Raw genomic sequence first — 288,358 nt, forward strand, 5'->3', positions numbered from 1 at the left:
GTTTATCACTGCGCATGAAGAAATGACCACCTGCAACGTTTGGTTTATGTTTTATAAGCATTTTTAGTTTTATTGCTTAAATCGCATTTTCTCGACGAGCTGAGCACGTTTTCTGGATGGTGGCTCTCCCGTCACTCTGGTTAGCTTGGCATAGTAAAAAGCGCGCTTGGGGGCTTCAGAGTGCCGAGTTTATCACTGCGCATGAAGAAATGACCACCTGCAACGTTTGGTTTATGTTTTATAAGCATTTTTAATTGTATTGCTTAGAGTGCATTTTCTCGACGAGCTGAGCACGTTTTCTCGTAAAAAGCGCTCTTGGGTGCTTCAGAGTGCCGAGTTTATCACTGCGCATGAAGAAATGACCACCTGCAACGTTTGGTTTATGTTTTATAAGCATTTTTAATTTTATTGCTTAAATCGCATTTTCTCGACGAGCTGAGCACGTTTTCTGGATGGTGGCTCTCCCGTCACTCTGGTTAGGTTGGCATAGTAAAAAGGGCTCTTGGGTGCTTCAGACTGCCGGGTTTATCACTGCGCATGAAGAAATTACCACCTGCAACGTTTGGTTTATGTTTTATAAGCATTTTTAGTTTTATTGCTAAAATCGCATTTTCTCGACGAGTTGAGCACGTTTTCTGGATGGTGGCTCTCCCGTCACTCTGGTTAGCTTGGCATAGTAAAAAGCGCTCTTGGGGGCTTCAGAGTGCCGAGTTTATCACTGCGCATGAAGAAATGACCACCTGCAACGTTTGGTTTATGTTTTATAAGCATTTTTAATTGTATTGCTTAGAGCGCATTTTCTCGACGAGCTGAGCACGTTTTCTAGTAAAAAGCGCTCTTGGGTGCTTCAGAGTGCCGAGTTTATCACTGCGCATGAAGAAATGACCACCTGCAACGTTTGGTTTATGTTTTATAAGCATTTTTAATTTTATTGCTTAAATCGCATTTTCTCGACGAGCTGAGCACGTTTTCTGGATGGTGGCTCTCCCGTCACTCTGGTTAGGTTGGCATAGTAAAAAGCGCTCTTGGGTGCTTCAGAGTGCCGAGTTTATCACTGCGCATGAAGAAATGACCACCTGCAACGTTTGGTTTATGTTTTATAAGCATTTTTAGTTTTATTGCTTAAATCGCATTTTCTCGACGAGCTGAGCACGTTTTCTGGATGGTGCCTCTCCCGTCACTCTGGTTAGGTTGGCATAGTAAAAAGGGCTCTTGGGTGCTTCAGAGTGCCGAGTTTATCACTGCGCATGAAGAAATGACCGCCTGCAACGTTTGGTTTATGTTTTATAAGCATTTTTAATTTTATTGCTTAAATCGCATTTTCTCGACGAGCTGAGCACGTTTTCTGGATGGTGCCTCTTCCGTCACTCTGGTTAGGTTGGCATGGAAACCCGGCTCGGTCTCCGTTAGGCAGACTCATGCTTTAAAAAAAGCATTGTTCTGGCAACTCCTACAGCAAACCTAATGCCAAATGTATCGGTTCACCGTTCCTTTGGATGACAACAGGAAGGCCGAGAGGGAAACCCTGATGCCTGGGAAACTCAAGGCTTCCATAAAACTTGCCCAGGCTTCTTGTGCACTGGAGAGGACTCCCCAGCCACAGCAGACACTGTGCAAAGAGCACCTAACCTCCAGACACAAGAAATCTATGGTCTTTCGAGACTGTGATGCCGATGAATGGGATTAATAAAAAGCCTTCCTGCATGCTGCGCAGTAGCTCCCTACTAGCTGTTGCCGCAGTAGTCGCAGTGAATGGTGTGCAAACAGAGTTGATCGTCCTCCTCGTCTTTCTTTATTTTATTCCACTGAGTTTGGTGCGATTGTGTTTCTCACAAGTGCCTGCTGCTGTATGGCTACTCTGCCAACAACTCACCTCCCCACACAACCGCTCTGTCCACACCTCCATCACCGATGTCACCTACTCTCTCTCTTGCAGAGGTCGCGCCCGCACTCCAGATCCGCGAGGAGGAAGTGCGCCAGATGTTCTGGAGACAAAAGATCAGGAAGGCACCGGCCCAGACGGCGTGTCACCTTCCTGCTTGAACGTCTGTGCTGAACAGCTGGCACCCACCTATGCACGGATCTTCAACCGTTCCCTGGAGCTGTGTGAGGTGCCCTCGTGCTTCAAGAGCTCCACCATCGTACCAGTGGCCAAGAAGCCCACCATCACAGGTTTGAATTACTATAGACCTGTCGCTCTGACATCTGTGGTCATGAAATCTTTCAAGAGGTTAGTGTTGAACCACCTGAAGGATGTCACGGTATTGACCCCGTCCAGTTTGCCTACCGGGCAAACAGGTCGGTGGATGACGGGGTCAACATGGGACTGCACTACATCCTGCACCACCTGGACACCCCAGGAACGTATGCCAGGATCCTGTTTGTGGACTTCAGCTCGGCGTTCAACACCATCGCTCCTGACATCCTCCAACAGAAGCTCATCCAGCCTGCCTCCACCTGTCAGTGGATCACCAGCTTCCTGACCAACAGTTGACAGCGTGCGAGGCTGGGGACCATCACATCTGACACCCGGAGCACCAATACTGGCGTCCCTCAGGGGTGCGTCCTCTCCCCACTGCTCTTCTCAAAGTCAAAGTTTGCTTTATTGTCAATTTCTTCACATGTCAAGACATACAAAGAGATTGAAATAACGTTTCCTTCTATCCCACGGCGACAAGACATATTACACATTCAAGTAAACAATACAAAAAGTAAAAATGAGAAGGCACATACAATGAATAAAGAAGAGCAATGAATTAATAAGAGCAAATTGGTGGAAATGGTGCAATTGTGCGTACAGCAGACAGTCAGTATAATAGCGCAAAAGTACTGGAGTATGAAGCTGTTGGTGAGTCTGGTGGTGCGGGAGCGCAGGCTTCTGTACCTCTTCCCAGAGGGCAGTAGATCAAACAAAGTGTGAGGGGGTGACTCCCACCACTCATAATCGTGGTCGCCTTGCGGGTGAGATGGGAGGTGTAAATGTCCTTCAGGGAGGGGAGTGAAGCACCAATAATCCTTCTAGTTGTGTTCACTATGCGCTGCAGAGCCTTCCTGTTGTATTCAGTGCACCTTCCACCCCACACAGCGATGCAGCTGGAGAGGACGCTCTCAATGGTGCCTTGATAGAATGTGGTCATGATGGCTGGTGGAGCACTTGCTCGCCTGAGTTTCCGCAGGAAATACAGGCGGCGCTGAGTTTTCTTCCCCAGTGATGCAGTGTTGGTGGTCCAGGAGAAGTCTTCACTGATGTCAAAGTCAAAGTCTGCTTTATTTTGCACCCCCAGTGCACTTTTTCTCTCTCTACACCAACGATTTCTCCTCAGGTGACTCTCCTGTGAAGCTCCTGAAGTATGCAGACGACAAAACTCTCATCGGACTGATCCAGGACGGTGACGAGACTGCGTACAGACAGGAGGTGGAGCGGCTGGTCCACTGGTGCAGCCAAAACCACCTGGAGCTGAACCCGCTCAAGACTGTGGAGATGACAGTGGACTTCAGGCGAGACCCGTCACCACTTTCACCCCTCACTATCCGCAGTAATACTATTCTCTCCACAGACACCTTCAAGTTCCTGGGAACCACAATCTCTCGGGACATGAAATGGACAGGCCACATAGACTCTGTCCGGAAGAAGGCCCAGCAGAGGCTGTACTTCCTGAGACAGCATAAGAAGTCCAACCTGCTGCTGAAGACCTTCTACACTGCCATCATCCAGTCTGTCCTCTGCACCTACATCACTATCTGGTTTGGATCGGCCTCCAAACAAGACAAGCACAGGCTGCAACGGACAATCAGGACTGCAGAAAAGATAATGGGAATCAACCTCCCATCTATCCAAGACTTGTACCTGTCCAGGACCAGGAAACGTGCAAGTAACATCTCTACAGACCCTTCTCACCCAGGTTGCAGTCTGTTCAAACTACTCCCCTCCGGACGGCGTTATAGAGCTCTGTACCCCAAAACCAGCAGACACAGAGACAGCTTCTTCCCCCAGGCTGTCGCTCTGATGAACTCACACCACTCTTAGAGTCTCAGAGTCATTGCTGTGCAATAACATCCTGCTCTCCACACCTTTTTTGAATTGTCTACACTATTTGTACTATGTGTCCTCTCTGCATCCATTGCAGCCTGGTCATCCTGGAAGAGGGATCCTCCCATCTGTGGTCTCTTCTCAAGGTTTCTCATTTCCCCTAGTTGGAGTTTTGAGTTTTTCCTTTCCCTCCTGGGAGTTTAAGATCAGGGGATGTTTGAGAATATTTGTCATTTCTCACACGTCCTGAGTGTTGTTAGTCACCTAAATGTTAAACAGAGGCTGTGATGTACCGAAGTCAAATTCCTTGTTTGGCACACTCAAACATGGCGAATACATTTTTTTTTATCCTGAATCTTGAAATTTCTCAAAGAGCAAGCTGTTCACAGAGTGCAATGTTAGGGTTTGCAGAATATCTTCATCGTATGATTATGTTGGAATGTAACCTGTAATAATTTACCTAGCTTGTCCTGTCTTACCAAAAGTAGTAGACCAAAGTGCTAAGATCTTTTCACCTGATTGACTAGCTGCAGAGGAAGCAATCAAAGTTGCTTTGTTTCCACAAAGTCGTAAAAGGCCCCCTGCTATGCTTTGATCAGCAGGGGAGCGGCTTCACCCCATCCTGTGTTCCCACACCTCCACTTTCAACCCCACTATGTTTCTTCTCAATAAATATGTACCTGATGAGGCCTGAGTCAGACTTCATTCGACCATCGCTGTAAGCACAGCGACGAGTGAACTCTCCGCCTGCAGGTGTCTGAAACGACTAACTTGTCTCCAGTGTGGCTCTTGCAAAATAAGTTAGAGTGAGCACTACCCTAACATTTTGGTGCCGAAACCCGGGACCCTCATACCCGCCATCTGGCTGACGGAGGACGACGCGCTGTACACCGTCGACGGGCCAGCGTCCATTAGGAGGACCTGGTAAAGAAAGACCTGGGAAGGAAATCCTTCGCTGGGCCAGCGTCTTAGGTCTGCCTTCGTCTGACAGTGGTGGATTGACGGGACCCGGCAGTGCAACGAACCAGGGGACAAGTAAGTTAACGCCCTAAAATTGTGTGATTGTGTTGTTGTGAAAAAAGTGCACAGGGAAAACTTAAAAAATAGGCAAGACAGAAGATATTAAGTCTTGTGGAAGGAGGGGGTGTTGTAGAGTCCCCCTCCGGATGAAGTGGCTCTTCTGGAGCAGTGGTTTTCAAACTGTTTTATATATTTTTGTAAAATCTCACGTACCTCCGTGTACCCTCATTTGACAACCACTGTTCTAAGGGGTACAACTTCGCGTTGGCAGGGCTGGGTAACAGGACTGTTGTCTTAGTTCCCAGGGAAGGAAGGGGTGTTGTAGAGTCCCCTCTCCGGATGAAGCAGCTCTTTTTTTTTTTTTAAAGAAAGAGGACTTCGCGTAGGCAGGGATAAGAAACTTGTGTGGTTGAGTGTGCGACTGGTAGGATAAATTGACTGCAAAGAGAATTTGGTGGAAGGTCAATTTAAACCTGCATTGAGGATCCTCAAAGAAATTAAAAAAAAAATTTAAAAAAAAATTGTATAAACCTAAAATACCAAATTAAGATGGGAAATAAAACCGGTAAATCCCTAGCTCTTGAAGGAGATGAGAAGTACATGGCGTGTAAATTTCTTAATTGTATGCAATACATGCCAAAGTGGAAGAAAAAGTATGGAGTAGAAGGGAAGTTGAAAGTTGAAGTGTGGAAGATGGTGGTTGATGTTTTGGAGGAGAGTGTAGATAGAACGACAAAGGGACTGAAAAAGAAAAGAAAAGAGAGAGAGTTGAATTGTGCTAGAATGTGGTTGAAAGCTTCACAAGAGAAAAGAGAACAAATTCAGGAGACAAAACCTGGAAAGATAAAAAGTGATGAGACCGCCATTCAATTAAGATTTGAAAAAGAATTCTGGGTGCACAGTGGCACCCCATTCGATGATGCGGCTGAGAGTGCTTATCAGCAACGTCTTAAAAACGCGCTCATCACTGTTTCCCCCCCCGACTTCGGCAACTGGGTGAGGAAACATTTGGTGGAAGTAGATATTGCAAGTGTGACAACAACTATGCAATGGGCCAAAAGTTCTGATGTATTTCATCTAGGCGATGATGATGATGTTGACCTAGACGAAGATACAACAGTCTTCTTTCATGGGTCCCAGCAGGCCAGAGGAAGAGGTAGAGGCCAACAAGGTCGCAGGCCGCCATATAATTCAAAACCCCCATCAGATTCTGACAACTGTTGGAACTGTGGGAGACGAGGACACTTGGCAAGAGCGTGTCGTTTTGCAAAACAATACCAATCAAAGGGTGGAGGAAGGGACAAAGGAAGAGCCAAATTTTCAGCATGACAAGCTTCCCCCTCCCCTTTGACCGCTCAAGCTCATACAGAGAAAGAAATAACAGACGTCCATATGAAAGCAAGACATGTCATTGTCAGATTATTAGAACGGTTTTTAGATTGTTAGAGCTCCTGTCCATGCAAGGAGTATGACAATGCTGTTGTATGCCCAATGACAAATGACCAGAGATCAAATTGTGTATGTACACTAAAGTTAAAATTTGCAAATCAAGTGGTAAATGAATGCAACTGGCTTCTAGAAGATAAATAAAACGAATGTGCTGTCCTCGTGTGCGTGGGAGGGACCAGCTCATGATCGACCACAGGAAATGGCCAGCCTGTGACAAATCATTGGTGCTGGGATCTACCTTACGCGCGCGAGAGCTGTGCATGTGTGTTAAAATTATGAAAATTGGCTGAACTTTTAGTGCACAGAAATTTGCTAGACTGTGGTCTATCCCAGTGGTCCCCAACCACCGGGCCGCGGACCGGTACCGGTCCGTGGGTCACTTGGTACCGGGCCGCGGAGCCGCACAGGAAAAAAAAAAAAAAAAAAAAAAAGATTTGGCGAATCTCTCCCAATTACATCTGTCGGTGCATCTGAAAAATAAGGACTCTTGACACAGGGCGCTCGTCTCGGTCACGTGACATGTCACCACAGTCAAGCCCGCGAGGCAAGCAAAAATGAGCAAGAAACAGAGAAGTTTGGAAAGCTTCTTCGGAAAGGGAAAAACGTCCAATAAGGACACTGAAGAAGAAGAGGCTACGACTTCTAAGAAAAGGAAAGCTGCATTTAAAAGAACATTTCTGGAGTCCTACTTAAAATATGGATTTATCGCCACAGGTGACTCTGACGCGCCAAGTGCACTCCGCATATGTGGCGAAAGGCTAGCTAACGAGGCAATGAAGCCTTCAAACCTGCTTCGGCACATGGAGACCAAGCATCCTGCATTTAAAGACAAACCTTAACCACTTCGGGTGTCATTGTCTCCGATTACGCCTCGATGGGAACGGCTCATTTCTGACAAAAGAGCTCGGTGCTCCCACTAATTCAACGTTTTATTTTTATGTGGTTTATATTTGTTTTTATGCCAGTCGTATCATTTTATTTCATCCTATTTATATATATAAATATCTAAATAATAAATATATAAATATATTTATTTATATAAAGGCCGGTCCGCGAAAATATTTCTGACACGTAACCGGTCCGTGGTGCAAAAAAGGTTGGGGACCACTGGTCTATCCAATTTGCACCGCAGAACAGAAACGCTTTTGAAAGATAAAAATGAGAGGAAAAGAGAGAAATCTGTTTGCGAGCAGAAACTGATCCACACTAGTGCATGTTAAGTACGAAACGACAGAACATGCTTTCAGGAATTGGAAGAATCAAAATTGTGAATTTAAGACGTTCACATTTAATAGAAATAATTGACTGGTTGTGTTATAAGATTATACAAACTTCTATATGCGAGCTGATTCTGAGAGATTGGGTTCTTCAAATTTAAAAACAAAGAAAGACTTCTGATTGATTTGCCAGCAGTTTTTTTGTGTGTTGAGTTTTTTTTTTTGGATTGGTGGATTGTTCTATCAGGAACCTTGAGATGAAAACGGTATGTGAATGTTGTGTGGTGAGCTTGGATGAATTGGGACCGATGTGATAGAAAGTCTCCTTCTTGGAGACTGTGTGTGAGATGCAAATGAGCATTGATGACTGATTGCCTGAATGAAGGGAATATACAGGTTGAATGGTTGACGTTGTTGGACACTACTATCGAAAATTAGTAGAGCGACTTTGAAGAAAGAGTGATTTTGAGTACGTTAAATGCTAAGGAAGAAATAAATACATAAAGGAAATAAAAAGGTTGCTTTTGGATTGCTAATTAACTAGGAAAATAAAAAAAATAAAAAAAATAAAAAAACTGGAGAACCAGTAACACATGCAGAAGATGTGTGAACTGGGAAACTTAGAAGCGTTTTGGAAAGAAAGTCAAATTAAATGATGATAGAGTCATATGTGGTAAAGAACACATCCTCCCAAAAAGTTTGTCAAGGGGTGAGACATGGGCGTCGCCATGCCTCAGAAGGAGGGAGAATGTTGTATAGAGAGTGGGAGATAAAAAAATAAAATAAAATAAAATTATATATATATAACACTTTACTACATATAGATTCTCTAATACATATGGCGTTGTACCATTGAGTTAGATTTTTTTTTTCTCAAACTTTTGCTGTAAACAATTGGAAGATGATTGAAAAGTGACTGAAGAAGCCATGAGGAAGTGGTGTAGCTGTTTGGAAGGGCACGCGCTTATGCGTTTCCCTGGCTAATCAACATTATTTAACTGATAAGGGGATGGGCAAAGGAACCATCTGCTACAGGACTTAAGGTCCGTTCCTCCAGTAACCAAGATCAGAGAATCTCCTTTAACACAGGAGGCAATAAATGGGATAGCCTCTGTCATAAATGGTCTTTGGTCAGGAGGAGTCATTCGGAAGTGCTCAAACACTTCTCGCAAACACTCTTATTTGCCCAATTGAGAAGGGCAATAAAATTAACTGGTGAATGATAAAATATATGCAAGAAGCAGACGAAGAACAGTCCCTGGCAGATTACATGATTAGAACGCTCAGACTGACAGAGGTGTCAATGCAAATTTACTGCCGCCTGATCTTTCATCCTCACAGGTCGACAACCCCGTCATACCAGGAGACTGGGTCTACATCAAAGTCATCAAAAGAAAGAGCTGGGCCAGCCCACGGTGGGAGGGACCATTCCAAGTCCTGCTGACTACCCCCACCGCAGTAAAGATAGCTGAACGGCCCAGCTGGATTCACCTCAGCCACTGCAAGTTGCAGAGAGTGCTGGACCCCTAATTCGGAGTGGTGGGGAAGACTAACTTCAAAGGAGTCCTATCGTTTAGGGTGGGACGTCTCAATGTTGGTGAAGAAAACAACGATCCCCACTCCGCTAGGCGAGGGGATGTCCCGGTGTCTCTGCCATCCTAGTAGCAACGGGGCTCCATATGCCAGATGGATCCTCTGCTGCGTTGTGGTTGGAGCGTGCTATGGTCTATGGACTCAACTGAACAGACCAATTGACAATGTTGACCGTGGAAAACGATGGTCACACGATGAGAACTTTGAGGACTGGTCATGGGACCCGAGAAACCCATAAGAAACCAACACGTGGTACCGCTACGTCAAATTCACTGTGAGATCGCACACACAGGAGGGTTGCTATGTGTGTTCCAAACTCCCTCCGTCCTCCACACAAGTTCACTTGGAGGCCAGAGCAATGAATGTCACTGAAGCGAAATGCATGGCATCCATGGGAGGAGTTGGATATCAACACCGTGCTGTCACAGTCAGTGATGCCGACCCATCCCGCCCCGGACTTGCGGAAGGTACCTGTGATCAGCTTTTCTGGACAAATCTCAATGTGACTGTTAAAGGACGAACACTGCCGCAGGTGGCCTTCACAGACCGGCCACCTGGAGTGAACTATACGTGTTACATCCAAGGAAGTGAGACCCACAAATGCAGTGACAGAGACTGCTCTCCAGGAGGGAACTGGATGGGAGCTTTGGACATCGCCACTGAGTGTCAGGATAAGAGAGCCATTTCAGGTGGTGAGGGCTCTCCGACCAACATGGCTGCACCATCAAACGGAACATACTTCATACAGAATGGCTGGTGGCTTTGTGGTCACAAGGTTTATCCGATGCTGCCCGCCAACTGGACAGGAGTGTGTGCACCAGTGTGGGTGACAGACCACACCTACAGGATACAACATCGTCAGCTGACGACAGCACACAACTCTTCTGGACGTCGACGCAGGGCGATTACGACCTTTGACCCCCATGACCCTGTCTGGGGTGCGAATGTTCCGGACGACCATAAAATATGGCCTGTCGGAAACAAAGTTGTTCATGCGCTTTTCCCTTGGATCGGAGTTGGAAAACAATCTCTCTTCATCGAGACACTGAACTATCGTTTTCAATCCATTGTGAACCTCTCACTGCAAGTCGATGATGGACAAAATAGAGAGATCCAGGCTATTAGACTAATGGTCTTGCAAAACAGGATGGTTCTGGACTTATTGACGGCAGCACAAGGTGGTGTGTGCCACATCATTGGGACTTCCTGTTGCACATACATTCCAGGAGATAACGACACGCACATCAAGGAAGCCATGAACTCGCTGAGGAATTTACAGCAGGCCATGTCGGAGGATAACATCCCACATCAATGGGATTTCTTTTCATGGCTATTCTCTGGCGCGTGGTGGCAGTTGCTGTTGAAACTTGTGACTCCTGTGCTTGCTGTGCTGGTATTGTTGTGCTTGTTTACGACCTGTGTTATCCCGGGTTTGAAGTCTGCTGTGACAAGGTTTGTGTCTTCTACCGTGGCACAAGTACATATACAACTTCTTAGAGATGACGGATGTGATGTCTATGATGTGCTGCGAGACGTGGATTGCGTAGATGCTGTTTAGCTCAGCATTCTTTTACAGAAACTTGATGATTTGACCATCGAAAATGCCTTGCAAGTGATGGGTACAATGATGTACCGTTTCTGTGTTTTTCTTTTTCTTTTTTTTATTGATAACATTCTGGTCGCCTAAGGCAGAGGGGCCGTGTAACTCTTTTCCTGCATTTAATCTGACCGCAGGTTTTTCAGTTGCACACAAAATTTGGACTGGAGCATTGAGGGGAATACCTCGTCTTCACTGGAAATTGTTGCTGTCATTGTATTTTCTTTCTTATGTTTGATTGGTCGGGGTTGACATACTCATACGATAAAACAGGGGGGATATGTTAGGGTTTGCAGAATATCTTCATCGTATGATTATGTTGGAATGTAACCTGTAATAATTTACCTAGCTTGTCCTGTCTTACCAAAAGTAGTAGACCAAAGTGCTAAGATCTTTTCACTTGATTGACTAGCTGCAGAGGAAGCAATCAAAGTTGCTTTGTTTCCACAAAGTCGTAAAAGGCCCCCTGCTATGCTTTGATCAGCAGGGGAGCGGCTTCACCCCATCCTGTGTTCCCACACCTCCACTTTCAACCCCACTGTGTTTCTTCTCAATAAATATGTACCTGATGAGGCCTGAGTCAGACTTCATTCGACCATCGCTGTAAGCACAGCGACGAGTGAACTCTCCGCCTGCAGGTGTCTGAAACGACTAACTTGTCTCCAGTGTGGTTCTTGCAAAATAAGTTAGAGTGAGCACTACCCTAACATGCAGTTTCAAAGCACATCCACAAAAAGCCTGTTGGAAGGGGGAAATGTGTCAAGAAACGCTGCACAAAGAAGAGAGATGACCGCACCCTTAACAGCATTGTGAAGAAGAGTCGCTTCCAGAATTTGGGGGAGCTTCAAAGACAGTGGACTGAAGCTGAAGTCCAGGTATCAAAAGCGACTGTTCACAGACATGTCCGGGAAATGGGCTACAACAGCCGTATTCCCATGGTCAAGCCAATTCTGAACTCAAGACAACGGAAGAAGCGTCTGACTTGGGCTTTGGAAAAAAGCACTGGACAGTTGCAGAGAGGTCCAAAGTCCTCTTTTCAGACGAAAGCAAGTTTTGTATTTAATTTGGAAGTCAAGGCGCCAGAGTCTGGAGAAAGGCTAGAGAGGAGCAAAATCCAAGTTGCTTGAAATCCAGTGTGAAGTTCCCACAGTCAGCGATGGTTTGGGGAGCCATGTCAGCTGCTGGTGTAGGTCCACTGTGTTTCATCAAGTCCAGAGTAAATGCAGATTTTAGAGCACTACATGCTTCCATCTGCTGAAGAGCTCTATGGAGATGATGGTTTTCATTTTCCAGCATGATCTGGCACCTGCCCACGGTGCCAAAACCACCAGTAAATGGTGTACTGATCATGGCATTACTGTCCTCGATTGGCCTGCCAATTCTCCTGACCTGAACCCCATAGAGAATTTTTGGGATATTGTGAAGAAGACGCTGAAAGACACCAGACCCAACAATGCAAATGAGCTAAAGGCCGTTATTGAAGCATCCTGGGCATCCATAACACCTCAGGAATGGCACAGGCTGATTGCCCGCATGCCACGCCGCAATGATGCAGTAATCCGTGCAAAAGGATTCCCAACCAAGTACTGAGAGCATTAATGGACATTTTCAAATGTTTGATTTTGTTTTGCTGTTATAAATCTTTTTTTTTACTTGGTCTGAGGAAATATTATATTTTGAGATTGGAGTTTTGAGTTTTCTTAGGCTGTAAGCCATAATCAGCCATATTAAAATAATAAAAGGCTTGCAATGTTTCAGTTGACTTGTAATGAATCCAGAATGTATGACATTTTTGTTTTTTTAATTGCATTACAGAAAATAAAGGACTTTATCACAATATTCTAATTTTCTGAGACAGTCCTGTATAGGTAGGATTTTTGCACACACAAACAGGGGGTGGGAGGAACTGGCAGTTTAGGCCAGTTCAACAGGGGGAGCCATATATTTTTTTATCAGAAGCTCAAGTTTAGTTGAGTGACCTATAAGGTCACTCAAACAGGGGGTTTGTTAGAATAGGCCTCTTTGGTGCATGTGATTAGCTAGTGTCAAGTGACATGGTGGTACAAGATCGTGTAAAATCGGGTATCGAATTTGGCCCAGGCACATTGGCTATCCCAAATCATGTAGTAGTTCCAAAATTTCACCAGGAGATGGTGTTAAAGCTTGACATAGGGGTGACCTGATGGAAACTAACAAATCTAATAAATTAAATTGTTAGCAATTGGGAGGATACGACCTGTTCAAACACATAGCAATGCACAATTTTGGAATATGAGTTTGCTATGCCATAATTTTAAGATGTAACAGCTTGAGCAATATCAATATACGTATATGTTTAAGTTAGAAGAACCCATTATTATGGTTAAGTATGATTATGTGTTAAGATTGATCTTTATTAGACAAGATATATGTTATTAATGTTGCAATGTTTTGTCCAACAGCCTCTTATGAAGAAAAACAAATGGATTTCGTTTTCCCTCGCCCGGACGCGGGTCACCGGGGCCCCCCTCTGGAGCTAGGCCTGGAGGCGAGGCTCGAAGGCGAGCGTCTGGTGGCCGGGCCTTCGCTCATGGGGCCCGGCCGGGCACAACCCGAAAAGGAAACGTGGGTCCCCCTTCCCATGGGCTCACCACCTGTGGGAGGGGCCAAAGGGGTCGGGTGCAGTGTAAGCTGGGCGGCGGCCAAAGGCAGGGACCTTGGCGCTCTGATCCTTCGGCTGCAGAAGCTGGCTCTTGGGACATGGAATGTCACCTCTCTGGCTGGAAAGGAGCCCGAGCTGGTGTGTGAGGCAGAAAAGTTCAGACTAAACATAGTCGGACTTGCCTCCACGCACAGTTTGGGCTCCGGTACAAGCCCTCTCGAGAGGGGCTGGACTCTCTTCCACTGGAGTTGCCCACGGTGAGAGGCGTCGAGCAGGTGTGGGTATACTTACTGCCCCCCGGCTGGGCGCCTGCACATTGGGGTTCACCCCGGTGAACGAGAGGGTAGCCTCCCTCCGCCTTCGGGTGGGGGGACGGGTCCTGACTGTTGTTTGTGTCTATGCACCAAACGGCAGCTCAGAGTACCCACCCTTCTTGGGGTCCTTGGAGGCAGTGCTGGAGAGCGCTCCTTCTGGGGACTCCATCGTTCTACTGGGTGACTTCAATGCTCACGTGGGCAATGACAGTGAGACCTGGAAGGGCGTGATTGGGAGGAACGGCACCCCCGATCTGAACCCGAGCGGTGTTCTATTATTGGACTTCTGTGCTCGAAACGGATTTTCTATAATGAACACCATGTTCAAACATAAGGGTGTCCATGTGTGCACTTGTCACCAGGACACCCTAGGCCGCAGTTCGATGATCGACTTTGTAGTCGTGTCATCGGATTTGCGGCCGCATGTTTTGAACACTCGGGCGAAGAGAGGGGCGGAGCTGTCAACTAATCACCACCTGGTGGTGGGTTGGCTCCGATGGTGGGGGAAGATGCCGGTCCGACCTGGCAGACCCAAACGCTCTGTGAGGGTCTGCTGGGAACGTCTGGCAGATTCCCCTGTCAGGAAGAGTTTCAACTGCCACCTCTAGCAGAGCTTTTCCCACGTCCCGGGGGAGGCGGGGGACATTGAGTCCGAGTGGACCATGTTCCGCGCCTCCATTGTTGAGGGGGCCGACCGGAGCTGTGCCCGTAAGGTCGTTGGTGCCTGTCGTGACGGCAATCCCCGAACCCGCTGGTGGACACCGGCGGTAAGGGATGCCGTCAAGCTGAAGAAGGAGTCCTATCGGGCCGTTTTGGCCTGCGGAACTCCGGAGGCAGCTGACAGGTACCGGATGGCCAAGCGGAACGCGGCTTCGGCGGTAGCTGAGGCAAAAACCCGTGCGTGGGAGGAATTTGGCGAGGCCATGGAGAATGACTTCCGGACGGCTTCGAGGAAATTCTGGTCCACCATCCGGCGTCTCAGGAGGGAGAAGCAGTGCAACTTCAACACGAGATCTGCGACGTGGAAGGCGGAAGTAATCTGGGGAGAGGACGCTGGCGCTGATTGTTCGCCGCTTCTCCTCCAGAATTAGACCAGAATTTGTTTAGTTTTAGTGTTTTTTATTTATTTATTTATTTATTTATTTTTTAGCCATTATTAAAAGTTTAGTTTTTAGCATCTAGTATTAGTGTGCAGGCTGGAGCGGTTGGGCCGCAGTTGCCGGGACCGCATCGGGCCATTCGTTGAGTGGAGATGCCACTATATGTGCCTGACTGAGACCTGGCAACCACCGGATGTCTATCAATCCCTCAATGAAGCCTGTCCCACTGGTTATAAATACATAACTAAACCTCGCACCACTGGCCATGGCAGTGGCCTGGCTGTGCTCCACCGTCTTGATCTAGAGCTGTCCCCCTTCCCTCTACCTGATCACTCCTCATTCGAATCCCTTGCATTCAAATGTAAACCTCCATATCCTATCACAGTTTTACTTATTTACCGCCCTCCTAAACCAAACTCCTCTTTCATTCCAGAACTACACGATCTACTCACTACCCTCTGTACCTCCACTTCCTCTAATCTAACCATCCTAGGTGATGTTAACATCCATGTCGACACCCCCTCCCGCCCCCCTGCCTCTGACCTGTTGCAACTATTGGACTGTTTACACCTCACTCAACATGTAAATGTCCCCACTCATGACAAAGGGCATACACTTGACCTTGTCATCTCCTCATCGACCATAAGCAACCTACAAGTTCACGAGGTCGGTGTGTCTGACCACAAACTTATTCAAATGGAACTGCCTTTCCCACGCCCCCACTCCAAACCCAAGCGGCAAATCTCATTCAGAAATTTCAAAAACATCAACCAAGACACTATAGCACAGGACCTCCAGCTTCTCTCCTCCTCCTCTGCAACCTTTACATCAGTCAGCAAGGCAGTGGACCATTACAATAACTCTTTGGCCAAACTTCTAGGTATCCGCGACCCCCAAAAAACCAAAACAGTCACTTTTTCACGCTCAGCCCCCTGGTACACCAGTGAGCTGCGTCTGATGAAATCAACTGGACGCATCCTGGAGCGTCGTCTCAAAGCCTCAGGACTGACCGTGCACAAACAGGCCTACAAAGAACATCAGAAGGCCTACTCAAAAGCCCTTGGGACTGCACGTGCCCAGTTCTACTCCAATATCATAAACAATACCCCTGGAAATTCAAAGCAGCTCTTTTCAACCATCAACCACTTTCTCAAACCCCAACCCACCACTCCAACAGAATCCTCAGAGGTAGTGTGCAATAACTTTATGTCCTTTTTTACCGCTGAGGTTGACAACATCTGCACCCAGCTCCTCTCCTCTTCTGGCCCCACCACTTCACCTCCTCCCCCCTTCCTTCCACCCGGGACAGTCCAGCCTCTCCGCTGCTTCTCCCCTATCTTGCAGTCGGAGGTAGACATCATCAAAAAGATGAAACCCTCCACGTGTGCCCTGGACCCTTTCCCCACATTAAACAACAAACCTCAGCCATTAGTCCCCTAATAACCAATGTCATCAACCTCTCACTCCAGTCTGGCTCTGTACCCCCTGCATTGAAGATTGCCATCATTACCCCCCTGCTCAAAATACCCTCACTTGACCCGGACAACCTTGCCAACTACAGACCGATATCTAACCTCCCGTTCCTCTCCAAGGTTCTGGAAAAAGTGGTAGCTGCCCAACTTCACACTCATCTCACCCGCAATAACATCGCTGAGAAATTTCAATCCGGTTTTCGCTCTGGCCACAGCACTGAAACAGCACTTGTTAGGGTCACCAACGACCTTCTCATGGCTGCCGATGCAGGGTCCCCGTCACTCCTCATTCTGTTGGATCTGTCCACTGCATTTGACACTGTTCACCACATTATCCTCCTTAACCAACTTCACTCCACTGGATTCTCTGGCACTGCTCTAACCTGGCTTCAGTCCTACCTCTCGAACCGAACCGAGTACGTTTTCCTGGGAGGGAAAAAATCAGACACTCACACTGTCACCTCCAGTGTCCCCCAGGGATCTGTACTCGGTTCTACCCTCTTCACTCTCTACATGCTACCCCTCGGCAATATAATCAGGAAGTTCGGCATCTCATATCATTGTTATGCGGACGACACCCAGCTATACCTCAAACTCGACCCCCCGCCCTCCATAACCCAGCCTCCTCCATCTCCCTCATCCATCCTCTCCCTGTGTCTGGAGGAGATAAAGGCGTGGATCAATCTCAGCTTCCTGCAAGTCAACAGTGACAAAACCCAAGCCATGTTAATTGGCACTCCCCATCAGATCCATACCTGCCCAATAACAAGCATCTCATTCGCCGGTTTCACTATTCCCCTCAGCCACTGTCACTAACCTGGGTGTGAAACTGGACCCTCAACTCAACCTAGAGTCACACATAAAACACATCTGCAAAACCTCCTTCTTCCACCTCAGGAATATTTCCAAACTCCGCCCCACACTTACCCTGACGGATGCTGAGAAACTTGTCCACGCCTTTGTCTCCTCAAGGCCAGACCAGTGTTTCCCAACCACTGTGCCGCGGCACACTGGTGTGCCGTGAGAGATATTCGGCTGTGCCGTGGGAAATTGTCTAATAATAGTTACGGAGCACATTGTAAAAAGGATTGCCAAATCACTGGTCAGTTAGCGCAAGGCCTGGTCATCCACTTACTAATCGCACATGCATGGCTAATCGGAGAATCTTTGAGATTTCATGTTGTGTCGGTCTGGTTGTTCTGCATCGACACATATTTAGTTTGCTGCTGTGTGCCTTTGATAATAGTGACGCTCTGGTGACCGTGGTGTGTTTGCGTACTGATGAAAATCCCAGCATGTAGTTCAACTGGAGAACCTGGATTGTTCATTTTCACCAACATAAAATACTCAGTCAAGTCATGACACCTTGACTGTGATCACCTGCCATGCCAGAACAGCAGTGTCTTTAAACGTGACTTTGTTCTTATCATCGCAATATTTATAGGGCTAGTCTAAAACAGTTAAAGTCAAGTTGATTATTTTGGATTTTAATCACAAGCACTTTCAATAGTTTATTCCTTACACTGTCTAAAACCTTTTTAATAAACTCACTTTTATTAAAAAAATACAATTTAAAAAATCTAGTGTATTTATTTATTTGTATTCAATTATTCCAGTTTCTCTATATATACATACATAGGAATAGGACTTTGTTTATATAGCATGTTCACAACGTCTTTCGTAATATAACACATTTTATTATAGAAGCTGGTGTGACAGATTTTTGTTGGTGGTGTGCCTCGAGATTTTTTTCCAATGAAAAGGTGTGCCGTGGATGAAAAAAGGTTGGGAAACACTGGGCTAGACTATTGTAACGCACTCCTCATCGGGATCCCTAGCAAGAGCCTCCAGAGGCTTCAGTACATCCAAAACAGCGCTGCTAGGATCCTGATGAGGGTGCGGAAAAGTTACCACATCACACCCATCCTCCGTTCTCTGCACTGACTCCCCATCAAATTCCGAATTGATTATAAGATCGCCCTCCTCACTCACCATTGTATCCTCGAACATGCTCCCCCATACCTCAAAGAACTCCTTGCCCCAAAACCTGCCACCCGAAGCCTCCGCTCATCCAATTCACACCTTCTCCACGTTCCGAAAACCAAGCTGCGCACCATGGGCGACCGGGCCTTCTGCCATACAGCCCCTACACCAGGGGTCGGGAACCTTTTTGACTAAGAGAGCCATGAAAGCAAAAAATTTGGAAATTTATTTCAGTCAGAGCCATATAATATATTTTAAAAGTGAATTCAACTAAATGTCAGTATAATAAGCCTCTGAATTTATTATTTTAAATAATGTTGTTATAACACTCACCATTAATGCGACTTCTGGTGCTGCATGGATTTTTTGGAACGTTTTAGCATACTCGCCATCTGTGAATGGGTTTCTGTTCCTCACTATTGCTAAAGAACCAGCAAAGCTAGCCGAATTATAGTCACCTTGCCGGGTCCATACGCAGAGTTGCTGCTGGCTAGCTTGCACCCTGCTCAGAAGCTCTTGGCACGCTTTCTTTCTGCTCTCTCCCGCAGGGTATTTTGATGCAAAGGTAGCGTGGCGCGTGTCGAAGTGCCGCTTTACATTCGACCGTTTCAACGATGTAATTTTGTCATTGCAAATTAGACACACCGCAGAACCCGCTCTCTTCACAAAGGCGAATTCTTCGGTCCATTCGTCCTGAAATGTACGATACTCGTCGTCTTTTTTTCTTTTCGCCATCTTCTTCGTCGAAGGGTTAGCTTTGAGCTAATGACCGAGCAGACGCAGTCTCAGACTGATTCAAAAGGGGGCGTTTACCTGTTTTACCCAGCAACGGCAAACGTAGGCCAGTTACATCCAATTAAAATAATGGACAATTGCTCCTGCAGCCCTGAACAGGACATGCGCAGTGAAAAATCGATGGATGGATTAAAACAAGTGAGAATATTTTGTTTTATCTGCGAGCCATATGCAATCATCAAAAGAGCCACATCTGGCTCGCGAGCCATAGGTTCCCGACCCCTGCCCTACACTGTGGAACTCCCTCCCCGACCACCTAAGAGCACCCCAATCCACTGATTCTTTCAAAACCGGACTTAAAACTCACCTCTTTACCTTAGCATTTCCGTAATTTCTCTCATATACTGGTTGTCGTCCAGTTGTTTTATACTTGTCCTTGTTTTGTTTTCTTGTTTTTGCCATGTAGCACTTTGAGATTCCTCCGAATATAAAGTGCGTTAATTTATTATTATTATTATTATTATTAACACTGTTTACAGTGGGGATGGCGTGCTGCTGACCTCGACTCGAGACGTCGCGAGTCGGTGGGGAGAATACTTCAAAGACCTCCTCAATTCCACCTACACGCCTTCCATTGTGGAAGCAGGGCCTGGGGACTCTGAGGCGGACTCTCCAATCTCTGGTGCCGAAGTTACTGAGGTAGTTAAAAAACTCCTCGGTGGGGCTGTCATGGCTGACACGCCTCTACAACATTGCGTGGACATCGGGGACAGTGCCTCTGGATTGGCAGACTGGGGTGGTGGTTCCCCTCTTTAAGAAATGTGATCCAATTACAGGGGAATCACACTCCTCAGCCTCCCTGGTAAGGTCTATTCAGGGGTGCTGGAGAGGAGGGTCCGTCGGGAGGTCGAACCTCGGATTCAGGAGGAGCGGTGTGGCTTTCGTCCTGGCCGTGGAACAGTGGACCAGCTCTACACCCTCAGCAGGATCCTCAAGGGTGCATGGGAGTTCGCCCAACCAGTTCACATGTGTTTTGTGGACTTGGAGAAGGCGTTCGACCGTGTCCCTCGGGAGGTTCTGTGGAGGGTGCTTTGGGAGTACGGGGTAGCAAGCCAACTGATAAGGGCGGTTCGGTCCCTGTACCACCGATAGAATATAGAATAGAATAGATCTTTATTTGTCATTGTCACACGATGCCAGAGTTGGGTCCGCATTTCCGGCAGTAAGTCGGATTCGTTCCCAGTGAGGGTTGGACTCCGCCAAGGCTGCTCTTTGTCACCGATTCTGTTCATAATTTTTATGGACAGAATTTCTAGGCGCAGCCGAGGCGTTGAGGGGGTCCGGTTTGGGGACCTCAGCATCGCGTCTCTGCTTTTTGCAAACGACGTGGTGCTGTTGGCTTCTTCAGGCCGTGATCTCCAGCTCTCACTGGAGCGGTTCGCAGCCGAGTGTGAAGCGGTCGGGATGAGGGTCAGCACCTCCAAATCCGAGTCCATGGTCCTCGATCGGAAAAGGGTGGAATGCCCTCTCCGGATCGGGGATGAGATCCTGCCCCAAGTGGAGGAGTTCAAGTATCTTGGGGTCTTGTTCACGAGTGAGGGGAGGATGGAGCGCGAGATCGACAGGCGGATCGGTGCAGCGTCGGCAGTAATGCGGACTCCGCCGTGGTAAAGAGAGAGCTGAGCCAAAAGGCAAAACTCTCAATTTACCGGTTGATTTACGCTCCTACCCTCACCTATGGTCATGAGCTATGGGTCGTGACCGAAAGAACGAGATCCCGGATACAAGCGGCCGAAATGAGTTTTCTCCACAGGATGTCCGGGCTCTCCCTTAGAGATAGGGTGAGAACCTCGGTCATCCGGGAGAGACTCGGAGTAGAGTCGCTACTCCTCCACTTTGAGAGGAGCCAGATGAGGTGGCTTGGGCATCTCATCAGGATGTCTCCTGGACGCCTCGTTGGGGAGGTGTTCCGGGCATGTCCCACCGGTAGGAGACCCCGAGGACGACCCAGGACGCGCTGGTAAGACTATGTCTCTCAGCTGGCCTGGGAACGCATCGGGATCCCCCAGGATGAGCTAGATGAAGTGGCTGGGGAGAGGGAAGTCTGGGATTCCCTCCTGAAACTGCTGCCCCCGCGACCCGACCCCGGACAAGCGGAAGAAAATGGATGAATGGATGTTTTGTCCAACCTGTATTTAACATTGGTGTTCCATCCATACCTGAATGTATTAGGTTGAGAGGAGACATCAAGGGCTAATTGTGAAAGAACGAGCAAAACAGGAAACAGCTGCATCCGGTGGCAGACTGCAGTCATGCGCAGTGGTTGCTGCTTTAAGCAAGGTTGCCATGACAACCAGTGGTTTCCGGCTGACCTGGTGCACCTACCTCTGACCTCTGACCTCTCACCTACATATTCTGATGAGGTAATGCCAGAAGCCTATAAATATGTTGTCCTGACACAGAGCGGCGCGCTTCTTCCTAGTCAGGGCGATGGCCGTGATGCTGCCCGGTGTAAAGAACGCCGTTTAGACAAAGATGGATTTTTCATTCTTTTTGAGATTGAACCATAATCTACTAAAATGAATTTCCAGAGTCTTCGAATTGGAATTTGTCAAATTTTAAGCTTCGAATTGGACTTTGTCAAATTTTAAGCTTCGAGGAAGGTAGAGGAGACAGCCGCTTCGGGCAGAAAGGGGAAGACGCCAATTTTACGGCTTTGGCTAAGATCCTCAAGGCTAGACCTTTCCTCTTTTTTAAACAGAATTCGGATTTTGGAACAAAGGAGAGCCGATCACTCGACTTGTTCAACCAAATAGGATTTTAGACCTTTAGTCTCCTCTTTTGTTCTGAGTGGGTAAGTGTTTTTTTTTTCGACTTGTAATTATTTTTCTTGCTTTTTCATTAAATCTCTTCTTAATCCTTAATTCGGTTATCGATTATTTCGTATTAACTATGTTGAGCATGGTTTTATATGCAGCAATTAGAACTTTAAAATTTCTTTATTTCCTTAGCATAGTCATTCTTTAAATCCGTTCAATTATTTTTAAAGTGAAGACAGCTTTAATCGTTAACATCAGGAATTGTCAGATCTGGTTTGAAGTAGTTATCTTGAGCTCAGCTAGGGCGAGTGCGCTCTAGTAAATCAACGAATCCCTGAGGTCTTAACAAATACATCTAAAAATATCCGTAACATAACAAAAGCCTCAAACAACCGGAGGGAGCCATCATTATGGCGCGGTTATTCTGACGACGTGCCTCAAATTTAAGTTACTCAGCACGAGCGTCGTTTGACTTCAAAGGGATTGGCATCATAAAGAGATTACCGTTTTTTTCCATGTATAATGCGCAAAATTTAACTAATTTATTGTCCTAAAGTTAAATTAATTCTAAAAGAATCAATATACCGTTTTTTTCCATGTATAATGCGCCCCCATGTATAATACGCACCCTAAAAATGGCATGTCAATGCTGGAAAAAAGCCTGTACCCATGTATAATACGCACCCAAATTTTGACTTTTTATTTTTTTATTTTATTTTTTAAAGTCCCAATGATCGTCACACACGCATCTGGGTGTGGTGAAATTTGTCCTCTGCATTTGACCCATCCCCGTGTGATTTTGATCCATCCCCTGGGGGAGAGGGGAGCAGTGAGCAGCAGCGCGCCGCGCTCGGGAATCATTTGGTAATCTAACCCCCCAATTCCAACCCTTAATGCTGAGTGCCAAGCAGGGAGGCAATGGGTCCCATTTTTATAGTCTTTGGTATGGTCTTAACTAGGCTGGATGTATTTTTTTTGTTGGCGTTGATTTCTCCGACTGCCCATAAAGGCACCACCGCGATCAGTTAGGTTAAAATGAAAAGAGAGGAAAGTGACGTGCGGACATGTGAAAAAGGCGGCTCTGTATGGGAGAGAAGTTGAAGAGGAATAAAAACACCCTTGGAAACCAAAACTTGCCCCTCGTCGTGACTCGGAGCCGCAACAAATGTTTCGGATTTGTGTAGGGTACATTGTGACAGCAAACGAGCAGGTGATCGAGCAAGCGTCTGATACGAGAGCATTGCGTTCGTATGGAGCGTGTTTGAAGTGAACAGCAGAGACGAAAGGAACAAGGCAAAGTGTTGTGAAATAAAATATTACCTGTAATACGTATTTTGTTATTTGCTGATTGTATGTATTAAACTATCACATTCATTGTCAGTCAAGAAGAGAAGAGGACTATTCGCATCGGATCTATAGTGCGCATGCGCAGTGATACTGCCGCCGTATGACGTCCAGTCCGCGATGGAGATTAAAAAACAAACAATATTTGACAATAACACAGGTTTCTGTTCCTGTCTTTGGTAATGTCCCCCTGTCTTTTTGTTCCACGTCTTTGTCGGTCAGTCCTGTTGTTGGTTTTGTTAGAGAGTTATGTTAGTTTACCAAGTCTGTGTTTTGAGTTCCTCCAATGAACCCTGGTTCAAGCTGCACTTGGTCGCCCGCTTCCTTTCCACACTCCATCCGTGACAAGATTTTCTTCAAAAATTGTTGTACCATGATTTTCTTCAAAAAAAAAGAATACATAAATAAATAAATAAATTTAAAAAAAAGATTTAAAAAAAATTGTTCCCATGTATAATGCGCACCCCGGATTTTAGGACAATAAATTAGTTAAATTTTGCGCATTATACATGGAAAAAACGGTACTCACCTCCCCCCACAACCACTCTGTCCACACCTCCATCACCATTGTCACCTACTCTCCCTCTTGCAGAGGCCGCGCCCGCACTCCATTTCCGCAAGGAGGAAATGCGCCACATGTTCCGGAGACAAAAGATCAGGAAGGCACCGGGCCCAGATGGCGTGTCACCTTCCCGCTTGAAAGTCTGTGCTGAGCAACTGGCACCCACCTTTGCACGGATCTTCAACCGTTCCCTGGAGCTGTGTGAGGTGCCCTCGTGCTTCAAGAGCTCCACCATCGTACCAGTGGCCAAGAAGCCCGCCATCACAGGTTTGAATGACTATAGACCTGTCGCTCTGACATCTGTGGTCATGAAATCTTTCGAGAGGTTAGTGCTGAACCACCTGAAGGATAACACGGGCCCCCTGCTTGACCCCCTCCAGTTTGCCTACCGGGCAAACAGGTCGGTGGATGATGCGGTCAACATGGGACTGCACTACATCCTGCACCACCTGGACACCCCAGGAACGTACGCCAGGATCCTGTTTGTGGACTTCAGCTCGGCGTTCAACACCATCGCTCCTGACATCCTCCAACAGAAGCTCAACCAGCTCGCGGTGCCTGCCTCCACCTGTCAGTGGATCACCAGCTTCCTGACCAACAGGAGACAGCGTGTGAGGCTGGGGAGCATCACATCTGACACCCGGACCACCAATACTGGCGCCCCTGAGGGGTGCGTCCTCTCCCCACTGCTCTTCTCTCTCTATACCAACGATTTCTCCTCAGGTGACTCTCCTGTGAAGCTCCTGAAGTATGCAGACGACACCAGTCTCATCGGACTGATCCAGGACGGTGATGAGACTGCGTACAGACAGGAGGTGGAGCGGCTGGTCCACTGGTGCAGCCAAAACCACCTGGAGTTGAACCCGCTCAAGACTGTGGTGATGACAGTGGACTTCAGGCGAGACCCTTCACCACTTTCACCCCTCACTATCCGCAGTAATACTATTCTATCCACAGACACCTTCAAGTTCCTGGGAACCACAATCTCTCGGGACCTGAAATGGACCGGCCACATAGACTCTGTCCGGAAGAAGGCCCAGCAGAGGATGTACTTCCTGAGACAGCTCAAGAAGTTCAAGACCTTCTACACTGCCATCATCCAGTCTGTCCTTTGCGCCTCCATCACTGTCTGGTTTAGATCGGTCTCCAAACAAGACAAGCACAAACTGCAACGGACAATCAGGACTGCAGAAAAGATAATGGGAATCAACCTCCCATCTATCCAAGACTTGTACCTGTCCAGGACCAGGAAACGTGTAAGTATCTCTACAGACCCTTCTCACCCAGGTTGCAGTCTGTTTGAACTTCTCCCCTCTGGACGGCGTTATAGAGCTCTGTACACCAAAACCAGCAGACACAGAGACAGCTTCTTCCCCCAGGCTGTTGCTCTGATGAACTCACACCACTCTTAGAGTCTCAGAGTCATTGCTGTACAATAACATCCTGCTCTCCACACCTTTTTTGAACTGTCTACACTGTTTGTACTATGTGTCCTCTCTGCATCCATTGCAGCCTGGTCATCCTGGAAGAGGGACCCTCCCATCTGTGGTCTCTTCTCAAGGTTTCTCATTTCCCCTAGCTGGAGTTTTGAGTTTTTCCTTTCCCTCCTGGGAGTTTAAGATCAGGGGATGTTTGAGAATATTTGTCATTTTTCACATGTCCTTAGTGTTGTTCGTCACCTAAATGTTGAACAGAGGCTGTGATGTACCGAAGTCAAATTCCTTGTTTGACACGCTCAAACATGGCGAATAAAAACTCTTGAATCTTGAATATGTATATGTACATATACGTACGTATATATACATACACAAACATATACACTACACAAAATAAGAAACAAGCGAAACTAAATAAACATTTAGCGATGTTTAAGCAAACGAAGAGACACCAGGTAGGAATAACTAAAAGGGAACAGAAGAACTGCGAACAGAAAATAACAAAAACAAAGAAGAATCAGAGTATGAATTGTAGTTTAGGTTGATGTTCTTAGTATGGATCAGCTGAGTGCAGTGGAGTAATTATGGACTGGTAGGAGAGGAGTGAAGAAGGTGGTGTTTCAGGTGCTTTCTAAAAGCAGCCTGTGAAGATATGGATCGGATATGGACCGGTAGCTCATTCCAGAGTGAGGTCCCTCTAAAGTGGATATTGTATTGATGGCGTGATGTTCGACAGAAAGGTGGGTGGAGACTGTCCCTCTGTCTTTTTGGATATGAATGATACAAATGTGAACAAATTATGAAAAGTGAAAAGTGGCTGGAAGATGGCGTTTCCTATTTAGCAGGGGTGTAAATCGCGGGTTTTGTCACGATACGATATCATATCGATACAAAGGACCGCGATACGATTATTGCCGATATCTTAAAGCCTGCTGTGATTCATTCACGATACATCACGATGTAGTGCTCCACGATCGATATTTTTATTTATTTATTTTGTTTAAAATAAAAAATATAGAACAATATCCTGATTTATAACAATTCATACGCAAAATCAACAAGGTACTGCAAACTCTTTATTTAGGAAATTACAAGAGTATTGTAGTATACAATACATACTATATTTTTTCTCATATAAGTAAAGAAAAATGAATATTCTTTCTTTTTTTGTAATACCATTAACTTTAAAGTGCATTACTGAACTATTTATTTACAATAATTGTAATTGTCCGTTGAGCCATCTTTTCTTTGGAATCCAAAGTGCTTCCAAACGAATGACTTGAAGCCCAAAGGGGCGCGAATTTCCTCGTCTTCTTGGACACTAGCCATAGCACCAGCCCAGGAGCCGCGTAGTTGTCGGCTCCCCTTTCACGTGCCTGCTCTGCTCACAACACAGCACGCCGCGTACTGCTCCCGGAAAGAGGAAGCAAGCAACAATGAACTGGATTTCAAAATAAAGTCGTGTCTAATGTCCGAGGTCAAACACGGCGATATAAATCGATGTTTACGTTTAGCATCGATGCCAATAAATCGTAGAGCATTATATCGATTAATCGATGTGTATCGATGAATCGTTACACCCCTACTATTTAGGTATTTATGGATGAGTAGACAGGTTTGATGAATATTTACTTTAGCAATTGACAGTAGTGAGTAATTTCTAAACAGTGGTGCCGATGGTTTATATCTATTTGAAAATGAGCTCATTCTTATGAACTTCTTTTGTATGATGAGTAGTTTGTTGAGGTATGTTGGATATGTGGCTGCCCAGACTATGTTGCAGTAATTGAGAAAAAGAAACAGGAAGCTATAATACACAGTGAGATGAGCAGAAGGGTGGACCAGGGGACAAACTTTTCGTGAAATACCTAGCATTTTCATAAATCTTTTGCAAACCAAATCAATATGTTCAGACCAGTTTAAGGATTCGTCGACTATAACACCTAGTGCTAGTATTTTGTTGGATTTCGTTATTGTTTAAGTAGATTTTGGTCTGTTCTTTGGGGTAAGATTTATTTATATTGCAGAAGATCATGAAGTTAAATTTTTTATATTGAGTGTCAACTTATTTGTTTTGAACCATTTTGTAACAGAGGACAACTCAGCATTGACGCTTGCAATGAGGGAATTAAAATCATCATGGGTGGCAATGAGGTTGGTATTGTCTGCAAATAACAGAGGGAGAAAATTAGAACAACTTCAATCGTTAAAGCAATTTTTTACAACACCTAATACGTATGGCATTCAGAAACTTTGCGTTTTCAGGGGCGATTGTATCTATAAAATGCAAAACTTAGATACCTATGACAGCTTATGGCCATACTACCATGAGAACGCCAGATCTCAGAAGCTAAGCAGGGCCGAGATCTGGTTAGTACTTGGGTGGGAGACCGCCAGGCAATATCAGGTGCTGTAAGCTTTTTTTTTTCTTTTTCTTACCGCTAGAGGGCAGACTATGTACAGTGAAAGTTGTACTATGTTCATTCTGTTTTCACTTGACAATTATTTTACTGGTTCTTTTATCACAAACAAGATATTGAGGTTGCATTACCTGACATGTTTCGGCTTGCACTTCCGCCTTAATCAGAGTGTCACTGGTGTGGTTGTGACGCATCTTTATCAGCTGATGGATGAAAGCGTGGCTCAACTGTCCGATTTGACAGGTGAGTAACGCCCTCTGCTGGCGGTTCACCTCTCCAGAATGCTGCTCCAGGTGGTATAGAACATGTAAGCTCCCTCATCCCTATTGATGGTCCTCGTCCGCACCGAAGAAAACAAACATGGATCAGGGAGGCAATTGAGATCAGCAAGCGGGGCCCGAGGACCATCAAGGCGGAAGTACAAGCCGAAACATGTCAGGTAATGCAACCTAAATATCTTGTTTGCGATAAAAGAACCAGTAAAATAATTGACAAGTGAAAACAAAATGAACAAATTACAACTTTCACTGTACATAGTCTGCCCTCTAGCGGTAAGAAACGTGAAATACATTGAGAAAAAAAGAAAAAAAAAAGCTTACAGCACCTGATATTCCCTGGCGGTCTCCCATCCAAGTACTAACAAGGTCCAAACCTGCTTAGCTTCCAAGGTCAGTCATACTTAGGGTAGTTTGGCCGTAAGCCGTCACAGGCAGTGGTCCCCAACCTTTTTTGCACCACGGACCGGTTACGTGTCAGAAATATTTTCGCGGACCGGCCTTTATATAAATAAATATATTTATATATTTATTATTTAAATATTTATAAATATAAATAGGATGAAATAAAATGATACGACTGGCATAAAAACAAATATAAACCACATAAAAATAAAACGTTGAATTAGTGGGAGCACCGAGCTCTTTTCTCAGAAATGAGCCGTTCCCATCTAGGCGTAATCAGAGACAATGACACCCGAAGTGGTTAAGGTTTGTCTTTAAATGCAGGATGCTTGGTCTCCATGTGCCGAAGCAGGTTTGAAGGCTTCATTGCCTCGTTAGCTAGCCTTTCGCCACATATGCGGAGTGCACTTGGCGCGTCAGAGTCACCTGTGGCGATAAATCCATATTTTAAGTAGGACTCCAGAAATGTTCTTTTAAATGCAGCTTTCCTTTTCTTAGAAGTCGTAGCCTCTTCTTCTTCAGTGTACTCATTGGACGTTTTTCCCTTTCCGAAGAAGCTTTCCAAACTTCTCTGTTTCTTGCTCATTTTTGCTTGCCTCGCAGGCTTGACTGTGGTGACATGTCACGTGACCGAGACGAGCGCCGTGTGTCAAGAGTCCTTATTTTTCAGATGCACCGACAGATGTAATTGGGAGAGATTCGCCAATTTTTTTATATTTTTCAAAATAAATTCTTACTCATTTTTGCTAGCTTTGCGGGCTCGACTGGGGAAACATGTCACGTGACCGGGACGAGCGTCTTAATCTGAATGAATTGATCGTCAATGAGAAAAATTGACCCGGCCCGGTACCAAGTGACCCACGGACCGGTACCAGTCCGCGGCCCGGTGGTTGGGGACCACTGGTCACAGGCATCAAGAGTTTGCATTTTATAGACAAAAGCCCCTGAAAACCCATGCCTAGCAGCAACGGTACTTGATGGCTGTTGTAAAAGTTTCCTTTCACAATTGATATGGAAAAAAAAGGCTTTCAGCACCTGGTATTCCCTAAGCGTCTACCCTCTATGTCACAACCAGGTCCAAAACAGGCTTTCTTCCAAGACTTTCGGTGTTTCATGGAAACATGGTTATCATGAAAAATTATTGACAGCTTTTTGTGTGGTAGCACGAATTTGCCATTGCGACCTGCATTTTGCTGTATCAAAGTAAATGTCATGAAAAGCAGAAAATCACTACGTGGCAGCGCAATGTGTTGTGTTGGGTTATATTACAAATAAAGACTGCTGCTTTGAGTTCACAAGGAGCCAGGCTCTTTATTCACTGTACAGTCTGCCCTCTAGCGGTAAGAAACGTGACCTACATTGCTATGGACGACGCCACACAATTTAGGTTTCAAACTCGAGTTATAGTTTCAATGTCGGAGTTAAAACTAGGGCTGAAGTTTCCGAATGCCACACGTGATCGGTGTTGTAAAAGATTGCTTTAACGATTGAAGTGCAAAATAAATAAATAAATCTTACAGCACCTGGTATTGCCAGGCGGGCTCCCATCCAAGTACTAACTAGGCCCCAACCTGCTTAGCTTCCAAGATCAGACGAGATCAGTCACTCTCAGGGTAGTATGGCCGTAAGCCGTCATAGATGTTAAAGTTTTGCATTTTATAGACACAATCGCCTCTGAAAACGTGCAAAGTTTCCAAATGTCATATGTGATCGGTGTTTTGGTGTTTCATGGAAACATGGCGATCATGAAAAGTTATTGACAGCTTTTTGTGTTTTAGCACGAATTTGTCGTTGCGACCTGCATTTTGCTGTATCAAAGTAAATGTCATGAAAAGCAGGAAAACACTACATGGAAGCGCAATGTCTTGTGTTGGGTTATTTTACAAATAAAGACTGCTGCTTTGAGTTCACAGGGAGCAAGGCTCTTTATTCACTGCACATAGTCTGCCCTCTTATGGTAAAAAACGTGAACTACATTGCAAAAAAAAAAAGAAAGAAACTTACAGCACCTTCATAGGTATAAAAGGTTTGCATTTTATAGACACAATCGTCCCTGAAAATATGCAAAGTTTCCGAATGCCATACGTGATCGGTGTGGTAAAAAATCGCTTTAACGATTGAAGTGCAAAAAAAACAAAACAAAAAAAAACAAAAAAAAAAAGCTTACAGCACCTGGTGGTCTCCCATCCAAGTACTAACCAGGCCCAACCCTGCTTAGCTTCCAAGAATGGACGAGATCGGTTATTCTCAGGGTAGTATGGCTGTAAGCCCCCGGGATCAAAGTATTGCATTTTATAGACACAATAGCCCCTGAAAATGTGCAAAGTTTCCAAATGCAATACGTGATCGGTGTTGTAAAAAATTGCTTTAAATATTTTAGTGCAAAAAAAAAAAAAAAAAAAAAGACCTTACAGGTCACTCAGCTAAACTTGAGCTTTTGATAAAAAAATATGGCTCCCGCTGTCGAACTGGCCTGAACTGCCAGTTCCTCCCACCCCCTGTTTGTGAGTGCAAAAATCCTACTTCTACAGGACTGTCTCAGAAAATTAGAATATTGTGATAAAGTTCTTTATTTTCTGTAATGCAATTAAAAAAACAAAAATGTCATACATTCCTGATTCATTACAAGTCAACTGAAACATTGCAAGCCTTTTATTATTTAAATATTGCTGATTATGGTTTACAGCTTAAGAAAACTCAAAAATCCAATCTTAAAATATAATATTTCCTCAGACCAAGTAAAAAAAAAAGATTTATAACAGCATAACAAAATCAAACATTTGAAAATGTACATTAATGCACTCAGTACTTGGTTGGGAATCCTTTTCCACGGATTACTGCATCATTGCGGCGTGGCATGCAGGCAATCAGCCTGTGGCATTGCTGAGGTGTTATGGATGCCCAGGATGCTTCAATAGCGGCCTTTAGCTCATTTGCATTGTTGGGTCTGGTGTCTTTCAGCTTCTTCTTCACAATACCCCAAAAATTCTCTATGGGGTTCAGGTCAGGAGAATTGACAGGCCAATCGAGGACAGTAATGCCATGATCAGTACACCATTTACTGGTGGTTTTGGCACTGTGGGCAGGTGCCAGATCATGCTGGAAAATGAAAATCATCATCTCTATAGAGCTCTTCAGCAGACGGAAACATGTAGTGCTCTAAAATCTGCATTTACTCTGGACTTGATGAAACACAGTGGACCAACACCAGCAGCTGACATGGCTCCCCAAACCATCACTGACTGTTAGAGTGGTGCTCACTCCAACTTATTTTTGCAAGAACCACACGGGAGACAGTATGCCCTTTGAAACACCTGCAGGTGGAGAGTCATTCGTCGCTGTGCGTACAGCGATGATTGAATGAGGTCTGACTCAGGCCTCTTGCAGGAGCATTCTTATTGAGAGAAACAGGGTGGGGGTGAGAGTGGGCAGGATGGGGTTGAAGCCCCTGGCCTGCTGATCAAAGCATAGCAGGGGGTCTTTTACGATGTTGTGTAAACAAAACAACTTTGATTGCTTCCTCTGCAGCTGGTCAATCAGTTCAAAAGATCTTAGCACTTTGTTCTACTACTTTTGTTAAGACAGGACAAGCTAGGTTATTTATTACAGGTTACATTCCAACATAATCATACGATCAAGATAATCTGTAAACCCTAACATATCCCTCCTGTTTTATCATATGATTATGCCAACCCCGATTAAAAGTTTTAAAGTTTAAAGTCCCAATGATCGTCACACACACACCTGGGTGTGGTGAAATTTGTCCTCTGCATTTAACCCATCCCCGTGTGATTTTAATCGATCCCCTGGGGGAGAGGGGAGCAGTGAGCAGCAGCGGTGCCGCGCTCGGGAATCAGTTGGTGATCTAACCCCCCAATTCCAACCCTTAATGCTGAGTGCCAAGCAGGGAGGCAATGGGTCCCATTTTTTATAGTCTTTGGTATGACCCGGCCGGGGTTTGAACCCACAACCTTCCAGTCTCAGGGCGGACACTCTACCACTAGGCCACTGAGCTGGTCAATCAAACATAAGTAAGAAAATACAATGACAGCAATAATTTCCAGAGAAGATGAGGTTTTTCCCTCAATACTCCAGTCCAAATTTAGTGTGTGAGTGAAACACCTGCGGTAAGATATTATAATGCAGGAAAAGCCTCACACGGTCCCTCTGCCTTAGGCGACCAGAATGCTATCAATAAAAAATAAATAAAAAGAAAAAGAAAAACACAGAAACAGCACATCATTGTATCCATCACTTGCAAGGCATTTTCGATGGTCAAATCATCAAGATTCTGTAAAACATGCTGAGCTAAACAGCATCTACGCAATCCACGTTTCGCAGCACATTATAGTCATCACAACCGTCATGTCTGAGAAGTATATGTACTTGTGCAGCACAACAAGCACAGGAGTCACAATTTTCCTTCCAGCAATGTTCAGTGCAGTGGGGGTAGTCAGCAAGACTTGGAATGGTCCCTCCCACCATGGCTGGCCCAGTTTGTCCTTTTTGACGACCTTTATGTCGTTCGTCTCAGTCTCCTGGCTTGGAGCGGTTGTTGACCTGTGGGGAAGAAAAATCAGGCGGCAGTAAATTTGCATTTGACAGTTTGAGTGCTCTGATCATGCTACCTGCCAAGGAATGTTCTTCGCCTGCTTTTTGCAATTCTTGCAGTCAATTTTATTGCCCTTTTGAACTGGGCAAATAGGAGTGTTTGCGGGAAGAGTTTGAGCACTTCCTAATGATTCCTCCTAACCAAAGACCATTTATGACAGGGGCTATCCAATTTATTACCTCCTGTTTTAAAGGAGATTCTCTGGTCTTGGTCGGATTTGGGCTGGGGGAATGGATGTTAAGTCCTGTAGTAAATGGTTCCTTTGATCAGTCAAACAAATGTTGATTAGCCAGGGAAGCGCATAAGCGCGTGCCCTTCCAAACACATACACCACTTCCTCATAGCTTCTTTAGTCATTTTTCAATCCACTTCCAATTGTTTACAGCAAAAGTTTGAAAAGCTTGAGAAAATTTTAACTTAATGGTATGACGCCAAATGTATTAGAGAATCCATATGTCGTAAAGTGTTGTATTTTTACTATCTTTCACTATCTGTCCTATTCTAAAATTTATATAACTCGACCTCTACTTCTTAAGCCTGACGAGCCAAAATATCAGATCTTGCTCTTGTTTCCTACCGTTTTAGCCTATTTGTTCTATCCAAATCTGTTCAATCTCCGATTATGATACTTTTCTCTGTAGCTCTACGCATTATTCAATTTTTCATTAAATCTCAAACTCAGTGCACAATGAAGCTCCCTTCCACTTTGACCCAAGCTCCACCAAATTTGGTAACGCCACAGCAAGGAATGCGATTTGGTTGTCGGACACTTCATGTCCATGTGTCTTTTGCAGCACCTCACCCTCTCAAGTTGGTGTTCTTTTGTTGTTGCTTCAGAGCCAACCCATCCATCACTCTCGAATGAGTCCATTGTTCAAATGAGTCCATTTTCATCATTGTGAGTTCCTCCGCTTCTCACTGTCTTTTCTCGTCCCCGAGGATGTCGTCTTTCCTCCGTACATGCCCCCTCCAAGCCCAACAACAGTCTTTCCTTGTCCTTGCCAAAGGTCAAAGGTGCCTCAAAGCCAGGCACCGTTTTGTAGTCGTCCACGGCTGCAGGCGGAGTCTCGGGATCGAGTTTCAGGGATCCTGGCACTGAGAGTGACAGACTGGGACATCAAACTTGTAACCAAATGTAGCTGCTGCCATCAATTCGCTAGTAACGTTTGTTTACCAAACTTCAAATTCTCCTAGTAACAGCGATCTCGTTTTTATATTGTGAGTCCTGCAACTCATCCTATTTTCGAGCTACGTTTCGTCTATAGTTCCAATCTAATGGAACAGTACGTTGTCTTCAGTATCATTATTCAAAATTAACTCATCGAGGTCTGCGTTCCACATCTAGCCCAGATCTATGTTGTCTCAAACGTTATTACCTGTGTCATGCCTGCTCAAAAATGTGACTTAGAATATGGTGCTGTGAATTTCCAATCTCCCCGATCAAATTGGATCCCGCTTCTTAGCTCTTCTTTCTCATGCTCCTGTTAGCCTGCAATTGTCCATATCAAAAATGTTGTTTTCTTTTAACTGTCTTTCTTTTGAACCTCTAAATCTCTCGTGTTGCTAACCTATCTACACCAGGAAACCATTTAAAGGGTCTTAAAGAAAGGACCAATAGATTACTCCCAATATCTCCTCATTATTTATGAGTTAGCCCCCCTTTTTTCATTCACTCCCTCTTTCTGAGGCTTGGCAACGCCCATGCCTCACACTTTGACAAACTTTTTGGGAGAACGTGTTCTTTACTACATATGATTCTATCATCATTTAATTTGACTTTCTTTCCAAAACACTTCTCAATTTCCCAATTCACACATCTCCTGCATGTGTTACAGGTTCTCCAGTTTTTTTTCTAGTTAATTATCAATCCAAAAGCAACGTTTTTCTTTTTTTTCTTAGCATTTAACTTACTCAAAATCCCTCTTTCATCAAAGTCGCTCTACTAATTTTCCATAGTAGTCGCTAACCAGGGCTGTGGACTCGGACTCGGACTCGGGGACTCGGACTCGGTCGGGCTCGGTCATTTTTGCCGGACTCGGACTCGGTGCTGATTTTGACCGAGTCCACCGAGTCCGACAATAAAAAAAATACGTTCAATTTTATTTTCATCATGCTGCTGAGAATGCGCGTAGGAATACTGTCCACAGCCCTGCTTACGATCAAGTTTGAAAAAGAACTTGACAGCATTGAGCGCCGCCGGCGTTTGTCGGCCGCCACCTCGCCAACCGGTCAAACGCGCATGCGCGTGAGGGGAAATCCCGCAAAGGAGGAGGGACAAACAGAGCGATTGGTTTTGCTGGCTTTTTAATGAATGGCGACTGTGACTACGGGGGCCCATTAGGTCCAGAAAAGCTGACAAGACGCTTGCCAAAATGGCAAGGAAAAAATGCACAGCTAAACGAATATATGACGATGAACACAGGACGTTTTTAACAGAGTTAAAGTTGTTTTTTGTTGAACGCTATGGCAAGCCATTCTGCCTGATATGTCGGACGTCATTGGCGCATTTAAAAGCTTCAAATGGTCAGCGCCACTTCAGCTCACTTCATGCCAATATCGATAAAGACTTTGCAAAAGGGACTGAATTTCGCAAGCACAAGTTTGGAGACTTTGAAAAGTCAGGCAGAAAAATAGGTACAGTTTTTCAAAAAAATTACGAAGTACTCAGAGACTGTCACACTTGCATTGTTTCACCTGGCTTGGAACATTGCACGGGCTAAAAAGCCATACAATGAAGTGGAGTTCGATAAAATATGCCTCAGTGACGTTATTGAATTTTATTTTCATCATGCTGCTGAGAATGCGCGTAGGAATACTGTCCACAGCCCTGCTTGCTTGTTATGAAGACAAATTTAGTTGTTGCGTGCGCGCCCGCGCCTGCCTGCCTGCGTGCGTGCACGTACAAGACCCACAATGCCCCGCGCGCAGCCAAGATGGAAGAACCCGGAAGTAGCGAGAGAACAATGTTTTGCCTCTAGATTTGGGGGAGAAACGGAGCGTAAGTTACGATCAATGCGGCCACGTTGAGTTGCACTTAGGCTAATGTTTACATTATGTACCAATGTCAAGGACGATTATGTCACCCAGCTTATATCATTGATGTGTTTCGATAATTGTGGGGTCGTCACTAATTATTTGTGTTTAAGTCAAAGTCAAAGTCAGCTTTATTGTCAATCCCTCCATGTGTCAAGACGCACAAAGAAACCGAAATTCCGTTGCCTCTATCCCACGGTGACAAGACACAGTACACGATAGACATACAAGTAGACGACACAAAATAAAAACAAGAAGGCACAAACAATAAATAATAAATAAAAAATAATAAATAAATAATACGAGCGATGAATAAATAATAAACAAATAACCCAATAAATAAGAGGAGCAAAACCGAGCCAGTGTGCATACAGCGGACAGTAAGCATAGCGCAAGGAACAGGACGCTACGCAGAAATGGGGAGCGAGTTCAGGATCCCAACAGCCTGGAGTATGAAGCTGTTGGAGAGTCTGGTGGTGCGGGAGCGCAGGCTCCTGTACCTCCTCCCAGAGGGCAGAAGATCAAACAAAGAGTGAGCGGGGTGACTCACATCACTCACAATCGCGGTCGCCTTGCGGGTGAGATGGGAGGTGTAAATGTCCTTCAAGGAGGGGAGAGAAGCACCAATAGTCTTACCAGCCGTGTTCACTATGCGCTGCAGGGCCTTCAAGTTGTAGTCAGTGCAGCTGCCACCCCAAACAGCAATACAGCTGGAGAGGACGCTCTCAATGGTGCCGCGGTAAAATGTAGTCATGACGGCCGGAGGAGCACACGCTCGCCTGAGTTTCCGCAGGAAGTACAGGCGGCGCTGGGCCTTCTTCGCCAGTGATGCGGTGTTGGTGGACCAGGAGAGATCCTCACTGATGTGCACCCCCAGGAACCTGGCGCTGCTCACTCTCTCCACCACAGCACCGTCGATGGCCAGCGGCAGGTGTTGGGTGTGACCCTTCCGGAAGTCAACAACAACCTCCTTGGTCTTGTCGACGTTCAGCAGGAGGTTGTTGTCCCTGCACCACTTGGTCAGAAGGTCAACCTCCAGCCTGTATTGAGTCTCGTCTCCCTTGGTGATGAGACCCACCAGAGTCGTGTCGTCAGCAAACTTCACTATGCGGTTGTCGCTGTTTTAGATAAATGTCTGAGCTATAATGATTAAAACTTGAAAGTATCTGTTTATTGTATTCGTTTGTATGTTTAATAAAGACAAAGCCATCACACAACTGTTGTAATTATTTCGATTTTGATCTAAATTAGCCTTGAATAAAGACTAAGCAGTCACATGAATTAACAGAAAAAATGGACACTCGGACTCGGACTCGTGGTCAAGAGGCCGGACTCGGACTCGGTGCAAAAATCCGACCGAGTCCACAGCCCTATCGCTAACAACTTCAACCATTCAACCTGTATTTTCCTTTCATTCAGGCAATCAGTCATCAATGCTCATTTGCATCTCACACAGTCTCCAAAAAGGAGTCTTTCTATCACATTGGTCCCAATTCATCCAAGCTCACCACACAACATTCAAATACCATTTTCAACTCAAGGTTCCTGACAGAACAATCCACCAATTCAAAAAAAACTCAACACAAAAAAAACTACTGGCAAATTAATCTGAATTTTTTTCTTTGTTTTTAAATTTAAAGAACTCAATCTGTCAGATTTAGCTCGCATATAGAAGTTTGTATCATCTTATAACACAACCAATCAATTATTCCTATTAAATGTAGCATTGCAATGTCTTAAATTCACAATTTTGCTTCTTCCAATTCCTGAAAGCATGTTCTGTCATTTTCTTTCGAATTTCTCATGAGGGCTTGACACTTAACATGCACTAGTGTGGATCAGTTTCTGCTCGCAAACAGATTTCTCTCTTTTCCTCTCATTTTTATCTTTCAAAATCGTTTCTGTTCTGCGGTGCAAATTGGATAGACCACAGTCCAGCAAATTTCTTTATACTAAAAGTTTAGCCAATTTTCATCATTTTAACACACACACACACATGCACAGCTCTCGCGCGCGAAAGGTAGGTCCCAGCATCAATGATTCGTCACAGGCTGGCCATTTCCTGCAGTCGATCATGAGCTGGTCCCTCCCACAGCACATTCTAATTTTTTATTTACGTATCTTTTAGAAGCAAGTTGTATTTCTTTACCACTTGATTTGCAAATTTTAACTTTAGTGTGCACACAATTTGATCTCTGGTCATTTGTCATTGGGCATACAAACAGCATTGTCATACTTCTTATATGGACAGAAGCTCTAATAATCTAAAAAATGTTCTAATAATCTGACAATGACATGTTCTGCTGTCGAATGGACATCCGTTATTTCTTTCTCTGTCTGAGCTTGAGCGGTCAAAGGGGAGGAAGCTTGTCATGCTGAAAATTTGGCTTTTCCTCTGCCCCTTCCTCCACCCTTTGATTGGTATTGTTTTGCAAAACGACACACTCTTGCAAAGTGTCCTCGTTTCCCACAGTTCCAACAGGTCTCCGAATCTGATGGGGATTTTGAATTATAGGGCGGCCTGCGACCTTGTTGGCCTCTACCTCTTCCTCTGCCCCGCTGGGACCCTTGGAAGAAGACTGTTGTATCTTCATCTAGGTCAGTGGTTCCCAAAGTGGGCGGTACCGCCCCCCTGGGGGCGGTGGAAAGATCTGGGGGGGCGGTGAGGAAGAAAGGGGCGGTAGGGGGGCGGCAGTCGATTTGTACACAACACGCCGCTCTGGCCCAGTCAGATCCGACAGCATAGACTACAAAAGCAAAAGCTCAGGTTTGTAATTTCAAGCTTGTAATGTTCAGAATTTTATCTTATAATAAAAACCGCATTCTGGCGGTCAACATCATCTTGAGTTCAAGTCAACATGAAATTGGGGACTCGCCAGAACGCGCCGTGTTGTGTTGTGTTGAGCTGGTTAGGGCAGTGGTCCCCAACCACCGGGCCGCGGACCGGTACCGGTCCGTGGGTCACTTCTTTCCAAGCAAAGAAACCGACTGAAAATTACTGACCGCGGGGATCTACGACTTCTTCTTAGTGAGTTCCAGCCTGATGTTGAGAAGCTTATGTCCCTGCACCAAGCACATCCATCCCATTAATATTACGTGTGAGACAATGAAGGTTACTGGTGGAATGTTTATTTACGATTCTATGTTGCTGAAACAGTTAAAACTGCTAAAAAATAAATTGGTTTACTAAATACTAAATTGGGTTTTATTTGTGAAATACACATTTGTGTTTAACCTTTCTCTTTTCAAATTGCAGCAAACCAAATATCAAGAAAGAGGTGTTTGTTTCCATATGTGCCTTGGGGGGGGGGGGGGGGGGGTGGGCGCTAGGAATTCACTGGGGAGCCAAAGGGGGCGCCAGCCTGCAAATGTTTGGGAACCACTGATCTAGGTCATCATCATCATCATTGTCTAGATGAAATACATCAGAACTTTTGCGTCTTTTGATCACTTTTTCAGCATGTCTGGCCCATTACATAATTGTTGTCACACTTGCAATATCCACTTCCACCAAATGTTTCCTCACCCAGTTGCCTATTTCAGGGGGGAAACCAGTGAGGAGCGCATTTTTAAGATGTTGCTGATAAGCACTCTCAGCTGCATCATTGAATGGGATGCCACTGTGCACCCAGAATTCGTTTTCAAATCTTAATTGAATCGCGGCCTCATCACTTTTTATCTTTCTATTTTTTGTCTTTTGAATTTGTTCTCTTCTCACTTGTGAAGCTTTCAACCACATTCTAGCACAACTCAATTCTCTCTCTTTTCTTTCCTTTCTCAGTCCCTTTGTCTTCCTAGCCACACTCCTCCAAAACTTCTACCACTATCTTCCACATTTCAACTTTCAACTTCCCTTCTACTCCATACTTTTTCTTCCACTTCGGCATGTATTGCATACAATTAAGAAATCTACTCGCCATGTACTTCTCATCTCCTTCAAGAGCTAGAGATTTACCGTTTTTATTTGCATTTATTTATAATGCAGATTATCCGTGCGTTTTAGTTCCATCAAGAAGTCCATTTCTATCACCATTTAAGCTAATGCTGAAAGTCGAGCCTGCCCTGTCGTGTTTCTGGCATAAATTTTAATTCGCTTTAGGATTCGTGTGTGTAAATGCGTGTTATCTATCTATCGATCGAACGATCTGTCTGTCTGTCTGTCTGTCTCTCGCGCTCTCTTTCTCTTTCGCTCTCTCTCTCTCTCTCTCTCTCTCTCTCTCTCTCTCTCTCTCTCTCTCTCTCTCTCTCTCTCTCTTTCTCTCTCTCTCTCTCTATCTATCTATATATACACAAACCGGATTCGGTTGAAGTTGGGAAATTGTGTAAAATGTAAATAAAAACAAAATACGATTTGAAAATCCCTCTCAACCCATATTCAATAGAATACACTACAAAGACAACCTATTTAATGTTCAAACTGATAAACTGTTTTTTGCCAAATAATAACTAATGTAGAATTTCATGGCTGCAGCAAGTCCAGTAGAAGCGTTTAGTTCATGACATGAGTGTGTAAAGGATATCACCAAATGGGCTCAGGAAAACTTCAGAAAACCACTGTCAGTAAATACAGTTCGTCACTACATCAGTAAGTGCGGGTTAAAACGCTACAATGCAAAGCAAAAGCCGTTAATGAACAACATCCAGAAACGCCGCCGGGTTCTCTGGGCCCGAGCTCATGTAAAATGGACTGATGCACAATGGAAAAGTTTTTTGTGGCCTGATGAGTCCACTTTTCAAATTGTTGGAAACACTGGAGTCATGTCCTCCGGATCAAAGAGGAAGCGGACCATCCGGACTGTTATCAACGCAAAGTTTAAAAGCCAGCATCTGTGATGGTATGGGGGTGCATTAGTTCTCATGGCATGGGTGACTTACATTTCTGTGTAGGCAACATAAATGCTGAAAAGTACATACACATTTTGGAGCAACATATGCTGCCATCCAAGCGACGTCTTTTTCATGGACGCCGCTGCTTATTTCAGCAAGATAATGCCAAGCCACATTCTGCACGTGTAAGAAAAAAATGAAAGAAATGAAACGCATGTTAGGATTGCTAAAACGACTACAGAGGTATTTTAACTTGTCACAAAAGGGAATAAACTTCAATGATGAAATCAAACAGGTCAAAAATGAGCTGAGAAGCTTCGTGGTTATAAAAAGTAAAGGCATAATACAGTGGAGCCTCGGTTTTCGAACACAATCCGTTCCAGAAGGCTGTTAGAGAAGTGAATCGTTCGAATTCCTAAACATATTTTCCCATTACAAATAATGGGGAAAAAAATTATCCGTTCCAAGCCCAAAAAAACCCCGCCTTTTTTAAGCATTTTTTCATTTGCGCGTTTTTGTCCAATCGCGCAACTGCAGTGCACCACCGAACGCGCAACCATAGCGCGTCGCTGACCGCGCAACTGCACCACACAACTGCACCGCTGAAATTTAGAAAATGTTTTTAAAGTCCTGCTGTACTTTCCAAAATTTAAGTGGACATCAGTGCGCAGGGAGCTTAATTTGGTCCGATCGTGCAGCTGCAGCGCACCGCCGAACATGCAACCGTTGCGCGCCGCCGACCGCGCAACTGCACCGCCCTGGTCGCATTATTGTGATGGAGCGGTCGCTAAAATTGAAAAAATATTTTTAAAGTCCTAATGTACTTTCCAAAATTTAAATGGACCTCAGTGCGCAGGGAGCTTAATTTGGTCCGATCGCGCAACCGCAGCACGGGCGCTCAGTGTCGCATTGCTTTAGGAGCGTCTTTGTGTTTTAGGATGGATTTACTGCTCCCACTTGCTTCCTTTTTAGGCATGATTAGAGTTGATGCAATCCTCAGAGTAACGAGAACGTAATAACGAACGGAATCAGTTGGCATGCGGGTCCTCTCGGCTCATCTCGCGAGGTTCGACAACCGAATTTCGTCCGACATCCGAAGCAAAAAAATCTCGAATTTTTTGTTCGAATACCGATTTGTTCAAGAACCGGGACGTTCGGAAACCGAGGCTCCACTGTACTAAGAAGCAGGGAAAGAGAAATAAAAGAAGGAGAAAATGCACCAGGTACTTATTTAAAAAAAAAAATCATGAACAAAGGAGTTGGAATGTCCAAAGTGCAAAAACAGAATGTAAACATCACAGAGCACAGTAGTGAAATAAATGAAACAGTAGAAAACTACTTTCAGAGATTGTATGATAGGGGAGACATACATTGAGACAATGTCAGATGTCAAAAGTCAAAGTCAAAGTCTGCTTTATTGTCAATTTCTTCACATGCCAAGACACACAAAGAAATCGAAATTAGACATAGTACACAATATACATACAAGTAAACAACACAAAAAAATAAAAACAAGAAGGCACAAACAATGAATAAATAAGAGTGATGAATAAATAATAAATAAACAAATAACATAATAAATAAGAGGAGCAAAAATGGAGCAAGTGTGCCTACAGCAGACAGTCAGAATATAGCGCAAAAGTACAGGACGCTACGCAGAAGGGGGGAGAGAGTTCAGGATCCTAACAGCCTGGGGTATGAAGCTGTTGGTGAGTCTGGTGGTGCGGGAGCGCAGGCTCCTGTACCTCTTCCCAGAGGGCAGAAGATCAAACAAAGAGTGAGCGGGGTGACTCACAGAGCTCACAATCGTGGTCGCCTTGCGGGTGAGATGGGAGGTGTAAATGTCCTTCAGGGAGGGGAGTGAAGCACCAATAATCTTACCAGCCGTGTTCACTATGCGCTGCAGGGCCTTCATGTTGTATTCAGTGCAGCTACCACCCCAAACAGCGATAGAACTGGAGAGGACGCTCTCAATGGTGCCACGGTAGAATGTAGGAGCACTTGCTCGCCTGAGTTTCCGCAGGAAGTACAGGCGGCGCTGAGATTTCTTCGCCAGTGATGTGGTGTTGGTGGGCCAGGAGAGATCCTCACTGATGTGCACCCCCAGGAATCTGGTGCTGCTCACTCTCTCCACCACAGCACCGTCGATGGTCAGTGGCAGGTGTTGGGTGTGACTCTTCCGGAAGTCAACAACAATCTCCTTGGTCCTGTTGACGTTCAGCAGGAGGTTGTTGTCCCTGCACCACGTGGCCAGAAGGTCGACCTCCGACCTGTACTGAGTCTCGTCGCCCCCGGTGATGAGACCCATCAGAGTCGTGTCGTCGGCAAATTTCAGCACGCGGTTGCTACCGTAAGTTGCAGTGCAGTCATGCGTAAACGAACAAAACACCGTTCGGGCGGGACAGAGAGAGATCGGTGCGTGTGCACGCGCCGCCATCTTGAATCATTTTATTGGAAAAACAGTTAAAGATAAAGAGCTACTAACAAAATATTTTACCCAAGTGGAGATAAACAAATGTGTAAATCAATTTGAGAAAGCAAAAGCCCCAGGGGAGGATGGAATATGTTTGGAGTTTTACCGAACGTTTTGGGACATTTTACTTACTGTTTTTAATGAAATGGATAAAACAGAGCACCTACCAGACAGCTGGAGAGCAGGGTTTGTGACATTATTGCACAAGAAAGTAGATAAAACGGATCTCAGTAACTGCCGACCTATTACGCCAGGGGTGGCCAACCAGTCAGAGACTAAGAGCCACATTTTTTACTGTGTCATCGCAAAGAGCCACATCATACACATGAGCACACATGAACACCCCCCCACACACACACGCACACAAACACGCACGCGCGCGCGCGCACACGCACACACACCCCTCTGCTCAGCCAAATTTATTGTGTGACATTATTATGTCACGCACCAACATGATAATGACAAATTGACTCCTACAGTACTAAAACCACAGACCAAAGACCACATTTTCAACAATGAACATTGTGTGCATAGTCTCACACAGACAAACTCTCAGTTCAACAGATTCCACAAACAAAAACATAATAAGTTTTTTCACTTACTATGTGTGGCGGGACAGACCATTCGTTTGAGTTCGTCGTTTTCAGGAGACAAGATTTCAATAACGTCACTGAGGCATATTTTAAAAACTGTACCTATTTTTCAAAGTCTCCAAACTTGTGCTTGCAAAATTCAGTCCCTTTTGCAAAGTCCTTATCGATATTGGCATGAAGTGAGCTGAAGTGGCGCTGACCATTTGAAGCTTTTAAATGCGCCAATGACGTCCGACATATCAGGCAGAATGGCTTGCCATAGCGTTCAACAAAAAACAACTTTAACTCTTTTAAAAACGTCCTGTGTTCATCGTCATATATTCGTTTAGCTGTGCATTTTTTCCTTGCCATTTTGGCAAGCGTCTTGTCAGCTTTTCTGGACCTAATGGGCCCCCGTAGTCACAGTCGCCATTCATAAAAAAAGCGGGCAAAACCAATCGCTCTGTTTGTCCCTCCTCCTTTGCGGGATTTCACCTCACGCGCATGCGCGTTTGACCAAAATACCATATTGAACTCAAGCGAAGCAAATACGCACGAAAAATAAACACAAATGTTGATATGAACGTAAAAGAGCCGCATGAAACTAGCCAAAGAGCCGCATGCGGCTCGCAAGCCGCGGGTTGGCCACCGCTGTATTACGCTTTTAAATGTCGATTGCAAACTTTTTAGTAAAATTTTAGCTATGCGCATTGTTGGATTTGGTCCACAATTTGGGAAGGCCGCTGTTAGAGTGGTGCTCACTCTAACTTATTTTTGCAAGAACCACACGGGAGACAGTATGCCCTTTTTAAGCACTTGCAAGTGGAGAGTCATTCGTCGCTGTGCGTACAGCGATGATCGAATGAGGTCTGACTTTGGATTCTTGCAAGAGAGTATTTATTGAGAGAAAGCAGGGTGGGGGTGACATTGGACATGTTTGGTGGTCACCTCAGCAACTGGTTAATCAGTGGGGAGGGTCCCAGCTCATTGTTTTACAAGGTCGTGGAAACAGAAACTAGTGGAGCGTTTTAGATGACTAACTAAGCAAGAATGTTTCCACACCATTTGGAAAGTTTCAACAACTGAATGGTTAAACTTCTCAGAGTCAAGGAAAGGTAAAAGGTTTAAACAAAGTTAATAATTCTAGTCTACATTCCAACATAATCATACGATCAAAATAATCTGTAAACCCTAACAGGCGCTATCCGTGCCTCACGGCAAAAGCCATAGCCAATCACACAATTTACTTACTGCGTGCTCGTTTTATTTCTTCAGTTTTAGGAAAAGGCTAAGCCACCAAAACAAAATTTAGACTTACACATGTTGGTTGAGTTCAATCACAATTCTTGTTAAGAAAGCTCTGTTTTCAGGAAAGTACAATACAGCGCTGGGCCTTTCGTGCAACCATGCTCAAGAGCAGAAAGTCTCCATTCAGAAAAGGCAACGGTCAAGGTTCTTCGGACAGCTTATCAGAATCAGAATCAGAATCAGAATCAGCTTTATTGTCAATTCCTTCATGCTAGGACACACAAAGAAACCGAAATACCGTTCCCCCTATCCCACGGTGACGAGACACAGCACACGATTAACACACAAGTAAAACAACGGGGAGAGAGGTCAGGACCCCAACAGCCCGGAGATCACAAACTTCGCCAGTGGCGAGCAGTGCTGGCATCCCACAACAAAGTCCCGGCACCATTCTTCACGGATGTAGACGCACAGTCCACCTCCACGCGATGTTCCCCCTCGTACAATGGCCCGGTCCGCCCGATAGCGCGCCATCCGCTCCAGACGCACAGCAGCTACGCACTGTCCGGTCCGCAGAACTCAGCAGGCATGTTGATGTCCAGCGATCGAACGTCCGCCAGAAGAATGGAAGGCACGGCCGGGCGAGCTGGGGTGGCCGCCAGCCAGGCCCGGACGCCCAACCGGGGGAAGAATAGCAGGCGAGTCCGGCGACGCTCCAGGACGGCGCAGACCGAGCGCCTTTAATGTCCCCGCTTCAAAGTTCAGATCGCCACAAAACTCGCTTTCGCCGATGTCGAGCAGAACCAGCCCGCCGCACTTGAAGCACAACCCGGTACGACGAGACGAACACACAAAACTGGCGGACAAACCCACATTAAACGACAAAACAAAACACCGTTCGGGACAGAGAGAGGCCGCAGCGTGTGCACGCGCCGCCATCTTACTTTGCAGTTATATTCAGTTGCACATGCCGGTGTGGGCTGAGTTTGATGGGTGATGAGTCTTTGGGGTGGGCCAAGTTCGCAGGAGAGTTTGATTCCATGGGAGTGGGTGCTGGTTCGGTGAGAGCTGGTTCCGTGGGGTTGGGTGCTGATTATGGGCGATTCGATGTGTGTGGGGGCTGTTGTTTTCCTTTTCGTCTTTCGGCCTTGGTGATCATCTTTGGCCGGGTTCTTGGCTGTCTCTCTCTGGCACCTGCTTTTTATCGCTAAGTGACCTTCCTGTAAACATTCTCCTCCCTTCTTGCACATGCACCCACTTCACCCACGGTTGCCCCTTGTCCCTTCATTATCTTTCTAATTTTGTCATTTTGTACGTACTTATGTGAAGTTTTGTTCGTGACATCATCAATTCGTTAATGTTCCCTGACTATGCAAAGTTCTTACTCACCACTTACCATGCATTTGTTTGTTTGTTCTTTTGACACTCCATGTACTTATTTGCATTGTCACATTCTTAGTTTAATTATGCTTCCGACCTTATTTTTCATTATTAGTGAAAACATTTTGGTTTTGTCCAGAACATTCAATAGTAATCCAAGGCTGGCGTCTAGCAATCGGCAAAATACGACGTCACATCAAGCATTAATCAAAACATAAGATATAATCAAGTAAAAAACATTCTTAGACACCTTGGGCCGTGTCCGTGAATTAGAATAATATCAGGCATGCATTAAACAGTTCCTTAAGGGTCGTTATGCTATTCAGGCAATATATCAACAAACATTTGTGATTTCAAAATGCACAAAAATACTTATCAGATCATGAACTTATAAAAACCCATGTCATCACCATATACAAAACTGTCTAGTTATGTCTTCTTTATTGTTTGGTGTGCAGGTATAATTATATGCTTAAAATGTCTTTTATTGATTTAATATGTGAATATATTTGTCTGCTTATGTACTTTATTCAATGAGGTTTGAGCATATCTGTTTTTGTAGCTAGGCAGGACTTTTTGTATTTCAACCCCATTCCTTCAGCATGACAGTGGTTTTACAGGAACTGATTAACCCGGACCAAACCTGTGTCATTGTGGGGAGGAAGATCACAGACAACATCATTCTGACCCGTGACACAATCGATTATACAAGGGACAGAAACATGAAATTAGGTGTAGTTAACTTAGATTTTGAGAAATCCTTTGGCCGCGCGCAATGGCCGATCGGAACGGCCGCGAGCAATGGCCGCGAGCAACGGCCGCTCCAAAGCCGCACACTTCCTCTCGGTTGAAATTGCACAAAGTGCGAAGGCCCATTCATTTACTTTTGGGCTTTGGCCGGAGGGCGACATTCCCACAGCGGCGCTCCAACAGGAGCGCAATGTGTCAGGATCGGAATGGAGCTGGGCGAACAAATGCAGCTTGGACCAGGGTTTATTTAGGGAAAAGGGAATTGGAATGTAGCATGAAGGGAAACAGACAGGACCTGGCAAACTATTAACATGACCGACAGGCATGGCAAACAGAAAACAACCGAGGGAAAAACAGAAAGACAGGACCAACGAGAGACAAGAAATAATCCGACATGGTTGTGACACGCAGACAGGACTTAAATACGCGACAGGTAACGAGAGGCAGGTGAGAATGATCACACTGATCATGGGCACATAGGAGGGGAGGGCCGAGCACACAGGCACACGGACAGAAACTATGACAATATGCACATAACAAATCAACCGCGGACGAAACGTGACAGTACCCCCCCCCCCCCACAAGGGATGGCTCCCGACGTCCCAAAAAACCAGGACGTGGGTGAAGCGCACCAGTCCAAATGACCGCACTGGTCTGTGGCAAAACTCAAACCGGCAGCAGCAAAGTCTTACCCGCGCACAGCGGCAAAGGGGAAACAGAAACACAATCGGCGGCATTCGGAGAGTCCACGCCGCATTCGGCGGCATTCAGGGAGTCCATGCCGCAATCGGCGGTATTCAGGGAGTCCACGCCGCAATCGGCGGCATTCAGGGAGTCCACGCCGCAATCGCCGGCATTCAGGGAGTCAAAACAGCAATCGGCGGGATTCGGGGGAGTCAGGACCGCAATCGGCGGCATTCAGGGGAGTCAAGATCGCAATCGGCGGCATTCAGGGAGTCAGGACCGCAATCGGCGGCATTCAGGGAGTCAAAACCGCAATCGGGGACATTCAGGGAGTCTAAGCCGCAATCGGCGGCAGTCAGGGAGTCTAGACCACAATCGGCGGCATTCGACAGGCGGAGCTGCAATCGGTGGCATCCAGGGAGCCAGCGCAGTGCGCAGTGGCAGGAGCCACCGCGTGCTGCAGCTGTGGGAGCAGGGCCTGGGACGATCGCGGGTCCGGCGCAGCTGGCTCGAAGTCCGGCGACGGCTGCGGGTCTGGCGACAGCCGCGGTGAGGCCCGATGGCGGCCGCGAGTCCGATGGCGCCGGGCGGAACTCCAACGGCGGGTCCGGCGTTGCGGGAGCGAAGTCCGATGGCGGCCGCGGAGCCGATGGCGCCGGGAGGAGCTCTGATGGCGGCTGCAGAGCCGGTGTCGCTGGAGTGAAATCTGACGGCGGCAGCAGAGCCGATCGGGCTGGAACAAGCGCCAGGAGACGGACACGGATCCGGCGTCGCGGCGGGACCTGGTGGAGGAGGTTGGTCCAGGCGCTGGTCGCTGAAGTGGTCGGATTATTCTGTCCGGAATTGATTGGAGCTGGGCGACCAAATGCAGCTTGGACCAGGGTTTATTGAACGAACTCAAAAGACAAACTATAGATGCTCGACTAGGGATGTGAATAACAGAACAGAAAATACTGGTGACTAGAAACAAGGAGACATGAGACGGAAGGGAACAGGTAACAGATATTACGGCAACGAGAGGGGTGTGGTTGGGTTAAGTTGCCGGTCGAGTGTGTTCTGGCACGGCACGTGACACAATGACCGCGCCCAATGGCCGATCGGATCGGCCGCGCGCAACGTCCACGCGCAATTGCCGATCGGAAACGGCAACGCGTAATGGCCGATCGCAACGGCCGCTATGGTTCCCCGGTCGGGCAGAAATGACAAAAACTCAGTCTCGTGCACACTCTGTGCACAGCTCCCCGCTAGCTGCAGCCGCTGAAAACCTCTTCCCTCCTCTTGCAAAATGCACAAAGTCCGACCGATGAAGCCGAAAAAATCAAGCCGAACGCGTGGAGGTGCACTCGGGAGTTGCGTCGTGCTGTGGTTTCCCGGTCGGGCAGAAATGACGAAAATCAGTCTCGTGCACACGGAGTTCCACTGAAATTTTTAAATATCTTCCAAGTGTCTGCGACGGCGCTGTCACAATAATGCGTCTGTCGTAATGCAGTTGCCCGGTTGGACGGAAATGACAAAAAATCAGCCTCTCCAGCCTGAAGATCAACTCAAATTTTGGAATTATTTCTACAAGTGTCTGCAACGGCGCTATGACAATAATGAGGCCAGCTCACTACAGTTCCGTGGTCGGACCGCGTGGTCGGATCGGAACGGCCGTGTGCAACGACCGCGCGCAATGGCCGATTGCAACGGCGGCACGCAATGGCCGATCGGAAGGGCCGCGCACAACAACCGCGCGCAATGGCCGATCGGAACGGCCACGCCCAATGGCAGATCGCAACACTTCCGCACACTTCCTCTCGGTTGAAACTGCAATGGCCGATCGGAATTGCCGCGCGCAACGACCGCGCACAATGTACGATTGGCACGGCCGCGCGCAAGGGCCGATTGCAACGGCCGCGCGCAACGGCCGCTCCAAAGCTGCAAACTTCCTCAATTGCATAAAGTGCGAAGGCCCATTCAATTACTTTTGGGCTTTGGCGGGAGGGCGACATTCCCACAGCGGCGCTCCAACAGCAGTGCAATGACCGCGCGCAATGGCCGATGGGTACGTCCGAGCGCAACGCCCGCGCGCAACGTTCTCTCCAAAGCCGCACACTTCCTCTCGGTTGAAACTGTACAAAGTGCGAAGGCCCATTTATTGATTTTTGGGCGTCGGCCGGAGGGCTGCTGAAAACCTCCCCTTCCCTCCTCTTGCAAAATGCACAAAGTCCGATCGATGAAGCCGAAAAAAGTCAAGTCAACCGCGTGGAGGTGCATTCGGGTTTGTCGCGTCGCGCTGCGGTTCCCTGCTCGGGCAGAAATGACGAAAAATCAGTCTCGTGCACACGGAGTTCCACTCAGATTTTGAAATATTTTCCAAGTGTCTGCGACGGCGCTGTCACAATAATGCATACGGCGCGCTGCGGTTGCGCGGTGGGACGGAAATGACGAAAAATCAGCCTCTCCCGCCTGGAGATCAACTAAAATTTTTGAATTATTTCTACAAGTGTCTGCAACGGCGCTATGACAATAATGAGTCCGGCTCATTACAGTTCGTGGTCGGACCGCGTGTGTGTTGTTTTGTTGCAGTGAATAAAGGTCACTCCGTAACGTTTAAACACTCAACTTTATTACAGCTTCTTAATCGCAACTCCGTAGTTGTACTCTCGCACTCAACTCTCGCTTCCCTGGCGTACTCGTCACGTGACCCGCTTGACCGCTCAATCGCATTTTCAGGCTGCGCTGAGCGCCTGGGACAACTCCGCACAGTGTGCGGATCAGGACCGTGGATAGATCTGCGCTGTATATGGTGCAGCACCATGGACAACTCCACACCGTTGGCGGCTCAATGCCATTGTAGACCTGCGCCGTAGATAGTGTACGTTCGTAGATAGCGCTCACACGCTTTCGGCTATAGAGAAGTGTTCTTGCTATATAGCTACGTGGACAGCGCTCATGACCTTTTCGATTGTTAGGGACTATGTGTCACGCCCGTGCCAGAGCACGCTCGGCCGGCAACTTCCCTCAGCCGCACCTCTTTCGTTACCGTAATGTCAAGATTAAAGATTCAAGAATTTTTATTCGGCATGTTTGAGCGTGCCAAACAAGGAATTTGACTTCGGTACATCACAGCCTCTGTTCAACATTTAGGTGACTAACAACACTTAGGACATGTGCGAAAATTGACAGATATTCTGAAACATCCCCGGATCTTAAACTCCCAGGAGGGCAAGGAAAAACTCAAAACTCCAACTAGTGAAAATGAGAAACCTTGAGAAGAGATCCCAGATGGGAGGATCCCTCTTCTAGGATGACCAGGCTGCAATGGATGCAATGGATGCAGTGGACACATAGTACACATGATACAGACAATTCAAAAAAGGCGTGGAGAGCAGGATGTTATTGCACATCAATGACTCTGATACTCTAAGAGTGGTGTGAGTTCATCATAGCGACAGCCTGGGGGAAAAAGCTGTCTGCTGGTTTTGGCGTACAGAGCTCTATAACGCCGTCCGGAGGAGAGTAGTTCGAACAGACTGCATCCTGGGTGAGAAGGGTCCGTAGAGATGTTACTTGCACGTTTCCTTGTCCTGGACAGGTACAAGTCCTGGACAGATGGGAGGTTGATTCCAATTATCTTTTCTGCAGTCCTGATTGTCCGTTGCAGTCTGTGCTTGTCTTGTTTGGAGGTCGAGCCAAACCAGACAGTGATGGAGGTGCAGAGGATAGACTGGATGATGGCAGTATAGAAGGTCTTCAGTAGCTCCCGCGGCAGGGTGAACTTCTTGAGCTGTCTCAGAAAGTACATTCTCTACTGGGCCTTCTTCCGGACAGAGTCTATGTGGCTGGTCCATGTCTGTCACCTGCTTCCTCTGTTACCTTGTGTATTTAAGCCCTTCCCGTCTGTTTCTCCCTGTCGGTGTCTACTGTTCTGTTTCGTCCCTGTCTGTGCCCAGTGTTCCTGTTCTTGTTGTCTGGTTTTCCCTCGGTCAGTCTGGAGGCTCACGGTCAGAATTTCAGCCTTGTCCAAGTGGACTTTTGTCTGTTTGCTGGCTGTGAGTCTCTCTTTTTCACATGTCCTGAGTGTTGTTAGGCACCTAAATGTTGAACAGAGGGTGTGTTTTACCGAAGTCAAATTCCTTGTTTGGCACGCTCAAACATGGCGAATAAAAAACTCTTGAATCTCTTGAATCTCTTGAATCTCCCGTCTGTGTTGTCGGTTCCACACCTGCCTCCCTTCCAACTCCCTTTCCCTTCAATAAATCCTGGTTCAAGCTGCATTTGGTCGCCCTGGCTCAACTCATTCCGTGACACTATGATAAATTAACATTACAAAATAGCAAACGGTTTGTCAAACCTGCACTTTTTATTAAAGTGCCCGGCTTCCCATTAAAGGGTTCGATAAGCCGGGGTGAAGGGACTCGTCCGTCTCTGACCACCTGAGTTAAATTAATTCTAAAAGAATCAATATAATCTCTTTATGACGCCAATCCCCTCTGAAGTCAAACGACGCTCGTGCTGAGTAACTTAAATTTGAGACACGTCATCAGAATAACCGCGCCATAATGATGGCTCCCTTTGGTTGTTTGATGCTTTTGTTATGTTACGGATATTTTTAGATGTCTTTGTTAAGACTTCAGGGATTCGTTAATTTACTAGAGCGCACTCGCCCTAGCTGAGCTCAAGATAACTACTTCGAACCAGGTCTGACAATTCCTGATGTTAAGGATTAAAGCTGTCTTCACTTTAAAAAGAATTGAACGGATTTAAAGAATGACTATGATAGGGAAATAAAGAAATTTTAAAGTTCTAATTTGCTGCATATAAAACCATGCTCAACATAGGTGATACGAAATAATCGATAACGGAATTAAGGATTAAGAAGAGAATTAATGAATAAGCAAGAAAAATAATTACAAGTCGAAAAAAACAACAACACTCACCCACTCAGAACAAAAGAGGAGGCTAGAGGTCTAAAATCCTATTTGGCTGAACAAGTCGAGTGTTCGGCTCTCCTTTGTTCCAAAATCCGAATTCTGTTTAAAAAAGAGGTAAGGTCTGGCCATGAGGAGCTTAGCCAAAGCCGTAAAATTGGCGTCTTCCCCTTTCTGCCTGAAGCGGCTGTCTCCTCTGCCTTCCTCGAAGCTTAAAATTTGACAAAGTCAAATTCGAAGCTTAAAATTTGACGAAGTCCAATTCGAAGACTCTGGAAATTCATTTTAGTAGATTTTGGTTCAATCTCAAAAAGAATGAAAAATCCATCATCTAAACGGCATTCTTTACAGGACAACATATTTATAGGCTTCTGGCATTACCTCATCGGAATATGTAGGTGAAAGGTCAGAATCCCTGCACCAGGTCAGCCGGAAACCACTGGTTGTCTTGGCAACCTTGCTTAAAGCAGCAACCACTGCGCATGACTGCACTACGCCACCGGATGCAGCTGTTTCTTGTTTTGCTCGTTCTTTCACTATTAGCCCTTGATGTCTCCTCTCAACTTAATACATTCAGCTATGGATGGAACACCAATGTTAAATACAGGTTGGACAAAACATTGCAACATTAATAACATATATCTTGTATAATAAAAATCAATCTTAACACATAATCATACTTAACCATAATAATGGGTTCTTCTAACTTAAACATTTATATTGATATTGCTCAAGCTGTTACATCTTAAAATTATGGCATAGCAAACTCATATTCCAAAATTGTGCGTTGCTACATGTTTGAACAGGTCGTGTCCTCCCAATTGCTAACAATTTAATTTATTAAATCTGTTAGTTTCCATCAGGTCACCGCTATGTCAAGCTTTAACACCATCTCCTGGTGAAATTTTGGAACTACTACATGTTTTAGGATAGCCAATGTGCCTGGGCCAAATTCGATACCCAATTTTACACCATCTTGTACCACCATGCCACTTGACAGGTTATTAACGTATGTTCCTTCCTCCGGCGTTTTGACAGTGACGGACCAGCTAAAACAACACCAAACTCATACCAGTCTACTTCAGCACAGTGCCGGTGTTAGGGTAGTGTTCACTCTAACTTATTTTGCAAGAACCACACTGGAGACAAGTTAGTCGTTTCAAACACCTGCAGGCGGAGAGTTCACTCGTCGCTGTGCTTACAGCGATGGTCGAATGAAGTCTGACTCAGGCCTCATCAGGTACATATTTATTGAGAAGAAACACAGTGGGGTTGAAAGTGGGGGTGTGGGAACACAGGATGGGGTGAAGCCGCTCCCCTGCTGATCAAAGCATAGCAGGGGGCCTTTTACGACTTTGTGGAAACAAAGCAACTTTGATTGCTTCCTCTGCAGCTAGTCAATCAGGTGAAAAGATCTTAGCACTTTGGTCTACTACTTTTGGTAAGACAGGACAAGCTAGGTAAATTATTACAGGTTACATTCCAACATAATCATACGATGAAGATATTCTGCAAACCCTAACATATCCCCCCTGTTTTATCATATGAGTATGTCAAACCCGATCAATCAAACATAAGAAAGAAAATACAATGACAGCAATAATTTCCAGTGAAGACGAGGTATTTCCCTCAATGCTCCAGTCCAAATTTTGTGTGCAACTGAAAAACCTGCGGGCAGATTAAATGCAGGAAAAGAGTTACACGGCCCCTTTGCCTTAGGCGACCAGAATGTTATCAATAAAAAAAGAAAAAGAAAAACACAGAAACAGTACATCATTGTACCCATCACTTGCAAGGCATTTTCGATGGTCAAATCATCAAGTTTCTGTAAAAGAATGCTGAGCTAAACAGCATCTACGCAATCCACGTCTCGCAGCACATCATAGTCATCACATCCGTCATCTCTAAGAAGTTGTATATGCACTTGTGCCACGGTAGAAGACACAAACCTTGTCACAGCAGACTTCAAACACGGGATAACACAGGTCGTAAACAAGCACAACAATACCAGCACAGCAAGCACAGGAGTCACAAGTTTCAACAGTAACTGCCACCACGCGCCAGAGAATAGCCATGAAAAGAAATCCCATTGATGTGGGATGTTATCCTCCGACATGGCCTGCTGTAGATTCCTCAGTGAGTTCATGGCTTCCTTGATGTGCGTGTCGTTATCTCCTGGAATGTATGTGCAACAGGAAGTCCCAATGATGTGGCACACACCACCTTGTGCTGCCGTCAACAAGTCCAGAACCATCCTGTTTTGCAAGACCATTAGTCTAATAGCCTGGATCTCTCTATTTTGTCCATCATCGACTTGCAGTGAGAGGTTCACAAAGGATTGAAAACGATAGTTCAGTGTCTCGATGAAGAGAGATTGTTTTCCAACTCCGATCCAAGGAAAAAGCGCATGAACAACTTTGTTTCCGACAGGCCATATTTTATGGTCGTCCGGAACATTCGCACCCCAGACAGGGTCATGGGGGTCAAAGGTTGTAATCGCCCTGCGGCGACGTCCAGAAGAGTTGTGTGCTGTCGTCAGCTGACGATGTTGTATCCTGTAGGTGTGGTCTGTCACCCACACTGGTGCACACACTCCTGTCCAGTTGGCGGGCAGCATCGGATAAACCTTGTGACCACAAAGCCACCAGCCATTCTGTATGAAGTATGTTCCGTTTGATGGTGCAGCCATGTTGGTCGGAGAGCCCTCACCGCCTGAAATGGCTCTCTTATCTTGACACTCAGTGGCGATGTCCAAAGCTCCCATCCAGTTCCCTCCTGGAGAGCAGTCTCTGTCACTGCATTTGTGGGTCTCACTTCCTTGGATGTAACACGTATAGTTCACTCCAGGTGGCCGGTCTGTGAAGGCCACCTGCGGCAGTGTTCGTCCTTTAACAGTCACATTGAGATTTGTCCAGAAAAGCTGATCACAGGTACCTTCCGCAAGTCCGGGGCGGGACGGGTCGGCATCACTAACTGTGACAGCACGGTGTTGATATCCAACTCCTCCCATGGATGCCATGCATTTCGCTTCAGTGACATTCATTGCTCTGGCCTCCAAGTGAACTTGTGTAGAGGAAGGAGGAAGTTTGGAACACACATAGCAACCCTCCTGTGTGTGTGATCTCACAGTGAATTTGACGTAGCGGTACCAAGTGTTGGTTTCGTATGGGTTTCTGGGGTCCCATGACCAGTCCTCAAAGTTCTCATCGTGTGACCATCGTTTTCCACGGTCAACATTGTCACTTGGTCTGTTCAGTTGAGTCCATAGACCATAGCACGCTCCAGCCACAACGCAGCAGAGGATCCATCTGGCATATGGAGCCCCGTTGCTACTAGGATGGCAGAGACACCGGGACATCCCCTCGCCTAGCGGAGTGGGGATCGTTGTTTTCTTCACCAACATTGAGACGTCCCACCCTAAACGATAGGACTCCTTTGAAGTCAGCCTTCCCCACCACTCCGAATTAGGGGTCCAGCACTCTCTGCAACTTGCAGTGGCTGAGGTGAATCCAGCTGGGCCGTTCAGCGATCTTTACTGCGGTGGGGGTAGTCAGCAGGACTTGGAATGGTCCTCCTTACTGCGGTGGGGGTAGTCAGCAGGACTTGGAATGGTCCCTCCCACCGTGGGCTGCCCAGTTCCTTCTTTTGATGACTTTGATGTAGACCCAGTCTCCTGGTATGATGGGGTTGTCGACCTGTGAGGATGAAAGATCAGGCGGCAGTAAATTTGCATTGACACCTCTGTCAGTCTGAGCGTTCTAATCATGTAATCTGCCAGGGACTGTTCTTCGTCTGCTTCTTGCATATATTGTATCATTCACCAGTTAATTTTATTGCCCTTTTGAATTGGGCAAATAAGAGTGTTTGCGAGAAGTGTTTGAGCACTTCCGAATGACTCCTCCTGACCAAAGACCATTTATGACAGAGGCTATCCCATTTATCGCCTCCTGTGTTAAAGGAGATTCTCTGATCTTGGTTACTGGAGGAAAGGACCTTAAGTCCTGTAGCAGATGGTTCCTTTGCCCATCCCCTTATCAGTTAAATAATGTTGATTAGCCAGGGAAACGCATAAGCGCGTGCCCTTCCAAACAGCTGCACCACTTCCTCATGGCTTCTTCAGTCACTTTTCAATCATCTTCCAATTGTTTACAGCAAAAGTTTGAGAAAAAAATCTAACTCAATGGTACAACGCCATATGTATTAGAGAATCTATATGTAGTAAAGTGTTGTGTATATATATATATATATATATATATATATATATATATTTTTTTTTTTATCTCCCACTCTCTATACAACATTCTCCCTCCTTCTGAAGCTTGGCGACGCCCATGTCTCACACCTTGACAAACTGTCTGGGAGGATGTGTTCTTTACCACATATGACTCTATCATCATTTAATTTGATTTTCCTTCCAAAACGCTTCTCAGTTTCCCAGTTCACACATCTTCTGCATGTGTCACTGGTTCTCCAGTTTTTTTTCCTAGTTAATTAGCAATCCAAAAGCAACCTTTTTATTTCCTTTATGTATTTATTTCTTCCTTAGCATTTAACGTACTCAAAATCACTCTTTCTTCAAAGTCGCTCTACTAATCTTCGATAGTAGTGTCCAACAACGTCAACCATTCAACCTGTATATTCCCTTCATTCAGGCAATCAGTCATCAATGCTCATTTGCATCTCACACACAGTCTCCAAGAAGGAGACTTTCTATCACATCGGTCCCAATTCATCCAAGCTCACCACACAACATTCACATACTGTTTTCATCTCAAGGTTCCTGATAGAACAATCCACCAATCCAAAAAAAAAACTCAACACACAAAAAAAACTGCTGGCAAATCAATCAGAAGTCTTTCTTTGTTTTAAAATTTGAAGAACCCAATCTCTCAGAATCAGCTCGCATATAGAAGTTTGTATAATCTTATAACACAACCAGTCAATTATTTCTATTAAATGTGAACGTCTTAAATTCACAATTTTGATTCTTCCAATTCCTGAAAGCATGTTCTGTCGTTTCTTACTTAACATGCACTACTGTGGATCAGTTTCTGCTCGCAAACAGATTTCTCTCTTTTCCTCTCATTTTTATCTTTCAATAGCGTTTCTGTTCTGCGGTGCAAATCGGATAGACCACAGTCTAGCAAATTTCTGTGCACCAAAAGTTCAGCCAATTTTCATAATTTTATCACACATGCACAGCCCTTGCGCGCGTAAGGTAGATCCCAGCACCAATGATTCGTCACAGGCTGGCCATTTCCTGCGGTCGATCTTGAGCTGGTCCCTCCCACGCACACGAGGACAGCACATTCTAAGTTTTATTTATCTTCTAGAAGCCAGTTGCATTCATTTACCACTCGATTTGCAAATTTTAACTTTAGTGTACATACACAATTTGATCTCTGGTCATTTGTCGTTGGGCATACAACAGCATTGTCATACTCCTTGCATGGACAGGAGCTCTAACAATCTAAAAACGTTCTAATAATCTGACAATGACATGTCTTGCTTTCATATGGACATCTGTTATTTCTTCCTCTGTAGGAGAAAAGAGATCACAGGGGAGGAATCTAGTCATGCTGACAATTTGGCTTTTCCTCTGCCCCTTCCTCCACCCTTTGATAGGTGTCGTTTTGCCTGACGACACTCTCTTGCGAAGTGTCCCCGTCTCCCACAGTTCCAACAGTTGTCAGAATCTGATGGGGGTTTTGAGTTACATTGCGGCCTGCGACCTTGTTGGCCTCTACCTCTTCCTCTGGCCTGCTGGGACCCATGAAAGAAGACTGTTGTATCTTCATCTAGGTCAACATCATCATCATCGCCTAGATGAAATACATCAGAACTTTTGGCCCATTGCATAGTTGTTGTCACACTTGCAATATCTACTTCCACCAAATGTTTCCTCACCCAGTTGCCGAAGTCGGGGGGGGAAACAGTGATGAGCGCGTTTTTAAGACGTTGCTGATAAGCACTCTCAGCCGCATCATCGAATGGGGTGCCACTGTGCACCCAGAATTCTTTTTCAAATCTTAATTGAATGGCGGTCTCGTCACTTTTTATCTTTCCAGGTTTTGTCTCCTGAATTTGTTCTCTTTTCTCTTGTGAAGCTTTCAACCACATTCTAGCACAATTCAACTCTCTCTCTTTTCTTTTCTTTTTCAGTCCCTTTGTCGTTCTGTCTACACTCTCCTCCAAAACATCAACCACCATCTTCCACACTTCAACTTTCAACTTCCCTTCTACTCCATACTTTTTCTTCCACTTTGGCATGTATTGCATACAATTAAGAAATTTACATGCCATGTACTTCTCATCTCCTTCAAGAGCTAGGGATTTACCGGTTTTGTTTCCCATCTTAATTTGGTATTTTAGGTTTATACAATTTTTTATTTTTTATTTTCTTTGAGGATCCTCAATGCAGGTTTAAATTGACCTTCCACCAAATTCTCTTTGCAGTCAATTTATCCTACCAGTCGCACTCTCAACCACACAAACTCCAGCGCTTTGTATTTTTAGGCCTATCCAGGATGGGTGTAAAACCCTCCCAAACAGCTTGGAAGAACGGACAAAAAAAAAGAATCTACGCCCTTCTTCAATTAGGAAAAAGAGACTGTCTTTTCTTAGCCCGTTCCTTCCACTGGGACTAGAATCCCAGCTGTTTCATAGCTTGGAAAAACCAAAGCCGTATCTCATAGCCCGGACAAACCAAAGCCGTATCTCATAGCTAGGACAAACCAAAGCCGTATCTCATAGCTCGGACAAACCAAAGCCGTATCTCATAGCTCGGACAAACCAAAGCCGTATCTCATAGCTCGGGCAAACCAAAGCCGTATCAGCGCTTTTTTCTTTGACTTACTTGTCCCCTGGTTCGTTGCACTGCCGGATCCCGTCAATCCACCTCTGTCAGACGAAGGCAGACCTAAGACGCTGGCCCGGCGAAGAATTTCCTTCCCAGGTCTTTCTTTACCAGGTCCTCCTAATGGACGCTGGCCCGTCGACGGTGTACAGCGCGTCGTCCTCCGTCAGCCAGATGGCGGGTATGAGGGTCCCGGGTTTCGGCACCAAAATGTTAGGGTAGTGTTCACTCTAACTTATTTTGCAAGAACCACACTGGAGACAAGTTAGTCGTTTCAAACACCTGCAGGCGGAGAGTTCACTCGTCGCTGTGCTTACAGCGATGGTCGAATGAAGTCTGACTCAGGCCTCATCAGGTACATATTTATTGAGAAGAAACACAGTGGGGTTGAAAGTGGGAGTGTGGGAACACAGGATGGGGTGAAGCCGCTACCCTGCTGATCAAAGCATAGCAGGGGGCCTTTTACGACTTTGTGGAAACAAAGCAACTTTGATTGCTTCCTCTGCAGCTAGTCAATCAGGTGAAAAGATCTTAGCACTTTGGTCTACTACTTTTGGTAAGACAGGACAAGCTAGGTAAATTATTACAGGTTACATTCCAACATAATCATACGATGAAGATATTCTGCAAACCCTAACAGCCGGGTTAAATCTTTGTCTGTACGTTTTGTCACAACAGCATCACTTTAATGTGTGGTGTATTTGTTTTCGTTTCATTATACAGTTTAACACATTTCTGACTGTACCTGTTTTCACGAGTGAAACCCGCAGTGAATACTGTTCGTGTTGCCGATGCAATATTCAGTTTGCCCACTAAGTGTCAGGCTTGGAGCAGGGAGAGGACTCGAATGCAGAGTTCCAACAAGAGGTGTTTTATTCTCTTAAGCGGAAGACCGCACAAAAACAAAAAGCGCCTCACGATGAGGGACAAAAAGGCAAAAACCAAAACGCCTCAAAACGAGGGAAAAAAGGCTGGGAACAGCAAACAAAAGGCGCCTCAACAATGAGGGAAAACAATGGCAAAAACCTAACTAAACCAAAAAACACCGAGCTCACGCTGGGCAACGGGTGTCTTCTATCTATGACTCTCCGGGGATGACTGTGACAAAAGTGATCGCTAGTGTGCATGACGAGGCAAGACGCACTGGCACAAGACAAGGGGAAGACGCAGGCTATATACACACACAGAAGGAGGAGGACACAGGTGCAGACAATTAGGGTCAACGACACAGGTGCACACAGTTGGGATCAGGGAAGTCAAGTGGCCTGACGCGCAGAGGAAGGACCCACGGACTGAAACGAGAGGAGGGTTACAAAAATAAAACAGGAAGTGACAATACGAAGGACAGGACAAGACAAAAACAACCCACAAAACACGACAGCAGGACACTAAGGGGCTGTAGAGCTATGCTATAGAATTCACGTTGATGCATATTCATGTGTATGACTGTACGTAATACGTATATGTTTTTTTTGTTTTAAAGAAACAACAAAACGTTACATTTTATAATGCTTATTTTTATTTTTGTCATTTCAGTCTTACAGAAGGATTGTAATAGAAGAGTTGACAAATAAAGCTGAGGAAGAACAACAAAAGAAAATCGTAAACAAAACTTCTAGACTTCTTCGCTATTACCTGGCTGTTAGCTATCTGTCCAGCTATTCAGAACATAGCGAGGGCAGAAGAACATATTTTAAGACAATTTAAGAGTATTGCAAAATATCAAACGGCTATATACATATTTTAAGGTAATTTAACCGTATTAAGAAATATCAAACAGCTGCATACATATTTTAAGATGAATTTCTAAACACCGCGAACTTGAACAGCTACACAATAAAATGACTAAACATAAACATGACTACTCAGACTCACTTTCACTCTCTGTTTCAGAGTCAGATGTACACTACCGTTCAAAAGTTTGGGGTCACAAAATTGTTTGGGTGACCCCAAACCTTTGAACGGTAGTGTAAATGTTATTATAATAAAATATTATGAATTAAATATTATAAATTATATCTTATATTTGTATAAGATTATAAAAAATCTCTGAATATAAGTATACATATATATTATAAGATTTTTTACACAGAAGATTATATATATAATCTATAAATAATTATCTAAATAAATATATACACTACCGTTCAAAAGTTTGGGGTCACCCAAACAATTTTGTGACCCCAAACCTTTGAACGGTAGTGTAGATGTGGATGTAGTTGATCCAGAGCCTATCTCTGAGTCAATGTTTTTCTCTCCACCTTGGACTCCTTCCAATTCAAGAGCACTTTCCATTTCGACAACTTGCCTTAAAGTCCAAGTCTGACATCTGGCTCACCCATGTCCTATTCCAGCCTTGATGCATTCAAGGCTGTCGGTAGCGGGCTCCTTCCAGAACGACCACTTGCCTGAAGGGCCAGGTGTGCCATCCGGCTCACCCATGTCGTTTACCTGGATTGCCTGTGCCAATCTCTCTACTTCCATGTCTTCCTCTTCATTCTGGAGCAGAGATACGTTCTCCCGTCCATAGCTTTCTCCTCCTTGTCCCTCTCAGAGGAGGTTTCCTGGCTGTCCTGCTCCATTTGCTCCACTTATGATAATTTTGGAAAGAACAAGATAGGTCGGTTTAGTGTTGACCGAGAAAACAAGAATATGCAATGAAGCTGAAGCATATGCTGAAGCAATCTCAAGTACTTACCTTGTACTCTCACAGGCAGCGTGGTCGAAATTTCTAACGATCGCAGTATGTTTTTTCGGATGCCGTACGCTTGCTCCGCATTTTTTTCTGGGCCGACGATGTAAAACATGTCGGCTGTCGTTCGGTCGTGACACATGCTTTTATTGACGTCCATGTTTTCGTCTTGGCTAAGACTGCAATCAGCCTATAGCAGGGGTGTCCAAACATTTCGCAAAGCGGGCCACATTTGCTTCGATGAAAATGTATAGGGGCCAGACCATTCGCACCGACATTCCTCGAACCATTACCATTGTAAATGAACTTGTAAATATGTAACTACCGTATTCTAATTATCGCCCAGGGCTAGAACAGCGGCTGTTTTGATCGACCTCTAACAGCAGGGTGCGTTAATTGACGCTCCATCGATGCGACACGTTACCGTCGCACATCACATGTTGCGCACGTCATGTTATCGCGATCGTCTTGTTCGAGCGCACGTCCCGATAACGTAATTGTGTGAGGATATTGTAGCGGAGTGACGAGTGTAATTAGTGTGAAGGTGAAACCTTCACACTATTGTTATTCCTGTACTTTATTATTATTATTATACTACATCTTCCGCTCACTTTTTCGCTGATTAACTACTTCCACATACTTCAACCGATTCACTCCATTCCACTTTTCACTTATTCCAAATATTCATGACACCATTGCTTACATTTTTTTTGTTCCACAAATTTTCCGTTTTCACAGAATTCCCAAATTTCCGGCAATTTTTTCCCCATTCATTCTTAATGGCAGATTCAACATTTCACATTTACGTTGTTCCAGATTGAAATTCACATAATTCAACACATTCAAATCACATTGGGGACATTCCCAAACTTGCCAAATTCAAAATTTTCACGTTTCATCTTTTATTTTGAAATTCACACCCAATTCACCAATATTTCCTTTTTCCCTTCTCATTTCTACATTTTTCAACCCATTCAACCCATTCCAACTTTCAACTGTTCATCATTTTTCTACCTATTCCACAACTTCCCAAAAACTTCACATCTTTTATTTTGAAATTCACACCCAATTCCTTTTTCCCTTCTCATTTCTACATTTTTCAACCCATTCAACCCATTCCAACTTTCAACTGTTCATTATCTTTCTACCTATTCCACAACTTACCAAAAACTTCACATCTTTTATTTTGAAATTCACACCCAATTCCTTTTTCCCTTCTCATTTCTACATTTTTCAACCGATTCAACTTGTTTCAACATCATTCTTCTTCACCTTCACACGCAATTTCTTCAGGAATTGCAATTCTAGTTGTATCATAATATAGAGATGAAGAGAACAAAATCCAAGTCGCATCAGCCTTCAAAAGAAAGCAAGCAGGCTGAAGCGCCAGACGATCCGTGTACATCACAACTTCAACAACAAAGCACGGTATTGAAATATCATGCAAATACGTATATAGTTTATGGAGAAAAACTATTTAAAAGGGACATTCGACGTGCTGTCAAATCAGTCATATTTAAACTTGCGCAATGACGTCGGCATGTGGTCGTGGAGGAGTTTTGGGGGGAATTTTTAGCAGCATGGGCGATAATTAGAGGTATCAATGTTTTTTATTTATGTCATCGCTAACACACACTGGGCGATTATTAGAATATGGGCGATAATTAGAATAAATACGGTATATCCTTTGCTGTCTGCAGATAGGTTGATATTGCAAATGAGAATCTGTTGTCAATTGCGCTACCGGAAAAGATTAAAACAATGAATTAAACACAAATTTTATGAAAGTTAAATGAATTTTTTATTAGATGTATTAAATTTGTTTTATTATTGTTATTGTTGTATTAGTAAGAGGGGTGATTATTGGTATTTGTGACTGCAGTAAACAGGCCAGGTTGCATCATGTCAGATTTTTAATCCAAATTAAATCATTCTTCATTTTATTTTTTTTATTTCAACTTCATATGCAACAAATTACATCATAATCACAAAATAATCCATAGTCTTTTTGTTGTTTGCGATCACTGTGAGTGGGCAGCGTAGACGCATAGTAGTGTGTAGAGTTAATACGAAGTAGACAGCTCTCCGCAGTAGTCCGTGTTTTTTTTTTTTTTTTTTTGCCTTTCCCTGTGCAGCGTCACTTGCAGCGTCTCTGATTTTAGCGTCGCCTTAGTCCTTGGTGTGAGGACATTTGAATGAGGAAGTGTCTGTATCACTGATTATCTTGCAAATGGACACTTGTGAGCGCGTGAACTAGGAAGGGACGGAGTAGACGTGCTCGCAACTGTTCATGAGCGTCATGTGGGCGTTTCCATTAGGACGAGTTTCATATAGGACGGGTCAAAGAGAGCTGCGACCAACGTGAGCAATATGGGGCCGAAAAAAAACCTAACCATGTCCACGGAGGAGGTCGAGGACATAAAAAGGTCACTTGACTTCCTTTCGGAAGAAGTTTCTGCTGTAAGGATGCAGCAGAAAAACATCTTGGCACTGGTGGAAGAGGTAAAGACGCTCCGTATGCTCAATGCTGAGAAGGACAAGCGGCTTACCTACCTTGAAAGTCGGGTAGCGGACATCGAGCAATACACAAGAATAAATGACATTGTCATCACGGGAATAGCGATCAAACCTATATCTTATGCAAGGGCAGTGACGGCAAGTAACGATGGATGTGAGCAACATGCAAGCTCAGCCGAGCAACAGGTAGCTGAGTTTCTGCAAACTAAAGGAATAACTATGGACTCCAACCAGGTCGAAGCATGTCATCCACTGCCCAGAAGAAACAGCAACGACAAGCCTGCAGTCATTCTGAAATTTGTCAACAGGAAGCACAAAGTTGCACTTCTAAAACAGGGTAAGTTGCTCAAAGGTACAGACATCTACATAAATGAACATTTGACAAAGACCAATGCGGATATTGCAAAGAAAGCACGTCACTTGAGAAGAATGAAAAAAATAGAGTACATGGACCAGAAATTGCAAGATATACATCAAGCTTAATGGATCACCAGAAGAGGCCAAGATACTGATGGTGAGGAGTATTGAGGAACTAGAAAAGCTCGAATAAGTATCCTCAACTGGAGTGGACTTGGAACTGAATGGAGGTAACAACACAAAACACAAACATAATGTTCAGGGACACTACTCAACCTACATCAAGCAACAATGGACAGGTAACACAGTGGATACAAGAACATGAACAACTCCAACTGACGTTTGATTACAGTGAAAGCAGCACTCTGGACATAGATCAGGACATCGACCCAGACAATAATTTCTTCTCCACCACAAACAACACATGTTATTATTACAGCAATGATCAGTACAATACGGACATCTTAACAAAAGATAAGCTATCTATTATCCATTTCAATAGCCGGAGTCTATATAAAAATTTTAGTAGCATTCGGGATTACTTAAACACATTCAAACAATCATTTAATATAATAACTATTTCTGAGACCTGGATTACGACTGAGAAGGGAATGCACTTTGAGATGGAAGGCTATGAATTCATATGCAACAACAGACAGAGCAAAGTGGGGGGTGGTGTTGCAATCTATGTTGATTTGAATATGAAATTCAAGATTGTAGAGGCTATGACACAGGTGGTGGACAATCTTCTTGAATGTCTCACGATACAGATTTGTGTTGAAAAGAAAAAATACATTATTATAAGTTGTGTCTATAGAGCTCCTGGTTCTAGCATTGATACATTCACAGAATGGATAGAAAGTGTGATTATACAAAAAGGCAATAAAAATATTTTTATTTGCGGGGATTATAACATTGATCTATTAAACCCAAATAAGCAACAAAATATTGATGATTTTTTAAATTTAATGCATAGCCTGAGTCTCTTTCCTACAATCACTAGACCCACGAGAGTAACATCACAGAGTGCTACTCTGATAGATAACATATTCACCAATATAATAGAAAACAGGACAACAAGCGGGTTATTAATTACTGATATTACTGACCACCTTCCAGTGTTTACAGTATATGACAATAATTTCAAATCTGAAATTGGGGTGTATAAACAACAAAGAAGAATTAGGACAGATGAGACAATTGCTACTCTAAAACATGAATTAATGCAACAGAACTGGGATGCAATATATGAAGTAAAAGATGTAAATAATGCATACCATAAATTGATGACTATATTCACTTCATTATATAATAAGCATTGTCCAATCAAGGAATATAATAAAAAAACTAAATATAAGGACAGTCCATGGTTGACGAAAGGCTTAAGAAATGCCTGTAAAAAGAAGAATTTACTCTATAGGAACTTCATAAAACAGAGAACAGAAGGCGCTGAAGATAAATATAAGAGATATAAGAATAAATTAACTAATATTATAAGATTAAGTAAGACAGAATATTATAAGAATAAATTAGAGGATAACAAAAATAATATTAAGGGGATATGGACTCTCCTAAACCACATTATTAGAGAAGGTACCGAACAACATAAATTACCTAAATATTTTGTTATAAATGATACTGAAAATTATAATATGGAAGAAGTGGCAAACAGTTTTAATCAGTTCTTTGTAAATGTTGGGCCTCAAATAGCAAAAAACATACCGATTCCAGCGCCAGATGTAGGCAACAGAGATAAATTAATAGAAAGGAATCCTCACTGAAAATGAAAATGAAATCATTAACATTGTGCAACAATGTAAAAATAAAACATCTACCGACTGCAATGGGATTGATATGATGTTAGTTAAGCAAATCATTGAGGGGATTTCAAAGCCACTTGTGTACATCTGTAACTTGTCATTTTTAACTGGTACATTCCCAAAGAAGATGAAAATTGCTAAGGTCATTCCTCTTTATAAAACTGGGAGCAAACACAACTTTACAAACTACAGACCTATCTCAATATTGCCACAACTCTCAAAAATATTGGAAAAGCTTTTTAACAGTAGAATGGATGGATTTTTGGAAAAACATAAATTATTTGCAGAGAACCAATACGGTTTTAGAGTAAACAGATCAACAGCACAGGCATTAATGGAATCAATCGAGGAAATCACAGATGCAATAGACAACAAACAACATGCAGTAGGAGTTTTCATTGACCTCCAAAAAGCTTTTGACACAATTAATCATAATATACTATTCAATAAATTAGAAAAATATGGGATAAGGGGATTAGTATTAGACTGGATAAAGGATTATCTGCGAGAACGGCAACAGTATGTAAAGTTGGGTAATCACTGTTCTGGATATCTGGAAATAGCTTGTGGTGTTCCACAAGGGTCAGTTTTAGGCCCTAAATTATTTATTTTGTATATAAATGACATGTGCAAAGTCTCTAAAGAACTAAAACTCGTCAACTTTGCAGATGACACAAATATTTTTTGTTCAGGTGATGACATCCAACAAGTGGAATCAATGCTGAATGAGGAAATGAAAAAAATAAAAATGTGGTTCGACTGGAACAAATTATCATTAAATGTAAGTAAGACCAAGTTTATGGTATTTGGCAAAGCGAATATAAAGATACGAATAGAAATAGATGGAAATGAAATTGAAAGGGTGCAGGAAAACAAATTTCTTGGGGTTATAATGGATGACAGGCTTAGTTGGAAGCCACACATCAAAAACATAAAGTCTAAAAAAAAGTCATATACAAAGCAAAAGACTTACTGGATTATCATTCACTTCGTACACTTTATTGTTCTCTAGTCTTGCCCTATTTGCATTACTGTGCTGAGGTTTGGGGGAATACTTATAAAACTTCACTACAGCCACTTATCATTCAGCAGAAAAGAGCAATAAGGACTATTCATAAAGTCAACTACTTGGAACACACAAATCCACTTTTCATACAATCCAAACTATTGAAATTCACTGACATAGTATCTTATCAAACAGCAATCATCATGTATAGGGCAAAAGCAAAACAACTACCAGATAATATCCAAAACTTATTTAGGCATCGGGAGGGAGGTTATAAGTTAAGAGGGAATCACAACTTCAAAATCTTAAACATAAGAACAACCTTAAAAAGTTTCTGTATAACTATAACCGGGGTCAAACTATGGAACAATCTAAGTGAGGAACTCAAGCAAAGTCCAAATATCCACCAGTTTAAAAAAATGTATAAAGATATGTTGTTTAGCGGGTACAAAGGTTAAGAGTGCCAAAGGGCTACACACAAGTAAAAATGAAACAGAACAATAAGTGTGCAAGTTTGTCTACTTGTGTTATATTGTAGAATTACAGTATAGTATGTTGAATCGTTGGTTTAATGGATGAAGTGAGAAAGGGGTAGGAATCTAAAAAGCTATGCTTCCTCCTACTCCTTTTCGAGCATTCTTTATTTTTTTTATTTACTTATGTATTATTATTATTAATTAATTAATTTATTTAATGTATTTACTTCTATTTGTTGGTTTATTTTTTTTGTTTGTTTGTTTTGTATGGACTTATGTGGCACTTTAGAGTGTTATTTGTTTTTGTTTTTTTTGTTTTTCTTTTTTGTTTTGGATGTTCGAAATAAAGATATCAATCAATCAATCAATCAATCAATCAATCAATCAATCAATCAATCAATCAATCATATCTGCGGCTCACTCTGGGACGCGCAGGTCCCCGTGACAGTGCCAGCGGGCCACTTATTGATTTTATGACACAATGCTTCGGGACAGTTTCAATGTAGACGCAGGCCAATTTAGACGCGAGCATTCCGACAACGCGGCCCAGCGAATCAAGTTTTTTTCTCCAGCTGACGGATGGCATCTTGAAACTGACACACTGCCTTTGTCACGGAACAGAGACAGGGCGATCAGATGCAGCACGATCCTTTATTGAAAAGGGGGAAAGGGGAAGTGGAACGCTGGACTTGCGATCTGGCTGGCGTGGCTGAGCAGCAGAGCTCAGCGTATAGTCGTAGTCGGAGGCAGGGAGGTGGTCGAGGCAGGCGGCGATCACGCTTCTGATCAGAAGCGTGGTCAAGGGACGAGCAAGTAGTCAGGGCAGGCGGCGATCATAGCGTGGTCGGTCAGTTTACGGAAGCAGTTGGCAACAGAGATCGTTCAGGGGACAAAAAGCAGTGGTGTCACGGGCAGGGTAAGCAGACGAACTGACCACCACTGGCAGAATACAGAGTTTAAGTAGGGGGACCTAAGGAGCTCTAGCAGGTGCTGGCAATTACTTGATTGGGGCTTAGCTGGAGGTCAGGTGACGCAGGAACGTGACATAACCGCCCCTCAAGGGACGGCTCCCGACGTTCCAAAAACAGAACCCCGAGCCAGAGCAGGAGGACGGGCTGGAGGGGGGGATACCCCAGATGCGCGTTAATAACAGTCCGATAAGTCTGAGTCAGGCGAACATGTAGACCAAGCACCATAATCAGGTGGCACCACCGCCCATTCCTCCTCCTCAGCTGCGGCATCGGGAGATGCCGACCTCGGGGCCGGCACGGGAACCAAATATTTGTCTTCTGGACTACAAAGTCGATCATCGAACTGCGGCCTAGGGTGTCCTGGTGCTAGGTGCACACATGGACACCCTTATGCTTGAACATTGTGTTCATTATGGACAATCCATGTCGAGCACAGAAGTCCAATAATAGAACACCGCTCGGGTTCTGATCTGGGGGAGGGGCGTTCCTCCCAATCACGCCCTTCCAGGTCTCATTGTCATTGCCCAGTCAGGACCCATCGCCCCACCCGAAGGCGGAGGAAGGCTACCCTTTTGTTCACTGGGTTGAACCCCAATGTGCAGGCGCCCAGCCAGGGGGCAATAAATATGCCCACACCTGCTCGACACCTCTCACCGTGGGCAACTCCAGAGTGGAAGAGAGTTCAGCCCCTCTCGAGAGGGCTTGTACCGGAACCCAAACTGTGTGTGGAGGCAAGTCCGACTATGTCTAGTCGTAACTTTTCTGCCTCGCACACCAGCTCGGGCTCCTTTCCAGCCAGAGAGGTGACATTCCATGTCCCAAGAGCCAGCTTCTGTAGCCGGGGATCGGACCGCCAAGGTCCCTGCCTTTGGCCGCCGCCCAGCTTAAATTGCACCCGACCCCTTTGGCCCCTCCCACAAGTGGTGAGCCCATGGGGGGACCCACGTTTTCTTTTTGGGCTGTGCCCGGCCGGGCCCCATGGGCGAATGCCCGGCCACCAGATGCTCGCCTTCGAGCCCCATCTCCAGGCCTTGCTCCAGAGGGGGGCCCCAGTGACCTGTGTCCGGGCAAGGGAAATCTGAGTCCATATATATTTTTCATCATAAGGGGTTTTTTGAGCCGTGCTTTGTCTGGCCCCTCACCTCATGGACGATTCAAATTTTTAAAAAAAAGGTGTTATATAAGGACCAAATAAAACTATCAGGACTTTAAAGGGCAATGACGTCACCTTTCAATCACTTCTAATTAAAATAAATACACAAACCTGACAGCACTAAGCATTAGTGGGACAATCATTTTATCACGATTAATTCAACTTTGTAATGCTGAAACATCATCATTCTGTTAGGTGAGGACACTGACTAACAGCCAGATTGCAGCCTGTAACAGGTAGACAACAGTCTCTCACACAAAACAAGTGTCATGACTTTCAGTTATACAACTTGCTGTATAAAGCATTAATGAACAAATAAATAAAATTGTAAAAAAAAAAAAAAAACGGAACTGTGTGTTAGTTACAGATTAGAGATTATTTCTTTGACTGCCTCTTTGCAGCTACTCTTCTGTTTCTAACAAAGTCTCTTATATTTTGCAGATTTCTTTGTGCCAACACAGGGCCTTCTACCAGCTTGCAGTGACTGCATTCAGTTTTGGTGGCCAGTCTTCCCTTGATTATGTGATCCTTGAAATGCAGCTTCCTCTGCCTTAGACCACGATCTCTTTGGCACACTTCTGGAACCATGTTCTTGACCAGCATTTGTCCCTGGAACATTAATGAACATTATGTCCTTCTCTGGTTTTGTTTTCTATTTCAGGATCCTTTGGGTTTTTTGAGGTCTGGCTCTAAAGTTAAAGTTAAAAGTTAAAGTCCCAATGATCGTCACACACACATCTGGGTGTGGTGAAATTTGTCCTCTGCATTTAACCCATCCCCGTCTAGGCCGCCGCGTGGGTAATGGACTCGAATTGGAGAGTGGTGTAATCTGTTCCATGGAATCCACTGTCAGTTTTTGAACGGGACTGTCCTGGTCCACGTCCGTAGGTGATCCTCGGTCCAGGGAGTTGGTTAAGTCAGTGTTAGAAGACTTGGTAGACGTAACGTCTGCGTCCTGTTTGGGGTTCATGAGCATGAGCGTGTTGATGACATGAGCTGCTGATACAAGAAGCGAGCACATCATTGGAACAGAAATGCATGGTTGGTCATAGACGTTGTCATCGTTTTAGCGATTGATTTGACCCACATGCAGAAAAACCAACTCAGACATCCAGAATGAGTGAGGAGTGTTTATTGGAGGAGCTGCGGTGGAGGTAGAGCGGGATGATCGGAGCCAGGAGCACGGAGCGGGGCAGCAGTGGCGGAGCGTGAGGCCAGAACGGGGTGGATCTTGGCGGTGATCGGTGGAGGTAATCTAAATTCAACGTGGCTGTGGCGGGGATCTTACTGCGAACCAGAGGAGCTGAAGAACTTAGCGTCGAAGAGCAAGGCGAGAACTATGAGCGAGGAGCTAGAGGCACAACCGTGGAGAAGATCACACTGAAGGGACACTCAGGCGACGAGCAGTTGACAGCATGCTCCTTAAGAGCTCTCCTTTAACGAGCCTGATGAGTCGCACCTGGGCCCTCTGCACTCTGCCACTCTGCTCACAGTTGCTCCCTGTGGACAAAAGAAGTATGCCACCCCGGACCCTGACACCACCCCTCCCTCAACGGCCGCCCCCGGGCGGCCCAGAAGAGGAAGATGGGAGTGACGACCAGTAGTCCGAGATGAGGGTAGGGTCGCAGATGTAGGAGCGGGGCACCCACGACCGGTCCGAGGGACCGTAGCCGTCCCAGTCGACGAGGTACGGGCGTCCACGATCCGTCGGACCGGGTCGACCGGGTCGCCATCAAGATCCTGGGCAGGAGGCGCGGGCTCGGCCGGGGGAAGAAGCACACTGGACTCGACCGGCTTAATCTGTGAGACGTGGAAGGTGGGATGGACTCGGAGGCTCGGAGGAAGACGGAGACGGACCGCCGAGGGACCAATAACTGCCAGGATCTCATATGGCCCGATGAAGCGGGGGGCCAGTTTCCGGGACACGGACTTGAGGGGGACATCTCGAGAGGAAAGCCAGACCTTCTGACCTGGGGAATAAAGTGGGGCAGGCGTGCGTTGTCGGTCGGCTTACTTGCGGTTCTGTTCGATGGACCGGTGAATGGCCTTGACGGCGTTAGACCAAACGTTCTTGCAGCGCCGTATATGGTGGCGAACAGACGTGACCGCGATCTTCTTCTCGTCGGCTGGGAACAGCGGCGGTTGGTAACCTAACGAAATCTCGAATGGGGAGAGTCCTGTAGCAGAGGAGACATGAGAATTGTGGGCATACTCTACCCGGGGGAGAAACTTGTTCCACTCGGACGGGTTATCGGAGCAGAGACATCGGAGCGCGGCCTCGACCTCCTGGTTCAAGCGCTCAGTCTGTCCGTTCGTCAGGGGATGGTAGCCCAATGTCAGGGAGACCTTCGCATCGAGGGCTGAACAGAACTGTTTCCACACCTGGGATATGAACTGGGGACCTCGATCGGACAGGATCTCCTGCGGGACACCATGGAGACGGAATACGTGTTTAACGAGAAGCTGAGCTGTCTGGAACGGAGAGGGGGTTTTTCTGAGCGGTACAAGATGACATGACTTGGAGAAACGGTCGACGACGGTGAGGATGGTGGTCATTCCCTGTGAGATGGGCAGGCCTGTCACAAAATCTAATGCATTATGGGACCAGGGGCGGTTGGGTATGGCGAGAGGCTGTAGAAGACCAGCTATGGCAGGACTTGTTGTGAGCACAGATGGGACAGGCGAGAACGTATTCCCAGACGTCCTTGTGGACAGATGGCCACCAGAAGCGTCTGGTGATCAACGCGATGGTGCGGCTGGTCCCGGGATGGGCTGAGAATTTGGCCGAATGAAACCAGTTAATTAGGCGAGGACGGACTGAGGAAGGGACGTAGGTCCTCCCCCGTGGCCCCGTGCCTGGATCGGGTTCCCGTTGCTGAGCCTGAGCAACGAGCCCCTCGATATCCCAGGAGAGGGAGCCTATGGTACAACTGGGGGGAAGGATGGGAGCTGGTAGCAACTGATTCGCCGGTAGCAAATTGGCGGGACAAGGCGTCTGGCTTCGTGTTCTGGGAGCCTGGGCGATAAGAAATGGACAAATTAAAACGAGAGAAAAACAAGGACCAGCGAGACTGTCGAGGATTCAGGCCTTTGGCGGACTGTAGATACGACAGATTCTTGTGGTCGGTCCAGACCAGCACGGGTTGCTCAGTGCCCTACAGCCAGTGACGCCACTCCTCAAGCGCCAACTTAATGGCCAAAAGTTCCCGGTCACCGATATCATAATTCCCCTCTGCGGGTGACAGACGTCGGGAGAAAAAGGTACAGGGGTGAAGCTTCCCATCAGAGTCCGAGCGCTGCGACAAGATCCAGTGTCGGAAGCGTTGACCTCCAGGGTAAATTGTTTGCAGGGATCTGGATGAATCAGGATTGGTGCCTATGAGAACTTCTCCTTTAAAGTGATGAACGCGTCGTTGGCTTCTTGAGTCCAGGTGAATGTTGTCTTGGAAGAGGTCAAGGTTGCTAGGGGAGCGGCTGTCTGACTGTAGTTGCGGACGAATCGGCGGTAAAATTTGGCAAACCCGAGGAAGTGTTTGACTTGGTTGCGGTTCTCAGGAACAGGCCAATCCAGGACGGCCTTGATCTTGTCGGGGTCAGGCCGAACTTGACCTCCCTCGAGAATGAATCCCAAGAATGTGACGGAATGTTTGTGGAACTCGCACTTCTCAGCCTTGACAAATAAGCGATTTTCCAGGAGACGCTGCAGCACCAGGCGGACATGATGGCAATGTTCGGAGAGGTTCCGTGAATAGATGAGGATGTCATCAAGGTAGACAAAGAAGAATATGTTGAGGAAGTCCCGAAGGACATCGTTGACTAAGGCCTGGAAGACTGCGGGTGCGTTGCAAAGTCCAAAAGGCATGACAAGGTACTCGAAGTGGCCTAGCGGGGTCTTGAAATCGGTCTTCCACTCATCTCCCTGGCGGATCCTGACCAGATGATATGCATTACGGAGGTCGAGCTTGGTGAAGATGGTGGACTCCTGGACTGGTTCAAATGCTGATGAGAGGAGGGGAAGAGGATACCTGTTTTTGACGGTGATGAGGTTGAGGCCACGGTAGTCAATGCAAGGGCGGAGAGTCTTATCCTTCTTGCCCACAAAGAAGATACCTGCCCCCAGGGGTGAGGAGGACGGGCGAATGATGCCAGCGGCCAGTGATTCGTTGATGTAAGTCTCCATAGCTTGTCTCTCGGTGCGTGGGATATTGTAGAGTCTACGGACGGTAGCGGAGCTCCGGGAAGAAGCTCTATGGCGCAATCATAGGGGCGATGTGGTGGTAAAGACGAAGCCTTGCTCTTGTTAATAACCTGTCTTAGGTCATGGTATTCACTGGGCACTTGTGAAAGATCGATCGGTCCAGGTTCCTCGGGTGCTACGAGGGGCGGGCGAGATGGCACGGCAGACTGAAGACAAGAGGACAAGCACGACGTGGACCAGGACTCGATATGGCATTCTGACCAGTTGATCTGAGGGTTGTGTCTCTGGAGCCAGGGGAAACCAAGAACAAGGGCTGACTGTCTTGCGGGGAAGACATAAAAGGAAATTATTTCACGATGGTTGCCAGAGATGATTAGCTCCACGGGTTTGGTGCGTTGGGTTATGCTAGAGAACCCTCTCCCATCCAGGGCAGAGACAACGAGAGGCGTAGGGAGAGGCTCCGTCTCGACTTTGGCTCGGGAGACGAATTCCTAGTCGATCAAGTTTCTCTCGCACCCTGAGTCGACCAGCGCGGATAACTTGTAGTGATGGTTGTGCACAGACATCATGGCGGGTAGGGAGAAGCGAGGAGACTTAACACTTGCTTGTCGGCTGGTCCGGCGGTCCTCCCCTCAAGACCGTCGGACCTGCTCTTTTGGCCGAACTGGACAGTAGGCAACGGAATGATCCGGGAAGCCGCAGTACAGACACTGTCGGGACTCGCGGCGCCGCTGCAGCTCCTCCGGGAAGAGTCGGGCCCGGCCAATCTGCATGGCCTCGGGTTCTGGAGAGGACTGGCGATCGCCTGGGCGGACTAGGCCTGGTTAAAAAAAACTGTGATCTCTCCTCCGTCCGCTCCCACCGGGAGCTTTTCCGTCTCTCCCTAATTCGATTGTCCAACCTAATGGCCAGGGAAATCAGGTCGTCCAAAGTCCCTGGTTCTTCCAGGACTGCCAGTTCGTCCTTTAAGGACTCATTTAAGGCTTGAAAAAAAAACGTTTTCAAGGCTACAGGGCCCCACCCGGACGCAGCTGCTAACGTACAAAACTCAATAGAGAAATCTGAAACGGTGCTGTTCCCTTGCCTAAGCCCCCACAACCGGCGAGACACACCAGTCTGATCGGTCTCGGTCGAAAAGGTCTGCTTAAATTCCTTTAAAAACTCATCGTAAGAACAGCCAAAATGCCTGCAGTCAGAAAATCGGGCTTCTGCCCATCTCGGCGCCTTGCCCGTGAGGAGTCCCAAAATAAACGAGATCTTAGCTCCGTCGTGGGAAAAAGACTGGGGAGACCGATTAAAAACTAGCGGAAACCTCCGCATTTACCACCTTCTCCGGAGAACTTCTCGGGATGAGCGGAACAAACCTCGTCAAAGTGCAGACTCGGCGGCGATACTGAGGAGCTCGAGGCGCCAGCTGGCGGCAAGGGGGTTTCTCTGACCTGGGTGTTTTGAAGCAATCTGGTCATTTGTTCCAGCTGATCGTTGGTTCGCTGCTGCTGCTCCAGGAGGGCTTGGGGAGTGGACTCGTGGGATTGGAGTTGGTATTGCTGTTCTGCGAGGGCGCGTCTGAGTGGCTCTGCTGGGTCTGATTGGCCTGAGTGTTCTGTCATCGTTTTAGCGATTGATTTGACGCACATGCAGAAAAACCAACTCAGACGTCCAGAATGAGCGAGGAGTGTTTATTGGAGGAGCTGCGGTGCAGGTAGAGCGGGATGATCGGAGCCAGGAGCACGGAGCGGGGCAGCAGTGGCGGAGCGTGAGGAGTTCAGCCAGAACGGGGTGGATCTTGGCGGTGATTGGTGGAGGTAATCTACAAGCAGGATGCACAAGACTTGGTCAGAGAATTCAACGTGGCTGCGAACCAGAGGATCTGAAGAACTTGGCGTCGAAGAGCAAGGCGAGAACTATGAGCGAGGAGCTAGAGGCACAACCGTGGAGAAGATCACACTCAGGCGATGAGCAGTTGACAGCATGCTCCTTAAGAGCTCTCCTTTAACGAGCCTGATGAGTCGCACCTGGACCCTCCATTTTGACAATGTGAGGACCTCCCCAGTGTTTGTTGTTGTGGCCGAGTGGTTAAGGCGATGGACTTGAAATCCATCGGGGCCTGCCCTTGCAGGTTCGGGTCCTGCCGACAACGATCCAATTTTTTGTTTCGAATCTCATGGTGTAATATGAGATGCTCACCACATGCATTTGGACGGTGTGTATCACAGTGTGTGTTATTGTGGCCAAGTTGAATTAGAATCTTGCTAGATCCTCGCAATATGCATTTTGACAATGTGAGGTCCTCCCCAGTGTGTGTTGTTGTCGCCGAGTGGTTAAGGCGATGGTCTTGAAATCTATTGGGTCCTCCCCTCGCAGGTTCGAGTCCTGCCGACAACGATCCAAAATTTCGAATCCTGCTAACAATGATATAAATTTTGTATTAAAATCTCGTTTTGTTGCTCGATCCATGCCATATACATTTCGACAATGTGAGGACCTTGCCCAAAAGTATTTACTGTGTTATTGTAGCCGAGTGGTTAAAGCAATGGACTAGAAACCCATTGGGGTTCTCCCTTCGCAGGTTCTAAACCTGCCGACAACAAGACAGATTTTGTATTAGAATCTCGTTGCCAGCCTCGCCATATGCATTTTGACAATGTGAGGACCTTGCCCAAAAATGCTTACAAAGTTGTTGTGGCTGAGTGGTTAAGGCGATGGACTAGAAATCCATTGGGATCTCCCTTCGCAGCTTCAAATCCTGCCGACAATTTGTATTTTACACAGCGCCGATAAAAACATACCATTGTTCATCTGATGACAAACATAAATAAGAAATCCTTTACATTCTTTAGCTTCCGACAAACTGCTGCGAGTGTGGAGAGAAATAGAGCAGACTGCCAGCAGCTGTGGTCAGGTACAAAGTGTGTGTGTCGGTGTGTGTGTGTGTGTGTGTGTGCGTGTGCGTGTGTATGTGTGTGTGGGTATGGGTGTGTTCTCCTGGATCGCCACCTTGACGTGGTGGAGAACCTTGTGTGTTCCAATGAACCTGAGAGCAATGCCGTCCGGAGCTGAGGCTCCTGGTAGGGTCACTCATGGCGGTAAGGTCGAGGGGGAGGTACCAGACAAAGCGCGATCCAAAAAGACCTCAACGGCGGATGTGGCGGATGATGACGATGTCACAACGGCACTGAAGGTGGATGAAGGCTGCAACAGAGGATGGCCTCCAGTCGTCGTGGTTCTCCATGCCATTGGAACCAGGCCCCTCTCTGCCAAGGGGCCGTGTGGTGGCTGCAGGCGCATTAGTCTCCCCACGTTAAAAGACATCACGCGCAGGCGTCCTCCCGAAAGGGAACCCATCCTACTTGACATCCCGGATAGAAAAAGTCCTGTGGCGACCAGGAAGTGGTGACGGGAGCAGAACAGTGTAGTCTGGGAGCTCCTAGCCACAACCTGGCACACAGGCGGTGGGTGATAGATTCAGTCGCTAAGCTCTTGGAAAGAGCTTTTCGGCAGCTGCACCCATGACTGAGCAGCCCTGTTTAGGATCCACTCTGCTCACCCCAATAGGGGAGGGGGTTAGAAAAGATAACCTAAAAATAGCCTGCCTCGAAACTCCTGTCTGGACTACCGCATCCAGAGGGATCACCACCACGCGGTCAGAAACATAAATTACGATTCTACTTTGGAACCTGGAATGTGAGGACCCTCATGGACAACAAAGCCAGTGATCGACCTGAAAGGCGAACCGCCATTATCTCAAGAGAGCTAAGGAGGTTCCAGATTGACATCGCAGCGCTCTCCGAAATCCGACTGGCTGATGACGGGCAGCTGAAGGAGGAGAAAAGCGGATACACTTTCTTTTGGAAGGGAAAGCCTGCAAATGAGCCACGTATCCATGGCGTGGGCTTTGCCATAAAGAACAGCCTCATCAACCACATCTATGGACTCCCTGTGGGTATCAATGAACACCTAATGACCATGCGCCTGATGCTTGCAAGCAGTCAAATGGAGACCGTTATGAGTGCATATGCTCCAACGCTTGATGCACAGGATGAAGTAAAGGAGACCTTCTATGCTGACCTTGACGCCATCCTATCCAAAGTCCCCAAGGAGGACAAGATAATCTTACTTGGAGACTTCAATGCCAAAGTGGGACGAAACCATCATCTATGGAGAGGCACGTTGGGAAAGGAAGGGGTTGGAAACATCAACTCAAATGGCACACTACTGCTGACAAAGTGCTCAGAACACAACCTGGTCATCACCAACACACTTTTAAAGTTGTAATTACTGCCTATAAAACCATGCTGAACATAGTTAATACGAAATAATCGATAACGGAATTAAGGATTAAGAAGAGATTTAATGAATAAGCAAGAAAAAGAATTACAAGTCGAAAAAACAAAAATCAAGACTCACCCACTCAGAACAAAAGAGGAGACTAAGGGTCTAAAATCCTATTTGGTTGAACAAGTCGAGTGATCGGCTCTCCTTTGTTCCAAAATCCGAATTCTGTTTAAAAAAGAGGAAAGGTCTGGAGCATAGCCAAAAAAGTAAAATTGGCGTCTTCCCCTTTCTGCCCGGAGCGGCTGTCTCCTCTGCCTTCCTCGAAACTTAAAATTTGACAAAGTCCAATTCAAAGACTCTGGAAATTCATTTGAGTAGATTTTGGTTCAATCTCAAAAAGAATGAAAAATCCATCGGCGTTCTTTTACTCCGGGCAGCGTCACGGCCATCGCCCTGACTAGGAAGAAGCGTGCCTGCTCTGTGTCCGGGCATCATATTTATAGGCTTCTGGCATTACCTCATCGGAATATGTAGGTGAAAGGTCAGAATCCCTGCACCACTGGTTGTCTTGGCAACCTTGCTTCAAGCAGTAACCACTGCGCATGACTGCAGTCAGCCACCGGATGCAGCTGTTTCCTGTTTTGCTCGTTCTTTCACTATTAGCCCTTGATGTCTCCTCTCAACTTAATACATTCAGGTATGGATGGAACACCAATGTTAAATACAGGTTGGACAAAACATTGCAACATTAATAACAAATATCTTGTCTAATAAGGATCAATCTCAACACATAATAGTACTTAACACAATAATGGGTTCCTCCAACTTAAACACATATATTGATATTGCTCAAGCTGTTACATCTTAAAATTATGGCATGGCAAACTCATATTCCAAAATTGTGCGTTGCTACGTGTTTGAACAGGTCGTGTCCTCCCAATTGCTAACAATTTAATTTATTAGATGTGTTAGTTTTCATCAGGTCACCCCTATGTCAAGCTTTAACACCATCTCCTGGTGACATTTTGGAACTACTACATGTTTTGGGATAGCCAATGTGCCTGGGCCAAATTCAATACCTAATTTTACACCATCTTGTACCACCATGCCACTTGACAGCACCAAAGACCGTTGTGACGTGCTTAACACCAGAGCAATGACCAGTGCAGACGATTGTTGGACTGACCACCGCCTCATTCGCTCCATCATGTCTATCCGCTTAATGCAGAAAAGAAGGATGCAGAAAAGACAGAGCCAAAGCATAACATCGAGCGGCTGGGTGATACCACCTACCAACAACAGGTCCAGGTGGCTCTCAGTGCGGACCTGCCCAAGCAGTATCCAAATGATTCTGAAGAGCACTGGGACAGGCTTTCCTCTACCTTCATGGACTCCAGCAAAAGCATCTTTGGTCAGAAAAAGCGGAAACATCAGGGCTGGTATGATGAAAATGACATTGAAATCCAACAGCTCATAGACATCAAGTGGCAAACCTTTATCACCTGGCAAAATAACATCAATTGCAAGGTTAAAAGAGCAGCCCATGCCAAGGCAAAGGCGGCTGTCCAATCAACGGTTAGGAAGCTGAAGAACCTTTGGTGGACGAGGAAGGCTCTGGAGATCCAGCAGCTTGCTGACTCTGGAGACACCAGAGGATTCTTCAAAGCCACAAGAGTGATATCCGGCCCCAGCTACCGTTCCCTAACCCCCCTTCGCTCCAAGGATGGTCTCACGCTGCTGAAAGAAAAGGGAGCAATAACAAACAGGTGGAAAGAGCATTTCGAGGATCATCTGAACAGGGACACCATTCCGGAGATGGAGGCCCTTGAAAAAGTCCCTCAACAGCCCATAATTGAGAAGATGGAAGAACCACCCAGCCCGGAAGAGGTGCAGGATGCAATTAGGAAGATGAAGAACAACAAGGCAGCCGGCCCTGATGGCATCCCAGCAGAAGTCCTGAAGGAAGGCGGACCCGATCTCCTCAGACACATCCATGCCCTGCTTCTCAAAATATGCGAACAAGAGAAAATCCCTGCACACCTTAGGAATGCCCTAGTTGTCCCCATCTTTAAGAAGGGAGACAAGGCAGACTGCGGGAACTACCGCGGCATTTCTCTTCTGTCCACCACAGGCAAAGCCATAGCTCGGGTTTTGGCCGACAGACTCACACCCCTGGCAGAAAACATCCTTCCCGAGTCTCAAAGTGGTTTCCGCCAAAACAGAGGCACCGCAGACATGATTTTCATTGCCCGTCAACTTCAAGAAAAATGCAGGGAACAAAATTTACCACTATACATGGCCTTCATATACCTCACCAAAGCCATCGACTCGGTGAACCGTCAAGCACTCTGGCTGGTTCTGGCAAAGATTGGCTGCCCAGAGAAGTACATCCGGGTACTGAGACTGCTACATGACAATATGTCAGCTACAGTCCTCAGTGGCAGTGGAGATGAAACAGAACCCTTCGGGGTTGACACAGGAGTGAAACAGGGATGTCTTATTGCTCCAACGCTGTTCTCCACCTTCATTACTGCTATCCTCCATCTCACGGGCAAACATCTTCCCCATGGAGTCCAAATTATGTACAGAACTGACAGGCAACTTTTTAACATCAACTAATTCAGGGCCAAAGTTTGAACCACCACCATATCCATCATGGAGCTGCAGTATGCGGATGACAACGCTCTTGTCGCCCTTTCAGAAGTGCACACTGGTTGCCTTCACGAGAGCATACAAACAGCTTGGTCTTGCCATCAACATAAAATAGACCCAAATTCTCTATCAGTCACCACCAAACAGTACTCAAACATCTCCATCGACAACACCAGACTGGAAAATGTGGACCACTTCCCATATCTGGGCAGCCTCCTATCATCAAAAGCCAACATTGATGAAGAGATAGACCACCGCCTCAGCTGTGCCAGTGGGGCTTTCTCAAGGCTAAGGAAGAGAGTCTTTGAGAACCGCGACCTTCTGGCTAGGACCAAAATCCCAGTCTACAAAGCTGTCATGCTGCCCACTCTTCTGTATGGGTCAGAGGCTTGGACCACATACAGCAGGCACTTAAAAGCACTGGAGATATACCATCGGAGATGCCTCCGAAAAATCCTCAGGATCGACGCATTAAGACCAGCGTCCTGAAGGAGGCTGATATTCCCATCATCACCGCCACCATCACTCAATACCAGCTCAGATGGACTGGTCATGTTGTCCGCATGCCTGATCTCCACCTTCCAAAATAAATTCTCTAATCCCAGCTTGTTGAAGGAAAACGTGGCCAAGGAGGCCAGAAGATGAGGTATAAGGACAACATCAAAACAAACATCAAAAGGTTCCACATAGACCTTATAACTTGGGAAGATATGGCAAAAAATAGGTTGGCATGGCGAAACCTTGTCCGTGAGGGTGCTGCACTTTATAACGACGACCTCCACCATACTGCAGAAGACAAGCGCAGACTCACAAAGGAGAGAGCATCCACCAAACAGGCCCAACCCAAACCCACCACCACTACTTTCACCTGCCCACACTGTATAAGAACAATCGGGTCCAGGATCGGCCTCCACGCTCATCTGAAGACCCACAAGGACCAAGACGGAGGGCAGTCATACTCGAGTACGAGTGACCGCCGATGATGATGATGATGATGATGATGATGATGGTGATGATGATGATGGTGTGTGGGTGTGGGTGTAAGTGTGGCTATGTCTATTGGAAGGTTACACAATTCTGTGTGCTGTATTCGTGTTCTGATTGAGCAGTTATGTTTATATAAAATAATGAGAAGATTTGCACACATATGAACATAAAAAAATATGAGTTTGTCTAACTTAACAAAATATGTACACGTTGCTGTTTCACCCACTTCAATAATGAGAGAGAGAGAGAGAGAGAGAGAGAGAGAGAGAGAGAAAGAGAGACAGAGAGACAGAGAGATAGTGTTGTGCGTTGTTTGAGATGTCTGTTGTTGAGCAAGGAAAACAAAGATGTGGAGTAACAGTTGGTTCTTTACATGCGAGACCTTGGGTTGTTTAATGGCGGCCAGTACACGAGGCACGGCAGCAGATGAAACAACAACAACCATTCTCCAGGTTAGAAGGTTTTATACTGTCCGTAAAAGGCGAGAAAGCGTCACCTGACCATGTACATGCTGAACCGTCTCACTTTCCCCACAATGTACACATTTCCCATCAAGATGTTTTCCTATTTTATGCAACCTCTCATTTATACCCAATCCTCAGTCGTGTTATTACTGCCTCCTTCCTCCGGTTCCTCCCGAAACTCCATCTCACCCCCACCTGTTTCTGTATTGTGAACAAATGTCGTCCAGTACCTTGGGCTTCCCAATAGTCTTGCCACCTCTTTAGTACGTGTTTTCTTATAATGGACTTCCCTTCAGCTTTACTTAAGCAGACCCGTCTTCCACCCCTGGCGCTTCCAAGGCTTGTTTGGCTAAGATATCCACCTCCTCATTCCCCTTGATCCCCACATGCGCTGGGACCCACAGTCGTACAACAACTTATGTGCCTCAAAGATAAGTTTTTTTTTCACTCTGTCTCGTGATTTTTCAACATCATCAGTGTAGCTATTGACCATTCTTTGTAGTGATACAAAAAACATAACCAAGAACACGGGTAAAATAATAGTATTTTAATTATTCATATTTTGACATCCGGAGAGTCCAGTTTGGATAGTCAGTGTCATGGTTGATAAATACTCGGCTTTAGACTTTCAACCGTACAACATTTTTTGAGCACTTCTACAAAGAAATGATGGTTGAAAATTTTCAATTATACTGACATCTCTGAACCCAGAGTAAGTTATGGGAAAGATGGGAATTCAGACGCAAATCCCAAGCCCTTAAAAAGAATTTCACAAAGAACGTTAGACTTAATTTTGGTTTACCAGCCATCTTCAGCACCGCTTGTCCCCACCGGGGTCACGGGCGTACTGGAGCCTATCCCAGCAATCATCCGGCAGTTGGCACACAGAGACGAATAACGATCCGCACTCACATCTCCGGGCAATTTGGAGTGCTCAATCAGCCGACCATGCATGTTTTGGGATGTGGGAGGAAACCGGAGTTCCCGGAGGAAACCCACGCAGGCAAATTCCACACAGGGAGGGCTGGAGGTGGAATCAAACCCGCACCCTCCGAACTGTGAGGCGGACGTGCTAACCAGTGCTCCACCGACCTGCCTAATTTTTGTTTTATTATTTGATATCTTTTCTGCTAGCAGGTCAACCAAACTTAGCATTTAGGGCCTTCAAAATGCATAAAACACAAAGTTCACAAGATATCGCGGAACACTGTTGCCCTGACAATGAAGCGTTCTCTAAGAAACCAACACTAATTTGAGGCTATAGACATGCATAAAAACTCATGAAACTTTGTACAAACATCAGGGGGGGATATAATATTAGTGTATGGTGCAACTTTGAAAAAATGGCTTAGTGGCACCCCCTAAAATATTTTAATAAAGCTCTCCTGGTCATATGTTTCACCAAGATCAATGAATATTTGGTGATGTGTGTAACAGCCAACCTACAAATATGTCTTTTGGATCCATTTGGGAAAACTAACAGCAATTTCATAATTTTTATTTTTTCAAATTGGCACAATTCTTGGCCTTTTATTTAGGTAACATTAAGAAACTCCTCCGAGAGGTTTCATCAGTTTGTCTTGAAACTGTGGTTGTTCAATCTTAAAATGGTCATGATTAAAAAAAAAAATCCAAGCAAAGTCTTTAATTTTGTCCAACACTCTAACTACATGCTTTTTGCTTAAATAAAACCGATTTTGATTTTCTTAACATTAATGAAAAAATATGAAACTTGGAAAACATCACACTAGGTAAATTAATCATTATTTTTTTAGTTTATTGCACCTTTTAAAAAAGTTGATTAGTTGCAACCTCTACAAATTTTGAACGGAACAGCCACTGTTGAACGAAGAGCTACCAAAAAAATTGAAGACTACCTGTATGTACCAGCCCAAGACCTACAAAAAGTCTGTGGAGCTCTACTCTAAACTCAACAGGAAGTTGGTCAATCACTTAAATTTTTGTCATGATTTGTCATGGTTTATCAAAGTAATAATGAATCTGATTTACTATTTAATCTACTCTAAACTCAACCGGAATTTGGCCTTTTGAGATTTTGACCCACTTGTGGCCTTTTATTGACGTCATTTATTACCAAAGTAGCTTCCGATTTACTTCAGCCCCCCCCCCCCCAAAAAAAAATCCAATGTGCCAATATTCCATTGTGCCAGAAACCCAATATTGCCAGGACTGCGATAGACCTTCATAGCTTCTCGCAGCTCTAGTTTATATGAATTTTGTCTTGTACTGGACATTTTTAGGCCACAAAACTATTAGAGCTGATTGATGAAATACAAATACAGTATTTGTACTGTATTTGATGGCTTAGCCCACAAAGAAAATGTATTTCAAGTTTATGGACAATCAGCTCTAATGGTCAACGCCCCTTTTGTCTGTTAAATCAAGATTGCAATATATTGTACCTCGCCATATACTATATACCGTATATTCCGGACTATAAGTCGCAGTTTTTTTCATAGTTTGGGTGCGACTTATACTCAAGAGCGACTTATATGTGTAATTCTTAACACATTATTACTTGATCATTAACACATTACTTACTCACTTGTTTTCACTTCACATGTTATTTTCACACTAAACCACATGATGGCGCTCTAGGAATAATTGGAACTGCAACTGAGATGAGTCTGACATCAGCGAATCTACTTCCGGAGTCAGCGGAGTTGTTTATAAGTGACATTATGTTAGTTATTTGAATAACTCTTAATATGTTACATCAGGCACATTCTCAGTTCCTCGTTTATGTGTTTATGTAACGTTAGCATACCATACCGTTCAGCCTGTTGTTGCCTATTCCTGTCTGTTCTTGGTATTGGATTCTGTCAAATATATTTACCCAAAAATTGCGACTTATACTCTGGTGCAACTAATATATTTTTTTCTTCTTTAGTATGCAGTTTATGGCTGGTGTGACTTATCCTCCAAACCGACTTAATAGTCCAGAAAATACAGTACTGTGGCCAATTACTGTGCCACTCTAAAAGCAATGGCATGGTTGTTGTAATGTTTTAACAAGGTAGTAATTGAATTAAATGTTGTTTGCTACAGACGCCCAGGGTGGTGATTTAAATGATTACTCTGACAGGCAACGATATTGGCGTGGATGAAGAGCGAGGAGGGTGAGAGGCAGGAACCATCTTGCTTGAGCAGTCGGATATGGCGATAACCTGTAAAAGTCAAGTATTGCATGTTAGTATACAAGAAGAAACTCATTCTTTCTTTATTTTAAAACTAATGCTACAATGAACCCTTTGCAACGAGCCCCTTAAAACCTCTGCCTGGTATAATTGTGAATCAGCATCCATCCATCCGCGTGTCCCCAAGGGGGTCGCGGACGTGCTGGAGCCTATCCCAGCAGTGATCGGGCAGTTGCCAGCCAATCACAGGCCACACAGAGACACACAATCATTCGCACTCACACCGAGGGACAATTTGGAGTGCTGAATCAGCCTACCAAGCATGTTTTTGGGATGTGGGAGGAAACCGGAGTGCCCGGAGAAAATCCACGTGGGCACGGGGAGAACATGCAAACTCCACAAAGGGAGGTGGAATCAAACCCACACCCTCCTAACTGTGAGGTGGACGTGCTAACCAGTACACCACCGGACCTTCCTCACAAGAGATGATGATATTAAAATTATCTGTTTAGAGAACGCCTTTCTGGTTTGACATTGATGGCTTACTATGTCTCCTACCATTGGCGTTCTGTCTCAAATTTTGTCAGACACGTCCCTTCATGTTTAAAAGAAAATGCAAATTAACTGCTGAATCAGCACCTGAGAGGCTGTTTTAGGCTGTGCTATGTGTTTGTGTCAGATCAATGACATACCTGATCTGCAAGGGATATTTTCTGTCTATGTTGCTGTTGTTCTTGGGTATAAATATCTGGAATGCTAAACACTCCTTTTAGGAAATTACATTACTGCCCATCCTCAGCCCAGATAACGGTTGACCTCACTGAGCAAAGTAACCAAACAAGTCAAGGTCGCTGGAAAGATGAATCTTGCATGATAATACCATGCATACCATGGATACAGGGCTCAGAGCAGTCACACCACTGAAGGCCTGGATTTTGTTCTGTCAGCAAAGTCTTGAATGAGTGCGAAGTCTGGTGTCTTCACAAATATACTTACTTACAATACTCATCAAGAATTTTTCACTGCCCCCTCAATCTAGGCAATCATGATTCAAAACTGCTCTTTCACACATTCCGTACCTGTGCGGAGACTTGTCAACGGCAGGGTGTATTGTCCAAGAAAGTCGTTGCTTGAAGTATAATCATGATCTTCAACCACAAAGCGAACAAGTGCCAGGTCAGGAGCATGGACGGTAAAATTGAAAGTGCAGTCCCACTGTGGGTTAAAACCTGAAACAAAGAAAAAGGAACTAAAGATGAACTAAAATTTACACACATTTACCTTACACGTTTGCTTCTAGTGGGGACTTTGCCAAACACCTGTTAAAAGGCAAACAACTGTTAAAACCCACCCCTCCAAGAGGAGGTTGAGGGCTCCTATCATCTCGTCCATCAGATAATCATAACAAAAAGGTGACAAACAAGCCCCATACACCTGCTTGTTGGCTCTCACCAGGGACAACTCCATCAGAGGTGGATCTTCCGTCCCATGGAAAGAATTGTCCGGCCCTTTTGCAGGGAACGAGGAAGAAAAATGATGGACTGAGGACAGATGGAAGTGGGTTTTTCATCTATCCGTGTAATCGTCCCTCTCCGGGTCAAGTGCCGACTAAACTCTCAGTCTGACGAACGAACCGTTTTAGCAGACTAACATGAAAGTCTCCTAAAGATAGGTGTTTCCATGTCCGTTCACACTCCTTTGTCTCGTGTGTGTAATCCTCCAAAATACGATGCTCAGACCAAATTGAACGTTAAACCAAGACTACACTGCTCTTTAACCTTCGTAAAATGTTTTCCTAACTCTTCTGAAACATTGACTTACATTTGAATGGTATTGTTGTCCTGGCCTGACGCGTCTGTATCGCTTTTACTGGCAAGAAAAAACTTTGTGGAGGGTGGCAGGAACCCTGCCACACAAAAAACTGCAAACGCACTGACATGCTTCACTGATGCAATCGTCTATGTGCAAATGCTGCTGGCATACGCTCCACAACAGAAAGGCTGCAAGATTTTGTAAACATCGTAAAAATATCAATAATAATAATGGGGGATGGCAAATTTAGAAAATGATATTTGAGTCTCTAATACACAGGATTGAAGCAGTTCCTTCATGGCGACCGCTGCTACAAGGCAGCATCCTCAATCGTGCAGAATATGTACTTGTGTCTCTCTCAAGCGATTTAAAGCAACGCAAGGTTGTTGCCGGTCAACTCTACTGTGTCATACTGTCTGTTTGTCACTGTCACTCTCGCTCCCGCATTCCTCTCCCAGAACGCTTCTTCACTTTCAGTCACAAGCTGTCACAATACCCACAACAATGCCAAGTACAGTGGAACCTATATTTGACACGGACTTTGGGGTCCAGAATTTGGAAATTGCGTCAACGCCAAAAGCGCGTTATTAAGAAGGTCTTGTGTAGTGTAATAAAATCAGAATCATGCATCCAAGTGTATCAGGAAATTGCAGTGGGGAAATCCGTTCTAAGCCACACATGTTTGCATTTGGGGAATAACATCATTGTTCTGGGTGAAAATTCATACAATATAATTATTAAAAATACTATATTACTAATCGGGGTAGCAATCACGAAGGGACGTCCGATTCTATTAGCATAAGCAGTCATAAAGATAAAACAGCCCTTACCGATCGCCGTCTCTGTGGTCGCACAATAGCACCATTTTCAAACGCCTTTAAATTAGTAATGGAAATGAAATCACTCACAATACCCACAACACTGCCAAGTGTGCAAAGCTCACAAATATGTTCTCAAGAAGACGGACCAAAAAAGAAAATGGTAAAGGACCAGGGTTAAACTGCTAAACTGCTCTTTATACATATCCATTGGTTTAAAGTTTGTTTAATTATATATATTTTACCATTATTATGCATGTTTTAGTGTACATATACATATACATATACTCTGACAACATTAACAGCTTGCACGTTTTAGAAAGTCAGTATGACAGACGGTGAGCTGCCAATAAAGCATTTTGATTTGCCAAATAAGATGATGAGGTCTGAAAGTATTTTGAACATTTGATAATATTATCACGAAACAGTCTGTTTACAATCAGCATAACTATTTTGGAAATTAAATATAGCCCAAGAATATGTAGGCCACGTAAATTACATGTTTGCAAGAAAATCTGACGAGAAGGGAGAACAACTCCATGGTACCAGCAAAGGTAATCACCTTCATGACTGAGACACCCAAGGATGGGCAGCCCAGACAGAAAGGCCGTCGCCTGAGTAACAGATGCCCATGGATGCTGATGAGACCTCAACCGACATACTTTTAGAGTTGTGACATTGGCAGGCTATTATATGAGTGTGTGGACTGCAGGAGTTGAGCACCGGCTTTTTGACTGCTCATACGCGAGCACAAGCTTCTGTAGGGTAGAAAAAGCGGTCCAGCGCTGTAAACTTTCCTGAACACAGAGAATCAATACAGATCGGCTGAAATACAAACCACCTTGTGTGAGTATGTTTTTCATTGTGTTGGTTGATAGCTTTCTTAATCAGAAGCAAAACGAACACTCATTGAGTAATTTGAGCATAGACAATTGGTATTAGTTTATGCTGCGCTGTGCGACTGGCGCATTCCTCATTGAGGAAATTCAACACTCTTAATAGGCTTTTTATGCTATTCATCTTGCATTTTAGAATATAAATATACAGTATATTGTTGTTGGAATAATTAGATGGTTGGCCTGACCAAGGGCCTCATAATTTACGAGTTGGAGTCCCTTAGTTCAACGAAGCTAGCTCCAAAGAATTCCTTTAACTCCCTTCCTTTCTTATCTCACTAGCTACAAGCAGAGCTCCCTCACACCTAAAAAAGTACTGTTTAGTTCAAAGGAACTTCTTTCTCTTTTAATCAATTCTGTAGCTTTTATCTATGGATTGTTGTTGATCGAGACTGTTTGTCTTTAAGTGTTACAGAAAAGACATATCTGTTGAAGTAGTTGCATATAAGTTATCCCATATTTACTCAATATTAGTATTATGTGAAACTTAATAATAATAATAATAATAATAATAATAATAATAATAATAATACATTTTACTTGTAAAGCGCTTTTCATCAAAGAATCTCAAAGTGCTACAGAAACAAGACTAGAAATAAAAACACAAGAAACCAGAATAAAAGCATAAAAGCACAGAGGCAATAAAAGACACCAATGAGGAGCCGGTGAAAGCCTTTCTAAACAGAAAAGTTTTAAGACCATTTTTAAAAGTGTCCACAGACTGGGGTTGACGTAGGTGCGCAGGGAGAGAGTTTCAGATGTGGGGGGCAGCGGCGCAGAAAGCTCGGTCTCCCATGGTGGGGAGTCGTGTACGGGCCTGATGGAGGAGGTTGGAGCTTTGTGACCGGAGGTTACGGGTGGATGAGTGAGGGGTAAGGAAGTCTTTGAGGTATTGAGGGGTGTTGCTGTAGATGCAGAGGTGGGTAATCAAGGCAATCTTGTAATGAATTCTTGATGTTATGGGAAGCCAGTGTAGGTGCTGAAGAATAGGAGTGATAAGGTCATGTTTGCGGGTTTTCATCAGAGTTCAGGTGGCACAGTTCTGAATGAATTGGAGTTTCTGGAGGTGTTTGTTGAGGATACCAATGAGCAGGCTGTTACAGTAGTTCAGCCTGGAGGACATTAGGGCGTGGGCGAGCTTTTCTGCATCGGAGAAGGTGAGGAAGGGGCGGAGTTTAGAAATGTTTTTGTTGTGGAAAAATCAGGTTTTGTACAGATGTTTGATGTGGTTGGTAAAGGTAAGTTGTGGGATGAACTTCACCCCGAGGTTGGTAACAGAGGTGGGGAGGGGGATATCTTGACCAGAGAAGGAAATGGTGGTTATGGGTGATGACTGGATCTGGTGAGGGGTGCCAATTTGTATGGCTTCGGTTTTGGAACTGTTCAGTTGAAGGAAGTTGTAACTCGTCCACGCCGTAATCTCCTCCAGGCAGTTGGATAGGGCCTGTGTGGGTGATGATGAGGGGACCGGAGTGGAGCGTGGATTGGGGTCAGTCCGGAGGTATAACTGGGTGTCATCGGCATAGCAGTGAAAAGAGATGCCATGTTGGCTGATGACCTGACCCAGGGGGAGCATGTACAGAATAAAAAGGAGGGGTCCTAGGACAGATCCTGAAGGGACACCACACGTGACAGGGGCTGTATTTGACTTGGAGGAGCCCAGGCTGACGTACTCTGTCCTGTCAGCGAGGTATGAGGTGAACCAATCCAGTGTGGAGAGATGGAGACCAATGTTGGTGTGGAGACGGTTAAGGAGGGTATGGTGGTCGACGGTATCAAAGGCTGCTGAAAGATCAAGGAGGATGAGCAGGGAGGGGGATCCAGAATCGGCGGAGATGAGAAAGTCATTGGTTACCCTCAGCAGTGCTGTCTGTGCTATGGGCAGTGCGGAAACCAGACTGGAATGTTTCAAATAGTGAGTGTTGTTGAAGGTGTTCCTGCAGCTGTATGGCAACAGCTTTTTCAAGGACTTTGGACAGGAATGGAAGAAGAGAGATGGGCCGGTAGTTGGAGAGACATTCTGGGTCGAGGCTGGGTTTTTTCAGGAGAGGCTTGATAACGGCGGTTTTGAGTGATGGTGGGACATGGCCTGAGTTTAGTGAGTGGTTTATTATTTGTGTGATAAGAGGGCTTATGACAGACAGGTTAGATGAGAGTTGTAGGAATGGGGTCCAAGGGGGAGGTGGAGGGTTTCATGTTTTTGATGAAACTCTCAACTTTGGACTGAGTGACAGCAGCAAAGGTGCTAAAAGGTGGAGGTTGAGGGCAGGCAGATTGCAGAGATGGTACTGGGGAGCCTGAGAGCTGAGACCAGATGGAAGTGATCTTGTCTTTGAAAAAGACAAGGAACCTGTTGCATTGTTCTACTGTTGATTCTGTATGTATTTGGTGTTTGGGGTTAAGGAGGTGATTTACGGTGGTACAAAGCTGCTTTGAATTTCCAGGACTGTTATTGATAGTAGTAGATGGACCAGGCTTCTTTAAGGGCTGCTGCATAGGCCTTCTGATGTTCCTTGTAGGCCAGATTGTGTACCACCAGGCCAGATGAATTAGCACGCCTTTCGATGGCCCGGCCCGCAGTATTCATCCTGCGCAGTTCATCAGTGAACCAGGGGGCAGTGCGGAAGACAGACACAGTCCTTGTCTTGAGAGGGGCATGTACATCCAGGAGGCAGCGAAGGGAATGATTATAGTGTTCAACCAATTCAGTAGCTGAAGGAAGGTTGCCCGAGGCCAGCATTTGGAGGTCAGAGTGCAAAATGGCAGGGTTAATGTTTTTAAGTTTGCGAAAATGATATGATGGCGCCGCGGATGGCAGCCACGGGGAGTCGCTCTCTGTTTCTTTGTCTTATTTTGTGTGTTTTCTGCGTCCTCTGCTGTCCATCGCGGATCACTTTTACCAGAGAAGCGCTGTTAAACATCGGACAGTCTTCTTCTGGTATTTTCTCTCCTGTTCTCTCTGATTCAGACTGTTTGTCGGAGATTCTAGCCGGAGCGGCGGTGCTATACAAGCTAGAGCGACGGCGGCGCGGAAAACGAGCCGGAGCACTCGTAAGGCTGAGGCAGAGAGGGTTCCGTTCTGCCCTACCGTCAATTCCTCTGGCGAATGTCCGCTCCCTGGCGAACAAGATGGACGAACTGCTGTTCCTCACTTCAAGGAACACGGACTTCAGCAGATCTGCCGCGCTGTGCTTTGTGGAAACGTGGCTCAGCGAATGAACCCCCCACCACGCCGTGGAGCTAGCGGGGTATAGGCTAACTCGTGCAGATCGCAGCGCGGAGCTCTCCGGAAAATCGAAGGGAGGTGGTCTCTGTTTCTACATTAATGAACGTTGGTGTACTGATGTCACGGTGTTGAAAGAGTTTTGCAGCCCTCTCCTAGAAACACTTTTCATAAACTGCCGGCCGTTCTATTCACCACGGGAGTTCTCCTCAATTGTCATGGCGGCTGTTTACATTCCACCACACGCACGTGCGAGTGAAGCCACGCAGATTAAAGATTAAAGATTAAAGTCCCAATGATCGTCACACACACACCTGGGTGTGGTGAAATTTGTCCTCTGCATTTAACCCATCCCCGTGTGATTTTAATCCATCCCCTGGGGGAGAGGGGAGCAGTGAGCAGCAGCGGTGCCGCGCTCGGGAATCAGTTGGTGATCTAACCCCCCAATTCCAACCCTTAATGCTGAGTGCCAAGCAGGGAGGCAATGGGTCCCATTTTTATAGTCTTTGGTATGACCCGGCCGGGGTTTGAACCCACAACCTTCCAGTCTCAGGGCGGACACTCTACCACTAGGCCACTGAGCTGAGATGCTGGCTGACCAGGTAACAGACATGGAGAAACTTCTACCAGATTCACTAATCATTGTTCTGGGTGATCTTAACAGGGCGAACCTCGCACAGGAACTCCCCAGATACAGACAGCACATAACGTGTCCCACCAGAGGGGCACAGACTCTGGACCACTGCTACACCGTGATCAAGGATGCATACCACTCTGCGGCTCGTGCAGCTTTAGGACTCTCGGACCACTGTCTAGTTCATCTGATCCCGGCCTACAGGCAGAAACTAAAAACTTCTAAGCCTGTGGTGAGGACTGTGAGGAAGTGGACAGTGGAGTCAAGGCAGGACCTCCAAGCCTGCTTTGACTGCACCGATTGGGGAGTTTTCGAGGCTGCAACTTCAGACTTGCATGAACTCACTGACACTGTCACATCATACATCAGTTTTTGTGAGGATCTGTGTGTGCAGACTAAGACCTTCTGCACGTACAACAACGACAAACCTTGGTTTACACCGAACCTCAGGAGCCTGCGCAAAGTCAAGGAGGAGGCCTACAGGAGCAGCGACCGCGACCTGTTCAAGCAGACCAGAAACACACTGAACCGAGAGGTCAGGAAAGCCAGGAGGTGTTACGGGGAGAGCCTGGAGAGACACCTCTCTGCCAATCCTGATCCCTCAACAGTGTGGAAAGGTCTGCAGAGCATCACGGGGTACAAGAAACGAACCCCCCGTCCTGTGGAGAGCCCAAGGCTTGCTAACCAGCTAAACAGGTTCTACTGCAGGTTTGATCGGTCCTCCCACACAACGGGACTTCCTGCAGCACAATCTACATACTCACCTCTCCCCACAACTACTCTGTCCACACCTCTATCATCGTTGTCACCCACTCTCTCTCTTGCAGAGGTCGCGCCCGCACTCCAGATCCGCGAGGAGGAAGTGCACCAGATGTTCCGGACACAAAAGACCAGGAAGGCACCGGGCCCAGACGGCGTGTCACCTTCCTGCTTGAAAGTCTGCGCTGAGCAGCTGGCGCCCACCTTTGCACGGATCTTCAACCGTTCTCTGGAGCTGTGTGAGGTGCCCTCGTGCTTCAAGAGCTCCACCATCGTTCCAGTGGCCAAGAAGCCCGCCATCACAGGCTTGAATGACTACAGACCTGTCGCACTGACATCTGTGGTCATGAAATCTTTCGAGAGGTTAGTGCTGAACCACCTGAAGGATGTCACGGGCCCCCTGCTTGACCCCCTCCAGTTTGCCTACCGGGCAAACAGGTCAGTGGATGATGCGGTCAACATGGGACTGCACTACATCCTGCACCACCTGGACACCCCAGGAACGTACGCCAGGATCCTGTTCGTGGACTTCAGCTCGGCGTTCAACACCATTGCTCCTGACATCCTCCAACAGAAGCTCATCCAGCTTGCGGTGCCTGCCTCCACCTGTCAGTGGATCACCAGCTTCCTGACCAACAGGAGACAGCGTGTGAGGCTGGGGGGCATCACATCTGACACCCGGACCACCAATACTGGAGCCCCTCAGGGGTGCGTCCTCTCCCCACTGCTCTTCTCTCTCTACACCAATGATTTCTCCTCAGGTGACTCTCCTGTGAAGCTCCTGAAGTATGCAGACGACACCACTCTCATCGGACTGATCCAGGACGGTGATGAGACTGCGTACAGACAAGAGGTGGAGCGGCTGGTCCACTGGTGCAGCCAAAACCACCTGGAGCTGAACCCGCTCAAGACCGTGGAGATGACAGTGGACTTCAGGTGAGACCCTTCACCACTTTTACCCCTCACTATCCGCAGTAATACTATTCTCTCCACAGACACCTCAAGTTCCTGGGAACCACAATCTCTCGGGACCTGAAATGGACCGGCCACATAGACTCTGTCCGGAAGAAGGCCCAGCAGAGGCTATACTTCCTGAGACAGCTCAAGAAGTTCAACCTGCCGCGAGAGCTTCTGAAGACCTTCTACACTGCCATCATCCAGTCTGTCCTCTGCACCTCCATCACTGTCTGGTTTGGATCAGCCTCCAAACAAGACAAGCACAGACTGCAACGGACAATCAGGACTGCAGAAAAGATCATTGGAATCAACCTCCCATCTATCCAAGACTTGTACCTGTCCAGGACCAGGAAACGTGCAACGAACATCTCTACAGACCCTTCTCACCCAGGTTGCAGTCTGTTTGAACTACTCCCCTCCGGACAGCGTTATAGAGCTCGGTACGCCAAAACCAGCAGACACAGAGACAGCTTCTTCCCCCAGGCTGTTGCTCTGATGAACTCACACCACTCTTAGAGTCTCAGAGTCATTACTGTGCAATAACATCCTGCTCTTCACACCTTTTTTGAATTTGTCTACACTGTTTTTGCCATTTTTCACATGTCTTGAGTGTTGTTAGTCACCTAAATGTTGAACAGAGGTGTGTTTTACCGAAGTCAAATTCCTTGTTTGGCACGCTCAAACATGGCGAATAAAAAACTCTTGAATCTTGAAAATGAATATCGTGTTTAGGCTGGGGTGTGTGGGATGGGCAGGAAATGTCCATGGAAATAACACTGTGGTTGGAGACACCCAGGTCATATACTGCCAGCTTATTGATGGAGGGAGAGTCTGAGATGACCAGGTCTAAAGTGCACCCCCTGGCGTGTGTGGGAGCATCAACATGCTGTGTAAGGTTGAGACAGTCCAACACATGAAGGAAATCAGCTGCCAGGGGGGGAGGATGGATTATCAATATGAATGTTCATATCACCCAGTATTATATTATTGGAAGATAGAGAGCAGAGGGAGGTGAGAAGGTCATGAAACTCAGGGATGAACAATGGGTGTGGTTTGGGCGGCCGGTAAATAAGAACAGCATTGAACTTGGACGGAGGTTTTGATTTGAAGGCCAGATATTCAAGAGGACACTTCAGGTAGAGGCAGAGGAGACAGCTTGAGAGTGTCGCAGTAGATCACTGCCAGGCCACCACCTCGGCCAGTGCATCGAGCTCTCTGCAGGTAACTGTAACCAGGGGGACAGGCTTCATTTAATGATGAAAAAACCTGAGGTTGGTGCCAGGTCTCAGTGAGGCGCATCAGGTCAATATCTTTATCAAGAATGTGATCATAGACCAAGCTTGATTTATTTGACAGGGACTGAGCATTCAAAAGTTCAGTATTAATTTGGAAATGATCAGTAGATCTCTGGATGGGACAGAGCAGGCTGGGATCCACACCTCTCCTCCCTCGACAGACAGTATGGCCAAGTCTCGCGATGTTTCCAGCGCGATTCCTTACCGCGGTGCCGGCGCTTTGATGACGTGTCAGTGATGCGACCGGAAGAGCGGAGGACCAGGCGGGCGAGATGGTGCTGGCGTCGGGAGGCTGGATGTAAACAAGCTTTCTCCGTAATGTTCCAGTTTTAAGCTGCGCCAGGGTAGCAGGCCCGTTTACCGGAGTAATCAGCGGGGCTGGTACCGGAAAGATGGGCTGGATCCAACGGCTGCATACGAACCGGACATGAGGAGAAAATCCGCGGCGCAGCTCAGCCGAGGAGGAGACACTCAGGTGAGCTTTGAGGTGGACAATCACACCGGCACGTCTCCCTCGTCTTGTAGAGCGCTTTCTCTGGGGGAGAGGGCATGACAGCTGGCGTCGGAACGGGTCTTTTGGTCGCGATCCCTCCGGGGAGAGACCGTAGACAGTCGGCGCAGGTGTTCAGAAATGTCCGCCAGCACCGGTGTTTGCTGATTGAAAAATGGGCGATCAGGTAGCAGTGGGGATTCAAACCAAGCCCTAAGGTCGAGGAGGGTTTGGCGATCATATGTCAGCAGAGCAGAAATGTATCGGAAGGCAGAAAGCAGCAGGAGCAGGGAAAACGACTTAACAGCAAAGGAGCGAGGCAGACGGCTTGCCATCGCGGGCGCCATCTTTTGCTTCAGGCTTGTCTCTTAGCAAGAAAGTCTAGTTGCAGTGTTCCACAGCAAAACGGCACTCAACACGCTTCGAGATATCTAATCAAGGACGAGTCAGCCAACTGGCTGCCAACCAGCTGAGGAGCAACAGGACAGACTACACTGCTGGAGTCACGAATCGGCTAAGGCCTCGCACCACATAACATTCGTTAGCTAATCAGCGTTGCTACAGTCACAATTTCCCCTCCCTTTAGTGTAGCAACGCCTTTGTAACCAGGGCAACCTAAAAGATTAAAAAGAGGAGAACGCAAGAGTAAGAACTCAGAATTAGCGGAGACTGTAACTGAGCCTTCCCGTAACTCTCTTCGCGAGTAAAATGAATACTGGTTGTCTTCTCCTCTTTGTTTCAGTGTGTCAATTAATGTCTGATGGTAGACCTGACAATTGTTTTATTCATGGGAAACAATATTAATGATGCAACATAAAAAAGTAGCCTACTAACCATCCTAATTACGTGTGTACTAAAGTCAGTACAATTTGCTAACAGATGCCTACCATATCATTGGACTGGCAAGTATTTGTTGACCCTCTCAATCTCCCAGGTTGCATGTGAGATATGTTTCTCCACACTCAAATTTGCCAAAAACAACTTGCGGAGCACACCTCATCGGGAGCACTTGGAGGCATTCATGCTCATGTCTGCTGAAAAAGTGTGTGGACTGCAGGTCACTTGTTCAGGTTACTTGTTCTAACCACTAGATATCACTGTTGTCATTCAGAGGGTCCAAGGTATACAGACAGTGAGTGACAACATTAAGGCGCGACCAGAGGGGTATTCCAGAAAGCAGGTTCAACATACTCTGAGTCTATCCCTGAACTCTGAGTTGACTTACTCTGAGATGGGAGACTAAGTATTCGGTTCCAAAAAAGCTGATCTGAGTTCAATCAACTCTGATTATGTTCACCTGGAGTTACGTATGTTCACAACTCCTATATAAAGCCATTATCAATTGTCGAGTTACATGGTGGATAGGATGGTAAAAGTGTGAGTGTGTATTGGATTTGGCCCAGACGAATTGGCTAAGATGAAATTCCAAATTTCAAAGTTTGACATGGAAGACCTGAAGAAGGGGGCCTGAGTAAGGGTTACTTGGAAGTTAGTTCTTCAAAATTAACTATTGTTAAATTGGTAAAGGGGAATTTGTTGGTTGAACCAGTAAACGTCCATTCCCGTTCCAAATTTCACCAGAAGATGGTGCCAAAGTCAGATTGACCTAACGTAGTAAATTAATAGTTTAAAAAAAGTCATCGATTAGATGAAGACTTGTTCTGAAGCACAGCAACACACAATTTTGGATTATGTTATATTATTTTGTTTTGCTATAATATACTTTGAAACCGCTTTAATATTTTAATTTCCTAACTAGAGAAGCCCATGCTCATCGTTAGGGATGAGAATGAGACATGTTAATCACAGTTAGCGTAAGCTGCAATATACTTTATTTTATTCTGCTTTGCAATATTGTATAGTTAGTAGCAACTTGAGCAGCATCATAGCACTGATGTTTCATTTACACATGAATGTATTAAGAGTTGAGTAAGGACAAGGGGTTGACAGTGATACTGTGGGCGGAAGACTGCAATCCCACGCTTGAGCTTGACCTAGAGGTCACCACCTTGTCAAAATACGTTTTGAAGATGCTTGACAGGGCTGTGGACTCGGACTCGGGGACTCGGACTCGGTCGGACTCGGTCATTTTTGCCGGACTCGGACTCGGTGCTGATTTTGACAGAGTCCACCGAGTCCGACAATAAAAAAATACGTTCAATTTTATTTTCATCATGCTGCTGAGAATGCGCGTAGGAATACTGTCCACAGCCCTGCTTACGATCAAGTTTGAAAAAGAACTTGACCGCATTGAGCGCCGCCGGCGTTTGTCGGCCGCCACCTCGCCAACCGGTCAAACGCGCATGCGCGTGAGGGGAAATCCCGCAAAGGAGGAGGGACAAACAGAGCGATTGGTTTTGCTGGCTATTTAATGAATGGCGACTGTGACTACGGGGGCCCATTAGGTCCAGAAAAGCTGACAAGACGCTTGCCAAAATGGCAAGGAAAAAATGCACAGCTAAACGAATATATGACGATGAACACAGGACGTTTTTAACAGAGTTAAAGTTGTTTTTTGTTGAACGCTATGGCAAGCCATTCTGCCTGATATGTCGGACGTCATTGGCGCATTTAAAAGCTTCAAATGGTCAGCGCCACTTCAGCTCACTTCATGCCAATATCGAAGACTTTGCAAAAGGGACTGAATTTCGCAAGCACAAGTTTGGAGACTTTGAAAAGTCAGGCAGAAAAATAGGTACAGTTTTTCAAAAGAATTACGAAGCACTCAGAGACTGTCACACTTGCATTGTTTCAACTGGCTTGGAACATTGCACGGGCTAAAAAGCCATACAATGAAGTGGAGTTCGTTAAAATGTGCCTCAGTGACGTTATGGAATTTTATTTTCATCATGCTGCTGAGAATGCGCGTAGGAATACTGTCCACAGCCCTGCTTGCTTGTTATGAAGACAAATTTAGTTGTTGCGTGCGCGCCCGCGTCTGCCTGCCTGCGTGCGTGCACGTACAAGACCCACAATGCCCCGCGTGCAGCCAAGATGGAAGAACCCGGGAGCAGCGAGAGAACAATGCTTTGCCTCTAGATTTGGGGGGGAAACGGAGCGTAAGTTACGATCAATGCGGCCACGTTGAGTTGCACTTAGGCTAATGTTTACATTATGTACCAATGTCAAGGACGATTATGTCACCCAGCTTATATCATTGATGTGTTTCGATAGTTGTGGGGTCGTCACTAATTATTTGTGTTTAGATAAATGTCTGTTAAAAGAGCTATAATGGTGTAATTAATGATCAAAACTTGAAAGTATCTGTTTATTGTATTCGTTTATATGTTTAATAAAGACAAAGCCATCACAAAACTGTTGTAATTATTTAGATTTTGATCTGAATTATCCTTGAATAAAGACTAAGCAGTCACATGAATTAACAGAAAAAAATGGACAGCCGGACTCGGACTCGGACTCGTGGTCAAGAGGGCGGACTCGGACTCGGACTCGGTGCAAAAATCTGACCGAGTCCACAGCCCTGATGCTTGAGGGTTTTAATCTGCTAACTAGTAGAATCCACGATCATAGTTATGATTGTGTTAAGTTGACTATTGTGAAAGTAGGTGTTATTATTGTCACGATGTTTAATCAATATCAAACATGTATGTAATATTGATGTTCCATTTACACATGAATGTATAAATCTGAGCAAAGACAAGGAGGCGGAACGGGTTAATGGTGATACTAAGTGGTGGAAGACTGCGATCCCACACATGAGCGTGACCCGAGGTCACGTTCATCCAGTTGACGCCTAAACAAAATGCTGTTTGACGGAACACAAGTCAGAGAAAAAACATTTGCTAATGTCACGTTGACAAACAGTTGACAAGATTTGGAAGTGGGAAACAGGATGAAGCATCCCTGAGAAAATTGTTACTTCCCTGAGAACATGGTCACCTCATCTGGTTGAATCCGGTTGAGACCGGCCGAGATGCAGGTGCAGTCTATTCTCGAAGCATTTGGGTCATCTGAGGCCAATGTATGATGTCATGGAAAAAAACTGGTACGCGACCAAGCAGGCATAGTACCCACGAACTGAACTGGTATAAAAGGTTCGTTCGGACAAAGGGCGCTCTCTCGCGGGCTTCTGCCCGTGGGTCTAGGACGCCAATTAGAAAAAAATAGTTTTCATCCTTTCTAAGATTAACCCAAGGTCTCGTAGGATGAATTTATACTATCTTCAATTTGGACTTGGTCAAATTTTAAGCTTAAAGACAGGCTGGGAGATGCAGACCTCGGTGCAGGAGAGAGGGGCCATTTTTAGGGCGTCGGCATCTCCCTTCTTTAGGCCGGCCTGTTCTTTTAAACAGAATTCGGATTTTGGAACAAGGAGAACTGATCACTCGACTTTTCCACCAAACAGCATTTTAGACCCCTATCCTCACCCTTTTTTACTATATTTTTGAGTTTTCAATCGAGAGAACTTCGAGACTGCATAATGTTTGCTCTATTGAGAAGGGTGAGTGGAAATTATTGTTAGTTGTTCGAACAATTGAAACTTGTAATTCTTTTTCTTGCTTATTCATTAAATTTCTACTTTATAATCTTTTAATTTCGATTAATGATTATTTTGATCTTTTATGCTTTGAATCTCTTTTGTTTCTCTATCATAGTCATACTTTAAACCAGTGGTTCCCAAACTTTTGCAGGCTGGCGCCCCCTTTGGCTCCCCAGTGAATTCCTAGCGCCCCCCCCCCCCAAGGACCGGCATTTATATAAATAAATAATACATTTATATAAATAAATAAATAATACATTTATAATATCATTACCATTACGTTGAATTAGTGGGAGCACTGAGTTTGTTTCTCAGAAACGAGCCGGTCCCATCTAGACGTAATCGGAGACAATGACACCCGAAGTGATTTAAGGTTTGTCTTTTATTGCAGGATGCTTGGTCTCCATGTGTTGAAGCAGTTTTGAATGCTTCACTGCCTGGTTAGTTAGCCTGTCGCCACATATTAGCTTTGCGGGCTCGACTGGGGAAACATGTCACGTGACCGGGACGAGTGTCTTGACCTGAATTAATTGATCGTCGATAAAAAAAAAATTCTGTGCGGCTTGGCGGCCCGGTACCAAGTGACCCACGGACCGGTACCGGTCCGCGGCCCGGTGGTTGGGGACCACTGCCCTAACCAGTTCAACACAACACAACACGGCGCGTTCTGGCGAGTCCCCAATTTCATGTTGACTTGAACTCAAGATGATGTTGACCGCCAGAATGCGGTTTTTATTATAAGATAAAATTCTGAACATTACAAGCTTGAAATTACAAACCTGAGCTTTTGCTTTTGTAGTCTATGCTGTCGGATCTGACTGGGCCAGAGCAGCGTGTTGTGTACAAATCGACTGCCGCCCCCCTACCGCCCCCCTACCGCCCCTTTCTTCCTCACCGCCCCCCCAGATCTTTCCACCGCCCCCAGGGGGGCGGTACCGCCCACTTTGGGAACCACTGCTTTAAACCGTTCAGTTCTTTTTTAAATGAAGACAGCTTTAATCCTTGACATCAGGGAGTGTCAGAATCTGGTTCGAAACCGTTAACTTGAGCTCAGCTAGTGTGGGTGCACGCTAGTGTAAATAAACGAGTTCCTGCGGTCTTAACAAAGACAGCTAAATCTATTCCGAGCGGTTAACAAAAGCCCCAATCGTTATAGGAAAGAAGAGCCGCTGAAACGGCCGCGATCAATTTGATCCCTGGTCTCGAAAAGGAATTACTCAACACCAGGATCCTGTTGCTTTAAAAGGGACTGGCGTCCGCAAATGACGGAATTAATCAAACAATAGATTAGTTACCTGAACAGCGGTTAGACTCGGAACGAATCTTCTTTCCGTACCGGCTTAATTAAATTCTCGTCTCCCCTACATACTGCGTTACTGCAGAGGGGCTAAAGTACAGAATTTTACCCTTTAAACGGAGAGCCCTTCACTTACATCAGATAAGTGCACGATTGACACAATTGAGCCTTGCTACCATGAGTCACCATGACAACTGAGGAAAAACAGATCACCTTATTTTACTTTATTGGAGGTCCATATGCAGGCCTACGGCGAGTACGAATGTATTTTTTTGCCGCAAATCTAATACGGCTGTAGCAGCTAAGAAGAGAGACGTCATGAGAGGAAATTGCTGCTCAATGCGCAAGTCTGAATGTACTATTTCGTTGATGTAACATCTCACCATGAGATCGTAGCATAGCCTATAAGTAGGAATGAAATCTTATTTTCATTTAGGTGCAATTCAACTGGAGAAAGAAATAACTTGGAAGCAGCTCAAAATGAAACATAAAAGCATTAGTCAAAAAGGTAAGGCATGTTTTGCTAGGCTGTAATTGATTGATTGATTGATTGATTGATTGATTGATTGAATATTTATTGATCCCCAGGGGTGGGGAAATTCAGGCCCCAGCAGTATCCATACCACAAAGAGGGTATACAAAAGACACACAGATGGCATGAGCGCAACTCAATAGGCTCTCATAAGGCTGCCACACAACGGCGCCACAAAGAAAGTCAGAAAGTGCACAAGATAAAAGCCATCAAAGCAAAAACAAAGCTAAAAGATAAAGGAAAAAAAGTAACAGCGGCCAACCAGCACCCCTCAATGCAAGAGAACACCCCAAAACACACAAAATAGCCTCCACGGGGTCCATAGACAGGTGTAAGGGCAGTCCAGTTCAACGGCGCCCAATGGACCGTGGTCGTGAATCGGTGAAAAACATCACAAAGCAGGCAAGCCATTTTGATTTTATTTTATTATTTTAAACGGACTCGTTATTAAACAAGGTCAGTATTAATTTACACTAAATCATAGTTGGTCATACCAAAGACTATAAAAATGGGACCCATTGCCTCCCTGCTTGGCACTCAGCATTAAGGGTTGGAATTGGGGGGTTAGATCACCAAATGATTCCCGAGCGCGGCACCGCTGCTGCTCACTGCATCCCCCAGGGGATGGATCAAAATCACATGGGGATGGGTTAAATGCAGAGGACAAATTTCACCACACCCAGATGTGTGTGTGACGATCATTGGGACTTTAACTTTAACTTTTAAAATATTAATTTTGTGGCCTCTTCAAATAATTTAAACCCCCAAAAAATGTTTTCCAACGTCCTCTCTGTTAATTCTACACTTTGTGGATTAATATTTGACACAAATGCAATTATGTTTTATACCTATTGTCGTCATTCAAAATGTGACACTGTAGCCTACACCACACTAATTTAAAACAAACACTGAGTTCTGCTCAGCCAACAGAAAAAAGGTAATGCTCTGCATCCCCGATATTATAAAGAAAATGCAATTTGCAAAAAAACATCGTGCTATGCATAAAGGTTGCTCTGCTATTAGAGCTCATTCGGGATGTGTGGGAATCGAACTGATGATGCACTTCATAGTTATTGTACCTTGGCAGCCACCGTATTTGTTATCGGGTACTGCGCATGCGCAAACCCGTTGGTTCGAGTATGCTGTGATATCGACCAGTGTTACTGAGAGCTGTACCAGTGAGTTATGAATAAACAGAGTTCAGTTTATAAAGTATTACCCTCCGTCTGGTCATTCAACATGGTGTCAGAAGTAAACGCGGACCCTTTGGGACGTGAAGTTCGCCACGGAGCACACAGCTACACCAAGTAAGAACTGTGGACTGTTGCTAACGTTTTTAACGGCTATTCCAACACGCGCCGTGCAACATGTCGGACGGCTTCCGCAGACCGGACCCTCTCGTCTTTGATGAGGACATTGCAGAGAACTGGCGAGTGTTTGAACAGGAATATGACATTTTCATCGCAACGGCACACTATGACAAGCCGGCCCGCACACGAGCTTACATTCTCCTCAATCTAGCTGGATCGGAGGCTATTGAGAGAGAGATCGTTTGTGTACACACTGGAAGTGAGGGGACCCGACGTTGACGGCGCACCAGGTCCGGTCATCACTCGGGCTGAGTCAAAGGAGGACCCCGAATGTTTAAAGAGGAAATTTCGAGAAATCTGCAGTCCCCAAATAAACATCACAATGGAGAGACAGAAATTCAACACAAGGTCCCAGATCCAAGGTGAGAAAGTTGAATCATGTATCACAGATTTGAGGATTAAAGCAAAGAGCTGCAACTTTGGGACGCTACAAGATCAGCTCATCTGTGACAGACTGGTCTGTGGCATAATTGATGATAACATAAGGAAAATCTTGCTAGGTGACAGTGAGCTAACTCTAGCTAAGGCAGTCTCTTCATGTAAAATATATGAGCAAACTGAGCACCACTCGAGGACATTATCATCGCCACGTACTCCTACTAGTGTTGACAGCCTGCAATACAAATGTGGAAGGAGGCAGAGATTTGAACCGCGGCAGAGGCCACAGACAGAAAAAAATGTACAACCTATTGTCGGCTGTAATAATTGTGGTGGTAGCCATGATGCCAAAAGAGACACTTGCCCAGCCTTTGGTCAACAGTGCCATGCTGGTAAAAAATGGAACTACTTCAGGAAATGCTGCAGATCAGCGCAGAGATACCACAGGACACAGCTTTCCAGGGAATCTGTCCACCAAGTTGGAATGGATCAGGCCACAGGTGATGCTACTGACAATGGAACATTCTGTATTGATGGAATAACACTTGGGGTCGCAGACAAAACAGACTCTAATGTGCTAGACAAAAAATCTGATCAGCACCCTGGGCTCAGTGGTTTTGCAATGTTCACTAGCAGGCCAGCAACATGCCCTACAGTTCCACGTCGTGGAGAGAAATGTCAAGCCACTACTAGGCCTACAGGCAAGCCTGCACTTGAAGCTTGTGACAATGAGCAAATACGTTCACCAACTCAGTGTGGGCACAGATGCCAACTTGCCACTTAAGTTATTCACAGAGTATGCAGATCTGTTCAAGGACGAACTTGGCAAGTTACCAGTGGCATACTCCATGAAACTGGACCCTGTGGTGCACCCTGTTATCCGCCCAGCACACCGCATCCCTGTAGCCATGCAGGACAGAGTAAAGGCAGAACTTGAGAGAATGGTAGGCATGGATGTCATCACTCCCGTATCTGAGCCAACTGAATGGGTGTCATCCATGGTAGCAACGAACAAGAAGCAAACGAAGGATATAAGAATCTGCATTGACCCCAGAGACCTCAACACAGCTTTAAAGCGCCCCCATCATCCGATGCGCACGGTTGAGGAGGTGGCATCACAGATGGCAAATGCAACATTGTTCTCAGTTTTGGACTCGAAAAGCTCTTTCTGGTAGATCTCTTTGGACTTGACTTGACTTGATAACAAATCTTCCCTGTTAACCACATTCAGCACACCCTTTGGGCGCTACAGATTTCTCAGAATGCCGTTTGGAATAAATTCAGCTAGCAAGGTATTCCAGCGCGCAATGGAACAGATTTTTGCTGGGTACCCTTGTGCCATCATCGTAGACGACATCATCGTCGGAGGCAGAGCATGACGCAAACCTAAAGAGGGTGCTTGACCGCGCACGCATGGTTAATCTGAGGCTAAACCCCCTCAAATGCAAGTTCTGTCTGACAGAGGTCAGTTATGTCGGCCATGTTTTCACTAGTGAGGGCCTGAAGGCGGACCCTGACAAGACCGCAGCAATCGCCGAGATGCCTGTTTCTGAAGACGTCACAGCTCTACAGCGATTTCTGGGCATGACTATTTGGGAAAGTTCGTGCCGAATCTGAGTGAGCTGTCTGCCCCTCTAAATCAGCTGACCCGCAAAGACACCGTGTGGTGTTGGCTGAAGCAACACCAGGATGCCTATGACACATTAAAAAAAAAAAAGTCCAGTCCGCCGGTCCTGTCGTACTACGACGTTGGCCTACCAGTCACGCTCACATGTGATGCTTCACAACACGGTCTGGGGGCAGCCCGTCTACAAGGGGCAGACCAATTGCCTATGCGTCACGGACAATGACTCAAACAGAGACACGCTATGCCCAAATTGAGAAAGAACTTCTCGCAGTTGTGTTTGCATGTTCACAATTTAATGATTACATCTACGGAAAGCTGGTCACCATTGAATTGAAACTGACCACCAACCTCTGGTCACAATCCTCAGAAAGCCGATCTATACAGCGCCTGCACGACTCCAATGTATGATGCTGCAGAAGTATAACACTGACCTGGTCTACAAAAAAGGGAAACAGATGTATCTGGCTGATACTCTGTCACGCGCCCCCAGGGCGTCCACACTTCAGCACGTGACCGAGTTAAACGACTTTGAAGTAATGTCAATCAGCAGAGTCTCGTCCAGCCGCCTAGACGAACTAAAGAAACACACAGCAGAAGACGACCTACTACAGACCCTCTCTTATGTTATCAGACATGGATGGCCTGCTAAACAGCACACTGCCCCACTGTCCATCGGTCCATTCTTCCCGTTCAGAGACGAACTTATCATCGAGGAGAGGGTCATCATGAAAGGTCACAAACTTGTCATTCCCCCAGTCACTACAGACAGTGTACACAGACATTTTGCACAGAGAACACCAAGGGGCAGAGTCCACTAAACGCAGAGCCCCAGACCTAGTGTTTTGGCCCAACATGAGCAGAGACATTGACAGAGCAGTACGCTCATGCTCTGTTTGCAACAGCCAGAGGCACCATCAGCAGAAAGAACCACTGCAGCCACATCCAGTTCCTGACATACTATGGTCTACAGTGGCAACCGACATCTTTGAGTGGGATGGCAAGCATCTTCAGGTGCTCGTAGATTCATACTCTGGGAGATCGACCTTCTCAAGGACATCACATCAGCGACAGTCATCACAAAGCTGAAAAGACACTTCTCTGTACATGGCTCCCCCCACCTTCTCATTTCAGACAATGCCAGACAGTATATGAGCCAGAAGTTCAGAGATTTTGCTGCGCAGTGGGACTTCAAACACATAACCAGCAGCCCAGAGTTCCCACAATGCAACGGTTTGGCTGAAAGTGCAGTGCAAAGTGCTAAGCGACTGATGAAAAAGTCAAAGAGGGACAGCACGGATGTGTTCCTCAACCTTTTAAATCTGAGGAATATCCCTCGTGACACACAGCTTGGCTCACCTGCACAGAGACTAATGTCAAGGCAGACCCGCACTACCCTCCCCATCAGCAAACATTTACTGCAGCCAGCCCCTCTCAACACCCAACAAGTCACAGCCCAGCTTCGGAAGAAGAGGCTCGCCCAAAAGCTGAGCTTCGACAAGACCAGCCACCCCTTACGACCACTGCAGGAGGGCGAAGTCGTCAGGATGCAGACCCCCCGGGGGTACGATCACATGGGCACGGTGGGAAAGATCTGTGAAGAGCCACGGTCTTACATCATTCAGTCTGGAGGTAAGGACTACAGGAGAAATCGCAGACACCTGTTGCCTGTTGCCGAGCAACCCCCGGATCAGCCTGGCAATGCCGACTTGCAGCCCTTCAACCCAACTGTCTATGGAGCACCTCCTCTATACGGTGAGGGACGAGGAGACCCTCTGGACATTGAACAACCCCCCCCCCCCCCCCCCCCCCAATTCAGGCACCTGTATCTCCACTGCCAACACAATCTAGTGCGAGTCCTTACACAACACGCTTCGGTCGCACTGTTAGGCCGAACCCTAAATACAAGGACTGAGTGTTGGACGGAAAAAAACCCAAAAAAACAAAGTCAGAGTATTTTGAAAACTGTTGTTATTAGGAAAGGTGTTTTGTTCTTTGAAAAAAAAAAAAAAAAGAAACTTGTCTTATTTTATATATTTGTGCATTTGAGTTATTATTTAAGTTCAGCTGAGTATTGAAGTGTAACTGTTACTGTGAGCTACAGAAGGGGGATGTAGAGCATTCACGTAATGCTCACTTCGTAGTTATTGTACCTTGGCAGCCGCCGTATTTGTTATTGGGTACTGTGCATGCGCAAGCCCGTTAGTTCAAGTATGCTGTGATATCGACCAGTGTTACTGAGCGATGTACTAGTGAGTTATGAATAAACAGAGTTCGGTTTATAAAGTATTACCCTCCGTCTGGTCATTCAACACTGTTCAAAGAAAGCAGTAGCGCTCGAAAACATCTTCTTCTAGAAATGATGAAACATCTAATCTGAGTCGGAAGATTCTCTCGCGACGTAAAGCGTTTTGAATTATTACGGCTTCCATGTTGATTAGATTTTGAATTAACGGCCAATCCATGATTATCTGCTTTCTTTGTGTGGGAGGAGACAGATTGAAACCCTGCATCTCTTATGGTGAACGTGATAGCGAGCAGGTTATGTTCACTGAGTAAGTTACTGCAGTAACTGACCCAGAGTTTAAGTTATCTCTCTTTCTGGAACGGATAACTCAGAGCTTTCCTCATTTCCAGTTACTACTCACATAACCCGCTTTCTGGAATATCCCCCTGGTATCTGTTGTGTTGCTGTCACGTTACTACCATTTGTCTGCTATGTATTAATGGTGTTTCAGTGTACTAGTTTATGGGCTACTTTGAATAAAACCACTACGGCGTTTACAGTTCTGTTCATCTACTGACTGAGCACACGTGTAACAACACTGGCTCTGATTGGCTAACATAACACTGCCTTAGCCAATCATTTATTGACATTAACCCAGAAACTCCTCACTCGCTTCAGGCTAGTCCGCCGGCATGCACCTGAAGGCGCCACTCAATTGTCAAGCCCCTACACGGTGATATGACAACTAATAGACAAACGCTTTGCGGCACAAATTACTTATATTTGGGGGGGTTAGTGTCATAAAAAAATGCCGTGCTACCATCTGCAGCGTTTAGCATAGCTTTTAAACTCATTTTTATGGCTTTAAACATATTAGGCATTATTAGAAAATTGATTCATGCTTACATCAGACCACCTTGATATTTGCCATAGGCTAGTGTATGGTGAGGGATTATGGAGATAAACGTAGTATTTTTACCTTAACTCACACATATTGTTAGCAGGCAGCCACCAGTATAGGCATAGTGATAGTGCGATGGTTTCTTTGTTGAAGCCCCAATCATAAAATTACACATTGCATGTATCAGCTGGATGTTTGTAACAAACCTCTTCCTTTTTGGTCCTTCTCTTGACCTCCTGCTTGGTGGTTCAATCCTCAGCATCCTTCTACCAATATATTCACTATCCCTCCTCTGAACACTTGTCATGGTTTTTGGTGATTGTTTTGACCCACATGCCGAACGAACTCACAATACCGAAGTGATCGTTAAGGGTTCATTAAAAAAGGTGGAGAATGGAACAGTAGAGCTGGGGTCCGAGACAGGAGTGACCGAGCTGGTTCTTCGATGGTGGAGTGAGTGAAGTGCCGCCAGGGAGGAGTGGATTCCATCGGAGATCTGCAAAGGGGGGTCCAGGAGCAGAGAGCCAAGAGTTGTGGCGTAGGCGAACAGGGTAGAAGTCTCACAGTTGTTGACCAACATTGTCAAACACTCAGGCGACGAGTTGCTGGCAGCAAGCTCCTTAAGCAATACCCTTAACGAGCTTGATCAGCAGCACCTGTGGACCCTCAGCCACCCTGCACAGATGCCACCTGTGGACAGAAGAGAAAAACTCCCGGACCCTGATCCCGGCCCCCCTCAACGGCCACCGCCTGGCGGCCCAGAAGAGGTCGACGAGAGCGACAATCAATAATCCGTAACTAATGAAGGGTCGCAGATGTAGGAACAGGGCACCCAAGATCGGTCCTCGGAACCATAACCTTTCCAGTCGACGAGGTACTCCCAACCACGACCCCGCCGACGGGAGTCCACAATCCGTCGGACCGGGTAGACTGGGTGCCCCTCCAAGTCCCAGACTTCGGCTGGAGGGAGGAATGTGCTGGACCAGACAGGCTTTATTTGGGAGACATGGAACGTGGGATGAATCCGGAGACGGACTGCTGAGGGACTGATAATGGACATGATCTTGAACGGGCCAATGAAGCGTGCGGACAGTTTCTTGGACGTGGATTTGAGGGGAATGTCATGGGATGAGGACCAGACCCTTTGACCAGGGGAATACTGAGGAACGGGTGTACGTCTCCGGTCAGAGGTTTTCCGATCCTGTTCCACTGTGCGTTGAAGGGCTCTGATGACGTTCGGCCAGACGTGTTTGCAGCGGCGCATGTAATGGTGGACGGAAGTGACTGAAATCCTCTTTTCGTCAGCAGGGAATAGTGGTGGTTGATAGCCGAGTAACACTTCGAACGGAGGTAGACCTGTGGCAGCGGAGACGTGCGAATTGTAGGCATACTCCACCCATGGCAGAAATTGATTCCAATCGGACGGGTTATTGGAGGTGAGACATCTGAGGGTTGATTCGAGTTCTTGATTCATGAGTTCTGTTTGACCGTTTGACTAAGGATGGTAACCACATGTTAGGGAGACTTAAGCACGAGCAGAAATGTTTCCAGACCTGCGAGATGAATTGAGGTCCACGATCAGAGAGGATCTCTTGAGGGATGCCATGGAGACGGACAACGTGTTTGACCAGGAGTTGAGCGGTCTGGAGAGCAGAGGGGATTTTTCTGAGGGGAACCAGATGACAGGACTTGGAGAAGCGGTCGATGATGGTGACAATAATGGTCATCCCTTGTGACACGGGTAATCCTGTCACAAAATCCAATGCGATATGGGACCAGGGGCATTTGGGTGTGGTGAGGGGTTGTAGAAGTACAGCAGGGGGTCTGTGAGTCGCCTTATTGCGTGCGCAGATGGGACATGCAAGGACATACTCCCTAACGTCCTTTTGGATGGATGGCCACCAGAAGCGTCTGGAGATCAGAGCGATGGTGTGTCAAACATGCACTTTTTATTAAAGTGACCTGCTTCCCATTAAAGGGTTCGATAAGCCGGGGTGAAGGGACTCGTCCGTCTCTGACCACCTGAGTTAAATTAATTCTAAAAGAATCAATATAATCTCTTTATGACGCCAATCCCTCTGAAGTCAAACGACGCTCGTGCTGAGTAATTTAAATTTGAGGCACGTCGTCAGAATAACCGCGCCATAATGATGGCTCCCTTCGGTTGTTTGATGCTTTTGTTATGTTACGGATATTTTTAGATGTCTTTGTTAAGACCTCGGGGATTTGTTGATTTACTAGAGCGCACTCTCCCTAGCTGAGCTCAAGATAACTACTTCGAACCAGATCTGACAATTTCTGATGTTAAGGATTAAAGCTGTCTTCACTTTAAAAAGAATTGAACGGATTTAAAGAATGACTATGATAGGGAAATAAAGAAATTTTAAAGTTCTAATTTCTGCATATAAAACCATGCTCAACGTAGTTAATACGAAATAATCGATAACGGAATTAAGGATTAAGAAGAGATTTAATGAATAAGCAAGAAAAAGAATTACAAGTCGAAAAAACAAAAAAAACAAGACTCACCCACTCAGAACAAAAGAGGAGACTAAAGGTCTAAAATCCTATTTGGTTGAACAAGTCGAGTGATCGGCTCTCCTTTGTTCCAAAATCCGAATTCTGTTAAAAAAAAAAAAAGAGGAAAGGTCTGCCCGTGAGGAGCTTAGCCAAAGAAGTAAAATTGCCGTCTTTCCCTTTCTGCCCGGAGCGGCTGTCTCCTCTGCCTTCCTCGAAGCTTAAAATTTGACAAAGTCCAATTTGAAGCTTAAAATTTGACAAAGTCCAATTCGAAAACTCTGGAAATTAATTTTAGTAGATTTTGGTTCAATCTCAAAAAGAATGAAAAATCCATCTTCGTCTAAACGGCATTGTTTACACCGGGCAGCATCACGGCCATCGCCCTGACTAGGAAGAAGCGCGCCTCTCTGTGTCAGGGCAACATATTTATAGGCTTCTGGCATTACCTCATCGGAATATGTAGGTGAAAGGTCGGAATCCCTGCACCAGGTCATAAGAATATCTCGATGAAAGGTCAGAATCGCAGCACCAGGTCATAGGAATCCACTGGTTGTCTTGGCAACCTTGCTTCAAGCAGTAACCACTGCGCATGACTGCAGTCTGCAAACGGATGCAGCTGTTTCCTGTTTAGCCCTTGATGTCTCCTCTCAACTTAATACATTCAGGTATGGATGGAACACCAATGTTAAATACAGGTTGGACAAAACATTGCAATATTAATAACATATATCTTGTCTAATAAAAATCAATCTTAACACATAATCATACTTAACCATAATAATGGGTTCTTCTAACTTAAACATATACTGTATATTGATATTGCTCAAGGTGTTACATCTTAAAATTATAGCATACCAAACTCATATTCCAAAACTGTGCGTTGCTACGTGTTTGAACAGGTCGTGTCCTCCCAATTGCTAACAATTTAATTTATTAGATTTGTTAGTTTCCATCAGGTCACCCCTATGTCAAGCTTTAACACCATCTCCAGGTGACATTTTGGAACTACATGTTTTGGGATAGCCAATGTGCCTGGGCCAAATTCGATACCTAATTCTACACCATCTTGTACCACCATGCCACTTGACAGGTGCGACTGGTTTCGGGATGGGCTGAAAATATGGCCGAGTGAAACCAGTGAATGAGGCAGGAGCGGACTGAGGAAGGGACGTAGGTTCTGCCATGTAGACCAGTACCAGGATCGGATTCATGAAGCTGAGCCTGTGAGACCAGTTCTTTGATGTCCCAGGAAAGGGAGCTTATGGTGCAACTGGGGGGAAGGATGGGAACTGGTTCCTCTGCAGACTCGTTGGATGAAAACTGTTGGGACAGGGCATCTGGTTTGGTGTTCTTGGAGCCAGGGCGATAGGAGATGGACAAATTGAACCGGGAGAAGAACAAAGACCAGCGAGACTGTCGAGAATTCAGGCGTTTGACAGACTGCAGTGTCAAGTGGCATGGTGGTACAAGATGGTGTAAAATTGGGTATCGAATTTGGCCCAGGCACATTGGCTATCCCAAAACATGTAGTAGTTCCAAAATTTCACCAGGAGATGGTGTTAAAGCTTGACATAGGGGTGACCTGATGGAAACTACCAAATCTAATAAATTAAATTGTTAGCAATTGGGAGGACACGATCTGTTAAAACACGTAGCAACGCAGTCTTGGAATATGAGTTTGCTATGCCATAATTTTAAGATGTAACAGCTTGAGCAATATCAATATAAATGTTAAAGTTAGAAGTTAAAGTTCAAGTTAAAGTCCCAATGATCGTCACACACACACATCTGGGTGTGGTGAAATTCGTCCTCTGCATTTAACCCATCCCCATGTGATTTTGATCCATCCCCTGGGGGAGAGCGGAGCAGTGAGCAGCAGCGGTGCTGCGCTCGGGACTCATTTGGTGATCAAACCCCCCAATTCCAACCCTTAATGCTGAATGCCAGGCAGGGAGGCAATGGGTCCCATTTTTATAGTCTTTGGTATGACCCGGCTGGGGTTTGAACCTTCCAGTCTCAGGGCGGACACTCTACCACTAGGCCACTGAGCTGAACCCATTATTATGGCTAAGTATGATTATGTGTGAAGATTGATCTTTCTTAGACAAGATATGTACGTATATGATTTTAATGTTGCAACGTTTTATCCAACTTGTATTTAACATTGTTGTTCCATCGATACATGAATGTATTAAATTGTGGGGAGACAAAAGAGGTTGTTTGTTACACTATTGTAATCGACCAGATATTCACCTAGATATTTTTATGACCTGGTGCAGGGATTCTGACCTTTCACCTAGATATTCCTATGACCTGGTGCTGGGATTCTGACCTTTCACCAAGATATTTTTATGACCTGGTGCAGGGATTCTGACCTTTCATCTACATATTCCGATGAGGTAATGCCAGAATTCTTTAAATATGATCTCCTGACAGAGCGGCGCGGTTCTTCCTCGTCAGGGTGATGGCCGTGACGCTGCCCGGTGTAAAGAACGCCGTGTAGATGAAGATGGATTTTTCATTATTTTTGAGATTGAACCAAAATCTACTAAAATGAATTTCCAGAGTCTTCGAATTGGACTTTGTCAAATTTTAAGCTTCGAATTTGACTTTGTCAAATTTTAAGCTTTGAGGAAGGCAGAGGAGACAGCGGCTTCGGGCAAAAAGGGGAAGACACCAATGTTACGGCGTTGGCTAAACTCCTCATGGCCAGACCTTTCCTTCTTTTTTAAACAGAATTCGGATTTTGGAACAAAGGAGAGCCGATCACTCGACTTGTTCAACCAAATAGGATTTTAGACCTTTTGTTTCCTCTTTTGTTGTTGTTTTTTTTACTTGTAATTATTTTTCTTGCTTATTCATTAAATTTCTTCTTAATCCTTAATTTGGTTATCGATTATTTCGTATTAACTACGTTGAGCATGGTTTTATATGCAGTAATTAGATCTTTAAAATTGTATTATTTCCCTATCATAGTCATTCTTTAAATCCGTTTTTCTATTCTTTTTAAAGTGAAGACAGCTTTAATCCTTAACATCAGGAATTGTCAGATCTGGTTCGAAGTAGTTATCTTGAGCTCAGCTAGGGTGAGTGCGCTTGCCAAAGACAGATAAATTTATCCGTGCGATAACAAATGCTTCAAATAAAAAATGGGGAAGGAGCTGCTGGTAAAAAGGGCGCGGTCATCTTGATTCCGGTGGTTACCCTGCACCGGTTTCAGAGTGACCTTAAAGGGATTGGCGTCCTAAAAAGAAGAAATTAATTCTGTCCGAATTGATATCTTAGAAGCGGTTAGACTCGGACGAATCTTTCCCCGCCCCGACCTGGAAACTCTCGTCTCCCTATGAGGGCTGCGTTACAGCAGCGGGGTCGAAGGGGAGTTTAACCCTTTAAACGGAGGGTCGGGTCACTTACGGTCGATAAGTGCGGATTTGACAGTAGATATGCCAGGTTCTTGTGGTTGGTCCAGACAAGCACGGGTTCTTCTGTGCCCTCTAGCCAGTGGCGCCACTCCTCGAGTGCCAGCTTAATGGCCAGAAGTTCTCGGTCGCCGACATTGTAGTTCCTTTCTGCGGGTGACAGACGCCGGGAGAAAATGCGCAGGGGTGAAGCTTTCCATCGGAGTCCAAGCGTTGCGATAAGATCGCGCCTACTCCCGTGTTGGATGCGTCAACTTCCAGGGTGAACTGTTTGCAGGGATCCGGATGGATGAGTATTGGTGTCTATGAGAACTTCTCCTTTAAATCTGTGAATGCGGTGTTGGCTTCTTGAGTCCAGGTGAAAGTTGTCTTGGTTGAGGTCAAGGCTGCTATGGGTGCGGCTGTTTGACCTTTTGCGGATGAAACGGCAATAGAAGTTGGCAAACCCGTGAAAGCGTTGGACCTGGTTGCAGGTCTCAGGGACAGGCCAGTCCAGGACCGCTCTGATCTTGTCTGGGTCCGGCCGAACCTATCCACCCTCGAGGATGAATCCCAAAAAGGTGACGGATGGTTTGTGGAACTTGCATTTCTCAGCCTTGATGAACAACCGGTTCTCCAGGAGGCGCTGTAGCACCAGGCGGACATGACGGCAGTGTTTGGAGGGGTTTCGCGAGTAGATGAGGATGTCATCCAGATAGACGAAGATGAATATGTTGAGAAAGTCTCGGAGGACATCGTTGACCAAGGCTTGGAAAACTGTGGGAGCGTTGCAAAGTTCAAAGGGCATGACGAGGTATTCGAAGTGGCCTTGCGGGGTCTTGAAACCGGTCTTTCACTCATCTCCCTGGCGGATCCTGACCAGATGATATGCATTTCGGAGGTCAAGCTTTGTGAAGTGCTGACGAGATGAGAGGAAGGGGGTACTTATTCTTGACGGTGATGAGGTTGAGCCCTCGGTAATCAATACTCCACGGCTTGTCTTTCTGAGCGGGAAATGTTGTAGCGCCTACTGGACGGTAGTGGGGCACTGGGAAGAAGTTCTATGGCACAATCATATGGGCAATGAGGTGGTAAAGACAAGGCCTTGCTCTTGTTGAAGACTTGAAGGTCATGGTATTCTCCCGGAACCTACGAGAGATCGATGGGATCCGTTTCATCAGGTGTCACCGGGGGCGGGTAAGAGGGCACGGTAGACTGAAGACAGGAGGATAGGCAATTCAAGGGACTCGATGTTACTATCTGACCAGTTAATATGTGGATTATGTTTCAGTAGCCAGGGGAAACCAAGTACAAGGGATGACTGTCTTGTGGGAAAAACAAAGAATGAGAAGAGTTCTCTGTGGTTGCCAGAGATGATCAGTTCCACAGGTCTCGTGCGTCGGGTGATTCTTGATAGTTCCTTACCATCCAGGGCGGAGACAGAGAGAGGAGTGTGGAGAGGGACCATCTCAATTTGGTTTTGGGAGATGAATTCTTGGTCGATGAGGTTATGTTCAACTAGGGCAGATAGTTTGAAACTGTTGTTATGGACTGAAACTATGGCGGGTAGAGAGAAGCGAGGGGTCTTAATAACTGGAGAATGGTCCGGCAGGCTCCCCTTCTCCACCGGCTGACCCTCTCCCTTTGGCCGAATCGGAGAGAGGGCGACAAAATGATCCTGTGAACCGCAGTACAGGCATTGCCTTGACTCTCTGCTCTGCTGCAGTTCCTCAGGGGAAAGTCGAGTCCGACCCACCTGCATAGCTTCGGGCTCTGGAGGGCAATGGCTAGGCAACCGCCGAGGCGGACTGGTGGTAACCCAAGGAGGCTGCGGTCGAACCCGCGATCTCTCCCATCGGGAGATCCTTCTTCTCTCCCTAATTTGGTTGTCTAACCGAATAGCCAAGGATATTAGGTCGCCAAGTGTCTCCGGTTCATCTAGGGTAGCCATTTCGTCCTTTAAGGGCCCATCTAATGGTTGAAAAAGGCTGTTTTTAAAGCTACAGGGCCCCATCCAGAAGCGGCTGCTAGAGTGCGAAATTCAATTGAAAAGTCAGCTACGGGCCTATTACTCTGTTTAAGTGCCCATAAACAACGAGAGACTCCTGTCTGGTCGGTCTCGGTCAAAAAAGTCTGCCTAAATTCCCTCAGAAATTCCTCAAAAGAGCACCTAAAATGCCTGCAGTCAGAAAAACGGGCCTCAGGCCATACTAGCGATTTCCCCGTGAGGAGTCCCAAAATGAATGAGATATTCGCCTCGTCGTGGGGAAAAGACTGGGGAGAGCGGTTAAATACTAAGGAGCATTGGAGGAGAAAACCGCCAACCTCTCCGGACAACTTGTCCGGGTTGGGGGAACGGACCTCGCCAGAGTGAAGAATCTGCTGCGAGACTGATGGGTTGGTGGTGCCAGCTGGCAGAGAGGAGGGTTCTCTGACCTGGGCGTTTTGAAGAAGTTTCGCCAGTATTTCCAGCTGGTGGTTTGTGTTTTGCTGCTGCTCCAGGAGGGCTCGGAGAGTGGACTCATGGGGTTGAAGCTGTTGTTGGTCTGTGATGGTTCTTCTGAGTGCTTCTGCTGGGTCTGGTTGGCCTGAGTGTTCTGTCATGGTTTTTGGCGATTGTTTTGAGCCACTAGCAGAACAAACTCAGAATACCAAAGTGATCATTAAGAGTTTATTAAAAAAGGTGGAGAATGGAACAGTAGAGCAGGGGTCTGAGACAGGAGTGACCGAGCTGGTTATTCGATGATGGAGTGAGTGAAGTGCCACCAGGGAAGAGTGGATTCTATCGGAGATTTGTGAAGGGGGGTTCAGGACCCGAGAGCCAGGAGTCGCGGCATAGGCGAGTAGTTAGTTAGTTTAAAGGAAAGGTCGACATGTAACGTCAAAGTTTCATGGACTGGCCTGACTCAGTTCAAGAACTGTTTTACAGCAGGTTCCTATAACATTACATACATTTCAATACAATATATACAATATATATACATATATATCTTATTGTTAATGGGTGCAAGTTTGGTTTGTTATTAAAAAATATGTGTATAGCCGTTTAAATTGCATAATAGAGGTGGCTGATCTTATTCCAGATCAAAATAGATGTGCGGATAAATGAGTTAAGACCAAAATTGTTGTTGTATGCTGGGGTTCGGATGAGGTCCTGTGTAACTGAGCGGGTGATGCGGGCCTGTCTTTCATTACGGCCTGGGATGAGTGAATTAACTATAGGTGGGAGATAATTTGTGTGTAGTTGATAGAATAGTTTTATTGCCATGAGAATTGTGTAATTCTGGAAGGTTAGTGCATTGGAGCGTGCAAGTGACGTGCAGTGATGGGTCCAGATTGATAGTCTGCCATGTATTTTGTATGCTCTATTGTATAGTCTGGCTATAGGATCCAGAGTTTCTTTTGTGGTGAGAGACCAAATGGGAAGACAGTATGATAGGTTAGACCAGGGGTGGGCAAACTTTTTGACTCGCGGGCCGAACTGGGTTCTAAATTTGGACCGGAGGGCCGAACCAGGAGCAGATGGACGTAGTGTTTGTGTGAAGTAATATAAGCGACCTGTAAAGGTCATTGCATAAAAGATTTTGGCCTTTAGTAGGTAGTAAAGCATGGATATTCCAAACAAGTTTTTTGAAAACAAATGCATTTAACAGCATTAAAAAAAAAAATCATTAAAAAACTGCTATCAGTGATTCTCATAAAATACGACACTATTATTATGAATAACAGTCTCCATCACTTCAGTGCCTGCAGGTCAGATTAATGAAAAATGTTTATCTTATGAGATCACATCAAACAGCAAACATTCTGACCAAATATATCATCTTGAAGAATCGGTGAAAGCATACATCCAAATAAAGTAATCAAAACGGCAACACGGTAAGGGGTATCTGAACATCAGAGCAGAGTTTTAACTCACAAACACCTGGTAACAGAGGTGAGGAAACGGGAAACACTTCCTTAAAGTAAGCCGTAAGAACTTTACAGGTTAAGATTAGTCGCAAACAGGTGGTGCATCAATGTCCTTGAGCATCCTGCATTGTTTGAAAATGAGAATGGTCGCTAGTTTCAATCCCTGCTATGTGTACAAATCATATTCAAAATGCATTTTTTTACAACAAACTTGAGAGCCTCCCCTTCATTTTCAGTGGGAACAGTGTTGTTGGTCTCCCTTTTTTGCTAGTGCATCATAGTCTGGAGTAAAATTTGTTGTGGCAATTCTTAGGAGAGATCCGTTTACCTCGATCTGTGACGGGTTGATGTGGCTGAACGTCACGTCGCGTACGTCGAGCCAAATTGGCCACTCCTTTAACATTCGGCACTCACTTCTTTTCTTCGGGCCACTCATTTTAATGGAAGGATTCCAGGGGAAGGTTTGTGGGTGGCTTTAGCGTAAAACTGTATCTGAAAGCTCAGCGAGCGAATTACAAGAATGCTGTCGTCACAGCCCACGCTCTAAATTCGGGACTGATACAAATAGAGCGCGAGTGCGCCATGTCCGTACTACTGAGTACGTACGTACAGGCACTTGTGAGTGTGCACCGAGCTTTCTGACACGGCTTCCGGTAGTAAATGCGCAGGCGAGCGGTTCCCCATCTACTGGGGAAACGCAGTCATTGCAGGCAAAATGACAAAAAAAAAAGTTTAATAATACAATTAATTCAGGTTTGGCGGGCCGGATTAAACGGTCCCGTGGGCCGGATGTGGCCCGCGGGCCGTAGTTTGCCCACCCCTGGGTTAGACAGTATGATAGAATGTAGATAAATATTTGAGACATTATGGGTGAGATATGGCCTGATCTTGTTATAGACATACATTTTCTGTTTGAGCTTATTAGTGAGAGTGTTAACATGTTTTTTGTAGGTGAGGTGGGAGTCTTAAGTGCACTCAAAGATATTTATGTGTTTGTGACTACTAGAGTTTGATCGGATAGAGTAATGGGGACAGTTATGTAGATGTTTTTCCTAGGGGAGTGGAAATACATTATTTCAGTTTTTTTTATATTGATCGTCAGATGGTTTATTTTTAGCCAGTCATGTAGGAGCTGGAGATCAGAAGTAAGTTTGGAGTTTATGGTTTCGATGTTCGAATCTGAGGTGAAAATAACTGTGTCGTCAGCATATAATATGATTTGAGTTTGTTTGCATATGTTAGGCATGTCATTGATGTACATAATGAATAATAATGGGCCCAGTATGCTGCCCTGGGGAACACCAGTGGGAGATGGTAATGGAGTAGATGTGGCCTGACCAATATTAACAACCTGGATTCTATCCGAGAGGTATGATGAGAGCATAGTTAGCACTGAGGGGGAGAGATGAAAGGAAGCTAGTTTGTTATGGAGTATTTGGTGATTAACTGTGTCAAAGGCTTTACGGAAATCTACAAAGACTGCTCCTGTGATGTGGCCTTTATTAAGAGAAGTGCGTATATATTGAACAGAGGGTGTGATTTACCGAAGTCAAATTCTTTGTTTGGCACGCTCAAACATGGCGAATAAAAAACTCTTGAATCTTGAATATTCTGTGAGTAGTAGCTGTGCAGATAGTGTAGAACGAGCTGATCGGAAGCCAAATTGTGAGTTGTTGAGAAGGTTGTTTGTTTCAAGATGTTCTATAAGTTGTTTTGACAGGGTTTTTTCGAAAGGTTTTGATATAGGTGGGAGGATTGATATGGGACGGTAGTTGGATAGGGTTGTTCGGTCGTCTGATTTAAATATGGGGGTAATTTTTGCTTTTTTCCACGCAGTCGAAAATGGAATGTCTTATGCAGAGATTGATTAAATGGATTTCAGGCGAGACCCTTCACCACTTTTACCCCTCACTATCCGCAGTAATACTATTCTCTCCACAGACACCTTCAAGTTCCTGGGAACCACAATCTCTCGGGACCTGAAATGGACCGGCCACATAGACTCTGTCCGGAAGAAGGCCCAGCAGAGGCTGTACTTCCTGAGACAGCTCAAGAAGTTCAACCTGCCGCGAGAGCTTCTGAAGACCTTCTACACTGCCATCATCCAGTCTGTCCTCTGCACCTCCATCACTGTCTGGTTTGGATCAGCCTCCAAACAAGACAAGCACAGACTGCAACGGACAATCAGGACTGCAGAAAAGATCATTGGAATCAACCTCCCATCTATCCAAGACTTGTACCTGTCCAGGACCAGGAAGCGTGCAAGGAACATCTCTACAGACCCTTCTCACCCAGGTTGCAGTCTGTTTGAACTACTCCCCTCCGGACGGCGTTATAGAGCTCGGTACGCCAAAACCAGCAGACACCGAGACAGCTTCTTCCCCCAGGCTGTTGCTCTGATTAACTCACACCACTCATAGTCTCAGAGGCATTACTGTGCAATAACATCCTGCTCTTCACACCTTTTGAATTTGTCTACACTGTTTTTGCCATTATTCACATGTCCTGAGTGTTGTTAGTCACCTATATGTTGAACAGAGGGTGTGTTTTACCGAAGTCAAATTCCTTGTTTGGCACGCTCAAACATGGCGAATAAAAACTCTTGAATCTTGAATCTTGATTAGGGGTAGGAAGCTACTGGCATGGGTTTTGTAAAAGTCTGTGTTTAGTTCATATATGTCTTTGGCCTTTGAGTTATTGAGTGAGCTGAGAATACTGGATAACTGAGAGCGTAATCTCAGAAAAGGTTAGCTTGTCTGATGAGGGAGTTATAGGTGTGGGTGGAGACGGAGGATCAAAGTGTTCTGTCAGTTCTTTAATAGAGGTGATGAAGTAATTATTAAATGCATTTGCAATCTGTTCCTGATCAGTAGTGAGTGTATTTTGTAAGATATTTGTATGTTGTTGTTTGTATTTTCATGAGTTTGCCCAGTGATGGATTTTAGTGTCTGCCAAAGGATTTTGGGGTTCGTGGCGGCCTGAGTGATTTGCTTCTGGAAGTAAGTGGTTTTAGCCTTACTTATCTCTAAGGTGCATTTATTTCTAAGATGTGTGAGAGCTGTTTTATTTTCAATAGTTTTTATTGACCTATACCATTTCAGTGCAGTGGTTTTCTGTGCGATTAAATTGAGAATATCTGAGTTTATCCATGGTAATTTATTCTGTCGTAGACTGAGTTTTCTGGTAGTAGTGTATTTTTTCCGTATGGCTTCTATACGATTCTGGAAATCTGCTAAGATTTGTTCTGGGTCGGTGAGTGCTAGTTGATTGCTCCAAATCAAAATTCTTTATTTCGGTTTCATACTGACCGGCGGTAAGGGATGCCGTCAAGCTGAAGAAGGAGTCCTATCGGGCCGTTTTGGCCTGCGGGACTCCGGAGGCAGCTGACAGGTACCGGATGGCCAAGCGGAACGCGGCTTCGGCAGTTGCTGAGGCAAAAACCCGGGCGTGGGAGGAGTTCGGCGAGGCCATGGAGAATGACTTCCGGACGGCTTCGAGGAAATTCTGGTCCACCATCCGGCGTCTCAGGAGGGGGAAGCAGTGCAACGTCAACACTGTTTACAGTGGAGATGGCGTGCTGCTGACCTCGACTCGGGACGTCGTGTGTCGGTGGGGAGAATACTTCGAAGACCTCCTCAATTCCACCGACACGCCTTCCATTGTGGAAACAGGGCCTGGGGACTCTGAGGCGGACTCTCCAATCTCTGGGGTTGAAGTCACTGAGGTAGTTAAACAACTCCTCGGTGGCAAGGCCCCGGGGGTGGATGAGATCCGCCCGGATTTCTTAAGGGCTCTGGATGTTGTGGGGCTGTCATGGCTGACACGTCTCTACAGCATCGCGTGGACATCGGGGACAGTGCCTCTGGATTGGCAGACTGGGGTGGTGGTTCCCCTCTTTAAGAAGGGGGACCGGAGGGTGTGTTCCAATTACAGGGGAATTACACTCCTCAGCCTCCCTGGTAAGGTCTATTCAGGGGTGCTGGAGAGGAGGGTCCGTCGGGAGGTCGAACCTCGGATTCAGGAGGAACAGTGTGGCTTTCGTCCTGGCCGTGGAACAGTGGACCAGCTCTTCACCCTCAACAGGATCCTCGAGGGTGCATGGGAGTTCGCCCAACCAGTCCACATGTGTTTTGTGGACTTGGAGAAGGCGTTCGACCGTGTCCCTCGGGAGGTTCTGTGGGGGGTGCTTCGGGAGTACGGGGTACCGAGCCAACTGATAAGGGCGGTTCGGTCCCTGTATCACCGATGCCAGAGTGTGGTCCGCATTTCCGGCAGTAAGTCGGATTCGTTCCCAGTGAGGGTTGGACTCCGCCAAGGCTGCCCTTTGTCACCGATTCTGTTCATAATTTTTATGGACAGAATTTCTAGGTGCAGCCGAGGCGTTGAGGGTGTCCGGTTTGGGGACCTCAGCATCACGTCTCTGCTTTTTGCAGACGACGTTGTGCTGTTGGCTTCTTCAGGCCGTGATCTCCAGCTCTCACTGGAGCGGTTCGCAGCCGAGTGTGAAGCGGTCGGGATGAGGGTCAGCACCTCCAAATCCGAGTCCATGGTCCTCGATCGGAAAAGGGTGGAATGCCCTCTCCGGATCGGGGATGAGATCCTGCCCCAAGTGGAGGAGTTTAAGTATCTTGGGGTCTTGTTCACGAGTGAGGGGAGGATGGAGCGCGAGATCGACAAGCGGATCGGTGCAGCGTCGGCAGTAATGCGGACTCTGTACCGGTCCGTCGTGGTAAAGAGAGAGCTGAGCCAAAAGGCAAAGCTCTCAATTTACCGGTCGATTTACGCTCCTACCCTCACCTATGGTCACGAGCTATGGGTCGTGACCGAAAGAACGAGATCCCGGATACAAGCGGCCGAAATGAGTTTTCTCCGCAGGATGTCCGGGCTCTCCCTTAGAGATAGGGTGAGAAGTTCGGTCATCCGGGAGAGACTCGGAGTAGAGTCGCTACTCCTCCACGTTGAGAGGAGCCAGATGAGGTGGCTCGGGCATCTCATCAGGATGCCTCCTGGACGCCTCCCTGGGGAGGTGTTCCGGGCATGTCCCACCGGTAGGAGACCCCGGGGACGACCCAGGACGCGCTGGAGAGACTATGTCTCTCGGCTGGCCTGGGAACGCCTTGGGATCCCCCGGGATGAGCTAGATGAAGTGGCTGGGGAGAGGGAAGTCTGGGAGTCCCTCCTGAAGCTGCTGCCCCCGCGACCCGACCCCGGATAAGCGGAAGAAGATGGATGGATGGATGGGTTTCATACTGTGGTAGCTTAGATCTTGGTATATCTGAAATAGTGCACTGTTGATGATTTTTCCGAGGTTTCGGGTTTTTCCTAACTGTGTATATGAGAGAATGGTCTGATACAGCTACGTGGATGACTCCTGATATGCTATATTTTGCGGGTTGATTGGTGAAGATGAGATCAAGAATAGAGCTGCGAGTGTGACATATTCTAGTTGGTTCTTTTATCAGTTGGTGGAGTCCTAATTTTTCTGCCATGCTTTTGAGAGGTTTGGATGATTTGTCTTTGTAGTCTAAGTTCAAGTCGCCAATTATGATATATTCCTTTGTTTTTATATTTTTTACAATATTGGATAGATTTTTAATATAATCTGTGGGGTTTGTGTTTGGCGGCCTGTAACTGGCAATAACTGTGATTGCATGTTGGTTGGTAAAGCTGATGACCAGTTGCATTGTTTCAGTTTCTGTTGTGATTGGGGTTACTATGTGTGCATATAATTTAGTTACTAGTAATAGAATACCACCACCAGGTTTATTTGGCCGGTCTCTTCTGTGTAGTTGATAATTGTCTATGGAGATAAACGAGTCTGGTGTGATAGGAGAAAGCCACGATTCTGTAATGATGAGAAGATGTGGTTTGCCTTGTTCAGTGAGTATTTTTATTTCATCAAGCTTTGATGTGATGCTTCTTGCATTGAGGTGGCATATTTTAAAACCTTTAATATTGCTTAATTGGGATATGGTTTGAATTTGTTTTATGTGATCCTTATTTTTCCGTTTTGTCATTTGTACGTTATTATGGGTGCTAGATTGGGTGCCGGCATCTGTTTGACTGGAATAAGATTGCGTGATGGGCTGGGAGCGAGCTCCAGAGGCATGTAGTTTTGGGCTAGGGTTTAGTGGGATATTTATGAGGTTATTATGATTGGTTAATTGTGCCTGAGATCGATAGCCAGTGGTGGATACTCTAAAAGAAGTGTGGACATGAATTTTTTGCAGTGGGAAGGTAGTGTGTGACAGTGGTGTGGTTTTTCCTTTGGTGAAGGTGGGGGGGGGGTGGAGTAAAGGGGCCAGGTGTGAGGACTAGCGTGTGGGGGAGCGGGGGGATCTTGGTTAGTCCGAGGTCTGAGGGGAGGTGAACTGTTGTTGTGAGGGAGAGAATGGATCGGACTATCCTCGCGTCACGACTCATGGAGCCAGTCCAGGGATTCCAGAGTGAGCTCCATGGAGAGGGAGAGCAGCCGTGCCCCCGCCTGGTTGAGGTGTAAACCGTCCCTTGCAAAAAGATTGTGCTGTTTCCAGAAGGTTGTGAAGTTATTGGTATAGGGGATCTTGTTGGCGGTGCAATGGGCCTGGAGCCAGATGTGTAGATCACGGATCCGACTGAACTGGGTGTCGGTGAGTCGTGGAGATGGAAAGGGGCCGGAGATAATGAAGGCCTTACCAGTTGCAGAAACGGTGGAGATGAGTGTGCGAAAATGTTGTGTGAGCGTCTCTGACTGCTGGAGTTTGATGTCATTGGTCCCGATGTGTATGATGGCAGTGGAGATCTGTGGACGGTGAGCTGTCAGTTGGGGGATGCGGGTGTTGATGTCGAGGACCTTGGCTCCGGAGAATGAGTGGCTCTCAGCTTTGGGGAGGGAAACGTGGCGTACCATTGAGGATCCAACCACCAGCACAGAGGGGACGCGCGTATGGGTGGGTGGACAGTTTGGTGCCGGCAGGGCTGCGGTCCGTGTCCTGTCAGATTGCTGGTGGCTCTGAGCGTGGTGTGGTGGGAGGGGTCGGGGAAGTGAGGGCTTGAAAAGGGGGTGACGGGGAAGGGGTGGGAGGAAAGGTGGTGGGTAGCGGGAGGTTGGGAGGAGAGCTGGTCGACAGTGAGCTGGCCAGTGGCGTGTTAAGGCATGTGGCAGAGAAGATGGTGGGTAGGGTGGGGTAGGGAGGAGAGCTGGTCTACAGTGAGCTGGCCAGTGGCTTGTTAGGGCACGCGGCAGAGAGGACGGTTAGTAGGGAGGGGTAGGGAGGAGAGCTGGCCTGCGTTGAAATGGCCAGGAGTGTGGCTGGAATGGTGGTGGATAGAAAAGGGTGGGGCGGGGGTTTTGGCATCGCCATGTCTGCCTCGGAGGTGGGTTGTGGATGGTGGATGCTCTGCTGGTTGTCCTGCCGTCAGCGGGCCAGGTTTTGGGGAAGGCTACAGTGGGGGGGCGGGGTTGGCGAGGGTGATGGAGGTTGATGAGGGGAAGGGGAGAGTACTCTCGGTACTTCCCAGGGGGGCTGTGGCAGGGGGCGTGGAAGGGGGGGGCGAAGAGGGAGGTGTGGGGGTAGGGGGGCGAGGAGGGCCGGGGGGGGGGGGGTTGAGGCAGATGGCAAGGGGGAGAAGGTGCCTGAAACAGCCCACAGCGACCAGTCTGTTCCAATAACTTCTCCCAGTTTGTGGGGGGAGAGGACCGCTTAGGGTTGGGGGTGCAGTGAAAGGCTATTGGTAGTTTGAGGGTGGAGGAGAAGGAGCTTCTTGGCTTCTTGGCCCTGGGTGAGTGGAGATGAGCCTCCTTCTCAGCCAGGAGCCTGAAACGGTTTGGGTGTGTGGGGATGTCACCTGAGGGTGAGGTGCTGATGCGTGAGTCCCATCCCCCCCTCTTGCGGTTGATGTGCGGTTCTATCCAGAGCTCTGAGTGGCGACGGGCTGTGGAGCAAGGGCTCTGCGGTGGCTCCTTCACTGCAGCAGCATTGCAGGCTTGTCGCACCAGGAGCAGTGTGTCAGCTTGGGTTGGATCTTGGAGGAGGGTGGAGGTCAGGAGGGAAACTTGCTTCTGTAGGTTGAGGAATCCATGGGACAGCTCGGCCAGCGTGAGGTGGTCCGGGGGTGATGTCCTGACAGACATGCTAGTGTTAGCATGCACACAAGGCCTCTAGAAAGAGGCCTCGATGGAGGCCCTAAGATTGGGCCTCTTGAGTTGGATTAGCTTGCCGAAAATCACAGCTGGGCTGAAGTAGCGTGGTGGTAGCTGTGTCTCTGTAGTCCAGTGGTGGCAACTGTAGGCTGCAGCAGCCTGGTGGCTTATGCAGCCTGGGGGTAGCTACTGTAAACTACAGCGGCCTGGTGGTAGCTGGGCATCTGTAGTCCGGAGGTAACTACTGTAGTCTACCGTACCCTGGTGGTAGGTAGCTGGGCCTCTGCAGTCTGTAGTCTGGTGGTAGCTACTGCAGGCTTCAGTAGCCTGGTGGTAGCTATTGGCTGCAGTAGCCTAATGGTAGCTGGGCCCCTTTAGTCTGATGGTAACTGCTGTAGGCTGCAGTAGCCGGATGGTAGGTGGGCTGCTGAAGCCAGGTGGCAGGCTGCAGCAGTCTGGTGGCAGTTGGGCTGCTGTGTAGGTTGATGGTGGCTAGCACGGCTAACAGATACAGTGCCTTGCGAAAGTATACGGCCCCCTTGAACCTTTCAACATTTCGCGACATTTCAGGCTTCAAACATAAAGATATAAAAGTTTAATTTTTTGTCAAGAATCAACAACAAGTGGGACACAATCGTGAAGTGGAACAACATTTATTGGATAATTTAAACTTTTTTTAACAAATAAAAAACTGAAAAGCGGGGCGTGCAATATTATTCGGCCCCCTTGCGCTAATACTTTGTAGCGCCACCTTTTGCTGCAATTACAGCTGCAAGTCGCTTGGGGTATGTCTCTTATCAGTTTTGCACATCGAGAGACTGGAATTCTTGCCCATTCTTCCTTGCAAAACAGCTCGAGCTCAGTGAGGTTGGATGGAGAGCGTTTGTGAACAGCAGTCTTCAGCTCTTTCCACAGATTCTCGATTGGATTCAGGTCTGGACTTTGACTTGGCCATTCTAACACCTGGATACGTCTATTTGTGAACCATTCCATTGTAGATTTGGCTTCATGTTTTGGATCATTGTCCTGTTGGAAGATAAATCTCCGTCCCAGTCTCAGGTCTTTTGCAGACTCCAACAGGTTTTCTTCCAGAATGGTCCTGTATTTGGCTCCATCCATCTTCCCATCAATTTTAACCATCTTCCCTGTCCCTGCTGAAGAAAAGCAGGCCCAAACCATGATGCTGCCACCACCATGTTTGACAGTGGGGATGGTGTGTTCAGGGTGATGAGCTGTGTTGCTTTTACGCCAAACATATCGTTTTGCATTGTGGCCAAAAAGTTCGATTTTGGTTCCATAAAGGCCAGATTTGTGCAGTGCACGACTGATTGTTGTCCTATGGACAGACTCTCCCACCTCAGCTGTAACTACAGATAACTATCTGCAGTTCATCCAGAGTGATCATGGACCTCTTGGCTGCATCTCTGATCAGTCTTCTCCTTGTTTGAGATGAAAGTTTGGAGGGACGGCCGGGTCTTGGTAGATTTGCAGTGGTCTGATACTCCTTCCATTTCAATATAATTGCTTGCACAGTGCTCCTTGAGATGTTTAAAGCTTGGGAAATCTTTTTGTATCCATATCCGGCTTTAAACTTCTCCACAACAGTATCTCGGACCTGCCTGGTGTGTTCCTTTGTCTTCATGGTTCTCTCTGCGCTTTAAACAGAACCCTGAGACTATCAAAGAGCAGGTGCATTTATACGGAGACTTGATTACACACAGGAGCATTCTATTTATCATCATCAGTCATTTAGGACAACATTGGATCATTCAAAGATCCTCACTGAACTTCTGGAGTGAGTTTGCTGCACTGAAAGTAAAGGGGCCGAATAATATTGCACGCCCCACTTTTCAGTTTTTTATTTGTTAAAAAAGTTTAAATTATCCAATAAATTTCGTTCCACTTCACGATTGTGTCCCACTTGTTGATTCTTGACAATAAATTAAAATTTTATATCTTTATGTTTGAAGCCTGAAATGTGGTGAAATGTTGAAAGGTTCAAGGGGGCCGAATACTTTCGCAAGGCACTGTAGCAAGGCTAGCAAAGCTGGCTAGTGCTAGCAGGCCTGCCAGCATACCAGAGCACATGCTCCAAAAAACATAAAAATAGTCCCAAGAAAAAACAAAATTGGTTTTCTGACTAACCTGTACAATGTTGGTACACTTGCATTCGACAAATGGCCAGAAAGCTCTCAAGAAAACACTAAAATCACTCTAAAATTGCAGGCAAGACGTAGGGTAGAATCAATACGCAGTTTCACAGCCGTAGAGGTGACCAACATTGTCAAACACTCAGGTGACGAGTTGCAGGAGCAAGCTCCTTAAGAGCCTCCCCTTAACGAGCTTGAACAGCAGCACCTGTGGATCATGAGCCACCCTGCTCACGGATGCCACCTGTGGACAGAAGAGAAAAGCTCCTGGACCCTGACAAACATGTCCGAACCATCTCAGTCAGACCTCTCTGGCTTTACCTTCCGAAACACCTAACATGCGGTGTCCTTCTGATGCACTCGTTGATCTTATCCAACCGTGTCACTCCCAAAGAGAACCTCAGTATCTTCATCTCTGCCACCTCCAGCTCTGCCTTCTGTCTTTTCCTCAGTGACACTGTCTCTACACCAGGGGTCACCAACTCCGGTCCTCAAGGGCGCCAATCCAGCCTGTTTTAGATGTATCCCCCCTGCAACACACCTGATTCAAATAATCAGGATCGCTATCAGCCTTAATAGAGCTTGCTGATGAGCTTATCATTTGAATCAGGTGTGTTGTTGCAGGGCTGCACCTAAAACAGGCTGGATTGGCGCCCTTGAGGACCGGAGTTGGTGACCCCTGCTCTACACCATATAGCATCGCTGGTCTCACCACTGTCTTGTACACCTTTCCCTTCATTTTTGTTGATACTTTTTTATCACACATCACCCCTGACACTTTTTGTTTGTAACAAACCAATCCACAACAAAATTACAGAAGAAATCAATTAATTAATGAGGTCAAAATACTAGCGCTATGGTCGTCGTCTTCTTCCTCTTCACTCCTGTTAGTTTCACCCTAACTAGATAATAATACGGAGCAGTGGATGGATTTGAAATTGGACTAAAACAATAACCAACTTTGTAAACGGATCAATGCTTAGGCCCACTATGGGATGTGCTGTTGGCCAGTTTATGGCGAGGGATCATGGAGATTTAAAATAAGTAGTTTCAACCTCAAAATAAAACATGTGATTCAGTCAGGTAGCCGCTGGTCACTATATGAACGTGTTGTATTTCTTGGAATGATAATCGTTTCCTCCATTTAAAAAAAAAAAAATTAGCCTGCATTTGGTTCTTTCCTTCTCTAGACAGTCCGCCTCTGCTGCTCTGCACTTACACGCGCCTATTACATTGACTCCTGAGGAGGAGTGGGGCAGGGGGCATAGATTGGCCAGGTAGGAACTGTATTACTGTAAATTGAAGTCATTTGATTCTGCTCGTGTGAGAACATAAACCTATTGTCAATTGCCTCAAGGTACTTTCTGTGTACATACCATTATTTTGGACGTGATGGGTTTTCTTTTTGCTATTATCAATCGGAACACCATGTATCTCAACCCAAACCTGGGGATCCACAATGGCTGTTGGCTTGTTCCTCTCTTGTTTAGGTAGCTGCTGTGCTGAAATAACCTGGAATAGCAATTAATAAATGAATAAATCTGTCAGAAAAGGGAGTGTTTGTTTAACCCTTTCTACCAATAAAACATTTTTGCAATGGTAAGTAAAAGTCAAGTAGTACAATCTAACAGCAATCTTACTTGAAGTTTCCAACAATATATGAAGGGCGCTGTGAAAATGTGCTTTTTAGTGATCGGGAAATATCTGAAAAGTGCTTCAATTAAGACCAAATCCCTCTCTTTCTTTCAAGTACAATGTAACAGCAATCTTACTTGAAATTTGAAAAAACTACTATATGTGGGTTGCTGTGAAAATGTGCCTTTTATTCAGGAGGAAAAATCTGAAAAGTGCTTCCATTCAGACCATATCCCTCTTCTGTCTGCCTGCCTGCCTGCCTGCCTGCCATCCATCCATCCATCCATCCATCCATCCATCCATCCATCCATCCATCCATCCATCCATCCATCCATCCATCCATCCATCCAGCCAGCCATCCAGCCATCCCTCCGTGTAGCTCAATTATGTTGTCATTGGTTGTCAAGTTGTACTCTAACATAACAATGTAGGTTACAATAAGTGTCAGTTTTCCTATCTATCTATCTATCTATCTATCTATCTATCTATCTATCTATCTATCTATCTATCTATCTATCTATCTATCTATCTATCTATCTATCTATCTATCTATCTATCTATCTATCTATCTATCTAGCTCAATTATGTTGTCATTGGTTGTCAAGTTATACTCTAACATAATGTAGGTTACAATAAGTGTCAGTTTTCTTACCCTGACAGTGAAAAAAACTGGTGCATGCCCAGGACCTCCACCAACATTCTCTGGGTTAAAGGTGGTATATGGCTGGCACATGAAAGGGGGCTTCAGAATGTAGCCACATTGTCCATTCTGCAAGAACTTGCCTCTATTTAGATCCATCTGTTCCCCAGGAGTTTGGAAATTCAGGGCCACTGGAGAAAAAGAACAACAAAACATAACGTATTTTTGAACCAAGCACTGGACGTGGATTTAGTTTTGGGTGCATGCAACCCACGTCTGGAACAAAAATATGTACATAAGACCTCAGAAACTACAACAGTGTGATGCTTGATTAATGTGTAGGCAAAGGCAAAGGATTCTTACCAAGTTGGCAGCCTCCATTCCACATTTCCTGAGGGTTATAGTTGGAAGACTGTAGTCTCTGTCCTGAGGGGTAGATCCTGCTCAGATGGTGGCTATTGTGACGGACAAAATACATCCCTGGAAGGTAAGAACAAAGGAACGCAGCCCATCAAGTCAGATACGCAGATCTGAAGCAAAAACACCCAGAACTGATTTCACGTTACTGTTATAAAATATCAAATATGTAAACCGCAAACAACCTTACTTTTCCTTTTTTCATTGCATTGTCAAATGTTTTCCAGTAACTTTTAAATCCAAATAAAGCATGCTTGTATAACTTTAGATCAATTACTAACTACTTATTACGCCAAGCATAAGTTTAATGGGAGGAAAAAAAAAACTACAAATAACCAGTGATGGGCATTCCATCCCTGGGATAGAACGGTCAATCCGTCGGTCCCGGACGGACGATTAAAGGTTTTTAAAAAGGGACGAAAATGGATTTTTGTTGCCATCCGGGTCAAATAACAACTGACAAAAACATGCCCAGCCTGTCTTTTGTGTTTAATGCTCCAATCCAGACCAAATATTAAATATCATGATGCGGCAATTGTCTTGTGCATGTTCATGGTGTTTGTATGCTGGAAGTGGAGGAGGTGTGCCTTCAGTTTGCAGCGAACAAGAGGAGCACCTCTCCTCCTCGTCAAACAAGTTTACACATCACCAGTCATTCTGGCGTTCTGGCGTGAGTGTGTGTGTGTGTGTGTGTGTGTGCCCCAATGGATCGCCAACTTATCGTGGTGGGGCACTTTGCGTGTCTCCTTGACCCCTGGAGCTATGTCGGCAGGAGTCTGGGATTCCCTTCTCCAAAGACCACCAAAGGTGGAGGGGCCAGCTCGGCTGACTTTGACAGGTCTGCTGAGCCAGCCAATGGATAAATGACACGTCAGCAGCACGTCAGATGACGGCTCTGAAGAAGACTGGAGTATCAGTTGAAACTGTCAGCAGGTAACAACTTAAATTGTTATTGTCTGAACAAAATAATCTGTTTATAAATAGCGTGAGAAGCTCGATCATCCATGAGGGACTTGGAGTCGAGCCGCTGCGCTTCCATGTTGAGAGGAGTCAGATGAGGCGGCTTGGGCATCTCATTAGGATGCCTAGTGGATGCTTACCCGGGGAGGTGTTCCGGGCATGTCCCGCCAGAAGGAGACCCTGGGGACGACCCAGGATGCGCTGGAGAGACTATGTCTCTCGGCTGGCCTGGGGACACCTTGTGATTCCACGGAATGAGCTGGACAAAGTGGCTGGGTAAGAGAGAAGTCTGGGCATCCCTCCTAAAGCTGCTGCCCCCGCGGCCCGAGCCAAGTTAAGCGGTAGAAGATGGATGGATGGATGGATGGATGGATGGATGGATGGATGGATGGATGGATGGGTGGGTTGGATTGGTTGGGTGGGTGTATGTATGTATATATATGTATGTACGTATATATATATATATATATGTATATATATATATATATACGTATATATATATATATATACACACACACACACACACACACACACACACACACACACACAGTAGGGACTCGTATGTGAGATTGCTGTTTGTGGACTTCAGTTCTGCCTTCAACACCATTGTGCCACAACGACTCATCTGCAAACTCGCCAAGCTGGGCCTCTTTACCTACCTCTGCAACTGGCTACTAGACTTCCTCAGTCAGAGACCTCAGGTGGTACGTGTTGGCGACAAGATCTCCGCCAGCATCACGCTGAGCACGGGGGCCCCCAAAGGCTGCGTGCTCAGTCCGCTGCTCTTCACCCTGCTGACGCATGACTGCGCTGCAACCTACAGCGCCAACCGCATGGTGAAATTTGCTGACGACACGACTCTGGTGGGTCTCATCACCAAGGGCGACGAGACTCAATACAGGTTGGAGGTTGACCTTCTGACCACGTGGTGCAAGGACAACAACCTCCTGCTGAACGTCAACAAGACCAAGGAGATTGTTGTTGACTTCCGGAAGTGTCACACCCGACACCTGCCGCTGACAATCGACGGTGCTGTGGCGGAGAGAGTGAGCAGCTCCACGTTCCTGGGGGTGCACATCAGTGAGGATCTCTCCTGGTCCACCAACACCGCATCACTGGCGAAGAAGGCCCAGCGCCGCCTGTACTTCCTGCGGAAACTCAGGCGAGCGTGTGCTCCTCCGGCCGTCATGACTACATTTTACCGTGGCACCATTGAGAGCGTCCTCTCCAGCTGTATTGCTGTTTGGGGTGGTAGCTGCACTGACTACAACATGAAGGCCCTCCAGCGCATAGTGAACACGGCTGGTAAGATTGTTGGTGCTTCACTCCCCTCCTTGAAGGACATTTACACCTCCCATCTCACCCGCAAGGCGACCACGATTGTGAGTGATGTGAGTCACCCCGCTCACTCTTTGTTTGATCTTCTGCCCTCTGGGAAGAGGTACAGGAGCCTGCGCTCCCGCACCACCAGACTCACCAACAGCTTCGTACTCCAGGCTGTTAGGATCCTGAACTCTCTCCTCCTCTTCTGCGTAGCGTCCTGTACTTTTGCGCTATATTCTGACTGTCTGCTGTATGCACACTTGCTCCGTTTTGCTCCTCTTATTTATTTATTTATTGTGTTATTTGTTTATTTATTCATTATTATTACTCTTATTATTCATTGTTTGTGCCTTCTTGTTTTTATTTTGTGTTGTTTGCTTGTATGTATGTCGTGTACTATGTGTTGTCACCGTGGGATAGTGGAAACGTAATTTCGATTTCTTTGTGTGTCTTGGCATGTGAAGAGGTTGACAATAAAGCAGACTTTGACTTTGACTTTGACAGTGGCGCCTCGGTTTTCGAACGTCTCGGTTCTCGAACAAATCGGTATTCGAACAAAAAATTCGAGATTGTTTTGCTTCGGATGTCGGACGAAATTTCGGTTGTCGAACCTCGCTAGATGAGCCGAAAGGACCCGCATGCCAACTGACTCCGTTTGTTATTACATTCTTGTTACTCTGAGGATTGCATCAAGTCTAATCATGCCTCCAAAGGAAGCAGGTGGGAGCAGTAAAGCCATCCTAAAACACAAAGACGCTCTTAAAGCTACGTGACAGTGAGCGCCCGGCGCGCTGCGGCTGCGCGATCGGACAAAATTAAGCTCCCTGCGCAGAGGTCCACTTAAATTTTGGAAAGTACATCAGGACATTAAAAATATTTTCTAAATTTCAGCGACGGCTCTGTCACAATAATGCGACCAGCGCGGTGTAGTTGCGCGGTCGGCGACGCGCTACGGTGGCGTATTTGGCGATGCACTGCAGTTGCGCGATCGTACAAAATTAAGCTCCCTGTGCACTGAGGTCCACTTAAATATTGGAAAGTACATCAGGAATTTAAAATTTTTCCTCAATTTCAGCGATGGCTCTGTCACAATAATGCGACAAGCGCGGTGCAGTTGCGCGTTCGGCGGTGCAGTTGCGCGTTCGGCGGTGCGCTGCAGTTGCGCGATCGGACAAAATTTAGCTCCCTGCGCACTGAGGTCCACTTAAACTTTGGAAAGTACATCAGGACTTTAAAAATATTTTCTAAATTTCAGTGACGGCTCTGTCACAATAATGCGACCAGCGCGGTGCAGTTACGCTGTCGGCAACGCGCTACGGTTGCACGTTCGGCGGTGCGCTGCAGTTGCCCGATCGGACAAAAATGCGCAAATGAAAAAATGCTTAAAAAAGGCGGGGTTTTTTTCTGGGAATGGATTAATTTTTTTTTCCATTATTTGTTATGGGAAAACATGATTCGGAATTCGAACGATTCACTTCTTGAACAGCCTTCTGGAACGGATTGTGGTCGAAATCCGAGGCTCCACTGTATGTATATATATATATATATATGTATATATATAGTATATATATATATACTATATATATATGTATACAGTGGCTTGCGAAAGTATTCGGCCCCCTTGAACCTTTCAACATTTCGCCACATTTCAGGCTTCAAACATAAAGATATAAAATTTTAATCTTTTGTCAAGAATCAACAACAAGTGGGACACAATCGTGAAGTGGAACGAAATTTATTGGATAATTTAAACTTTTTTAACAAATAAAAAACTGAAAAGTGGGGCGTGCAATATTATTCGGCCCCTTTACTTTCAGTGCAGCAAAGTCGCTCCAGAAGTTCAGTGAGGATCTTTGAATGATCCAATGTTGTCCTAAATGACTGATGATAAATAGAATGCACCTGTGTGTAATCAAGTCTCCGTATAAATGCACCTGCTCTTTGATAGTCTCAGGGCTCTGTTTAAAGCGCAGAGAGAACCATGAAGACAAAGGAACACACCAGACAGGTCCGAGATACTGTTGTGGAGAAGTTTAAAGCCGGATTTGGATACAAAAAGATTTCCCAAGCTTTAAACATCTCAAGGAGCACTGTGCAAGCAATTATATTGAAATGGAAGGAGTATCAGACCACTGCAAGTCTACCAAGACCGGGCCGTCCCTCCAAACTTTCATCTCAAACAAGGAGAAGACTGATCAGAGATGCAGCCAAGAGGCCCATGATCACTCTGGATGAACTGCAGATAACTACAGCTGAGGTGGGAGAGTCTGTCCATAGGACAACAATCAGTCGTGCACTGCACAAATCTGGCCTTTATGGAAGAGTGGCAAGAAGAAAGCCATTTCTCAAAGATATCCATAAAAAGTCTCGTTTAAAGTTTGCCACAAGCCACCTGGGAGACACACCAAACGTGGAAGAAGGTGCTCTGGTCAGATGAAACCAAAATCGAACTTTTTGGCCACAATGCAAAACGATATGTTTGGCGTAAAAGCAACACAGCTCATCACCCTGAACAGGGAAGATGGCTAAAATTGATGGGAAGATGGATGGAGCCAAATACAGGACCATTCTGGAAGAAAACCTGTTGGAGTCTGCAAAAAACCTGAGACTGGGACGGAGATTTATCTTCCAACAGGACAATGATCCAAAACATAAAGCCAAATCTACAATGGAATGGTTCACAAATAGACGTATCCAGGTGTTAGAATGGCCAAGTCAAAGTCCAGACCTGAATCCAATCAAGACTCTGTGGAAAGAGCTGAAGACTGCTGTTCACAAACGCTCTCCATCCAACCTCACTGAGCTCGAGCTGTTTTGCAAGGAAGAATGGGCGAGAATTCCAGTCTCTCGATGTGCAAAACTGATAGAGACATACCCCAAGCGACTTGCAGCTGTAATTGCAGCAAAAGGTGGCGCTACAAAGTATTAGCGCAAGGGGGCCGAATAATATTGCACGCCCCACTTTTCAGTTTTTTATTTTTTAAAAAAGTTTAAATTATCCAATAAATTTTGTTCCACTTCACGATTGTGTCCCACTTGTTGTTGATTCTTGACAAAAAAATTAACTTTTATATCTTTATGTTTGAAGCCTGAAATGTCGCGAAATGTTGAAAGGTTCAAGGGGGCCGAATACTTTCGCAAGGCACTGTATATACGTATATGTATATATATATATATATATATATATATACAGTAAATCTTCGTATTATTTATTGAATGAGTTAAAAATTTATTTGAAAAGATGATTACGTAATGTACCATATGTGTTTCAAGTACTTCGTAAAGATATTTCAATAATTCCTTATTACGTTTTTAAATCAGTATCATGGATCAAGCAGAACGACCAAATGCATCACAACTCTGTTTATTGAAGTTGAGGGAAATTGGTACGTGAAAGACTAGATCGCTGGCAGAGTGAGTGCAGCAAGGAAGCAGCAAGGAAGCAGCGTCAGAGCGAAGCACAGCAGGACAGGCAGATAAGTGGGTGTTGTACATCGCTAAGTCAGACAGTGGCGAGGCAAGCTTGCGGTCGGGGACAGGCAAGAGATGAAGTCAGACAGGATACGTAGTGGGTCGGGCAAACAGGCAAGCAGGATGTGAGGCAAAGACATGGTCAGCAACAGGCAGCGGTCGGGCAAACATGTAAGCAGGACGTGAACGGGTTAGTCAAACAGGCAGGCGAGGTCGGCAACGGGAGTCAGTTTGGTAAACAGCCAGCAAGCAAGGAAGGGTACCAACGCAGACAAACTGATAAGGGAATGGTGTTTAAATTAAGGTGTTAACGAGCCAAGAGCTGAAGGAACGAACACGTGACAGTAAGTAGCTTTCAATATATAACAGTGTATACAATACCTGAGTCTTTGACATGTCTGAGGGCTTCACTTTCAGAAAATGAGGACATGTGGCTTGGCGGGGCTTTGGCAGCATGTTGAAAACTTTTAAAGTGTACACTGCGGGTGTACACAACCAATTCTGACAGCTCTGGACTCATCTGAGACACAGCTGGCTAGAGTATCAACAAACAACTGGTCACTCCCAAAATATCCTCACCATAACAAAAATAATGACATGTGTAGACCTTGTCAATCTTTTGCCTTTGATGGATACTGCTCCCAGCTTGTCTGACTTCATCGTCTGATGAGCTGAGGTCTGACGAACTTGATGTGCATTCCTCCGCTGTGCTCTCTTGCTTCCCTTTAATCAAGATTTTACCCTTAAGAACCTGCACACAGCGCACACCACAGTTTACCCACAAATAATCCACAATAACAATATGTTCAACCCATACATTTGAACAACAATAATCCTGGTAATTTTCAGTGGGGTGTGTTTTATCCAAAGGTGTCAGAAACGTGTCAGGAAAAATCCCTATAAACTCTGTTTATATTTGATTATAACACCCATATTAACCAATTCATTGCAAATCCATGAATTGAACCATTTTCATTATGTGGTTTAATTTTAAAGCTGGACTATTTTACTCTTGACATAAGAGGAGGGTTATAATAAGACCAATAGTAAAATATCCCCATTTTTATATATTGAAGGAGAGCATAGAGCACAGGTGTCAAACTCAAGGCCCGGGGGCCAGATCCGGCCCGCCAAATCATTTTATGTTGCCCGCGAAGACAAATTGTGCATCAAATTCGTGTGTCATTACTAGAATTGCAAATTGTTTTCACTTTTAATAATGTATTTTTTTAAATATTTGACCAATTTTTACTCGTCTGATTTGAAAACGAGTTATTTGTCAGTTTGTTTTGTAGCTTTTACTGTATAGAATATGAGGTGCTCATACATTTATTTGGGTTGACAGTCATAATGGCCCTCCGAAAGAAGCTATGACTACAATGCGGCCCACGAGAAAAATGAGTTTGACACCCCTGGCATAGAGATTTGTGCAATGCGGGCTCCAAAATTAAAGAGACAGTAAAACAAGCCCAACATTAAAGTCATTAAAGTCATTAAAGTCCCAATGATCGTCACACACACATCTGGGTGTGGTGAAATTTGTCCTCTGCATTTAACCCATCCCCGTGTGATTTTAATCCATCCCCTGGGGGAGAGGGGAGCAGTGAGCAGCAGCGGTGCCGCGCTCGGGAATCAGTTGGTGATCTAACCCCCCAATTCCAACCCTTAATGCTGAGTGCCAAGCAGGGAGGCAATGGGTCCCATTTTTATAGTCTTTGGTATGACCCTACATTGGCACTTATGTGATCGGACTGTATTAAAAACAATTCAAAACTACAATTCCCCCCTCCCAAAAGACTAAAATGATTTAATAGTATTTTGGAACAGAGTGGCGGTGGACTGACTGACGCCCACTTTTTGGGCGGAGTCTGCTTGATTTGACTAATGAGCCTAACCCTTTTTTCACTTTCCTGGTATAAAATCAATAAACAGGGCTAGTTAGTGAAACATGAACCATCTTAGCTATTGTGTCCCTTTAAGCATGAGCCAGGTTGTGGTTTCCCTGTCAAAAGGGTTAGGGTTAGCTGTACAAGGTCCAACAAAAAAAATGCATTCATTTTACTTTTCGTTTTATTTATGGTTGTACAACATCCCAGCTTCAGTAGAATTAGGTTTGTATTAAGGCTAGCATCAATTTCCCTAGCCGAAGCTAACAACATGAGGCTTCCATTATAATGTCGAGCATGTGCCACTCATTTTTTTTTTCTTTTGACACACAACGTCCTGTTTCTGCTGGGTTTTTGGGTGAAGATGTGCTTTGGGGCATTTTTGGCAGCTGTGACTCAGAAATTTGCATTGCTCTAGTCAGGCCAGTTTCCGAAGGTAGATAGTGGCTCCACAGACCATTGACCGGCAAGCTGTTCTGTCACATATGCTCTGTAAAACTTTGGCCTGGGGATTATGAATAATGAGGTTTCGGGGGTCTCCAAACATGCTCATTGCTTGTCAAAAATATTAGGAATTATTAATAGTAGGAAAAAGTATATAAAGTATATAATTCATTGTACTGACCACACACACTGCTCTGTTCGTGAAAAAGATACTTATTTGCGCTATTTAAGTTCTTGGGACTCATAACATTGTTTGAAAAATCATAGACTTGAAGAACACCTGGGAATTTCATTCGGTATCAGTGTATTGTTGGCTAATTTTAACTGTAACTTGTCAGCAAATTAGAGAAGAGGATACTCGGAGTAGCAGAATAAATGAAAGTTACGCTAAAGTTCAGGAGCAAAATAATATTAAACGCGTAAAATGAAAATTTTTAATGCCTAAACATTTAATTGGCTAATCATTTGCAAGTAAAGGGGGTCCTCCATTCACAGTTATAAAATGAAACAGCTTGATTATGTCTGTGTATGTTCTTCTTTGTGGGGTTTTAGCTTGTATTTTTTATCTTTTTATTCTATTTGTTCTATTTATTTTTTATTTTATTTTTTTATTTTTTGCACTGATCGGTTGGCACTTTTTAAATTTCGTTGTACATGTGTGACAATGACAATAAAGGTCTATTCTATTCTTGGCTGGAAGTCAGGTGACGCAGGAACGTGACATGGCCTACACCCTTTTGCCAGTTTGCCTGTATGCCCTGTCAAGTAACATGGTGGATGGTGAGAACAGATGGTGCAAAATGTGAGTATTGGATTGTTCCCAGGAATAAATTTGCATTGCTGAAATTCCAAATTTTAGCAGCAGGTGGTGCAAAATTTGAAGTGAGAATTATTAAATAAATTGGTGCCAAACCGTTACATGAGACCAACGTTGGGCAAGACAAGCTGAACGAGCAAAAATAGAGATAAACAGAATAACACGGGGTCGGTTTTGGGTCACGCACGGAAGCACAAATGTGTTTATTTTATTTTTTATTTTATTATCTTTGCTTGGCTAAATATATTCTGTAACAGCTTAAAGCAATATTATCACTTAATTGGACCAAGGTGCCCACTACTATGAATATGGTGGTGTGTGAAAAGATGTTTAAAAGATTGCTTCAAATGTTTGGATTTTTGATTTTATTTTCTTTGCTTGGCTAAATATATTCTGTAACTGCTTAAAGCAATATTATCACTTAATTGGACCAAGGTGCCCACTACTATGAATATGGTGGTGTGTTAAAAGATGTTTAAAAGATGTTTAAAAGATTGATTCAAATGTTTGGATTTTTGATTTTATGTTTTATTGAAATGTAACATTGAAGTGTTATTTTCATAAAAAGGGAAGTGAAGAAAAGAGGAAGTGGGAGGCTTACCAGGGTGTTGGCTGTATTTTTGGTGGAAGATGGTGCGTGGGAAAAATGAAGAGCGGAAACAGCTGCCGGAGGGCAGCAGGTGTATAAGCGTGGGAAACTGGGCAATCCTATCCTATGGAAAGTATAGGTGCCAGTAAAGGGGGGGGGGCAGAGAAGTCTATAAAAAGACCGCCACAGGCAGCTACGGGGCTTCTCTCTCCCGAAGAGCATTAATACGTGAAGAAGCCCGTACGAGTTCCAAAACTTTTTCCAAGCCTCAGGAATCTTAGTGTGACACGCAAGATCGCTTGCCTGGATTAACTTGGATTTACTCAAAGAATTGGACTTGACAACATTGCATGAGGACCTAGGTGAGGGGAACGGCTTTTTCTGTATTTACGCAAGGGGGAGGACAGCCGTCGGGTAGTCGGTCCTCTCGAGGCCAACCTATTTCTCAAATTGGAATTTCAGAAATGAAATCGAACTGATCACTCGACTTTATTTCCACCAAAAAATAGCACACAAATGACAGCTACCTTTTCGTACTTTTCTGATTTATGTTTTATAATCAAAAGGACTCCGGGATTGAATGATTTTATTTGCACGGGTATCAGTGAGTGAAACTGTTCAGTTTTTTGGAGGAATTAAGATTTGTAATTCTATTTCATGCTTCTTCAATAAATGTGGCTTATATACTCATTTAATTCGTTGTGCGCTAATTTGTATGGTATATGCAATCGATTGTTTGTTGTTGTTTTGACAATTCGATTCATTGACAGGTGGTTATTATGGTATAAAATCGTACCGTAATAAATAAAATTAACGAAGGTGTTTAAATTTGATTATTCGGATTATTGTTAGAGTTAAAATTTGTTTAATTGTCCGTTGGTCGCGGGCCCATCCCGTATTTGTCGGGCTGCGTCAAAGTCTAAATCGGACAATTGAAGAATTAAATTGCCTTCAAAATTATTTGAAGGATCAGTTCATCTCGTTAAATATTTAATTCGTTCAAATATTTGCTTCACTTGAGTTATATAACGAAGGTGTTTAAATTAGATTATTCGGATTATTGTTAAAATTTGTTTAATTGTCCGTTGGTCGCGGGCCCGTCCCGTATTTGTCGGGCCGCGTCAAAGTCTAAATCGGACAATTGAAGAATTAAATTGCCTTCAAAATTATTTGAAGGATAATTATAATTCGTTTAAAACATTTTGATTCGTTTTAAGAGGAATATTATTCGTTTAAACAATCGAGTTGGTTGAAGGATTTCAACGGTTAAGAGTTTATATATAGTTTTAGAATTAATGATTAATGTATTAAATTTCTTATTATGATTAACTATTATTGTCATACTTCCATTAATTCGATCCTTCATCGAATAAAGACAAGTAGGCTCGCTACTTCAGCAACAAAGTAGAGCAGACCCATATAAATAGTTACTTCGGCAAAACTAGTGCAAGGGTGCGCTAGACCAACGAATCCCTGAGGTCTTAACAAAGACATCTAAAAATATCCGTAACATAACAAAAGCCTCAAACAACAGAAGGGAGCCATCATTATGGTGCGGTTATTCTGACGACTTGCCTCGAATTTGGTTACTCGGCACGCGCGTCGTTTGACTTGAGAGGGATTGGCGTCATAAAGAGATTAGATTGATTCTGTTAGAATTAATTTAACTCGGGTGGTCAGAGACGGACGAGTCCCTTCACCCCGACTTATCGAACCCTTTAATAGGAAGCCGGTCACTTTGATAAAAAGTGCACGTTTGACAGCCCCTATGAGGCACAGTGCCTGTTACTTTTTTGCCAATAATTCAGTAAAGCAATCAAAACTGAACCACGTCTTCCCTCCTATGTTCTGACCGACACCCGGGGGCGAAAAGAGCATAACCATCAGAGCCAACCCCCTATACAGTCCTCAGGCTCCCCAACAATAGCGGTAGCAGTTTGCATTATTTTATTGCAATGTTTTTCCTTGTTCAGATTTGTTTCAAGACTACAGTTACAGTTAGATTTCACTTTGATGGTTAATGCAGTTATTGCAAGTTTGTTTTTTTATCACAGTAGATTGGTTTATTTACATTTCAAAAACCAGAAGCCATTCATTTACAAATGTGATTGCACTTTAGTTTACATATTTAAATGTTCAGATATTAAGACGTGATAGACAGTTTTTGCATGATTTGAAGAAGGCAAAATAATATGCTTTTTCTCTCGAATATATTGTTATAATCATTTGTTTCAGATGTAATAATTTTCTGTATAAAAATTAAATCTGGTGTTCAAAAAGTCTTTTTTCAAACTTGAGTCTTGAAAAAGAGGGGGTCGTCGTATAATCAGGGTCGTCTTATATTCGGGCCAATACGGTATTAGACTATAGTGTCTCTTTAGGTTGAAATCCTCAGTGAATTTCAGTGAAAAAGTATTGTAATTCCCATTTCTCGTGAAAGCGACGGCCCTCAATGTCAACTTTCCTCGTTTTCTTTGCAGTCGCCATGGCAGAAATGAGGGAAGAGGGGTGGTGCTGCCACCTTTTGGTAATAGGACGAATTACAGTTTCAAGTTTCATGATTTTTTTAATTCAGTTTGACAGTGCTGTAAGGATGACAGAGGAGTTCAAGGTGGAGGTGGGACTGCATCAAGGATCAGGTCTGAGCCCCTTCTTGTTTGCTATGGTGATGGACAGGCTGACAGATGAGGTCAGACAGGAATCTCCATGGACCATGATCACAGATGACATTTTGATCTGTAGTGAGAGTAGGGAGCAAGTGGAGGGAAATCTAGAGATGTGGAGGTATGCCCTGGAAAGGAGAGGAATGAAGATTTGCAGAAATAAGACAGAATACATGTGTGTGAATGAGAGGGATCCAAGTGGAATGATGAGGCTACAGGGAATAGAGATCCAGAAGGTAGAGGATTTTAAGTACTTAGGGTCAACAGTCCAGAGCAATGGAGAGTGTGGAAAAGAGGTGAAGAAGCGCATACAAACAGGGTGGAATGGGTGGAGAAAAGTATCAGGGGTGATGTGTGATAAAAGAGTATCAACAAAAATGAAGGGAAAGGTGTACAAGACAGTGGTGAGACCAGCGATGCTGTATGGTTTAGAGACAGTGGCACTGAGGAAAAGACAGACGGCAGAGCTGGAGGTGGCAGAGATGAAGATGCTGAGGTTCTCTTTGGCAGTGACGCGGTTGGATGGGATCAGGAACAAGTGCATCAGAGGGACAGCACATGTCAAGTGTTTCAGAGATAAAGCCAGAAAGGTCAAACTGAGATGGTTCGGACATGTACAGAGGAGGGATAGTGAATATATTGGTAAAAGGATGCTGAGGATGGAACCACCAGGCAGGTGGTCAAGACCAAAGAGGAGATTTATGGATGAAGTGAAAGAGGACATGAGGTAGGTGGGGTGTGTCGAGTGGCATGGTGGTACAGATGGTGTAAAATTAGGTATTGAATTTGGCCCAGGCACATTGGCTATCCCAAAACATGTCGTAGTTCAATATTTCACCAGGAGATGGTGTTAAAGCTTGACATAGGGGTGACCGGATGGAAATTAACAAATCTAATCAATTACATTGTTAGCAATTGGGAGGACACGACCTGTTCAAACACGTAGCAACGCACAATTTTGGAATAAGAGTTTGCTATGCCATAATTTTAAGATGTAACAGCTTGAGCAATATCCATATATGTGCTTAAGTTGGAGGAACCCATTATTGTGTTAAGTACTATTATGTGACAAGATATATGTGATTCATGTTGCAATGTTTTGTCCAACCTGTATTTAACATTGGTGTTCCATCCATACCTGAATGTATTAAGTTGAAGAGGAGACATTAAGGGCTATATACTAAATGCCAGAACGAGCAAAACAGGAAACACCTATTAAGGGTGATTGCTGCTTGAAGCAAGGTTGCCAAGACAACCGAGGGGCACCCACGTATTCCGGTGGGGTAATTCCGGTGAGGTAATTCTGATGAGGTAATGCCGGAACGAGCAAAACAGGAAACACCAATTAAGGGTGATTGCTGCTTGAAGCAAGGTTGCCAGGACAACCGAGGTACACCCACGTATTCCGGTGAGGTAATTCCGATGAGGTAATGCCGGAACGAGCAAAACAGGAAACACCTATTAAGGGTGATTGCTGCTTGAAGCAAGGTTGCCAGGACAACCGAGGTGCACCCACGTATTCCGGTGGGGTAATTCCGATGAGGTAATTCCGATGAGGTAATGCCAGAAGCATATCTACCAGCTCAGTGGCCTAGTGGTAGAGTGTCCGCCCTGAGACTGGAAGGTTGTGGGTTCAAACCCCGGCCGGGTCATACCAAAGACTATAAAAATGGGACCCATTGCCTCCCTGCTTGGCACTCAGCATTAAGGGTTGGAATTGGGGGGTTAGATCACCAACTGATTCCCGAGCGCGGCACCGCTGCTGCTCACTGCTCCCCTCTCCCCCAGGGGATGGATTAAAATCACACGGGGATGGGTTAAATGCAGAGGACAAATTTCACCACACCCAGGTGTGTGTGTGACGATCATTGGGACTTTAATCTTTTTTAATCTTTAATATAAATATGAGGCCCGGACACAGAACGGCGCGCTCCTCCTCCCCAGTCGGGGCGGCGCTTCTCCGAAAACACGGCGATGGCCGTGTCGCTGCCCGGACTAAAAGAACGAAGATGGACTTTGCATTCTTTTTCAGATTGAACCAAAATCTACTAAGATGAATTTCCAGAGTCTTCGAATTGGACTTTGTCAAATTTTAAGCTTCGAGGAAGGCAGAAGAGACAGCCGCGGGGGCAGAAAGGAGAAGTCGCCAATTTTACTTTTTAGGCTAGGCTCCTCACGGCCAGACCTTTCCTCTTTTTTAAACAGAATTCGGATTTTGGAACAAAGGAGAGCCGATCACTCGACTTGTTCAACCAAATAGGATTTTAGACCTTTAGTCTCCTCTTTTGTTCTGTGTGGGTGAGTCTTGTTTTTTCGACTTGTAAGTCTTTTTCTGGCTTATTCATTAAATCTCTTCTTAAGCCTTAATTCGGTTATCGATTATTTCGTATTAACTATGTCGAGCATGGTTTTATATGCGGTAATTACAACTTTAAATTGTCTTTATTTCCCTATCATAGTCATTCTTTAAATCCGTTCAATTCTTTTTAAAGTGAAGACAGCATTACTCCTTAACATCAGGAATTGTCAGATCTGGTTCGAAGTAGTTATCTTGAGTTCAGCTAGAGCGAGGGCGCTCTAGTAAATTAACGAATCCTTGAGGTCTTAACAAAGACATCTAAAAAATATCCGTAACGTAATACCAGCATCAAACAACCGAAGGGAGCCATCATTACGGCGCGGTCATATCGACGACTCGCCTCGAATAGAGTTACTCGGCTCGCGCGTCGGATGACTTAAAAAGGATTGGCGTCGTAAAGAAATTAGATTGATTCTAGTAGAATTAATTTAACTCGGGTGGTCAGCTACGGACGAGTCCCTTCACCCCCGGCTTATTGAACCCGTTACTGGGGAGCCGGTGCCACTATAATAAAGTGCGCGTTTGACATTTTGGCGCCCAACGTGTTGAGGGGGGTTGTGAGTTAAGATTTATTAATAGATGTTTGCTCGCAGCTCCAAAACGAACCTGTGTGGAGGTTTTTCAGTTCTTGCTTCCCAGGAACTGTCATAATTCCGCTCACTGATACAAACAAATGTCAGAACGGCCTTGAGTGACATAAAAACAGTCTCTTTAAGGAATAGAGTTTCCTAGAAAAGAACCTTTAAAAGCACGGGAGGATTAGAACTGTTTTGTGTCATAGTAAACGGTGACCGCTACCCCTTAGCACGTTGCTTTAAGGATGAGTAAGGATGATCTCCTTCTTAACTTGTACTTGTGTGAAGTACTAAAAGTAACGTTAATGTTGTTCGCAAAGTGTTCGGCAGAACTTGCGAAAGCTAGAGGGGCCGGTACATGGGCACGTTTTTTGCGTGGCGGTACATTGTAACGCAGGAAGTGCATCCCGCCGTTGAGAGCATCAAATAGCGAGGCAGGAGTTCTCGAATTGGTGTTCTGAGTAGAGGCGACGCAAAAGGCGCCGTTGAGTAACTAAGAGCTGTATCGTTCCTATTCCGAGTGCACACGGGAAGGCTTCGAAAGGAGACAGCTCGAACCTACAACTATTTTTTGGAGGCGGCTTGTGAAGCGAAGCTGGCCTCCAGAGTTTGCTAAATACATAGTAGAGCCGGCATGGGAGCGGCGCCTCGCTGTGTAGTGTGTGCGCTTTTTGAGGAAGGAGTATTAGAGAATGAAGAAAAAAAGAAAAAAGCTAAAGAGGAAGAGCAGAGCAGGCCGTTTGGCCGGTGGGGGCTGAGTGTGCTCGGGGAGAAGATGACATTTGCGCTGCGTTGCTTGTGTGTTTGTATGTTGTCTGTCGGTGTTATGTGTTGTAAGACGAAATTGGCTATAATGGTGCACTGAAGAATTTGCTGGGCTGTAGCTTGTCTGGTTTGCACCGCGAAATGGAAGAAAAAAAAAAAAAAAGAAAGTGGGGGGATTAGTTGTTTACAGGAACTGGTCTAGCCCTAATAGAAAATTTTTTTTTTTTTTTTTTTTTTCCTTTTTTTAAGACAGAGAGCATTCTGTCTGAAATTGGATGAAGCAAAATTATGAAATAAAGACATTTCAATCTTAAAGTCATGAGAACTAGTTGATTGAGGAAGTGAGTTATCGGAATCTTTGAGAGAGGAAAAAGAGGAAACAGCTGTCTCGAAAAAGGGAACTGTAGACAGCCTTGAGTAAGACCTCTGAGGCCGGCTGACTTAGAAGAAGCTGAACATTTTTGAAGTTTTTCTTTTTTTTCTTTCTTCAAACTTATAAACATTCTTGCTGTGAACAATCAGGAGATTATTGAAAAGTGACTGAAGAAGATTTGCCAGCAAAAAATGTTGTGGAGGCAGTCCAATTGCCACAAAAAGAAAGCTATATGCATGTGTCCAGCACACAAACACACACACACAAGACTGATGAGATGTCAAAAGGAAGCGAGTTGCAGACAGGCCCGCAGAAGCAGACACTGCGAAAAGAGACGGAGCAAGAAAGGATGGAGACCTGAAAGCCCATTGGGGCTTCATCCCTAAGAGGAGTTACCGACGTTGGGGAAGAACGCCCGGTGACGCACAGGCAAGAGACGTTGCTCCCACAATGCTGGAAAGACTGTTTGAGGTTGTGAACAGACACGCAGGGAGTCATAACCGACAGCCGTTATGGTGAAGAAGAAGCCCTCATAGACATTCTGGCCATTTGGGAAGAACATGACTACGGGGGTGTGAAAGGAAGACCGGATGGGCCCTAGGAGGGGGCCTGCTGGAAGAATGAAGGTTCATCGATACGTCCAAGAAAGGATAATTATAGTTGTAGGAGTTGAGAAATGGGACAAGACCCCTCGCGGAAAGTGGTCCCATATGGGAGTCCGTGAAGAATGTGGTAACGACCGTACATGAAGCCATAGGGCACGGAGGAGCCGTGCCTCCACGGAAGGAGTTGGAGAAGCTGGAGCTCTGGATTTCCGAAAGTGCAATTCGTGCTGCCTTGCATGAACTGTGCAAGGTCGCAGAGGACAGCGAACAGACGGATTGACTTTCAAGCACTGTGCCATGGGGGCCAGTATGTCGCTGGACCCATGTGAGTTGACAGCACAAGAGGTGTGCTTGTGGACTCCTTGTCAAGACATAAAGGGCTGGAAGCTGTGAGAAGAGCCGACGCCGACAGGAATCGTGAGCGTGATCAAGACGCTAGAAGAATAAAATCCAGAGGGTGAGCAGTTGAAACCATTGCCAGCTGACCCGATTCGAACTAAGATGTAACCAAAAGACCCAGATTACAGCTGACAACTTAGCTGTCCCCGCCTTGGTGTGTTTGGCCGCATGCAAAGGTGCGGATATCATACGAAGAAAACCGAACGGAAAAATGGCCGGTCGGGCCCTGGACCTGCTGAGAAGAGCCACACGGGGCTGTGTCCCTAGGCGATGTGACTCTTTTTATTGGAACAGGGACGACGAAACACCGTGTGAGCATTTGTGAGCGTCGTTGTCAAGTGGAAGGAGTCTGAAGTGAAGACCCAGGCCTCCAGGAGGAAGACGACATCGGTGCTTCGGAGGCAACCCACATGGCGTGGCGCCAACAGAACGGCGCCCGATGCGTCACATCACATTCACAGTGTGGCCGCTGCTTGACCGTGAGTCCGGTTCACCGGCTGCTGTCTGCTGACTTTTACACCACCCCGCGTACAGGACGCGGCTCGCCTCAAGGGTTGGAGCAGCCCAACAGAGCCCCGGTGGGACTTGTCCGGCCTGCACGTCGGGGCCGCTGTTTTGGACATTGGTCCCTAAATGGGTCCTTCGTTGAGTGTGGAGTACCCTGCGATGAGTGCTTGGAGCGTCCAGCTCCTGGCGGCATCCGTCAGAGTGAGAGTCCTGGCTCAGGCGGCGACATCCCCCCCATTTCACATGCTGGCTCCTCGCTGGGAACTCCGTCTGTGTCTGAAGACGACGTCGGGGCTCGCGATTGGCACGGAGATGAGGCGGACGATGAGGATGACGCCGTGAGTACTGCAACTGGGATTTCGACACCTCCGCTGCTGAGAGTCCTCTCGTTGGAAGCTCAGAGAGACGACGACGACCCTTCTGACCGCTTGTCCCGCCTGATCAACGCCCTTGCAGAGATCGCCAGACAGGGGGATCGGACAACGGCCCGCCCTACATCTACGACCGCTGAGGTTGTGAATATCTCCGACGATGAAATGACTGATTAGCTCATGAAGTGGGTTGGGGACGGGGTGATTTATTACCTGGTTCTCAATCCAAAGGGGCCGTGTCATGTAACATGGAGTGGGGGGGGGAAACAAATGGTGCAAATTTAGACAGGTAAATTTGGTAGTTTTAACGCACCGGCCAACTTTGCTAATCTTACATTAGATTTGATTTGCAAATGTAAGTGGAGGATAAATTTGTTCGAAGAAGTTTCTCTTCTAGGAGGGGGAGAGTCAAGCACAATGGTACAGCAATGCCTAGTGTGTCCGGTTACCCAAGACTAAATTCAGCAATTATTGCAAAAAACAAAAAGGGAAATACTGGAGGAATTTGAATCCCCGGCCCCAACTTCCTCCCCTTTTTTAAATTGTAAACGTCTTCTTAACAGGGCTCCAAAAAGCCTGTCTAGGAAGGCATGGGAGAGTGTCAAAAAGAATTCGATAGCATAAGTCCTGATTCTATAATGTTGAAGGAGTTGGTAAGGACAACTTCCTCCTTTTCAAATTGTAAACGTCTCCTTAACAGGGCTCCTCAAAGCCTGTCTAGGAAGGCGTTTGTCAGGGAGTGTCAAAGTGTAATGTTGCAAAGTTTTGTAATAGCGACTTCCATTTTATTTTTGTGTTTTATTTTGGGAGCAAATGTGAGCGATAAACACCTACCGGCCAGTCCCTCTGCCATGCGGAGGGATTGACCGTTCTATGTTTTAAACTTGTGCGTCTATGTGTTTCAGACAAGTACGTGTTTTGAATGCACCCAGGTGCATTCTTAGTAGATTGAATCTGTCGAATTTAGCCTGGACGGTCGGAAGGGCGGTTGTGGTGAGCTGTGGCTTTCCCACATCCCCGCCGTCCTTAAATGGCTTGCCCCTAATGTCAAGCAAGGAGAGCAGGCTGAGTGGAGCGCCTTACATGGGGTGGCTACTCTGACCTGATGACTTCAGTAACGCAACTCGAGACGTCCCATGGCCCACCGAGACCATGGGTTGCCCTCGTTTTGAGACAGAGTGATATCCTGTCGCACCATCTGGCCTCCGGTTCACATGGCTTAGGGCCACCTGGACGGTTCACGATGCTTCACGTCCCGCTGGCAGTGTGGCCGGTGTGTGGCTGTTAGCCTGGCTCATCGTCCTGTGTCCAAAGACTTCTACACCCGAGTAGAGGGACCCGATGCTGCTCCTGTCGTGGCTGTGTGACCCTCCCCTCGGCGCGGAGGACCTTGCCTTGGACATTGGTCCGGTGACGGCTTCTTCTTCAAGCCATCACTGAGGGGGACTTCAACGACGACGTCAACGACAACATCGACAACAATGGCAACGGCAGCAACGACGACATCAGCGTCCGTCACGGCGGCGTGTTCATTCAGGACTGCGTGAAGCGTTTGCTTCGGACCCTGGAGTGGCTTGCGGGATAGGGCTGTCTCAGCCCGCCCGACGAACTACTCCCTGATTCCTCTACTGGAGAAGTTGTGGACATATAATTTTTTGTTTTTCCGAGGACGAGATGCCAGAGAGGCTCCCAACTGTGGTGGGGGGTTATGTTGCCTGTCCCAGAATTCGAGGAGGGGGTGTCGAGTGGCATGGTGGTACAGATGGTGTAAAATTAGGTATTGAATTTGGCCCAGGCACATTGGCTATCCCAAAACATGTCGTAGTTCAATATTTCACCAGGAGATGGTGTTAAAGCTTGACATAGGGGTGACCGGATGGAAATTAACAAATCTAATCAATTACATTGTTAGCAATTGGGAGGACACGACCTGTTCAAACACGTAGCAACGCACAATTTTGGAATAAGAGTTTGCTATGCCATAATTTTAAGATGTAACAGCTTGAGCAATATCCATATATGTGTTTAAGTTGGAGGAACCCATTATTGTGTTAAGTACTATTATGTGACAAGATATATGTGATTCATGTTGCAATGTTTTGTCCAACCTGTATTTAACATTGGTGTTCCATCCATACCTGAATGTATTAAGTTGAAGAGGAGACATTAAGGGCTATATACTAAATGCCAGAACGAGCAAAACAGGAAACACCTATTAAGGGTGATTGCTGCTTGAAGCAAGGTTGCCAAGACAACCGAGGGGCACCCACGTATTCCGGTGGGGTAATTCCGGTGAGGTAATTCTGATGAGGTAATGCCGGAACGAGCAAAACAGGAAACACCTATTAAGGGTGATTGCTGCTTGAAGCAAGGTTGCCAAGACAACCGAGGGGCACCCACGTATTCCGGTGGGGTAATTCCGGTGAGGTAATTCTGATGAGGTAATGCCGGAACGAGCAAAACAGGAAACACCAATTAAGGGTGATTGCTGCTTGAAGCAAGGTTGCCAGGACAACCGAGGTACACCCACGTATTCCGGTGAGGTAATTCCGATGAGGTAATGCCGGAACGAGCAAAACAGGAAACACCTATTAAGGGTGATTGCTGCTTGAAGCAAGGTTGCCAGGACAACCGAGGTGCACCCACGTATTCCGGTGGGGTAATTCCGATGAGGTAATTCCGATGAGGTAATGCCAGAAGCATATAAATATGAGGCCCGGACACAGAACGGCGCGCTCCTCCTCCCCAGTCGGGGCGGCGCTTCTCCGAAAACACGGCGATGGCCGTGTCGCTGCCCGGACTAAAAGAACGAAGATGGACTTTGCATTCTTTTTCAGATTGAACCAAAATCTACTAAGATGAATTTCCAGAGTCTTCGAATTGGACTTTGTCAAATTTTAAGCTTCGAGGAAGGCAGAAGAGACAGCCGCGGGGGCAGAAAGGAGAAGTCGCCAATTTTACTTTTTAGGCTAGGCTCCTCACGGCCAGACCTTTCCTCTTTTTTAAACAGAATTCGGATTTTGGAACAAAGGAGAGCCGATCACTCGACTTGTTCAACCAAATAGGATTTTAGACCTTTAGTCTCCTCTTTTGTTCTGTGTGGGTGAGTCTTGTTTTTTGTTTTTTTCGACTTGTAAGTCTTTTTCTGGCTTATTCATTAAATCTCTTCTTAAGCCTTAATTCGGTTATCGATTATTTCGTATTAACTATGTCGAGCATGGTTTTATATGCGGTAATTACAACTTTAAATTGTCTTTATTTCCCTATCATAGTCATTCTTTAAATCCGTTCAATTCTTTTTAAAGTGAAGACAGCATTACTCCTTAACATCAGGAATTGTCAGATCTGGTTCGAAGTAGTTATCTTGAGTTCAGCTAGAGCGAGGGCGCTCTAGTAAATTAACGAATCCTTGAGGTCTTAACAAAGACATCTAAAAAATATCCGTAACGTAATACCAGCATCAAACAACCGAAGGGAGCCATCATTACGGCGCGGTCATATCGACGACTCGCCTCGAATAGAGTTACTCGGCTCACGCGTCGGATGACTTAAAAAGGATTGGCGTCGTAAAGAAATTAGATTGATTCTAGTAGAATTAATTTAACTCGGGTGGTCAGCTACGGACGAGTCCCTTCACCCCCGGCTTATTGAACCCGTTACTGGGGAGCCGGTGCCACTATAATAAAGTGCGCGTTTGACAGGTGAAAGAAAAGGATTCACAGGATAGGGTGAAATGGTTCGCTGTGGCGACCCCTGAGGGGAAAAGCCGAAAGGAAAAGAAAAAGAAAAGAAGGAGGATTTATTGGTAATTGGACATTCTATTATTTTTAAACATTATTTTTATTGAGTGTTATCTGCACCTATGATATCAAAAAGGTTTTGTGGCTACCAGTGGGGTTTTTTTGCCCTGAAGACAGACGGTCAAAATGGCTTGCTGACACCTGATTTAGCTTTGAATTTATACAGCTTTATACTACATTTAATGTATAGCATTGGATTTTCAACTTGGCCTTTTTTCAGCTACATAACATACTTCCGGTGAAGGCAGGGTGTTGGAATCGAGGCCATCGATGGGCTTGGTAAGCAGTTTGTCTCCAAGGATGCTCTGCAGGTGTCGAGCCATCACTGACTGCTGCTCCACGGAGCAGTGGTTCTCCAAGGAAAGGATGAGAGGGTATGCCGATGCCTAAATCATGATATGTATAGTGGGAAATCAAAGATCAGAAGAAACATAAAAAGCAGTAAGTTATAGAAAATGCAATTCAAAAGTGCTTCACACTGTACCCTGGCTGGGAACCGGTTCAGGGTGTCCCCCACCTACTGCCCTACAACTGCTTGTCCTCACGGGGGTCGTGGGCGTCCTGGTACCTATCCCAGCAGTCATCGGGCAGTAAACAGGGGACACCTGAACTGGTTACCAGCCAATCGCAGGGCACACTGTTTTTGGAATGTTGGAGGAAACCGGAGCACCCGGAGAAAAGCCACGCGGGCACAGGTAGAACATGCAAACTCCACACAGCGAAAGCCGAAGGTGGAATTGAACCCATACCCTCCTAACTGTGAGGCGGGCGTGCACGCTAACCAGTGGCCACCGTGCTGCCGTATACGTATGTATATACACATACAGGGTTCAGCAAAATGTTCTGACACATTTGTAGATTTAATTGTCACGTGCCGTGCCAGAGCACGCTCGGCCGGCAACTTCCCTCAGCCACACCCCTTTCGTTACCGTAATGTCTGTCACCTGCTTCCTCTTGTTACTTTGTGTATTTAAACTCTGCCCGTGTGTTCCTCCTGGTTGGTATCTATTGTTGTTTTCGGTTCCTGTCCGCGCCCGGTGTTCCTGTCGTCTGGTTTCCTACCGGTCTTGTCTGGAGGCTCACGGTCAGAATTTTATCCTTGTCCAAGTGGACTTCTGTCTGTCGGTCGGTCTGTCTGTTTGCTGGCCGTGAGTCTCTATCCCGTCTGTGTCTTCGTTGCCCACCTTCCTCCCTTCTAACTCCCTTTTCCCTTCACTAAACCCTGGTCCAAGCTGCATTTGGTCGCCCTGGCTCAACTCATTTCCTGACATTAATAAAGTGCAGATGAATTAAAGAAACAAAAAAGTTTTCTTTTATTTTCGAAAAGTACATACACGTATATGTAGTACATATATAAGTACATACATGTTTTGTTTCGTTTCATTTCATTTTCGTTTCGTTTTCGAATAATGTTATTTTGTTTCATTTCAGTTGCTAACATGAATTGGTGAGCATCATTGTGGAAACGTTTATCAAGAACGAATCTGTAACTGCAACACAATGAGCGTTCCGTTTGCGCTTCAGACTTGGTAGACACGATCCAGTACCTGCTCGAAGCACGATCTTGTTATGGGTCACTAACTTCAAACCCAGTGGATCAGCATTGAAACGAAAATCAACCGACCGACCTCGCACCGCCAGAACTCCAGAAAATGTGGCAGTGCACGCCCGCGACCCCCGTGGGGACAGAGCGGTACAAAAAATGGATGGATAAACCTACTATATATATATATATATATATATACATATATAGGACCTTAATTTTTTACGATCGCGTAACTGCAGCGCACCGCCGAACGCACAACCGTTGCGCGCCGCCGACCACGCAACTGCACCGCGCTGGTCGCATTATTGCGACAGAGCGGTCGCTAAAATATGAGAAAATATTTTTAAAGTCCTAATGTACTTTCCAAAATTTAGGTGAACCTGAATTTGAGTGGACCTCAGTGCGCAGGGAGCTTAATTTGGTCCGATCACGCAACCGCAGCGCGCCGGGTGCTCAGTGTCGCATTGCTTTAGGAGCGTCTTTGTGTTTTAGGATGGCTTTACTGCTCCCACTTGCTTCCTTTGGAGGCATGATTAGAGTTGATGAAATCCTCAGAGTAACGAGAACGTAATAACGAACGGAGTCAGTCGGCATGCGGGTCCTCTTGGCTCATCTCGCAAGGTTCGACAACCGAATTTCGTCCGATATCCGTACCGGGATGTTTGAAAACCGAGGCTCCACTGTGTACATATATATATATATATATATATATATATATATATATATATATATATATATATATATATATATATACACACACACATACATACATACATAAATGGATTGCATTTTTCTTTGCCCAAACGTGGATCACCGGGGCCCCCCTCTGGAGCCAGGCCTGGAACTGGGGGTCAATGGGAAGCGCCTTTGCCCATGCGCCCCAGCACAGCCCGAAAAGGAAACGTGGGTCGGGTCCCCCTTCACATGGGCTCACTACCTGTGGGAGGCGCCAAAGGGGTCGGGTGCCAATTGAGCTGGGCGGCGGCCAAAGGCGGAGACCTTGGCGGTCCGATCCCCAGCTACAGAAGCTGGCTCTTGGGACATGGAATGTCACCTCTCTGGCAGGAAAGAAGCCTGAGATGGTGTGCGAGGCAGAAAGGTTACGACTAGACATAGTCGGACTTGCCTCCACACACAGTTTGGGTTCTGGTACAAGCCCTCTCGAGAGGGGCTGGACTCTCTTCCACTCTGGAGTTGCCCACGGTGAGAGGTGTCGAGCAGGTGTGGGCATATTTATTGCCCCCTGGCTGGGCGCCTGCACATTGGGGTTCAACCCAGTGAACAAAAGGGTAGCCTTCCTCCGCCTTCGGGTGGGGGGATGGGTCCTGACTGGGCAATGACAATGAGACCTGGAAGGGCGTGACTGGGAGGAACACCCTCCCCCAGATCAGAACCCGAGCGGTGTTCTATTGTTGGACTTCTGTGCTCGACATGGATTGTCCATAATGAACACAATGTTCAAGCATAGGGGTGTCTATGTGTGCACCTAGCACCAGGACACCCTAGGCCGCAGTTCGATGATCGACTTTGTAGTCGTGTCATCGGATTTGCGGCCACATGTGGTGGACACTGGTGAAGAGAGTCAATTGATCACCACCTGTTGGTGGGTTGGCTCCAATGGTGGTGGAAGATGCAGGTCCGACCTGACAGACCCATATGCACTGTGAGGGTCTCCTGGCAACGTCTAGCAGAATCCTTTGTCAGAAAGAGCTTCAACTCCCACCTCCAGCAGAGCTTTTCCCACATTCCAGAGGAGGCGGGGGACATTGAGTCTGAGTGGACCATGTTCCGTGCCTCCATTGTTGAGGCAGCCGACCGGAGCTGTGGCTGTAAGGTGGCCTGTCGTGGCGGCAACTCCGCAACCCGCTGGTGGACACTGGCGGTCAGAGATACCGTCAAGGTGAAGGAGCCCTTTTGGGCCGTTTTGGCCTGTGGGACTCCGGAGGCAGCCGACAGGTACCGGATGGGCAAGCGGAACGCGGCTTGGCAGTTGCTGAGGCAAAAATCCGGGCATGGGAGGAGTTCGGCGAGGCCATGGAGAATGACTTCTGGACTTCAGGAGGGGGATGAAGTGCACCATCAACACTGTTTACAGTGGAGATGACGTGCTGCTGACCTTGACTCGGGACGTTGTGAGTCAGTAGGGAGAGGAACCAGGGAGGAGTTCCGAGCATGTCCCTCCCCACTAGTGGACAACCCAGGACGCGCTGGAGAGATTATGTCACTCAGCTGGCCTGGGAACGCCTTGGGATCCCCCAGGATGAGCTCAGGAGAGGGAAGTGTGGGCGTCTCTCCTAAAGCTGCTGTCTCCACGACTCGACCCCGTATAAGCGAAAGAAGATGGTTATGGATGGATGGATGGATGGATGGATATATATATATATATATACCGCCATAAAGCGCACTGGATTATAAGGTGCACCCTCATTGAATTTTTTTATTTTAGAAATGATTTCATATATATGGCGCACCGGATTAAAAGGCGCATAAAATAGAAGCTATACTGCATCAAGCTGAGGTTGACTAGGGTTGTGGTATGCATCCACTAGCCAGTAACCAATGAGCCCTCAGTAAACAATCGCGTTTCTCAAACTATCTCCTATAAAAGTGATCGGAAGCGACTAAAGTTCGATCTAACACATTGGTACTGCTTACTTATGTTTCCCTTCCATATCGATCCGTAAATTTACTCGAAACATTAACGGAGCAACCTATTTTGAAATGAAATAGCCTCGTGCGTATAGCAGCTATCATTATAGCATTAGCCACCCGCAAACTCCCACAAGCCTCAGCTCGCAGACTCCCATGAGCCTCAGCAAAGTGTCATGGCGGCCCCCTGTAAACAATCCCGTTTCTCAAACTTTCTCCCGTAAAAATGATCGGAACTGACTAAAGACTGATTTAACACATTGGTGCTGCTTATTTATGATTCCGTTGGATAATGATCCGTAAACGTACTCGAAACATTAACGGAACAGCCTATTTTGAAATGAAATAGCCTCGCGGGTACAACAGCTATTCAGTGACGCCCCCTGACCACGGTTGCCGTAATACTGGGAAGCGATGCGACCTTCGTAATTTACTAGTCGTACTAAAACGTACTGAAACATTTTGGCAGAGCGCTGTGTACAACCAGTGTGGATCAACAAATTCATCAATTGTTCCATATATAAGGCGCTCTGCATTATAAGGCTCGCTGTGGTTTTTTGAGTAAATTTAAAGTTTTTAAGTGCGCCTAATAGTGCGGAAAATACGGTGTATATATATATATGTCACTGTAGAAGGATTCATTTCTAACAACCAAAAGACTTGAGTGTAGCGCAGCTTCTATTTCATTTGATGTTATTCATTGATTATCTACACACACACATATATATATATATGTATATATATATACATATATATATATATATATATATATATATGTATATATATATATATATATATATATATATATATATATATGTATATATATAAAAGGACAAACCAAACAGTCCACCGTTGCCACTGTTTGGTTTGTCCTTTATGAGCCTTTTTGTCCTTTATGAGCCTTTTTAACAAACCCAGCATTGTTTTACCAAGTATTAGTATTAGTGTTAGTGTTTTGCCCTTACCTTAAATGCATATTCATTGATTGTCTCTATGACTTCAACAAAAGACACTTTGGAGGTGAGAGTGTAGCCATGGTAGATTACTGGCTGTCCTTTATCTCCATCCCAACAGTCCAACTCCACACAACGACAACCATGTTTCAGGGCTCTAAAATAAAACAGGCATCTTACTAAGTTACTAGTATAACTAATGAAATGTGCCTTTAGATTTTATTTTGCAGTTTATCAAAATCTGTACATTTCAAAAGTATAATGCAATACAGGAGGACATCTACTCCTGGTTGACACTCACAAGATAGAGTTAAGAAAGCTGGCTGTGTTGTTGTATGCTGCAGTCCCGCCCCCACAGCCCGCAAGGCTATTTGCTAAGTTTACCATAAACAAAAAGGTCTCCTCGCAAAAATAAGTTTTACCTCGCTCTGTATCTGTATTCCCCAGTATGTTTTTTTTTTATACTCTGGCTGCATCTGCTCATAGTACTACATGCGCATGCGTGTGACAGCAGTCTGCCACATAGATACACATAAAAACTGGATGGGTGGGTAGGTGGGAAGGTTAGGTACGTGGGTAGGTAGGTGGGTCAGTGGGGTTGGGTAGGTAGGTTTGTAGGTAGGTGGGTAGGTAGGGTAGGTAGGTACTTTATCGATCCCAGAGAGAAATTCAGTGTATGGCAGTATCCATACCCAAGAGCAGGCACATTAAAGAGAGAATAAAAAAAGAGCATAACAGATATGTAGAAGATTCTTAAGAATGTCATGCACCAGTCATATATAGTATAAATAAATGAACAGACAAACAATAAACATCAATCATGTTACATATGTCAAATATTAACCCAGAAGCCTGTCCATGATCCATGACTTAAAAAGTCTCACGGAGAAATGATCTATCCGTGGAGCAGGACGGCGTCAGTAGCCTGTCACTGAAGCTACTCCTCTGCTTAGAGATGGTGCTATGCAGTGGGTTGATGGGCTTGGCCATGATGCACAGCAGCCTAGCCAGAGCCCATTGATCTGCCACAGATGTCAGACCAGGCAGCTCTCTGCCCACAACAGAACCCGCCTTCCTCAGCAGTTTGTCCAGGCAGGATGCATTCCTCTTCTTGATGCTACCCCCAGTACGCTACCGCAAAAGAGAGGGCACTCTCCACACAACAGATTAATAAAATATCCGTAGCATCACACTGCAGACATTGAAGTTTGCCAGCTGCCTGAGGAAGTGCGGCATTGTCCTTTCCTGCACAAAGTGTCCACGTGAGCAGACCAGTCCAGTTTGTCGTCCAGCAAACACTTCAAGATCTGTACGACTTCCATACAGACCCCGTTGATGGTCACAGGTTCTGGACGAGGCCTTGGCTTCCTGAAGTCCACCACCAGTTCTCCGGTCTTGGTTGTGTTACGGTGCAGGTGGTTAGAGTCACATTAACTATGAAGTGCTGGACCAGGCTTCTGTACTCCTCCTACCGTCCATCCCTGATACAACCAACAATCGAGCAATGTCATCCGAACACGTCTGCACATGACGGGACTCAGCATTGTAAAGGAAGTCCAAACTGTACACGGTGAACAGGAAAGAAGAGAGCACCGTGCCCTGCGGTCCTCCTATGCTGCTCCCCACAGTCCTCCATGCGCACATATTGAGATCTGGCCGTCAGGTAGTCCATGGCGAATAAAAAACTCTTGAATCTTGAATCTTGAATGATCCATGTTGTGGCATTTTGCTATGTCCGGAAAAGAGGGTCATGTGATGGGGAGTAGGCGGAATCAGAAAGCGAGAGTTGAGTGCGCGAGTATGACTGCAGAGTTGTGATTAAGAAGCTGAAACAAAGCTGAGTGTTTCAATATTACCAAGTGACCTTTCATCACTACCACAAAACAACACATTGTAACAGGAGTGCACGGACCTTGCCTACACTGTTGTGAGTCGCGGGACGAGGATTCGCTGTCGTCGCGTCCCACGGAGCTAAAGCTAAGGCTACCTTGTGTTGGCATGTTAGCGTTGCGGCGAGTGCAAGTGGCTCGGTGGGTGTTTTGGTTGGAGATGGAGCAGCTGAAACCCTCCCAGCAAACTGAGGCTGACTGGTAACGTGGAGGACCAATGGTGGCGTTTCAGGCAGCGCTTCACGCTGTATCTCACTGCGATCAAGGCCGCGGAGGATGACGACGAACGGAAGGTCGCGCTCCTTTTGACGGTGGTGGGAGCTGAAGCTATCGATGTCTTTAACAGCTTCCAGCTGGACAATGTGGTGCCCAGGTCATATGAGAAATAGGAGACATTTACTGCACGTGCATCAAATGGAGCCGGAAATGCGTCAAGGGGGTGGAAGCAGTCCCCCGGACACCTCTGTGGCGGCCCACTCTGCTGAGGAATCAGCGTTTTCACCAAATCAGTGTGATAAACCCAGTGGGTTAAGAAGGACTGGGAGAGTTATCAAGGCCCCACAAAGGTTAATTGAACAGATGTAAGACCACTCTGTTCAGGGCTGACTGTATCTCTGGTGACACCAGGACTGAATGCAGTGTGAATCCACTTAATGCCTTGGCGGCGGCTTGGAAATTTGTCCATAAAGGTTATAAATGGAATCAGTGACAAAGGAAAACCTTGGAGGAGTCCAACCCTCAATTGGAACAAATCTGACTTCCCGTCAGAAATGCAGACCAAACCTTTACAACGGTTATATAGGGAGTGAACCGACCTTATTAAGGTGTTTGGTGTCACATACTCCCGAAGCACCCCCCACAGAACTCTCTGGGGAATACGGTCGAACACCTCCAAGTCCACACAACACATGTAGACTGGTTAGACCAACTTGCATGCACCCTTAAGGACCCTGCAGAGGGTGTAGCGCTGGTTCACTGTTCCACGGCCAGGACCAAAACCATGTTGCTCAACCTAATTCTGATATTCCACCTCCCGATGAACCTTATTTTTATTTTTAATCGAATTGACTAAGGATAGAGGGATGGACCGGTGAAGGAAGCCCTTTTAAAATAACGAGAACGGACACTGAGAAAGAATGGAGGTATGAGGATGGAAGGATGCCCAGGTCGCGGACAAAGTTGGAGGATGGACTGACAAAATCTTGTAAATGCCTACTCTCTTCTTTTTTACATCACATTTTGTGTTGACTTGGGTTGTCTTTATGAAATTTTCAAATTGGATTGATGATCTGAAACATTTTAAGTGTGATAATATGCACAAAAAAAAAATGTTTTAGCAGTGCCATGAAAATAAATAGATATATATATTATATATATATAAGCTTTAAATAACACGTCTTACCGGATATATGCCTCGATTCCGCTCTCTCCAGTCAGCTGATCCTTAGTCAAGTATGTATTGTGGGAAGAGGAAATGAAGTAGTGTGCAAGTGGTTGTTTCATGTCTTGATAAACCCGAACATGTTCTGGGTCAAACACAGAATTCTCCTTGGACAGCATGTACATGGTAAAACCATTGGGTGTCATCAAATGATTCTTCTGAGCTGTATTGAGCAAAAGACAAACATGACAGACAATTAATTCACAAAGATAGCTTGTGTTAATATAATTCCATCCATTCCATTTTAAATGCTCGTTATTTTTGTAGTTCACCTTGAACCATATTTGTATGTGCAGGAGAAGAATACCGTAATTTCACAACCATTGGGCGCACGTAAACGCCTTTACTTTTAGCAAAAAACGAAGGTGCGCCTTTTTAAGAAGGTGCGCTTTCTTGTGGACCAAAATTCAAAAATCTGTAAAGTTGTTTTGTGTGGCTTCCCTAATATACAGGCGTAGACGTAGATCGGGACATAAAAAACAATCAAAGGATTAGACGTAACACGTAGAGGAGTACGTACCGTCGCCGCCATTGTTTAGTGTGGCTTCCGCCACGTAGATCGGGACAAAAAAAAACAATCACAGGACTAGACGTGTCACGTAAAGGAGTACGTACGATCGCCGCCATTGTTTTGTGTGGCTTCTGCCACACAGAAACATAATATACAGGCATCCGATGAACCAATCAGAGGACATTACGTTTTACGTCGATCGGGGCGGTAAACCAATCAGACGACTGGATGTACCACGTAGAGAAGTACGTACCTCCACCGCCATTGGCTTCTGCTAAACAGAGACGTGATATACAGGCACCCGTTTGCTTCCGTTTACGTCTGCTTACGAGGCACAATCAGAGGACTGGACGTGACACGTAGAGGAATACGTACGTCCGCATAGACAGAGACATACTTCCAAGGCACAATTCAAGCTTCCTGGAAAGCCGGGGTCATTGCCGAAGAGCAACGTGACAACAACGAGACAATGACGAGGGAAATTGGCATGTCAGATGGCGAACTTACCCAACTGTTTAATTTGGATTCAGAAGATGAGGACTTGGATGGATTTGCGTATGAATATCGATCAACAATAATGTGAGCACAGTAGAGTACATGATTAAACAGTAGAATAAAGTACAACCGAACTCACTTTCTTGCTCCCGTGACAGATTCTTTTGTTTACCGTAAATCATGGCACGCATGCGCCCTATGATGCGCTGCGCCCTATGTGTGTGTTAAATACAGTAATGGCACACATGACTGAGACTGCGCCTTTTAGTACGGTGCGCCCTTTGGTTGTGAAAATACGGTAGTAGTTTGCTATTTTTTGTTGTTGTTTTGTTTAGCAGGGGTCATCAATTCTTTCGAAACTGCGAGCTACTTCTTGGGTACTCGGGCTGATGCACACATCACAAAAAACTCAAATGACCTATCAATTGTTATGTGTTGTTATTAATGGTATTATTTTATGCAAAGGCACAGATCATAATGACATCTCGCAATATTTAGCAAACAAAAATATGGCACCTAAATTTCCCCCACGGGATCAATAACCGATCGACTTACCGACTGACCTACCTACCTACCTACCTACCTACCTACCTACCTACCTACCTACCTACCTACCTACCTACCAACTTACCTACCTACCTACCTACCTACCTACCTATCTGCCTATCATCCCCTGCGTGAGTGGCCACCTTCCATGGTGAAGGGGTTTGCGTGTCCCAGTGATCCTTGTAGCTAGGTTGTCTGGGCTTTATGCCCCTTGGAGTGTCACCTATCATAAACAGGCCCGAGGTGAGGAACCAAAGCACGGCTAAAATAAATCCTTATGATGAATAAAATAAAATAATTCCGTATTCCCTTGCCCAGGCGCAGGTCTCCGTGACCCCCTTCTCGAGCCAGGCCTGGAGGTGGGGCTCGTCGGCAAGCACCTTGTGGCCGGACAATGTGGATCCCCTCTCCCATGGGCTCACCACCTGTGGTAGGGGAGAAACGGTCGGGTGCTCTGTGAGCTGGTTGGCAGACAAATGTGGTCCGATCCCCAGCTCCAAAAACAAGCTTTAGGGACATGGAATGTCACCTCTCTGGCAGGAAAAGGGCCTGGGCTGGTGGATGAGACAGACAAGTTCCGACTAGACATAGTCGGACTCGCCTCCACACACTTCTCGAGAGGGGTTGGAGTTTCTTCTACTATGGAGTTGTCCATGGTTAGAGGCACTGAGCAGGTGTGGGCATATTTATTGCCCCCCGGCTTGCTGCCTGTACATTAGCGTTCACCGCAGTGGACAAGAAGGCAGCCTCCCTCTGCCTTTGAGTCAGGGACTGTTGTTTGTGCCAATATACCACACAGCAGCTTAGAGTACCCACTTTTTTAGAGTTCTTGGATATTCTGCTGGAGAGAACTCCCGCTGGGGACTCCATCGTTGGCGGACTCAAATCTTCACGTGGGCAAGGACAGGGGGATCTGTAGGGATGTGATTGGGACGACCACCCCACTAATCTGTACCCAAGTGGTGTTCTGTTACTGGACGTCTGTGCACATCACGGATTACCCATATCAAACACCCTGTTCAAACATAAGGGTGTCCACCAAGGATGAGAATGGCAAATGTGAAAAAACACTGAAAAGTAGCCGGGGGTCTGGGCCGATGATACATATACGGTATATATTTATATATATACGTATATACATATACATACACTACCGTTCAAAGGTTTGGGGTCACAAAATTGTTTGGGTGACCCCAAACTTTTGAACGGTAGTGTATATATTTATTTAGATAATTATTTATAGATTATATATATAATCTTCTGTGTAAAAAATCTTATAATATATATGTATACTTATATTCAGAGATTTTTTATAATCTTATACAAATATAAGATATAATTTATAATATTTAATTCATAATATTTTATTATAATAACATTTACACTACCGTTCAAAAGTTTGGGGTCACCCAAACAATTTTGTGACCCCAAACTTTTGAACGGTAGTGTATATATATATATACAGTGGAGCCTCGGTTTTCAAACGTCCCGGTTCTCGAACAAATCGGTATTCGAACGAAAAATTCTAGATTTTTTTGCTTCGGATGTCGGACGAAATTCGGTTGTCGAACCTCGCGAGATGAGCCGAGAGAACTCGCATGCCAACTGGCTCAGTTCGTTATTACGTTCTCATTACTCTGAGGATTGCATCAACTCTAATCATGCCTCCAAAGGAAGCAAGTGGGAGCAGTAAAGACATCCTAAAGCACAAAGACGGTCCTAAAGCAATGCGACAGTGAGCCCCCGGCACGCTGCGGTTGCGCGATCGGACCAAATTAAGCTCCCTGCGCACTGAGGTCCACTCAAATTTGGGAAAGTACATTAGGACTTTAAAAATATTTTCTAAATTTTAGAGACCGCTCTGTCACAATTATGCGACCAGCGCGGTGCAGTTGCGCGGTCGGCAGCGCGCTACGGTTGCGTGTTTGGCGGTGCGCTGCAGTTGCGCGTTCGGACAAAATTAAGCTCCCTGCGCACTGATGTCAACTTAAATTTTGGAAAGTATATCAGGACTTTAAAAATATTTTCTAAATTTCAGCGACGGCTCTGTCACAATAATGCGACCAGCGCGGTGCAGTTGCGCGGTCGGCGACGCGCTACGGTTGGGCGTTCGGCGGTGCGCTGCAGTTGCGTGATCGGAAAGAAATGTGCAAATGAAAAAATGCTTAAAAAAGACGGGTTTTTTGTTTGGAACGGATTACATTTTTTCCATTATTTGTAATGGGAAAACATGATTCGGAACAGAGGCTCCACTGTATATATACATATATATATCATTGAAGATTTACATACAAGATACTACATAGCGGAGGGAATAAAAACGAGTTTAGGGAGAAGATTGAGCATATAGCTGAAGAAGTGGAGGAGATGATGGAGTCGGGTGGTGTGGATGGCAAGTGGCAGGCAATGAAGAAGGCTCTGCTTGAAGCCACAGAGGAGGTGTGCGGATGGTCAAAGGATAAAGCAAGACAAAGAGAGACATGGTGGTGGAATGACAGCGTCGAAAGAGCGGTGAATGAGAAGAGGAGGTGCCATAAAGTATGGAAGAAATCTAAAAGGGAGGCAGACCGAGCGCGGTATGTAGAGGCAAGGAGGGCGTCACGGACAGCAGTGTGGGAGGCCCAAGAGACCAAGAGGAAAGAATTTGCAAGTGAATTGGAGAGTGAGAGAGGACAAAAGAGCTTCTTCAAGATCGCGAATTAAATGGTTAAGGAGAGGCGTGATGTGACCGGTGCAAACTGTGTCAAGGATGAGGATGGCAACATCGTGACAGACAACAGAGGAGTGAAGGAAGTATGGCGAAGGTACATGGAGAAGCTGCTGAATGTGGAGAATGACTGGGATGGAGAGGCGGGATGCGACGAAGTGGAGGGTGAATGTGGCCCGATCACACGGACAGAAGTGGGAGGATGGAAAGGCAGCTGGACCATCTGGAGTGGTGGCAGAGATGCTAAAGGCAGCGGGAGACGTCGGTGTGCAGTGGATGACCGACCTGTGTAACAGTGTCATCGCTGAGGGGCACATTCCGGAGGACTGGACAAGAAGCGTCCTGGTGCCTCTATTCAAAGGGAAGGGGGACCCACTCGCATGCGGGTCATACAGGGCCATAAAGCTGCTGGAGCATGGAATGAAGCTATTAGAGAGGGTGTTGGAAAGGAGGGTGAGGTCACGGGTAAAGGTGGACGAGATGCAGTATGGCTTCATGCCTGGTAAAGGTACAACAGACGCAATTTTTGTCATCCGACAGATGCAAGAGAAACACCAGGAGAAGAGGAAGAGGTTGTACTTCGCTTTTGTTGACCTGGAAAAAGCGTTCGACAGGGTGCCAAGGGAGGTGGTGAGGTGGGCCCTAAGGAAGTCGGGCGTGGAAGAGGGACTGGTTAAGGCTGTGATGGCTCTCTACTGCAGGGCCTGCACAGCTGTTAGGAGTTGGCGACAGTAATGTGTTTGAAGTAAGGGTAGGGGTGCACCAGGGATCAGTGCTCAGCCCATTACTGTTTGCTATCGTGATGGATGTGGTATCGAGGGAAGTGAGGGGTGGACTACCATGGGAGCTGCTCTACGCGGATGACCTGGTATTGATGGCTCACAGTCGAGAAGACATAGCTGGGAAGCTAGCGGCCTGGAAGACATGCCTGGAAGTGAAAGGAATGAAGGTGAATGCGGCAAAATCAAAGGTCATGGTCGGTGGTGCTGGCCTGGGAGTGATATCGCAGTCAGGAGCATGGCCATGTGGAGTTTGCGGGAAGGGAGTGCAAGCTAACTCTATCCGGTGCAAGGGTTGCCAGAGATGGGTACACCGAAGATGCAGCGGAGTAAAAGGCAGCCTACTAGCTGCAAGTGAGACCTTCCAATGCAAGCGGTGTAGGGGAGAAGTCGCCCAAGCAGACCCAGCTGAGCAAGGGTGGCTCGTGGTAGATGGGGAGATGTACGAGGTGGTGGACAGCTTCTGCTACCTTGGAGACATGCTTAACGCTGATGGGGGGGTGGACCTAGCAGTGACCACAAGGGTGAGAAGCGGGTGGAAGAAATTCAGGGAACTCATGCCCTTCTTAACATCTAAGGCCCCATCCCTGAAGATTAGAGGCCAAGTGTACTCAGCCTGTGTCAGAAGTAGTATGACGTACGGAAGTGAGGCATGGGCCCTAAAAACAGAACACGAAGACAAACTAAACCGAGCAGAAATGAGGATGATCAGATGGATGTGTGGTGTGTCAATGAGGGAGGAAAAGACCAGTGCAGAGCTGAGAAAGAAGATGGGAGTGGAGGCCATAGTGGATGTGGTGAGGAGAGGCAGACTGCGATGGTACGGACATGTAGTGAGGAAGGACGAGAACGACTGGGTGAAGAAAGTTATGTCGTATAACGTAGAGGGAACAAGACCCAGTGGCCGACCTAAAAAGACCTGGCAGATGACCGTGGCAGCCGACAGGAAGGCACTCGGCATCAACCACGAGATGGCCATGGACCGTTCCCGGTGGAAGAAGGCCATATCGAGAACCCAGTCCAACCCAGCGCCGCCTGGAAAGCGGACTTTAAACCGATGATGATATCATTGAAGATTTATTCTTTAACGATATCATGACAAGAGCCTAACATTAGCTTACATGTAACATCATGTTACTTTCTAAACACACATGCTTGTAAAAGTACAAATGTACCTTTGTGTTTTTTTTTATTCGATGTGCTCCTTAATGTTCCTCGCGCCGCGACCTCCATAGCTGATCATATCTTGACAGAAAATACACAAAACCTTCCCCAGGACATCTACTTTACAGATATGTTCCGTCAGGCACGTGGTTACGGACTGTGTTCCGAGTTGTACGATGACACTGCTCTCAAGCCATGCCCATCTGAAGCAGTTCTTGATCCCGTTCGACTTGTCTATTTCCCTGGCACGATCGTCGTCTTTTTTCTCCAAAACGTTCGCCATGCTGGCGAAAACCTAGTCGGCCCTAGATCTATCTAACGAAATAACTCGTCTACAAGGGATGAAAACCCAATCGCAAATTCACATTGTGGCGGTGTAAAAACACTTAGTTCTCCGCATAAGTTAAGTTAACAAGTGGAAATGATGTGACGAAAGTAGCGCCAAAATGGTGCTGAAAATAAGGCGGATGTTGTCGCATCACTGCTGCCAGTGAGTTAGGTTTACAGAGGCAAGCCGATTTCCGTACTCACAGCTTAAGTCATTTTGCCTTGAAATGTGCCAAAAGATGCCGTTGCGCCGGGCGGGCAAATGCTCGCGAGTCGCCGAGGCTAACGTTGCCCGCTTCCCTACCCCCCCACATATATAAAAACAATTTCTCAACGGATTTACACGATTCACAAAAGTGATACTTTCTACGGAAAAAAACACGGAAATCCGCGGATCCGCGGAAAATTGTCATCCCTGTGTCCACATGTTGACTTGGTACCAGAACACCCTCGACCGCAGTGACTTTGACTTTGTAGTTGTGTTGTCGGATTAGCGGCCGCACGTTTTGGCCACTTGGGTAAAGTAAGGGGCGAAGCTGTCAGCTGATCACCACCTGGTTGTGAGTTGGATCCAATGGTGGGGGAAGATGCCGATTCGACATGGCAGACCCAAGCGTACTGTCAGGGTCTGCTGGGAATGTCTGTCAGAATCCCCTGCAAGAGTTTCAACTTCCACTTCTGGGAGAACTTTGCCCACGTCCCAGGGGAGTTAAGAGACGTTGAGTCTGAGTGGACCATGTTCCATGCCTACATTGTTGAGGCGGCCAATCATAATTGCGGTCATAAGGTGCTCTGTGCCTGTTGTGGTGGCAACACCCACTAGTGTAATGGGTGCAGTTAAGATGAAGAGTCTCATCTGGCCATTTTGGCCTGTGGGACAGCTGACGGGTACCAGATGGCCAAGCGGAATGCAGCTTTGGAGGTTGCTAAAACAAAAATTTGATCTTAGGAGGAGTTCCATGAGACCATGGAAAACGACTTCAAAGCAACATCAGAGAAAATTCTGGTCCACCATCTGGTGTCTCAGGAGGGAGAAGCAGAATACTCTATATAGTGGAGATAGAGTGCTATTGACGTCGACTCTGGCCGTCGTAAGTTGTTGAGCAAAATACTAGATTTAAACGTTGTTTATGAACACTGTGTAAGAATTTTTAACTCAAGCTTTAAAAAATAAAATGAAACTTTTTTAGATTTTTTTGCACTGATTTAGAATCAGCATTTGCCCTTGCACAAATACTTGCACTTTAAATACTTAACATTACGTATTTAGTAATATTTATGAAGAAACCCAAACTTTTGTTTGAGCTTAGTTTTTTTTTTTAAATATCCTCTGATTTCTCGTTTCAAAGCTTCATAATATATATCACGCACTGGATCCAATGCAATGTTTTAAAACAACAAATTCACTCAAATTTTAACCAAAAAGTAAACAAATATTCAAAATATACAAAACACAATGAGCATCATGCAGGGCAGCGTGGGTCATTGGTAGAGTGGTTGTCTACCCACCCAGACGTTGGGGGTTTGAGCCCCAGCCATTGTGACGATGTCAAAGTATCCTTGTTCAAGACACTTAACCCACAGTTGTTGCAGATGGTATGTCATTAGTAGATGAATGAGGAAGCAGAGTGAAGCGATTTGAGTATCAAATGTAGAAAAGTGGAGATAGACGAGTTAGAGCCCATTGACCATTTAAAATACCCATATGCTTACAATGCTTTTACCTTAAGGGAGGCATTTGTACATCTTGAATATGCAACTCGGCTGGTCTAAACAAACCCTTTTAGCACTGCCCTTAAACAGATCACTTTCCCAAACCATGCACAAAATTGCATGTGTGGTTTCTTTATTGATAAGGAAATTAATGTGAAAATATAAACATGCTTTGAATGTGATTTTTGTTTCTAACAATGGCTTGAATCAACACAATACAGCATTCAGCAATAGTTGTCATCGCCCATCATTCGTTCATTTCAAACCCCTTGATAGCGTACTGCCCATTGCTTCTACAGCCTGGAGAAATTGAAATCTTGCTCATCGCTGATTGCACCAAGGTTTGCAGGGAAAATGTAGGTGAGTATAGAAATGTTTTAGAGAAAAGCAACATCTCTTTTGAAGTTTCAGACAAGTTTTTCAACTCCCTCTTTATGTAAAGGTGTCATTCTCGTGCCAAAACTACACAGTGACTTAAATGCTTTCGAAGCATGCAGTTTGAGTACAGTTAGCACTTTCTCAAAATCTGGATCATTCAAAACTTCTCAAATTTATGGGCCAACAAAGATGCCTTCTGGTTTTTGGTTTGCTTATTTTGGGAAACCTGTTGCAAAGAAAGTCAAACCCATTGGAATTACTCTTCTCTTGCTGTTTAAGTCCAATTTTATATGAAGTGGTGGCAATAATACATCATTGGGCTCAACTAAAAGGAACGTTTTGAGAGCTGCGCTTGGAATATTTCTTGCTTGCCAGTCTCTTCTGACATAGTGTTCTGCGTTTGGTGAATCTTCCTTGCATTCCATAAAAAATGCTTATGACTAATGTTAGGGTTGACAAATTATTTTGATCGTCTGATTATGTTGGAATGTAGACTAGAATTATTAACTTTGTTTAAACTTTTCACCTTTCCTTGACTCTGGAAAGTTTCCACATTCAGTTGTTGAAACTTTCCAAATGGTGTGGAAACATTCTTGGTTAGTTAGTTATCTAAAATGCTTCAATAGTTTCTGTTTTCATAACCTTATAAAACAAAGAGCTGGGACCCCCTGCACTGATTAACCAGTTGCTGAGGTGACCACCAAACATGTCCACTCTCACCCCCACCCTGTTTTCTCAATAAATATGCTCTTGCAAGGGGCCTAAGTCAGACTTCGTTCGAACATCGCTGTTTTCTCCACTTGCAAGTACCGTAATTTTCGGACTAAAAGTCGCTCCGGAATATAGGTTGCATTAGCCATAAAATGCACAATAACGTGAAAAAAAACATATATAGGTCGCTCCGGAGCATAAATCGCATTTTGGGGGGAAATTTATTCGACAAAATCTAACACTAAGAACAGACATGAACGAGCAACAACAGGCTAAACGATAGGTATTCTAACGTGACATAAACACAAACGAAAAGCTGAGAACGGGCCTGACGTAACATTCAGAGTTATTAAAAAAAACTATTACCGTAATTTTCGGACTATAAGTCGCGTTTTTTTTCATAGTTTGGGTGGGGGGGCGACTTATACTCAGGAGCGACTTATATGTGTTTTTTTTCAAAACTTTTCAAAAAAATAAATAAATAAAATGAAACCGCGATAAACGAACCGCAATGTAGCAAGGGATTACTGTAATTTGAATTTCAAGTGACGTCAGCCGCGCGACGTCGCGGTCAGCAGCGCGGCGACGTCAGCAGCGCGGCGACGTCAGCAGCGCGGCGACGTCAGCAGCGCGACGCGGCGTTGTTTACATAAAGGACAAAGATTGACTCGACGGAGCTCTCTTTCACTTCCGTGGATTGAAGTCGGGGGGCGGCGCTCGGCCGGGTGGCTGTCCAGGGACGGTGGATGGGGCTCGGACAATGCTTTTACGCACGCCCGGTCCTACTCTACCGAGCTGTCTTTCACCTCCGTGGATGGAAGTCGAGGGCCGGCGCTCGGCCGGGTGGCTGTCCGGGGACGGTGGATGGGGCTCGGTCATGGCTTTTACGCACGCCCGGTCCTATTCTATGGAGCTCTCTTCCATTTCCGTGGCTGGAAGTCCACGCCGCCACACGCTTGGAAGTTTGTTTTGTTAAATAAAGAGCCGTTTACCAAACCCACGTCTTTCCTTGAACTTTGTTAACGCTACAATATAGTTATATAGTAGATCTGTGGAATAACGACGAGGCTGACGTCAGGGCGCACGCACGCGCGGCGTTGTTGACAAAGGACGAGGAATTTGATCGATGGATTTAATGATTTAGAGTGCACAGATGGTCTGATAACATTATTGCTTATATAATAGTTATTTGATATATAATTCATATATCGTTATATGGGCCTGTGGAATATTTTGAAGTGTAAGAGCCGTCAGCGGCGCGCATGCATTGTTGACAAAGGACGATTGATGGATTTAATGAATTGGAGTGACACAGATGGTTTTATTAACGTGTTATTTATGTAATAGTTTTTTGAATAACTCTGAATTTTACGTCAGGGCCGTTCTCAGCTCTTAGTTTGTGTTTATGTCACGTTAGCATACCTATCGTCTATGGAGCTCTCTTCCATTTCCGTGGCTGGAAGTCCACGGCGCCACACGCCTGTAAGTTTGTTTTGTTAAATAAAGAGCCGTTTACCAAACCCACGTCTTTCCTTGAACTTTGTTAACGCTACAATATAGTTATATAGTAGATCTGTGGAATAACGACGAGGCTGACGTCAGGGCGCACGCACGCGCGGCGTTGTTGACAAAGGACGAGGAATTTGATCGATGGATTTAATGATTTAGAGTGCACAGATGGTTTGATAACATTATTGCTTATATAATAGTTATTTGATATATAATTTATATATCGTTATATGGGCCTGTGGAATATTTTGAAGTGCAAGAGCCGTCAGTGGCGCGCACGCATTGTTGACAAAGGACGATTGATGGATTTAATGAATTGGAGTGACACAGATGGTTTTATTAACGTGTTATTTATGTAATAGTTTTTTGAATAACTCTGAATTTTACGTCAGGGCCGTTCTCAGCTCTTAGTTTGTGTTTATGTCACGTTAGCATACCTATCGTTTAGCCTGTTGTTGCTTGTTCATGACTGTTCTTGGTGTTGGATTTTGTCGAATAAATTGCCCCCCAAAATGCGACTTATACTCCGGAGCGACTTATATATGTTTTTTTTCACTTTTTTGGGCATTTTATGGCTGGTGCGACTTATACTCCGGTGCGACTTATAGTCCGAAAATTACGGTACATAAATAACACGTTTATAAAGCCATCTGTGTCACTCCAATGCATTAAATCCATCGATCGTCCTTCGTCAACAATGGGTGCGCGCCGCTGACGGCGCTAGCACTTCAAAATATTCCACAGGCCCATATAACGATATATAAATTAGATATCAAATAACTATTATAAAAGCAATAATATTATCAAACCATCTGTGCACTCTAAATCATTAAATCCATCGATCAAATTCCTCGTCCTTTGTCAACAACGCCGCGCGTGCGCCCTGACGTCAGCCTCGTCGTTATTCCACAGATCTAGTATATACCTATATTGTAGCGTTAACAAAGTACAAGGAAAGACGTGGGTTTGGTAAACGGCTCTTTATTTAACAAAACAAACTTCCAGGCGTGTGGCGGCGTGGACTTCCAACCACGGAGGTGGAAGAGAGATCCATAGAATAGGACCGGGCGTGCGTAAAAGCCATGACCGAGCCCCATCCACCGTCCCCGGACAGCCACCCGGCCGAGTGCCGGCCCCCGACTTCTATCCACGGAGGTGAAAGAGAGCTCCGTAGAGTAGGACCGGGCGTACGTAAAAGCCATAATAGTTTTTCAAACCTTCTGTGTCACTCCAAATCCTTAAATCCTTCAAACTCTTCATCCTCCGTGTCACTTAGAAACAAAGCCGCTAATGATGCCGGTAGTACGTGGGGCCCTTCGTCATCTTTGTCATCCCGTGATCAATCTTTGTCCTTTTTGTAAACAACCGCCGCGCCACGCCGCGCCGGGCTGCGCCGGGCTGCGCCGGGCTGCGCCGGGCCGCTGACGTCAGTTGAAATTCAAATTACAGTAATCCCTTGCTACATCGCGGTTCGTTTATGGCGGTTTCACTTTTTTTTTTTTTTTGGAAGATTTTTGAAAAAATTCACATATAAGTTATTATTATTATAAGTCGCCCCCCCACCCAAACTATGAAAAAAAAAATGCGATTTATAGTCCGAAAATTACGGTAATAAAAGGGCATACTGTCTCCCTTGTGGTTCTTGCAAATAGAGTGAGCATCACTCTAACAACTAAAGTCTCCACAATGTCAGATTTCTATTCACTCCTGTATACTGGAGGGCTATTCAATTACAAATTCAGTTGGGCCAAAATTTCAAACCTGTAATGTAGCTGGGGTATACACATTTGGCACCCAAAAAACAGACCGTTTTCATTGTCAATTTTACGTCTCAATGTTGAAACGGACATGTTTTTTCTCAAATTGGCGGGATGATGAACGTGTCTGACTTCATAAATGTGTCTGACTTCATAAGACCAAGTCGGGTTGTTATGATGCGTCTAGTGCAGGGGTGGGCAAACTACGGCCCGCGGGCCACATCCGGCCCACGGGACCGTTTAATCCGGCCCGCCAAACCTGAATTAATTGTATTATTAAACTTTTTTTTTTTTTGTCATTTTGCCTGCAATGACTGCGTTTCCCCAGTAGATGGGGAACCGCTCGCCTGCGCATTTACTACCGGAAGCCGTGTCAGAAAGCTCGGTGCACACTCACAAGTGCCTGTACGTACGTACTCAGTAGTACGGACATGGCGCACTCGCGCTCTATTTGTATCAGTCCCGAATTTAGAGCGTGGGCTGTGACGACAGCATTCTTGTAATTCGCTCGCTGAGCTTTCAGATACAGTTTTACGCTAAAGCCACCCACAAACCTTCCCCTGGAATCCTTCCATTAAAATGAGTGGCCCGAAGAAAAGAAGTGAGTGCCGAATGTTAAAGGAGTGGCCAATTTGGCTCGACGTACGCGACGTGACGTTCAGCCTCATCAACCCGTCACAGATCGAGGTAAACGGATCTCTCCTAAGAATTGCCACAACAAATTTTACTCCAGACTATGATGCACTAGCAAAAAAGGGAGACCAACAACACTGTTCCCACTGAAAATGAAGGGGAGGCTCTCAAGTTTGTTGTAAAAAAATGCATTTTGAATATGATTTGTACACATAGCAGGGATTGAAACTAGCGACCATTCTCATTTTCAAACAATGCAGGATGCTCAAGGACATTGATGCACCACCTGTTTGCGACTAATCTTAACCTGTAAAGTTCTTACGGCTTACTTTAAGGAAGTGTTTCCCGTTTCCTCACCTCTGTTACCAGGTGTTTGTGAGTTAAAACTCTGCTCTGATGTTCAGATACCCCTTACCGTGTTGCCGTTTTGATTACTTTATTTGGATGTATGCTTTCACCGATTCTTCAAGATGATATATTTGGTCAGAATGTTTGCTGTTTGATGTGATCTCATAAGATAAACATTTTTCATTAATCTGACCTGCAGGCACTGAAGTGATGGAGACTGTTATTCATAATAATAGTGTCGTATTTTATGAGAATCACTGATAGCAGTTTTTTAATGATTTTTTTTTTTAATGCTGTTAAATGCATTTGTTTTCAAAAAACTTGTTTGGAATATCCATGCTTTACTACCTACTAAAGGCCAAAATCTTTTATGCAATGACCTTTACAGGTCGCTTATATTACTTCACACAAACACTACGTCCATCTGCTCCTGGTTCGGCCCTCCGGTCCAAATTTAGAACCCAGTTCGGCCCGCGAGTCAAAAGGTTTGCCCACCCCTGGTCTAGTGTGTTGGTGGAGTGCCCAGTGCATGTCACTTCTCACTGTCAACCCTCACCGCTGGCTAGCAGTATGCGAACGGGAGAGCCGAGTGCGTAAGTCTCTCCCTGCCAGTACAAAGCCTCTCTAACAGCAAGCCCTATGTAGTGCCTCCACGCGGCGACACATGGTAACTGGGTACAACACGGACCCAGGCTAAACTACAAGGGACTCGGAGGAGGTTTGGCCCTGAGACGTGCGGCACGCAGGCCCACCGGTGTGTGGACACGCCCTGGTGCCCACGAACCAGCCCCCAACTATGGGTTAAATAGTACCACTGCCCAGTGGGCTCCTCGGGAGAGGAATGGGCTAAGGGAGTTAACCCCTACAGAAAATCAATTTCCCCTTGGGTTGGTGTCAGGAAGGGCATCCGGCTGTAAAAAGTTTTGCTCCAAAAATTTTCTCGGTATAGGACTCTCAACCACGAGATGGCCATGGACTGTCCCCGGTGGAAGAAGGCCATACTGAGAATCCAGTCCAACCCAGCGGCGCCTGGAACATGGACTTTAAACCGATGATGATGATGATGAATGAATGATGTGCGACAGAGGGTGGAGTGGATGTATGCAGAAGGTCGGTTGTGCAAGAATGGAGGAAAAATGTTTACAGGAAGTAGACTCGGAGATAAAACCAGCAGAGGTGCCAGAGGGAGAGCTGCAGGAGAAGAACAGCCAAGAACCCAGCCAAAAGGTGATCGCCAAGTCCGAAAGACAGCTTGCTGGAAAAACAACAGCTCCCGCCAAGTCAACCCCCACACACACCGAATCGCCCCTCACCCCCCTCACTTAAATGGAATCAACTCTCATTAGAACTTGCCCACCCCCATGGAATCATCAACCATCAAACTCGGCCCCCACCGAATATAAACTGAATATAAACTGACCAAGAACTTTTGTCGTTGCTTTTTCTGAACGGGGACTTTCTGCTCTTGAGCATTGTTGGAAGAAAAGCCCAGCACTGTATAGTATTTTTCCTGAAAACAGAGCTTTCTTAACAAGAATTGTGATTGAACTCAACCAACCCGTTTAAGTCTAATTTTTGTTTCGGTGTCTTATTTTTTTTCCTAAAACTGAAGAACAAAAACGAGCATGCAGTGAGTGAATCGGATAACAGGTGATTGGCTATAGGCTCTTGCCATGAAGCGCGGCTAGCACGCTTCCCAAATTGCGGACCAAATCCAACGCACTCTGCAGCGGAATCAGGCCGCGGCGGCACAGTCAGAGGCGCAATGAAATACGCGAGTCAAAATTTGTCCTACTATACAGTACATACTTCATATTGATGATTAAGATTGTTATTTTACTGTAGTTATTTGTGAGAAAGCATTTACCACTCTTTGTTAAACAAATGCTATAAAAAAATAAAGGTTTCTACTTCACGAATTTCATCTATCACAGGTTCTATGCAGAACGTAACCCCAGTGAAAAAACAAGGAATTACTGTATCTCCAAACCTTGATATGCAAGAGAAAAGTAAAGACGTTTTTAAATCAGCTTCAAATATCATTTGGGGACACATGAAGCCATCTCTGATTTTTTTTTTTTTGTTGGCCAATGTAAATGTGGGGTAATGACCAAACTTGAAATGTTGATGAACGCATATTGTATGACTGAAATCTTATGGTAAGCATACCCCATTCATTAAGTTCATAGGTGATTATGAGGCTTTGGGCATGTGTGAATGAAGAATCCTCTCCTTGGTCATTGAGGAAATCCCTCAGATCAGCAGTTGAGAGGACACATCCATTAGAGGAATAGAGCATAAAGATGGCATCCAGCTCAGGTCTCCGCAATAACTCTCTGCAGAAAACTTCAATTTCCCCATGGTCCAATCGGCCATCGGCTGAGTGATCACACTTCTGTCAAAGAATTATTTGATGCAGACGCAACTGTTAAAGATTTTGTTTTAAAAATAAAACAGATGTGAAGTTAAATAGTAATGACAGGCAGGTCACATACCTGGAAAAGTTCACAGGCATATTGGTCACTCAAGTCAATATTGATCATTTGTAGCAATGTCTGCACTTCATCATAGCTCATCTTATCATCATGATTCTGATCAGCACGACTCAGGTAAGCATGAATCCAGGTGACATGTATTATCAAGGAAGTTATCGCACTCCAGTAAAATACGTTTTTTACACAGCCGATGATAATATTTGGAAAGTTTGTGTTGAATTCAAAGTAACAAACACTTACGGGCATGTAACCAACTCGCCACACCATTCTGACAAGTGCCAAGACAAGATCTGTAACATAATCAAAACTGAGCTCGGTTTGGACAAACAATGATCTCGTCGATGAGTTTTAAAATGACATAAGAATCGCGTGAATAACAATCAGTTTATGAATGGAAAATTATCAAAATAAGAGACAAACACAAATGTGTCTGTTTGCATAATTTCTCACTATTTGGGGCTTTGTGATTTTATAGCGCAGATGAACAGAAAGTTGACTTAATTTTGATTGTTTGCATGTGGCATACTAAACCCAACCAGAATATTCTACATTTATCAAAGGATATTGATCAAGTTTCTCTTTCTGAGTCATGTTGCAAATTCTTTCCTGCAGTGTCCGGATGCCGCGGGTCCAATGATAAGCCTCTTCATGGTTCTGGCAGAGAAGATCCAGATTCTTTCGGGGACCTTTGAAGACCACCGTCAAACACCGTTCTTCAGGTACTGCACCAACCATCTGCCGAAATGTCCCCGAATGACAGCCCTCACATACGCACTCCACCTCTGTGATGGAGACTGAGTGAATGAGGGAGACGAAGAATGAAGAAAACAAAGTTATTATTTTTATTGTTGATGACTTTTCTAATTTTCACTTTAATTTTGAGGCAATGTGACATACATATGTTAGTGATATTTTCATTACATGTTTGATATTAGTTTGAACAAATAAGATCAGACCAGATTGAAAGAAATATCGGACGTGTTGTCAAAGGCATTGAAGCTGTTGTTTGAAATTGGCTATAGTATCAAAAACTGTTTTTTTTTATTTATCTGCTTCCGTCGGATTTGTACACAAGCCAGACTTGCACTGTGGAGACGTTACTGACTATTAGTTACTATTATTGTCACATGGTCATCAAAACAGGATGTTTAGTATATATTGCTTACGGACTTAATGAGTTACAATTAGACATGAAGCATTACAAGGACTGGGACACTTCAGTGCTTGTTAAATGGGTGTCACTGTTGGTTCTTATTTAACCACAGGTGCCAATACATATGGAGGGGTACTGTACGTGGTAAACTGTCCACAATCAATGTTCTAAATCATGTCTTGTAGCAATTTAAGACCTCCCAAAGCCAAGTGAGTTGAAAATGGTATTACAGCTGTTGAGTAAGTACAGGGCACTAAACTACAGATTGTAAAACCAAAAGTGACGGGCATGCCCTATAATCTCAATGTTTGAAATTTGTTTGGGGGGGTGGTTTAGTTCCCGTTGAAGATTTTAAATACAATTTAGAGAGTCTATAATAAAGGCCCCGCCCTTCCCCTTTGGCCAGCTGTGGAGAATGGAGCTGTGTTTTCATGTGCAGAGCAGAAAGTACCAATTACGCTTAACTAAAATAGACACACAATGTCTATCTATCTATAGTATATCTCTCTCACTCTGTCTTTCTCTCTACACATATACTATACATATATGTACACACACACACACACACACACACACACACACACACACACACACACACACACACACACACACACACACACACACACACACACACACACATATATACTATATATACACTGCTCAAAAAAATTAAAGGAACTGTTTTTTATCAGGGTATGGCATGAATTCAATGAGACGTTTCTGATAAGGTTTTGGTCAGATATGTGGCAGAGGGGGTTGTTAATCAGTTTCAGCTGCATTGGTGTTGATGGAATTAACAACAGGTGCACTAGAGTGGCAACAACGAGATGGTCCCCAGACTGATTTTGCAGGTGGAGGCCATTTGATCTTTTTTAACTGTTTTTCCACAAGTGTTGGCTTTAGTCATTATCACGACTGGGCGCATGAGGGGATTTCTTAACCCTCCTGAAGTTGCGCAGATTGTCCAACTCCTCCAGGATGGCACATCCATGCGTGCTGTTGCAAGAAGATTTGATGTGTCTCCCAGTACAATCTCCAGAGCATGGAGGAGATTCCAGGAGACAGGGAGTTACTCTAGGAGAGCTGGACAGGGCCGTAGACGGTCCTCATTCCATGAGCAGGACCGATATCTGTTGCTTTGTGCTTAGAGGAACAGGTTGAGCACTGCCCGAGCCCTACAGAATGACCTCCAGCAGGCTACTGGTGTGAATGTTTCTGCCCAAACAGTCCAAAACAGACTTCACGAGGGTGGCCTCAGGGCACGACGTCCTGTAGTGTTTCCTGTGCTCATTGCTCAGCACCGTGGAGCTCAATTGGCATTTGCCATAGAACACCAGAATTGGCAAGTCCGCCTGTGCTTTTCACCAGGGATGTGGACTCGGTCGGATTTTTGCACCGAGTCCGAGTCCGGCCTCTTGACCAGGAGTCCGAGTCCGGCTGTCCATTTTTTCTGTTAAATCATGTGACTGCTTAGTCTTTATTCAAGGCTAATTTAGATCAAAATCTAAATAATTACAACAGTTTTGTGATGGCTTTGTCTTTATTAAACATATAAACGAATACAATAAACAGATACTTTCAAGTTTTAATCATTAACTACACCATTATAGCTCAGACATTTATCTAAACACAAATAATTAGTGACGACCCCACAACTATCGAAACACATCAATGATATAAGCTGGGTGACATAATCGTCCTTGACATTGGTACATAATGTAAACATTAGCCTAAGTGCAACTCAACGTGGCCGCATTGATCGTAACTTACGCTCCGTTTCCCCCCCAAATCTAGAGGCAAAGCATTGTTCTCTCGCTGCTCCCGGTGTTGTGCTTGATTTGGTTCCCCCGTGAGATCTTGTTCCCCCTGCCGCGGTAGCGCGCACGCCTTATAATAATTAATAATAATTCATTCAATTTATATAGCGCTTTTCAATAACCCAAAGTCGCTTTTACATGGAATAAAAAAGAGTGGGGGGGGGGGAGAGAGAGAGAGACAGTAGGTTATAGTTAACAAGACATCGGTCAGCAGTGCGAAGGAGATGGATGGAGGAGCAGGAGGGGCGGGAGCGGAGGTTGTTGAGGTTGCCAGTACGGGAGGTGGGGGTGACGGGGGGTTGGTAGTCCAAAAAGAGGAGATGGGTGAGCCATCGGGGAAATGCTGGTCAGATGTAGCGGCGACGGCGAAGGATCCCAGCCTCGTGTGGAAGCAGCAGTGGACCAGGTGGTGATGCCGGTCGACCTCGACTGCACCCGCTCGAACGGCAGGCCCCAACGCACCACGGCGGCACATAGCAGAGCCACAGTTGGCGAGCCCGCAGGGAGTGGAGCCCGTCCCCCAAGGACGCCGGACGGAAGGCCAGAGAGCCGGGCCAGAGCTGCCGTCAAGTCCACAGCAGGCGGCCACAGGCTCCGAGTCGGGAGGCAGGAGGGTCCGGTGGTGGCCTTGGCCAGTTGGCTGTTGGCTAGCTGGCTAACGTAGTTGGTAGTCCGAGGGAGAGGAAACAGATAGGTGAGAGCGGAGCTGCGGGGATGCGAGGTGGACGAAAGACAACACGAGAAAAATAAAAGAGACGGGTGCACTGAAAACGGGAAAACGAAAAACAAGTAACGGACACGGTCCGGGACAGAAGCGGCAGTCAACAAATCTGACGCCAGCGTGCTCTAACCCGGAAGACAACAGACGGTGGGGGAGGGTTAGGAAAGCCTTATTTGGAAAGCGAAAAACCGATGTCGTACGGCGTCAGCACTATGTTGTTTTCAATAAAAACATGAAGAACTCACGTTTGCGTCAGTCAATTTTAATTTTTATAAAGGATTATTCTCATTTGATGTCTTTAAATTCATCCGCGTTCTGCCATTGAAGCGGGGTGCATTCAAAGACCAGTCGTACAGACGGAATACTCATTCATTTCACCAAAACGCAACAATATAATTACGTGAGCTCTTTGCATAAATCTCGATGCAAAGAAACTCCTCTTTTTGGGAACAGGCTACAAGGAGTATATATTACAAAGGAGACTTTATACTTAATTGTGATCATCATCATTCATCCATCCATCCATTTTATTTTATTACTCAGGTATTTTCAAAGCAAATTAATATTGTTGCATTTATTAATTTGCTTTAACATGACAGCGCAATATAATTAAAAGCTGACACTATAGCAATGTCAAACGTGTTCATTTAAGAAAAAAACACACACGTTTTGTGATCAAATCTTTCATAACGAGAATGATTTGAGTGAATTGATTTTACAATTTGTATCCCCCCTCCCCACCATCTGTCACTTTGCTTGGGACAAAAGGAGCCTTCAGAACTGAAATTTCTTCTCAATTATTCATTCAAATCAATTCACTCAAATCATTCTCGTTATGAAAGATTTGATCACAAAACGTTTCCGTCTGTACGACTGGTCTTTGAATGCACCCCGCTTCAATGGCAGAACGCGGATGAATTTAAAGACATCAAATGAGAATAATCCTTTATAAAAATTAAAATTGACTGACGCAAACGTGATTTCTTCATGTTTTTATTGAAAACAACATAGTGCTGACGCCGTACGACATCGGTTTTTCGCTTTCCAAATAAGGCGTGCGCGCTCCCGCGGCAGGGGAGAACCGCGGCTGGTTCTTCCAGTTTGGCTGCGCGCGGGGCATTGTGGGTCTTGTACGTGCACGCACGCAGGCAGGCAGGCGCGGGCGCGCACGCAACAACTAAATTTGTCTTCATAACAAGCAAGCAGGGCTGTGGACAGTATTCCTACGCGCATTCTCAGCAGCATGATGAAAATAAAATGGAACGTATTTTTTTTATTGTCGGACTCGGTGGACTCAGTCAAAATCAGCACCGGGTCCGAGTCCGGCAAAAAATGACCGAGTCCGACCGAGTCCGAGTCCCCGAGTCCGAGTCCACAGCCCTGCTTTTCACAGATAAGAGCAGGTTTACCCTGAGCACCTGTGATAGACGTGAAAGGGTCTGGAGAAGCCAAGGAGAGCGCTATGCTGCCTGCAACATCATTCAGCATGACCGGTTTGGTGGTGGGTCAGTGATGGTCTGGGGAGGCATTTCCATGGAGGGACGAACAGACCTCTACAGGCTAGAGAACGGCAGTCTGACTGCCATTAGGTATCGGGGTGAAATCCTTGCACCCATGGTGCAGTAGGTCCTGGGTTCCTCCTGATCCACAACAATCAGCCTGTTGTGGCAAGAGTATGCAGACAGTATCTGGAGGATGAAGGAATTGACACAATTGAATGGCCCTCACGATCACCTGATCTAAAACCGATAGAACACCTCTGGGACATAATGTTTCGGTCCATCACACGGCGCCAGGTTGCTCCTCAGACTTTACAGGAGCTCACTGATGCCCTTAGACAGATCTGGGAGGACATCTCACAAGACACCATCCGTCGTATCATTAGGAGCCTGCCACGACGTTGTCAAGCATGCATACAAGCTCATGGGGGCCACACAAGATATTGAAAAGAATTTTGAGTTGCAGAAATTGAATTTAGGCAAAAAGGACGAGCTTCCCATATAATTTTTTCACTTTGATTTTTGGGGTGTCTGTATACTGAGCCCTCTGTAGGCTGAAAACTTTTATTTCCATCAAAAGATGTGGCATCCTTTTGTTCCTGAGACATTAAACTGTCCATATCAGTATAGATATCCCCCTAAAAAAATTCACCATTGAAATCTGATGTGTTTTCAGTGTTCCCTTAATTTTTTTGAGCAGTGTATATATATATATATATATATACAGTGGAGTCTCGGTTTTTGAACGTCCCGGTTCTCGAACAAATCGGTATTCGAACAAAAAATTCGAGATTTTTTTGCTTCGGATGTCGGACGAAATTCGGTTGTCGAACCTCGCGAGATGAGCCGAGAGGACCCGCAGGCCAACTGACTCCTTTCGTTATTACGTTCTCGTTACGCTTAGGATTGCATCAACTCTAATCATGCCTCCAAAGGAAGCAACTGGGAGCAGTAAAGCCATCCTAAAACACAAAGACGCTCCTAAAGCAATGCGACACGGAGCGCCCGGCGCGCAGCGGTTGCGCGATCGGACCAAATTAAGCTCCCTGCGCACTGACGTCCACTTAAATTTTGGAAAGTACATTCGGACTTTAAAAAAATTTTCTAAATTTCAGCGACCGCTCTGTCACAATAATGCGACCAGCGCGGTGCAGTTCTGCGGTCGGCGGCGCGCAACGGTTGCGCGTTCGCGGTGCGCTGCAGTTGCGCGATCGGACAAAATTAAGCTCTCTGCGCACTGATGTCCACTTAAATTTTGGAAAGTACATCAGGACTTTGAAAATATTTTCTAAATTTCAGCGACGGCTCTGTCAAAATAATGCGACCAGTGCGGTGAAGTTGCGCGGTCGGCGACGCGCTACGGTTGCGCCTTCGGCGGTGCGCTGCAGTTGTGCGATTCCATAAAAATTATGAACAGAATCGGTGACAAAGGGCAGCCTTGGCGGAGTCCAACCCTCACTGGGAACGAATCCGACTTACTGCCGGAAATGCGGACCAAACTCTGGCATCGGTGATACAGGGACCGAACCGCCCTTATCAGTTGGCTCGGCACCCCGTACTCCCGAAGCACCCTCCACAGAACCTCCCGAGGGACACGGTCGAACGCCTTCTCCAAGTCCACAAAACACATGTGGACTGGTTGGGCGAACTCCCATGCACCCTCGAGGATCCTGCCGAGGGTGTAGAGCTGGTCCACTGTTCCACGGCCAGGACAAAAGCCACACTGCTCCTGCTGAATCCGAGGTTCGACCTCCCGACAGACCCTCCTCTCCAGCACCCCTGAATAGACCTTACCAGGGAGGCTGAGTGTGATTCCCCTGTAATTGGAACACACCCTCCGGTCCCCCTTCTTAAAGAGGGGAACCACCACCCCAGTCTGCCAATCCAGAGGCACTGCCCCCGATGTCCACGCAATCTTGTAGAGGTGTGTCAGCCATGACAGCCCCACAACATCCGGAGCCCTTAAGAACTCCGGGCGGATCCCATCCACCTTGCCACCGAGGAGTTTTTTAACTACCTCAGTGACTTCGACCCCAGACATTGGAGAGTTCGCCTCAGAGTCCCCAGGCCCTGCTTCCACAATGGAATTGAGGAGGTCTTCGAAGTATTCTCCCCACTGACTCACGACGTCCCGAGTCGAGGTCAGCAGCACGCCATCTCCACTGTAAACAGTGTTGACGTTGCACTGCCTTCCCCTCCTGAGATGCCGGATGGTGGACCAGAATTTCCTCGAAAACGTCCGGAAGTCATTCTCCATGGCCTCGCCAAACTCCTCCCACACCCGGGTTTTTGCCTCAGCAACTGCCGAAGCCGCGTTCTGCTTGGCCATCCGGTACCTGTCAGCTGCCTCCGGAGTCCCGCAGCCAAAACGGCCCGACAGGACTCCTTCTTCAGCTTGACGACATCCCTTACCGCCGGTGTCCACCAACGGGTTCGGGGATTGCCGCCACGACAGGCACCAATGACCATACGGCCACAGCTCGGCCACCTCAACAATGGAGGCGCGGAACATGGTCCACTCAGACTCAATGTCCCCCGCCTCCCCCGGGACGTGGGAAAAGCTCTGCCGGAGGTTGGAGTTGAAGCTCTTCCTGACAGGGGATTCTGCCAGACGTTCCCAGCAGACCCTCACAGAGCGTTTGGGTCTGCCAGGTCGGACCAGCATCTTCCCCCACCATCGGAGCCAACCCACCACCAGGTGGTGATCAGTTGACAGCTCCGCCCCTCTCTTCGCCCGAGTGTCCAAAACATGCGGCCGCAAATCCGATGACACGACTACAAAGTCGATCATTGAACTGCGGCCTAGGGTGTCCTGGTGCCAAGTGCACACATGGACACCCTTATGTTTGAACATGGTGTTCATTATAGAAAATCCGTGTCGAGCACAGAAGTCCAATAATAGAACACCGCTTGGGTTCAGATCGGGGGGGGCGTCAAAATATAAGAATATCATGAAAAGTAGGGTATTCAACTAATCACTTGAATCGTCTAACTCGAAATACCTGCAAGGGTTTCCTGAGCCTTGAAAAACACTCAGCTTGGTTGAGTAAAATATCACAAGTATGGAGGAGACTGCTGATCTGACTGCTGTCCAGAGGACCATCATTGACACCCTCCATCAGGAGGGTAAGACACAAAAAGACATTTCTCAAAGATCAAGCTGTTCAGAGAGTGCAGTTTCAAAGCACGTCCACAAAATGCCTGTTGGAAGGGGGAAATGTGGCAGAAAACGCTGCACAACCAAGAGAGATGACCGCAGCCTTAACAGCATTGTGAAGAAGAGTCGCTTCCAGAATTTGGGGGAGCTTCAAAGACAGTGGACTGAAGCTGGAGTCCAGGTATCAAAAGCCACTGTTCACAGACGTGTCCGGGAAATGGCTACAATAACCGTATTCCCATGGTCAAGCCACTTCTGAAGCGTCTGACTTGGGCTATGGAAAAGAAGTACTAGACAGTTGCAGAGTGGTCCAAAGTCTTCTTTTCAGACGAAAGCAAGTTTTGTATTTCATTTGGAAGTCAAGGGGCCAGAGTCTGGAGAAAGGCTGGAGAGGAGCAAAATCCAAGTTGCTTGAAATCCAGTGTGAAGTACCCATAGTCAGCGATGGTTTGGGGAGCCATGTCAGCTGCTGGTGTTGGTCCACTGTGTTTCATCAAGTCCAGAGTAAACGCAGCTGTGTACCAAGAGATTTTAGACCACTACATGTTTCCGTCTGCTGAAAAGCTCTATGGAGATGATGATTTCATTTTCCAGCATGATCTAGCACCTGCCCACAGTGCCAAAACCACCAGTAAATGGGGTACTGACCATGGCATTACTGTCCTCGATTGGCCTGCCAATCCCCCTGACCTGAACCCCATAGAGAATTTGTGGGGTAATTTGAAGAAGCTGAAAGACACTAGACCCAACAATGCAAATGAGCTAAAGGCATCCTGGGCATCCATAACACCTCAGCAATGCCACAGGCTGATTGTCTCCATGCCATGCCGTACTGATGCAGTAATACGTGCAAAGGGATTCCCAACCAAGTACTGAGTGCATTAATGGACATTTTCAAATGTTTGATTTTGTTTTGCTGTTATAAATCTTTTTTTTTTTAATTGGTCTGAGGAAATATTCACATTTTTTGAGATAGGATTTTTGAGTTTTCTTAAGCTGTAAGCCATAATCAGCAATAATAAAATAATAAAAGGCTTGCAATATTTCAGTTGATTTGTAATGAATCCAGAATGTATGACATTCTTGTTTTTTTAATTGCATTACAGAAAATAGAGAACTTTATCACAATATTCAAATTTTCTGAGACAGTCATATATGTATATATTGGTGGCTCGGTAAGGCACTGGGTGGCACGTCCGCCTCACAGTTGGGAGGGTGCGGGTTCGATTCCACCTCCGGCCCTCCCTGTGTGGAGTTTGCAAGTTTTCCCCGGGCCCACGTGGGTTTTCTCCGGGCACTCCGGTTTCCTCCCACATCCCAATAACATGCTTGGTGGGCCGATTGAAGACTCCAAATTGTCCCTAGGTGTGAGTGCGAGTGCAAATGGTTCTTTGTCTCTGTGTGCCCTGCGATTGGCTGGCAACCGGTTCAGGGTGTCCCCCGCCTACTGCCCAATGACGGCTGGGATAGGCTCCAGCACTCCCGCGACCCCCGTGGGGACTAAGCGGTTCAGAAAATGGATGGATGGATGGATATATATATATATATATGTATTAGAGAAAGTACTTACTATTTTAAGATTGCGTATACTTTGAAAATGGGTCAAGTGGATCAGCAATGCAACACACAGATTAAAATGTATTTGGTTTTGTACTTTACTGTCAGCTCTGGATTTGTATCTTTATTTTTATTATTTAAATATATTATGCTTCTTGTATTTCCTAATAATTTGCCTCACACTGACAGAACAACAATTTGTTTCAATATAGTATACATAGTATGTCTCAATAAAACAGAATAATATTGATTAAAAATGCAAACCACTTACAGGATTGTTGCTCTTTGGCTCGACTTAAAGTTTTGCGGGACTGGCACCAAATAGTGACACCATCTTCCAGCAGCTTCAGGGTACGTTGCTTTTGCCAATGAGGTGATCGGACCTATACACGAAAATGATTGATATATTAGTTCTTCTTTTCTGTTATGTTCAGCTAAATTAGACAACTGCAAACATCTGCTTGTACTTCTAACAATCAATATTTTCGCCAATTTTGGACGTTTAAGAACAAATCGGTGACTGAATCATAATGAAATTTATGTTTCGGTATTATCTACACTGTCAATTTCAAAGGAGACCTTTTTTGCTTTTAAAATAATTTTCTTGTGTACCTGGAGTATAATGGAGTGTAGAAAAATGTAGTATATCACTCCAGGTGCTGCAGTGATACTGTTATGATCATTTTGGGGGGACTGTTTTTTACTCTTTTCGGATTTCTCCATTTTCTATGAAGTTTTTTTTCTCTATTACATCACATTCGTTGTAGTGGGACAAACCAAACAAGGTAATGGGTGTTGCCAAACGGAAATCCAAGTAATAAACATGGCGAATTCGCGGATCCGCCATGTTTAAGAAGGAATCCGCTTTGTGTATTACTTGGTGAGACTTTTGTAGTCCAAACAACTCAAGTGGAGAGATCAAAATGTTTCATTGTTCATCGGGAGGTCGAATCTCGGACTCAGGAGGAGCAGTGTGGTTTTCGTCCCATCCGTGGAACAGTGGACCAGCTCTATAACCTCGGCAGGATCCTCAAGTGTGCATGGGAGTTTACTCATCCAGTCCACATGTGTTTTGTGGACTTGGAGAAATCGTTCGACCGTGTCCCTCGGGAAGTTCTGTGGAGGGTGCTTCGGGAGTACAGGGTCCCGAGCCAACTGATAAGGGCGGATTCGTTCCCAGTGAGGGTTGGACTCCGCCAAGGCTGCCCTTTGTCACAGATTCTGTTCATAACATTTATGGACAGAATTTCTAGGTGCAGCCGAGGTGTTGAGGGTGTCCAGTTTGGTGACCTCAGCATTGCATCTTTGCTTTTTGCAGGCGAAGTGGTGCTGTTGGCTTCTTCAAGCCGTGGTCTCCAGCTTTCACTGGAACGGTTCGCAGCCGAGTGTGAAGTGGTTGAGATGAGGATCGGCACCTCCAAATCTCAGTCCATGGTCCTCTGTCGGAAAAGGGTGGAATGCCCTCTCCGGATCGGGGACAAGATCCTGCCCCAAGTGGAGGAGTTCAAGTATCTTGGGGTCTTGTTCACGAGCAAGGGCAGGATGGAGCGTGAGATCAACAGGCGGATCGGTGCAGTGTAATACGAACTCTGTACCGGTCTATCGAGGTGGAAAAAGCTGAGCCAAAAGGTAAAGCTTTCAATTTACCGGTCGATCTATGCTCCTCCCCTCCCCTATGGTCACACGCTATGGGTCGTGACCGAAAGAACAAGATGCCGGCAAACGGCCGAAATGAGTTACCTCCGCAAGGTGTCCGGGCTCTCCCTTAGAGATAGGGTGAGAAGCTCGGTCATCCGAGAGAGACTCGGAGTACGTTGAGAGGAGCCAGATGAGGTGGCTCGGGCATCTCACCAGGATTCCTCCTGGACGCCTCCCTGGGGAGATGTTCCGGGCATGTCCCACCGGCAGGAGACCCTGCGGACGAACCAGGACGCGCTGGAGCGACCATGTCTCTCAGCTGGCCTGGGAACGCCCCGGGATGAGCTGGACGAAGTGGCTCGGGAGAAGTAAGTCTGGGAGTCCCTCCTTAAACTGCTGACCCCGCGACCCGACCCCGGGTAAGCAGATGAAGATGGATGGATGGATGGATGGATGGATGGATGGATGGATGGATGGATGGATGGATGGATGGATGGATGGATGGCATACCACTTCACTCAGACAGCTCAGAAACTCAGAACATTGAGTGGAAGAGGTTTGCCACCCAGGCCACCAGGGACTCCATCATTGATATTGACTCCTACGCCTCCGCTGTGGTGGATCACATCAACTCCATCATTAACAGTGTCACCACCACCAAACGGATTACCACATTTCCAAATAAGAAGCCGTGGATGAACAGCGAGGTCCGTCTACACCTTAAGGCACGTGACACTGCCTTCAGATCTGGGGACAAGCAGGCCTACTGCTCAGCCAGGGCTGCCCTGAATAAAGCAATGAAACAGGCCAAGCACAGCCACAAGCTAAAGGTGGAGGATCATTTCAACAACAACGATCCCCGGCACATGTGGCAGGGCATCCGGGCCATCTCGGACTACAAACCCTCTATCAACCCCCCCACTGCAACCAACCCCTCCCCCGTCGAACTCAACCATCACTATGCCCGCTTCGACAGAGACAATCAGGAGACGGCCACCAGGATTGCCCTCCCCGCTGATCACCAACCCCTCACTCTCTCAACCACTGAAGTGTGCGCGGCACTGAAAAGGACAAATGCACGCAAAGCAGCTGGCCCTGATGGCATCCCCGGCCAGGTGCTCAGGAACTATGCTGAGCAGCTGACGAAGGTGTTCACCGACATCTTCAACCTGTCTCTGGCCCAGGCAACTGTCCCGTTGTGCTTCAAGACCACCTCCATTGTGCCGTTGCCTAAACACTCCTCTGCGAAGGGCCTCAACGACTACCGCCCAGTTGCACTCGTCTCCCACTTCATAAAGTGCCTCGAGAGGCTGCTCCTGGGTCACGTCAAATCTGGGCTCTCACCTTCTCTGGACAAACACCAATTTGCCTACCGAGCAAACAGGAGCACGGATGACGCCATCTCCTCTGCACTACATGCAGCCCTCTCCCACCTGGACGAGAGCAACACCCATGTGCGGATGCTGTTCATCGACTTCAGCTCTGCATTCAACACCATCATCCCCTCCAAACTCATCACCAAACTTGGCAACCTTGTGGAGAACACGAACCTCAATATCAACCCCTCTGTCATCAACTGGATACTTGACTTCCTAACCAACAGACCCCAGTCCGTTAGGTTAGACGGCCTCATCTCCTCCACCCTAACCCTGAGCACCGGCGTCCCACAGGGTTGCGTGCTGAGCCCACTCCTCTACTCCCTCTACACCTACGACTGCACTCCTGCGCATGGCTCGAACACCATCCTCAAGTTTGCAGACGACACAACAGTGGTGGGCCTCATCAAAAACAACGATGAAACGGCCTACAGGGAGGAGGTACAGCACCTGACGACGTGGTGTGCCAACAACAACCTGGCCCTCAACACCAACAAAACCTAGGAGCTCATCGTTGACTTATGGAAGACTGAGGCTGACACGCACGCCCCCATCCATATCAACGGGGAGGAGGTCGAGCGGGTCGCCAGCTTCAAATTCCTGGGTGTCCAGATCTCCGATGACCTCTCCTGGTCCCTCAACACATCGTCACTGGTCAGCAAGGCCCACAAGCGTCTCTTCTTCTTGAGGAGACTGAGGAAAGCCCATCTATTGCCTCGAATCCTGGTGAACTTCTACCGGTGTACCATCGAGAGTATCCTCACCAACGGCATCACGGTCTGGTACGGCAACTGCATAGCCGCGGACCGGAAGTCACTGCAGAGGGTGGTGAAGATGGCCCAACGCATCATCGACACATCACTTCCCACCATTGAGTCGATTTAACAAAAACGGTGCCAGAAGAAGGCACGCAGCATCATCAAAGACTCCAGTCATCCCAACCACAGACTGTTTACGCTTCTTCCTTCTAGGAAGCGATACGGACTCTTCGGGTCAGGATGAGTAGACTGAGGAAAAGCTTTTTGCCCTCCTCCGTCATCGACCTGAACTCCGCAGCACAACACCCCTGTCATCCCCCTGAACTCTTATCATTCAGCACAATAACCCCACCTCAACAACACTTGTATTACCTGCATATACTGTCCATATCTGCATATAATTCTATATAATCTATATATTTATTCATCACTCTTACTCCGCTTGTACATATGTGTTCATATCTGGTTATACTGACACTATATTTATTTATAACCCTATATTTATAATTAGCATTCTAGTACCGCCTGCAAATATTTGTTCTACTGCACCTTATTGTAAATACTTAGCCAGTCATATCCGCACACGTCCCTCTTGTATATTATCCCGCATAGTATAACTCACCTCATATTTACCTGATTGCACTGTACCTACTGTTCAGTATTCTTTTTACTCTGCACTTTACTGCTTTTTGCACTTCTGGTTGGATGTCAAAGTTCTTTTTGCTGTACTGTACTTGTGCTGTACATTGACAATAAATTTGAATCTAATCTAATCTAAATGTGTTGTGACTGTACATAAGTAGAAAGGTTATGGTGCTGTAACAAGCCCTGCGCTCTGGCACAATAACTGCACAAAAAACAAAGAAAACACTGACAATTATTTATCTTCATTGCTTGTACAAAATAGTGCTCCTTCACTTTCCTTGTTTTATTCATTGCAAGGCGCATTTTGAAATACATCGGCTGGGTCATTGCGATTATTCACAATTAATCGCAATAGCCACAAAATCCCCCAAAAAGTCAAAAGTAGTGTATAGCAGTTTTTATTTTAATGTATAAATGAAAGTGCCAAAAAATGTGATGGGCTAAAACGTTTGACAATTTTTATACACCAACATTGAAATAAAGTTTAAAGTGTTAAAAATGTAATCAAAGCAAACTAAAGCTTATTGCCACTGCCAGGGCATCAATGTTATCCTGTTTGTCCTATTAAAAAATAAATAAAACACTACTACAAGTAATACTACTACTACGACGACTACTTCTACTTCTACTACTACTACTACTACTACTACTACTATTCATACTAATAATCGATTTTACGGCCTGATGCTGACGGAGATCTTGTCGCCAACACGTACCACCTGAGGTCTCTGACTGAGGAAGTCTAGTAGCCAGTTGCAAAGGTAGGCACTGAGGCCCAGCTTGGCGAGTTTGCAGATGAGTCGTTGTGGCACAATGGGGTTGAAGGCAGAACTGAAGTCCACAAACAGCAATCTCACATACGAATCCCTACTCTCCAGGTGGGTGAGGGCCGAGTGGAGGGCCGAGCAGATGGCATCCTCAGAGGACCGTTTGGCTCGGTACGCAAACTGGAAGGGGTCTATGGTGGGGGGTAGAATGGATCTGATGTGCTCCATGACAAGCCGCTCAAAGCACTTCATGATGATGGGCGTCAGTGCCACGGGGCGGTAGTCATTGAAGCGGGACGGGGCAAGTTTCTTCGGCACAGGTACGATGGTGGCAGCCTTGAAACACGAAGGGACGACGGCCTGCTGCAGGGAAATGTTGAAGATGTCCGTGAAGACACCCGTCAGCTCCCCAGCGCAGTCCTTCAGCGCTCAACCCGGGATGTTGTCAGGGCCCGCCGCCTTACGAGTGTTGATAGCGGCAAGCGCCCTCCTCACGCTATCAGCAGAGAGGCACAGGGGCTGCTCTTGTGGAGGAGGAGGGGCCTTCAGCGGGCAAGTGCTGTTCTGAGCGTCGAAGCGAGCAAAGAAGCGATTGAGATTGTTGAGCAGACGGATATCGCCCTCACAGCTCTGCGGCGCGGGCTTGTAGTCCGTGATGGTCTGAATGCCCTGCCAAAGGCTCCGTGCGTCTTTGCTGTCCTTGAAGTGGGCGATAATCCTGCAAGAGAACGCCCTTTTCGCCTCCTTGATGCCCCGGGACAGGTCGGCCCTCGCTGTCCTCAAGCCAGCCTCATCCCCCGCTCTGAAGGCTTTGTCCCTGGCCCTCAGCAGCCCGAGGACATCCCCAGTCAGCCACGGCTTCCAGTTAGCCCGAGAGACGATGTATTTCGAGTGGGTCACATCATCAATGCACTTCGCGACGTAAGAGAAAACAGAGTCAGTATACTCCTCTATATCCGTCCGATCATCGCAAGTGGCCGCCTGCTTAAACATTTCCCAGTCAGTAGAGCCAAAGCAGTCTCAAAGCACATCAGAGGCCCCCTCAGGCCACACTCTAACCCGCTTGCGAACCGGCCTGGATGCTTTCACCATTTGTCTGTATGCGGGCAAAAGCATAACAGTGATATGGTCAGAAAGTCCAAGATGGGGGAGGGAGGCGGCTTTGAAAGCTCCTTTATGTGAAGAGTAGACCAGGTCCAGGAAGCTGTCACCACGTGTTGGAAAATTAACATGTTGGTGAAGCCTCGGAAAAGCAGACTTCAGGTTAGCGTGATTAAAATCCCCAGCGAAGATGGTGAAACCGTCAGGGTGCGCCGTCTGTTGTTCACTGACAGACTGGTACAGTTCACTAAGAGCCGCGATCCTGTCGCCTTCGATGTTGGAAGGCGGGATGTATACCGCGACTAGCAGAATCGCAGTAAATTCCCTCGGCAGGTAAAAAGGACGGCACTTAATGATCACAAACTCCGCCAATGGCGAGCAGTGCTTGCATACCACGACAGAGTCCCGGCACCATTCGTCACGGATGTAGACGCATATTCCAACTCCTCGCGATTTTCCCCCTTTCACAATGGCCCGGTCCGCCCGATAGCACGCTAGCCGCTCCAGATGTACAGCAGAGTCCGGAATGTTGACAGTCAACCAAGTCTCAGTGAACACGAGCACACAGCAGTTACGCACTGTCTGGTTCGTAGATCTCAGCAGGCGAACGTAATCCATTTTGTTGTCCAGCGATCGAACATTCGCCAGAAGAATGGAAGGCATGGCCGGGCGAGCTGGGTTGGCCGCCAGCCTGGCCCGGACGCCTCCGCGCTTGCCCCTCTTCAGCCTCCTCGCACACCGCTTCCGACGCTCCCTAACCGGGGGAGGAATAGCAGGCGAGTCCGGCGACGTTTCAGGACGGAGCAGTCCTAGCTCCTTTAATGTCCCCGCTTCAAAGTCCAGAACGCCACAAAACTCGCTTTCGCCGATGTCGAGCAGAACCTGCCTGCTGTACTTGTAGCACAACTCAGTACGACGAGACGAACACACAAAACTTTCGGACAAACACTCATTAAACGAACAAAACACCGTACGGGCGGGACAGAGAGAGGTCGCTGCGTGTGCACGCGCCGCCATCTTGAAAACTATAATGATAATATGACGTCATGATGGCGCCGCGGATGGCAGCCACGGTGAGTCGCTCTCTGTTTATTTGTCTTATTTTGTGTGTTTTCTGTGTCCTCTGCTGTCCATCCCGGATCACTTTTACTAGAGAAGCGCTGTTAAACATCGGACAGTCTTCTTCTGGTATTTTCTCTCCTGTTCTCTTCGATTCAGACTGTTTGTCGGAGATTCTAGCCGGAGCGGCGGTGCTGTACAAGCTTGCACGACGACGGCGGCGCGGAAAACGAGCGGGAGCACTCGTAAGGCTGAGGCAGAGAGGGTTCCGTTCTGCCCTACCGTCAATTCATCTGGCGAATGTCCGCTCCCTGGCGAACAAGATGGACGAACTGCTGCTCCTCACTTCAAGGAACACGGACTTCAGCAGATCCGCCGCGCTGTGCTTTGTGGAAACGTGGCTCAGCGAACGAACGCCCCACCACGCCGTGGAGCTAGCGGGCTTCAGGCTAACGCGAGCAGATCGCAGCGCGGAGCTCTCCGGAAAATCAAAGGGAGGTGGTCTCTGTTTCTACATTAATGAACGTTGGTGTACTGATGTCACGGTGTTGAAAGAGTTTTGCAGCCCTCTCCTAGAAACACTTTTCATAAACTGCCGGCCGTTCTATTCACCACGGGAGTTCTCCTCGATCGTCATGGCGGCTGTTTACATCCCACCACACGCACGTGCGAGTGAAGCCACGCAGATGCTGGCTGACCAGGTAACAGACATGGAGAAACTTCTACCAAACTCACTAATCATTGTTCTGGGTGATCTTAACAGGGCGAACCTCGCACACGAACTCCCCAGATACAAACAGCACGTAACGTGTCCCACCAGAGGGGCACAGACTCTGGACCACTGCTACACCGTGATCAAGGATGCATACCACTCTGCGGCTCGTGCAGCTTTAGGACTCTCGGACCACTGTCTAGTTCATCTGATCCCGGCCTACAGGCAGAAACTAAAAACTTCTAAGCCTGTGGTGAGGACTGTGAGGAAGTGGACAGTGGAGTCAAGGCAGGACCTCCAAGCCTGCTTTGACTGCACCGATTGGGGAGCTTTCGAAGCTGCAACTTCAGACTTGCATGAACTCACTGACACTGTCACATCATACATCAGTTTTTGTGAGGATCTGTGTGTGCAGACTAAGACCTTCTGCACGTACAACAACGACAAACCTTGGTTTACACCGAACCTCAGGAGGTTGCGCAAAGTCAAGGAGGAGGCCTTCAGGAGCGGCGACCGCGACCTGTTCAGGCAGACCAGAAACACACTGAACCGAGAGGTCAGGAAAGCCAAGAGGTGTTACGGGGAGAACCTGAAGAGACACCTCTCTGCCAATCCTGATCCCTCAACAGTGTGGAAAGGTCTGCAGAGCATCACGGGCTACAAGAAACGAACCCCCCGTCCTGTGGAGAGCCCAAGGCTTGCTGACCAGCTGAATAAGTTCTACTGCAGGTTTGATCGGTCCTCCCACACAACGGGACTTCCTGCAGCACAATCTACATACTCACCTCTCCCCACAACTGCTCTGTCCACACCTCTATCATCGTTGTCACCCACTCTCTCTCTTGCAGAGGCCGCGCCCTCACTCCAGGTCCGCGAGGAGGAAGTGCGCCAGATGTTCCGGAGACAAAAGACCAGGAAGGCACCGGGCCCAGACGGCGTGTCACCTTCCTGCTTGAAAGTCTGCGCTGAACAGCTGGCGCCCACCTTTGCACGGATCTTCAACCGTTCTCTGGAGCTGTGTGAGGTGCCCTCGTGCTTCAAGAGCTCCACCATCGTTCCAGTGGCCAAGAAGCCCGCCATCACAGGTTTGAATGACTATAGACCCGTCGCACTGACATCTGTGGTCATGAAATCTTTCGAGAGGTTAGTGCTGAACCACCTGAAGGAGGTCACGGGCCCCCTGCTTGACCCCCTCCAGTTTGCCTACCGGGCAAACAGGTCAGTGGATGATGCGGTCAACATGGGACTGCACTACATCCTGCACCACCTGGACACTCCAGGGACGTACGCCAGGATCCTGTTCGTGGACTTCAGCTCGGCGTTCAACACCATCGCTCCTGACATCCTCCAACAGAAGCTCATCCAGCTTGCGGTGCCTGCCCCCACCTGTCAGTGGATCACCAGCTTCCTGACCAACAGGAGACAGCGTGTGAGGCTGGGGGGCATCACATCTGACACCCGGACCACCAATACTGGAGCCCCTCAGGGGTGCGTCCTCTCCCCACTGCTCTTCTCTCTCTACACCAATGATTTCTCCTCAGATGACTCTCCTGTGAAGCTCCTGAAGTATGCAGACGACACCACTCTCATCGGACTGATCCAGGACGGTGATGAGACTGCGTACAGACAGGAGGTGGAGCGGCTGGTCCACTGGTGCAACCAAAACCATCTGGAGCTGAACCCGCTCAAGACCGTGGAGATGACAGTGGATTTCAGGCGAGACCCTTCACCACTTTTACCCCTCACTATCCGCAGTAATACTATTCTCTCCACAGACACCTTCAAGTTCCTGGGAACCACAATCTCTCGGGACCTGAAATGGACCGGCCACATAGACTCTGTCCGGAAGAAGGCCCAGCAGAGGCTGTACTTCCTGAGACAGCTCAAGAAGTTCAACCTGCCGCGAGAGCTTCTGAAGACCTTCTACACTGCCATCATCCAGTCTGTCCTCTGCACCTCCATCACTGTCTGGTTTGGATCAGCCTCCAAACAAGACAAGCACAGACTGCAACGGACAATCAGGACTGCAGAAAAGATCATTGGAATCAACCTCCCTTCTATCCAAGACTTGTACCTGTCCAGGACCAGGAAACGTGCAAGGAACATCTCTACAGACCCTTCTCACCCAGGTTGCAGTCTGTTTGAACTACTCCCCTCCGGACGGCGTTATAGAGCTCGGTACGCCAAAACCAGCAGACACCGAGACAGCTTCTTCCCCCAGGCTGTTGCTCTGATGAACTCACACCACTCATAGAGTCTCAGAGGCATTACTGTGCAATAACATCCTGCTCTTCACACCTTTTGAATTTGTCTACACTGTTTTTGCCATTATTCACATGTCCTGAGTGTTGTTAGTCACCTATATGTTGAACAGAGGGTGTGTTTTACCGAAGTCAAATTCCTTGTTTGGCACGCTCAAACATGGCGAATAAAAACTCTTGAATCTTGAATCTTGAATCTTGAATAATAAACTAATAATGATAATACTAATATTAATGATAATAATAATAACTAAAAAATGCAATTTCTGGGGAAATTGCGTGTGAAGGCAAAGAAGCTGAATAAATATTTGGGAAATGCTATGTTTAAAGTTGGAACGGGTTGAATCAGTTGAAAAATGTAGAAATAAGAAGGGAAAAACTAAATTTTGGTGTGAATTTCATGATTGAAAATTTTGAATTTTTGGTAAGTGAGAAGTTGTCAAATAGGTAGGCATAAGATGAACATTTGAAGGTTGGAACGGGTTGAATCGGTTAAAAAATGTAGAAATTAGAAGTGAAAAACGAAATTTTGGAGAATTTGGCGTGAATTTCAAAATTGAAAATTTTGAATTTTTGGTAAGTGGGAATTTGTGGAAAAGGTAGGCAAAAGATGAACAGTTGAAAGTTGGAACGGGTTGAATCGGTTGAAAAATTTAGAAATTAGATGTGAAAAACGAAATTTTGTGAAATTTTGCGGAAAGTGAAAACGTGAAATTTTTAAATTTTGCAATTTTGGGAATGTTGAAAATCTTCTCCAATGTGATTTGAATGTCCTGAACAATGTGAATTTTGAACTGGAATGGCGTAAATGTGAAATGTTGAATGTGCCATTAAGAATGAATAGGAAAGATTTGCCGTAAATTTGCGAATTTTGTGAAAACGGAAACTTTTTGGAATTAAATGAATGCAAGCACCCCTCGCGTGATTTTTTGGAATACCGTAATTTCCGGACTATAAGTCGCGTTTTTTTTCATAGTTTGGGTGGGGGGGCGACTTATAATATGTTATGTGTGTTATGTGTTGTGTTTTTTTTCAAAGATTTTCAAAAAAAAAAAAAAAGTGAAACCGCGATAAACGAACCGCGATGTAGCAAGGGATTACTGTAATTTGAATTTCAAGTGATGTCAGCAGCGCGGCGCGGCGTGGCGCGGCGGTTGTTTACAAAAAGGACAACGATTGATCACGGGATGACGAAGATGACGAAGGGCCCCACGTACTACCGGCATCATTAGCGGCTTTGTTTCTAAGTGACACGGAGGACGAAGAGTTTGAAGGATTTAAGGAGGAAGGTTTGAAAAACTATTATGGCTTTTACCCACGCCCGGTTCTACTCTACGGAGCTCTCTTTCACCTCCGTGAATAGAAGTCGGGGGCCGGCGCTCGGCCGGGTGGCTGTCCGGGGACGGTGGATGGGGCTCGGACATGGCTTTTATGCACGCCTGGTCATACTCTACGGAGTTCTCTTTCACCTCCGTGGATGGAAGTCGAGGGCCGGCGCTCAGGCGGGTGGCTGTCCGGGGACGGTGGATGGGGCTCGGTCATGGCTTTTACGCACGCCCGGTCCTATTCTATGGATCTCTCTTCCACCTCCGTGGCTGGAAGTCCACGCCGCCACACGCCTGGAAGTTTGTTTTGTTAAATAAAGAGCCGTTTACCAAACCCACATCTTTCCTTGTACTTTGTTAACGCTACAATCTAGTTATATACTAGATCTGTGGAATAACGACGAGGCTGACGTCAGGGCGCACGTTGTTGACAAAGGACGAGGAATTTGATCGATGGATGTAATGATTTAGAGTGCACAGATGGTATGATAATATTATTGCTTATATAATAATATAATATTGTTATTTGATATCTAATTTATATATCGTTATATGGGCCTGTGGAATATTTTGGAGTGCAAGCGCCGTCAGCGGCGCGCACCCATTGTTGACAAAGGACGATCGATGGATTTAATGAATTGGAGTGACACAGATGGTTTTATAAACGTGTTATTTATGTAATAGTTTTTTTTATTAACTCTGAATGTTACGTCAGGCCCGTTCTCAGCTCTTCATTTGTGTTTATGTCACGTTAGCATACCTATCGTTTAGCCTGTTGTTGCTCGTTCATGTCTGTTCTTGGTGTTGGATTTTGTCAAATAAATTGCCCCCAAAATTGCGACTTATACTCCGGAGCGACTTATATAGTATGTTTTTTTTTCACTTTTTTGGGCATTTTATGGCTGATGCGACTTGTACTCCGGATCGACTTTTAGTCCGAAAATTACGGTATGTTGAAATTGGAATGGAGTGAATCGGATGAATTATGTGGAAGTAGTAGAACGTCAAAAAAGTGCGAGGAATAAAATATATTGATAAAGTAAATGGTGCAGAATAACATAAGTGTGAAGGCCTTTGCCTTCACACTGATAATAATAGGAAGAAGAAGAAGCAACAGACTTTCCCAATAAAAGAAATAATATAAGCTGACTTAATGCGTGATAAAATTATTAAGGCCATTAATATATTAGAGAGTTAATGCAAAATTAATGTGTTAAATTCTGCAAGCCATAATAAGGTCAACATTCAATTTAAGATATGTCATACATACCTTAACCATATTGGAGCCCCGCAACATCCACTTGACATCTTCATCATCCTGCAATTCTATAAGGAAAAAAATACAGCAACATTTGCTAAGGAAAGGCATATTATAAAGCAACCATGAAGTATCTCTACTCTACTCTCTAATTTTATATACCGTAATTTTCGGACTATAAGACGGTACTTTTTGCTTAAGTTTTAAACCCTGCGGCTTGTCATCCGGTGTGGTGTATCTGTGGATTTTTCGTGATTTTTGTGATGACTAATACATTTATACACTCGTAAAAAGGCTGCGGACCGCTGTTGTGCGGTACCGCTTTGCTGGGCGGAGGAATATATGACACGGTCACTGGGGAGAAGAGTGGTGTGTTGATCGCATGTCCATCCGCCTGGCAAATAGTGCCGTATAATTGACACAAAGAAGAGACAGAACGAGATCAAGATGAACATTACTGAAGAAAGTAAGCTTTTATACACAAACCCTCGTTATGGGGGACAAAAGAAATGCCGCTTTCAAGAGTCCAAGAGACATTTACGTCCTTCAGGGAGGGGAGTGAAGCACCAATAATCTTACCAGCTGTGTTCACTCTGCGCTGCAGGGCCTTCATGTTGTATTCAGTGCAGCTACCACCCCACACAGCGATACAACTGGAGAGGACGCTCTCAATGGTGCCACGGTAGAATGTAGTCATGACGGCCGGAGGAGCACTTGCTCGCCTGAGTTTCCGCAGGAAGTACAGGCGGCGCTGAGCTTTCTTCGCCAGTGATGCAGTGTTGGTGGTCCAGGAGAGGTCCTCACTGATGTGCACCCCCAGGAATCTGGTGCTGCTCACTCTCTCCACCACAGCACCGTCGATGGTCAGTGGCAGGTGTTGGGTGTGACCCTTCCGGAAGTCAACAACAATCTCCTTGGTCTTGTTGACGTTCAGCAGGAGGTTGTTGTCCCTGCACCACGTGGCCAGAAGGTCGACCTCCGACCTGTATTGAGTCTCGTCGCCCTCGGTGATGAGACCCACCAGAGTCGTGTCGTCGGCATATTTCAGCGCGCGGTTGCTGCTGTAAGTTGCAGTGCCGTCATGCACTGACGGGTCGCAGCCAGAGGGTGAAAGTGGGCCGTCATACATCCACACCTCTCAGTCTTGGTACCGGCTCCCCACAGGGCTGCGTACTGAGCCCACTGCTTTACACGCTCTACACACATGCATGCACCCCCGCCCACCGCAGCAACACCATCGTGAAATTTGCGGATGACACAACCGTGGTGGGGCTCATCTCAAAGGGGGATGAGTCTGCCTACAGGGACGAAGTGGTCCAGCTATCGGAGTGGTGCGGAGAGAACAATCTGCTCCTAAACACGGCTAAAACCCAAGAACTGGTCATTGATTTTAGGAGGAAAAATAAAACGGACATTCCACCACTTATCATCGACGGGGTCCGTGTGAAGAGGGTGTCCTCCTTCCGCTACCTGGGAGTCCACATCGAGGAGGACTTCACCTGGGGCGTGAACACCTCTGAGCTGCTTAAAAAGGCCCAGCAGAGACTCTACTTTTTAAGGGTGCTGAGAAGGCACAGCATTACACAGAGACTGCTGGTGTCCTTCTATCGCTGCTCCATAGAAAGCACTTTAACGTACTGTATATGTGTTTGGTACTCCAGCTGCACTGCTGCTCAGAGGAAAAAGCTCCAGGGGGTCATCAACACAGCACAGAAGATCATTGGCTGCCCTCTCCCCACACTGGAAGACCTACACAGAACCCGCTGTCTCAAAAAAACACAGAACATTCTGAAGGACACTTCCCACCCTGGCCACTCCCTTTTCGAACTGTTGCCATCAGGCAGACGCTACAGATTAATTAGGTCGAGGACTAGCAGATTCGCCAACAGTTTTTACCCTACAGCGGTAGTCACATTGAATGCAGCTAAACGTAAATGATTATGTCTGTGTATGTTCTTCTGAGGGGTTTTAGCTTGTTTTTTTTAAATCTTTTTATTCTATTTATTCTTTATCGCCTGCGCGGATCGGTTGGCACTTTTTAAATTTCGTTGTACATGTGACAATGACAAATAAAGATCTATTCTATTCTATTCTATGCGTCAGCAGGGTGAAGAGCAGCGGACTGAGCACGCAGCCTTGGGGGGCCCCCGTGCTCAGCGTGATGCTGGCGGAGATATTGTCGCCAACACGTACTACCTGAGGCCTCTGACAGAGGAAGTCCAGTAGCCAGTTGCAGAGGTAGGTACTGAGGCCCAGCTTGTCGAGTTTGCAGATGAGTCGCTGTGGTACAATGGTGTTGAATGCAGAACTGAAGTCCAATACGTGTAGCTCGCTAGTTTAATGTAACTTACCGCTTTGTGCATGAATAAAATTAGCATGAATAGACCCTCATCATGGAAAATGCTAGAAGAAATGCATGAAAGTGACAACAAAAGAGAGACTGAGAAAGTGTGTGGCGAAGTATATCTGACGCTATTCCAATCCGACACTGAGGAGGAAGACTTCAATGGTTTCAGTGCACAAGAGGAAGATGAAGACGGCTCTCAGTGACTTTTACTGGTGTTTTTTTTTAACCATCCTTGTTAGTGCTGTGCTACCGTGTTGCTGCTGTGTTACTGCCACGTCTCAGTGACTTTTACCGGTATGTTTTTTTAATCAAGCCCTATTAGTGCTGTGTTACTTCTGTGTTGCTGCTGTGATACTGCCGCATCACAGGCATTGTTTGGAGAGAAAAGTTAAGGTATGTTATTAAAACTTTAAAAACTCTTTCTGTGTAAATAACACGCGGGCACATGCGGCTATTAGTACGGTGCGGCTTATGTATGAAAAAAACCAAGATTTTCCCCTATTTTTTGCTCATGCAGTTTATAATCAGGTGCGGTTTATAGTCCAGAAATTACAGTATATTGTTTCACCTCTTTGAATTCTTGTGTTTTGATAATATTACTTATGTTACAGGGGATTACAAAATCGATACCCCGAAAATCACTCAGTAATTCCTCTTGGAAAACTGGAAAGAAAAATTGCACCTAACACAAGAAAATTATGTTGTGTGTTGTGTAGAGCGAGCAAACATAGCAATCCCTACTCTCAATATGATTCATAAGATATTCAATTTGAAAATGCATTAATACAAGATTGTATTATCTCACAATGCATTATGGCAAACAGTAGAATATGGGTCAGTTATTGCACGACGTTGCATAATAGTGCTAAATAGTCCTCACAGCAAACGCTGGATGGGCTGCCTTGCATAGTTTCTTCTTAGTTGCCAAGACCATAGAGATACAACAGCTAGTGTTTGTGTTTGGCGCCGTTCTTTATACTGTAACTCACAGAATTATTTTGTGATTTGAACGCTGATTGGGTTGCTACCAACATCAGACATGCAGCTATAATAGAAGACAAATGCATAATTTCATAATTTTACTATAATATTATGATGTCATATTTTTCTGTTATGTTTTAATTTTTAAATGTAAAGCGCTTTCAATTATTTTATACATGAAATGTGCTATTCATATAAACCTGCTTTGCCTTGCCTATTATTAGAGCTTTAAGAAAGACACTATTGCAGGATTTCCTGTTCAACATGGCAGTAGAGCAGGGGTGTCAAACTCATTTTTGTCACGGGCCCCATCGGCATAATGGTTTCTTTCGGAAGCCCGTTATCAATAGGCAACAACAGGCTAAACGATACGGTATGCTAACGTTACATAAACAAAAAAGGAACTGAGAACGTGCCTGACGTAACATATTAGCAGTTATTCAAATAACTATAACATAAATAACACGTTTATCAAACCATCCATGTCCCTCCAAATCATTAAATCCATCGAAATCTTCGTCCTCTGTGTAAACAACGGCGCTGCTGACTCTGGAAGTAGTACATGCAGCACTGAGGTCAGACTCATTGTCAGTTGCGGTTCCAATTATTCCACAGCCCTATATACCTATATACAAACTATATATCCAATAACTATAACAGGCGTCGGCAACCTATTAAAAAGAATACATTAGTACACTCAAAAAACACCACCCTATCGTTTTTTTTAAATGGTATAGCTCTTACGGGAAATTATTTGTAAAAAAATGGGCATGTATGGCTCTGTCCGCCAAAAAGGTTCCCGACCCCTGAACTATAACATCCATCCATCCAGCCATGCATCCATCCATCCGTTTTCTATACCGCTTGTCCCCACAGGGGTTGCGGGCGTGCTGGAGTCTATCCCAGCAGTCATCGGGCAGTTGGCTGGGGACACCCTGAAATGGTTGCCAGCCGACCGCAGGGCACACAGAGACGAACAACCATCCGTACTCGCACTCACACCGAGGGGCAATTTGGCGTGCTCAATTGGCCTACCAAGCATGTTTTTGGGATGTGGGAGGAAACCAGAGTGCCCGGAGAAAACCCACGCGGGAACAGGGAGAACATGCAAACTCCACACAGGGAGGGTCGGAGGTGGAATTGAACCCGCACCCTCCTAACTCGGTGGCGCACTAGTTAGTTATGTTAACTATAACATAAATAACAAATTTCTCTAACCATCCGTGTCACTCCAAATCATTAAATCCATTGAAATCTTCGTAATCTGTTTCACTTAAAAAAAACGCCGCTGCTGACTCTGGAAGTACGTCCGGCGCTGACGTCAGACTCATCGTCAGTTGCGGTTCCAGTTATTTCACAGGCCTATATAACTGTATATTAACTGTATATAAACTATATATCAAATAACTATAACATAAATAACAATTTTATCAAACCATTCGTGTCACTCCAAATCCTTAAATCCATCGAAATCTTCGTACCCTGTGTTACTTTAAAAAACACCGCTGCTGACTCCGGAAGTAGATGCGGCGTTGACGTCGGACTCATCGTCAGTTGCAGTTTCAATTATACCACAGACCTATATAACTATATATAAAGTCTGAACAAAAGAACACAATGGCTATCATCACTGAAGACATAATGACCAAAATTCAACTATATATAAACTATATATCAAATGACTATAACATAAATGACAATTTTATCGAACCATCCGCGTCACTCCAAATTATTAAATCCATCTAAATTTTCGTCCTCCGTGTCAGTTACAAACAACTCCGGAAGTACATGCGACGCTGAGGTCAGACTCATTGTTATGGCGGCTCCAATTATTCCACAGGCTTAGTGTGCCCTCATGTGGTTTAAAGTTAAAATAACATGTGATCAACTATACTATAGTAAATGATGTTTTAATGATCAAGTAATAATGTGTTAATAACTTCACATATAAATCGCTCCTGATTATAAGTCCAACCCCGGCCAAACTATGAAAAAAAAACTGCGACTTATAGTCCGGAAAATACGATATTTAGACCCTTTACAAATTTTGAACAAAACAGCCCCAGTTGAACATTTCACCGAGACAAAATTGGAGACATACAGCTTAAAACCTACAAAACGTCTTTGGAGCTCTACTCAAAACTGAACAGGAAGTCTGGCAAACATTACATCAATGAAAGTGCTAGTATCCCAATGTGCCAGTACCCCATTTGCAGGGCTTCAAGGGCACTTTATAGCTGTTCACAGCCCCAGTTTTACGTTTTTTCTTTATATCGTCTTGTATGAGCTTCGTCCCCAGCTCCAAAATCCCATCTGTGCATTCACCTAGGGACCTAGATAAAAGAGAAATTAAAGGAAGGGAGGAGCAGTTTTGGTGGTTTGAGCGGAAGCCACTTTAAAAACTTGAAATAGCTCACATGTGTTCATGGAGGTTGCAACATGCTATAAAAGACAGAATGGAGAGTGGTTGCAACCACAAATGTGTACTGTAGTTGCTTAACCCTTGAAAAAATTACAGACCGTGCTACATCACAGTAGAACTTCACTTTATGTGCACCCCAAAAACAAAAACAAATTTTATTTAATCAAATGAAATCAAACTTTAAAATGCATGTACACACCTTTGTATGACAATTTTTGACTTATTTGTATACATCAGATGTACCATTTCATGTGCACATCTCACAGAGGAGTGACTGCAAAGAGAGTATCAAGTGCAGGAAGAGTGTTGAGTGGTTTGATTACCCTGAACCAGCTCGCCTTGCCAGGTAAAAGCACATACTTTGGCATCCTTCTACGACAAGGTGGACACACTCCTGGAGGGGCTGATTTAGCTCACGCAGAGCCGAACGATATAGAGAAGCAGCCGACCACCATTAGCGGCCCGGCGAGGAGTTTGCAGCTTGGTGAGAAGCGGCTAATTACTACCATCAGCGATCACAAGCCTCCACACAACGCTCAGCCCAGTGACAACCAGGCTACACCCAATCTCTGTCGTAGTCATGGCACCAAAACAAAATCCCAGAGCTAAAGCATGAAGAGGACAATCTAACATTATCACAGATTAACGATTTACTGAAACAACAAACAGAGGTTTTTACGGCACTATTGAATCAACAGCAAGAACATTTTAAATATTTTGTCAAAATGATCCTGGACAACACAATCATTGATAACATCACAAAGGAACTACAAGAAGTAAAGGTCCACACAGAAGAAAGTTTGATGACATTAAAATGAATCAATTTAAACAAACTGAGCATTATAAAAATATGCAAACCATATTTGAACAACAAAAAACTGTAAATAACAAATGAACAAACAACAATAAATGAAGGCACAATGACACAATGAAGAAATCAATGAACAATGAAGAAATCAAATTAACATTTCGATATATTGGACATAAGACCTTTGATTTTTAAAATAAACTTGACCCGAAGAATCAATTATATGGAAATAGCCACAACTCTGGCTGTGAATACTAATGACCAATTTAATAATAACATTTAAATATATGCATTATCATGCACTTTAATAGCAGAAGCTGTTTAGTGATCAACTAATAAAAGGCTATTGTTTGTTTTGGGGGGGTTTCTTGTACATACTATGTTTATTTGAAATAGTTTACAAGACTCGACTATATTTGTGTTAATAGGTGTGGGTTTTTTCATCAGTCTAATTTTGCTTTGGGATTTATTTATTTATTTTGTAAAAAAATAAATAACGTGCCAATGTGTGAATATGATACAAAACAAGGGGGTTGGACTACATTAGATACGTTTTGTCTTTTACTACCCCGTTTGAACACAAAAAATGTCTTGAACAACAACATTCATTTTCCTTTTTTACTTCCAAAGGTTTGACTCTTTCTGTGATGCGTTTATGTCCCGTAAAATCAATCAATCAATGCTCCAGGATGCTAATCTCTCTCTCTCTCTCTCTCTCTCTCTCTCTCTCTCTCTCTCTCTCTCTCTCTCTCTCTCTCTCTCTCTCTCTCTCTCTCTCTCTTCGATTCGAAATTCGAACGCTGCCTTCTAATCTGTGGGGTATAACCCACTTATCGTGCTGCTGTAAAAGATTAAAAATTAAAATCCAAAATATTTATTTTAATCTCGTCAGCAACTCCTGTGGGTCAAACGAATCGGGGAATAATTTGCATTGTATTTGACAAATTCACATTCAAAACAGCTATCATCCAAGTCCCTTTGATAACGGTTTTTAAGGATGGCAACCAATTACAAAAAAAAAAATAACATTCCAGCATGAGTTTGCGAACAACACATGCAAAATTCTTACCAAGACTTCTTAGCGGATCAATGGCTTTAGAGTTGGACATCGTGCTCCTGGTCTTATCCACGGGGACTGCTTTCCTTCTGTTTCCCAACATAATATTTAGGAGGAGGATTTTGCTTCCCTTCAATCACTGCTGTCTACTTTATGGTTGCTTGCTCAGCGCGCATACTATTTATACCCTGCCGCAGTCGATACCTCATTTATCCAACCTTCTCGTTGCTGACGTCACAAAATACAGTTTTATTAAACACACGAAACCATGCGATTACACCATTCACCAATACTGTATCTGTAGGTATAAATTTTGCAAACGTTAAGTAACAGTAACGCGCTTTAGGCATCGCTCTCAAAATAAAAATGCAAAAAGGCCACTGATATATATCTGGATATACGTATGACATAATTCTAAAACGATATACTAACTCTACTAAGGCTAGTAATAATAATAATATTTAGAATTTATAATCATAAAAAAAATAGTGTATGAACTATCCCGTTAAAGAAAACGAGCAACCGCACGATTAAATAATGATTGAGTCAATGAAATTTACTTTCTCAATCACTCATTTCCGGTTTGGCATCATTGAAGGACAGTAACTTGATGGCTGGCAAACGCTAATCGGATTACTGTCGTTTAATTTTAGACAACGAGCAGCGATAGTGCGGCAACCAACGAGATATTTATTTTGTGTTTTGTTGACATCCAGATATTTTACAGACAGATTTATTCATTTATTTAATCGCGCGCACACACAGACGCACGCGCGCGTCATATGCGGGAATCGAACTCATGGTGCCTGCACACAAAATAAGCGAGTATCTGTCACACTATCACTACACTATCAGCCAACCCCTATTTTACAGACAGATATTGACCCCTCCAACTGCCAAATCCATCTATTGGTTAACATTAGACAACCGCGTCCTAGTCACGTAATCTGACTCCAATTCCTGTCGAAGATTGCCCTTCTGCAAAAAATAATAATAGACAACCCCTTTCCGGATTTAAACGCACGAATCCCGTGATGCTGTGGTAGCTACCTTATTGAAGTTGTTTGATAAATGCCAGATAGATCAGCTACTTTAACCACAGCTACCGTAAATTGATTTTCTGCTCCTGTCTGCTACTTTAGCTAGGGTGACCAGACGTCCTGTTTTTCTCGGACATGTTCTACTTTTGAGAATGAAATTTTGAAAAAATATCCGGGGGGAATTTCAAAATCGTCCGGGATTTTGTTGGACTGACTCAAACATAATACATGTACAGTACATTGTCAATAGAATTGCCACTCCGTTCCATTTCACTCAATTTCAAGTTTTTCTGTATTGTTCGCAAATTTGTCAAGCCCTTCTCTCAAATCTTGTCACTTTGCTACGAAGTAGGGTGGGCTGGCCAGTGTACACCGAGTGTTTACAAGCAATGCCGAAACGAAAATGCACGTTCACCGAGGAGTTGAATAAAAAATTACCGGGCTTTCGCCAGGGTCGTGATCCTTAAGAAGCTGAGTGCTTGACATGCAAGGCAGGCACTTACGTGTCTGTGGCAAATAAAGGTGCCAACGCACCCCGCAAGAGGAGGACTGAAGAGAAGGCCTTTTTTTTTCTTCAAATGCTGCACCGATGACCATATTTCCTTTGTCTTTTTTTACTTAGTGTACCACTATAAAACTCGAAAATGTCAGCGTACACATGTTTTTGTTAGTGTCAATATGTTTTTGTTATTGTATATATGTTTTGTGGTATTCGGGCCAATAAATGCAATTTCTATATAGACACCATGTCATATGTGTCATTACATTACACAAATGACCCCTCATCAAAAATAATGACCCCCCCTTCCAAAAAACCGACCCCCCCAACCCCCCCACAAAAGAAACCCAAATCTGGTCACCCTACTTTAGCCCGCCAGGTCTACCTTGTAACCAAAATATACAATGGATTTTTAGAGAAGTACGCAACATTTCTATCACTATTATACAATGACAGCTGACTTTGGGTTAGGGTGGTCAGCCCGGTATTCTTTATTATTTTGCATCACGGGTTAAAATCCCGCATTCTACGGTTATATTTTTAATCTATTTTTACTGTTTGCAATTTCTTGCAGCCAGGAAATGCAAAAGAGACGTTTTGTTCCATGTTATTTTATTGAGGATTTGAACAGTTTTGCAGTCCAACGATTTTTATGTGGCTTGTGACGAATCTGCAGTCACAAAACCCAAGATTACTGAACTTTGCCCTAACATCCACATCTGAATTCGGGAAGTTAACCTGGAAGCGAGTTGCGATGGCCTCTCGACCAAAGTCAGCTATTGTTGCATGATAGTGATTGACTTTGCGAGCAGTTCTGAGTGCACCCCGCATTTTACTGCGGTCAGGGCATCCTACAAATCAGAAAGATGAAGTTTTAATGCTGTACTCACAGTAACACACCCCCACTGAGTTTGCGTACCGAGCCAAACGGTCCTCTGAGGATGCCATCTGCTCTGCCCTCCACTCGGCCCTCACCCACCTGGTGAGAAGGGACTCGTATGTGAGATTGCTGTTTGTGGACTTCGGTTCTGCCTTCAACACCATTGTGCCACAACGACTCATCTGCAAACTCGACAAGCTGGGCCTCAGTACCTACCTCTGCAACTGGCTACTGGACTTCCTCTGTCAGAGGCCTCAGGTGGTACGTGTTGGCGACAAAATCTCGGCCAGCATCACGCTGAGCACGGGGGCCCCCCAAGGCTGCATGCTCAGTCCGCTGCTCTTCACCCTGCTGACGCATGACTGCACTGCAACCTACAGCGACAACCGCATAGTGAAATTTGCTGACGACACGACTCTGGTGGGTCTCATCACCAAGGGCGACGAGACTCAATACAAGTTGGAGCTTAACCTTCTGACCACGTGGTGAAGGGACAACAACCTCCTGCTGAACGTCAACAAGACCAAGGAGATTGTTGTTGACTTCCGGAAGGGTCACACCCAACACCTGCCGCTGACCATCGACGGTGCTGTGGTGGAGAGAGTGAGCAGCACCAGGTTCCTGGGGGTGCACATCAGTGAGGATCTCTCCTGGTCCACCAACACCGCATCACTGGCGAAGAAGGCTCAGCGCCGCCTGTACTTCCTGCGGAAACTCAGGCGAGCAAGTGCTCCTCCGGCCGTCATGAATACATTCTACCGTGGCACCATTGAGAGCGTCCTCTCCAGTTGTATCGCTGTTTGGGGTGGTAGCTGCACTGAATACAACATGAAGGCCCTGCAGCGCACAGTGAACACGGCTGGTAAGATTATTGGTGCTTCATCCCCTCCCTGAAGGACATTTACACCTCCCATCTCACCCGCAAGGCGACCACGATTGTGAGTGATGTGAGTCACCCCGCTCACTCTTTGTTTGATCTTCTGCCCTCTGGGAAGAGGTACAGGAGCCTGCGCTCCCGCACCACCAGACTCCCCAACAGCTTCATACTCCAGGCTGTTAGGATCCTGAACTCTCTCCCCCTTCTGCGTAGCGTCCTGTACTTTTGCGCGATATTCTGACTGTCTGCTGTATGCACACTTGCTCCATTTTTGCTCCTCTTATTTATTATGTTATTTGTTAATTATTTATTCATCACTCTTATTTATTCATTGTTTGTGCCTTCTTGTTTTTATTTGTTTGTGTTGTTTACTTGTATGTATATTGTGTACTATGTCTTGTCACCGTGGGATAGTGGGAACGTAATTTCGATCTCTTTGTGTGTCTTGGCATGTGAAGAAATTGACAATAAAGCAGACTTTGACTTTATCCCTATTTGAAAAAAATTGTTAAAAGAAAATCTAATTTTGTTATCCTAAAACTAGACTAGAGTAGACCATCCCAAGTGTCCAACCAAAGTCACTGTCACTGATATTGCATTTTAAAATAAAAATGAATTTTACAATATCGACCTTTATGCCTGATTTTAAAATTCATTACAAATTAAAATTTAGCTACCCTGCCAACAGACATTTTTAGGAGGCCACAGTAGACCACCTCAGGAATTAAACCAAAGCACTTTCACATAAATCTGATGTTGTATTTAAAAATAAAACTCTCCTGAATTTTGCAATTATGATCCTTGCACCTGATTTCCAAAATTCTCTAAAATTTAAATTGTCGTTATCACACAACCAGATAACCAGAGATCTTGCAAGAAGACTGCACTGCCTTCCACTTTTCTTTATCTCCAAACTTACATAAGAACTGTTTAGCTGCTGTTGGATTTTGGTCCACAATTTAGGGAGCGCTATCTGCGCCTCACGGCAAAAGCCATTGCCAATCACCTGTTATCCAATTCACTCACTGCGTGCTCGTTTAATTTCTTCAGATTTAGGAAAATGCAAAGACACTGAAGCAGAAATTAGACTTACACAGGTTGGTTGAGTTCAATCATAATTCTTGTTAAGAAAGCTCTGTTTTCAGGAAAGTACAATACAGCGCTGGGCCCTTCAAGAGCAGAAAGTCTCCATTCAGAAAAGGCAACGTTCAAGGTTCTTCGGTCAGCTTATATTCAGTTGGTGTGGGGCGAGTTTGATGGGTGATGAGTCGTTGGGGTGGGGCGAGTTCGCAGTAGAGTTTGATTCCATGGGAGTGGGTGCTGGTTATGGACGATTCGGTGTGTGTGGGGGCTGTTGTCTTCCATCCCGTCTTTCGGCCTTGGTGATCATCTTTGGCCGAGTCCTTGGCTGTCTCCCTCTGGCACCAGCTGGTTTTTATCTCCAAGTGACCTTCCTGTAAACATTCTCCTCCATCCTTGCACATATACTGTCGGACCTCATTCTTTCAATTTTGTCATTTTGTACGGAATTATGTGAGCTTTCGGCTGTCACATCATTAATCTATTACTGTTCCCTGACTATGCAAAGTTAGTTCTTTTGATACTCCATGTCTTTGCTCACATCATTATATTCTTAGTTTAATCATGCTTCCCACCATATCTTTTATTTGTTAGGCAAAACATTTCCCTCTGTGCAGAGCGTTCAGTAGTAATCGAAAAGCTGGCGTCCCGCATCTAGGCGACATATGACGTTTAGTCAAAACACAAGATATAATCAAGTAGTGAACGGTCAAGACGACTCTGGCCGTGTCCATGATTTAGAGAAAAGACATTAGGCATGCATTACACAGTTCCTTAAGGGTCATTAAGCTATTTAAGCAACATATCAAAAGACATTTATTTTGCAGTGCACAGAAATACATATTGAATCGTGAAGTTGTAGCAACCTCTGTTATTATCTTATATTAAAGAATGTCTAGTTATGTCTGCTTTATTGGTTGACTCCATGAATATACTTGTCTGCTTATATACTTTATCCAAAGAGATGTGAGCGTATCCGTTATTGTGGCTAGGCGGGTTTTGTGTCTTTTGACCCTATTCCTTCACACCCTCTGTTGACCTCAGTTTAACTGAGGTCACCACAAACCCATATGTGTTCGTACTCCCTCTGTCGGCCCACCACGTCCCTCTGTGGAGCCGCTTCAAGTCCCTCTGTGGGGCCGCCAATGAGTGAGAAAAATAAATATAGATAAAATTCATACCCAGACATTTGTAAAAGATGGAGAGGGGAAAGGCAATTGGCCTAGACGACATTCCAGTGACAGCATGGAACTATCAAGGAGAGATGGCAGGGGAGATTCTTAAAAAGCGAGAAGATTCCCGAAAGAAGTGGAAGATGAAAACGAAAACGTGAGAGAAAAATACATAAACAAATAACGAAATACATACATACATCCATACATGCACATAGACCAGGGGTGGGCAAACTTTTTGACTCGCGGGCCGAACTGGGTTCTAAATTTGGACCGGAGGGCCGAACCAGGAGCAGATGGACGTAGTGTTTGTGTGAAGTAATATAAGCGACCTGTAAAGGTCATTGCATAAAAGATTTTGGCCTTTAGTAGGTAGTAAAGCATGGATATTCCAAACAAGTTTTTTGAAAACAAATGCATTTAACAGCATTAAAAAAAAAATCATTAAAAAACTGCTATCAGTGATTCTCATAAAATACGACACTATTATTATGAATAACAGTCTCCATCACTTCAGTGCCTGCAGGTCAGATTAATGAAAAATGTTTATCTTATGAGATCACATCAAACAGCAAACATTCTGACCAAATATATCATCTTGAAGAATCGGTGAAAGCATACATCCAAATAAAGTAATCAAAACGGCAACACGGTAAGGGGTATCTGAACATCAGAGCAGAGTTTTAACTCACAAACACCTGGCAACAGAGGTGAGGAAACGGGAAACACTTCCTTAAAGTAAGCCGTAAGAACTTTACAGGTTAAGATTAGTCGCAAACAGGTGGTGCATCAATGTCCTTGAGCATCCTGCATTGTTTGAAAATGAGAATGGTCGCTAGTTTCAATCCCTGCTATGTGTACAAATCATATTCAAAATGCATTTTTTTACAACAAACTTGAGAGCCTCCCCTTCATTTTCAGTGGGAACAGTGTTGTTGGTCTCCCTTTTTTGCTAGTGCATCATAGTCTGGAGTAAAATTTGTTGTGGCAATTCTTAGGAGAGATCCGTTTACCTCGATCTGTGACGGGTTGATGTGGCTGAACGTCACGTCGCGTACGTCGAGCCAAATTGGCCACTCCTTTAACATTCGGCACTCACTTCTTTTCTTCGGGCCACTCATTTTAATGGAAGGATTCCAGGGGAAGGTTTGTGGGTGGCTTTAGCGTAAAACTGTATCTGAAAGCTCAGCGAGCGAATTACAAGAATGCTGTCGTCACAGCCCACGCTCTAAATTCGGGACTGATACAAATAGAGCGCGAGTGCGCCATGTCCGTACTACTGAGTACGTACGTACAGGCACTTGTGAGTGTGCACCGAGCTTTCTGACACGGCTTCCGGTAGTAAATGCGCAGGCGAGCGGTTCCCCATCTACTGGGGAAACGCAGTCATTGCAGGCAAAATGACAAAAAAAAAAAAGTTTAATAATACAATTAATTCAGGTTTGGCGGGCCGGATTAAACGGTCCCGTGGGCCGGATGTGGCCCGCGGGCCGTAGTTTGCCCACCCCTGACATAGACAGACAGACATCAAACGATCGCCCATTCTGTCACCCGGTCATTCAGTCAATCAGTCAGTCAATCAATCAATCAATCAATCAATCAATCAATCAATCAATCAATCAATCAATCAATCAATCAGTCAATCAATCAATCAATCAATCAATCAATCAATCCCGCACTCACTCACAAGTGTTAATTAATTTGTAATAGTATTGCAAGCAGTTTAAACTCTATTGGAATATGTGAATGTCCATATCTTCTTTACCTTTGTATAAGGCACAGGTGTCAAACTCAAGGCCCGGGGGCCAGATGCAGCCAGGCACATCATTTTATGTGGCCCGCGAAGACAAATTGTGCCTCATATTCATGTGTCATTACTCGAATTGCAAATTGTCTTCACTTTTAATAATATTTCATTTTTAAATATTAGACCAGTTTTTTTTACTTGTCTGATTTGAAAACGAGTTACTTGTCAGTTTATTTTGTAGCTTTTACTGTATATAATATGAGGTGCTCATACATTTATTTGGGGTGACAGTCATAACAGCCCTCCAAAAGAAGCTATGACTACAATGCGGCCAGGGAAAAAATTTGACACCCCTGGTATAAGGGATAGCTTTTTCAAAGTATAGTCATCGTAATTTATTCAATCTGTTGTTTTACTAACATTTAATCATTGATCAATCACGTATCTTAAATCATGCTTTTCCTCCTTTGAAGCGACTATGTACTTCAAACCCAAACGCCACCATTTTATAGGGAAAAACTTTTGTTGAATCTATTTGTTTTCGCCATAATACTCCTGCAGTCATCTTGAATGTGTTCAATTTATCAATCCCTTCCATTGTTTATCCTGCAAATGAATCACGTGAATAATGTGTTATTCAAACTTTAACGTTCATAAGTTATCCACCTGTTCCAAATTCGTTTGGAGTCTGTATGTTATTGTTCCAATTTTTTACATTTAATACTCTTCCACCTATTTGATCCTGTTTTGAAAGGTCTACAATTTATTATAAGCTATTTTAAACTCTCCACACTTGTTACCAGGCTTTGGCTCCATTTCACGATGTTGTCTCCCATTCACTTCATTTCTGCCAAGCTGCTTCTTCTCCTCCGTCTCGCATGTTGAAGACATAAAAACCATCAATTCTGAAAACACTTAAAATCTCACAATTCCCCCCTTTATTTATTTATTTATTTTTTTCTCCCCCTTTTGACACATTCTAAAAAATGTGCCACTATGGTTAAAAGTAAAAATAACAATGTCCATGGTAACATACCCATCGCCAGCTGGACTTCGGTGTACCTCCAGATGCCATCCTGGCCTGGAATCACCAATTCTCAGTCCCTGAAACTCGACTGGCAGCATCTCACATGGCTGTATGAACAAAAGCCATCACCCTCCTGTAGCTGTGCATGCAGCTCTCCGGACAAAAAACATCCATAATACCAAAAAATAAAATTCATAATGCTAAACAAAAAATAATCCACACACGGGCGCATGTCAAACGTATGAAATTGAAAACTGGAGCCTGCCGAGCCTGTCCTGAAAACGATCACATTTACAAACTCATTATGAAAAGTAAGGGGTTAGTTGTTAATGCATGTTCACAGACATGACACAAAATTCTCCAAGACTGCAGTTGACAACCTGCAAAGTAAACACGAGTTTAACAAATAAAGCACAATCTGCTCCCTGGGTTGCTGTTAGAGGCTGCAATACAATTAGGTAAAACATCAAAACAAAGCAAGTCATCACAAATTCCGTCACGTACATTTCGTCACACTGTCAGGTAAGTCCAGAGTTGTTGTCATACACTGTCTTGACTCAGAGTCTTGATTGTCAATGCTGGTATAGTCACGTCTGGTCATAATCTTGAATTGGGCCTTCTCCATTGAAGTCTTTTGTTGTCAATGGTGCCCCAGAGTAACCCCAAACCCATATTTATTCCAAAATTAGCCCCGATCAATCTTGCTTTTTCAAATCTGTAGTATTATTATATTTTTCAGGTGAGAGGAATGTTATCCTCTGCTGTGATCACATCACCCCAACTTTGAATCATGTTAACCATTCACAATACACCAACACCACAAGCACAGACTTGACATTCATACACCATTACAGACAAACTGTCATCCCACAACACACACATAAAAACGTACAATATTAAATTGTAAAAGGAACCATCCCTACGCAAAATTTTCTCCTCAATTAAAATTTCCCTTTTTTTATTTTAAATCCAAAATTAATATCCAATTGTCTGGTCTCCTGTCCTCTCATCGTTTGCCAATATGCAGCATGCTGGAACATGATTTAACTCCCCATTTAGTTTGCTCACATCTCACACTTAGACTATTTGACACTTTGTGTAGAGCTGTAACTTCAATATTTCCACCTTCCCATATTTCTTCCACTAAACAGTTCCATTTTGCTTTCAGTTTAAATTCATCCCTCCAAATATCTACCTCTGGCAAAGAATTATTAACATTTCTCATTTTCTTCCTCATAATTGCTCAATTCAGGTTTGGCGGGCCGGATTAAACGGTCCCGTGGGCCGCATGTGGCCCGCGGGCCGTAGTTTGCCCACCCCTGGGCTAGCATATGGGCACCGGAGTGGCCTCAATAGTAGACGCTTAGGGACTTTGTACTGTTGCCTAAGGTCAGGGTCGATTGGATCGGCCAGGCCACCAATACGAGTCGGGGACTCGTGAAAAAAAAAAAAAAAAAAAAAAAAAAGGTAAAGGCATCGCTGATATAGCAGGACGGATGCCTGGCGACCTCAATAGTGCGACCTTAGAGACTTATATTGTTGTCTAGGGCGAAGGGTAACTGGGTTAACCAGGTCGCTACATAATTGTTGAAGTGTGTCTATGATGATATTGTGTGGAAAGCAGGCTGGGCTGTCAGATGGGACAGCGACGCAGCGAGAGAAGTGAGTGATTAGTTGTGGTGCTGCTGTTCATGGGGTGGAAGTGATGATTTGTGGTTCATGAAGAACAATAAGTTGATTTGTATAAAATTGTTGATTTATATTTGGCATGTGAGTTGGAGTCAGAAAGATGGCTTAAAAAGAATTTGATAAAGAATGTATATATAATTAGCATGAAGGTTATATCCCATTGTGTGGTGGGGTTATACTATAACCATTTTGTTTTCAAAAGGGTGCGGCTCTAAAGTTTGGGCCAAACGGTCAGGTGGGCACAAATGCATATTCTGGACAGAGGTGGGGGGTTGCATTGTGCGACGTGGTGGTGGCGAGGCTCTCCACACTTCGGTTGCCCCCCCCCTTGTCATGTCTATGTTGTGGGCCCCGTGTGTTATCTATGTTTGTCTTTGTGTATCAGTTTGTTATAAATGATGGAATTGGGCTAAAATGTTGCACGAAGATGGTGTGCTAGACAATGGTTTATCAGATTTGCATTGTTAAATGTAAAAATTAGAAATTATAGAATAATCTGAGGGTTGTGGGCAGAAACTGGTCCAAAAAGGAGAGTGCCCAACCCTCATAAAAAATGTGAGAGTAAGAGAGAACAGGCATTATTGAATTGGATCAAATTACATAAATTGTGATTGCGGATGTTAAATTTAGGAGGAATTATTGATCGATTAGGACATTAGACTATGCAAGGTGGTTACATGTAAGAATAAATCAAAGATTTGAATCACTTAGAGTTAAAAACAACAAATAAAAACGACATTGCAAGGGGGCACTTTTTATTAAAAGAACACCAAGTAAAGTATTAAGCAGGGGGCATTTGTGATTGGGATTAAATTAAGGATAAAATTAGGTCAATGATGAGAAATCAATGGTGCTCTGCACAAAAAGGCTAAAATTTTAATGAGGAAATATTTGGAGTACTTGGGTTTATTTTGTTTATTGTTATGTTTTCTTTGTGTTCTTGGGTTAGGGTTCAGGTGTTCCTTGTTATTTTCTTATCGCCTGCATTGTAAATGTTTTCTTTATGCAGATAGGTTAACAGGCTAGGAATTTAGTGAGGAGATAATTGATCAATTGATGGGGGTTAATAATTGTCCAAATTCTAGTCACATGTTTTGAGGGACCACAGCAACAACATTATATTTGGAGGCCATTATTTAGTACGTGATGACAGTGTCTAGATAAATAGACTGTTTTATCAAAAATGTGAGAGTGAAGGAGGAGGTTTGAGTTGTAAGCTGGCATTTGGGTGCCACTTTTAAGAGTCTGTGCAGGAGCAGAGATTGTTTTTGTTTGTTTTTAAAGATATATTTAACAGTTTATCTCGGTGCAGTAAGGATATAGCAATTCAGAAAGACTTAAAATTAAAAGCAAAATTACATTTTAATTCTGACATATGCCAGCTAACATGAGGATGGCAAATAAATAAATGAATAAATACTAGCTCAAATGTGGCATGTGTTTTAAATTGGGCGATAAGATGTTCACTTTCAAGCACTATCATTTAGCGCTGCTGACAACAATAACATATGAGATGGTAAATCAAGGAGGAGTGTCATATTTGGAACACAGGCGCTGTATGACCTATAGATTGAACAATAACATTCACCGCATATACAACCATGTTGGTAGATTGTTAAATTACATTACAGTTTAATACAAAGGATTTCGGAACTTTATTTGATGATAAACACTGGAACGAGGATTTTAGCTGTGTTAATGGGTCGGGTGGATGGATTACTCAGAAAAAAAAAAAAAAAAAAGGAAAAAAAAAAAAAGGAAAAAAAAAAAAAGCATTTGATAAGGGCGGCTTGATAGTAAGATGATGAGTGTGCGCAACTGGTAGGAGACAAAATGTTAAGAGGAAGATTTGGGGTGTAAGGAACAAATACTACACAGGAAGACTGATAACACGAAGATAGTTTTGTGAAATTTGTGTCCCAATGTGTTCTGCCCTAGCGTGTGGCACAAGTCCTGAACTGAGTCCTCTTACTCCACTGGCTGTCTCAAAATCAACAGAGGACTGTCCCTGGTCATGAGACACCTTTGACCTTTGGGAGAACAACGGGAACTATTATCATGCTTGAAGGGGGCAAGCACAGCTTTTCACAGGACAAGAACCATACAGTTGGTGGAACACACAGTTGCAGATCAAAAAGAAAATGGACTGAAAGAACAAAGACAAGATGGACGCATTTGAGAATGGCGGACAATCCAGCCCTGAGTCATCATCATGAGAATCTAAGAGGAGAGGCTGCTAAAGACTTGCACGAGGCACATGAAGTCAAACTGGACACATTGCTAAAGACTGCTGAAGCATTACAAAGTTGGTGGAGTAAGGGACAAAAGGGATGGAAGTGTGTTTGGGTGCTGGGGCGGACATAACTGAGGAGTTTTGATAAAAGAGGGAATAATAAGGCTGCTTATTGACATTGAAACGGGGATAAAAACAAAATACATCGATATGGACAGTGAAGAGGCACTAATAATAACAAATCATACGACAGCGTGATCAGAAACTTTGCAAAGTGGACATTGATCGATAGAAATTAAATCATTTGAATCATCCATTTTTATATGTAACATAGCATTTCGAAGACATGATGAATCTAATCGAAATAATGAAATTTTATAATTGGACCGGTGAAAATTTGGATTCGGGCAAAAGAAGGCTGAATTGCTAAACTTAATTGACCTTTATGGAAACGACAGAATTTAATTACACATCAATTGCGACTGATTTATAGGATGCATATTTGAGTATGAAGGGGTGAGGGGCCATAAGAAAGTTGGAATTCTGGATAGTCAGCAAAATAGTAATACGGGCACTACTTAATTAAAAAAGAATACAGTAGGGTTTTTAAATAACAATTACAGTGACATGACCCTTGCGACAATTGATTTAAATGGCAATTTATGATAGGTACTTGGGGTTAGGATTAACAATCCATCCATCCATCCATTACTGGTGCGGCTTGTCTGTACGAGGGTCACGGAGGATTAACAATAATAACTAGAATTTGTCATTTCTGTAGAAATTGCGTGTAAAGGCGTAGAGGCTGAATAAAAATTCGGGGAATGCTACAAGATTGTGTTTAAATTTGGAACGTGTTGAAGTGGTCAGAAAATGGATGAAAATATAGAAAGTATTCTGTAAAATTGGGCGTGAATTTTAAAGTTGAGAATTTGACATTTTTCAAAAGTGGGAAGTTTTGGAATAGGTAGGCATAAGATGAACAGTTAAAAAATTGAAATGGGTTGAGTCAATGAAAAAAAAATTAATTAGAAATTACAAGGGAAAAAAGGAAATTTTGCAAAATCTTACCGCAATGTTGAAAGTGAAAATGTGAAATTTTAATCTAGAAAGTGAAAGAAGGTGAATTGGAAAGTGAAAGAAGGCGAATTGGAGCAATTATGAGGAAGAAAATGAGAAATGTTGAATGTGCCATGAAAATTGAATGGTGAAATATTGGCTAGGAATTTGTAAACATCTCGAAAACCGTACATTTTAGAATATTTGGCATGAATATTTAAAAGTGTTAAAAGTGGAATGAAGTGAATCAGATGAATTTGCAGAAGTAGTTAAGCTAAAAAAATAAATAAATAAATAAAAAAAGAATAAAAAAAAAAGAATAAATAAATAAATAAATAAAGAGGCAGAAGAATGCAGAAGAAGTTGAATAATAATAAAGTCAAGGCAAGTCAAGTTTATTTACGTATATAGCCCATAAGCAAGTCTCAAAGGGCTTCAAATGTACAAAAATTGACAATTTAAAGTACAGGAACAATAAGTGTGAAGGCCACAATGATGATCATGACAGTAAAAATATTTCTAATTGGTTTTGATAGGTACAAAGGGGGAACATGGAAGAAGGTTTCAAAATTTGTGATTTAGCGTGACTCCATTATCAGGAGTAAGCATTTCTTTTTGATTCTAAGAATTGGCATCAACAAAAATGAGAACGATAATCTTCAAGGTGATAGTGTAAGTGGCAGGAAGAAGCTGTGTATATTGTTTTTTAAACATTATTTTTAGTATCATTATTTTTTAGGAGGGTCAGTAATGCTTGTGAGGAGATGAATGAAGGAACTAGGTAACAGTAAAAGGGAGTGCTCTATAATTTTTTGGTTCTTTGCCAGAGGTAGATATTTGGAGGGATGAATTTAAACTGAAAGCAAAATGGAACTGTTTAGTGGAAGAAATATGGGAAGGTGGAAATATTGAAGTTACAGCTCTACACAAAGTGTCAAATAGTCTAAGTGTGAGATGTGAGCAAACTAAATGGGGAGTTAAATCATGTTCCAGCATGCTGCATATTGGCAAACGATGAGAGGACAGGAGACCAGACAATTGGATATTAATTTTGAATTTAAAATAAAAAAAGGGAAATTTTAATTGAGGAGAAAATTTTGCGTAGGGATGGTTCCTTTTACAATTTAATATTGTACGTTTTTATGTGTGTGTTGTGGGATGACAGTTTGTCTGTAATGGTGTATGAATGTCAAGTCTGTGCTTGTGGTGTTGGTGTATTGTGAATGGTTAACATGATTCAAAGTTGGGGTGATGTGATCACAGCAGAGGATAACATTCCTCTCACCTGAAAAATATAATAATACTACAGATTTGAAAAAGCAAGATTGATCGGGGCTAATTTTGGAATAAATATGGGTTTGGGGTTACTCTGGGGCACCATTGACAACAAAAGACTTCAATGGAGAAGGCCCAATTCAAGATTATGACCAGACGTGACTATACCAGCATTGACAATCAAGACTCTGAGTCAAGACAGTGTATGACAACAACTCTGGACTTACCTGACAGTGTGACGAAATGTACGTGACGGAATTTGTGATGACTTGCTTTGTTTTGATGGTTTACCTAATTGTATTGCAGCCTCTAACAGCAACCCAGGGAGCAGATTGTGCTTTATTTGTTAAACTCGTGTTTACTTTGCAGGTTGTCAACTGCAGTCTTGGAGAATTTTGTGTCATGTCTGTGAACATGCATTAACAACTAACCCCTTACTTTTCATAATGAGTTTGTAAATGTGATCGTTTTCAGGACAGGCTCGGCAGGCTCCAGTTTTCAATTTCATACGTTTGACATGCGCCCGTGTGTGGATTATTTTTTGTTTAGCATTATGAATTTTATTTTTTGGTATTATGGATGTTTTTTGTCCGGAGAGCTGCATGCACAGCTACAGGAGGGTGATGGCTTTTGTTCATACAGCCATGTGAGATGCTGCCAGTCGAGTTTCAGGGACTGAGAATTGGTGATTCCAGGCCAGGATGGCATCTGGAGGTACACCGAAGTCCAGCTGGCGATGGGTATGTTACCATGGACATTGTTATTTTTACTTTTAACCATAGTGGCACATTTTTTAGAATGTGTCAAAAGGGGGAGAAAAAAAAAAATAAATAAATAAAGGGGGGAATTGTGAGATTTTAAGTGTTTTCAGAATTGATGGTTTTTATGTCTTCAACATGCGAGACGGAGGAGAAGAAGCAGCTTGGCAGAAATGAAGTGAATGGGAGACAACATCGTGAAATGGAGCCAAAGCCTGGTAACAAGTGTGGAGAGTTTAAAATAGCTTATAATAAATTGTAGACCTTTCAAAACAGGATCAAATAGGTGGAAGAGTATTAAATGTAAAAAATTGGAACAATAACATACAGACTCCAAACGAATTTGGAACAGGTGGATAACTTATGAACGTTAAAGTTTGAATAACACATTATTCACGTGATTCATTTGCAGGATAAACAATGGAAGGGATTGATAAATTGAACACATTCAAGATGACTGCAGGAGTATTATGGCGAAAACAAATAGATTCAACAAAAGTTTTTCCCTATAAAATGGTGGCGTTTGGGTTTGAAGTACATAGTCGCTTCAAAGGAGGAAAAGCATGATTTAAGATACGTGATTGATCAATGATTAAATGTTAGTAAAACAACAGATTGAATAAATTACGATGACTATACTTTGAAAAAGCTATCCCTTATACCAGGGGTGTCAAATTTTTTCCCTGGCCGCATTGTAGTCATAGCTTCTTTTGGAGGGCTGTTATGACTGTCACCCCAAATAAATGTATGAGCACCTCATATTATATACAGTAAAAGCTACAAAATAAACTGACAAGTAACTCGTTTTCAAATCAGACAAGTAAAAAAAACTGGTCTAATATTTAAAAATGAAATATTATTAAAAGTGAAGACAATTTGCAATTCGAGTAATGACACATGAATATGAGGCACAATTTGTCTTCGCGGGCCACATAAAATGATGTGCCTGGCTGCATCTGGCCCCCGGGCCTTGAGTTTGACACCTGTGCCTTATACAAAGGTAAAGAAGATATGGACATTCACATATTCCAATAGAGTTTAAACTGCTTGCAATACTATTACAAATTAATTAACACTTGTGAGTGAGTGCGGGATTGATTGATTGATTGATTGATTGATTGATTGATTGATTGATTGACTGATTGATTGACTGAATGACCGGGTGACAGAATGGGCGATCGTTTGATGTCTGTCTGTCTATGTCAGGGGTGGGCAAACTACGGCCCGCGGGCCACATCCGGCCCACGGGACCGTTTAATCCGGCCCGCCAAACCTGAATTAATTGTATTATTAAACTTTTTTTTTTTTGTCATTTTGCCTGCAATGACTGCGTTTCCCCAGTAGATGGGGAACCGCTCGCCTGCGCATTTACTACCGGAAGCCGTGTCAGAAAGCTCGGTGCACACTCACAAGTGCCTGTACGTACGTACTCAGTAGTACGGACATGGCGCACTCGCGCTCTATTTGTATCAGTCCCGAATTTAGAGCGTGGGCTGTGACGACAGCATTCTTGTAATTCGCTCGCTGAGCTTTCAGATACAGTTTTACGCTAAAGCCACCCACAAACCTTCCCCTGGAATCCTTCCATTAAAATGAGTGGCCCGAAGAAAAGAAGTGAGTGCCGAATGTTAAAGGAGTGGCCAATTTGGCTCGACGTACGCGACGTGACGTTCAGCCTCATCAACCCGTCACAGATCGAGGTAAACGGATCTCTCCTAAGAATTGCCACAACAAATTTTACTCCAGACTATGATGCACTAGCAAAAAAGGGAGACCAACAACACTGTTCCCACTGAAAATGAAGGGGAGGCTCTCAAGTTTGTTGTAAAAAAATGCATTTTGAATATGATTTGTACACATAGCAGGGATTGAAACTAGCGACCATTCTCATTTTCAAACAATGCAGGATGCTCAAGGACATTGATGCACCACCTGTTTGCGACTAATCTTAACCTGTAAAGTTCTTACGGCTTACTTTAAGGAAGTGTTTCCCGTTTCCTCACCTCTGTTACCAGGTGTTTGTGAGTTAAAACTCTGCTCTGATGTTCAGATACCCCTTACCGTGTTGCCGTTTTGATTACTTTATTTGGATGTATGCTTTCACCGATTCTTCAAGATGATATATTTGGTCAGAATGTTTGCTGTTTGATGTGATCTCATAAGATAAACATTTTTCATTAATCTGACCTGCAGGCACTGAAGTGATGGAGACTGTTATTCATAATAATAGTGTCGTATTTTATGAGAATCACTGATAGCAGTTTTTTAATGATTTTTTTTTTTAATGCTGTTAAATGCATTTGTTTTCAAAAAACTTGTTTGGAATATCCATGCTTTACTACCTACTAAAGGCCAAAATCTTTTATGCAATGACCTTTACAGGTCGCTTATATTACTTCACACAAACACTACGTCCATCTGCTCCTGGTTCGGCCCTCCGGTCCAAATTTAGAACCCAGTTCGGCCCGCGAGTCAAAAAGTTTGCCCACCCCTGTGCTAGCCATTGGCATCCCACAAGTTCCACGGTGTGAGTTTCCTTCGCTGATCAGACGAAGTCCTCACCACCTTTCTCCTTTTCTTTTCCACAAAACGTCACTTTTTCACCAGTTCCCATACAAGCATAAATGTAGTATATACATACAACCACAATTCCTGAACACAGAGCTAAACTTATTAATTTTTAATTTTAATTTTAATTTTACTCCGCTTTCACTCCACAACATTGCTGAACTGGGAGATTTTTATAAAAAGTTCCCCCTTACCTTTTGTGTTGATCGGACTGCAATATTGTTGAGCAAGAGCGGAGATGGAAGAATCCTTCCTGGAGCATGCACTTTCCCTTCTGAAGAAATCACGTCGGATGGTCACCATTTGTTGGATTTTGGTCCACAATTTAGGGAGCGCTATCTGCGCCTCACGGCAAAAGCCATTGCCAATCACCTGTTATCCAATTCACTCACTGCGTGCTCGTTTAATTTCTTCAGATTTAGGAAAATGCAAAGACACTGAAGCAGAAATTAGACTTACACAGGTTGGTTGAGTTCAATCATAATTCTTGTTAAGAAAGCTCTGTTTTCAGGAAAGTACAATACAGCGCTGGGCCCTTCAAGAGCAGAAAGTCTCCATTCAGAAAAGGCAACGTTCAAGGTTCTTTGGTCAGCTTATATTCAGTTGGTGTGGGGCGAGTTTGATGGGTGATGAGTCGTTGGGGTGGGGCGAGTTCGCAGTAGAGTTTGATTCCATGGGAGTGGGTGCTGGTTATGGACGATTCGGTGTGTGTGTGGGGGCTGTTGTCTTCCATCCCGTCTTTCGGCCTTGGTGATCATCTTTGGCTGGGTCCTTGGCTGTCTCCCTCTGGCACCAGCTGGTTTTTATCTCCAAGTGACCTTCCTGTAAACATTCTCCTCCATCCTTGCACATATACTGTCGGACCTCATTCTTTCAATTTTGTCATTTTGTACGGAATTATGTGAGCTTTCGGCTGTCACATCATTAATCTATTACTGTTCCCTGACTATGCAAAGTTAGTTCTTTTGATACTCCATGTCTTTGCTCACATCATTATATTCTTAGTTTAATCATGCTTCCCACCATATCTTTTATTTGTTAGGCAAAACATTTCCCTCTGTGCAGAGCGTTCAGTAGTAATCAAAAAGCTGGCGTCCCGCATCTAGGCGACATATGACGTTTAGTCAAAACACAAGATATAATCAAGTAGTGAACGGTCAAGACGACTCTGGCCGTGTCCATGATTTAGAGAAAAGACATCAGGCATGCATTACACAGTTCCTTAAGGGTCATTAAGCTATTTAAGCAACATATCAAAAGACATTTATTTTGCAGTGCACAGAAATACATATTGAATCGTGAAGTTGTAGCAACCTCTGTTATTATCTTATATAAAAGAATGTCTAGTTATGTCTGCTTTATTGGTTGACTCCATGAATATACTTGTCTGCTTATATACTTTATCCAAAGAGATGTGAGCGTATCTGTTATTGTGGCTAGGCGGGTTTTGTGTCTTTTGACCCTATTCCTTCACTGCTCTCAAAGTCCATGCTATTGTCCCACCCAGCCGCCTTAGACTGCTGAAGCGCCTTTCGGCCACTAGCTTTTGGACTGCTTCTGCCGGTGGTCCTCTGGACTTTGAGTCTGTCTCCTGTGCTTTCTGTTGACTTCGGGTGAGTACCGCAGAAAATGTCTTCTTTTGTATTTTTGAGATAGCATCTCCTGCTTGTGCAGCAACATCTTTAGCTGATTTTGTCATCCATTCGCTCTCAGGAAGCTGAAGGAACTGTGGCCCCGACTGCCACTCGGATTCCTCAGTAAGGTCATCAGGATTGGCCCCTCTGGTGATGATATCCGCAATGTTTGCCGGTCCTGGTATCCACCACCAATCTTGAATGTTGGTGCTACGCTGGATCTCGCCAACTCTGTTAGCAAAGAAAGTCTGGTAGCCATAACTTTCACGCTGCATTGCCCCCAAGATGGTCTCACTGTCGACATGATGGTACCATTTCCTCACATCGATTCGGCAGTGTTTCTGGAAATAGTTCTTTAGCCGGGCTGCAAAGACTGCTCCGCACATCTCTGCCTTCACAGGGTCACCCTTGTGGTCCAGAGGAGTCAGCTTAGCCTTAGACTCGACTAGCCTCACGACGGCTCCATGGCTACAGCTCCAGTGCAGGTACAGCACGGCGCCATATGCGTGCTCACTGCCATCAGAAAAGGTAATGCCACATGGTTTGCCATCTGGATCTGGCGGTGTGAGGGGTCTGGTGAATCTGATTTGGCTTACTCTTTGAGGAGCTTTATGGCATCTTCTCTGAGTTCTTTGGAGAAGGCGGCATCCCATGTGTCTTCTTTGCTGTACATTATTTCTGCTTCTTGGAAAGCTCTTCGGACCAGGATGGCTCCTTTCTGCTTTGCTGGAGTCACGAGGCCAAGTGGATCATAGAGAACAGAGACTTGGCTTAACAGCTCTCTCCTGGTGAGTGGGTCTGGGGTTTGCCCTCTTACTTCCTCTCTCAGTAAGTTCTGGCCGAGGCGCATTTTTCTCCTTTTCTTGGAGAAGTTAACTGAAACCATGACATGTTCTGAGCTTGTCATCTTCAATGGTATAACCAAGGCCGAGGGCTTTGTTGTCCTCTTCAGTAAGCTGGTTTGGCAGAATCATGGTCCCTGACTTTATCTCCTCACCTCCCGGCCCTTTCCCCCCACCCAGGGTTTCACGAAGAATCCCCCTGCTTTGAGGATCTGCTCGATGTTGGAAGTTTCAGGTGGTCGAGGTCGTTGTAAGAAGTTAAAAAGTTGTCGACATATGCGTCTTCCTCCAGCACACGCTTCTCCTCTTTGAAATGGCTGAACGGAGGCAGGTTGGCGGTCTCTCGCATTGGCGACTTGGGCTATGCAACCTGCAGGTTTGTCTCCAATGTTGCCCCTTGTTATGGCGAAATCTTCTATTTCAGATTCCTCAGTATCACACCACAGGAACCTGTGCAGGTGGACCTCTCTTTCTTCCAGCCAGACAGAGTTGTACATTCTGCGGATGTGACCAAGCGCAGCAAATACTCCAGTTCGGAACCTGATCAGGACAGCTCTGATTGGATTCAGTCTGTCCGGACCTTTGATCAGCATATCGTTTAAACTCAGACCTCTGTACTTCTGGCTGCTGTTCCATACTAGCCTCACTGGGGTGGAGACTGAATGGGGATTTGGTGCAATCAGGTGACTTATGTACTACACCGGCCCAGTCCAGTTCTGCAGAACTTCTTTGGACAGCTTCACTGCAGCTTTGCGATTAACCATCTCAAGGACTTGTGAGCCATAGGCCCTCTTCCACTCCTGGTTGCTTTGCCAGCTGCCTTTCCGTTCTGTGGAATGTGGCTTCAACCGCTCTTTTATTGTTGGGTAGAGATGCTGGATCTCCTGTCCATGGGTACTTGGCGTGCCAGTGTGGTTCAGGGCTGTGATGGTCCCTTTCACATACGTCAAGCCATCTCTTACCATCTCCATCTCTCTTTCTTCAGCCAGTGTCATCTCTTTCCCCCCGGGTTGGCAGTTCCCGCAACGGCATCCTTCGCATCTCGGCTCACAAGCCGCTCCGATGCTTTCCCATTTCCACCACTTCAGAAAGTCTCTGCTGCTAATGTCTGTATTGGACTGGGTGCTGGGATGATTGGGAGGCTGGCAGGAGACTGGATCCTTCCAGGTGAGCTCAGTGTATTTAACTGCTGCAGTTCTCATGGATCTTGCGAAGTGTGTTTTTGATGTAAGAGCCATTAAGGTGACTTCTTCGAAGAGGTACTGTTAGGGTAGTGCTCACTCTAACTTATTTTGCAAGAACCACACTGGAGACAAGTTAGTCGTTTCAGACACCTGCAGGTGGAGAGTTCACTCGTCGCTGTGCTTACAGCGATGGTCGAATGAAGTCTGACTCAGGCCTCATCAGGTGCATATTTATTGAGAGAAACAGAGTGGGGTTGAAAGTGGGTGTGTGGGAACACAGGATGGGGTGAAGCCGCTTCCCTGCTGATAAAAGCATAGCAGGGGGCCTTTTACGACTTTGTGTAAACAAAGCAACTTTGATTGCTTCCTCTGCAGCTAGTCAATCAGGTGAAAAGATCTTAGCACTTTGGTCTACTACTTTTGTTAAGACAGGACAAGCTAGGTACATTACAGGTTACATTCCAACATAATCATACGATGAAGATATTCTGCAAACCCTAACAGGTACGGGTGCGTGCCTCCGATGGTCTTGCCGAGGGGGCCATCCCAAAGCACCAGGTCACAGACAGAGCGGACCTTCTGGGGTACCAACTGCCCTTCTTTGTGGCTGATCAGAAGCTGCACTTCCTTTGGTCTTGCAAGGTCTTGGAGGGAAACATCCGGGAAGATCCTCTGTAACTTGACTGCTGGCACATGTCTGTGAACTTCTGCAATTTTATCAAGCCCATAGCAGATCAGTTGGTGTGACTTAAGAGTTCCTCTTGGAGTGCTGACATGTATCCTGAGGAGGTAGCACTTGGTTGCTACAGACATCTTCATCCCTCCAACGCCGTAAACCACCAGTGTCACATCTTCACTTCTCAGGTTCAACTTGCTTGCAGCTTTGTGCGTTATGTAGTTTGTGTCTGATGCCAGGTCGATCAGGGTCCCAATTCTTTGTCCATCGTTGGCAGTGACGTTAAGGAGCATTAGGATTACTGGGTACTTGTTTAAGCAGTTTTCCTCCAGGAGGCCTCTCTCTGCTGCAGTGGAGTTGTATGCCCTGGATGCTACGTTGCAAAAGGCGTCTTGACACTGCTGCGCCAACTCTGGTGTAAGTTTGGAGAAGAACTTTTCTTGAGTTTCTGTGTATCTTTTGCCCTCAGCTCTCACTGGACTGGATTTGGGTGTTCCCTGGGACTGGGGTCTGGCAACTGGACAGAGAAGATAGTGGTGTTGGTCTTTGCACTCTAGGTTCCTGCACAGGTAAGTCTTCTTGCAGTAGTCGCCGTTGTGGACTTTGAGGCATTTTTTGCAGGCACCAAGCTGATGTGCTGCATCCCTCTTCTCCGATGGCTTTAGGTTCATCCTAAACCTTCTGCAGAAATATAGTTTCTTTCTGTGCTTTGGATCACCAAAAATGATGCAGCCTACTGTTTCACTGCAGGACTTGGTTGTCTTTGTCCTGGCATACTTTTGATACTTGGTTTTCTCCTTAGCAGGTTCAATGACGTCTCTCAGCTGATCCAGTTGTTCATATATGGATTCTTGTGATTTCAGGTATGTGATTAGCTTGTCGAAACGGTTGTGGCAGTTTACAGCATTTCTCTCATCAGCAGCATCGGTCAGCCAGTCTTTCTTTAGGGTTTCCGGGAGCTTGCCCTCGATGGATTTAAAAAGTCAAAGTGAAAGTCTGCTTTATTGTCAATTTCCTCACATGTTAAGACACACAAAGAGATCGAAATTACGTTTCCCACTATCCCACGGTTACAAGACATAGTACACAATACGTATACATACAAGTAAACAGCACAAAAAGTAAAAACAAGAAGGCACAAACAATGAATAAATAAGAGCGATGAATAAATAATAAACAAACAACATAATAAATAAGAGGAGCAAAAATGGAGCAAGTGTGCATACAGCAGACAGTCAGAATATAGCGCAAAAGTACAGGATGTTATGCAGCCGAGGGTGGAGGGGGGAGAGAGTTCAGGATCCTAACAGCCTGGAGTATGAAGCTGTTGGTCAGTCTGGTGGTGCGGGAGCGCAGGCTTCTGTACCTCTTTCCAGAGGGCAGAAGATCAAATTTTTTTTTTATCTCATGCGCTGATCGGTTGGTACTTTTTAAATTTCGTTGTACGTGTGTGACAATGACAATAAAGATCTATTCTATATTCTATTCTATTCTACAAAGAGTGAGCGACTCACATCACACGCAGTCGTGGCCGCCTTGCGGGTGAGATGGGAGGTGTAAATGTCCTTCAGGGAGGGGAGTGAAGCACCAATAATCTTACCAGCCATGTTCACTATGCGCTGCAGGCCCTTCATGTTGTATTCAGTGCAGCTACCCCACACAGCGATACAACTGGAGAGGACACTCTCAATGGTGCCACGGTAGAATGTAGTCATGACGGCCAGAGGAGCACTTGCTCGCCTGAGTTTCCGCAGGAAGTACAGGCGGCGCTGAGCTTTCTTCGCCAGTGATGCAGTGTTGGTGGTCCAGGAGAGGTCCTCACTGATGTGCACCCCCAGGAATCTGGTGCTGCTCACTCTCTCCACCACAGCACCGTCGATGGTCAGTGGCAGGTGTTGGGTGTGACCCTTCCGGAAGTCAACAACAATCTCCTTGGTCTTGTTGACGTTCAGCAGGAGGTTGTTATCCCTGCACCACGTGGCCAGAAGGTCGACCTCCGACCTGTATTGAGTCTTGTCGCCCTCGGTGATGAGACCCACCAGAGTCGTGTCGTCGGCAAATTTCAGCACGTGGTTGCTGCTGTAGGTTGCAGTGCAGTCCTGCGTCAGCAGGGTGAAGAGCAGAGCGGACTGAGCACGCAGCCTTCGGGGGCCCCCGTGCTCAGCGTGATGCTGGCGGAGATATTGTCGCCAACACATACTACCTGAGGCCTCTGACAGAGGAAGTCCAGTAGCCAGTTGCAGAGGTAGGTACTGAGGCCCAGCTTGTCGAGTTTGCAGATGAGTCGCTGTGGTACAATGGTGTTGAATGCGGAACTGATGTCCACAAACAGCAATCTCACATACAAGTCTCTTTTCTCCAGGTGGGTGAGGGCTGAGTGGAGGGCAGAGCAGATGGCATCCTCAGAGGACCATTTGGCTCGGTACGCAAACTGGAAGGGGTCTATGGTGGGGGGAAGAATGGATCTGATATGCTCCATGACAAGCCGCTCAAAGCACTTCATGATGATGGGTGTCAGTGCCACGGGGCGGTAGTCATTGAAGCAGGATGGAGCAGGTTTCTTCGGCACAGGTATGATGGTGGCAGCCTTGAAACATGATGGGACGATGGCCTGCTGCAGGGAAATGTTAAAGATGTCCGTGAAGACACCCATCAGCTCCTCAGTGCAGTCCTTCAGCGCTCGACCTGGGATGTTGTCTGGGCCTGCCGCCTTACGGGTGTTGATAGCGGCAAGCGTCCTCCTCACGCTATCGGCAGAGATGCACAGGGGCTGCCTGTTGTTTAGTTGTTTAGTCACCATCGGGTTCTTAATGGCGTCTCCATTATCCAGGTCACTCAAATCATAAAGGGCCTTTTCCACCGTTTGGATGAGCTCTATGACTTTTCTTTGCTGACCGCTCCGAACTGGTGGAGTCGCTTGTAGCTTTTCGATGATCTCGAGAGCGATGGTGGTTTGGTTTCCAAACCGGTTCTCCAGGACTCGAAGGATGTCATCTGATGAGTTGTATGTCGACAGACATAGATCTATGGCCACCTTCTCATCAAGGCTATCAAGCAGTTGAAATTTCTTCACCTCTTTGGAGCCGGTCGGTTCCCCTTGTTTCTGCAGAGCCTCCCATTCTTGCCTCCATCTGTAGTAGCCTCTCTGGTTACCAGCAAACTTTGGTAGGGCTGTGGCTTTTAGCTTTATTGCTGCCACTGGACGGCGACCTGGGAGTTCTTCGTTATCTGCATCCAATTTCATCTTCGCTGCTTTGCTGAAGGCGGCCTTTCTTGACACCAACTGGGGAAGGTGCACCTCCAGCTGTCTTAGGCGGTCATCAAAGTCTCTTTGTTCGGTAGGCGGAGCCCAGCGGTTCCAGTTCTGGTGCGCTTCTTTTGCCTTAAGCTCCAACTTCTCTAAGTGAGTCAGCATGAACTCATAGGACTCCAGAGCTCTGTCTGGCTGGTCAGATGAGACATTTCTGCACTCAACCTCTGCAACATGGATGGCTAGGGACAGCTCTCTTCCTCCATATACGCCCCAGAGCGTCTCTTGAATTAGGCGTTTAACTTCTCTAGTCTTTTGCTCACAATCCTTTTCCGTCTTCTCTAAGTCGGTTCTCAATTGCACATCGAGATCTTCCACAGTCGTTACATGGGCCTCTGCCATGTAAGCGGCTTCCATTTCTTCGTTTGCATCCATGACTCTGGAGCTCTCTAGTGTAAGCTTCTTGAAGTTCTCCTTTAAGTCCTCTTTAGACATCTCTGTGTGGGTCCTCATAATGCTATTGGCAAGACGGGATAAAAGTCTCTTAGCTGTGGTCCTCTCCACTTTCAAATCCAGTGACTTTGCCATCCTCCCTCTCGGTTGTGGCCACAAGTGGAGTCTTCTCCGGTCACAGGCGTTTTTTCACTGGCAAGTGTATTTTAATGTCATGGGTTTCCACACTTGAAAAGGAAGGACTTGACCAGACTGGGATTTCACTCTTTATTCGGGTTTTATCGAGCCAAACAATCAAGGTGAAAAACCTTTAAAACACATACAAAAAACTGATGAGTTTAAACAGATGGTACAATTTTCTTCCAAATAAAACAATGCAGCTTAGTGTTCTTTAACACATAAACCAATAAACAATGTAGATACAGTTCAGTTCTTTTTACTGAAAGAAAGAAGGAAAAGGTCTTTCACATGAAGTTATCCGTTCAAACAAAAGTCAATATACAACTTAATGCTTGTCATAAGACAACACATTTTCCAGACCAACTGAAATGCAGTCAGTGCTCTAAACGGTTAACTAAATGAGTCCAGTTGAGAATTGTGAGCTCACCGGTAGTCCCTTTGGTCTCCTCTTCCCATGAGTTTTTTCCTTTCTCCGTGGAGCTCAGTGCGGTTTGCTGCTACTGCTGTGTTGCTCGCTGATTGAAAGGATTGTGTTGTTTGCTGCTGCTGCTGCTGCTGCTCACTGGACAAGAGGATTGTGCTGTTTGCTGTTTATGAACCCTAGTGTGTGCGTGCTCCCAATCAGGATAGATTACGCTCAGCTGTTGAGGCGCTCTGAGGAGCTCCACTGCGTGCTGCGTGTTCACGTCGTACACCTGCAGTGACCCCTTGTGGTCACATGCACCCACAGACAGGTGCGGACCTCCCAGGTCGCTGCAACATGTATTTTCATGAGGCAAGAAGAAATTACACGAGGCAGACAGTGGAATACTGAGCCTACGGGGAGTAGAGTTCCAGAAGGTAGAGGAGTTTAAGTATTTAGGGTCAACAGTCCAGAGCATCGGGGAGTGTGGAAAAGAGGTGAAGAAGCGCATCCAAGCAGGATGGAGAAAATTGTCAGGGCTAATGTGTGATAAAAGAGTATCAGCAAAATTGTAGGGAATGGTGTACAAGACAGTGGTGAGACCAGCGATGCTGTATGGTTTAGAGCAGTGGTTCTTAACCTGGGTTCAATCGAACCCTAGTAGTTCGGTGAGTCAGTCCCAGGGGTTCAGCTGAGCCTCCACTGCGGAGGGCCAAATACACCTGAATGTCGTGTGAATTCACGATAACGCATATCTGAACTGTTCTCGCAAAGGCAACAGCAGAAGTCACACTGATTTGCTGGTATGTCATTTGTTGTGAGTTCATGCATTGTGTTGGTTTTATTCTTTGAACAAGGTGACGTTCATGCACGACTCATTTTGTGCACCAGTTAAAAACATCTATGTCTTGAATTTGAACTTTTTTTTTTTTATTATTCACTAAAGAGGGGTTCGGTGTATGCACATATAAAACTGGTGGGGTTCGGTACCTTCAACAAGGTTAAGAACCACTGGTTTAGAGACAGTGGCACTGGGGAAAAGACAGAAGGCAGAGCTGGACGTGGCAGAGATGATGATGCTGAGGTTCTCTTTGGGAGTGACGCGGTTGAATAAGATCAGGAAACCCGCTCAAGACCGTGGAGATGACAGTGGATTTCAGGCGAGACCCTTCACCACTTTTACCCCTCACTATCCGCAGTAATACTATTCTCTCCACAGACACCTTCAAGTTCCTGGGAACCACAATCTCTCGGGACCTGAAATGGACCGGCCACATAGACTCTGTCCGGAAGAAGGCCCAGCAGAGGCTGTACTTCCTGAGACAGCTCAAGAAGTTCAACCTGCCGCGAGAGCTTCTGAAGACCTTCTACACTGCCATCATCCAGTCTGTCCTCTGCACCTCCATCACTGTCTGGTTTGGATCAGCCTCCAAAAAAGACAAGCACAGACTGCAACGGACAATCAGGACTGCAGAAAAGATCATTGGAATCAACCTCCCATATATCCAAGACTTGTACCTGTCCAGGACCAGGAAGCGTGCAAGGAACATCTCTACAGACCCTTCTCACCCAGGTTGCAGTCTGTTTGAACTACTCCCCTCCGGACGGCGTTATAGAGCTCGGTACGCCAAAACCAGCAGACACCGAGACAGCTTCTTCCCCCAGGCTGTTGCTCTGATGAACTCACACCACTCATAGAGTCTCAGATGCATTACTGTGCAATAACATCCTGCTCTTCACACCTTTTGAATTTGTCTACACTGTTTTTGCCATTATTCACATGTCCTGAGTGTTGTTAGTCACCTATATGTTGAACAGAGGGTGTGTTTTACCGAAGTCAAATTCCTTGTTTGGCACGCTCAAACATGGCGAATAAAAAAAAAAAAAAAAACTCTTGAAAGAGTGCCTCAGAGGGACAGCGCATGTTAGGTGTTTCGGAGATAAAGCCAGAGAGGCTAGACCGGGACGGTTCGGACATGTACAGAGGAGGGATAGTGAATATATTAGTGGAAGGATGCTGATGATGTAACCACCAGGCAGGAGGTCAAGAGGAAGACCAAAGAGGAGATTTATGGATGGAGTGAAAGAGGACAGTCGGGGTGAGGTAAGGGGATTAACAGGATACGGTGAGATGGAAACAGATGGTTCACTGTGGCAACCCCTGAGGGGAAAAGCCAAAAGAAAAAGAAGACAGGGAGTGGCGCATCCGCATACAAGGTATATTTCAAAACAAAAACCATTATCAAACTCGTTTTTCTTTAATAAAAACATTAAATATCCACACTATACAGACCTCCCATTTCAGCTTCATAGCTTAATTGACATGAGTAGGACATTTAAAAGATGAAAACAAGCTTGAAATAGATTACTTGACAAAATAACTATTTTTAAACATAAGATGTACTTTCCCATGCTTGAAGCGACAAAGTCTTGGAAATAATGTCACAGAGGCGTATCAATGTGAATGAAAGTATGGCTATTGTTTACAAGTCGCTCTCTAAATACACAGTTCTTTCATCAACAGCATGAACCCCCTTGATATTTTGGTCTCACCGGAATAGATTCCCGCACATGCACCGCAGTCGGTATGCATTGCAGTCCATATGTGTTTTGTACGGATACCACAACGCATCCAGTACAGCAAAAAATACAGTAATAATGATTTCATCAAAAAACTTTGCTAATGTAATGAATGCAAAAAAAAAATTAAATGAACAGTTTTTACATTGAGCACAACCCTCCTCCCCCTCACCCCAAAAAACAAACGCTGCAAAGCATTTTTTCATCAGTCTCTGTATGGGGAATTGGCATTTAGCACCCCCTTGAGCTGCAGGCCGGGTGGACGAGTCTTAGACAAGTGAGGCGTTTCCAGATTAATGTAACTAGTCGAGAGTAGGCAAACTACGGCCCGCGGGCCACATCCGGCCCATGGGCCCGTTTAATCCGGCCGGCCAAACCTGAATAAATTGTATTATTATATATATTTTTTGGTCATTTTCCCTGCAATGACTGCGTTTCCCCAGTAGATGGGGAAACGCCCACCCACGCATTTACTCCCGGAAGCCGTGTCTGAAAGCTCAGTGCACACTCACAAGTGCGTGTACGTACTCAGTAGTACGGACCCGGCGCACTCTGCGCTCTATTTCTATCAGTGCCGAATTTTGAGTGTGGGCTGTGACATCAGCGCGCTGAGCTTTCATATAGTTTTACGCTGAAGCCACCCACAAACCTTTCCCTGGAATCCTTCCATTAAAATGAGTGGCCCAAGGAAAAGAAAGGCGGACACTGAATGCCGAGTGTTTAAAAAAGAGTGGACAATTTGGCTTGACCGACGTGAGTGAGCAGACGTTCAGCCATGTGAACATGAACAAAGCCCTGTCACAGATCTAGGTTAACGGACACCTCGGCTCTATCCAAAGAATTGCCACAACAAATTTTACTCCAGACGATGATGCACTAGCAAAAAAAGGATGACCAACAACACTGTTCCCACTGAAAATGAAGGGGAGTTTCTCTAGTTTGTTGTAAAAAAAAAAAAAAAAGCATTTTGAAAATAATTTGTACAAATAGCAGAGATTGAAACTAGTGACCATTCTCATTTTCAAACAATGCAGGATGCTCAAGGACATTGATGCACCACCTGTTTGCGACTAATCTTAACTTTTAAAGTTCTTAAGGCCGACTTTAAGGAAGTGTTTCCCGTTTCCTCACCTCTATCACCAGGTGTTTGTGAGTTTAAGCTCTGCTCTGATTTACAGATATCCGTCACCGTGTTGCCGTTTTGAATTCTTTATTACTTTATTTAGATGTATTCTTTCACTGATTCTTCAAGATGATGTATTTGGTCAGAATGTTTGCCGTTTGATGTGATTTCGCCTCATAAGATAAACAGATTTTATAAATCTGACCTGCAGGCGCTGAAGTGATGGAAATTGCTATTCATAATAACAGTGTCGTATTTAATGAGAATCACTGACAGAAGTTTTTTGGTGAAATAATTTTTTTAATGCTGTTAATAAATGCATTTGTTTTCAAAAAGGGTTTTTTGAATATCCATGCTTTACTACTAAAGGCCAAAAAACTATATAAAATGACCTTTACATGTCATTTATATTAATTCACACTGTCAAGTGTTTTACTTCTTCCCACACTTGAAGGGTTGTACCAAACTGAACTTGAACTGGATTCCACTCAATAACCAGACTGTTGTTCCATTGTTTCCATTTATTTTCTTCAACCGTGATTTTCTTCCAACTTGTCAATCATTTGTTGTAAGGGTGGTCTCAGTTGTACTTAACAGTTTGCAAGTTAGCTGCAAGTTAGGTGAAAAACCTCAAAGACAAACAAACAAATTCCAACAGTTACCATTTTGCATATTATTTGTAAAATCAGATACACAGAAAATACCTATGGAAAGTTTTGACTTTAAACACTAATAGAAAAATAGACTGTTTTAAATGCATTCATGTAAATTCATCAAATATCAAAATACACTTTAACCATATGATGAATTTAAAATAGTAAATCCAATGGATATAAATATCAAACACCCAACCAACCAGTGAATCTTAGGATCTTTTTACCCATATATATTTACAAGCACCTTTTCTCTAACATTATTAAATACTTTCAATACATTACAATCATGTGACAAATACAAGAAAAAGTTGCATGTTCCAGCTTGGGTTCCATATTTGCTCTAGCTCGGGTCAGGGCAGCGACGAATGCCTTTTTCTGGATGCGCAGGAGATTCTCTCTGGCCTCCGCAGCAACATCTTTTGCGGACTTCACTGGCCACTCACTCTCTGGGAGACTTAGGAACTTGGGACCCAGCTGCCATTCTGTGCCTTTATCCAGCTCCTTTGGGTTTGCCCCTCTTGAGATAATCCACCACCAGTCTTGTATATTTGTGCTGCCTTGTATTTCTCCAATTCTATTGGTGAAGAATGTTTGGTAGACGTAGCTTTCGCGTTGGACAGCTCCCAGGACTTTCTGGCTGTCAACAAGGTGATACCACTTTTCCACACGGATGCTGCAGTGCTTCTGAAAGTGCTTCTTCAGACGAGCAGCATAAACGGCCCTACAGACCTCAGCCTTGACAGCGTCCCCTTTGTGGTCTATAGGTGTCAGCCTGGCTTTGGCTTCGACCATTAAGAACACTCACTGCCCTCGGAGAACGTGATACCGCAGGGCTTGGCACATGGGTCAGGTGGCGTCAAGGCTCTGTTGAATTTCAACTGGCTGAGCTCAGCGTAGTCTTCAAGGAGGCAGATGGCATCTTCTCGAAGGCCCTCGGACAAAGGTGCATCCCATGTATCCTCTACTGGACTGAAGTTGACCTTGGCTTCCTGGAACGCTCTTCTCACCAAGATGGCTCCCTTCTGCTTCACCGGTGTCGCAAAGCCGAGGGGATCGTGCAGCCCTGAGACTTGACTGAGGAGCTCTCACCGGGTGAGTCGATTTGGTGCCTGGGCCCTGACATCCTCTTTTGGCAGGTTTACTCCCAGCCTCATTTTCTTTTTGGAGAAGTTCACAGCCACCATCAAGTGAAGCTTGTCGGTCTCTGGATCATACTCAAGACCCAGGGGTTTGTTGTTCTCCTCAGATATTTGATTTGGAAGTACCATCAGTGAGTTTTTTTTCTTCTGGGGGTCACCTGGTTCTGACCTCCCACTTTGGCCTGAGTAGACCCATGGCTTCATGTAAAATCCTCCAGCTTCCAGGATGTGTTCAACATTGGCCGTTATTTGCTTGAGCTGGTGCAGGTCACCATGCGAGGTCAAGATGTCATCGACATATGCGTCCTGCTCCAGCACTCGACACTCCTCTGCAAGATGGTGGAACATAGGCAGATTGGCTGTCTCCCGCATGGCGACTTGTGCAATGCAGCCTGCTGGTTTATCACCAATGTTGACCCTCGTGATGGCATATTCCTGTCACGTACTGGCGCCACCTGTGACAGGACCACGCCCTCCCCTATCAGTGGAATCACCGCCACCTGCCACAGGCTCATGGACAGCGCTATATCAACGCCGCCAGCGCAGACCCGAGTGTCAGTCTGTCCCGTGATGTTGCTTCGCTCTCCGGTCCACGAGAAACTGACTTCCTTGAAGATTCGAAGATCCAGCAGAATAGCCTGTTTTTCCCCAGCCAGATCGCCGCTCCAGCGTCAGCTCCAGCTACTCCCACCTTACCCCCGCCCGCAATAAAGTCTCTGTCGCTACGCACTTGGCTGTACTGTCCGATACCTTACAATTCCTGGAGGTCCTCCTCCTCAGAATCTCTCCACAAGAAGCGATGGAGGTGTACTTCTTGGTCCTCGAGCCATACAGAATTTTTTTTATGTCCCCAAGTGCCGCAAAGACACTGGGTCATGGCCGATTACTTCTCTGTACTCTACAGCTGCTGTGCGCATGGAACGTGCAAAGTGAGTTCTGGAGCAATGGGCTGTGACTTTGACCTCTTCCAGGAGATCAGGATTAGAGCCACCGACTGTTTTCCCAAGGGGGCCATCCCACCTGACCAGGTCACCGACGGAGCGCACCTTCTGAGGGACGAGTTGGCCTTCCTTATGGCTGATTAACAGCTGGATGTTAGTGGGGCGCATCAATTCATGAAGAGGGACGTCAGGGAATATTTTTTTCAGTCTTGGGTGGCACATGGCGATTGACATCTGCGACACTGTCCAGTCCGTAACACACAAACTGGTGGCATCTCAGGGTTCCCTTTGAAGTTGTGACCCGGATCTTCAGGAGGTAGCGCTTGGTCTCCACTGCCAAGTCTATCAAAGTCCCAATCTTTTGGCCAGCATTTGCAGTGACTTCCAGGATCATCATTATGACGGGGAACAGAATTGCAGAATGCATCTCGGCATCGCTGAGCTAAGTCGGCGGGCAGGCTTGTCAGCAACTCTTTTAGAATACCTCTAACTTTGTTTGTCGACTCGTGAGGATGGTTCACGCCTTCGTATGCAGATAAAGCGTCCACCAATTCTGTGTCTGTGGATGCTTCCTGTTCCGCCTCTATGCTTGTGACAACTTCCTGTCGGTCGGCGTGGGGCGTGACTTGATTGGTCTCAATGGTAGCACGTGACTCTGATGCGGTTGGTCTCGCTGGCTCTGATGCGATTGGCTCTGCCGCCTCCGATGCTTCAAAATGGCGTCCAGAGACATCCACTAGAGCAGTGGTCCCCAACCTTTTTTGCACCACGGACCGGTTACGTGTCAGAAATATTTTCGCGGACCGGCCTTTATATAAATAAATATATTTATATATTTATTATTTAAATATTTATATATATAAATAGGATGAAATAAAATGATACGACTGGCATAAAAACAAATATAAACCACATAAAAATAAAACGTTGAATTAGTGGGAGCACCGAGCTCTTTTCTCAGAAATGAGCCGTTCCCATCTAGGCGTAATCGGAGACAATGACACCCGAAGTGGTTAAGGTTTGTCTTTAAATGCAGGATGCTTGGTCTCCATGTGCCGAAGCAGGTTTGAAGGCTTCATTGCCTCGTTAGCTAGCCTTTCGCCACATATGCGGAGTGCACTTGGCGCGTCAGAGTCACCTGTGGCGATAAATCCATATTTTAAGTAGGACTCCAGAAATGTTCTTTTAAATGCAGCTTTCCTTTTCTTAGAAGTCGTAGCCTCTTCTTCTTCAGTGTACTCATTGGACGTTTTTCCCTTTCCGAAGAAGCTTTCCAAACTTCTCTGTTTCTTGCTCATTTTTGCTTGCCTCGCGGGCTTGACTGTGGTGACATGTCACGTGACCGAGACGAGCGCCGTGTGTCAAGAGTCCTTATTTTTCAGATGCACCGACAGATGTAATTGGGAGAGATTCGCCAAATTTTTTATATTTTTCAAAATAAATTCTTACTCATTTTTGCTAGCTTTGCGGGCTCGACTGGGGAAACATGTCACGTGACCGGGACGAGCGTCTTAACCTGAATGAATTGATCGTCAATGAAAAAAAAAAAAAAAAAAATCTTTTTTTTTTTTTTTTTTCCTGTGCGGCTCCGCAGCCCGGTACCAAGTGACCCACGGACCGGTACCGGTCCGCGGCCCGGTGGTTGGGGACCACTGCACTAGAGCACAGTTGTCAAACTCAAGGCCCGAGGGCCAGATACGGCCCGCCACATCATTTTATGTGGCCCGCGAAGACAAATTGTACATCAAATTCGTGTGTCATTACTAGAATTGCAAATTGTCTTCACTTTTAATAATATCGCGAGAGCTTCTGAAGACCTTCTACACTGCCATCATCCAGTCTGTCCTCTGCACCTCCATCACTGTCTGGTTTGGATGGGCCTCCAAACAAGACAAGCGCAGACTGCAACGGACAATCAGGACTGCAGAAAAGATATTGGAATCAACCTCCCATCTATCCAAGACTTGTACCTGTCCAGGACCAGGAAACGTGCAAGGAACATCTCTACAGACCCTTCTCACCCAGGTTGCAGTCTGTTTGACTCCCCTCCGGACGGCGTTATAGAGCTCGGTACGCCAAAACCAGCAGACACAGAGACAGCTTCTTCCCCCAGGCTGTTGCTCTGATGAACTCACACCACTCTTAGAGTCTCAGAGTCATTACTGTGCAATAACATCCTGCTCTCCACACCTTTTTTGAATATGTCTACACCAGGGGTCACCAACCTTTTTGAAGTTGGGAGCTACTTCAAGGGCACCGAATAATGCAAAGGGCGACCACTTTGATAATACACTTCTGAAATAACAAAGTTACACAGTGTACCTTTAATTTTATATTTTTATTAATGATATTCTATGTGAAGACACTGAACATTAATGTTAGTGGGAAGCCTGGCATTGCATGCTCTTCACCAGTGTACTGTAAACAATTTTTAGAACTGGCCTATGGCCGACCGATGTGGTCGCTGCAGGCGACTGATGTGGTCGCCGCGGGCGACCTGGTGCCCGCGGGCACCGGGTTGGTGACCCCTGGTCTACACTGTTTATACTATGAGTCCTCTCTGCATCCATTGCAGCCTGGTCATCCTGGATAAGGGACCTTCCCATCTGTGGTTTCTTCTCAAGGTTTCTCATTTCCCCTAGCTGGAGTTTTGAGTTTTTCCTTGCCCTTTTGGGAGTTTAAGATCAGGGGATGTTTGAGAATATTTGCCATTTTTCACATGTCCTGAGTGTTGTTAGTCACCTAAATGTTGAACAGAGGGTGTGATTTACCGAAGTCAAATTCCTTGTTTGGCACGCTCAAACATGGCGAATAAAAAACTCTTGAATCTTGAATCTTAAAGCCCCCCAAAAGCTTTTTTTACTGTGCCAACCTAACCAAAGTGACGGGAGGCGCACAATTCAGAAAACGTGCTCAGCTCGTCGAGAAAATGCGATTTAAGCAATGAAATTAAAAATGCTTATAAAACCTAAACCAAGCGTTGCAGGTGGTCATTTCTTCATGCGCCGTGGTCAACTCGGCACTCTAAAGCCCCCAAGAGCACTTTTTACTATGCCAACCTAACCAGAGTGACGGGAGGGGCATAATTCAGAAAACGTGCTCAGCTCGTCGAGAAAATGCAATTTAAGCAATAAAATTAAAAATGCACCTAAAACCTAAACCAAACGTTGCAGGTGGTCATTTCTTCATGTGCCATGGTCAACGCGGCACTCTAAAGCCCCCAAGAGCACTTTTACTATGCCAACCTAACCAGAGTGACGGGAGGGGCATAATTCAGAAAACGTGCTCAGCTCGTCGAGAAAATGCAATTTAAGCAATAAAATTCAAAAAACTTATAAAACCTAAACCAAACGTTGCAGGTGGTCATTTCTTCATGTGCCATGGTCAACTCGGCACTCTAAAGCCCCCAGAGCACTTTTTACTACGCCAACCTAACCAGAGTGACGGGAGGGGCACAATTCAGAAAACGTGCTCAGCTCGTCGAGAAAATGCGATTTAAGCAATAAAATTAAAAATGCAGCTAAAACCTAAACCAAACGATGCAGATGGTCATTTCTTCATGTGCTGTGGTCAACTCGACACTCTAAAGCCCCCCAAAAGCTTTTTTTACTGTGCCTACCTAACCAAAGTGACGGGAGGCGCACAATTCAGAAAACGTGCTCAGCTCGTCGAGAAAATGCGATTTAAGCAATAAAACTAAAAATGCTTATAAAACATAAACCAAACGTTGCAGGTGGTCATTTCTTCATGCGCAGTGATAAACTCGGCACTCTGAAGCACCCAAGAGCACTTTTTACTATGCCAACCTAAACAGAGTGACGGGAGAGGCACCATCCAGAAAACGTGCTCAGCTCGTCGAGAAAATGCGATTTAAGCAATAAAATTAAAAATGCTTATAAAACATAAACCAAACGTTGCAGGTGGTCATTTCTTCATGCGCAGTGATAAACTAGGCACTCTGAAGCACCCAAGAGCGCTTTTTACTAGAAAACGTGCTCAGCTCGTCGAGAAAATGCGATCTAAGCAATAAAATTAAAAATGCTTATAAAACATAAACCAAACGTTGCAGGTGGTCATTTCTTCATGCGCAGTGATAAACTCGGCACTCTGAAGCCCCCAAGAGCGCTTTTTACTATGCCAACCTAACCAGAGTGACGGGAGAGCCACCATCCAGGAAACGTTCTCAGCTCGTCGAGAAAATGCGATTTAAGCAATAAAACTAAAAATGCTTATAAAACACCCCTCCGTGAGTCGTCACCTTATCGTGGTGGAGGGGTTTGCGTGCCCCTATGATCCTAGGAGCCATGTTGTCTGGGGCTTCATGCCCCTGGTAGGGTCACCCATGGCAAACGGGTCCTAGGTGAGGGGCCAGACAAAGCACGGCTCACACGAGCTCCTTATGACGAATAAAATAAATGGATCTCGTTTTCCCTCGCCCGGACGCGGGTCACCGGGGCCCCCCTCTGGAGCCAGGCCTGGAGGCCCGAAAAGGAAACGTGGGTCCCCCTTCCCATGGGCTCACCACCTGTGGGAGGGGCCAAAGCAGTGCAAGCTGGGCGGCGGCCAAAGGCAGGGACCTTGGCGGTCTGATCCCCGGCTGCAGAAGCTGGCTCTTGGGACATGGAATGTCACCTCTCTGGCTGGAAAGGAGCCCGAGCTGGTGTGCGAGGCAGAAAAGTTACGACTAGATATAGTCGGACTTGCCTCCACGCACAGTTTGGGTTCCGGTACAAGCCCTCTCGAGAGGGGCTGGACTCTCTTCCACTCTGGAGTTGCCCACGGTGAGTGGCGTCGAGCAGGTGTGGGTATACTTATTGCCCCGCGGCTGGGCGCCTGCACATTGGGGTTCACCCCGGTGAACGAGAGGGTAGCCTCCCTCCGCCTTCGGGTGGGGGGACGGGTCCTGACTGTTGTTTGTGTCTATGCACCAAACGGCAGCTCAGAGTACCCACCCTTCTTCGTGTCCCTGGAGGAAGTGCTGGAGAGCGCTCCTTCTGAGGACTCAATCGTTCTACTGGGTGACTTCAATGCTCACGTGGGCAATGACAGTGAGACCTGGAAGGGCGTGATTGCGAGGAACGGCCCCCCCGATCTGAACCCGAGCGGGTCCATCGGGAGGTCGAACCTCGGATTCAGGAGGAACAGTGTGGCTTTCGTCCTGGCCGTGGAACAGTGGACCAGCTCTTCACCCTCAGCAGGATCCTCGAGGGTGCATGGGAGTTCGCCCAACCAGTCCACAAGTGTTTTGTGGACTTGGAGAAGGCGTTCGACCATGTCCCTCGGGAGGTTCTGTGGGGGGTGCTTCGGGAGTACGGGGTACGGTTCGGTCCCTTTATCACCGATGCCAGAGTTTGGTCCGCATTTCCGGCAGTAAGTCGGAGGGTTGGACTCCGCCAAGGCTGCCCTTTGTCACCGATTCTGTTCATAATTTTTATGGACAGAATTTCTAGGCGCAGCCGAGGTGTTGAGGGTGTCCGGTTTGGGGACCTCAGCATCGCGTCTCTGCTTTTTGCAGACGACGTGGTGCTGTTGGCTTCTTCAGGCCGTGATCTCCAGCTCTCACTGGAGCGGTTCGCAGCCGAGTGTGAAGCGGTCAGGATGAGGGTCAGCACCTCCAAATCCGAGTCCATGGTCCTCGATCGGAAAAGGGTGGAATGCCCTCTCCGGATCGGGGATGAGATCCTGCCCCAAGTGGAGGAGTTTAAGTATCTTGGGGTCTTGTTCACGAGTGAGGGGAGGATGGAGCGCGAGATCGACAGGCGGATCGGTGCAGCGTCGGCAGTAATGCGGACTCTGTACCGGTCCGTCGTGGTAAAAAGAGAGCTGAGCCAAAAGGCAAAGCTCTCAATTTACCGGTCGATTTACGCTCCTACCCTCACCTATGGTCACGAGCTATGGGTCGTGACCGAAAGAACGAGATCCCGGATACAAGCGGCCGAAATGAGTTTTCTCCGCAGGATGTCCGGGCTCTCCCTTAGAGATAGGGTGAGAAGTTCGGTCATCCGGGAGAGACTCGGAGTAGAGTCGCTACTCCTCCACGTTGAGAGGAGCCAGATGAGGTGGCTCGGGCATCTCATCAGGATGCCTCCTGGACGCCTCCCTGGGGAGGTGTTCCGGGCATGTCCCACCGGTAGGAGACCCCGGGGACAACCCAGGACGCGCTGGAGAGACTATGTCTCTCAGCTGGCCTGGGAACGCCTTGGGATCCCCCGGGATGAGCTAGATAAAGTGGCTCGGGAGAGGGAAGTCTGGGAGTCCCTCCTGAAGCTGCTGCCCCCGCGACCCGACCCCGGATAAGCGGAAGAAGATGGATGGATGGATGGATGGATGGATGGATGGATGGATAGAGTGCATTTTCTCGACGAGCTGAGCACGTTTTCTAGTAAAAAGCGCTCTTGGGTGCTTCAGAGTGCCGAGTTTATCACTGCGCATGAAGAAATGACCACCTGCAACGTTTGGTTTATGTTTTATAAGTATTTATAGTTGTATTGCTTAAATCGCATTTTCTCGACGAGCTGAGCACGTTTTCTAGTAAAAAGCGCTCTTGGGTGCTTCAGAGTGCCGAGTTTATCACTGCGCATGAAGAAATGACCACCTGCAACGTTTGGTTTATGTTTTATAAGCATTTTTAATTTTATTGCGTAAATCACATTTTCTCGACGAGCTGAGCACGTTTTCTGGATGGTGGCTCTCCCGTCACTCTGGTTAGGTTGGCATAGTAAAAAGCGTTCTTGGGGGCTTGAGAGTGCCGAGTTTATCACTGCGCATGAAGAAATGACCACCTGCAACGTTTGGTTTATGTTTTATAAGCATTTTTAGTTTTATTGCTTAAATCACATTTTCTCGACGAGCTGAGCACGTTTTCTGGATGGTGCCTCTCCCGTCACTCTGGTTAGGTTGGCAAAGTAAAAATTGCTCTTGGGTGCTTCAGAGTGCCGAGTTTATCACTGCGCATGAAGAAATGACCACCTGAAACGTTTGGTTTATGTTTTATAAGCATTTTTAATTGTATTGCTTAGAGCGCATTTTCTCGACGAGCTGAGCACGTTTTCTAGTGAAAAGCGCTCTTGGGTGCTTCAGAGTGCCGAGTTTATCACTGCGCATGAAGAAATTACCACCTGAAACGTTTGGTTTATGTTTTATAAGCATTTTTAATTGTATTGCTTCGAGCGCATTTTCTCGACGAGCTGAGCACGTTTTCTAGTAAAAAGCGCTCTTGGGTGCTTCAGAGTGCCGAGTTTATCACTGCGCATGAAGAAATGACCACCTGCAACGTTTGGTTTATGTTTTATAAGCATTTTTAATTTTATTGCTTAAATCGCATTTTCTCGACGAGCTGAGCACGTTTTCTGGATGGTGGCTCTCCCGTCACTCTGGTTAGGTTGGTGTGGTGAATGGTCTTTGTTGTTTCGCTGGTCTCCAAAAAAACACTCGGTGGACGATGGCTGGCCCGGGTAGAAGAAGCACTTCGGTGACACACGGCTGATTGGGAAAAGATTTTATTCAACCGATGTCAGAGTGATGTCTCTCCAAAAGTTTGAGTGGCCCCAAAAGCAAAGATGTTTCAGCTCTCGACAGCAAAGATGTTCGCCCCAAAAAAGCCCCCTCTTCTGACAGACAAGCCTATCTTATACCTGCCCAAACCGTTGATGTCATGACTTGGAGTGCAGCTGCTGTTCGTATTTTAGTCTACTCGTTGCTCTAAAATGTCCTAAGAAGGACATGTAGAAGACTCTTTCCCCTGCATAACAACAGCTGCGCCATTCCATATTCTAAGTTGCTATACCTTGCAGAAACTGAGGCATCTCTGGCCAGCAAAAATAGCTTATGGTCTCCTTACTGCAGCTAAGTCACCATTTAAGGTGACATACAGCGACGCATAGAATCTAAAATTTACCTCATACTCCCCTTCGGGGCGTTATAATCGCCCCGAAAACGGTCCAAAAAGGGATGACATCGGTAAACATCCAAAAACCTTCACCCAACCAAAATTTACAGTCACGCCTATAATTTGGCCTAGAAAGTTTCAGCCTAAATCACGCTCAAGGCATGCTACGTAAGGTTACTTTGTCTAGGAAAGCTCAAACTATTTAGGTATCCAATTGCTACCTGACAGCAATCTGAGGCCTCTCAGGAACCACAAATAAAGAAAATTGAAGTCTACCTCCTCCAAACGACGATAACCACCCCCCTTAGGTAATACCGTAACACCGCCGACAAGTCGGGAAGTAATGAATTTGGCGTGGTCCGTCAGAAACCCCAAAAAGCTGCCGGCCCTCCCTCGAGAAAAAACCCCGCCAGTCTAATGACAAGGAAAAAGAGGGAGGTCCCTTCTAACATCCCCAGTGATTCCCTCCACCTGGCGTCAGCCAGGTACAAGGAGTCCTGGCACACATGACAATCCACAAAACAGTATGAGCTCACAAAACAGTAAGGAAAAGAAATGACACGTTCAACGACTGCCAAACAGTCAACTTGCATCGTCACATAATCAACATGCCATGAGTTAACAAAATGAGGTATAAAATAATGGAATAAAACAATGTATACAATAATGAGGTATCAAAACATGCTTATTGACCCAAGACCCCGAGATGTAGCCCCCCCTTCGCATGTGTGAGTGCGTGCTGAAGCAGAGTCCAGTCCACCGAATCTCCAGTTCAACGAATGAGAACTTCTGCCAGTATCGAGTGATGGCAACGGCACGAAACACAAAGCACACATGCAACTTTGACATAACAAAGGTGGTAAAACCTGTCAAGGGCTGGGCAACACTGTACGGTGGACCTCATCACACTGGAATCATGCAACACAGCACACAAAAAGAAAAATGAAAACCGGAACACCGAGACATTGGTGCTGTGTTTTTGTTCCCTACTCCTGGTTTTCCGCTCTCATCACTGTCCTGTCTTCGGTTTTTTAGTTATTTTTAGTTTTTTCTATCGCCAGTATCAGTCCTCCCTTCCTTTGCACTCACATCGTTAATTTGGTAATTTTAATCCGAGTACCTATCATTCACTATGTTGAGAGATGCTCTCAATTATACATTTTCCTATTTTATGTTTTGTCAGAATATGTTTAAATCGGGTTATTTTCTTATGACAGCATCTTGAGTTAGTGTGATTGGAACCACCTGTGATGACCTGTTAAGTGGGCGTGTCTAATAAAAAGCCTTCCTGCATGCTGCACAGTTGGTCCCTACAAGCTGTTGCCGCAGTAGTCGCAGTGAATGGTGTGCAAACAGAGTTGATCGTCCTCCTCGTCTTTCTTTATTTTATTCCACTGAGTTTGGTGCGATTGTGTTCCTCACAATTACCTGCTGCTGTATGGCTACTCTGCCAACAGGTTATGGGCCGAGGTAAGCCCAACACCGCATGTTCCCACCGACGTACTGGTGATGATAGCATGCTGTGAGCACCATGAGCGGACGGGCTGCAGAGAGGAACAGTTTTGCTAGCCGCTGGTCGCGGTTACTGTTCGACGGTGATGAAAAGAATTACGAATTATGGGAGGCAAAGTTTTTGGGCCACCTGCGATTGCAGGATTTGAAAGACGTTATCTTAAACGAGCCCACAACCGAGGAAGAAGACGAACTACAGCAAGACACTGGAAAGAATGAGGAAGCGTATGCAGAACTCATTCAGTTTTTGGATGATAAAAGTTTGTCGCTGGTGATGCGCGATGCTGCAGATGACGGGCGAGAGGCCCTACGGATCCTAAGAAACTACTATCAAGGCAAAGGCAAGCCACGCATCATAAGTCTCTACACAGAACTGACATCACTACAGAAGTCTGAGAGTGAAAGTGTGACAGAGTATGTGATCCGGGCAGAGACCGCAATCACAGCGCTAAGAAATGCCGGTGAGACATTAAGTGATGGACTATTGGTAGCAATGGTGTTAAAAGGTCTGCCGGAGTCCTTTAAACCATTTGCAATCCATGTCACACAACGTGATGAGACGATGCAGTTCTCTGAATTCAAGACAAAACTGCGCAGTTACGAGGAAGTGCCTGAAGGGCCACATGGCCAGAGCCTGCCGACGTAAACTGTGGTGCAGTCATTGCAAGAGCAGCACACACCGGGACGCGACCTGCAGGCGGAAGCAGCGCGGCAACCGGGACGACGCACGGAGGGTCCACGGGGAGACGGAAGACCAGGACCGAGACGAGTACTTCTTCCGAGTGAGCGAGGGGGCAGCAAGAGTCGACGTGAGAGGCCTGATGGTTGACTGCGGGGCTACCTCGCACATCATCACAGACCTGGCGAAATTCAAACGGTTTGATGACGGGTTCCAGGCCGAGGCACACTGCGTGGAGCTGGCGGACGGCACGCGGTGCAAGGGTGTCGCGGAGCGCCGAGGTGATGCAGAAGTCTGCCTGATCGACAGCACAGGTAGACACCTGAACGCAACGCTGAGGCAGGCGCTGTACATCCCATCCTACCGACAAGACATCCTATCCGTGAAAGCAGCTACTGCCAGGGGAGCCACTGTGGTCTTCAAGGAGGAGAAGAACGTCCTCATCTACCAAGACGGTACGAAATTCCCCATCCACGTACGTGATAGACTATATTATTTGCATACAGTAAATGATGATGATGATTGTGATGATGATCAGTGTAAAGGATGTCATGATATTCAGACGTGGCATGAGATACTGGGACACTGCAACTATAAAGACATTCAGAAATTACAAAATGTTGTTGATGGCATGAAAATTAAGGGGTCAATAAGCAAACCCCAACATTGTGAAGTGTGTACTAAAGGAAAGTTTTTCTAAACCAGGAACAAAGATCCTGATGTGAGGGCTAAGACCCCTCTAGAACTAGTTCACACAGATTTGGCAGGGCCAATCCATCCAGAATCTAAAGAGGGTTACAGATATGCAGTTTCATTTACTGATGATTTTTCCAGCACTGTTTTTGTGTATTTCTTAAAGAACAAGAGTGACACTGTTCAAGCTACAGAAAGGTTTCTGGCAGATGTAGCCCCATATGGCAAAGTAAAATGTATCCGATCTGATAATGGTACTGAATTTACAAGTAAATATTACCAGACTTTGCTCACTAAAAATGTGATTAAACATCAGACATCAGCACCGTACTCTCCTCATCAAAATGGTACTGCTGAGCGCAATTGGCGAACACTTTTTGACATGGCAAGGTGTATGCTCATTGATAGTGGTTTGCCAAAACAACTATGGACCTATGCAGTCCAAACTGCTGCTGTGATCCGTAACAGGTGTTTTAACAAAAGAACAGGGCAGACAGCCATCCAGATGTTGACAGGAAGAAGACAAAATTTGTCTAGGATGCAGAGGTTTGGTTCAGAGTGTTATGCCTATAAACAAGACAAGAGAAAGCTTGATCCAAGGTGTGAAAAAGGTGTTTTTATTGGGTATGATAAAACCAGTCCTGCATACATTGTGTATTCCCCTGTCAGTAAGAAAGTGCAAAAGCACAGATTGGTAAAGTTTGTGGCAAAATCAGGTGTAGAACAACAAACACAGACTAATGTCACATCTGAGGATGATGACTTTGTAAAAACCAAACCAAGAAGTCCAAATCTTGTGTTCAGAGAACAAAAACCTGAAGTCAGCCACCACCAACCACAACAAGAAAGAGCTGAGATCAAACGTGAGCCTGATGGGAGCCGTTACCCTACCAGAGAGAGAAGGCAGCCAGACAGATACACAGATTGTAACGTGTCCAAATATGTGTCTGATGATGAAGAGACTGATCAAGTCCAGAGTAACATTGATTACTGTTATCGTGTAATGTGTAACATACCTGTGTCATTTTCAGGAGCTGTAGCCTCAGATAAGGCCAAAGAGTGGGTTAAAGCCATGGATGAGGAAATGCATTCACTTAAAGAAAACAACACATTTACCTTGACCAATTTGCCAGGGGGCAAGAAAGCAGTGGGGGGTAGATGGGTGTATGCCATCAAAACAGATGTTGATGGATCTGAGAAGTACAAGGCCCGATATGTTGCTAAGGGAAATAGCCAAAAGATGGGTGTAGATTATGGGGAGACATTTTCTCCTACAGCTAACATGACCAGTGTTAGAGTTCTGATGCAGATAGCAGCGCAGGAGAAGTTGATTTTACACCAAATGGATGTGAAAACCGCATATTTAAACGCACCCATAGACTGTGAGATCTACATGGAACAACCAGAAGGGTATGAGGAGAGATCTCAAACAGATAGGAAGTTAGTATGCAAAATTGAGAAGTCATTGTATGGGTTAAAACAATCAGGCAGAAATTGGAATAGATTGTTGCATGATCATTTGACAGAAAATTATTTTACCCAAAACCAAGCTGTGTTTACACAAGAGAGACAGAACATGAGAAAGTCATTGTGATAATATGGGTTGATGACCTATTAATTGCAGCAAGTAATAAAGAAGCTATGGAGGTCACAAAAGACATGCTGACAGCAAGGTTCAAAATGAAGGACTTGGGTAAACTGAAAAATTTCTTGGGCATCGATTTTGAGCAAACCAGTAACTGTGTAACAATGTCTCAAGCTAAATATGTTGAGAACATTTTAGATAGGTTTAATATGCAAGATTGCAAAGGTAGATCGACACCTTGTGAACAAAAACTGAACTACACAGATGATGCTGCGTTACTGAGTGATGTTTCAATGTACAGAGAAGCAGTGGGTAGTCTTATTTATTTAACTGTATGTACAAGACCTGACTTGAGTTTTATTGTAAGCAAACTGTCACAGTATTTTAATCAACCTACTGTTGAACATTTTTGTACAGTTAAACATGTGCTAAGATATTTAAAGGGTACTAGTGACAAGAAGTTGTGCTACCAAATGAGTAAGGAAAACCTGGGTATACAAGCCTACAGTGATGCAAACTGGGCTGGTGATGTAGATCGACGTAGTACAACTGGTTATTGTGTAACTCTATCTCAGGGTGGTACTTTAGTGTCATGGAAGACAAAAAGACAGCCAACTGTAGCACTGTCTACTTGTGAGGCAGAGTATATTGCTCTGGCTGCAACTATCCAAGAATGTCTATACCTCACACAACTGCTAGATGGTATTGATAAACATGTGTATATGCTACCTGTAGTGTTTGAAGACAACCAAGGCACGATTGCATTAGCAAAGAATCCTGTTAAAAGACAGCGATGCAAACATGTGGATATTAAATACCACTTTATCCGGTCCAATGTTACCGAGGGTAAACTGTCTCTTGTATACTGTCCAACTGAACATATGGTTGCGGACGTAATGACCAAGCCTGCAACAAAATTTAAGTTGGCAAAATTTGCTGGATTTATGTTTGGGTCTAACTAAAGGAAAATGGACTTGTTTTCTGACTAAAATGTCAATGTAATGTTTTCTTTAGGTTTATAATGTGAGAGCAAGTGGGGGTGTTGAGAGATGCTCTCAATTATACATTTTCCTATTTTATGTTTTGTCAGAATATGTTTAAATCGGGTTATTTTCTTATGACAGCATCTTGAGTTAGTGTGATTGGAACCACCTGTGATGACCTGTTAAGTGGGCGTGTCTAATAAAAAGCCTTCCTGCATGCTGCACAGTTGGTCCCTACAAGCTGTTGCCGCAGTAGTCGCAGTGAATGGTGTGCAAACAGAGTTGATCGTCCTCCTCGTCTTTCTTTATTTTATTCCACTGAGTTTGGTGCGATTGTGTTCCTCACAATTACCTGCTGCTGTATGGCTACTCTGCCAACACACTATCATTTCATCTGCGCATTGCAGATCCGCATCGCGGTCGAACGGGAGCAACGGCATTTGGGTCTGGTCTCTCGGCATTACCACACCTATCCACCGTAATATCATGGCTTTCGCGCAAGTCAATATCACAGTGCAAAAACAAAACATCACACAGAGATATCCCGAGTGCCCCCAACACCTGCGCCACTATTGTTCCCACAGGTCCCAGTCTATCCTGTATCCAGCCCGTCGCTGACCAACCAGCGCCCTCGGACGGCCCAAAAGAATCCCGAATGACTCTAAGCGCGTCGATGATGCTGGTGATGTTGTCGGTGTTATCGGGGATCAAAGTGTAGCAAGCGTCGTCCGTCAAATTTAGGGCTACGCACAACCCCCCTTGCCTTGCCAAGATATAATCCAAAGCCATGTTGTGTTTAAGCAGAGTCAGCCGATGGCTCTTTTGGGTAAGCGACAACTGTCTGAAACCCTTGATCGTCTCATTCGCGAACCCCTGAAGGGTATACGTGATGTTATCAATGTGATCTGCCAAAAATGTGACCCCATACCAGGGAAAAATCCCAAGGCCCCATTTTTCTCCCAAGCTAATTCTCCAATGATACGCGTCTGTAGTGTGAAACTCCGCCATCTCCCTCTTAGCCCTACTTGGGACCTCCTTAAAAGCCTTCTCCTCAGGCTTGTGGCCCTTCCTAGTCGTCATTACCTCGAACGGAAGCTTCAGTGTAGCAGAATAGCAGCAACCCATCCATCCATACGGCAAAAACAAATAAGCTTTAGTTCCACACACCCACCAGATGTCTCTAAGATTCCCTACAGTCGTGTTCCCAGGCACCGTGCGATTTTTCACCATCACAGTAATCGCCTGATAGGAGTCTGGTAGAGCAAAGGTCACCGGATGGACGGCTCCCCTCTCCCCCCATGCTTCTCCTGGGAATTGCATGGAGTAATAGTCGCAGTCTGCCACCCCCATAGGCACCCCCGGCCCTCCATGTGTCACATTAGAGCAAAAACAGGCGGGCACCTTTACAGATGGCACATCTATGGATCCCGGCACCGCGACTTGGATGTCCTCATGCACGGCGAGCATATCCAAGTAGGGAAGTTCGCTTATCCAGGCGCACTCCCCTGTGGGCTTGAAAATCTTCCTGACCTGCGCGTCGGTTTCAGGCGCTTTCCACGACTGTTCGTACACCAACCACAGCAGTAACCTAAGCTGGCAATTGTCGGATACCGGCACCGGTATGGTCTGGAAAACAGCCTTTAGCGTACTCGGCGATTTTACCCTTACTAAACACGGCCCACTCACTGCCTTAGACGATGTAATTGAATGCACCATCAGTTGATACCACATGTTCCTTCCTGCCCATTCATCAACCCCCGGTAATGCCGAGGCATCGAACCCATAAGCCTTCCATGCAGCCTCCCGTCTCTCCATAGCATGCAAATTGGATTTCACCTCCGCCGGGGACCAGTCCGATTCTGCAAGCGCTTCGTTGACATTTTCTGGAACGTCAGGCGTCGGCTCTACAGCCTCTACCTTTGACATGAGCGTCCCTGAAGCGGCAGACTGTGTTTCAAAGCTGTCACCAATTGTTGTCAAGGGTAAGGTGTCATTTTTTATGGTGACTGCCTCCTCCTTTTTGACATACTCCGCGACGGGGCTGTATGGATGCTGTTTAGCAATTTCTTTTTTCTCCATCAATGTCATGAAATTAATGCTGTCCGCCGTCTTATGGCCGCCCGTGCGGTCTGTTTTTCTCACCCCCCGTCTGAAACAGGTACACGTATAGTTTCTGAAATCATTCATGCCAATTTTTGTCAGAAGTAGAGCACAATCTCCTAACACCTCAAACCGCCTATACGTATTTAATAACAGTACATCGTCCGCATGTGTTCGCCCGGCCAGGGCCAGTATGTTACCGGTGTTGTCTTCCCATTTGGCGGTGCGTCTGCACAGGGACCCTTCTTCCTTTGTGCAATTGCATGGCAGTATTGCGGTCCCTCCCAACATTCCCTCAACATTGCTCAATGTAGCGCTCCGGCCGGACTCTGTGGCAGACTGGGCGTCCGCCACTGGGTCCTGCTGGGTGACTTTGTCCTCTGGGGACACTACCTCTGTCGGTAGTTGGCTCGGTGTCGCTGTGCTGAGGGTTGTCATCTGCACCTGGGGAGGGTGCGTCGTCAAGATTGATATCGTTGAATTGTTGGCTTCCTCTGTCGTCGGCTGTGCTGCCCTCGATGTCCTCAGGGACAGGTGCAGCAGACATATTATCCACCACAGCTTGATCCCGCCCATCTTTGTCCCGATCCGGGCCTTCTGGCGACTCTTGTTCTGGCAGTGGTTCTGAGTTTTCGCAGCCGCGACTCCCTCTTTGGGGATCTTCATCTTTGGGCACCTTGACGCAGTGTGTCAAATGGTACCAAGTTGGTGACCCTTTTACTTGCACCGCTGTTCCGGTACAGCGGACAACTTCGAATGGCCCCTGCCGTCTTTCGTTGAACCACTTGCGACGGAACACTTTCACATACACCTTGTCTCTTCTTCTTCTTTCTGCCTGTCAACAACATAGGTGGAAATATTCCTATGTATCGTGGTTAAATGTTTGACATAGGCTTTCATTTCGTCCTCCAAAATTGACAGGCTTGGGCCTTTCCCACTGGTGCGCAAACATGGTGAAGGCATGCGTCTACCGGTTACCAATTCGTGTGGGGTCAAATGCAAATCGCGTAGTTGACTCGACCTGCAAACCATCAGTGCCAGTGGTAAGGCAGCTATCCAATTCAAGCCTGTATGTTGACAAATTTTGGAAATTCTATTTTTTAAGACGCCGTTCATTTTTTCACAAATGCCTTGGCTTTGTGGATGATATACTGCGCCAAGCCGCTGTTTAATTCCCAATTTTTGAAATATGATTTTGACCGTTTTATCCACAAACTCTCTCCCGTTATCTGAAGAAATCCTATCCGGCAGACCCCATCTGCTGATGACTTCACGGCACAGAAACTTGGCCACAGACTGAGCATCTTTTCGTTTAGTTGGACAGGCCTCCGGCCATCTTGAGAATCGGTCTACGACCACCAACATGTATCTTTTTCCTTCGACAGGTTGTATCATGTCGACGAAATCCACCACTAGTTCTCTCATGGGGCCATTAGGAGTCGGGATCTAACCCGTGGAGGTGGCCACCCCTCTCCTCACATTGTTTTTCAAACAAATTACGCATCTTCCAATGACCTGGTCGATTTGTTCGAGCAGATATGGCGCCCAAAACCCGTATTCTGCGGTTATTTTCCTCTTCACCTCCCCCCTTGACACATGGGCTAACCCATGTGCCTCCTGGATTAACAGTCCCAACAAATCTGGCGGCGCCACTATCAGACCCTCGTGATTTCTCCATACGCCGGTAGAGTCCGGACTCGCCCCCCTTTGCGCCCAAAGGTGTTTGTCCATTGGATTAACGGCCGCTTGCATCAATAGTACATCTCTGAGCGTGACCCTGTCCTCGAGGTCAACCTCATGCGTAACTAACAAAACTTTCCCCTTCTGGCTTCCTTTTGTGACAGCCCTGGCTGCCTCGTCTGCCATCTTGTTTCCCTGCGTGACTCTAGACGCATCGGACTTGTGGGCTGCACATTTTGCAATGGCTATTTCACTGGGTTTCATCATAGCCACCAGCAGTCTCATTATCTGTGCATGATGCTGGATGGGGGAACCGTCAGTTTTCTTGAACCCCCGATTCCTCCACACAGCACCAAACAGGTGGCACACACTGTGCGCGTATGCTGAATCTGTATAGATGGTCACTCTTTTCCCTTCTGCGAGCAAGCACGCTTCCGTTAACCCCACCAGTTCAGCAAGTTGGGCCGAGGCCGGTTGTGGCACCACTTCGGCTTTGATTGTCACAAACTCAGTTCCTTGCGCTTGCACCACTGCATAGCCAGCGCACAAATTTTCTCCGACTCGATAACAAGAGCCGTCCGTCCAGAGTTCGAGATCCGCCTCTCCCAGGGGGATGGCTTGCAAATCAGACCGCAATCTCGAGTATTTTTCTGACTCATGCAAGCAATCGTGGGGGTCACCGTCCTCTGAAGTTGGCAAAAATTCAGCTGGGTTTACAGTAGTACACCTTGCTAGAGTGACATCCTCTTGCTCCAAAAGCCTGTAATAGTCCCGGAGCCGGGGCTCTGTCAAGGTGTACTTGCCATGGTTTAACAGAGTCCGAAGACTATGGTGAGTCAGAATTGTCACAGGATAGCCCATGGTTATAGCAGAGGCTTTGTCGTACATCAAATAGACTCCAACCATTGCTCTATAGCATGGCGGCAGGCCCATCTCCACCTCGGAGTAGGATGTTGAATAATAGGCCACAGGTTGGGGTCCAGACCCGGTGCCCGTAGGCTGACAAAGAATCGCACATGCGAACCTACCCCCTGCTGAGGTTGACGTGAATAACACGAAATTTTTGGAATAGTCTGGTAAAGCCAATGCCGGGGCCTCTTGCAACCTTGCTTTGGTTGTTTCAAACGCCACATGGCCATCCTGTGTCCAATCCAGTGCTGCGTGGAGATCATTATTGCCTGTGTCTTTGATCATAGCTCTTAGCGGCCCTACCAATTTGGCGTATTCTTCGACCCAGGAGGCCGAATAGCCCGCAATTCCCAGAAAGGTTAACATTTGCCTGACGGTTCTGGGTTTCGGAGCCGTCCGTATCGCTTCCAAATGGCCATCTGAGATGCGTCTCCGTCCATATGATATTTTCTGGCCCAAATAGTCAACTTGTTTTTGACAGTACTGTAATTTCTTTTGAGACACTTTATGACCATTTTCTGCCAAAATTTGCAACAGTTTGATTGAGTCTTTGTGACATGTTTCGACATCCACTGCACAGACAATAATATCGTACACATATTGAATAACGGTGCTCTGGACCTGTCGTTCCAGCCCTTCGAGGTCATCTTTTAACACTTTGTTAAACACATGAGGGCTATGTTTATAGCCCATAGCAAGTCTCAGATATTGAAAAAACTGCCCCTTGAATGTAAACCCGAACAGTCCTTGTGATTCGCAGCTGAGTGGGACGCTGAAAAAGGCGCCACAAAGGTCCACCACTGAGAAGCACTCAGCATCTGGCGGTATCTGTGCCAGCAGGGTGTGCGGATCCGGCACATCGGCTACATTGTCAATTACCGCCTCGTTCACTGCTCGAAGGTCATGTGCCAGCCGATGGGTGTTGTCAGGCTTTTTCAAGGGCAATATTGGTGTATTACTAAGAGGAGTCTGCGTTATCCTCAACACATTTGCCACGAGCAACCCCTCAATCTGTGTCTCGATCCCTCGCACTGCTTCCTCCTTTAGTGGATACTGTGTTTTCCACGGAGGCCTGCAGCCTGGCCGAAGATCCACTTTTACCGGTTGCGCTGATTTTACAAGTCCAATATCTGTACTATGTCGCGACCACAGGTAGTCAGGGACCTGCCGTAACATGTCCTCTTTGAGTTGATCAGCCGCCATACTGAGGATGGAGTCTTGCGACAGTTGCACCGTTTGGGGTTGTCCGTGTCCACGCGCTGAAATCATGATTTTCATATACCGCTTATCAGCGCTCACCCACAGAGCAACGTTTCCTTCCAGCGGGGAAAACTTGAGCCTCTCCGCCTCCACCATCATCTCCCCTACATGTTGTTGCTCACAGTCCTCTGCTACCAACAAGGTCACATGTGGGATGCTATTTTTGACTTTGAATTCCTTGTCGATGTATACATCTCTCTGTATCTTCATGGCCACTCCCTGTGGCCCCAGGACGATGCAAGTCCCATTCAATTGCACTTCATGGGGTTGCTGCCGTAACCACTCTTCTGCCTGTGCCTGCGTTAGTTCTTTGTGATATTGTAATGTACAGTGGAATGGGTACTCGGGGGTCCTTGCTCCTGGTTTATTGGAGTGGATAAACTTTTCCCATTTCTTGTATGGTTCCAACAGGTCGTCGCTGACCTTTCCCACCCAAAATACCGTGGGCGTTGACTTCCTGGACTCTGACAGCATCATCACCTGATGGCACGCTTGGTGTGGGATTTCAACCTCACATCCATCGGGGGAACACTTTATGGTGCAGTTCAATCCACACAAGGCATCTCTGCCGAGGAGGGCAATAGGTGTACGGTCTGACACCAGGACTGGTATTCTTATCGTGTGGTCTTGCCAGCAGAGCTTTACTGGTCTTGTGGAAGGGATCAGCTGTTTAATACCCTCGAACCCTATTGTCCGCACAAAATGACCGGACATGGGGAGATGTGTAGCGTCTTCGGGCCGGATACAAGTGAAAGCAGCTCCGCTGTCAACCATAGCTGTTAATGGTTGATCATTTACTTTCACTGTTATTATTGGTTCCTGTTCCGGACCTGACACTACCAGCTGACATCCCCCCTTAGGGCACTCTGGGCACCCCTAAAATCCGGGCTCCGGGCCCCCAAAGGGGTGTACCGGGCCCTGGGGCATTTGGACTCGTTGTTTGACTCCCCCTCTGAAGCCACCTCCAGGGAAGTTGTTGTTGGGTCTGTCACACAGGCGAGCCAGGTGGCCTGGTCGCCCGCAATTGTAGCACACAATAGGTCTCTGTTGTAGGCCCCCCGGGAGATTCGGCCTTCCTGCCTGTCCTTTGTCTCCACGGGCTTTGGCTTCCCAGAGATGGGTCTGTCTATTTCCCCATTGAGGGGCTGGGCCGAAGGGCACTGCCATAGCTGACTGCGGCGGTTGTCCATGCGGGGGCGTGGGCTGTAATATGATTTGTTGCGGTGGAGCTTGCACCACGACCGTTTGCTTCCTCTCCTTCTTATTGTCCGCGAGTTGCACTTGGTTCAGCCTCCTCACCACTTCTTGGTCTTGTTCCTTTTGAGCCATCTCCTTCTTGCGGAACCACTCCACTTGATGAGCTATGTGATCAGTGTAGACATTAGTCGTCATGCTTCCCAGTCCCACTACTTCAGCCAGTTTGCTCCTCACTTGCAGGGGCAGGCCCTTCTGGATCTTATCCCGCAAGATAGATCTCTCCATTTGGGTTGTGTCCGGGTCGTTTCCTGTAATGTGTCTCCAAGTCTGATGCGCTCTTGCCACGTATGAGCGTGCATTCTCTATCAGTCCCAGGGGCTCGATCACAATATTATCGGGGTTTGCGTTGGTCGGATAAGCTGCCTTCAGTGCTCCCCACATCTGGCCTCGGACTGCTGCAAACAGGTCGGAGTCGTTTGCTGACGTTGTGGCAAAGTGATGTAGCCCTGCTTTTCCCAAAAGGTCTTTCATGGTGTGAACTCCTACCACATTAGCCAGGAACCTCTTAATGTCGCCTACCGCGAACTGAGTTCCCACCATGCACTCCTCCAACTTGGATATCCAAGGGTGTGCTCCATCTTGAATGGTGGGCAGCTTCTCAAGGATGGCTGACATGTCGGAATTCTGCCATGGCTTGTATTCCAGCTGTTGTCCTCTTACCAAAACTGGTAGAATTGTATTCGCGCTCCTTGATCTTCGCCCATGACCCAAAGGATTCGCCGGTAGTTTGGATGCTTCTTTCTTCAGCTCGCGTTCAGCAACCTCTAATCTTTGCAATTGTTCTTCCAGCTCCTCTTGCTCCCTGGGTTCCACACTCCAGTCCAATTCCTCCAGGCATTGCTTTTTCCTGGTCTTAATGCTTATTAAAGCAGTTCGTCTCCAATCCTCTATAGCCGTGGGGGTGGAGCATGAGGTGGGCGTTGGAACCTTGCCTCCCCACTCGTCATCACTACTGTCACTTCCACTGTCGGTACTACTAAAATATGTTTTTGTCCTAATCTTTTTCCCCGGAGTACGCCCTTTTTCCTCCGCTCTTTTCAAAATGCTTTTAATTGTGGGGGCATAACCCCCCGCTGCTCCTTCAGCGTCACTCTGGCTATCATACTGCAGCTCCTTTCTGGTGTAGTCAGAGGTGCCTTGCTTCGCAAATCGTGTTTTATTTCTTTTGTGGGTAGGGCTGGGGTGCATGATGATGGTTGTCTTTGCTCTTCCTGTTTCGACAATGTCTTTATCCTCCGTCTCCAGCTGATAACTTCCTTCTTGGTTGATTATCGGGAGTTGTGGATAGACATTACCGTTGTTTTCACTCACATCATACGGTGGGGGATTCTTAACAGGGGACATGTGAAAAAGGCGTGTTTGCTTTTTCCATTAGTTTCCTAGCTTCTTCCACATTTTTCAGCATTTCAGCTGTCATTTTCTCTTTTTTCTGTTTGAACTCTCGGTTCAATTTGAGTCCTTCTTCGTCAAATATTTTCAACACTCCCAATTCCCATTCTCTTTTTTCCTTCCTTTTTTCTCCTCTTTTTCCTTTGTTATGTCCTGCCTTGTATGCCGATACAAGTACGCGTATATTCTCAATTACTTCCCTGTTAAAAGTCCCTTCCACCGGCCGAGGCCTTTCAAATCCGGCCATCTCTTATTCCATCTCTTAGATATTTCCTTGACCCCCCTAATAAGCGGGTTGTTTCTCAACACCACCTCGATGGGGGTAGTCATCATTGGGCTAGCAAAGCCCCTTTCTCACCTTTTTTTTTTTTTTTTTTTGTTTTTTTAATGGGCCAATGTCAATTAAACAATTGACATAAGATTTTGCCAACCTCAGATGCGACCCTTAGGACCGTATTGTCCTGTGCTTTCTTGATATTAAATTCGGTGTACTCCGCACGCACTATTCCTGTACCAGTACTCGACTTATGTTTGAGATGCTGATTTGTCCGAAAAACAGTCATTCACAATCTTTATGATGATCAGTCTGTTGTCAGTCTGCTATGCAATCCTTTGTTCCCGGGTGAGAGTGAAATGCAAGAGTTTGTGGATAAATCACACTGGCCTTAAGAATTTGGATGCGGCGCTCCACGAAGCTCTTCTCCAGACGACCTGGAAGTTCAGTCTGTGTCTTTTTGTCCTCCTGGAGAAAACGGATGTATCCGCCGTCTCAGGTTTTTTATGTAAACAGAAATCAGAAGTATTGAGGAGAGCCCCAAAGAAACGGAGCAGTATCACTAATTTGTTTTAAATTTTGTCATCCTTCACAATTTAAATTAACAAATTGGGCTCTTCTTCAGTTCCAATTTGCCATTCTTCTCAGAATGCTAAAGGTGGCGCCAGCTGGCCTTATTAGGGTCCCCCATTATTTACAAGGGGGCTACCCTCTTCAGCCACAGCTTGTTGTCTCAACTTACATGCACATCTATATTAGTGTCGTATTGGGTATCACACGCATGCTCCTATTTCTCCTGTTGATCATGCATTCTTTTGCTCCTTCAGCATTCCATCTTCCACCATTCTATCATATTTTCTCTCGTTGCTGGCAGAGCAGGCCCCCTAAATTGGGCATATATCCGGCCCTGTGCACCGCCTCGACGTCACCGCGCGGGGAGGGGCTAGCCTTAAAACACAGTGGGCAGATACAGGTTGGCCACTCCCTGCCCCACCCACCGCCAGATCTCCCCCCGCGCGCGGGCACCGCAGGCGTGCACGCGTCCCAGAGCAACGAGAGCGCACTCTACTATCCGTTACTTTTGGTGGTTTTACAAACACCCAAGCTCACCCCCATGCGCGCTCATGAGCACAATCACACACACACACGCACGCACTCACGCGCACGTACACACACACTCACTCACGGCACGCACACGCACACACATATACTCACTTACGGGGCCCCACACACACCCACAAATACACGCTTCAAGCGTCCATTCATGCGCAAACTCAGACAACATTAAGATGACAGAGTTCACAAAGATTACACACGGACACAGAAGACATACAACGGGATTCGAATCCAGTCCACGTTTTGCTTCTTTCCAACTGCTGCTGAGCAGTTTGGTCATTTTGACTGTCATCAGAGCAGATGCACTGACAAATACGCACGTCTTACTTAACTTTTGTTTCGTTTCGTTTCGTTCCTAATAGCGCTGTATATTTCCCCTTTATTCTGCAGAATTTAACTTAAGTGTGCACACAAATTACTTTTTTCCACATGGTATACCAATATTAAACCCCCCAGAGGCCTCTTTTCCACGTTTTCCATTTTTCACACAGGAGCCGCACAGCACCTTCGTCCAATAGCGGTTTTGTCGCAGGCTCAAACTTATCGAACTTTGACAGACAAATCGGGATCGGACCGTTGACGCAAAAACGTACCAGCTGCCTCGGTATTCGAAAAATGACAGCCCACCGGGTTTACCTGTCATTATCTTGCACCAGCGTTTAAATCGAGGAGCCTTGTAACCTACAAACACTTCTAATTCGATCCGTTTCCAAACGACGTGGCTACGCGCGCTTCCTTTTCCTCGGCACCCTTAAAAAAGGGTCTGACCGGGTCACTTTCACATTCATGCTCACAGTGGATGCCAAGGCTGCGCACTTTTTCTATTTGCCAAACGCGGTCAGCGCAAGCCTCCCTTTTTTGTTCGACTTTGACGGAGACTAACCCGGCCACCGAACATCTCAACAGGTGCGCACTTGGCCCGTACGGCCACTGAGTGCGACTGCAGTGTCTCGGCTTCTCCAGGAACTACATCTGGGGCGGGTCGTTTCCTGTCGCAACAGTGTTCAATCGCATCTATGTTTTCGCCTCATTCACACAGCTAAAATTTCTATCCTCCATCGGATCTGTTGCCAAACTCAAGTACACGTTTTATGAGACTTTCTGCTATTCTTTTATTGTGACGGCCAACAGCGATGTCCCAGACAACCTGACCCGTCACGTTTCTTTTTTCTCATTCATCATTTCTCACCAGACATGTCACTCCGCTGTGCACATTCCCCATTAAGTTTTAAGTTACTGTTCACTTTTTATTTGTTATTTTTTATCTATTTTTTCTATTTTTATTTTACTTTTCCTTTGCTGTTTCTATTTGGGGGCCACTTCCCCTTCAAAGGTCGAATTATGACGACCTTTGACTAGGAGAGACAACTTACTCCCGGAACAGCTCATGGCCACATCAGATTCGTCTGTAACTGCCCCCCTCAAGGGGCCAACCCCCCCTTTTTCCAAGCGTCGAGCATATCGCGGCAACTGTGGGCGAAGCATCTCACCTTAATGACAGCCGCTGGCCGGCCGCTGGATTCTCGCTCAGGAAGCGGGCGGGAATTCCCCGGGGGAACACGAATCCTGTTCGTGACGCCAAAAATGTGGTGAATGGTCTTTGTTGTTTCGCTGGTCTCCAAAAAAACACTCGGTGGACGATGGCTGGCCCGGGTAGAAGAAGCACTTCGGTGACACACGGCTGATTGGGAAAAGATTTTATTCAACCGATGTCAGAGTGATGTCTCTCCAAAAGTTTGAGTGGCCCCAAAAGCAAAGATGTTTCAGCTCTCGACAGCAAAGATGTTCGCCCCAAAAAAGCCCCCTCTTCTGACAGACAAGCCTATCTTATACCTGCCCAAACCGTTGATGTCATGACTTGGAGTGCAGCTGCTGTTCGTATTTTAGTCTACTCGTTGCTCTAAAATGTCCTAAGAAGGACATGTAGAAGACTCTTTCCCCTGCATAACAACAGCTGCGCCGTTCCACATTCTAAGTTGCTATACCTTGCAGAAACTGAGGCATCTCTGGCCAGCAAAAATAGCTTATGGTCTCCTTACTGCAGCTAAGTCACCATTTAAGGTGACATACAGCGACGCATAGAATCTAAAATTTACCTCATTGGCATAGTAAAAAGCGCTCTTGGGGGCTTGAGAGTGCCGAGTTTATCACTGCGCATGAAGAAATGACCACCTGCAACGTTTGGTTTATGTTTTATAAGCATTTTTAGTTTTATTGCTTAAATCGCATTTTCTCGACGAGCTGAGCACGTTTTCTGGATGGTGCCTCTCCCGTCACTCTGGTTAGGTTGGCATAGTAAAAAGCGCTCTTGGGGGCTTCAGAGTGCCGAGTTTATCACTGCGCATGAAGAAATGACCACCTGCAACGTTTGGTTTATGTTTTATAAGCCTTTTTAATTGTATTGCTTAGAGCGCATTTTCTCGACGAGCAGAGCACGTTTTCTAGTAAAAAGCGCTCTTGGGTGCTTCAGAGTGCCGAGTTTATCATTGCGCATGAAGAAATGACCACCTGCAACGTTTGGTTTATGTTTTATAAGCATTTTTAATTGTATTGCTTAGAGCGCATTTTCTCGACGAGCTGAGCACGTTTTCTGGTAAAAAGCGCTCTTGGGTGCTTCAGAGTGCCGAGTTTATCATTGCGCATGAAGAAATGACCACCTGCAACGTTTGGTTTATGTTTTATAAGCATTTTTAATTGTATTGCTTAGAGCGCATTTTCTCGACGAGCTGAGTACGTTTTCTGGATGGTGGCTCTCCCGTCACTCTGGTTAGGTTGGCATGGTAAAAAGCGCTCTTGGGGGCTTGAGAGTGCCGAGTTTATCACTGCGCATGAAGAAATGACCACCTGCAACGTTTGGTTTATGTTTTATAAGCATTTTTAGTTTTATTGCTTAAATCGCATTTTCTCGACAAGCTGAGCACGTTTTCTGGATGGTGCCTCTCCCGTCACTCTGGTTAGGTTGGCATAGTAAAAAGCGCTCTTGGGTGCTTTAGAGTGCCGGAGTTTATCACTGCGCATGAAGAAATGACCACCTGCAACGTTTGGTTTATGTTTTATAAGCATTTTTAATTTTATTGCTTAAATCGTATTTTCTCGACGAGCTGAGCACGTTTTCTGGATGGTGGCTCTCCCGTCACTCTGGTTAGGTTGGCATAGTAAAAAGCGCTCTTGGGGGCTTGAGAGTGCCGAGTTTATCACTGCGCATGAAGAAATGAGCACCTGCAACGTTTGGTTTATGTTTTATAAACATTTTTAATTGTATTGCTTTGAGCGCATTTTCTCCACGAGCTGAGCACGTTTTCTAGTAAAAAGCGCTCTTGGGTGCTTCAGAGTGCCGAGTTTATCACTGCGCATGAAGAAATGACCACCTGCAACGTTTGGTTTATGTTTTATAAACATTTTTAATTTTATTGCTTAAATCGCATTTTCTCGACGAGCTGACACGTTTTCTGGATGGTGGCTCTCCCGTCACTCTGGTTAGGTTGGCATAGTAAAAAGCGATCTTGGGGGCTGGAGAGTGCCGAGTTTATCACTGCGCATGGCAGAAATGACCACCTGCAACGTTTGGTTTATGTTTTATAAGCATTTTTAGTTTTATTGCTTAAATCGCATTTTCTCGACGAGCTGAGCACGTTTTCTGGATGGTGCCTCTCCCGTCACTCTGGTTAGGTTGGCATAGTAAAAAGTGCTCTTGGGTGCTTCAGAGTGCCGAGTTTATCAAGATTCAAGAGTTTTTATCCGCCATGTTTGAGCGTGCCAAACAAGGAATTTGACTTCGGTAAAACACACCCTCTGTTCAACATATAGGTGACTAACAACACTCAGGACATGTGAATAATGGCAAAAACAGTGTAGACAAATTCAAAAAGGTGTGAAGAGCACGATGTTATTGCACAGTAATGACTCTGAGACTCTATGAGTGGTGTGAGTTCATCAGAGCAACAGCCTGGGGGAAGAAGCTGTCTCGGTGTCTGCTGGTTTTGGCGTACCGAGCTCTATAACGCCGTCCGGAGGGGAGTAGTTCAAACAGACTGCAACCTGGGTGAGAAGGGTCTGTAGAGATGTTCCTTGCACGTTTCCTGGTCCTGGACAGGTACAAGTCTTGGATAGATGGGAGGTTGATTCCAATGATCTTTTCTGCAGTCCTGATTGTCCGTTGCAGTCTGTGCTTGTCTTGTTTGGAGGCTGATCCAAACCAGACAGTGATGGAGGTGCAGAGGACAGACTGGATGATGGCAGTGTAGAAGGTCTTCAGAAGCTCTCGCGGCAGGTTGAACTTCTTGAGCTGTCTCAGGAAGTACAGCCTCTGCTGGGCCTTCTTCCGGACAGAGCCGATGTGGCCGGTCCATTTCAGGTCCCGAGAGATTGTGGTTCCCAGGAACTTGAAGGTGTCTGTGGAGAGAATAGTATTACTGCGGATAGTGAGGGGTAAAAGTGGTGAAGGGTCTCGCCTGAAATCCACTGTCATCTCCACGGTCTTGAGCGGGTTCAGGTCCAGATGGTTTTGGCTGCACCAGTGGACCAGCCGCTCCACCTCCTGTCTGTACGCAGTCTCATCACCGTCCTGGATCAGTCCGATGAGAGTGGTGTCGTCTGCATACTTCAGGAGCTTCACAGGAGAGTCACCTGAGGAGAAATCATTGGTGTAGAGAGAGAAGAGCAGTGGGGAGAGGACGCACCCCTGAGGGGCTCCAGTATTGGTGGTCCGGGTGTCAGATGTGATGCCCCCCAGCCTCACACGCTGTCTCCTGTTGGTCAGGAAGCTGGTGATCCACTGACAGGTGGGGGCAGGCACCGCAAGCTGGATGAGCTTCTGTTGGAGGATGTCAGGAGCGATGGTGTTGAACGCCGAGCTGAAGTCCACGAACAGGATCCTGGCGTACGTTCCTGGGGTGTCCAGGTTGTGCAGGATGTAGTGCAGTCCCATGTTGACCGCATCATCCACTGACCTGTTTGCCCGGTAGGCAAACTGGAGGGGGTCAAGCAGGGGGCCCGTGACCTCCTTCAGGTGGTTCAGCACTAACCTCTCGAAAGATTTCATGACCACAGATGTCAGTGCGACGGGTCTATAGTCATTCAAACCTGTGATGGCGGGCTTCTTGGCCACTGGAACGATGGTGGAGCTCTTGAAGCACGAGGGCACCTCACACAGCTCCAGAGAACGGTTGAAGATCCGGGCAAAGGTGGGCTCTCCACAGGACGGGGGGTTCGTTTCTTGTAGCCCGTGATGCTCTGCAGACCTTTCCACACTGTTGAGGGATCAGGGTTGGCAGAGAGGTGTCTCTTCAGGTTCTCCCCGTAACACCTCCTGGCTTTCCTGACCTCTCGGGTCAGTGTGTTTCTGGTCTGCTTGAACAGATCGCGGTCGCCGCTCCTGTGGGCCTCCTCCTTGACTTTGCGCAGCCTCCTGAGGTTCGGTGTAAACCAAGGTTTGTCGTTGTTGTACGTGCAGAAGGTCTTAGTCTGCACACACAGATCCTCACAAAAACGGATGCATGCTGTGACAGTGTCAGTGAGTTCATGCAAGTCTGAAGTTGCAGCTTCGAAAGCTCCCCAATCGGTGCAGTCAAAGCAGGCTTGGAGGTCCTGCCTTGACTCCACTGTCCACTTCCTCACAGTCCTCACCACAGGCTTAGAAGTTTTTAGTTTCTGCCTGTAGGCCGGGATCAGATGAACTAGACAGTGGTCCGAGAGTCCTAAAGCTGCACGAGCCGCAGAGTGGTATGCATCCTTGATCACGGTGTAGCAGTGGTCCAGAGTCTGTGCCCCTCTGGTGGGACACGTTACGTGCTGTCTGTATCTGGGCAGTTCGTGTGCGAGGTTCGCCCTGTTAAGATCACCCAGAACAATGATTAGTGAGTTTGGTAGAAGTTTCTCCATGTCTGTTACCTGGTCAGCCAGCATCTGCGTGGCTTCACTCGCACGTGCGTGTGGTGGGATGTAAACAGCCGCCATGACGATCGAGGAGAACTCCCGTGGTGAATAGAACGGCCGGCAGTTTATGAAAAGTGTTTCTAGGAGAGGGCTGCAAAACTCTTTCAACACCGTGACATCAGTACACCAACGTTCATTAATGTCGACCCTCCCCCCATTTGCGAGCATTCCAGGTGTTTTGACCTTCTTTTTGGGAAAGATGGCGGACTACGGAAAGATGGCGGCGCACGCAGTTGCAGCGGCTCAGTGCTCTCCCGATCTACGCATTGTTTGTTTTTTGTTAGTGTTTGTACCCACTGTATGTCAATCATACACCACCTACAACCGGCAGGAGCTCCTTAGGATAGGTGTTTGCTGCGAGTTGAGTGTCGCAGCGGAGTTTCACCGCTCGAAAAACATACCGGAGGATATCATCAGGCGCCCCGGCTCCCCTTGGATCACCATCCCCGCTGGGAGGAAGCGAAGACAGCGCAGAGAGAGACAAACAAAAACGAGGCTGCAGGGCCGGCGCGCTAACCAGGCTACGGAAGCAGCCGTTCAAACCACCGCTCCCTAGCCTGTTTCTTACCAACGCCAGGTCTCTTGCTAACAAAATGGATGAACTAAGGCTACAGATGTCTGCGAACCAGACCGTGAAGGACTGCTGCATGGTACTGATCCCCGAAACCTGGCTTCATCCACTCATACCGGACTCTGCTATCGAGCTAGCAGGATACACCACACAGCGTCATGACAGGACTGAGAACTCCGGCAAGAGCAAGGGGGGGGGGGCATAATGTGTCGGCATAATGTTTTCAAAGATTGCAAAATTGAGTAGGACTTTTAGGAGACTCTGATTTCAATGCGTGTTCATTTCTCCTAGTGAATCGCAGGGCGCATCTGAATAATTGCATTTGCCCCTCAGAGTCCATGCTTATTAGGATTGATTGATTGATTGATTGATTGATTGATTGATTGATTGATTGATTGATTGATTGATTGATTGAGCCCGCAGTTTAAAAGCCCTTCTTCTCCATGAAACAGTCAGGCCTGGCTTGCTTGGCTTTGTACTTTGATATAAGGAAGGGCGGGCGGGCGCTTTGTACTTTGATATAAGGAAGGGCGGGCGGGCGGGCTTCTTGAGCTAAGAAGGGGGGAGCGGTCCAACTGTTGCAACGTGTTCCATTCGATTGAGTTGCGTTGTGCTTTAGCACCCTCCAGTGGTGAAATGTGCGATGACCTGATTTGAGCTTAGCTCATTGGTCATCGATATGCCACACGTGCGTAACTGGTGGGTGTGGTAATTGCTGAGGGTGATGATGATGATGATGATGGCATCTTTTAAGTGGAACAACTTGCACCATTGGTGGCTGACGACATACGTTTTGTCCCACTGTACATCTGAAGCTTAGTATCATCACTTTGGGGCAATTGTGTGCAATCTTTGGCAGGCGTAAGTGATGCTTTTATGCAAACAATCAGCAGCTCCACTTTGCTGCATGGCGCTGGCTGGACCCAAAAATGAAGGACAGGCAAGTTTTTGAAAGGGGCCAAAGCGACAATGGGCGTTGCCCCCCCCCCCATCCCCCCTGCGTTGGCCCCCCCATCTCCCACCCCACCCCTGACAGAATCCTCGTGCATTTGGTTGAGATGCCCCAGAGGCGTAGCCAAGCCGGGGCGAGCCGGGGCGGCGCCCCGGTTAGGACTCCCTGCGCCCCAGTTGAAAAAAATCGAGCTTTTTCGATTTTTCATGCCGTTTTTTTCTTTCGGTCTTGCGCGAATGTGCTTGCGCTATTCTATGTGCGCGATGTTATCCATTCACCGTTTGCCTCCCGGACCCGGATGTTGTTTTAGCGATCAGCGAACGGCGTGGGTGATGTTAGATTTTTTTTCCTGTGGGCGTGCGCCCCTACTGGAAAAATTCCTGGCTACGCCTCTGAGATGCCCCCAATGAAGAGCACAGAATAAAAACATGCAAGTGTTCCATCAATGTGCTCTGATCTGTCCGCCTGATCCCCAAATTGTGCCTTCAGCCAACAAGTGTCTTCCCGGGTGGCTCGAGCACGACTCCAGCTGCTACAAGAAGGAGGTGAAGCCCAACGGTTGGCTGGGGGCCCGGCACCACTGCGTCTGGCAGGGCGGCGACCTGCTCTCCATCACCACCTCGGCCGAGGAGGACTTTGTGAAGCGCGCCATGGGCAACACCCGCTTCTGGCTGGGACTCTCCAACCAGGTGAGACAGAAGCAGTCGTGGACTCTGCAGCGACAACTGGAACTGTTTTCTTTTTTGCCCCCCAGAAATGCGACGACGTCTGGTGTGGCTTTGAAGGCGGGAGCCAGAAGCTGACCTGGTCCGATGGCCAGACAACAACATACCGCAACTGGGCCTCAAATCAACTTGAAAGGTAAGACGTAACAACTTTGCACGCTGTTGTCAGGCGGACACGCGTAAAGGTTCTGGAACCAATTTTGAGAACGAGCACTCAAGGAAAAATAGGAAAATGTTCCTTTTTATAATCTACCGACAGCGCCGACGTCGCGTCCTGCGCCTACGTCAACCAAGGAGCTTATGTTTCGCGTGGGAGGTGGAGGTCTGGCTCCTGCGCTTCCTCGTTGGCCTACATGTGCAAACGGCCGCTGAGTAAGTCTGCGCGTCCGTGGTCACGTTGCTAATGAAAGGTGAGATGCGCAAACGGGTCTTTTTTTGCAGGCTGCCCGGAGGGACGGACGTGGACCTCCAGTAGTGTTTCTGCTGTAATGAAGAGTGAGTTGCAGCACGCTTATTTGCGCTTTAACCATCTCGTCATGGTTTCCTCCTCAATGTTTTTCTTTGTGGCCTCAGCTTCCGACTGCGACGATGGCAACTTCCTTTACGGCAATGATTGCTATCTTTTTGACCCGGCGCATAGAAGTTGGGAGGATGGCGAGAAGTTTTGTCTCGCCCGGCGAGGCCACCTGGCTAGCATACACTCTAGGCAAGATGTCCGATTCATTCTTGGTGAGCACCAAGAAGAACCGCCACCGTCGTCATTTGGCTGAAGCTCTTCTTGCCCTGAAGCTCTTGTTCTCCTTCCGTTCATCAAGATCATGCAACTAACTACTATCGCATTTGGGTGGGAGAAAAGAAGAAGGGCAACAACTACGAGTGGACTGACGGAACAGCTTCTAATGTAAGTGGATTGCTGAAGGCCTTTGGAAAAGTCAGGTTGCAGGCATCCGTCTTGTCTAGAGGCATCGGGCAGCCGCTTAAAAAGTATTGGCGCTCTGATTTTAGAGAGGAGGCGGTTAAGATGATATATCATGGACGGTGGCTCGGGTTTGTCTTTAGGTCTTCAGGGTTAGTTGCTTTGTGCACGTTTTCCCCAGACATTTGGGTTGCCAGGGCGGGCATCATGTTTTATTGCAATGTTCATACTACTTTGACTGACAGGGTTAGTTGCTTTGTGCATGTTTTTCCCAGACATTTATTTGGGTTGCCAGGGCGGGCACAATGTTTTATTGCAATGTTCATACTACTATGACTGACAAAGTGAACCCAACAACCAAAGTGAAACTTTAATGAGAGAAGGTACGAAAACGCTGCAAGTGAGGAAATGCGGCGGGAAGATGACTACATCGAATGCAACACGCTAAAGTTCTGTCCAAAATCTCATCCGCAGGACTACGGAAAAACTAACTACTACACCAATGGTGACTGTTCACATTTGGAAAGCAACGAATACCTGACCAGAAAAGTTCATTGCTCCTACACACGCCCATCGGTCTGCAAAACAGGTGCAAACGTCCCTCCCGAGCGCCCCTTTTGGATGCGTGAAGCATTTGCTAATATTCGCTCCCCTTTTTCTGCAGCCAAGCGCGGAGGGCCTCCACAGCTGCCACCATTAGTCGGCCAGCCGGGTAGGTGTCCCGCACTCCCGCCGTCTTACGCTGTCTTGCGCTGTCTTGCGCTGTCTTACGCCGTCTGGCTCGCAGCCTGGACTCAGAAATGCGGCTGGTGGCTGGACGACCCCGAGAGCGACTTCTGCTACCTGATGATCCGCCAGCCCACCAAGACCTGGCAGAAGGCGCAAGACGACTGCCAACGCCTCCAAGGGAACCTGCTCAGCATCACCGACCGCGAGGAGCAGGTCTTTGTGCATGGTAGGCGGCCATGAATTGAAATATTGGCCATGAACAAGTTGTTGTTGTTGTTGTTATATGTTCATTTCGAACCTATTTTAAACATGAAAATAGGAAAATAAAACACCACTTTATAAAGTGCCATATCTAAGTCACTGAAACAAACAACCCAAAAACCCCAACGACAAAGAATGCTCGAGTAGGAGGAAGCAGAGCTGTTTAGATTCCCACCCTAATCCGTTCAACCAATAATTCAACACATAAATCAATAAAACAAGTAGATACGTACACTTTCAGATTCCTTTTTTGCCTGTGTGTAGTCAGTTTTGTCTTGTTTTTCCTCATACCATAAAAAGTGCGTTTGTATGCTCCTCGTTGTTTTTCCTATTGCTTGACTTGTTCGGCGTTACCCCGTATTTCCACACAGTAGTTCAGATATGGCAATATGTAGGTATCTGGAGTCCGGAATGCTTTTTGTTTTCCTCAGAATTGCAATAACCTTTGACATTTGTGTTTTTACATGATTACCGTATTTTCCGCCCTAAAAGGCGCACCTAAAAACCTAAAATTTTCTCAAAAGCCGACAGTGCGCCTTATAGGCCAGTGCGCCTTATATATGGATCAACTGATGAATTTGTTGATCCATACTGGTTGTACACAGTGCTCTGCCAAAATGTTTCAGTACGTTTTAGTACGACAAGTAAATTACAAGGTCGCATCGCTTCCCAGCATTACGGCAACTGTAGTCAGGGGGCGTCACCGAATAGCTGTTGTACCCGCGAGGCTATTTCATGTCAAAATAGGCTGCTCTGTTAATGTTTCGAGTAAATCTACTGATCGATATGGAAGGGAAACATAGGTAAGTAGTACCAATGCGTTAGATCGAACTTTAGTCAGTTCCGATCATTTTATAGGAGATCGTTTGAGAAACGCGATTGTTTACACTTTGCTGAGGCTCATGGGAGATTGCGAGCTGAGGCTCGTGAGACTTTGCGGATGGCTAATGCTATTGCGATAGCTGCTATACGTACCAGGCTATTTCATGTCAAAATAGGCTGCTCTGTTAATGTTTCGAGTAAATCTACGGATCGATATGGAAGGGAAACATAGGTAAGTAGTACCAATGCGTTAGATCGAACTTTAGTCAGTTCCGATCATTTTATAGGAGATCGTTTGAGAAACGCGATTGTTTACACTTTGCTGAGGCTCATGGGAGATTGCGAGCTGAGGCTCGTGAGACTTTGCGGATGGCTAATGCTATTGCGATAGCTGCTATACGTACCAGGCTATTTCATGTCAAAATAGGCTGCTCTGTTAATGTTTCGAGTAAATCTACGGATCGATATGGAAGGGAAACATAGGTAAGTAGTACCAATGCGTTAGATCGAACTTTAGTCAGTTCTGATCATTTTATAGGAGATCGTTTGAGAAACGCGATTGTTTACACTTTGCTGAGGCTCATGGGAGATTGCGAGCTGAGGCTCGTGAGACTTTGCGGATGGCTAATGCTATTGCGATAGCTGCTATACGTACCAGGCTATTTCATGTCAAAATAGGCTGCTCTGATATAAGCAGATGCAGTCGTGCTAACTCACAGTACAGTACGTTCCAGCTCTTTACTGTTGTTTCAATGGACTAAAGATACAAATTGCTTACCTGAAGCACATGTCCAATATATGCCAATCAGGAGAAGAACACGCTTTAATTCTTGCCACATGTTGGAGGAAAATCACCCCTCTCACTGAGGGTCGCAACGATTGCAGTCGGAGAAAATAAATGATAAGTCGCCTCACTGCGAGTAGCCAGAGGATTCAAGTACAGAGAAAAATGAACGTTTCGTGCATCCTGCTCCAAGAGGCAGGCCGCGCCCACACGACGCGTACGTCAAACACGTCACATTCGAATAGTCATCTCAAAGCACTCTCAAGCGACGTGGGGAGTGGCGCGCGCGTGTGTGCATAACCAAAAGGAAAAAAAAAAGAAAAAAAAAGCCTTTGATTCCTTTAGCTTTTGTGACTTTGTAAATGTTCTGGAAGGGAACAACAGCGAAAAGCAGTCAACTCGTTTAACAGTAAATACAAATAATTAAATCCAAGTATCTGAAAGCAAAACTGTTTGCCTGAAAATATTCAAAAGCATGTCGTACGTCTTCCCACTCCTCCTCTTCAGACAAGTAAATAGCCCGTTTTGTGCAGTAGATTGTATTATGTTTGTACCTAGTATTTATACAAAGTCATAATTTAAATGACGTTCACCTTGTTTTTGCTTTTTATTTTCATGTGTCTTCATTTGATTGATGATGTTTACATGTTTGAAACAAATAAATTCATTCAAAAATCCATTCATTCGAGTCATAAAGTTCTTGGCCGACGCCTCATCACGCACGCTCCTTTGGCTTTGTTGCGGAGGAGTCGTCAGAACGTTCAAGACGTCTTCCACAACGACACGTTTGTTTAACAAGGGCACAAAGACAAATAGTTGTTCACGGGCCAAATTGATAATAACAACTAAAAAGTATCCATTTAGGGACAGAATTCCCCGCATGAGGTGTCTTGGGAGGTCTCGAGCGGCGTGGCTGCGCGCTCAATAAATGTCCATGAAAAAAGAAATAACAGTTGAATAAATAATGCAAATTTTGAAAACAAACATTTTCTTTCCCGTTCACTGCAGGTCACAATGGGGACACCGATTGCCATTTTTGTGGACGATCGATATTCAGCAACAAAAGGAGAAAACAAAAATCCACTGATCGACCAGTGAGCCTGACTATTTTCATTATGATCATGAGGTCGACTAAACCGGTCTAGAAAGGGGGCTCAGCTTTCAACAAGAGGGAGCAGACAAACAAACGGCACCACTGCTTGTTACTTATGTTGCGAGTCCAAGGTTGCCTGAAACCAGAGGGCGGGGCCGAGTCTTTCCATCCGACCGGCAGACACGTGACAGCACCACAGCAATGGCGAACAAATTGAAAAATGACTTCGGACTCATCACGCTCCTTTGGCTTTGCTGCGGGGGAGTCGTCAGAACGTTCAAGGCTTCTTCCACAACGATACGTTTGTTGAACAAGAGCACAGACACATAGTTGTTCACTTTTGGTCTAATTGATGATAATAACAAGCTCAGCTCAGTGACCTAGTGGTAGAGTGTCCGCCCTGAGACTGGAAGGTTGTGGGTTCAAACCCCGGCCGGGTCATACCAAAGACTATAAAAATGGGACCCATTGCCTCCCTGCTTGGCACTCAGCATTAAGGGTTGCAATTGGGGGGTTAGATCACCAAATGGTTCCCGAGCGCGGCACCGCTGCTGCTCACTGCTCCTCTCTCCCCCAGGGGATGGATTAAAATCACATGGGGATGGGTTAAATGCAGAGGACAAATTTCACCACACCCAGATGTGTGTGTGACGATCATTGGGACTTTAACTTAACTTAACAACTAAAAAGTATCCACTTAGGGACAAAATTCCCCACATGAAATGTCTCGAGTGGCATGGCTGCACGCTCAATAAATGTCCATACAAAAAGAAATAACAGTTGAATAAATAATGCAAATTTTGAAAACAAACGTGACATTTTTTTTCATTTTCACTGCAGGTCACAATGGGGACCCAGTGTCATTTTTGCGGACGATCGTTATTCAACAACAACAACAGCAGCAGAGAACAAAAATCCACGGATGGACCGATAAGCCTTTCAACAAGAGGGCGCAGACACACAAACGGCCACGGCGCTTGCTATTACTTGAATTTATTTTCGATTGTGACGTCCACCCTCCCCCCATTGACTGGCAAATGGACCCAAAATGGTACCGTTCGTTTGTGCTGGTTTGTGTCGTAAAAACGTTCGTTTGAGCTGCTACGGTTTTGTAGCTATGAGACATTTAATTTCTAGCGATGACGTCACCGCATTGCGTCGCGTATTGCAAGCTCCTGGAACGCCACTGACACGGGACGAACTTTAGCTAAATATGTTGCTTGAAATCTTCTACCTTGAAACTAGATCAAGCCCAAAATAAGCACCAAGAAGGGCATGGATCGATGTGTTCTTTGTATTTCGTAGAAGTATTCCGGTTTTGTTGCAAGTTAAAAAGTCGAGAGCAGGTGAGCATCGGAAATGTGTAAGTATGTTTAAAGAAGCAAAATGTCGCCATCTGTCAGTGGCTCAAGTCCACTGCATTAAGGATCCGTCGTCATCTGACACTCCAAGTACCACCATAATGACCAATATTAAAGTGCAGTAGCGTGGTAGGTCTAAGTGTTCATGAAAATAGTACTTTTGCAAGTGAAATATTACTTAGCTCTGCCAACAGTATTATGTATATGACCCACCCACATGACATGTGCCAAATTGTGTTTGTGTTACTTGTGTCCTGGAGATGTCCAGCAGCCAAGTGCTCGTCAGGAGTGGAGGAGCTTGCGTTTGCAGCAGGACAATTCACAGCTTCCCCACATCAATGAAGAAGAGGAAATTGACATCAGCAAGTTGCCACTACCTGTTGTGAAGAGTGAAGAGGAGGAAGAACATCCCGCTCACTTCAAAAAAGAGGACCATCTCCACATTGAGAAAGAGGAGCAAATGGATGTCAGCAAGTTGCCAGTGATTGTGGTCTCTGTGAAGTGTGACGATGATGAAGATGAAACACCCCAGTGGTCGCAGATTAACCACGACAGCCCAAGTGGAGGTACACTGCCGAACAATCTGTTATCTCCGCTGTCGGACACCGATGGCATCGAAGAACCTTTGAGGGATGACGCAGATTACGAGGACAAGCAGTTGAATTGTGGAGAGGAGGAGGCAGCTCCTAAAAAGAAAACTTCTCACACACGTAAATGTCACACATCTGAAGAACATTTCAGCTGCTCAGTTTGCGGAAAAAGATTTGCTCAAAATCGACCCATGATTAGACACATGAGAACACACACAGGAGAAAAACCTTTTAGTTGCTTAACTTGCGGTAAGGCGTTTTCTCTCAAGGAATATATGAAATCACATATGAAAAAACACACAGGTGAAACCCCCTTTTGTTGCACATTTTGTGGTAAAACATTTTCTCAAAAGAAAACATTGCAATCGCACATGAGGACGCACACTGGAGAAAAACCCTTTCGTTGCTCATTGTGTGGTAAAAAATTTGCTCTCAAGCTAAACATAGTCAAACACATGAGGACACACACGGGGGGGAAAATCCTTTCTTTGCTCAATATGCGGTAAAACCTTCTCGGAAAGGCATCGTCTAGCATCGCATTTGAGAACGCACACGGGAGAAAAACCATTCGCTTGCTCAACTTGCGGTAAGACCTTCTCACAAAGGCATCATATGGTGTCACACGTGAAAACACACACAGGAGAAAAACCTTTCATTTGCTCCGTTTGTAGTACGGCGTTTTCTCGAAAAGTCAATCTCGATATACACGAGAACGCACACTGGGGAGAAACCTTTTCGTTGTTTAACTTGTGGTAAAACCTTCTCTGTCAAAGCAACCATGGTCAAACACATGAGAACGCACACAGGAGAAAAACCCTTTCATTGCTCTGAGTGTGGTAAAAGATTCACTCAAAAGGTAAACATGGTAATACACATGAGATCTCACACTGGAGTGCAAGAATTTTGCTGATCCGCGTGCGGCAAAAACAGAGTGGAAAAAAACGTGTTTTTTTTTAACAGTGTCAATTCAGATGCACTATTTTTTTGTTATGTTTAGCTTATGCACTTGATCTTCTGGTTGTTCCACTGTGAGTTATAGTCTGGCCCCCTTTCTGGGTCAATCTTAGGACTCATCCTTTTTACATTGTGCACGCTTCACCTCAAAGATGACCTCAGCAAATTTGAAGGGGTCCCACCACTTGTGTGCAGCTGGGCCCCAAATTTGCATTTGAGCTCAGAGCTACAGTACTTATACATTTACACATCATTTGGATTTGGGATGATGTAATATTTGCCTTTATTCAACTACTTAGATCTATTTATCTCAAACTGGAAACTCTGTTTTATCTGAGTTTTTTTTTTTAGTTATTTTGAATGGCAATGACATTCTGTTTTGAAAATGACAGTCTTCAAGAAACATGGATGTCAGTAAATGTGACTCATTGGTTTAAAAAAACAAAAACGTTTGTACCCTTTGTATTAGTGTCCTGACAGCAATCATTTCAGACCACTAGATGACACTAGTGCGCTATTATAGTTCGTAAACGCTATAAGGTGACGACGTCGAAGAGGACCAAGACAGTACCGACGAAGAAGAAAAGAAACACAGATATACCCCCCCTTCTTGCCCCTGCGTAGAGCCGGCACTGATTGGCAACCACAGAGGCTGTCAAAAAGAACGTTCTTTTATACTATATTCTGTGCTTATGATATTTATAGTATTGTTTGCCTGCAATTAAATCTTTATGATGTGACCATTTGTTATTTCTGCTTGCGTATGCTAAATGTATGTTTTCAGTTAGTTTGCATCCCTTGTATTATGATGTGTGAAGGTTTGTCCAATCCTAGCATTACCACTAGTGGTCTGTACAATCAAAAGCTTTCAAAAGCAAAAAAAAAAAGAGGTACCACAGTGAGCATGAAAAAAAAAACCCCAGATGTATTTTACGTAGCCTATTTGTACGGAAGAGGATTAGGGCCAGTGAAGAAAAAAAAACGAGGGGTGACAGGATTCTGACTTTAAAGTCAGAATTTTGACTTTATTCTCAGAATTCTGACTTTAAAGTCAGAAGGTGCTTCAACAGTGCAGTGCACATCTTTGCATGAAACAGTCAGGGGTCATGATGCCATCAATTTGTTTCCATGGGTGTCATCTTTTTTTTTTTACATGACCCTAGTGTGGTGGAATTTTGATATCTAATGCTCGATTTGTGCAGTACGTTAGGCGCAGGCTTTAGTGCCATCTCGTGTGGGGTTTGCATGTCTGCATGCGTAGGTTTCCTCCCACGTTTCAAAAACATTCATGATAGGCCGATTGACCGCTCCTACTCGTTTTCTTTTTTTTTGGAAGGGGGGTGATGGGAATGATGTGGGTCCTGCCACTGCCTGGCACCCAGTTCAGGATGTGCCCCCAGCTGGAATAGGCTAGCCGCGACCCTCGTGAGGACAAGCACTTCAGGACAATGGATGGATGTCATGACGTGGAAAGCAATAGAGTACATCTCTTTTTCCAAATTGTTACAAAGAGCCATGCAAAAATGCACCCAAATGGCGTCATGAGGAGGTCTGACTAATACTCGTACATCAGGAGTAATAATAATAATAATAATTCATTAAATTTGTATAGCGCTTTTCAAACACCCAAAGACGCTTACAGGGAACAAGGCAAAGACATACATGAGGGGAGGGGGACGGGGAGGAAACAATCGGGTAAACTTAAGAAGAGGAAACCAGTTATGGGTAGGGGAGGTCATGCGCTTGGGAGAAGAGGTAAGTTTTTAGACGGGACTTAAATATGGGGAGTGTGGGTGAGTCACAGACAGACTGGGGGAGAGAGTTCCAGAGTCGGGGTGATGTGCAGGAAAAGGCTCTGTCACCGAAGGATTTGAGTTTGGATTTTGGGACTGTCAGACGTGAAGTATTGGAGGATCGGAGGGGACGGTTGGGGCAGTAGGGGACAAGGAGGTCGGATAGGTAAGTGGGAGCCAGGTGGTGAAGGGCTTTGAAGGTGAGGAGGAGTATCTTGAAGATGATACGCTCCTTCATGGGGAGCCAGTGAAGAGAGTGGAGAACAGGAGTGATGTGTTCACGGGACCGTGTGTGGGTAAAGAGGCGGGCAGCAGAGTTTTGGACTAGTTGAAGTCGATGGAGTGAGTGAGCAGTGATTCCAGTGAGAAGGGAGTTGCAGTAATCAAGCCGGGATGAGATGAAGGCGTGGATGAGAGATTCAGCGGCAGGGAGAGAAAGGCAGTGCCGGATTTTAGCGATGCGTCGGAGGTGGAAGTAGGAGGTCTTGACAACTGAGCTAACATGAGGTTGAAAGGACAGTGTGGGGTCAAAAATAACGCCAAGATTGCGTGCCAGAGGGGAGGGAGTGATGTTTGAGGAGTCGATGGTGAGTGTGATGGATCCAGTTTTGTTAAGGGAGGATTTAGTGCCTATGAGGAGGAGCTCTGTTTTGTCACTGTTGAGTTTGAGAAAGTTGTGGGTCAGCCATGCTTTTATTGTAGAGATGCAGGTTTCAAAATGAGTGAGGGAAGGGTTACGGGTTGGTGTCGTACGTATGTAGATCTGGGTGTCATCAGCGTAGCAGTGGAAGTCCAGATTGAGTTTGCGGATGACAGTACCAAGGGGAAAGAGGTAACAGATGAATAGGAGGGGGCCAAGAACTGAGCCTTGGGGGACCCCTTGTGTAACTGGGGAGAGGATGGATGTGTGACCGGAGAGAGAGATGAACTGGTTTCTGTTGGTGAGGTAGGAGGTGAGCCAGTCGAGTGCAGTGCCCTCAACACCTAGTTGGCGCAGCCTTTGGAGGAGTATGGAATGGTTCACAGTGTCAAAGGCTGCGCTAAGGTCAAGTAGTAGTAGGATGTTGAGGGCACCAGAGTCTGCAGAAATGAGGAGATCGTTGGTGACTTTGACTAGAGCTGTTTCAGTGCTGTGAAGTGGGCGGAATCCGGACTGGAAGGGTTCATAGAGGTTGTTGGACTGGAGATGGGTGTGGAGTTGGGCGGAGACAATGCGTTCTAGGGTTTTGGAAAGGAATGAAAGGTTGGAGATGGGACGGTAGTTGGAGAGGTTGAGTGGGTCCAAGGTGGGCTTTTTGAGGATGGGGGTGATGGCTGCAAGTTTATAGACAGTGGGAAAGTGGCCAAGGGATAAAGACTGATTAAAAAGGGTGGTGAGGTGGGGGAGGAGGACAGGGAGGCAGGCCTTAGTTAAGGTCGTTGGAAGAGGGTCGAGAGAGCAGGTGGTTGTCTTGGATGAGGTAATGATGTCTAGGATAGTGGAGGAGTCGACAAGGGAGAAGGCAGTGAGAGAGGGGAAGGGAGGGAGGTCAGGGAAGGGGGGCAGGAGGGCAGGGGAGGAGGAGTTATTGATGGTGTCGGTCAGAGAACTGTTGATTTGGGCGATTTTGTTGTTAAAGTTGACAAGGAAGGAGTTACAGAGGGCGGGTTAGGAGGGTGGCTTGGTGACCGGTGGCTGGAGCAATTTGTTGACAGTGGAGAACAGTATGCGGGGGTTTCGGTTGGTGTTATTAATGAGAGATGAGAAGTAAGCAGATTTGGCAGCAAGAAGAGCATCACGATAGGAGGAGATGTGTTGTTTAAAGGTTTCAGCATGGACGGTGAGGCGGGTTCTTTTGTAGAGGCGTTCGAGTTGACGGCCAGTTTGTTTCATGGTGCGGAGTTCCGGTGTGTACCAAGGCGCAGAGTTAGTGAATGTAACAGAGGAAGTTTTCCAGGGGGCTAGGGAATCAAGGGAGTCAGAAAGTATGTTGTTGAGTGTGGTGGCAAGGTCATCAGGGGAGGAAGAAGTGGGGTCGGAAGGAAGAGCAGAGGATAAGAGCTGGCAAAGCGTGATTGGGTTTACAGTCTTGATGTTGCGGTAGGAGATGGTGCGTTTTGTGGATTTATGAGGCGAGGGTAGAGGGGCAGAGAAGAGGATGCAGAGATGATCTGACAGTAGAAAGGTGAGAGGACGGGGGTTGGATGTGAGTGGAAAGGAGGAGCATACTATATCCAGGGTGTGGCCTTTGGTGTGGGTGGGGAAGTTGATGTGCTGGGTGAGATGAAAGCAGTCCAGAAGGGAGATGAAGTCAGACGTCAGTGAAGCAGTTGGCTGGTCGATGTGGATGTTGAAGTCACCGATTAGTAGGAGGCGATAGGAGACTGAGGATACGATGGTGAGAAGTTCAGAGAGAAAAGACGGATGAGACTTGGGGGGGCGGTAGATAAGAACAGCAGTAGTAGAGTTGGGGAGGGAAAAAGCGAGATATTCAAAGGATGAAATAGATGGGAGGTTGAGGTCCAATTCAGTGATGGATAGGGACCGCTTATGGAGGACAGCAATACCACCTCCTCGCCCAGAGAGGCGGGGTTTGGCGATGTAGCTGTAATTAGACGGAGTGGCTTGGTTGAGAGAAAAATAGTCCAGGGGCTGTTGCCATGTTTCACAGAGAAGGAGCAGATCCAAATTATTGTCCAATATTAGTTCGAAAATAACTAGTGATTTGTTGGAGAGGGAGCGACAGTTCAGCAGTGCGACGGAGATGGATGAAGGAGCGGGGGTGCGGGAGTGGAGATTGTTGAAGTTGACAGTATGGAAGGTGGGGGTGACGGGGGGGCGAGAGTTAGTCCAGAAAGAGGGGATGGGTGAGCCATCAGGGAAATGTCGTTTAAAAGATAGTCCGGAGCTACGGTGGATGTAGCGGCGACGGCGGAGGATCACAGCCTTGCTGGCAGCTGAGGCAGTAGCAGCAGGGAGACGGTGATTATTGTTGAAATGATGAAGATCAGCAGCAGTGTAGACAAATGGATGAGAAGTTAGTGGAATGGAAGCCCGGAGTAGCAGAAGTGATAGTTCATGCAGGAGATGCGACGTCACAGCAGCAGGGAATAATCCAGAAAAAATGGAAAAAACGGCTAGTAGCTGGTTAACTAGAAGTTGGTAGGCAGTGAAATGCATGGAAGCAGCAGTGGACCGAGTCGTGATGTTGGTGGAGTGGGCGGTGGTGTTGGTCAATCCCGACTGTACCCGTGCAAACGGCACGCCCCAGTGTGTCATGGCGGCACACAGCCGAGCCACGACCGGCGAGCTCGCAGCGAGCGGGTGCTCCCCCCGAGGACGCCGGCCAAGTGGCCAGCAAGTTGGGTTGGAGCCGTTTGCCGAGCCAAGAGCAAGCAGCTACAGGCTCAGAGCCGGGAGGTAGGAGGGTCCGGTTGTGGGTTGGCTAGCTGGCTAGCGTAGCTCGTAGTCAGAGGGAACGGGATCGGAGAGGTGCGAGCAGGGCTCCAGCGATACGCGGTGGGCAGGAGAAAAGGCGAGAAAAATAAAACAAAAAAACGGGCACACTTAAAACGGGAAACACAAAACAGACAGGGGACAAACAAATAGATGACACGGTTCGGGGTAGAAGCGGCAGTCAACAGTCCAGACGCCAGCGTTGCTCTAACCCGGAAGACAAGAAAAGGGGGTGGGGGGTTGGGAGTAATAAAGTATGATCTAATTGACCAGATTATAAAATTGCCCTGTCCAAATCAGTAAACTATTCAATGAGTTAACAGGTGACACCAATTGTCTTTCTTATTTTATTGTTTTTTTGGGGTCAATTAAACATGGTAAAACAACAGATGGAATAATAATGCATGGTAAATTTAACAATAAGTAAATGAAATATAAGAAATCAATTATGAAAATGCATGGTAAATCTAAGAGAATAACATGGTAAATTGAACAAAATAATATTGCACGGTAAATCATAATATCACATGTTAAGTCAAGAAGAAGAAGTATGCATGGTAACTTAAACAGAATAACACGTGGTAAATCTAACAAGACGACTAATGCATGGTTAATCAATCATAATAATGCATGGTAAATTGAACAAAATAATAATAATGCATGGTAAATCATAATATCACATGTTAAGTCAAAAAGAAGAAGAAGAATGCATGGTAACTTAGAATAATAACACATGGTAACTAACAAGACGACTGATGCATGGTTCATCAATTATAATAATGCATGGTAAATTGAACAAAATAATAATAATGCATGGTAAATCATAATATCACATGTTAAGTCAAAAAGAAGAAGAAGAATGCATGGTAACTTAGAATAATAACACATGGTAACTCTAACAAGACGACTAATGCATGGTTAATCAATCATAATAATGCATGTTAAATCAATCAGTCAATCAAAATGCATGGTAAACCAAGCAGAATGATCATGCAAGGTCAATTGCATTCATATGATTACTCGCAAATTGCATTGGCACTTTCCAAATCCAGCGGATAACGCGCTGTGGGCATCTTGCACACGTAGCCGTTTAATTCCATGCAGGACATCTTCTTCCATTTGCCAGAATGAAAGTCAAAATGAGATTGATTTTAAATCTAAACTTGTCTTTGGCGAGCGGGTCAATCTTTTCTGCACCTACCTCGCTCATGGTGGCCACGCAATTCTCCATCAGGCTGGTAGGTTTTCCCGGAGCCCAGTTGGTCAAGGTCACCTC

The 288,358-nt window shown here is 45.7% G+C and overlaps 3 protein-coding genes, 3 long non-coding RNA genes, 3 other non-coding genes and 1 pseudogene across 10 annotated transcripts in view; 5 read left to right on the forward strand and 5 right to left on the reverse strand.

Moving 5' to 3' along the window:
* Positions 1 to 13,930: 13,930 nt before the first annotated feature.
* LOC119118145 lies at positions 13,931 to 34,605 on the forward strand. The gene is made up of 3 exons (XR_005096657.1): positions 13,931 to 13,941; positions 26,655 to 26,667; positions 34,488 to 34,605. It is a non-coding gene; the product is annotated as an uncharacterized LOC119118145 (long non-coding RNA).
* On the reverse strand, positions 29,924 to 30,042 carry LOC119118487 (annotated as a pseudogene).
* Positions 34,606 to 77,008: 42,403 nt separating the features above from the next.
* On the forward strand, positions 77,009 to 77,090 carry trnas-uga. The gene has a single exon. It is a non-coding gene; the product is annotated as a tRNA-Ser (tRNA).
* Positions 77,091 to 77,253: 163 nt separating this feature from the next.
* trnas-uga lies at positions 77,254 to 77,335 on the forward strand. Its single transcript has one exon. It is a non-coding gene; the product is annotated as a tRNA-Ser (tRNA).
* A 291-nt stretch (positions 77,336 to 77,626) lies between these two features.
* On the forward strand, positions 77,627 to 77,708 carry trnas-aga. Its single transcript has one exon. It is a non-coding gene; the product is annotated as a tRNA-Ser (tRNA).
* An 8,525-nt stretch (positions 77,709 to 86,233) lies between these two features.
* LOC119117707 (1-phosphatidylinositol 4,5-bisphosphate phosphodiesterase delta-3-A-like) lies at positions 86,234 to 210,253 on the reverse strand. 2 transcript variants are annotated; one of them, XM_037244154.1, is made up of 17 exons: positions 209,884 to 210,253; positions 202,269 to 202,324; positions 189,628 to 189,739; positions 180,185 to 180,246; positions 180,018 to 180,106; positions 179,453 to 179,582; positions 179,127 to 179,352; positions 163,341 to 163,542; positions 160,062 to 160,206; positions 155,135 to 155,287; positions 139,356 to 139,499; positions 139,130 to 139,283; positions 132,941 to 133,057; positions 132,590 to 132,768; positions 131,679 to 131,814; positions 87,566 to 87,715; positions 86,234 to 86,516 (listed from the first exon to the last, which is right to left on the reverse strand). In XM_037244154.1, the coding sequence occupies exons 1-17, from the start codon at positions 209,972 to 209,974 to the stop codon at positions 86,392 to 86,394; spliced, it is 2,271 nt and encodes a 756-aa protein (XP_037100049.1). In that variant the 5' UTR covers positions 209,975 to 210,253; the 3' UTR covers positions 86,234 to 86,391. The 2 variants fall into 2 exon arrangements, with proteins under 2 accessions (XP_037100049.1, XP_037100048.1); XM_037244153.1 differs by having other exon boundaries at positions 180,018 to 180,246; positions 209,884 to 210,252.
* LOC119117708 lies at positions 91,875 to 96,702 on the forward strand. The gene is made up of 3 exons (XR_005096580.1): positions 91,875 to 92,117; positions 96,341 to 96,429; positions 96,528 to 96,702. It is a non-coding gene; the product is annotated as an uncharacterized LOC119117708 (long non-coding RNA).
* A 24,656-nt stretch (positions 210,254 to 234,909) lies between the features above and the next one.
* LOC119117888 lies at positions 234,910 to 236,745 on the reverse strand. The gene is made up of 3 exons (XM_037244512.1): positions 236,422 to 236,745; positions 235,185 to 236,122; positions 234,910 to 235,105 (listed from the first exon to the last, which is right to left on the reverse strand). Exons 2-3 carry the CDS (start codon positions 235,947 to 235,949, stop codon positions 234,986 to 234,988), a joined length of 885 nt encoding a protein of 294 aa, XP_037100407.1. The 5' UTR covers positions 235,950 to 236,122; positions 236,422 to 236,745; the 3' UTR covers positions 234,910 to 234,985.
* Positions 236,746 to 243,326: 6,581 nt separating this feature from the next.
* On the reverse strand, positions 243,327 to 243,576 carry LOC119117889. Its single transcript, XR_005096621.1, has 2 exons — positions 243,436 to 243,576; positions 243,327 to 243,404 (listed from the first exon to the last, which is right to left on the reverse strand). It is a non-coding gene; the product is annotated as an uncharacterized LOC119117889 (long non-coding RNA).
* Positions 243,577 to 285,989: 42,413 nt separating this feature from the next.
* Positions 285,990 to 288,358, reverse strand: part of LOC119118387 — a 5,739-nt gene continuing 3,370 nt past the window's right edge. Inside the window, exons 15-16 of the mRNA XM_037245365.1 lie at positions 288,284 to 288,358; positions 285,990 to 286,010 (exon numbers count right to left, since the gene is read on the reverse strand). The exon at positions 288,284 to 288,358 is cut by the window's right edge and continues 71 nt beyond it. Of these exons, the coding sequence (XP_037101260.1) occupies positions 285,990 to 286,010; positions 288,284 to 288,358 (96 nt within the window). The remainder of the gene's footprint in view (positions 286,011 to 288,283) is intronic.

This window comes from Syngnathus acus, chromosome 24 (assembly GCF_901709675.1).
Source record: "Syngnathus acus chromosome 24, fSynAcu1.2, whole genome shotgun sequence".
Lineage (NCBI taxonomy): Eukaryota > Metazoa > Chordata > Actinopteri > Syngnathiformes > Syngnathidae > Syngnathus > Syngnathus acus.

Excerpts from the sequence above, each read along its gene's own strand:
- LOC119117707 (XM_037244153.1), bottom strand. The coding sequence starts at position 209,974 with ATGTTGGGAAACAGAAGGAAAGCAGTCCCCGTGGATAAGACCAGGAGC. Across the intron at positions 133,058-139,129 it reads CAGACATGTCAAAGACTCAG|GGATGTATTTTGTCCGTCAC; the intron begins GTATTGTATACA and ends CTTACCTTCCAG. Across the intron at positions 86,517-87,565 it reads GTTGACAAGTCTCCGCACAG|GTTATCGCCATATCCGACTG; the intron begins GTACGGAATGTG and ends TGACTTTTACAG.
- LOC119117888 (XM_037244512.1), bottom strand. The coding sequence starts at position 235,949 with ATGGCAAAGTCACTGGATTTGAAAGTGGAGAGGACCACAGCTAAGAGA. Across the intron at positions 235,106-235,184 it reads AACCGACCGGCTCCAAAGAG|ATGACATCCTTCGAGTCCTG; the intron begins GTGAAGAAATTT and ends ACAACTCATCAG.